This window comes from Filicampus tigris, chromosome 12, assembly GCF_054856515.1.
Source record: "Filicampus tigris isolate MCC_2025a chromosome 12, RoL_Ftig_1.0, whole genome shotgun sequence".
Lineage (NCBI taxonomy): Eukaryota > Metazoa > Chordata > Actinopteri > Syngnathiformes > Syngnathidae > Filicampus > Filicampus tigris.
In genome coordinates this window covers 19,320,911-19,602,275 of record NC_141228.1, presented here as the reverse complement: position 1 = coordinate 19,602,275, position 281,365 = coordinate 19,320,911, and the positions used below count along the sequence as shown (strand labels likewise).

General features: G+C 42.5%; 13 protein-coding genes and 1 long non-coding RNA gene across 32 annotated transcripts in view; 6 read left to right on the top strand and 8 right to left on the bottom strand.

Annotated features, from left to right (window-relative positions):
- cpamd8 (C3 and PZP like alpha-2-macroglobulin domain containing 8) overlaps positions 1-40,491 on the bottom strand; it is a 46,737-nt gene extending 6,246 nt beyond the window's left edge. Inside the window, 43 exon segments of the mRNA XM_086047987.1 lie at positions 708-920; positions 1,004-1,114; positions 2,729-2,834; positions 3,454-3,528; positions 5,476-5,563; positions 5,655-5,917; positions 7,289-7,351; positions 7,458-7,613; positions 8,153-8,289; positions 8,377-8,463; positions 8,558-8,723; positions 11,365-11,439; positions 12,774-12,930; positions 15,955-16,036; positions 17,288-17,464; positions 17,542-17,608; positions 17,610-17,666; positions 17,668-17,700; positions 18,118-18,186; positions 18,880-19,178; positions 19,285-19,336; positions 19,426-19,556; positions 22,123-22,276; positions 23,663-23,894; positions 25,024-25,086; positions 25,841-25,983; positions 26,118-26,279; positions 26,718-26,867; positions 28,834-29,000; positions 29,802-30,000; positions 30,115-30,243; positions 30,426-30,596; positions 30,690-30,917; positions 32,206-32,314; positions 32,410-32,494; positions 32,624-32,737; positions 33,371-33,425; positions 33,729-33,746; positions 34,890-34,942; positions 36,289-36,454; positions 37,123-37,145; positions 37,597-37,748; positions 39,940-40,491. Coding sequence (XP_085904113.1) covers positions 708-920; positions 1,004-1,114; positions 2,729-2,834; positions 3,454-3,528; positions 5,476-5,563; positions 5,655-5,917; positions 7,289-7,351; positions 7,458-7,613; positions 8,153-8,289; positions 8,377-8,463; positions 8,558-8,723; positions 11,365-11,439; positions 12,774-12,930; positions 15,955-16,036; positions 17,288-17,464; positions 17,542-17,608; positions 17,610-17,666; positions 17,668-17,700; positions 18,118-18,186; positions 18,880-19,178; positions 19,285-19,336; positions 19,426-19,556; positions 22,123-22,276; positions 23,663-23,894; positions 25,024-25,086; positions 25,841-25,983; positions 26,118-26,279; positions 26,718-26,867; positions 28,834-29,000; positions 29,802-30,000; positions 30,115-30,243; positions 30,426-30,596; positions 30,690-30,917; positions 32,206-32,314; positions 32,410-32,494; positions 32,624-32,737; positions 33,371-33,425; positions 33,729-33,746; positions 34,890-34,942; positions 36,289-36,454; positions 37,123-37,145; positions 37,597-37,748; positions 39,940-40,022 — 5,320 coding nt within the window. The 5' untranslated portion in view covers positions 40,023-40,491.
- Positions 40,492-41,469: 978 nt separating this feature from the next.
- sac3d1 (SAC3 domain containing 1) lies at positions 41,470-44,847 on the bottom strand. Its single transcript, XM_086048357.1, has 4 exons — positions 44,783-44,847; positions 43,644-44,055; positions 43,078-43,360; positions 41,470-42,136 (listed from the first exon to the last, which is right to left on the bottom strand). Exons 1-4 carry the CDS (start codon positions 44,809-44,811, stop codon positions 41,673-41,675), a joined length of 1,188 nt encoding a protein of 395 aa, XP_085904483.1. The 5' UTR covers positions 44,812-44,847; the 3' UTR covers positions 41,470-41,672.
- A 1,160-nt stretch (positions 44,848-46,007) lies between these two features.
- haus8 (HAUS augmin like complex subunit 8) lies at positions 46,008-50,906 on the bottom strand. The gene is made up of 13 exons (XM_086048356.1): positions 50,868-50,906; positions 50,678-50,773; positions 50,474-50,541; positions 50,220-50,281; positions 49,922-50,048; positions 49,385-49,446; positions 49,089-49,206; positions 48,269-48,379; positions 48,091-48,197; positions 47,792-47,950; positions 46,912-47,053; positions 46,669-46,810; positions 46,008-46,209 (listed from the first exon to the last, which is right to left on the bottom strand). Exons 2-13 carry the CDS (start codon positions 50,740-50,742, stop codon positions 46,083-46,085), a joined length of 1,290 nt encoding a protein of 429 aa, XP_085904482.1. The 5' UTR covers positions 50,743-50,773; positions 50,868-50,906; the 3' UTR covers positions 46,008-46,082.
- A 7,872-nt stretch (positions 50,907-58,778) lies between these two features.
- Positions 58,779-60,298, top strand: foxe3 (forkhead box E3). The gene has a single exon (XM_086047537.1). The coding sequence runs from the start codon at positions 58,859-58,861 to the stop codon at positions 60,092-60,094; it is 1,236 nt and encodes a 411-aa protein (XP_085903663.1). The 5' UTR covers positions 58,779-58,858; the 3' UTR covers positions 60,095-60,298.
- A 4,490-nt stretch (positions 60,299-64,788) lies between these two features.
- foxd2 (forkhead box D2) lies at positions 64,789-66,566 on the top strand. Its single transcript, XM_086047471.1, has one exon. The coding sequence runs from the start codon at positions 64,966-64,968 to the stop codon at positions 66,034-66,036; it is 1,071 nt and encodes a 356-aa protein (XP_085903597.1). The 5' UTR covers positions 64,789-64,965; the 3' UTR covers positions 66,037-66,566.
- A 10,342-nt stretch (positions 66,567-76,908) lies between these two features.
- Positions 76,909-241,624, top strand: LOC147139023 (uncharacterized). 7 transcript variants are annotated; one of them, XR_015088923.1, is made up of 13 exons: positions 76,909-77,147; positions 83,765-83,989; positions 198,429-198,494; positions 207,865-208,094; positions 208,233-208,371; positions 211,273-211,347; positions 219,648-219,860; positions 220,249-220,365; positions 223,633-223,733; positions 225,204-225,292; positions 237,893-238,105; positions 238,183-240,972; positions 241,101-241,624. XR_015088923.1 is itself a non-coding variant. In XM_086046832.1 (11 exons), the coding sequence occupies exons 5-10, from the start codon at positions 208,287-208,289 to the stop codon at positions 225,258-225,260; spliced, it is 648 nt and encodes a 215-aa protein (XP_085902958.1). In that variant the 5' UTR covers positions 76,909-77,147; positions 83,765-83,989; positions 198,429-198,494; positions 207,865-208,094; positions 208,233-208,286; the 3' UTR covers positions 225,261-225,292; positions 231,669-231,989. The 7 variants fall into 7 exon arrangements, 2 of the variants coding, with proteins under 2 accessions (XP_085902958.1, XP_085902959.1); XR_015088925.1 differs by lacking the exon at positions 207,865-208,094; XR_015088926.1 differs by lacking the exon at positions 223,633-223,733.
- trabd2b (TraB domain containing 2B) lies at positions 163,811-218,559 on the bottom strand. 2 transcript variants are annotated; one of them, XM_086046824.1, is made up of 7 exons: positions 218,144-218,559; positions 213,644-214,213; positions 181,037-181,183; positions 178,007-178,181; positions 168,470-168,566; positions 165,873-166,133; positions 163,811-164,935 (listed from the first exon to the last, which is right to left on the bottom strand). In XM_086046824.1, the coding sequence occupies exons 1-7, from the start codon at positions 218,255-218,257 to the stop codon at positions 164,701-164,703; spliced, it is 1,599 nt and encodes a 532-aa protein (XP_085902950.1). In that variant the 5' UTR covers positions 218,258-218,559; the 3' UTR covers positions 163,811-164,700. The 2 variants fall into 2 exon arrangements, with proteins under 2 accessions (XP_085902950.1, XP_085902951.1); XM_086046825.1 differs by having other exon boundaries at positions 163,811-164,908.
- lpxn (leupaxin) lies at positions 234,825-244,228 on the bottom strand. 4 transcript variants are annotated; one of them, XM_086046829.1, is made up of 9 exons: positions 243,275-244,219; positions 242,512-242,579; positions 242,019-242,074; positions 241,297-241,387; positions 240,727-240,939; positions 239,542-239,715; positions 238,424-238,505; positions 238,197-238,345; positions 234,826-238,098 (listed from the first exon to the last, which is right to left on the bottom strand). In XM_086046829.1, exons 1-9 carry the CDS (start codon positions 243,285-243,287, stop codon positions 237,832-237,834), a joined length of 1,113 nt encoding a protein of 370 aa, XP_085902955.1. In that variant the 5' UTR covers positions 243,288-244,219; the 3' UTR covers positions 234,826-237,831. The 4 variants fall into 4 exon arrangements, with proteins under 4 accessions (XP_085902954.1, XP_085902953.1, XP_085902956.1 ...); XM_086046828.1 differs by having other exon boundaries at positions 234,825-238,098; positions 238,197-238,505; positions 240,727-240,912; positions 243,275-244,228; XM_086046827.1 differs by having other exon boundaries at positions 234,825-238,098; positions 238,197-238,505; positions 243,275-244,224.
- A 59-nt stretch (positions 244,229-244,287) lies between these two features.
- On the top strand, positions 244,288-250,695 carry scyl3 (SCY1-like, kinase-like 3). Of its 3 annotated transcripts, none has more exons than XM_086046823.1 (14): positions 244,288-244,581; positions 245,076-245,270; positions 245,609-245,794; positions 245,874-245,987; positions 246,211-246,267; positions 246,351-246,453; positions 246,536-246,647; positions 246,727-246,804; positions 247,496-247,635; positions 247,719-247,900; positions 248,631-248,802; positions 248,872-249,024; positions 249,482-250,146; positions 250,273-250,695. In XM_086046823.1, exons 2-14 carry the CDS (start codon positions 245,106-245,108, stop codon positions 250,336-250,338), a joined length of 2,193 nt encoding a protein of 730 aa, XP_085902949.1. In that variant the 5' UTR covers positions 244,288-244,581; positions 245,076-245,105; the 3' UTR covers positions 250,339-250,695. The 3 variants fall into 3 exon arrangements, with proteins under 3 accessions (XP_085902949.1, XP_085902948.1, XP_085902947.1); XM_086046822.1 differs by having other exon boundaries at positions 245,071-245,270; XM_086046821.1 differs by having other exon boundaries at positions 244,293-244,579; positions 245,049-245,270.
- A 1,027-nt stretch (positions 250,696-251,722) lies between these two features.
- firrm (fignl1 interacting regulator of recombination and mitosis) lies at positions 251,723-261,873 on the bottom strand. 5 transcript variants are annotated; one of them, XM_086047730.1, is made up of 25 exons: positions 261,636-261,873; positions 261,305-261,434; positions 260,612-260,651; positions 260,430-260,518; positions 260,246-260,350; positions 260,017-260,157; positions 259,627-259,807; positions 259,442-259,526; positions 258,134-258,272; positions 257,818-257,907; positions 257,673-257,737; positions 257,448-257,596; positions 256,095-256,224; positions 255,809-255,995; positions 255,328-255,410; positions 254,971-255,022; positions 254,275-254,364; positions 253,960-254,145; positions 253,755-253,874; positions 253,530-253,625; positions 253,343-253,456; positions 253,099-253,206; positions 252,932-253,012; positions 252,710-252,856; positions 251,723-252,566 (listed from the first exon to the last, which is right to left on the bottom strand). In XM_086047730.1, exons 2-25 carry the CDS (start codon positions 261,398-261,400, stop codon positions 252,336-252,338), a joined length of 2,805 nt encoding a protein of 934 aa, XP_085903856.1. In that variant the 5' UTR covers positions 261,401-261,434; positions 261,636-261,873; the 3' UTR covers positions 251,723-252,335. The 5 variants fall into 5 exon arrangements, with proteins under 5 accessions (XP_085903856.1, XP_085903857.1, XP_085903854.1 ...); XM_086047731.1 differs by having other exon boundaries at positions 259,645-259,807; positions 261,636-261,872; XM_086047728.1 differs by having other exon boundaries at positions 253,530-253,874.
- A 3,053-nt stretch (positions 261,874-264,926) lies between these two features.
- On the bottom strand, positions 264,927-266,561 carry LOC147139019 (14 kDa phosphohistidine phosphatase). The gene is made up of 3 exons (XM_086047733.1): positions 266,339-266,561; positions 265,384-265,508; positions 264,927-265,107 (listed from the first exon to the last, which is right to left on the bottom strand). Exons 1-3 carry the CDS (start codon positions 266,478-266,480, stop codon positions 265,015-265,017), a joined length of 360 nt encoding a protein of 119 aa, XP_085903859.1. The 5' UTR covers positions 266,481-266,561; the 3' UTR covers positions 264,927-265,014.
- Positions 266,562-267,731: 1,170 nt separating this feature from the next.
- sele (selectin E) lies at positions 267,732-270,497 on the top strand. Its single transcript, XM_086048352.1, has 9 exons — positions 267,732-267,840; positions 267,921-267,999; positions 268,090-268,488; positions 268,584-268,688; positions 268,776-268,967; positions 269,069-269,257; positions 269,437-269,634; positions 269,724-269,856; positions 270,010-270,497. Exons 2-9 carry the CDS (start codon positions 267,960-267,962, stop codon positions 270,068-270,070), a joined length of 1,317 nt encoding a protein of 438 aa, XP_085904478.1. The 5' UTR covers positions 267,732-267,840; positions 267,921-267,959; the 3' UTR covers positions 270,071-270,497.
- LOC147139017 (uncharacterized) lies at positions 267,969-272,426 on the bottom strand. Of its 3 annotated transcripts, none has more exons than XR_015089108.1 (4): positions 272,185-272,426; positions 269,408-269,812; positions 268,855-269,249; positions 267,969-268,665 (listed from the first exon to the last, which is right to left on the bottom strand). It is a non-coding gene; the product is annotated as an uncharacterized LOC147139017 (long non-coding RNA). The 3 variants fall into 3 exon arrangements; XR_015089110.1 differs by having other exon boundaries at positions 269,478-269,812; XR_015089109.1 differs by having other exon boundaries at positions 269,489-269,812.
- On the top strand, positions 271,265-275,002 carry LOC147139016 (E-selectin). The gene is made up of 8 exons (XM_086048353.1): positions 271,265-271,331; positions 271,398-271,435; positions 272,090-272,485; positions 273,235-273,339; positions 273,685-273,876; positions 273,965-274,057; positions 274,133-274,154; positions 274,318-275,002. The coding sequence occupies exons 1-8, from the start codon at positions 271,300-271,302 to the stop codon at positions 274,355-274,357; spliced, it is 918 nt and encodes a 305-aa protein (XP_085904479.1). The 5' UTR covers positions 271,265-271,299; the 3' UTR covers positions 274,358-275,002.
- The last annotated feature ends 6,363 nt before the right edge of the window (positions 275,003-281,365 follow it).

The window sequence follows — 281,365 nt, the reverse complement described above, 5'->3', positions numbered from 1 at the left end:
TATGTTCTATGCAGCCCCAATAGTCTAAACACGGCATTCTGATAGCTATTGTGTTTGTGGAATATGAGTTAAGCGTCAAAATCCACCCATTTTTGTCCCTCTCCGGGGTCGGCCATTTTGTCACTTGCTGTCGACTGAAAATGACATCACAGTTGCTCAGGGAGATGATATGGATAAAAATCGGTGGATTTTGCCAAAAATATGTTCCATGCAAGCGCACTAGTTGAAACAAGGCACTCTGATAAATATTGCGTTTGTGGAATAGGAGTTAATCTACCTCCTTTTTAGCCATTTCAGGGGGCGGCCATTTTGTCACTTCTGTCGACTGAAAATGACATCACAACTACTCAGGGCTCAGGTTACGAGCAATCACGGCTAATGTAATTTTCGCTACCTGAGCCCTGAGCGGTTGTGATGTCATTTTCAGTCGACAGAAATGACAAAATGGCCGCCCCCTAAAAAGGGGAGGATTTTCCTGCTTAACTCATATTCCACAAACGCAACATTAATCAGAATGCCATGTTTCAACTAGTGGGCCTGCTGGGAACACATTCTTGAACAAAAATGTGTTTGGGTTAACCAAAATGTTGTGTTTGGACCAGCGGAAGCAACAGAACATATTATTGTAAAGATTTTTTTGGGGGTCGACTTCCGTCTTTAACTGTGAATAAATACTCTAATGAAGTGAGTGTAACATGCACTCTTACTGTGAGGACACTGGGACACGGGGACCTGCTTGATGCGCGTTCCGTTCCGGCAGGCAAACACCTCCATCTGACACTGGTTCTGGTAGATCTGTCCGTCGGAGCCGCAGACGGGCTCCCCGTCGTAGCCGCAGTCCCGGTAACACGTGCAGCGTTCAAACTGCTCCTCCTCCAGGCAGCCAAAGACGTTGTTGCAGGGGTTTGTCTGCACGAAACCTGTAGAAATCTCATCATAGAAGACTGACGGCAGCCCGGGGGGGGGGGGGGGGGGGGCACCGCCTGAGTGGTCGAGGTCTCACCTGTCCAGTGATTGGACGAACTCTCCACCTCGTTGCAAGAGGGGCCGTCGCACAGCTCCCGGGCGAGCGGGCTGCTCTCGCTGACGTTGTAGAAGCGGGTGGCCTCGAAGGCTGTAAATCAAGTGTGTCATACTGTTTTCATCACGGGCCACATAAGAGTTATGGTTGGCCTCGGGCAATAAATGTGAGCTAGGGGTGAGAAATTATGACCAAAACCACTGTATGTGTAAAAACTGTAAAACTGTCAAATGAATTTTGCTGCTCTGTACTTTTGACGTGCACTGTCAATAAAATCCGAATTCCATTCCATTCTTAGTTTTAAAGTCATGGGTTTATTCATATTAGGGATGTTCGATACCACTTTTTTTTTTTTTCCAGAAACCAATACCTTGAGTACTTTTGATATATAAAATGTCATTAACAGAATGGCAAATCATTGTGGATAAAAATGTTCTTTCCGACACAGATCATGAATCGCCGATGTGTCCAAAAAAATATTTTAACCCTTTCATTCATTAATTATGATTTGATGTATTTATTTAAAATATAAATATATATTTTTGGGATTCATTTATACAGGCGAAAGCAACTTTTAAATAGCTGTCCACTTTAGTATCTGTACTGCCCTTCCCTACTTGACATTTTATACAGCAAGGGAACAAAAATGCTAACAAAACTTTTGTGTAAACAGGGAAAGACTGATTGCCTTTTAAAAAACAACACCAAAAATTTCAAAACAAAAATTTTAAAACAAAACTTTTTTTTTTTTTTTTTTAGCAAAATGCAATATCAATCATCCATCTTTTAAAGAAAATTAAAATGTATTATTTATTTATTTTGGGGGAAACAGATGTACCTTATCACGGAGATGGGAATATTCATCAGCAAGGTAATGTTTTTTATGATACAGGTGTTTTGCATGCACTAAACCTGAGGCAGTCAGCTTGAACACATGAGGCAAAAGCACCCAGCATTCAAAGACAGGCCTTTAGTGTTTTTTGAAAGAAAAAAAAAAAAAAGAAAAGATTACTCCAAGATGGGACTGGCTCACTGTGATTGGCTGGCAACCAATTCAGGTTGTACCCCGCCTTTTGAAAGCTCCAGTATGCTCGAGAGGGATATGACCGGTTAATCGGAGGGAAAAACAAGCGCAAAGCTTTCAATAATTGCCAATAACTGGCCATTTTTTTTTTTTAACATATAAACACGTTACAACATACAGTAAAACAAAGATAATGACATGAAAACATTCACCCCAACCTCTCCCCCCCCCCCCCCCCCCAAAAAAAATTGCCCAATTTTCTCTCTCTGTTATCAAGTTAAACAAATTCTTTGTCCTTTCGGATATGAAACAGGTCCAATGTAAATGGCACCAAAAAAGAAGTCATATTTCTTAATTAAACGGTCGATTAATTGGTTATCGTAATTTTATCCTGCCAAATATCAGAATCTGCATCATCTTTGAAAAAAAAAAAAAAATTAAAAAAATGTCGGGCCCTAATAATTCCAGCAACTAAATTCAGCATAGTGGTTAGTTGTAATTTGAATCATTTTCATTTTATTCCTATAATAATTTGTTTTGAACATAAATCAAAGAAAAATGGTAGCCGACTGAAAATGACGTGGAGGGCCGGATCTGCGCAACGCCGGGCTCACTTTGAAGCGGGGGAAAGAAGAAGCCCTTTCATAAATCAGGGTGACTTGGAATATGCACCGGAGGCACACCTGGTTCGTAGTAGTCGTAGATCTTGACCGGAACAGGCGCCGTCTTGCCCACAATGTATTCCCTGACAGCTTTGAAGGCCACACACGTCATGCACTGGCTGGGGATCTGAGATGCAGGTGAGCAAACAAACACACACACACACGCGTAACATCATTTTGTTTATCCAGGCAGATTTCACATACAATGCCGCTGACTATTTTTGCTGCTTTTGTTCACATATGCATGTATACACTAGTATTTTTATATACAGTATTATTCATTCAAGTATCGTTGTCACTTTTCTGCTGCTGTTTTATTTCATTCTAAACTGTTTATGTATTAGACTTAATTTTGATATATGCACGTTTTAAGGTGCCGTGAGCCTGTTTGCAACTTAAAAACTTCATAAATCAAGGTATTGTTTCTCATTGGGATCAATGGAAATGCACTTAATCCGCTCCACCCCTAAAACTAAATTATACTTACTTTTTAAAAGGAAAAAAAAAAATCCAGTGTATGGTTAAACATAAATCTAATGCAATCTAGAAATACACGAAAACACACTATTATACCGAAATAAAACATGATAGTTATGATTAGTCATTAACTTTAACTAAGGATCAATTCTGTATAAAATCTGCACAATAGTTTGAATGAACAATCTACAGCTTGCCAGACTGCGGCTCTTATTGCTTGATGAAAACATGTACTTGAAACGTGTATTATTTATCTATCGGAAACCCACCTCATCAAAGTAGAACAGCACTTTCCTGCCGTTGAGCTCGTACCTCTTCAAACCAACACGTTTGTCCATCAACAGCTGGCGAGGGAGACACAAAGAAGCAGGCCTCAACAACCGTACTCAAGGTAGCATTTATGGTAAGCGAGCATTTGATCCCTGGTACCGATTCATTTTCGTAAATGGCTACGGGAGACACCATTTTCAAAGAAGTAACATTTAGCATCCTGGATGCTTGCGCTGCACTAACAAGGACGGGAGTAGTCAGCACCACAGTGGACTGGACAGCTCCAGCTCAGGCCTAACCAACACTGGATTAAATGATCCAACCCCATCCAACATGATGTGAGGAAAATTATGTTCCCAGAAATTCGCATTTTGTTGTACGCTGTACACGATAATCAAAGTCCATATGGTCCTCATTTTACATCTGCTTGGAATGTCAAACGTGTGCACTGCCAACATAATGTGCGCCTGTATGGTAAAAGTACCGATACTTATGCTAAAAAAAAAAAAAAAAAAAAAAAAAAAAAACGGCAAAGCAGGAAGTACTGCTTCAACTCTTTTATTTAGGTAAAAGGAAAACAAGTACAAAAAGTTATTCGGTTTAAAGCTAAAAATGAATTTGACTGTCACTTCCGTGCAATAACATGCCGTTAACTTCTTCACACCAAATTGTTCTCCTCTTTCATTAACTCCTATAGTGCTCGTACTAAAAAGAAAAACAAAAATCACGCGAAAAGGCTGCAAAAATACACCAATTCTTAAACACTTTGGCTCTCTATTTGCATTTTTTTTTTCTTACATTGTCATTATCCACACAGGTTGGGGAAAAAAAAAAGCCTATTTTGACATTTGAGGAGTAGAAATGACAGATGACTGTTTTCAAATGTAGAGAAATATAGAAATGGAAATTAAAAAAAAAAAAAAAAAATCAAGCCCAGAGACCATCAAAATCTATTTATATACAGTAGCAAAGTATTTTGTAACTTGTTACTTAGCACCACTGTTGGGTGGACATGCACATGTATGACCATGTAGAAGAGTTAAAGGGGCTTAGTTTTATTGCAAATTTTAAGAGAGTGCATAGTGAGCATGTAGACTTAATTTCCCCTACTTTTCATTCTGTCAAAAGCGGCAGCCTTGGGCAGTGGGGATTTATGAGGTGCTCAGCCTGAGCTGGCGCCACCAAAAACACACGCGCAAAGCACACGATTGGTCTGTGTTGAGAAAAGCATCATTTGTCCGCGTGAACCATCGGCAGTGAAGTCCTCCTTTGCCTAGATGTTCTCTCCAGTTGTTGAAACTGCGTGTAAATAGCATCTGGATTTGTGGATCTGAATAATACGTGAAAATCACGCGTTTAAGCGGCAGTTACTTCAAGGTTTCGAATTATCGTGACATCAATGGCAAATTAGCTTGAGCCCCTCGTTGGCGTTTTGCATCACATGTTAGCATTAAGATAGCGGACTTTCATGAGACAGAAATGATCTGGTTTGGTTGAGTATTTTGACGTGTTTGAATATTTTTGTTGGCTTTGTGTGTTTATGTCTAGGAACGAAAAATAAATCGCTTGGAACAAGCGCGCATCGCCCCTTTTTCGACAAACAAAAAAGCGAGAGTGAGAACAGGTGCTAAGGAATACTTTGTGTTTCATGTGGGAGGGGTCAAAACATTGGGGGGGGGGGGGGGAGTGGTCTCTATATGGTGGATTTTCACCTATTGGGGTTTGGAAACTTATCCCCTGTGATAAATAAGGGTTCGAGGTAAGAATACTCTATTCCAGTGGTTCTCAATCTGGGGTCCTTTGGGGTGTAGGCAATCAGGAATTTGGGAGTTTGCAAAATTGCTTGCAATAAATTATAAATTATTTCATTAAAATGAAACCGGCACACAAAATTAAACAAACATATGAAATAAAGTACTCCCTTTGTTTGATTGGCGTTTTGGGATTATGACAAGGTAAAAAATAGACCCCCTCTAAAGGAGACCTGGGACCCAAAAAGATGTGTGTGTAATTTTACCCACCCTCTCAAGACTTTCAACATCTGCTCGGAAACCGGAGATCATGGGCACCTCGATGACGGCCATGTTGGAGGAGCCCGAGTGAAGCCACCTGCGGACACAGGTGAGGTCAGCTGGGGGGGCGGGAAGGATGTGCATGTGTACCGGGGGGGGGGGGGGGGGGTTTGGTCGGGGTTCCCCACCTGGCGCAGACTTCCAAGGAGATGTGGAAATCCATTTTGTCCCGGTGAGCCGCCGGGTCGTCGTCGTCGATCGGCGCCCGGCGCTTGCGGTTCGGCTCCGAGCGGTTGTCGGCGCGGCTGCGGGGCCGCGAGGCGGCGTGACGGGAGGATGAAGAGGGAAGGGGGGGCTGCGGATGGCGGCCCGGGAAAGGCTCCTTGAGGTCCACCTTGAGCTGGAAAGCCGGCTTGGATACCGGATCGGGTACGTTGTACGAAACGTCAATCTGGGCGGAATGTGGAGTCAGGATGCACGGTTATCGTTGCTTTCGCTCTTTATGATTTGATGTTGCTTTCGATAAGGAGTACAAAATTGCAATAGGGGTCACCGAAGCAAACTGAATACGACAAAAGTGATCAATAATTTCATGAAGGTGAAACAATCAAAATCTGACATTGTTTGAATTGTGGTTCTACAGTATTATTACAAAATAAACAAACAAACAAACAAACGCATGAGGCCTGGACAAAATTGACGATACTCCTAGAAAAGATATAATAACATAATAATAATTGGACATGTTCAAGCAAGGTGCTACAATTTCTTTAATCCAATCTGAGTTGGCATTAAAATCATAATTGGATGCACTCTTTTCATAGACACTAAAAATATTGATCTGATTAGGTAGGTTCACACTTTTGATCAGAACAAATTATTTTGGCATGCGCAGATTGACCAAATTTAAATAGTAGTAGAAGAAGCCGCCGCAACGACTTTTTCGACGTAAACCACCCCGATTTTTATCCCCATCGGGCTGTTTGGTGACATAACGTGCACTGCAATAAACATGGACCAGAGGAAGCAAAGAAACGAGCTGTCTCATCGATATAACGAGCTACAAGAGGAGTGCGTTTGACTTCATTTTTGATCATTCCTAAAAAAAAAAAAAAAATGAGCCTGTACCATCTTGAATATAAGCCAGTTAAAAAAAAAACAGTTGTTATTCTGGATGTCCGATGTCACAAACAAACTCACATGGGTGCGCGCACGCAAACGCGCACGCACAGCCATTGATTTGATTTCCGGGCTGTTGTATGCATGTCATTAGAAGCCAGGTGCTGCTGCCCAAAGCTGTGTGGTGTTGTTTACGGCAGTGGAAAACAGAAACTAGAGAAGCCTGAGGAATGAAGGATTTCGTGGGAGGGGGGTGGGGGTCGGGGGGGGGGGAAGCTGCAAGACTTTTTTAGGCTACATTTGCACAACACATTTCCCCAGAATGAACATGCTTGACATCCTTTTAAGAGAAAAAAAAAACAAAAAAAAAACAACCACTTAAAATCAAGTGATAAGAGGACTGGAGAGACTAGAAGAAAAAAAAATAAATAAATAAAAACTACTCCGGCGCATAAAAGAGCTTTTTGTTTGTCCCGTGTCAAGGCAGGAAGTAATCAGCATCCTGTCCTGGGGAGAACAGGACATAAAAAGAGCAATTTCGTAAACTCTACCAGATTACTCCAATTGGATGATTCATTTGCGCGTTAAAAGGAGCAACAACAAGCAGTCGGCTGCCAACAAATTCTTCCCCGCGAGCCGATGAGGTAAGCGTGCGCGATAAGTGCAACGAGCGTGTGCGTTTGGGAGAGTCACGCTGAGTTACCTGCATGAGACAGCAGCCCTCTCCTTTGGCGCTGACAAAAAGGCCCGTCGGAATGCTGGGAATCTGAGCAGAAAAAAAAAAAAAAATGGGAATGGGAACATTTGTAAATGACATTTAAAAGTGGTGTGCTGTAAACGAAACGTGATGACAAACAAAGCGGCGTGGTTACCTTGGCACTCTGGAGGATTTTTTTGTTGTCCTTGTTGAGTTCAAAGGTCTCCTGGAAGTCCAGGTTGGTGGAGGCCAACGAGATGGTGAGGTTGACACCCGCAACGTAGGACAGGATGGCGTACTCGGACAACGCTTGCAGAGCCACGCAAGTGTCCTGGCACACGGGTGAAGAAAGTGAGCAAAGATCTCGCTGGACGGAGACGCAAAGTCATCAGCTTGATTTGGAAGAATTCCCTGTTGTGTGCAACTTGGCCACCAGGTGACGGTATCATACAGACTTAGATGGCCACATCTCAGTAAGTCGCAGCAATAGTTGCTCTTTGCAAAGGATAAAGAATGTATGACTGTGAGTATTGTTATATTGTCTGTCTAAATTTGTTGCTGCACTGTTTGTGTTCAAATATCCGTTCCTTAAGGCATTAGAACACCAAACAGATGCTAATAGCCTGTCAACGGCATTTCCCATTAAGCGTTAGCATTAAGCTAGCAAACATTTCCAAATTTCCCATTCAGGACAAAGTTATGTGGTTGATTATTGCTTTTATGTTTAGCCTCATTTTTTGAAAATGTGTTCACTATTCCAAAATCCTGCTGGGCGTGAAGTTAGCAATGATGCGTTCACTTGCAAGTCAAATGAAAAATCAAGCTATTGTTGTCATAACTCTAGCGGTCCACTGCATGTTCCAAGCCTACCTGTGTCGAAGAGAAGCCGCCGAGGGCATTCCGCTGCTGGGAGAGCCATTTGACCACGGGCAGGGCTGACGCCACGTCCCCGAGGAGAGTGTAGGTGAGAAGACCGTAGGCCGTCATCTCCACCTCTGCCGACACCACTTCGAACAGACGCATCGGCATTTCAGTAAGGCCCGCCTGTGCGTGTGCGCGCGCGCGGTGGACAAGAAGTGGACCGCTTGGTCTACCTGACTGGGAGAGGCCGTCGCTGAAGCCCATGAAGGTGTCTTCGTCCGTCTTCGCGCTTCCAGTCAGGCTCCAGTGGGTGAGTCCATCTGCACAAGTGCAGTAGACACAGTAGATGTTAAAATCGTCGAGAGAACGCTTTGGATCAGATGTTGTTTGTCAATGTGGTGATTGCGACAGTGCCTTGCATAATGGCCATGTGGTTGAGGCGGCGCAGGGCGAGGGGGGCAAAGGGGCTGCGGAGCAGAGCCAAGGCGTATGCGCACAAGGCAGTGGTGTAAGGGTCGTCCGCCGAGTAGGTGTTGGTCTCAAGGAAGTCCTTGGCTTTGGCCACTGCCACCTTCTCCTCCTGGACCGCGCAACACATGAGATTAGCAGGACATATTTGGTTATGCAGACATTTAATTGTTACACTTTCCATGGAAGGGGAAATGAACCCAAACACATTTTTTTTTTCAAAAAATATGTTCCCAACAGGCCACTAGTTGAAACAGGGCATTCTGATTAATATTGCGTTGAGCCCTGCGTAGTTGCGATGTCATTTTCAGTCGACAGAAGTGACAAAATGGCCGCTGCCAGAGATGGCTAAAAACAAGTGGATTAACTGTTATTCCACAAAAGCAATATTTATCAGAGTGCTTTGTTTCAACTAGTGGGCTTGCAGAGAACATATTCTTGGAAAAAAAAATATGTTTGGGTTGACTTCAACTTTAAGCAGCAAAATCCACCGATTTTTAGCCATCTCAGGGGGCGGCCATTTTGTCGCTTCTGCCGACTGAAAATGACATCACAACTGCTCAGGGCTCAGGTAACGACCAATCACGGCTCATCTTCAGAAAACAAGTCAGCCGTGATTGGTCGTTACCTGAGCCCTGAGCAGTTGTGATGTCATTTTCAGTCGACAAAGGTGACAAAATGGCCGCCCCCAAAGATGGCTCAAAATGGGTGGATTAACTCTCATCCCACAAACGCAATATTTATCAGAATGCCTTGTTTGAAAAAAAAAAAATGAAAAAAAAAGTGGTTCTGATAAAACTGTTGCATGTGCATTTGGGATTTTTCATTAAACTTCGTTTTTATTTTGTTTTGACTTTTGCTTTTTACATTCAGTTTGTTTTAATTAGTTTTTAGAGTGACTTTATTTTGGTATGTTTTTTTATGCTCAGAGTATTTGCTGAGTGCAAGATAAAAAAAAATTTTTTTTTAAATGATTCAGCCGCGCTACACGTCACCAGCCATCAGGTGAACATAAATGTCCCACGCGCACACTCAAAACATCAGTTTGGGTGCGGCTTTTGAATAAACTTTTTCCCCCTCCAGCAACAAGTTGCATGCTGGCTTTCATCTTTGGCAGATGTGACCTTCCCTCTAATCGGAGAGATGACAAGCCCCCAGAGCAGCTCACTTTAAGTGCAGAACTCAACTTTTCATAAAGTGAAATTGGAAGGCGCAGGATCTTTTGCTTTGATGTGAAGTATATTTTTATTTCAATTTCTTGCATTTTTTTATCGGCTGTAAAAGATCAAGGAGGAGGTCAGGATGGATGAATCCAAAGTAAGTCCAATGTGTTCAACTATGTAAAATTGGAGAGAAAAGGTTTCCTTATGAATTATGGTGGAATAAATTCCATTTCGCTGTGATTTTTTTTTTTTTTTTTGCAAACATACACTTCGCTGAGTGACTGCATTGCAAAGCTTCACTTAAACATTCCTCAGGACAATTATTTTACTGATAAAAAATGTGAATATTTTTGTAACTACTACTACACCATTTTAATTCATAGAAGTAGGAGGAAAAGTTTGAGCAACTGGATGACGTGGTACCCCTACCAAAAAAGTCTACACACCCCTGTTCAATTAAGTTTTGTGATATGAAAAAAATGAGAAGATAAATCATGATTTTTTTTTTCCCCATCATTAATGTTGCCTGCACAACTTTTTGTTTTTAAACATTTTTGAGGGGGAAGCGAAAAACAAACAACTGTGACGTGGTTGACGTTGCGGGACTTTGCTCGTGAAAGTCGGCCGAAGTTTGCGGTCGGAATCGCTAACGGACGCTCCGGATTAGAGCCGGAATGGGCAAGACGAGATCTGTCTAACAAAAACGAGTTTTTTATTTTATTTTTTTTTCCCGTACAAAAATTGTTGTACGGCGTACACAATTTGAAATGATCAAAAAAACGTATAAAATACGGGGAAAAACGTACAAGTTGACAGGTATGGTGTAGGTTGCTTGTAATGTCAATGTGGTCGAGAGGACAATTGAAGGAAACACTCTCAAGAGAGTAGGAGACAACTCAAGGCAAGTACTGAAGAGCGCAGGCAAAAAGCAGAATTGATTCGGGAGGAATGTAAATTGTCCAAGACCTAAATGTCTCCGCACATTAGCCGTAGATGTTTTGACGGGGTGAAAAACGTTATCAGATTTGCAGCGCTGACTTGAGGCATAACAAATGGCAGTGGGCTGCCTGCCAGCACATCCTTCCCTCCAGCTATCAGCCATTCTGCAGTGTGCTCCCACAGCTGGTGGGACGGCACCTTTCGCTGCCCTTGATGACTCCGTGAAATGAAATGAAACCCGTAAAATCAGCACTACATCCGATGTAGCAAACAGGAAAAGTGTTTTTGTTTATACAAGCCTTGTAAGGGACACTTAACAGTGTTTCGCACTCTAAACTAATGGAAAGAACCTCGCTGAGGCGATACTTTAGTGGAAGTGCAAAAGAGGGCATAACAATTGATTAATGAACTGTTTCGATTTCTTTCGATTGTGCGGAACGGATTGCTGGTTAACTGCGTCTTAAAGTAATTGAGGTCAAATGGAATGCATTACTTGGCTGCCACCAGCAGAGGCGCTGTTGATGCACTGCCAACTCGTTTGTGGACAAAAGAAGAAGGTCATCTATGAGCTACATCTATGCTATGGCACAACAACAATCTTCTGCTCAGAGAGGGGAAAAAAATAAAATGAGCTCCGCCCCTTGTGCTTACGTCAGTTGATATCCCCGTCTCCAAAAGTGCTGCCACCACGTAAGCCGTCAGAGAGATCTTCCCGTGGATGCCACCCTGAAGACGGAAGAAAATAATCAGTTCCTTCATTTAACTCCACATTACAAAGACTTTTAGATTGTCCTTGCATCCATCCGTCTTTTTATAGCACAGTGATTCTTAGTATACTATAAGTAATACCAGTGCTTCACTGGCTCCCTCTAGTGGTATGTGAAAGAAATATTGAATTAAGTAACCAAACATGAAACTTCTACAGCATGTACATTTTTTACTTTCCAAGTACAGTGCATTTTTAAGTACATCTGCATTTAACTTTTTTTTTTATTATTCAAGTACAATTTTTATTTATTTATGTTAATGTTGTGCATATTACTGTTACAGTGTCTTACAAACCTACCTTCCGTGTTACTGTATTTCAAAGGTGGTCATGATTATTATTCATTATCATTAGTACTTAGCATTAATTCGAAAATATATTTTTTTTCGAGGGGGTACTTGTTTAAAATTTGAGAACCACTGACAGACACAAGAAAACACCTCTTTGGGCAGAATCTTTCGAAGTCTGTTCATTCCAGAATTGGCCGCAATTTCTGGTAATGGAAAGCATGGACGTTAGCTTAGCATCGCCGTTAGCTTAGCATCGCCGTTAGCACGCGGCTCAAAGGAGCGTGTCATATCTACCTATTCATATAGATGACTTTTTTTTTTTTTTTTTTAACTCAGCTAGTCATGTACACATCTCTCAAACAGTCTATTTTTGGTCCATTTTTGTAAAGCCCTTAGCTATGGCATCTAATTGTAACATGGGTGAAAAAAGAAAGTTCTAACATGATGGTTCGTTACCACAACCAGATGCACGCCATTTTCCTCCCCCCAAGGCACCAACAAGTTTGGATAAACATTCCCAGTTTTTTCTTTTTATTCATTTTCACTTTGTATTGTACTGGGCATTTTTAGGCTATGAAAAAAAGTACAAAACAACAATTTTGTACTGTATTGTGTGTGTTTTTTTTTTTTAGACATGAAAAAAAAGGTACTTCGATGTAACGGACAATCAGCTCCAACAGATAACCCGTTCGCCAAAATACTCGGATAAATCGAGGTTCCATTTTATGAATCGTTTTTGGGGGGGGTTGGGGGTTAATTCGTAGCATGCCGTTAGCATGCCTGATGAGATTTACTATAGCTGTGGCTTCACAGAAACAAGTTGATTGTTTCATTTGCATGCTTGTAAAACTTAAGATGGGTTCTAGCTGACAACGTAATCAGACGTGAAAAATCTATGCATAGGGGTAACTAAAAAAAAAAAAGCGCCTTTCCTGTTTTTTCCCGCGTTGTAATTGCAAGAACTCTCTGAACTCGGTGAACCTTCACCGCAGCCATCCATCTACCTGCAGGTCTTTGTTCAGAATCCGCCCCATGGCCGGGAAGGAGCCGTCGTCACGCTGGTACCGGATGAGCCATGACTTGGCCGCTCGCAGCTCCTCGGGGTCGATGAAAATGAAACCCCGCGACTGGGCGAAGGATTTGAGCACGAACGCTGTCAACCTGGAGGAAGCGCAGATGGGACGAGGCACGAGGGAGGTAAACAGGGGTCGGGAAGGGAGGAGAGGTATCAAAGAACTTTAAAAGAAAAAAAAATGGCGCTGGCAAATTCCACAAAAATGCTCAGCTGTCAAACTTCAAGCGCTTGAAGGCAAACACTTTTCCAGCCAAGTGTGAAGTTTGTCCAACTAGTCACACTCTTTCAATCTGTCAGCAGAAGGAGGTATGTAAAAATGGATGTTATGAAAAGAAAAGAAAAAGAAAAAAAAAAGGATGTAAAACCTCACATTGACATTTCAGAATGCTTGATTAGGGACAGGCATAAATAATTAATTTATGGATCTTAAGCGATTGTGGGCCTTAAATTAACTGCATGAATTCCTATGAAAATCCCGGCAAAATTGGTCATTTCAAAAGCTGACATTCATTTTTTTTTCCAATTGGTTTTTGGTAATAAAAAATAGGTATAACAATATTACTCATACATTTAACATGTATTCCATCATTACTAAATAATTTGTTGATTATATTTCTAAATAGTACCAAAAATTTGAATGAATTATTTTTTTTACTAAAATATATTTCCTAGCCTCAAACCTTAAAAGACTACATACCTGAGTGCCAATATCTAGCTTTTAATGTGCATATCTTTCATTGTAACGTATAGCCTTAACGTACTGTGCATACATGGGTGGAAAACTTTTTTTTTTTTTTTTTAAGTAGAACTTTTCGATTCGGTCCAATGGGATTACGATTCTAATCTATAGTGTACGGTTCAGTTCGAGAGGACGCGATGCAATGAGTTTGTTGTTGTCATTTTACATATATATGAATGGATTCGTCAGTAGTGTAAATATGGCATTTACTTCCAGAATAAAAGACGATTTTGACACAGGTCTCGATACATTTTAAAGTGGAATGATTCGATTTGGCTCATTTCGGTGTATTTCCATCTTTTAAATCAAAACGAATTTTCTGATTCTAATTGGTTTTTTTTGCTACATATACACCCACACTTGCATTCAAATGTTGATGTTCCTGTTCGATCTTTCAACAGGTTGAAAAGTCTCAACGCTGTTAGGCTCAACAGAAAAAATGTTATTCAGAATCAGGTTGAAGTACCAGACCTCCTCACACTGGGATTAAGGATAAGACTTCCCCAGGTCCACATGATAACATTCCCCTCTAGGCTCTGCCAATCTGGACTTTTATCTCAGACAACACCCATGTATGGTGTTCAAAAAAGCCGTCACATTCACGCTTTGAAGTGTGCAACTGGCTACGAAAGGCCCGAAGACGGAATTTGGATGTGCAAATCCTCGAAAAAAAAGGGAACTATGAGTAGCCAAAACACGAGAAAGCCATGCTTCCTATCTAACCAAACAAAGTGGTATTTACACATTTCCAGAACGTTGCTCAGGGCAAAACAGTGGAAAACCTGGGATGCATCGATGGGGAGGAATAACATCCAGAAAGATTTTGGGTGCTTTAGCTGGGCATTTTTGTCGATTGTTTACTTCTCCAACTCTATCTTTGTGTCTCCTTATGGCCAACTGTGAGTCTCATCCAACTAGTCACATGTGGGCAGCATCCCTGTCATCAAATATCCGGAGATGTTCTCCAGTCATGCAGCTTTTTATTTAGGGATCATTGTGCTTTTTATTAGCCGAGCCCCTGAGGTGGAAGCTTTCTTGCCACATACGGAGCGAGCCACCAAACGCGACTGAATGGGACGATGGCGAAAAAAATAATCGGAGGCGTCTCACACGCGCACATCGGGCAATTGATCCTAACACACGTCAACCATCGGGAAACAATGTTTTGAGGCGCCAAATGTACTTTTGGATGATTATTATTATGATTTTTTTTTTTTTTTACTGAACCATAAACCTCTCTCTCTCTCTCTCTCTCTCTCTCTCTCTCTCTCTCTCTCTCTCTCTCTCTCTCTCTCTCTCTCTCTCTCTCTCTCTCTCTCTCTCTCTCTCTCTCTCTCTCTCTCTCTCGTCTCTCTCTCTCTCTCTCTCTCTCTCTCTCTCTCTCTCTCTCTCTCTCTCTCTCTCTCTCTCTCTCTCTCTCTCTCTCTCTCTCTCTCTCTCTCTCTCTCTCTCTCTCTCTCTCTCTCTCTCTCTCCTCTCTCTCTCTCTCTCTCTCTCTCTCTCTCTCTCTCTCCCCCTCTCTCTCCCTCTCTCTCTCTCATTTTTTTTTGTTGTTTTTTTTTTTTGGGGCCACCTGAAAAAGTTAGCCCTAGTAAAAATGCACATCTCTGCTGCTGGGTGACAACAAGCCTCATGTTGATGGATTCATAAGGCGCGGCGAAGGTTACCACCATCTGTGCTGTGCCCACAACCCGCACCGGAGCTCTGGGAGAGCTCGTTACATCCTCTCATCCCGCCCGTCACGAGGGGAAGAGGTCAAGCTTTTCCCCTGGCGGTGAGTGACTCTATCCTGGCGGTGAGTCATTCGTCGGTGCTCTCGGCCAGGAAAATGACATTTGGTGAAGTGGCTCCAGACGACGTATAAGTCTGTCTCCAAGAGGAGGTTCGAGCAGCATGGGTCGGCGCCGTGTCACGGAACTGGAGCGCAGATAAATCTTGACACTTTTGCCTACCCCCAGTAACCAATTGCACAGTTTGGTTACAGTTTTCGGTTGTTTAGGCGGCCCGCCGTTTTTTTTACGACGCCGGCTCGGTTGCACATCGCGATGCCCACCTCGGCCCGTAAATCAGCCAGAGGTATGCTCCGCCCGAGGGTGGCCCCCAAACAGTCAGCGCGGCAGACCCCCCACAGAGAACATTGATGTCATTCTTCTAAATATTATGAGATGGCTCTGTCTGCCTGACCCCAAGCGAGTATAAACACGACAACGGGAGAAACAGATCGCCGGTGTTGTGTGCGTGCCGGGATGGCGCTGAAACCTCGGGCGCTTTGGCCGGCGGCACGTGTCCCAGTTAAAGTTGAAGAATGCGGTCCCGCCAAAGCACAGACTGAACGCTAAGAGCTGTGTAAACTTCGCCGACAAGGACTTACCACATACTTCCTGAGGAATCTCTCTCTCCGAAAGCACTGTAGGAGCCATCCTGACGTTTGTAGGTCAGTTGTCTCTGGTAGCCTGGGGAAGAATGAAAACATTTTTTTTTTTTTTTTTAAAAGAAGATCGGGTCATAAATTCATTTCACATCAAATTGGGGGAAACCACTGTTTCCAGCCGCCGCATTGTATTTCCCCACAAACTGATGCAGCGGAATGTCTCAAGTCGTACAACTTCTTAACTCATTCACTGCCATTGACGAATTTATTTGTCTTTTCACAGTCCAGCCATTCAATCCCAGGAATTTATTTATATTTTTTTCCATTTTTTTTTTTTTCAAAGGTTGGGGTAAAACTGCGTCTCAAAATCTAAAAACTTAAGAAAATACACACTAATACTAGTTTAGCTAGTACCGGAGGATCGCATTGACGACTTTGCAGCTTTTTTTTTTTCGATGTCCATGTTTTGCGACAATAACGTGAGAGGAGAATAAGAAGAATACACACCAGAAGTTACAGTAGAGCAGAGGTGGGAAGTAATGAAGAACAAATACTCGACTACTGTTCTTAGGCGGAAAAAACAGGGAGTGAAGCGATATGCAGGAACGTGAACAAGGGAGCGTGAATGACAATGTTTCATCTATTCAAAAATTCTCCATCTAATTTCTTAAAGACCCTGTAACGTGAACTCGGAAATACAATAAACAACTTCGGTATCTGAAGATAATTTCCGACTGAGAACTTCTCAACTGCGGCGATCTAGAGTAATGATTGTTCTCCACTATTTCAGCTTTAGAGCGCCTCATTGTCAGCCCTGAGTGTGCGTACACCATAAAAGAAGGGTGGGGTGACTGACGCGACAGCCAGCATGTGGACCGCCTTCGAGGTCTGCAATCCATTTTTTTTTTTTCTTTGAATTTTAAAATCGTGCCGCTGTTGCCCTACCCAGACACAAACGGCGCTGGCGCGATCGCTTCATATGCACCGCGCATGTCATCATGATGTGATTATGCAATCATTTACCCAGTTTATAACGACGACAGTCGCCTTGCCTAACAGAAACAAAACAAAATGACTAGAAATAACTCCCCCAATCGTTAAAAAGCACAAGATGGCGAGGGATAAGAGATGGAGGGGGAATCTCAGCCAAAACAAATAAGTGTCAGTAAAACACAGGCCTCATACTTTTTAGGTCCAGGAACCGCTATGTAGGTATGCAAATTTTGAAATGATATAAGGTAATAATCTATTAGGAATTATTTGACTATCCGGGGAGCCCAGTTTGAGAACCAATGATTTAAAGAATGCGACAGAATAATTTGGCAGGTTGCACCTTGCAAGAGGTAATCGGTGGCCTCATTCTCCACCTCGAGGCTGAGCTGCCGAGTTTTCTGCAGGTACTTGAGGACGAAGACGTTGGGCGCAAAATGGATCATGTTCTGCTCCCCGCACCCGAACGGCAGTCGCAGCAGCTTGTCCAGGTTGTTCAGTGTGGGCCCCATCACATCGCCTAAAAAAGTAAAGAGGACACCGGCACATTCGTAAGGGCTGACATACGAGCGACTCCGCCTCTTTGCGAACGCGTACCGATCATAAATGCAGAGGCTCGCTCAGATCCAGGCACCATGTTGTGCGGCACGCCCAGAGTGAAAGCTATCGTTGTGGTTCTCATCAGAGTCTTCCTTCCTCCAGATCTTAAACTCGCCAACCGAGGCCCCACCCCGTGGAGAAGCCTATGTGTCGAACCTGAATGGAAATGAGCATATTAATGTATCGGTTAGCCTTTCCGTAGCAATTCAATCAGGCAGAAGTAAAAGACATCAAAGCATCATGAAGTTTCCACCATTGAACCTCCAACTACTCTAAAATTTGACCGAACGCCGCTTTTCACCCCCCTTTTTGAGGTGTGTGTTAGCATTAAGTTAGCAGACTTTTTTGTTGGACAAAATTATATATGGTTCGGATGAAAATTCAATCCCACTATTTCATTCTCTTTTGTTAGTGTGTCGGTTTTATTATTAAGCACGTGGGAGGGAGAAAACCATTCCCGAAAAGATTTTTCCCTTATATCTTGACGATTTTCCGGGAATGGTGGGTCGGGAATGTATAGCACAAAAAATAAACAAGGTTTCACTGCACTGACAATATTTTAAAAAGACAAACCTGTAAAGGGCTTGTGCCGGACCACTCAAGGATTACTGATGCATTGGATGGATGTAAACCATGGCCCACCTGAGGAAAATAAAGTAGAAGGGCTAAGGGAAAATGATGATATAACAACAAATATAGCTACAGCTACAGACTCCCATGACCACTACACGAGTGTGAGATTGTTATGCCACTTATAGCTTTGAGAGGGACTCTTGAGGCTACGAACGAGTGATAATTAGGCCACGCATATCTGTCATATGCCTCATTTAACCCGAATGCCACATACAGCTTTGAGAGTGATTGTTTTGACTACACTAGCGCGTGATTATGCCACAAATATCTTTGACAGTAATTGTTTTTGACTACACAAGCGATTGTTATGCCACACGTAGTTGTGGAAGTGACTGTTGACAACACAAGCATATGATTGTGACACACAGCTTTGAGAGTGATTGTTTGACTGCAAGAGCATGTAATTGTTATGCTAGAAATCACTTTAAGAGTACTTGATTGACTACATGAGGGTGTGATTGCTATTCCACACAGCTTTGACAGTGTTTGCTTAGACGACACACACATCTGATGGTAACTATACACATACGATAGCTTTGAGAGTGATTGTTTTGACAACACGACTGTGTGATTGTTATGCCATAGATAGCTTTTGAGTGGGATGGTTTTGGAGTGTGTGATTAATATGACACATACATCTTCAAGACTATCCATCTCAAAACTTCAGCACCGTCATATTGATAAGCAGAAGGGGACATCTACCTGCACCAGACCTCCCTTCCAGACGATCCAGAAGCTACGGAACTCATCCCAGGAAAGGATGTCCGGCGTGGGGACACTGATGAGCGGCTCGCCCATCTTACCCAAGGAGATCCAGGAAAGAGTGTTCTGCCGGCCCCCCAGCACGATCTCAATCATCTCGGCGCTGTCGTGCGGAGTAGGCGAGAGGGCAAAATGCGCGTCGTTGTGCGTCTTCACGGCCACCTGGAACTGGCTCATTTTGGCCGGCTTTTTCACATACTGATACTCGTACTTGTTGGGGGTGGAAATGTGAATTCTCTCTGGTGACAGAAATAATATTCTCAGGGACACGGTTGTGTAAAGTAACAACATATCTGCATTTCTTTGGAAGACTAACATGGCATACATGTACTAACCAACACTTACCATTGGGACAGAAGAAGACACTATAGGTATATTCCCTCGGCAAGCCTTCCGGCTGCAAGGAGGGGGAAGAAATGAGAATGCATACACAAACAATACATTCAGTACAATATATGACATAATGATGGACTGACGCACACTCACCTCCACAAGGACAGTCCTACGCACAAAGTCCAGGCCAGTGGGTGACCTTCTTTCCTCGACATCATTTCCTGTTTTGCCCGGCTGTAGTGAGTCCGAACAGCAGCTGGTTTCACTGTAGGCGATGGCTCGGGCTGTCAACGCCAACAGAGAAAACAGAACGTCAAAGCATCGCCGCTGTTCTTCAATAATCATCTTGTTACGTTTATTTTGGCTCCTCTCATTAGTGCGAGGACATACTAGAATGATGATCAGTGGAGCCAAGTTGAATAATCGAATCTAATTTGCACACCTTGATGGATACCGATTTACAGCCTGTCAGACTTTTTTCCGCCATCCTTCAATGAGAAACCAGCTTAATTTTTTATATACAACACTTTAATTCATTATTCATAAAGTTTCAATTTATGATGTTTTATTCTTTGTGATGGTCCATCCTTGAGGCTCACAATGCTACTTAGTAACAGTTCTGTGCCTTAACCTTGAGATCCGCAAGGCCACATGTGGAAGGGTGTGATTGTTATGCCACACATAGTTTTGAGAGTGATTTTTTTTTGTATGCGCGTGCATTTTATCGTCAACCCACACAGGGCTCGAAGTAATTTGTTTGACTCCACAAGTGTGTGATTGTTATGCCAAGATTGACTCCATGAACGTCTGATTATTAGTCTACACATAGCTTTAACTTACCTCTTACTCACGAACCTTAATTTAACAAATATAACTAAAAGTTATTGTTTTTGACTGCGAGAGTGTGACTGCAACCGCACACATAGCTTTGACAGTGATTATTTTGACGACACAAGCATGTGATTGTTATGCCACACATAGCTTTGAGAGTGATTTTTTTTTTTTTTTTTAGCACACAATATGATCGTTAGGCCACACGTAGCCTTAATATGCGTCAGATTACCTTAATATGCCACATGTAACGTTAATATTTCATTACCTTGAAGTTTCGTATATCAAGAGACTCATTGTTGTGACTGTGTCAATTGTTGCTAGATCTCACTTGGTGCTGTTAAACTTTTTTTTCTGCTCATGAAATAATATGGTGTAGTCTTTTCTAAATCATTTCTAAATCTAAAACTCCACACTTCTAGGTTAAGCAACATGGGGGAAAAAAAATCAATTATATCCTTGGTCAAGACAATAAAGTGAAGCATGTTATTTTGACATCGTATACATTGACTCTCAATACTTTGTCATTCATAAGTCAACGTTATTAATTAAAAAGTCTACATATAATCAGCAACCACAGACATTAGTCTAAACATTGTTTGTGGACAACATGTCCAACATCCATCGCATTACACAAGACAAACATGCCTGTACAAGGACTCTCGCGTCGGAAAGTGGCCCCGTGCCAGCGGAGTCTCTTTGTGTGTGTGAAGTGAGAGGGAAACACAAGGGGGCCAGGGGAGTCGGAGCGGGGCCATGGGGGGCCCATTGACCGCCGGTGACCTGCAAACTCATCAACATGCCACTGAGGCACAGCTGTGGCGGCTCCCCCACTGCCGGCCCGCTTTGTTCTCACATGCGCTCGGGAGGGGAATGTTTGTACCTCGAGGTGGGTGAGCAGATTGCGCACAGCCGACAAGGGCACGGCTATTCGCGAGGCCTCATGCTGAGGAGGCCAATGCCCAGGTGACACGCCAATTAAAAACTACAGGAGTGAGTACCAAGAACTAAAAGTTCCCGGAATTGAAGCTGGAAATGCAGATTCAGTTAATCACGGACCACCAGAGAAGAAACGCCGCCCTGATAAGAGTCCCTGGCCATGCTATTAATTCGGCAACGCGGCATATTGATTTCTTCAGGGCACAGACTTCATCACAGATTGCAAGATTTTTCAACGATTCGATCTCGTGGGGTTGAGATTTCCATTTTCAAAATGAATGTGGTTCTCGTATATGGGCCGAAAGAAGCGCTGTCAAAGAAGGATGGCGGGCAATCTCAGACCTTTCTGGTTGAATCACTTGTTTGACAGCAAGACTATATAACATCTTTTTGCCAAAAAAAAAAAAAAAAAAAAAAAAATCTCAATAAGTCATTTCATATTTCCAAGTTGCCACACTTGCAAAATACGACATTTGAAAAGTTCGTGTTCGTGAGCTGAGCACAATGCGGTCTTGTAATGATTTCACCATGGATGAAGTGTATTGAATCCTAATTTTTGCAGTCTGCTCGGAATTAATCCTGTAGTACCGTGTACCGTCCCTTTAACGGAGAACATCGACGTGTATGACGCAGCCATGTGAGGAGTGCGCATGCTTCGCGAGGGGTCAAGCGGGTTTTTCAAGCTTTTCACTCCCAAGCGGCTTCCTTTTACCCGAAAGTGAATGCGTGTGTATGTGAATAGCTAATCATCCAGCTAATGAGCTATAAATCAACTGTTCAGCAGTGCGCTCAATGAACACAATCTGATCCGATGAGTTTCTTCTCGTCATTTTACAACACGCACGAACTCGCCGATGTGGTTCAAATCGAACACATTAAAATGAACAGTCCGTCAAGGCCTCGTATCTCACGTCAAGTTAACACCCACAAGTCAAGTTAACACCCACAAGTCAAGTCTTTTACTTTTTGCCCATTCAACTTCAAGTCATCAAAACGGTGAGCATTCGCGAAACAATTCACTGTCCATCAGTCGGAAGATGTGACCCCCGAAAAAAGACGGCGGGCTCTGCAGATACGGACCTGTGATATTTGCTGGACCCAATTCGCTGAAAGCCAACACAATGGTGGTTGGCGTGGCCTCCCCGGGGGCCACGCACTTCTTCCTGGTAAGGTGGTGCTTTCCAGGATGACCGATAAACTTGATGCCCTTTGGAACTGACACTTTAATGTGAACCTGTAAAAAAGAAGAAACAAAAAATGGAATAAAACATTGGGAAGTAATCTTCCTTGCCGTCCCACCCTCGCGAGGAGCATTCCCGGAAGAGAGACCATTTATTTATTTATTTATTTATTTTTTTTTAAAAAGATCTCTTTGAATTCTTCTCATGTTTCTCAAGCTCCCCTGGAGGATTAAATGCCGCTCATTGTCCAGCTCCGATAGAGGAATGCCCTTTATCCACACTCCAGAAGTCATAAATAAAAGAGCAGAAAATATAGGAATCGCGTGCTGGCGGAATGGACATCAAAGGAATGCGATGCAGCCGTTTGCATCTTCATCTAACGCGAAATCAGGCACATGTGCAAAGATCGTGATGTCATCTCTCCGGAGTGCGGGATGGACACCATTTGAGGCCAACTTGCAGCTTATGGAGGCTCCTCAAAGGGTGTGTTCACACGAGGCCATTTGAAGCCGGCCAGACTTGAGCGACGCCGCGGCCCCTCTTGCTGTGCCAGCCTTCCGCATTTCGCAATCCACTCGACCAATTCAACCATTCCCACTTCAAACTGTTCAGTTCATTCAAGACAGAACTACTTGTCATGTTTTCAAAATGTCCACACCTTCACATGAAAATTCCAAAATTTAGAGATACTTTTTTTTTTTTTTTTTTACATTTTATTAAAGTCACACAGTCTACTCACGGTTAAACGATTAATGGGCAGCTAATCAACTATCAAATTAATTGATTTTTTTTTTTTTTTTTTTTATTATGGTAATCGTTGCGGTAGCTTTTCAAATTGTCCAAATCCTCAGAATTTCAGATTATAAACCATAAATATTCTTCAATTTCTGTAGTCCTCCATGAAAGCAAACATTGTGTTGAATTAAAACAAAACATTTGCCTTTACTTTGGAAAACAATGACCAACATTTTTGCCAATTTTCGGACATGTTATGGACCAAACCAGGAACTGAATCATAGTAAATTTGCGTTTGTGCATTCTCCGCACTGTCAATTTGAACTAATGTCCTGTTTTTGAATAAACGGCTGTGTTTTATGAATCGGATCCATCAACTATATAATCCAACAGATGAATCGATTATCAAAATAATTGTTATAGCTGCAGCCCTACATTTTATATTGTAACAATTCAAGTCCTTCCATAAAGCAATTGCATTCACTTTACTTTGTAATTTGTTTGTGATCGAGCATACCAGGTCCTTTTTTTTTTTTTTTTTTTTTTTTTTTTGGGACTCTGTGAATCAATTCTTGTTTCTTCGGTTCATGTCTAATGTATAAGGACGGCACCGGATTGCCTTGTATGGGTACATCCTAAGTGATGGGATAATGTCCTCAATATCGGGTTATGTGGTATCATCCGGGTGTCAATTATCATCATACCTCAGCACACGTCGGCAGATAATTGTAGACGGTCAGGGGAACTTTGGTTTGCTCCCCTCGGATCAAGCTGTACGGCAAGGTGAAGTCCACAAAAAAGGGCTTGAAGGTACGAAGCTCCGCCCTCTCGGCCAAGCCCAGCCCCTTGTCTTTGGACAGGCCGACGGCCTCCGCCACCCACGTGGTGATGGAGTCGGGGACGTCCAGTCGCAGCTCCGCCTCGCCCGTTTCGGCGCTGTCGGGGGCACAGAAAAGCCTCGGTGAAACGACCGTGTCAATATCGGCTTTTCCAATTTTTCAATCAAACCTCGAAGATCATTACAGTGAGCCGGGAAGGGGCGGGGGGGGAATGAAACGATAGAAACACACCTATAGATATGTTTGAAGACAGAATTAAAAGAGCAAGCTTCGAACATATAGACAATACTGAAGTTACTGCTTAAGAGGCGGAGCCAGGTGGCGTGGCGTATGATGTCGGTGTGAGTTTCGGGACACGCGCTGGAGCCGACGGCAACTCCTGCACGAGTGTGCTCGTCGTGTTTATGTCTTTTACCGTTAGCAGAAAAAAAGTTCCGCGTTGCATGCCACAATTCACCCTGGGAGCCAAAGAGCTGTCAAAAAGTACAAAACTACATAAGCAACAGTCTTTTTTTTTTTTTTTTTTTTTCTGCTTCTTCACAAGAACCATTCACAGTTCGTTAAGTTGCCCAAACCTGGCCTGGATACTACTGTTTATTTCTTTAAAGCGTTTTCTATACAACAGTGGGCTCCTTCGAAAGGTATTCACAAAGGTCTTGCACTTGTGATGCAGCCTTACATGTAAACAAAAAGTGCAAACATGTTCCCTCAAAATGTGTTTTTCAGCAAATAAAGAAGGATACCTCCCCAAAAAAAAAAAAAAGACAGCAAACAGGCAAAATGCTGAATAGTGAAATCGCTATATTGGCAAGCCTTCATTTAAGAGACATTTGCGAACAGAGGATCATAGTTGAAAACATGTTTACCGCTTTTCTTGATCAAAGTCTACTTTAATAGACCTTAAGGGCAAATCTGAGCTTTTTTGGAAAGTAGGCAGAGCTGCAGCCTTCCAAAGGAATCAAGTCACATGGAAATCTACGGGCAGTTCATTTATATTGGCCGAAAATGAATAGAAGGAGTTTGTTGGGAGAGTGACAGTCCGCTCCGAGGTTGGAGAGTTTCAAAGAGGGCACATTCACACACGCATACGGGAACAGCTTCTGGAAGTGGACTGCCACCATCCTCCTCCTAAGGCGAGATTTCTATCATCTCTTGCACTTTCCTCCCTCTGCCTCGCTTAGCCTCCTTCCCCCCGTCCCCGTTGGATATTGATCGGATTTCCATACCTGACGTTGAGGCAGTGCCACACCCACGTCTCCGGGAAGAATGTTCGCCTCCGCTTCTCTGGCCTGCGAGCCAAACACAAGCCGACATCAGTAAAAGGCTTCAGCTGCTCACAATAAAACAACACCATAAAAGGGCCAATGATTTACTCGGGATTTGCACGCTGACATTCTACTAAGTCACGTCATGTGTTTAATGTTCATCACCGCAACGAGTAGCATTAAGGAATGTCGGCACGGAATACGGACGGGGCAATCACATTTAATTCCTTTGTTTTTCTCCGCTCGTCCGTTTCCGAGCGCTGATTGAAGACCGACATGTTTGTTATTGAAGTCGTGAAGTCATTTTTTTTTTTTTTTTTTTTGCTTTTCAACTAACGGAGGCTTGGCATATTTGTCATGTTTCCAAAATGTCCACATCTTGACAAGAAAATTCCAAAATTTAGAGACACTTTTTGTACCTTTTTTTTTTTTTGTACAAAAAAAATTAAAGTAATTTCTTAACTCATTCACTGCCAGACATTTTCAGACCCTCTTTTACCCTAATGTATGAAAAAAAATGGAAGAAAAAAAAAATACAAATAAATTCCTGGGATTGAATGGCTAGAGTGTGAAAAGACAAGTAAATTCGTCAATGGCAGTGAATGAGTTAAACACAAAATTGCCGTGATCCGTTTTTGGGCATTTAGATTCATTTCGTTTTTCATGTTATGTCCTGATTCCTCGTGTGTCTTTTGGACGCGTTGCTTGAGTCCCCATCTCCAATTAAAAATCATGTCACAACTGCCTGAGGCAAAAACATCCTCCCGTCGCCACGTACCTGACGGCCGAACGAGAGTGCATGGCGGCGACCAGGGTGGCGCTGTGCGGCTGAAAAGCGGGGATAGCCTCGTCGGTGTACATCCCCCCGCTCTGCCGGTGGTTCAAACTCACCATGTCTGTCATCACCACGAGCCCCGTTTCCTGTGTTCAACATACACACAGATACGGAGTAATAAAACAAATAAAAAAAATAAAAAATGCATACACACCAAGATCAGGAGCAGAAATTGGGCAGTCTAAAAGTGGCAGTCAGTCGTCAACGTGTGCGTTCTCACTGTGAAAGCAAAGCGTGCGTCCTTGGTGATGTCCCAGTGCCACGGAAAAACCGAGGAGCGCCGGCGTCTCTTCGAGGACAGGCCAGGCCACCAAAAGTGCCCGTCGTCTTTCGGAACGCCGAAGGCATCGGACACGTCGAAGTCAGACAGCTCTTTGAACACCTGAAGAACAGGTCAGCGTTGTAAAAGGCAGATTTTTGTTACAGATGTAGACTGCGTTTGAATATTTGGGTAGTAGAGTTCAAAAAGTGCAATTCGGTTATATGGATCGTTATCATGTACGGTAAGCTGATTAATAACGGTGAAGACAGCCCACTGAATTTCCTTTTGAAAATAAATTCATTTTACTGTGATAAGTATAAGAATTATTGGCAGGTGTTATCAATCTAATGGTACTAATTGTTTCTAGAAAATAAAAATATTCAAATTTTCAAACTTTGAATGCCAAAAGGTCTTTTACGTTTTGTACCCAAAAGGAAGTTTCAGGATTTTTCACGTTTTCCAAAGATGCTTGAAATGAAATTTTTCTACCACATTATTGAGATGCAGCTGCAGATACGAAAAGTCGTCTCTCAGTCATACTGTCAACCGAGGACCAACCTTGTCCGGGCTGAGTTGGAAGTCCGGCTTCAACAAGTAAAGGCTTTTGTCCACAGTGGCCACACAAACACAGGAGCCTCTCGCTGCACGGATGTGCATGCTCACCGGGTCACCTGGCATGGACTCATTGGTGGACAGAGAGACGGACACCTGCAACGCAGACAACAGAGAAAAAAAAAAACAGTGATGCCAACAAAAATCTTTGTATGTGTTTTTTATTAAAAAAAAAAAAAAAAGCACTCCTTACATCATAAAACAAATATGACTAATGTAAATAAATCAAATGGTTTTTGCCCAATTTTTTGCTTCAATTCAATGGACATAGCCCTTGCTCCTCGTGCGGCGTTGCCACCTGAGGGCAAAGAGAAGAAATGCGAAAAGGTGAATTTGGGAGTAAAGCACCGCAAATATGGGCGGGATTGCCATAGTAATTTGTCAAAATGAAAACCTCCGAATGGTGGGGTGTACATTTTCCCCGCATCAAAACCTCTCGAAAATGAGCCCCAGTTAATGGGTTCCGCTGGTTTCCTTTCACCATGGCGCAACCTGTCATCCTCTCCTGTCACGACCCCCACACATCTGCCTGCGGCCCTGTACGGCCTCTGTCTTGTCACGCCTCTGCAACATCTCCCCCCGGCTCCCCCCTCCGGCGAGCACACAGGCCGAGTGTTGCAATGGCATACCAGGGAGCTGTAAATACTTCAGGGAGTTAACTCCAAACTAATGCAGGCAGGAACTTAGCAGCTAACACCGGCCAGCGCAGCTGTTTGTTTACTGGGTTTACACAGTGCACGGAGCTGGCGCAGGGGTTCGCCTCTAACACGTATGCTTTACCTGTAAAAAAAAAAAAAAAAAAATGTTTTTTTTTTTTTTTTATAGCTAAGCATCAATTTATATAATCTATTTTTCAGCTAGTTCGGGATTTATACTAGAAGTCCTGGATGCAGATATCCAGATTTATTGAGTATTGAACACAAGAGCTATGAGACTCAAGTCATATAAATTGCCACGAGACAGATTTAAGTCACCAGTTTAAGGACTTGGAAGTTGCTTGGCTAAACCTTATGAAAGACTTGACTTGACATTCCTATTCATGAGGCTTGACTTGACCTAGACTCAAATTATAGTGTCGATTTGAAAAATCAGCATTTTCAAGAGCGTTGTGTTTTTTTTTTTGTTTTTGTTTTTTTTTTGCATTTTGCGTGATGTGTGCAAATCTGGCAACCCACCGGTATGCTCTAATGCAGAGTAGCGAGGCCACGTCGCGAAGCAAATATCATAGTGAGAGCTCCCTAGGTCATTCTATTTGAATTCAACAAAGAGAATGGCAACTATAACTTCAAGCTTTCATTGTAAAACTTAGAAAAAAAAACAGGTTAGCTATGTTAAACTTCGCAGTTTTGCTCACTGACAGCAAGTCAAACGTTAACCAAGCTCCATGCCAGTTATGCGTTTAACTGAGAATTCAAAGCATTCGGCAATATGTAGACTGTTAGTACAACAAATTAACACAGGTGTAGATTGTGCAGTGACTAATGTGCGAAAATATGTTGTGACTGAGCGAGAGTGTGTGACTCGACTTATGACTTGCTCCACCCAAGCAATGACTTGACTCCACTTACTCAAAATTTAGTGAGGACTTGACGTGACTTGCCTGACTTTTACCGCAGTAACTTGGGATTTGTTTGAAACTTTACCTCTGGTGTATATATGTCAGCAATTAGTGTATTTTTTATGATGTCTGCTCGCAATTAGGGACCGGCCGATATAATGGTTACAAATGCAGGTACTTTTTTTAATACATTACAACATAAGACAAAGATAATGACATGCAAACATATCACCCCAAAACCGTTAAACAGATACTAAAGAACAAAGTATAAAGTAAAAGACCCCAAAATAAATTATTTTATTCATTTATATTTTGAACTAATCGGCACCGGAATTTTATTTAGCCAAATATCGGAATCGGCACCGGCCTAAAAAAAAAAAAGGTTGATCTTATGATATCTGTTTTCATCGTTTTTTTTCGGGGTCACATGGGAGAAATTCAATGAACCGCTTTGCAATCGTGTATCGGCGTCATGGCATGGTAGCAATGAGCGGAGGCGCAAACCTTGTTTTCGAAGGTGGGCTGGACGGAAATTTGCAGACTGTCTGTGACGCCCTCGCCATTCTCCCGCACGTAGTAGACGAGCAGACGGCTGAGTGGCGCCATGGTGGGAGCGACAGTGAAGCGCAGATACGACACGCAGCTGTCCATCTCCGTTTGCGACGCAGGGCCTGAGTAACACAAGAAGCAAACATTAGCTAGGTTTACATTATGCGCCCAGCGGCCAAACGGGGCTTTTCATCGAAAAAGCGCATATTTTTCTCCGTATTCGAGTCTTGCGAAGTTTTATCACCATATTGATAACATATTCAAACACACACCCAATAAGTGAAAACATAAATACTGTAGCACAGAAAATACAGTATTCATTGTAGTGTCTCTATGTTAGATATTCAAACCAAACATATTTTTTTCAAGAAAATGTTCTATGGAGGCCCACTAGTTGAAACAAGGCAAAATGATTAATATGAAAGTTGAGTTAAGCAGCAAAATGCACCCGTTTTTTAACCATCTCTGGGGGCGGCCATTTTGTCACTTCTGTCGACTGAAAACGACATCACAACTGCTCAGGGCTCAGCTAACGACCAATCACGGCTCACCTGTTTTCTGAAGCTGAGCTACGATTGGTCGTTATCTGAGCCCTGAGCAGTTGTGATGTCAGTGACAAAATGGCCGCCTGCAGGGATGGCTAAAAACGGGTGGATTAACTCTTATTCCAAAAAAAGTATATTTTAAAATAAATCCTGGAAAATAATTATGTTTGGGTTGACTTCCGCTTTAAGAGGCGGGGCCTGGTGGGGTGGCATGTGATGTCAGCAAGTCTGCGCGTGAGCTGTGGCCGAAAAGTGCAACGGCGACCGTGGCTCTCCTTTCCCGCATGCAAGGGAATGACAGTACATAACTCTACTGTAAAAACCCTTCCAACATCACAAACGACGAACCACCATGACGCGAGGGAACACTTTATTTACCTGAAGCAGACAAAGGCGAGTGAGTGGTGTGAACATTTTTGTCGAAGGTGACGGTGGCCCGTTTCCCTCGGCGCGAGGCCGTGGCATTGGCGGGCTGCTGGCCCGAGAGGATGATGTTCCCCCGGGACGCCACCTCATAGTGTAGGGTGAAGTTACAGGGACACGTGGATTTAAGCGCCACTTCTGCTTCTTGGCCGACCTGAGACGCACATGTACGCGCTAAACCGAGCCATTTGCTAACATGTTGTTCAGCAACGTGAGAGGAGTTTCAGTAACTCATCCCTGCAAGTATGTGAATGAAGCAGAAACCAACCTTGAGTGGGGCGCCGGGACTCTGGATTTGGATGTGACAACTGCTGGGAGAATACCAGCTGCTGATGGACAGGTAGCTTGGCAAATATTGGTCTCCGACTGCCTTGCCTCCGATGGACGTCACTTTGGTCTACGGACAGGTTGAAACGTGATGCACGGAAAAAAAAAAAGTCAAGGAAGCCTGCCCTCAACCGTAAACAAAAGTGGACGCGACGAGGTGACAAAGCAAATAATGGCGGTCCGTCACTTTATTGAGAAAATGAAGGGTTGATGTCGTGATGAGCAATGACTCGAGAAAGAAAGGCCACCAACCTCGAGCCACACATACTGGGCCACGGTTGGGATGGACGGGATCTCAAAGGTGGCCTGGCCGTCCTCGGAGATCAGTTCGCTGGTGTAGACGTTGTCTTTGGGGGACAACTCGGCCTTCACGCGAACCCTCACGCCCTCGGCGGGGCTCCCGTCAGGGTAAGTCACTTCGATCTAAAAAGAAGCGAAGAGAGGAGGTGGGGGGGAAAGGACTCACAATGTAAATTCATGCACCGATGGATGAAATGCCGCCATTGTGCGTCTTACCTTCCCTTTGTAAGGCAGACCCGGCTTGAACTGTTTACGCGTGTCCTTGGAGTACCTAACGTCGATGAGCTGCTTATGGACCGGCGTGGAATCGTCAAAGGTGGTTTGCCGGCTCCCGTCCGTGCTGGTGAGCGAGGCCCAGATGCTGACGGTGCCCCTGAAGTGGTCGGCCACATCCAGGGGCATCATGTCTCCGACACACAGGCTGAAATTGGCCGAGCCTTTCATCTGACAAAAGCAAAGCGGGACTCTGGTGACGTCGGAGTCCAACACGACATCCCAGCGCTAACGGTTTTATGGAACTCATGTGTGAAAATAGTAGTTATTTCGGCATCTGGGGACATCTTTTAAAGCCCCAAAAAAAGGAATGCATCCGGCCCTCCGTGTCATTTAAATGTGGCCCACCAAAGCTTGCCAATTTTTTTTGTCTCTGACTTTTGTTCCAAACTAATTATCCGCCATAAAAAATGATAATCAATACCAGGGGGCGGTTATGTAATATGATGGGGGAGGGGGGGACGATTATTTAGGTTCTCACATAAAATATATTTGGTGACAGGGCGTGCAACTCTCTCGCCGCATTCCGTAAACAAACACAATGCAGCCCAGCCTCTGCGCTCATCTGAATCCTTCATTTCCAAACAAGAAGGCCAACTATTAATGTCTAACGCTGTCGAAGGTTCATTTTAAATATCGTTAAATCTGCTCCTGTTTACACCCAACTAAGAATTTCTTTTGCATTTTGTTCCAATCCAAGATATGTTCAACTATGATTTTTCTGGTACTATTACTCTACTTTTATACATTTTATGTGATGTTTTTATTTACCCGATAGTTGAAAAAATAGTCATTTTAGAGCTGTAATTTCAATACTGTCATACTGCGATATTTCTGCTCACAGTTATTGTACTGTCAATCAGAGAAAAGTCAACCCAAACACATTTTTTTTCCAGAATATGTTCTGTGCAGGCCCACTAGTTGAAACAAGTCTATATGATTAATATGAAATATGAGTTAAGCAGCAAAATCCACCCATTTTTAGCCATCTAAGGGGTCGACCATTTTGTCAGTTCTGTCGACTGAAAATGACATCACGGTCGCTCAGGGATCAGGTAACAACCAATCATGGCTCAGATTCAGAAAACGGGTCAACTGTGATTGTTCATTCCCTGAGCCCCGAGCGACCGTGATGTCAATTTCCGTCGCCAGAAGTGACAAAATGGCCGCCCCCTTAGATGGCTAAAAACGGGTGGATTAACTCTTATTCCACAAATACAATATTTATCAGAATGCCTAGTTTCAACTAGTGGGCCTGCATAGAACATTCTTGAAAAAAAATAAGTTTCGGTTGATTCATCTTTAACCACCTATTCTTGTGTTGAAAAAAAGCTAGAGAAAAAGCTAACAATGTGCTAGCTAGTTCATGGTTTTGTGTGACTTTAGAGGTCGTTTCCCCGTTCCAATTTGTATAACCTCACAGTTCTGACTAACTCACACTCCTGATTTCAAAACTGACCTCCATGTTCTTGATGACGGGATGGCCCATCTCGTGACGATAGTAGCCCACCCCGTTGACCGTCATGTTCACGCTCAACTTCCCCGACACTGCTTTTCCAAACGTGTACCTGTCGATACATGCGAGGTGTTACATGAAGCGTATATTGTAGCCGTGTATTGACATTGTTCATATTTTTGGAAATTCTTCTGTTCTGTGACTTACCTAGCCCGCACAGTGGCCTGCTCACATGTGTTCAGATCGCGGATGTAGCGGGGTGGATCGATCGTTAACTCAAACTTGGGGATGACTGTGAGACAAGCAGAACACTATTTAGACATATTGTTATTGTTGACCTATTGTTTTTGGGGGAATCAAAGTCTTTTTTTCTCCTTTTTTTTTTTTTTTTATTCATTTATTTTTTTGAAATGGTGCTCACCGTATTTCTGCACTTCAAATGATTTGTTGTACGTGTGGCCCTGCACATCCACAAAGATAAACCACTCTCCAAACACGGGTTGGTCAGACAGAGGGAAACTCATGTTGACAATCCCTGCATGAGAGACGATTCTGGTTTTAATCCAAGATAAGCGTTACCGTGTCCAGCAGAGGGTCCCGGAAAATGTACTTTTTCACCACATTTGACAGTACGGTCATGTTACTCTATTATCCAGAGGAAATGACGATTAAAAAAAAATGCTTTTTTAAACACATTATGAATGTATTTGAACACCTATAAAATTGCTATTTTTAACTAGCACGGTAAAGAAAATAAGGTACACATATTGTAGCATCTCTGACATCTGTCTGTGAAAAATTTCTCAATCGCTTCACACATTGGTCTCATTTAGGGGGTTCAAATTTCATGACAATCGTACAAAAATGCAGGACTAGTTGGTTTTTGGAGGACTGCAAATGTCCAAAATGAGCCGACTGGAAATGTACCAAAACGGCAAACTTTCTTAGCTTTTTCGGACATGCCTTCATGAGACTTTGCCGGTCATCTCATGATGGGCACACGCCTACCAAATTTCAAGTTGCTCAGTGAAACTGTCTTTGGGGGCTGAACGCAAATGTTGGAATGCAAGTTTCGCACAATTTTTTATCATGAAAAAAAAATCCCTTATTAATTTCGCCTGAGAATAACAATGACAAAGAGTCAAAGCGATTTTAAGGTAAGGCTCACCGCAGCAGATCGATTTGAGACCCTTCCACTGCACCATCCTGGATCCCCTTGGATCCTGAAAGAAAAATACACAAACATCATATATAGGGAATAGTCTAAATTCCAATATTTGTTCCGTGAAATTGTATTCATTCATTCCCAATCGTCTACTATTGTCTTGATTTTGCAACATTTCAGTCGTGGTGAAGATGAGGCTTCGATTTCATGCTGTGTTTATACTTGCGCTCTTCCACACTTATCGAGGTGAGTTTCCCTGTTTTTCTAGCTCTGTAATCTGCCGCTGTCCTGCCCCTGACCGGATACATGAACCCCCCCCGCCGGTGCCAAGCCCTGGGTGGTCCCACCTGACTCCACTCACCAAAATGTATGCCTCAATCTGCAAAAAGCAATGGGGGGGGGGGAAGCAGACAAGGTTACAAATGAGATCAAAACAATGAAGAGCGTTTATAGAGCATTTACATCATCAAGAGTACTGTCCTATTTGTTGCATTAAATTAAAAATGCTAAACTACAAACATTTGCATTTCCTCCCCAAAATGTATTTTATTATTTATCTATAATTGATTAAATGTGTTAATCAATTTGTCTGAAGCATGTTTGTATTAAAGAGTTGTTGTTTTTTTAAAAAAACACTACACTCATGTGATTTGACATTTATTGTGAAATACAATTTGATGAACAAATAAAATAAACAATTGTACGTATACATTGAACAAATATTTATTCATTTTATCAAATAACTGGTGAACGTATTTATTGTTAAAAATGAAATTCAACAGATCAAATCAAAAATGTACATGCACATTGAAAGTGTATTTATTTATTTAATGAAATAACTGGCTAAAGTATGGGTATTTATTGTAAATCATAAAATTAAAAAAAATTATACACACATCTTTATTCGTATAGCGCTTTCAGCTGCAGCTGTAACAAACATACACTGTACAATTATTTTATCAAATAAATGGTAAATACTAACTTTTGTAACTTTTACATGCACATTAAAATCATTATTTTGTTCATATTTTGTATAAATAATTAGTTGACGAGCTAAATTTCATAAATTATAAATGACACTAAAAATAAGAATGAATGATTATTTTATTATTAAAATAATCAAGTCTACATACAGTACTTTTTAAAAAAAATTTTTTATCTTATCCATCTAAGACTGACCAACAAAAACAAAAGGTTGACCCTTGAGCACAAAGGTGTGCCCACCCCTGCTGTAACAGTTTAACTTTTTACCGGCAGCTCCGAACATCAACAAACACAGTTGTGCGGTATATTTGGTTCGAACATTCCAGGAGAAACGAGCCAAGCTGGGCTTCTGTAAATAGGTACTGTACATGCCTCGGCACCCGGGCAGGCCCAGGTCACCGAGCTTAATCCCCACTAATTAGCGGTGGGAACGCAAACGTCGCGCGCGCAAGTAAACACAGGGGGAAAAGTGATTCGTTTTTTTTTTACATTGACACAATATACGTTTCAATAAAGGTGAAATGAAAACGAGCGTTACCTTGTCATTGACGGGCCTCAAGTCAGGCGTGACCGTGTAGACGTTGATGAGCACTGAGGACACAGAAACGCAACATGGTTTGTTTATAATGGAGCCTATAAATCCAGGATTCTGTTCTGTTCTCTAGTCAAGGCCACATTTGATTGTTTTAAACTGGCACATGGGCTAGATGAGGTAACAAAATTGTTTTAAAAAAATTAAACAACGTTTGCGGAATATAAGTTAAGCAGCAAAATGCACTCGTTTTTAGCCATCTCTGGGGACGGCCATTTTGTCTTCTTTTGTCTTGTCTTTTGTCGAAAATGACATCACAACTGCCTCACAACAACGAATCACGGCTCAGATTCAGAGAACAGGTCAGCCGTGTGTGGTCGTTGTGAGCAGTTGTGATGTCATTTTCAGTGGACAGAAGACAAAATGGCCGCCTCCAGAGATGGCTAAAAACGACGGCATTTTGCTGCTTAACTTATATTCCACAAACGTAAAATTAATCAGAATGGCGTGTTTCAACTAGTGGGCCTGCTGGGAACATATTCTTGAAAAAAATATGTTTGGGTTGGCTTCCGCTTTAAGAACAAAATAACCTGTCTTAAAAAAAAAAAAAACGGAAGAAAAAAACAATTTTAAAAAAGGAAAAACATAGTTCGACAATAATACTCAAATTTGGACTGAGTTGATTTTTGTGAAAAAATGCACAAAATGATTTAGTTTGCTGTTCAGCAGTTTTGTGCTGTCCTTGAATGGCAATTTTTATGCTAGAAAAAAAAAATCACGTATTGTTGAAATTGTTTGTTGTCGGGTTAAGGTCGTGGATCTTTCATACGTTCGTTGAGAAATGTATTATGAAAAATGAAATATGTTCAGAGCACATATTTTGCACATGTGTATACATTATGTACATATTTAAAATATGAATATATAAATCTGGTTAGGAAGCGTGTGGTCCTATGTGCTCCCCTAGTAGCACTGATGAAAAATTGTAGCCCCTTCCACCAATTAAGTTGCCCATCCCTGAAGTAAATGTATTAACCCCCCCAAAAAAAAATAATTACAAAATGCTGAACGAATTTAAGATTTTTTGTAATTGACTATAATGTGATGAAAGTCAAGTTGCTTAATAGATGATGTTATCCATCTATCTACAGTATATAAATATATATACTGTATATGTGAACAAAAGAACATATCGGCTGACCGGTACTTTGCCCACCCTTGTTCCACAGTATTTAATTTGCTACATTCCATTCATGCAGGAGGATACAATTACCAAATACCTCTTAGTTTAGTTCAACTTGACTGCTTCTTTTTAATACACGTATAGTGATTGATCCCTATTCAAAAAGCCTTTTTTAAAAAAAACGAGAAAGTTTATGTGATGGGTGCACTATCAGAGGAGAACCTTTGTGTTTGGGCTTGTAGACGGGCTTGTCAGTCTGGATGAAAACAGCTGTGCCCTTGCTCTCCACCGTGACAGTGGTGTAGTTGTGGAAGATGTAGCCCCCCTCTGTGAGGTGACGGTTGCCCCACAGCTTCAGGTGGGCTTGGCCTCTCAGCCCCGAGGGAACCTGGCGGTGCGTACGCACAACAAAGGATTACCGAAAGCAAATTAGGTCAATGGGGGAAGGATTCAAGTGTTTGTTATGCTGTGAATTCACACATACAATAAGTTGTTTTATTACATTACTATATGGTATTATAGTCCAATCCCCCCCCCCCCCCCCCCCCCTCCCGTTCTATTTCTTCCAAATTTCTCAATCGCTTCAACCCATTCCTAACTTCTCCACACCTGTTTATACCATCTCAACGTCAAACCGTTCAGGTAATTCAGCACCTAAAGTCCATATGGCGTTATTGACCACATTCCCCAAGAAATCCAAAAATTAAGCAATATTTTCCATATTGACGTCCTCCTCCCACATTTCTCGATCGAAGTGTCCGTCAGCCTTTCGACAATTCAATTAACTTCGCAGCATTAAAGTTCAGGGTCAGCTTTTCAGAAATTCACACGCACTTTCTGCAGCAGTCGCTAGTTTTGGGTTGCCATGGTGACACAATCGACATCACTCTATTTTACTCAAACTTGATCGTCCCGGTTGGAGTTTGCAGTGCTGTAGAATTACATCTCAAAAACCGAGAAAAAGCTTTACTTTGTGCTGTAGCAATCCCACGGAACAGACCGATCAGTATAATGCAGTGGAACCCACAAAAATTATTTATGGGTTGATGGACTCACCTTCAGCTTGATGGTGCCTTTGTCTATTAAAAAAAAAAAAGGAGAAAAATGTTAGTTGCCCATGTTGTGATTTCAAACGTAACACTGATTGTTTTGGGCTGTGTGACTTTGTATAATTTGTAAGGCGACGCAACAATAACATCATTAGCATGTGCAATTATTGTTATACCAAAAAAAAGGGGAAAAAAAAACAAAATGATGAAAAAAAAAATGCAATAATATGCTATACGCTGTCGATCAAAAGTTTGGAGTCACTATATACGGTAGATATGCATTCGAGTTATTTCAAAACTAAGGACATTTCAAAGTGACCCAGAAATTTTGAACATCAATGTACTGTACGGTATATTGCGATGGTGATTTAATAATCGACTATTTTTTTTTTTCTAGGTCCTCTTCCTATGTAATAATATCCGATTGACTTTCCCTAAATGTTTCGGCAAATGGAAGACGGTGAAGAGGAGGCGTTCTCACCGAGCACGGCGCCGTGGCCGTGAGCCACCGCCTGTCCCTTCACGGACAGCTGGACCTGCACACGGGTCTCGGCTTTGCCGTTGAAGATGGTCACGCTGATGCTCTCCTCCACGCCCGCTCGGAACACGGACGGAGCGGCCACCAAGTAGCCGCTTAGAGGAGAGAACGGTGGGCGGGATGGAGGGCGGACACGGAAGAAAGCGTTAGAATTCATTGGCCCAAAAATGATTGCTGATACATTTCTGCTCAAGAGTGTGAGAGTGATTCGGGCCTCTGCGACTTGAAGTGCTCGTGGCAACATAACGGCAAGAATGGCCGCTTTGCTGCAAATCGAACAGGAAGCGGACAACTACGTTTCCCCTTCCTCCCGACCCGTACGACTATATGTGCTTTCAATTTTTAGGTGTATAACCAAAACCGGCTTAAACCGGAAAAACGTTTTTTTAATTAAAAAAAAAGTGCGAGTGCATCAAATCGAACCGAATCGTTTCACTTTGAAATGTATCGATACGTCTGTTTTCAGCTAGCTTGCTTGACTGATTGAGATCTTGCCGGGTCTTAGATCTTAGCTCGTGGTTAGATCTTATATGTAAGATCATAGATCTTAGTTTTAGAGTCTTCACTCTTGTATTTTTGGCTTCATTAAAGTTTTCCCTTAGGATTTTTACACAAGTATCTGTACTTTTACTTTTGCCATTTATTTCTCTGGAATTATTCGTTTGGGTGGTCCGGCAGCCAGCCCTCCACAACCTTGAAGTCTGTTTGCAACAAGGTAACCGCTAAGATTCCGCACACTCGTTCTGACGTTTAATTGAAGGAAGGGGGCCCGTCACTGGGGTCACAGTGCAAAGGCCAAGCTTTGATGCTCAAAAACAGGCTGGAACATTAAAAAAAAAAAAAAAAAAAAAGGGGGCGACTAATTAAAGTCTTTGGATGAAAGACTGACTGCCATCTGGCATAGAGTTGGGGCTCCAGTGGCCATTTTGCATTAGGGCTAAAACCACCATATCCAGCAGATGGCGCTGTGATTAAAAACGACTGTTGCTTTTCATTCAATCTGTATTACATCGGAGTATTTTCTTATTTGATTGACAGGCAACTAGTTCCATAAATGGGACTGTGAATGGTTGTTTGGTTTCTCCTTACAGGGATCCCTGGACCCCAAAAGTTTCAGAAGTAGCCTGTGCAGTTCTTCATATTTCAATTTAGCCCTAAGTCCCATATAAGCCCACTGGCTGCCTCCGCTGCCCCCCCCCCCCCCCCCAAACTCACTGAAATTAGGAGTGAGCACACCCTGTTGCATGCCTGAGAGAAGGATCAGGTGGTTGGCATTACAGCGCTGCGGCATTACAGCCAGAGGCAAGTGCAGTTCCTGAGAGCTTGAGAGTGCGAGTCATGAGAAAATCCTCTGGAGGGGGAGAAAAAAACCAAAAAAAAAAAACAAGAAATGGACGCGTTTGATCTACAATGGGCAGAAAAAAAAGCAACCCTCGGATGAGCCCACCTGGATCAGGTGCTTATATACGGAGTCACGTGGCCTTCTCCCTGGTAACAGTTTCATTTCAGATTTCATTTTGGCCCAAACTTGAGAACACTTGTGTTCAAACATTCTGATAACACATTTAATCAGCCAATTAATGAAAAACATTCAAATCTATTTTTAAAATGTCATTATATTTAGTGATGGCCGCGTACTGATACTATCTCAAAATGTTTTTGTCATATGTTGTAATGTGTTATTGTAAAGAAAAATGTTAAAAAAAGAAAAAGGAAAAAACTGCTGATTTTTGCAAATTTTAAGAACCGATATCCTCTGATTAATCGGTCGGTCATATGCGGGCATCACGTTGCGCTAGTAGTTAGCAGGTCTGCCTTGCAGGAGACAGGTTCTTGGTACAAATCTTGGCTGAGTTTGCAGATTTCTTCGGGTACTTAACTTTCTCATGCATTCCAAAAACATGACTATTCAGGCATGTGCACGGATACATCCCTAGCGGTGCTCAAGCACCAATCCATTTGCCCCGGATGAGAAAAGTGCCCTTTGCCTTGAGCTATTCTTTTTTCCCCCCCATGAACCAATATTTGAATAATTAAATAAATAAATCCCCAAAAGGCTTTTGCTGATCAGACGAGTATTTATTTGAGGTCTTGCGAGAAGTGTGCCTCTTGCTGTGCAAGCCTACTTAATTTTTTATATCCATTGTAGTATCACTTGGATGGTATCCCTTATGTGGATAGGCCCCCTTGAATACTCCTTACTCCATCATTATGACGACCAAGTTTTTTTTTTTTTTGGGGGGGGGGGAGGGGGGGTTGAAAATTATAAAGATGTAAGCTACTTACCCCTTGTCTTGTGCAGCAGTCGTGCTCACTTTGCTCATGAACAAAGTCCACCCAATGAGGCTCAAAGCTGTCAAACGCAACATTTTCGCCGCGAGGTGGGCTTCGGATGTGGCCCCCACCTCCTATCCACCCCCCCCCCAAAAAAACAATTAATGTGATCAGCGGTGCTTTTTTTTTTTTTTTTTTTTTTTTTTTTTTTTTTTTTAGAAACCCTTCAGTCTCTTCATTGCTCGCGACGGCTCGATTGCAAAGATCATCAGTGGTGCCCTTGTCCCATGTGCCTTCTCCTTGGCTTCTTCAGCCGCCCCGCTTCCCTTTGCTCAGACTTCAGCATTACAAAATTGGCAAGCGTTCTCCCACTTCACCGCAGAACAAATGAAAACTCCAAAAAGAAGAAGAAGATGATGATAAAAAGGTCGAATGGAGAAAGAGAAGTCTCAGGTTAGCATGAAGCTCAGCGAGGGGATCCTCTCTGCTTCACTGCCCGGGACTGACTGAAGCCTGCAAAGCAAGGGACGGGCGCACACACTTGGACAATCTCACGCACACTTAACACGCACACGCGTCCCACTGCAACTTTTTTTTCCCCACACACGTGCTTTTGTGTGTGGATATAGCTGATTCTGCTGCGCAAAGAAGCAAAACAACGGTCACTCAAAGAGGTGGCAAAAAGGATATATATTTTTTAAATAAACAAATATAAGCAGGTAAATGCTAAAAATGTGGTTAAGTAGTTGTTTCCTTCTCGGGTAGCAGAGAACAGTGTGGTAGTTCTATACTGCCACCGCGTGGATAGAAGGGGACAGTGCAGTTTTGACAAGGAGAAACACAGCGCTACGATTTCAGCTCAATTCGGTTACATTTTTAATATATACTATGCACCAGGTATTCTCATTTTTTATATTACAGTGTATACATTACACACACACGCATCTAAAGATTTTTTTCCTGCCGAAGATATTAACTTTATTCTTGAAAAAATTAAAACAAAGTATGGCTTAATTCTCATAGCACAAATTTAAACTGATCTTAAATTCTTTTGAAAAAAAAATGACGTTCTCTTAAGCGTTTTTCGTTAAAAATACATCTTGATTCAAGAAAAGTATTATTGGGTTTTTTTTTTCATAACAATAGTCTTTTTTACATCATTCCTGGCATAGACAAATTTGTCCCTTATTGATATATTTTTTTCAAATTTTTTTCAGACGTTAGGGTAAAAGAGGGTCTAAAAATGTATGGCAGTTAATGAGTTACAACAAAATCAGATGAGAAGTTGTTTGGTTGTTTTTGTTTTTTTAGAAATATGAGATCAAAGACAAGATTCAGCTATAGTAGCGTTTTTTTTCAACAAAGCAAATTCCCCCGATTACATTTTTAATAGTAAAACAAATCTTTGATCATTTTTTTTTAAGTGGGAATCTTATCAGAATTGAAGCGTAGCGTCAGACTTCTTTGCAAAGTTGTAATATTACAAGATTAGATCTAGTCCATTGAGTCCTCACATGCCGAGTAACTACCAACTCCAAACACTTCATTTGTACAACTTTTATTGAGGCTGAAAACCTAACGCTAAAACATTCATATTAAAAAGAGCATTTTAATATAAAAGTGCTTTACAAATACATCTGGCATAAAAACATAAGAATGATGCTATACAAGTATGAATTGAACAATAAATTAATGAACGTGACGGTAGTTTATAACAAGATTGGCAACAAGCATCACGTCTTTTGTCAAACACACCCGTGAATGATGCTGCCGATCGCGACGTCTTCTTGCTTCTCCGTCATGTGGTGATAAAGAGAGCAGCACAATTTCCCTTGTTCCGGCTCAGCAAAGGCGGTCTTGGAGAACACCACCTGCTCGTCCGCGTTGACCTCCACGCCGCACGCCTGACACAGCGCGCTCGTCAGACTCTTGTCCAAGGCGAGAAGATTGGACAGCGCGTCCAGCGGGAAACGGCAGTTCCGGCTGCTGTAGCCGTGGCTGTATACGAGCAGCAGGTCCTTGCGGCTGGCCGTCACGTGGCGGTGCAAAGCGCAGGCCTGCAGGAAGCTGAGGCGGCGCGCGGAGCGCAGCAGGCGCACCGGGTTCCGCTCCAGGAAGGAGCGGTTGATGGAGACGGCCAGAATGACGGCGGGGGCGCGGCGAAGTGGTGCTGGAAGCTCCATGATGTGCTGCATGGCTCCAGGGGAACCTTGGGGTGATTTGAGGAGAAATAGAACAGCTACTGGACGGTTGCATCCACCTATGCTTCTTATCCTTATTCGGGGTGAGCCTTATATATTATGCATCAACACATGTGGACGAAATTGTTGGTACCTCTCTGTTAATGAAAGAAAACCCCACAGCGTGTCAGAAAAATAACTTGAATCTGACGAACGTAATATATAAAATAATGAAGTCCCCTTTGGCACAAGCGACGACGGATGCCACTTTCTAATTTTCTTTAGTCCATAATTCTGTTGAACCACAATTTAAAGTAGAGCCCAAACATATTTTTTTCAAAGATATATGTTCCCAGCAGGCCCGCTAGTTGAAACACGGCATTCTGATTAACTTTGCGTTTGTGGAATATAATTTTAGCAGCAAAATGCACTCGTTTTTAGCCATCTCTGGGGGCGGCCATTTTGTCTTCTGTCGACTGAAAATGATATCACAACTGCTCACAACAACCAATCACGGCCGATCTGTTTTCTGAATCTGAGCTGTGATTGGTCGCTGTGAGCAGTCGTGATGTCATTTTCAGTCGACAGAAGACAAAATGGCCAGAAATGGCTAAAAACGGGTGGATGAACACTTATTCCACAAACGCATTTATCAGAATGCCCCGTTGCAACTAGTGGGCTTGCATAGAACATATTCTTGAAAAAAAAAAAAAAGTTTGCTTTGACTTTCCCTTGAAATGAAATTTCTGATTTTCATAAATTGTGTATTTATTACTACTTTTGTCAGTCTCAAGTTATTTCTGTGCCCGCCGTGGGTTTATGTTTCATTAAGGAGGGGTACCAAAAACGTTGTAAATGCATATTGGATTTTTGTTCTATGGGGCAGCTAAGATCGAGTCCTATGTGACAGGTGGTGGCCACAGAAGCGTATGACAGGATTTATTACTTACAGAAAAATTGGGCAACCCACCTACGTTATAGAGCAAACCGAGAGCCTGGAATTCCTCCTGGTTGGGATGCGGCCCGGTTTCGTGCGCGTAGCAGTTCAGCAACCAGCTCAGGTTCTCTTGGAGGTGCATGTCATTGATGCGAGGGTCAAAAAGTCGCAGAGGCTCGTCGCAGAGCCGGTACGAAGCGTACATGAGGAAGCGCACCATCCGCTCCAAAACAGCCACGCAGTCCGGTCCGTGCGCCCTCTGGATGATCATGTCTTGCTTCACGCTGCGCAGGCGGTCGAAAACAAAGCCATACACCTGCAACATATATGCAAAATTCATGTTTAGCGTTTAGAATGTGTTTCTGATCATACTGCTTGTTACTTAGAGGGAAAATAGTCACTTTTTTGAAAAATCACTCAAGGGGTGACAAGAGTCACTACATATAGCGGCCAAATGGCTAAATTTGCAACTATGACTGTGCTTTTGTAAAACTAGAGCCTTTCTGTTCACAGGCATGTTGTTAGTGCAGGCAGTTCACATCAGCAGAGATGCGCTTTAAACTCCATAAGCAACTAAACAAAATGGAAAAGCTACTAGCCTCAGTCCAAGGATGCAGATGAGGAGATGCAGCAACCTCGTCAATGAGGTAACACACAGTTTTCATCAACACAGCGGGGGGGCGGAGGTCGGCGGAGTTGGCAGCGTATTTCCCAGCCGCCGGTCTGGAATACTCCTTGACAGCACGCAGGGGGTCAGCTCGGGGTCTGCGGTCTTTCTCCGTGCCCGACACCATCTCGAAGCGGTGCAGGCGATTCTGTGACTCTCGCTTGCGCAGCTCCTCCGCCGGACACATGGTCTGGCAGACTCCCCTGGGAAGGGTATCGTCTCCATTTTGCGCAGTTTTGACATTTTCTCTCATGTGGGATTTCCCGCGACCTTGCCCACGTCCCTGGTTCCGCCATCTCCTCTCCCCTCGTCCTGGTGTATCATTCCGCAGGGAGGTGGAGCTGCTTGGGGGAAACATAACGACACTTGAGACACTATAACCAATGCATTATCCATCCATTTTCTATAGCACTTGTAGTCAGAGTGACAGGTGAGCTGGAGTCAATTCTGACTGGGGCGACAGGCGGGATACACTCTGCACTTGTCACCAGTCAATCACAGGACACATAGACAAACAACCATTCAAATCCAGCAACAATTTAGCCTTCAGTGAACCTAACAACCTAGTGACAACAAAGTGACAACAAGTAAAAACAGGAAGTTCCAGAGTGGGCTGGGATTTGAATCCACTCCAGAAACAGTGACACGTAAGGCAGACGTGCTAAACACTAGACCACCCATGTGTTTTGTTGTTGTTACCTATTTTTCACAAAGCTACAGTGTCATAGGCGTCATATTCCTTTCAGGACATGCCATTTTGCAACTATTTCTCAGGCAGGTGCGTGCACATGCTTTCGTCATCATATTTTTAACTAGCTCCGTTTGAAAGACAGCATTTTATCCACGTTGGACATTTAAACGTTATTAAATCATTTACAGCCGTTTCCTAGCTTTCATTGTTATTACTACTAGCGAGAATCAAGCTTGTAAGCGACCAAAGCCTACTCGACTCTACTACGTCACCGTATATAGCCGTGCGAAGTATTCATATATGTAGCATGTGAGGCTTCAAGTGAATGACATTGTGGTTTATAAACACAATTTGGGTGTGAAAATATAGTACAAACTCACTTGTTTCGAGAAACACCGCCGTAGTTCATTGGGGACTGGGTTACAAATACTTATTCTACGTTCTCATTTGGCGTACACAGCAATTACTTGAAGGCGCACACTGCCACCTATTGGACAAATCCGCCTCACCACTACCCACCTCATTCAAATTCTAAGGCGCGAAGTATATTTTCTATATTTTGTCTGTATCATTTATGTCATATACAGTACTGCAAAGGACTTGTATCATTTTATAATATTTCACGCCGATATGAGTACACACAGCGAACGGGATACGTTGTTGTTTTTTGTACCATGTAAGTCAACATTGGAACTGTCCAAGTTCCAACGCCGAACCCCCTTCTGTTCTTTTCTTCATTCTCCATTATCATGGAAACAGCCTGCTAATGAACACGTGGACAAACAAATCCAAACAGCACAAAACTTTTGAGTGTACTGTATGTTATTGTACCACTGTTTATAATGAACAGGCGAGGCGTTTTTCTTAGGCGGGTTCGATTTATTTACAGACTCCTACCATAAGAACATGTGCAGTCATCCAAAAATGGAAAAAAATTGCTACAGTTGCCAAGGGAGCTACTCTAAGTGTCAAGACTTCAGCAGTTTCTTCTTTCTATAGCTTTGGTCTGTTATGAAACTATTCTACACTCTAGGATTCACTGCTTTTCATTTAATTGTGTTTACCTTAATGGACTACTATGTTCGTGTGTATGAGTTGGATATGATATACATATTTTCAGAGGCGTTTTTTTTTTTTTTAACAGTACATTTTCTTTATTGTTCTTGAGTTTTATAAAAGTGGGTCACAACCAGACCAGGGGTTCATGCGGGCACCCCAATGACCCTGATTAGCCCGCGGGCATGTTTGAAAAACTTCTCACCAGTGACATTGGAACATTGCGATCTAGGAATGTTGTAGAAGTGATCAATTGAAAATGTTAACACTGGCTGAGATGTGTATGGATATATATTTTAAAGTGCTGCATAGTGACATTGATCTGTTTTCTAATCATTGTGATACTTTATGATTCACTCTTGTACTGAAGCTCCAAAGTTTTAAAGAAAACACCTTGAATCTTGCTGTTTACCTCTCACAGGTACCAAGTTGCCCCCCCTGAGGACCACGAGTTACACATGGGCTTGCTCTAAATTAAGCTCACTGATAAAATTCAGTGTCTTCACGTAGAACAATATCATTGATAACTAATCAAATAATTATAGGTAATTTGAGTAAATTTGTTATTTATTTAAAAAAAAAAACTGGTCGTGGATAGCAAATGTACAATATATTCCCACGCTGTCACCGTTTTGGGCAGTACAGCTCCAGGACCCTGGGAGAGCCCAGTTTCTCCTCCTCCTCAGCGTGCTGCACTAAGACGGTGCGACAGGAATGCAGCGATGACAGCTCCAGCAGTTCGGAAAGCAATCTAAAATATTGGGTAAAACAAAGTATGTGAAGCCTGGACAAATGGACATTAGATAAAATTAATTGTGTACACACCAGTTGTGTATTCAGACACAATTTCAAAAAGGCTAATTCAAGCTTTTTTTCTTTTTTTTAGACACTTCCAAGTAAGGATGAGTTATTAATTGATTTCATCCATTAATTAAATTTTAGTGATTAATTAGATTTTTTTTTTTTTTTTTTTTTAAACATGTCCCCTCTTGAAGTGCACTGACAACATGTCTGCGCGCAAAAAGGAGCTAGTTTACAAAAAGCACAGTCAGTGTCAACCCAACAATTTACGTGATATATTCTAGTGACATTAGAAAGTCAAATTGACTGACATGGCAGCTCACAAATGGCGTCTTTTGACATTTGTGGGTGGACAGGCACTGAAATGCCATGAGTTACAACCCCATGAGTCTTTGACTCGAGGACTCACCCAGGCAACTGCTCACGCATGTCCTCCGAGTCCCTCTTAATGTCTCGGAGGCACTCCAGAGCGACACGGTTGTCCTCGTGATCTCCCTCCGGGAAGTCTTTCAGAAGCATCTCGCTTTCTTTCAAACAAGCCTCTGCTTTACCTAGAGGGGGATGATCCCATTTTACATTCATCTCTGTTTACTGTATATTTCTCTAGCTGCAGAGAAAGTATTTAAAAAAAAAAAAAAAAAACATCACCGACCGAGAAATTCCCGCTCGTCACCGGCAATGTGGAAGTTTTTGACGGGCAGCACGTGTCGGGTGGTGTCTACAGCTGAGGCCAAAGTCTTGTATGGCTCTGCGAATTGTTTGACAGCTTCTGACGCAGGAGTCAAAACAGAAATCTGATGGGGCAATCAGAAGATGACTATTACACACTGACAACATCGTTTGAAGATGAATCAATAAGCAATAAAAAATGTGGTGAGGTGCTCAAAGAAGTTAATAATATAAAAAAAAAAAAAATTAAAAAAAGAAGAACGAGAACACAAATATGAGGTAATCAAATCAATGCTCGATTTTGCCTCCCGGTCTGTATTTTTCAAAGCTACATTTTCTTTGTCATTTTTCGTGTTTGTGTACCAGGGGAGTGAGGGAAAAGTATGGCCCGAGGGGGAAATACACCCACTCCATTCAAATTTCATCAAGAGTCTTGTGATATTTGTTGCATTACTGGCACTCTCTCCCTTTTTGGGATTGAGAAATTGGGGATACATTCCACAATTGGTGTTGATACTGATCGGCCTGTACTCGTATCTGCCATAGTTTTAGTTTATAAATTGTGATATTCTCAAGAAGCAGTCTTGTTTCTTTACGCACTTTTTTTGTAGTTAGCACACAAAGCTAACATCCATATTCCTACTTTTATATCGCTGGCGTCGTGCCAAAACCTCATAAGTCACATTTCGGTGAATTTCATATTTTTTCAAAAATCTCAAAAAGCATAGGTGTGACTTTTACACATTATTGACCGATCGAAAGTGATGAAAATAACTCTCACGACTCAGTGCTAATAGTTGAACAAGCTAAAAAGTGGAACTGAAAATGCTACTCTATTTTTCGCTAGGTTTTGATTTCCTGACCTGCAAATCCAGAAGCTCATCGGCCCGCCTCCACTTTTCCCTGAGGAGGTACTGCCGCTTCTTCTCCATCATCTCGCTGTGCAACGCTTCCTCTTCGTCCATCATGTGCAGCAGCCTCGCCTCTGCCTCGGGCTTCAGCTTGGCCATGTTATGCGCCATCTAAAGTCAAACAACCAGTCAATCGTGCCACAATTTGTCCCCCCGCCCTCAAAAAAAAAAAAACAAAAAAAAAAAAAAAAAATTTTTTTTTTTAAAAAAGCACAAACTCAAAGATGGCCGACAGCCTGTCAGGCGTTCACCTTAGCAGTGATAAAAGCCAAGGGCCACGCTTGCATCTCGATGCATTTCTTATCATCGTCGTCTTGGCTCCTCTTTGTCTCTTCAGCACTTTGGTGCGCCGTTTTACCTTCGAGAGGGACGAGAACACCATAAGAGGAGAGTCTCATTTGGAAGGAGGACACGGGCTACTCAGTTTACCTCCAATGGCTGAAATATCAAAATCAGGCCGGAAGCAGTGTCCGTCAGAGAAGGTCGACTGCAGGACCGTCCTTCGTAAGACTGAAGGCTCTTCCTGATGTGACGCCTTGGCTGAAAGTGGCGCAATGCGGCCATTTCAACATTTCAGTTTCGCAAATCAGATCAGAATTTGTTCTTTCCATTTTCACTCGACCATCAAAAATGTAAACATGTCAAATGATGTCATTTATTGCATCGGTTAATTTTACATCTATCATTTTCTGTTTATATGTAATGTGTTCAAATAAAGCAATCATTCAATTAAATGACAAATCAGCCATAAATATACCGAGCACAAACATTTCAAGTGTTATTATAATCTGCTTCATGCATTGAAACAGAAGATATGCCTTGCCCGCTACTTGTCTGTACCATCCCTTTGTTTTCAATTTCAATTTCATTTCTCCTGAATATAATATGGCTAGTAGATCAGTTGATGAATCGTGGTTGTGGTCTTGACTGATTATGGTGGCTAACAAGCAAACGGACTGCATAATTACTCATACTCAGTACCAATCTTCCGGGTCATGTAAACTTGAGGAATCAAATAAAACCAGATTCAGCCCTGGGGCCAGTTTTTTTTTTTTTTTCATTTCAGGATTTTGATCCGGGCCTAAAATCTTAGTATGAAAAATCTGTAAATACTTTTTGATGATAGATTAGAAATTAAATTCATGCGGAGTCAACTCTGATTTTTTTTTTTTACTGCTAATTGAAAATGGAACAAACAACTGATACACACATTTTAGCAAATTGAAATCTGTTTGTACTCATTACGTACAGGTTCCAAAAGCTGACGGGACCATGGAACATCGTGAGGGGTTGCATTTGGGACGGCTGGGTTTAGGGGACAAGAACTTTTGTTGTAAACTTCCGGAATCATTGTTGAGGGAGTTACTCTGTGGAAGAAATCACATTCATGGGGATGTACTGATAACCACAGTGTAATTCTAACATATAACTAGGCTGTACGTAAATATAATTGATTATTATAAGTAAAAAACATGTTGTCTATGTTTCAGATATTCCCATTTTATTAAGAAACCAAACAAAAAACATACAAATCCATTGTATTACCTTTGAAAGAGATGACCTCTCAGCTGCTTGCATGTACCGAGACGGGACAATGATTCCATTTGCTAAATAAAGGGAATTGCAAAACTGTTATTATTATGAAAAAAAAAAAAATCCCTTAAAAATGACAGTTACAATGAAGTGTAGCAATGAGTCAAATGTGTAGTAGAGTCTCGTTTCAAGTTAGCATGTGTGTATGGTTTTGGTAATGGGACTTACGTGATACGTGTGAAAAATTATCATCAAGCAGGCAAAAAGTATCCAAAGCTTACAAATATCCATCATATTTGGATTTACTACATGCGGTGAAGTAATAGTTATCATATTTTTGGGGTTAAGGAGTTTGATTCTTAGGTACGAGCCTACAGTGATTTCTCAAGGTACTCCGGCTTCCTCCCAGATTTCAAAAACATGTCATTAGGTTCAACGTCGACTCAAAATTGACCAGATTTGTGAATACGAGTGCGAATGGTCGTTTGCTCATACTGAATGTACCCTGCAAAAAAAAAAAAAAAAAAGATGGATGGATTTAATACATACACTTTCCAAAAGCTGATGGGCCCATGGAGCATCGCATAGGGGAGTCTACTTTTACTTTGGAAGTGCTGGGTTTAGGCGAGGAGGGTCTCGGTGGTAAACTCACAGAATCACTCTTATGCGGCTTACACTGTATGGGGGGTGGTTCAAAAGGCAACGTGATGATCAGCAAATTAAATTATGTCATCATTGTCTTTTTTTTAAGTTAGGAAAGACAGAAGAAAAAGTCCAAATGTTATTGAAATAAATCAGATTGAACTTAAATTCAAGGCCTTATCAACCAGGCCTAACTATAGCCTACCTCTGAAACGGACATCCTCTGAGCAGCCTGCGTGCATCGAGATTGAATACCAACTCCTTTTGCTAAATAAGAACGAGAGTGTAAATATAAACACTTGTAGAAATCATGCAGAAACGAACATTTTTTGTGCAGTCTCATTCGAGACGATGCGTAAGCGGCACCCAGCTGCTTGTCTAACACACAGTATATCTCGTTTAGTAAGCGGAAGCACTTAAAATCAAATTACATCCACATATATTTCACCCAGTACCTACATTTGGAAGCAGGGGAAAAGGGTTTCTTCGCAGCTGCACTCTTGTGGGTTTTATGAGCATCATTCCCACTTTTTAAAACAGAAAAGAGATGAAAAGTTTGCAATTACGTTGAGATGCGAATACATTAGAAAACGTTATGTATGAACTCTTCATTTTCGATAATCGAGCCCAGAAAAAAAGAAATAAGAAACGCAAAGAAAATACCTTTTTGTGTCCGCGGCGGTAGTTTTAACGACTTTCGTTTCTTGCTTTGTTTTCCCGGGCGCCATGTTTGTTGTTGAAGTTTCAGAGGAACCCGCCCTGCCCGTCACATTTATACATCGAAGGGAAACAAGAAGCACCGTATTGGTTCCGCTACTCCACCACTCTTTAAAATGGAAAAGTTATTATATACCATTCTTGAATCTTTCCTTCCTACAGTTTCATCCTCCCTTCATTCTTATATCATCCTTGAATCCTTCCGTCCTTTGTCTCTTCTGTCCTTCCGTCCCTCCTTACAAAAATAATTTATAAAGTCGGTACCTACTTTTGACCCACCCCATTAAGTTAGTAAAGTATATTTCACATTAGTACTCACCCTCATATTTTCATACGTATGCTGCTGACAAGTGAATTGCACAATTTCATTTTGATTCACAGCATTCATACACAATCAGGTTAGCAGTTGCCACTAGATGGCTGCAATGGTCTGTGTTCACAATTCACGAATACAGTTTAGTGACATGTCAGATGCTTACAAGTTTAAGTTGTTGTTTCACAGTTACTGGTTAATCATGTGGTTTTTTTTTTCCTCCATGCAGTCAGTCGTACATTTAATTCCTCACCCCACGTGTGTGGATATCTACTTAGCCACTTCTCAGGCCTCACACATTGTATGCTTTCATGGAAATGTGTATGTGCACGAGTCTTAAAGAACAAACCGGGTTCTGATCCCCGCCTGTCTGAGCTGCTGTGGGACAACACGCGAGACAATGGCAAGGTAGTGGGTGTGGGGTGGGAGGGGTCTGGAGGTAAAGATTCCTAAAGCCCTTCCACTGACGTCAACAAAATGAGTGTAATTGCACCCAGAAGTTAGAAATATAGTGCCATGTAAGACTTTTTTTGGTAACATATCCAATAATATATTAAGTAGGCTACAGCAGCTCTTCCGTGAGGATGCTCATTTGTTTTACTGTTCTCCCGGCATTCAATAAACCGCCAAAAGTGCACCGGCGACTGTGGCTCTCCTTTCCCACATGCAAGGGCATTACAGTCGTAAAAACAATAAGAAATTATTGCTTAAAAAAATCAGCTCTATTGCAGGGGTGGCACACTGTACTGTATGGATGATGATGACATATGATGAATTACACTTGTTAGCAGATGTTCTGGGACTGCATTCATTGTGACCTTTCACAACTTAATGAATTTCACTGATAAAGGTTGACCATTTGTGTAAAGGCCGAGTCATCTCTCAGCACCAGGCAATGCCACCACGGCCCATTTCTGCTTTGAGCCAGACAACGATCACAGTTGCTGAAGACAATTATTCGATATTCCGGGACATCTTGTAGATTGAATTTGAATGTTTGAACAGAGATGGACTGTTTCCTTCATTTTCTTCAGTCAGAGAGAGGTGTTGAGAAGACATTTTTGAAGATTTAGCAGTACTGAAACGTAGCAGGAAAGGAGACACGAGTGCATTGAAAGAAGGTCCTTGTCTGCTCCCCACCTCCACCCCCCCCCACTTTGCTCCGAAACTGTGACGTCTATTAAGACATTGGTTCACTCAATTTTTGTGTCCACGCTCTTAAAACTGCTGGGTTAAAAGTAACCTAATTGGGGTCAAATAGGTAACCAAGTCCTGGGTCCAAAAAGGCCTGAGCCAACTGGGTTACTTGTACCCATTGGTTGAGGAATTGACCCAGCATGTTAGGTCAAGATTTTGATCCAACAAGGGGTAAAAACTACCCAAATTGATGAGTTAAAGATAGCAACAAATGGGTTACCAGGTTATCAGAAAAGTGGTGGTTAAAAATAATTCTAATTTCATAGCCAACATTTTCGAAGTCATTCACATATGTTTGATATGTTTTTTTCCCACTGGATTCTGTTTTTTTTCTAATCATTTTCTGTGAGTGGGTTGTGCCTCCCGAGTGGAATTTGCACCCCAATCCCTTTATCCAAAACTGGTGTTACCCAATGAGCAATCCAGAATTTTCAAGAATATTACATTACATTTACTCCAGTGGATAACTCAGCAACCTGCTTCAGCTCTTCAGCCCACCCGAATCCAATCTTGCACCCAAATCCGCTGGGTCAAAATAATTAACCCAACCTGCCTTGATAATCGTAATCGCCTGACATCCGACAACCATCTGATCTTCTCAGATTGTGCCTAATAAAGTGACCTGTGGGTGTATTTGATCGAACAATCCACATCCATGGCCGGCCCCTCCTCCCATTGCGGTAAAGCACTTACTCATCCTCTGCCCAGTCTGCTCGTCTGGTCCACATAGCCTTCCAGGAATGCCTGCCTTATGCGGGAAAAAGCAACCGGCGTTCTTTTCGTCGCCGGCGTAACCACATCACGCGGACCTCGTCATCTCACAGAGGCACACGTACATGCTGTCGTGTTCATATATTTACCCGTATTCGGACGTCATTTGTTCAGAGAGAAGTCAAAACCCCATTTCAATTTTTGTGGCACTAGCCATATGCTAAAATTGGGGACATTATTATATTTATATACAAAAGGGAGGGCCCGGATGTGTTTGATTGCATTTTCTTTTTATTTTGTTTTATTTCATTACATTGTTGTGCTGGGTTATTTTATTTCATTGTACTGTGTTTTAGTTTTTTGTTATTACTGCATTTTATTTTCATTGTATTCATTGTATTCATTATTATTGTGCTATGTTAATGTATTGTTTTTTTTATTCCGTTTTACTTTACTTTACTGTATTGTTTGATTACATTGCATTTAATTGTATTTGACTATTGTTTTGCTTTTTATTTGTATTTTATTTAATATATTTATCCTATTGCATTATAGTTTGTGTTCTGTCTGTTGTATTTGGTATAGTAATGTATTGTATTGCTTTATTTTTCAGATTGTTTTATTTGATTGTATTTTATTGTGGGTTTTTTTTTTTAATGTATTGTATTTTATTGTATCATATTCTAATGTTTTCTTGTGTTTATTGTACTGCATTGCATTCGATGGTGTTTAAGTTGTATTTCAGAACATTTGCTGTGACAGGGAATTTTTTTCCCCTTCAAAAATCTACACTCAGCCCTCACGGCCAAAATCCAATGAAATGTATTTGAAGCCTTGCTGTGACACGATTGAATTCAGCCAGGTCATTCCAGTTCATCAGAATTATTTATCTCTGATAATGCCTACACTCTCCAAATAATCCACTCTCAGTATACCCTTTAGATTTTTTTTCCTCAGTTTTTTTTTTAACCCTTGAAAACAGTTGCATTGAGACAATTCTATACTATGATTGGGGTCCAATTCAAACAAACAAACAAACGTGCAGTACATTTGAAAAGGCACACAACTTCAGTACTTAATCAGGAGAAGAGTTGGGCCCCCAAAAAAGCACAGCCTTGGTCAGATGGCCCGCAGCCTTCTTTTCCACCTGATGCACGTGACACTCATTTCCTAATATTGTAATTGGCCAGCTTATCCCGGTCGGACGTCACCTCGCTCGGATGTTCCTTCCACGCGGACGATTCTGCAGGGGTCAGAGGGGAGTTCACCTGGAGGTGTTTGTCCAAGCAGGAACTACAAGTCGACTTCAACCATGTCAGCGGCGGTCAAACATTGATGTCGCTGTGTGTCGGTACGCCATAGTCCTCCACCAAGGTTGGACAATCCTTTAGATTGACTGTATTGACCTGCGGGGGCAGTTCTAATCGAACCCTATGAACTCTGCCTAGCAACAAGATTCACATTAGCAGGAAAAATGTACATTTTATAATATCAGCATTGAATCAATTACAGTAAATTACCTTATGAGTTTGCATGCTTTTACACATTTTTGAGGCGATGACGGCGCCAGTGCTGGTTCTGGATCAGCTATGTGAAAGTTTGCACATCACAGACGTGCATCATACAAGCAAGCATGACTGTGTGTGCGTGTGTGTGTGTGAGAACCATGTGCAGTGCTTTAGCAGAGCAGTGTAGCGTGCAGTGCAGGAGCCAGCAGAAGCGGCCCAGGCGAGCGCGGCCCCCGCTCCCCTGGTAATCCCTGCGTTTTCAGGAGCCCTGGCCCGTACTTGATGGGCTTGAGCAAGAAAAAGGTTGCGCTCTCTCCTGTGTTTCTCCCCATGTCACTCTCTCTCGGTCTCTCACTCTTTTATTCAGCCTCTTTTTCTCATGCGCGGCCCCCCTCCCCTCCGTGTCCTCGTCCCCTGGAGCCACTTTTGCGAATGACTGGCTTCCAAGTGTTAACTCAGCAACTTTTGTTTAGCCCGCTCTCATCCTCTAGTTCGCATCACATGTCAGAGTGCTTTCCTCAAAATGGAATCTTTCAAACTCAAATGGTTGTGCTGGGGATTTAGGATGATATGGGGACAAAAGAGATCATTCACAAATTGTAAAAAATAAATAAATAAATAAAATGCATGATATGCTGTGACGCCTCCAAAATATAAAATATGTTTTTCTCTCAGAAAAGCCCTTTGTTTAGGTTAACTCACGGTTGCTCTATCGATTCTACTGCAACTATCTACTGTCTACAGAAAGTTGTTAGTGAACAACGTATGCTAAAACCAACTTCAATAGTTGGTTCTTGTTCAACGCTCTGTCTATCTAAAACAAAGATCCCCAAACTGCCTTGGAATAGTCATCACAGTGTATGACGTGCTGCAATATCTCTGGAATGAAAAACATATTTTCCTGGAAAACAAGGGATATCATTTGTTTCATTGATCATGAAAAATGCTGCAATTCAAACTATGTGTACGTTTTTGTAGGATTTCGTCCTAAATGATATTGTTTTTATGATTTTTTTTTAAAAATTGTTTTTATTTACAGTATTTATTTATTATGTGTGTGTGTGTGGGAACAGGAAGCCGAAATTAGACTTTTGCAGAAAACACCTCAAATGTTCGAGAAGTAGGGACAGATAAGTAAATGATGGTAAAATACAATAGTAGAAGGAAAAGCTCATTATCCAAAGCATAACACATCATGGCAGCAATGCTATGGCATATGCATAGACAGCTGCTAATAGAGGGAGGACAGGAGACATTTTGTGTATCCATACTCCATAGAGTATGCTCTGATATCATACAACAATACCATACTGTATATACTGACTATGACTTCAAAGCCATTAATCATCACCACGGGTCCGCCATAGGTGCCCGCTTCCCGTCATCCTCGTCCGCCAACACAAAGTAGCCCCCCCAGAGATGACTGGACCCCCTCCCGACTCGACCGCTGCTCTGTCAGACAACACTAAGCCCAGCTAGCTACTCACAGCCAGTGGCTAACAGCTTCAGACAGGCGTGGGAGCAGGACCGTATCCAAGCAGGATCTGCCCCCAGAGCTGCCAGGTCAGCCAGGACAAACAGGGGCTCAGACCAGGAAACGGGCCCTATGCCTCGGGGCCCGAAGCCTCTTGCTAATCCCCCTCCCATAGCACCCACTCCGGAGCCTCCCTATACCTCTACGGCACCTCTTCACTCTCTCTTTCTCTCTCGTCCATCAAGCTGGCCATAATACAACAGTTAGTTCACACCAAGCAATTTAACTGGCCAAAAAAAAAAAAAACATACCATCAGTGCTACAACAGCAATCACATTTTTAACTTTACATATCACTCCAGTTCACAGGTGCTTTAACCTGTTAATTTGGTCAGTTGTTATCAGCATGGGTTACACCAAAGGATTTTGTTAACTCTAGTGGGTGGTGGCCGATAGGCATGCAAAGAAATTAATAAGAAGTGTCACTTACAATAACTTTGGTCTGAAATGAAAACATCGCACCGCCTTTTGACACAGCCCGCGTTTTGCGGTAGGCTATATTTGGTATCAAGGTGAAAAGTAACCGCTGTTGGCAAGGTTCTTTTGATGGAGCGGACGGGCAACTTAGACCGTAGACTAGCTAGCTACTTAGCATCGCCAGTTGATGATAAAACTAACAAGCAAGGAAACAGAAAGCTTTATGATAAACTATTTTCTAAAAATGCGACTGTATGTTGAAGGCCAGAAGGCTGTGATGATAAGATACGCTGGATGGCGGTAATTGAGGCGAAAGGGGCTAAATTAACCTTAGCCTACACCTGTTAACTCCTTTCTGCTGGCTTTATGCTAAGCTATTCAGTTCTTCTCTTGCGAAGATTAAACACGAAGAACACGACACACAGCTACAAAAAATGTACTTCATGTTAAAACAGCATACAGTGGTAATATTTTATAGGCCCACGTAAATATGGCAAGAATGAAAATAGCACGCAAGAATAGGCAGTGAAGTTATCCTCCAGCCACAAGCAGCTAGCTAGCTAGCTTAACAGCGTTAGTCGCTTAAAATTATATACAGTCATTTATGTCAGAATGCTAATAAGTGTTGGACATGTAAAATATGTCTAACTAAGAAAAACAACAAATGAAGCATTTTAATGGGATTTTTCTGTCTGATTCTTCTCCTTGATAAGTGAAATATTTACGTAAATTTCAGACGGCCCTGCATGTTCCTTTGACCCCCGCAATTATCTTCATCCCTTTGTCTCCTAAAGTAATCAATTAGAACTGTTGTTGCACTGCTACATTTAAAGGCTGTTGTGTGCATATCAGTTGTGTGTAGAACGGTGTTATCACTCGAAAATCCGTAAGACAACACGTCTTGTCCCCGACCAGGAGACTGTTTGACGATCACTTTCGGAAAATGAAAATGAAATGAAGGGATATTTACTTTTCTTCCCCAAAAGCTTTGATAGCTCAATTGCTTGTTTTCAGTGGGTTGTTATTATTTTTCAATTGCCGTATTGTCCGTTGGGTTTGCAGTAGCACGGAGCAGCTCTGCGAGTGTTGTTTCTGCTCTGAGTATACAGCCGCCATGCTGGGACAGCAGCACAGTGGCAAGGAATCCGAACTTGAAGTGCCACTTATACTTCCATTTCATCATTTTCCATAGGTAAATATTGTACTTTCTCCATTGTGCCCTCATTTATTACATTGAAGAGAAAACAACACGCTTTTAAAAGCGATATTTTGTTGTTGTTGTTTTAGTTTGTAAACATGCCCAGTGCCCTGACACAGGTGAAAATGGAGGAAAGTTCCACAAATGTAAACATTCATCAGGTTACCTCTTTTATGCAATATGCATTGTGTACAGTTAAGGTCTAAATGTTACAAATCATGTTCAAAATTTCAATTTGATTATATTTTAATTTGATGACTGGTATCCTGTGGCTGGAAATGCCACAAGATGCGTTCGAATGTTTCAACAACATATTTGGAACATTTTGTTTTGAAGATAAAATATTTACTTGTAACATAATTCAGAGTATGCTATTCTAATAAAGTATTTAGAATATTGGATATGCATGTATTGCAAAAATGTATTCATTGAGATGGAACCTTTGGAAATATAAAAAATGAAGCAATTACTATAATTCTAATATCTCAGAGCACATCTTAGAACATTTTGCACTTCGTGTAATTTCCAGTTTTAAGACACATGGTCACCAAATAAAGCTACAGTAACTCCAAATGTGACATTTTGGGTTCAACTGCTGTATGTGAAGTTATTCAGAAAACATATTTACAGTTCAGCAAGTACACTTACGTCATGTAAATTATGTGCGACAGCTTTATATTCATTAGCTTAATATGTATAGTAAATTCCAGCCCTTAAAATAAAATAATAATAATAATAATAATTCATAAAACAACAAAACAACAACATTTTTTTGGGGGGGTAGTAGTTTGGGGGATAGTTGTACTAACAATCTCTAAGTAATTCAATAACGCAGTTGTAGAGCAAAATACAACCGCAACAGTAATTGTCAAATTGATACTTCTTTGTTATACCTCATCACTCATCTAAAGGCATTTTAATATGCAGTATTATGATTTGATTTGATATACGGCCAAATTACAAAACGGCGAAACACCAATAAATCGCATGGATTCTTGTTTTGTGTATGACTGGAAGACTGGCATCAATGTACAAATCCAAAATGTTTTGGGGCAGCTGCCGCTTCGTCATCAGCGAGCTAGTTGCGTCATTGCTCCCCCACCCCCACCCTTATAAAACTGTCAGCGCCTCTGCATCTCACCTGGAATGACACCAAGCACCCAACACATGAGGACACGCCACAGGCTATTTTTCTAAAAAAAAAAAAAAAAACTTATTTGAAATAGAGACTGTTTACTCCTTTGTCTTCTATGAATCTGGCAAACTACTCGTACTACTCTGGCATGTGCAACATGACCGCAGAGACGCAGCACTCTCCCGCCGAGGTCAGCCCGGTGGTCCTGTCCCCCAACGTCAGCCTGGACTCCCCGCTGATGCTGCAAGGCCGCTCCAAAGACGGCGTCCTGATCAAGTCGGAGCCGCGGGGGACCAGCCCCGACGCCGAGGACGGGGTCGTGCTGGGCCAGACGGATCAGGAGCACCTGCCCACCGGTAGCCGCCGCAGGAAGCGGCCGGTGCAGCGGGGCAAGCCCCCCTACAGCTACATCGCTCTCATCGCCATGGCCATCGCCAACTCCCCCGAGAGGAAACTCACCCTGGGGGGCATTTACAAGTTCATCATGGAGCGCTTTCCGTTCTATAGGGAGAACTCCAAGAAGTGGCAGAACTCCATCCGTCACAACTTGACCCTCAACGACTGTTTCGTCAAGATCCCGCGGGAGCCCGGCAGACCCGGTAAGGGCAACTACTGGACTCTGGACCCCGCCGCCGAGGACATGTTCGACAACGGGAGCTTCCTGAGGAGACGCAAGCGCTTCAAGCGCACAGATGTGAGCACCTACCCGGGCTACATCCAGAGCTCCAGCGCCTTCACGCCCACTCCGATGGGAAGGCCTTCCTACCCGAACACCCTGTACGCGGGGATCGGGTCCGGGTACGCGGCCTCCTCCCCGCACCCGGCCATGTTGCATCACTACCAAACGTCCTCCGTCGGCGTGTGCCAAGCGCAGCCGCGCATGTTTAGCATCGACAACATCATCAACCCTCAGACGGTGGGGGAACTCAACCCCCAAGCTCTGCAGGGGCTCGGCGGGGGCGACCTGGCCGCCATGACCTCCAGCTGCTCGGTCACCGGGGGGGACCCTTCGGCCTGTTTCCAGAGCCAAAGCGTTAACCAGTCCGTCAACATGCTGAGCAGAAACAGCGGGAGCATCTCCTCCAATATCTCCTCCAACCTCACCCCGGCGTACTCTTACTCCTCCCCGGCCTCGCCTCCCAACCTGACCGGCATGGCCCAGTCCGGTTTCTCCCCCGGGAGCTCGCAGGTGTACTGCCCGGGCAACAGGCTCACACTGCCGACTCTGCGGCCGAGCTCCTGCGCGGAGCACACGGAGCAGCTCCTGGGCCTCTCTGGTCCCATGAACAATTACAACAACTCTTACATGAGACAGGCCAACTTTGCATCGGGACTGGAGCGATACATGTGAAAACATTGATAAGGGATTCATCAAATATTCTCATTCATATTTAGTTTGACAGCAAAGGATCAAGCCTTGTGAGAAAACATTCCATTTTTTCCAAGCCATTTTGACACATTCCATGACGTCTTCTCAGAGATTTAAGTGTTTTATAAACTTTGAAAATGTGTGTTTTACGTTTTGATGTAAATACGTTTCTATTTTTTCAAACGTTTGACCATTGCAGTAGTCTGAAATAAATGCATTTTTAACGAAATGAACTCTCCACTTTTGACAGTTTCACATGCTCACACCAACTGCTATATTTTGAGTATAAAATATTCGATTAATTTCGTTTGATTACTAGAGTTATTCGCTAAGGGTATGCAATATTTAATTAAAAAAACTCACTGCATACAGCAAGCATACACATCGGTGTTCGAGTTAAATTTCCCCTTGAGGGATTACGTTGAGTTTAATAAATACACAAAGAAATAAAAAATAAAATGTATAATTCAGCCTCAATGTAAAAGCTATTACCAAATCCTCTATCATGTCAGCGTGTCACATGCATAAAAGTTTAAAACTTCAACTCTCTCAAAACTTTACAAATTCCGCCCCCCCCAAAAAGTCAACAATTGTTATATTGGAATTTGAGATGAATTTTGCAGCAGCGGCTGGATGACTTTTATAAACCAGAACCAATTTTAGATTTCACAATTAAACATCATATTTTGCACATCTTGTGTAAATTTCATTTTGTATAAATCCGCAATTAAAATAACAATGATGAAAATCTCTTTGTAGATTATTAAAAGGAGAAATATATTTACTAAAAAAAAAAAAAAAAAAAAAAAAAGGGTGATTAGAATGGTTTGACAACTTTCCAGTATTATCACTACAAATTGATATTTTTTTCCCGATGTAATTTTGCTTGTATTCTTATGACTCTTATCACATTGAACGATTTTAATGAAGTCCAAATAGAATTGTTTCAATTATTTAAATCACAATCAGAGTGAGGTATTTAAAATCAAGCCTGTGTCGTCTAATGACGACAATGATCGCCGAGATTTGTATGGAACTATATGAACAAATCTTTTCAGTTACAACCTCAATGCTTCATATTAGCATTTTGTATCATTTAGCCTACACCAGAAAATTCAAGGAGATCATATCTTTTTATTCCAAACACAAATCAGTACCCGGTTGTAAAGACCAAACCGACAGCAGAACTATCAACTTTAGCATTTGACAAAAAATGCATTATTCTACTAACAAGATCAATTTTCACTAGCAGTATAAGACTTATTTCTTCCAACATAGCAATTTATGGCTATCTGTTCTGTGTAAACACATTCAAACTAATGTTGTTTTGTCTCAACTTATTAGTGGGTCTGTTAATAATAATGTTAGCTAACAACTGCAGTGATATTTTCTGATTCTTGATAGTTTGACTCATGCATGGGACAAACTGACATCACTCGCTTTCTCATGATACACAAAACCTCAGCTGTTTCTTGGGGACCCCTTCTGCTCAGGGCCAATACTGACATGTAAGAGGCAGGACTGCGCCACAGACGTAAAATACTAAGTAGTAGGCATGCAACGCAAGACAAATTTATATTTATCCAGCACATTTCATATGCAAGGCAACTCAATGTGCTTCAAACAATCAAAAGCTCAACACCTAACATCTGAAGACATTCAAAGACAAAAGTAGCTTATTGAAATTACTAAAAGAATGTACACACACAATATTTAAACACATTTACAAGCAAAAGATTGAAAGAAGTTCAAAAGCAAAGGGGAAATTACAAAAAGACCAAGTAGTGACATTTAAAAAAAAAATGATTGCAACTTATTGCATGCAGCATAACAGCTAATTTCTGCTTCACCATGTTTGCTTTGAAACATGGGGTCCATTTTGACCCGAGTTTGGAGACCTCAAAGCCCTGCATCAGTCAATCAAGTATAGTTCTTTCATATTTTCAAGACCCAACCCATTTATTTATAGACCAGTAGCAGAATCTTAAATATCTCTAGTGGTTAGAATTAAAATAAGATGGACTAACTGTATATCTAGTACATACATTTTGATTTCACACTCTTGTCCTTGCCATATTATTGTTGTGAACACACAACAAAACTAGTTAGTCCCCCATTTGTGCACAGTGACCTAAAGCACGTGCTTCAGTGATATCCAACTTGGAAGTTGTGGTCCGCCGACCTCTGTGTTGACCACACACAAAATGATTTCAACAGGATAAAAAATTATGATCATTCACCCCCACCGCTTTCTGAGTAAATGAAAAATCACCGAACACAAACCCAGATCACAACATAATGGCGAAGGATATATTTTTTCGGAGACATCTGATAATCGGGCCATTGCAGACTTTAATCGGAAAGGGGAAATCGGTGTCACAATTGGTCTGATTATCGGTGTTTGTACCTCGCTTTTATTGCTGCAACAATATCCTCCATGAGATGGAGTCAAATTTTTTCCGATAATATAGACCTCGCCAGCAAAAACATCCAATCTCAAATCAGTAAAAGCTTTCTTTCAAGGAATAGCCAATGCACTGCAGGCTTTTTTTTATTGCTGTATTGCCTACGAGCAGCAGAGGGCGCTTTAGCCTCACAAATCCAGGTGAATAAAAAACAACGGACGAATGTTGGCAATGAGTCAAATAATATGCATAAGAAAATGACTAATTAAAGCAGATGGTAAAAAATACATTTTAAAAAATAATAAAGATAAATTGTCATTTTTTGATGATTTGCACAAAATTAAAAAAAAAAAAGTGCAGTACTGTATACAATATAGTATATTTTGAAGGACACCATGAATACAAAACGATTTTACCTTCAGGACAAACCTTTCCTTGAAATTATGCAGACCTGCGAGTATGAAAGGAAGTAATAAAATATGATTAGTAACGATATAAGAAATTGCATTACATGCAAACTGTGTGACGCAAGGGTGAAACGTGGGGTAAATAAATATTTGGACCTCAACCCCGCCCCCAACATTAATAATTTTGCTCACTAACACAAACCAAATGTTTTCAGTTGATATGGTTGTTTATTGTGCATGATGACAGACAAAATATCAGTCAAAAATGCGTTAGAAGGACAAGAAAAGTTCTCAAATGTAGTGCATTTTATTGAGGGAAATCAGGATTTGAACCCCGAGCAAAAAGACAAACAAAAAAATAAAATGCACATATTTAATTGAAAAGTTGTGCATTTTTCAATGGTAATTGGTTTTGGATTTTTTCTTTGTAAGTGAGCAAAATTTTAAATTCAGCAGGGGATCAAATAATTATCCAACCAGTCACTGCATCAGATGTAATTCTCAGACTTTTGAAACCATCAATACAGGCCGCTAGATGGCGCCTGTCAATTAAACTTTGACTCCGGACCATTTTACCTTGCACTTGCCTTCATATTTCCGTTTTTTTTTTTGGTGTGGATTCATGTGCACAGTAAGAAGTCATGAACTATACCTGTCCGTCGGTTGGCTGTATTAATATTTATCTTAAATATGTGACCTTTTGTCTATGAAGGAGTGCAGGGCATAACACGTCAACAATGCAGTTGAGCATGGGCCGTATGTGCACTACCCCCCCTCCGTCTTTAGGTCATTTACTGTTTTACAGGTACAGTTCAGCACTAAAGAAAAAAAGGGGGGGGGGGGGGGCTACGAATACTGTGACTTCTTAAGAAACGAAAACAATAACATGAGACAGAGCACTATGATTGGCAATTTACCTGCAGCCAGACATAATGCGTTGAATTATGTGTTGCATTAGCAGCATGAATTAATAAAACTAATGATATAATTGAAGAGTAAAAACAAAACAAACAAGTATCAAATGAAAAAAATACTCAAAAAACTGTCAGTACTGGAAGACATTCTAGATACATAAATTAAAAACGATAAAGCTGTTGAAGCGATAAAAAAAATTAATAATAATAATAATAATAATAATAATAATAATAATGATAATAATAATAATAATAATAATAATAAACATTGGACAAATTGTCTTATTTTGGTTAACTGCACAAAATAATTCACATAAAAACCAATAACTACGTTTCTAATTCCAACAATTTAAAAATACTATCAATACTGAACCAAAAACAATTTACAAAAACTATAAATAAAATATATTGACATACTAAAATGATTATTATTCTAATGTCTAATATGTACGGTTCATTGACAATTATCACTGAAAACGAGACAAACAAAAATACATTTTATTGCAATCGATTTGGACTGTTCTGAAAAGTTAACTATTCGTTCCCTGTCAATATATATATATATATTAATTAATATTGAGTCATATGTCAATATGGCCCAGTTCCTGCGCGTGCATGCGTCACCAATCACGTGATCAGGGTGTGTCTATAAATGCGAAAGCAAGCAGAGGAGGCTATGTGGCTCTTTGGGTGCACCCTTACTTGCACGTGATCATCTTGAAATTTCTAATATCCTGCATGGGTGACTTTGAAAAGTCACATTTGACACGAAGCGGTAATGGCAGTGGAGGATCGGATGAAGATCGATGATCTATGATTGACTTGTACGCCTGGAAAGAGAGAGAGCGAGAGGGAGGGAGAGAGAGAGAGAGAGAGAGAGAGAGAGAGAGAGAAGCGAGCAGAAGTTTCCTGCTGGATGACACTCTCGCCCCCAGAGCTCCAGGAGACACCAAAGGCTGCAGGTCCAACTTGTTTTTGTCCTCTTCGCTTTCTGCATTCTAGAACCATGCGTGCGTTGAGTGCCCGGCGACACGAGTGCAGCCAAGTTCTGGCGCGGTTCTAGAGTGTCGGTGGGCTCTCAAGGAGGAGACCATCTCGGCAGGAGGGGAGGAGGCTGCACGAGAAGGATGACTTTAGGGACGGATATGTCCGACAGCTCTGCATTGTCCGATGATGTGGACATTGACGTGGTCGGGGGGGACCTGTCCGTCGGGAAGGACGGGAAGTACCTGCCCCACGATTTCAACCTGGACTCCGATGATAATTACTCCCAGAACGCCGAGGAAGGGGCGTCCTCGCCGGGCCTGAGCAGCTCCGACTGCCCGGCGGAGCAGATGGGGCTCGGCTCCGAGCCCGGGGCGGTCCTGGTGGGCGACAAAGCCAGGAAAAGCGCCCTGGTGAAACCGCCTTACTCCTACATCGCGCTCATCACCATGGCCATCCTTCAGAGCCCCAAAAAGAGGCTCACCCTCAGCGAGATCTGCGAGTTCATCAGCAACAGGTTCCCCTACTACCGAGAGAAGTTCCCCGCCTGGCAGAACTCCATCCGGCACAACCTCTCCCTCAACGACTGTTTCGTGAAAATCCCACGGGAGCCCGGCAACCCCGGCAAGGGCAACTACTGGACGCTGGACCCGGACTCGGCGGACATGTTCGACAACGGGAGCTTCTTGCGAAGGAGGAAGCGCTTCAAGAGGAACCAGGGCAACGAGATCCTGCGGGACGCCGGAGGCTTCCTCCCCGGGTTCGGATACAACCCGTACGGATACAGCTACGGACTTCAGCTGCAGAACTTCCACGCCGCGCACAGCCCGTACCACCCGCACCACCACCCGCACGCGGGCGGCTCCTTCCCGTTCCCCAACGCGCCGTGCACCTTGCCCTCGCCCATCTTCCCCGCGGCGCCCCCTCCCTTGCCCGACTTGAGGAAGCCCTTCTACCCGTCCCTGGCGCCCGTCAAGACGGACTCGAGCGCCCCGAGCCGGCCGTCGTTCTCCATCGACAACATCATCGGCGCGGCTAATTCCGCCGCGTCGTCGTTCAGCGCGCAGCCGGGCGGGCAGGCGCACATCCTGGCCATGCTCAGCCCGGCCTTGGCCTCCGCTTCCAGCCACTTGAGCCTGGCGCAAGACTTGTTACAGCCCGGCCCACACGGGCAGACTTTCCCCAGCAAAAACTTGAACACTTGCCCTTTCTGAAGACAAAAAAAAAACTACAAAAAAAACTGCCCTGAACTGAACATATTTTTATGAATAAAAAGCCAAAAGCCAAATGTGGTGTGGTCCTGTGTGAAGGTAGGCTGAACATTATAGGGGGGTCGGGGGGTGGTGTTGTAACTATTGTGTTTTGGTTTATTTATGCTTTTGTAAATATGTGCATTTGAAGAAACAATGATCCGTCCATTATAACGCGGCCTCCATTTTGTTGTAAGATAAATAACACCGTTAAGTTCAACGTGTCACCATGCACGAAGAGTGGGATTTAACATTTTTACGTGACATTTTGTGTTTTTAATAGCGTGGTGGCATCATGAGACAGACAACTCAGGTTTTTATCTTAAAAAAGCAAAGGGAAAAAAACAGCATCAGCCCGAAAATCTCCTGTGTTTTTTTTTGTTTTTGTTTTATAAATTGTGTTTTTGGTTTAAAAGCACATTACCTCTATTCAAACTTGTTGGTTGTATTCCACATACAGTTTAATGTCATGTGTTGCCAATAGGAAAAGACAAGTGTTCATTATAGGTCATTTTTTTGGGGTTGTAATGACAAAAATAATAAATGTTTGTGGATTTGAAAATAAGGAATCTATACTTCTAATCTTTTCATTGGAAGAACAGTTAAATGTAATTTTATGATGAATGGATCGCGAGGAGGGGGTCTTGCATTCATGCACATTTCATATGTCAAAAACATCAGTGGGCGTGGGGGGCCAGCATTCACCCCGTTTTTGGCTATTGCTTTTCTTACAAAAAAAAAAAAAGGATCCCTTTTCTAAAGGGCCTTAAACTACACTGAGCAAAACTTGGCGGTTTGTAATTGAAAATGGACAATATCCCTATAAGCTCTTTAGATTTCTTGGAGCGAATTAAGGGGGCTTTCGTTGCTAATTTGTAGCAGCATTTTCATTGGGGCTCCTAATCCAGCGTTTGTTGACGTTGTCAGCGTGGACCCCCGGATCGGGGTGACTCAATGCGGGCACAGCGAGGGGTCCCCCTTTGGCGGGCCCGGTGCAGCCACACACGCATTTAGGAGCCCTGAAAAGCAAATGTTCTCAAAGGGCCCTCGCGTTTGCAAAGGGCCGCTTTCATGTCATCGGCGTTGTCTCGGAACATGGATGAAAAGAAGCAGTGGGAGACCCCCAAAACAGGCCCAGTGGTCTTTTCTGAGCGGAGCATGTTTGTGGACAGAAGGAGCCTGCATGCGAGGCTTGGGCTTTGTGCGCGAATCTACGGACAAATTAGTTTGCGGGTGTTTTGACACGTGATTATTGCGGATGAAAGGCGTCTGAGGGATGACCCGTCCTGTCTATCCTGTGGCGCAACATCGGCGCTTTTCAAAGGCTTTGAAACGAAAACCAACACATGCTTGCTTGCTTCTTTAGTCTTCTGTTGCTGTTGCTGTTGCTGCTGCTGCTGCTGCTGCTGCTGCTGCTGCTGTTGCTGGAGCAAAATGGACCAATGAGACGCGTTTTGTGTTGCATCCTCTTCTCCTCCAAACAAAAATGCTGGCTGGAAGATAACTCACGTTTTGACTGCAATTTCACAAGATTTTGCGATGGCCTCTCTTCTCATATAGAGTTAGAAAATTAGGAGAGAGAAAAAAAAATCATGCTATACAATGTGAGGGCATTTTTTCCAACTAAAAGCAATTAAAATTCAAACGATTGTGATCATTATTACTATTAGTGTTATTGGGATATTTTAATTATGAGTTTTTGTGGATGAAAAAAAAAAAACAGCGCCGTTGTTTTATTTCTCTGCTTGATTTAAGCCCAAAATAGAATTTATAACTCACGCTTGGACAGACAAACAAACAAAAAAAAATAAAGGCCGTATCAGTGGTGAAGGATATTGGAACAATATGGGTGTTGAATATTGCGATATCGATAGTATTGGAATATTTAACACCTATAGAAATGACATTTTTATTACCTAATGAAATATTTTTTTTCATGCGAGAAAATAAGCATTCTTAGATAATTAATTGGTACAACCTACATTTGTACATATATATATATATATATATATATATATATATATATATATATATATATATATATATATATATATATATATATATATATATATATATATATATATATATATTAAAGGTAGTTAGTGTTAATAATGCCCCTATATTGATACTGTTCACTTCACCTATTGGATGGCGATGGCATTTCTGGTTGCATCTCATTGGTCAAGCTCATATAAAGTCATACCGTTCCATTTGATACCAGTGGTGCTTTATAAAACAACACATTATCCATTAGGTCTATATAGCACCAAACGATCAGCAAATGGTTGTCTGATATGAAATCTATAGCTTAACCTTCTAGTAGCCTAAACTCAATAGTGCTATAGATGCTGTTTTAAACTAACCACCTTTCTAAAAAAAATGGAAGCATTACTTTTTGAGTGTATTTTAATCATTAATAATTGTTTGATTATTGATAATTATTATTAATTATTCAGAGCATTTTATTGATTTTTTAAATAACAATATTGTTTTATTATAATGATTATATGATGACAATACATTAAAAAAAAACTGCAAAATGTACCTCCATAATATACGCCTACCAGTAGAAAAAGTATAAGGTGTAAAATCTTGGGGGGGGGGGGGAATTTGCTATCAAGTTAGAACTCATAAATACAATTTAGAATTCAGAGAAACAGCTTTCTCAATCCCAATAAAAACTGTCCTGAATTTGGAACACCCAGCCCATGTTTGCGAATCCCCCCCCCCCCCCGCCCGTGCATTGCAGTGCCTAAAATTTCTTGTGCAAGACCCTCCAACACGCTGCTGGCTGTCATGCAGAGGCATCAGCACTCCATTAGAATCTCTGCATGAAACATAGAAGAGCATACAATCGAATGGCGTCTCATTTAGACATGCACGGTGCAAGATTACAGGCTACGACGACCAGAAATAGACCTATGCTCTTCTTATTTAAAAAAAAAAAAAAAAAAAGACACCACAACAAACAAGTCGCACACCCGGCGACCATATTCCCTTTAATTTTTTTATTTTGATTCTGTCTTGACTTCAACTGCAACTGCACGCTTGCGTTTGACAACCGGGACCACCCACACGCACCGGAGAGACTCCGAGAGCTTGTCTTGATTTCGGCACTGCGACGCTCGGCATTTTGCGTGACGTTGTCTCAAAGAATAGGCACGGGTGAAGCGTGACGTGACAGCCAAATGACTCCCCAAAAAGTGTGTTTATTACTTTTTTCAACCCCGTGGCCTAACCGCTTCCATATGCGCCGTGGGAAAAAATGCGTTGTCATTTATTCATTTTATCGCTATTTGTAAACATTTATCACGATGATACACATGTATACCATTAGTAGGCTATTTATTTTTAGAGTGTGCATGTGACAGAACGGATCTTATCTAAAATCATTGTGCCCAATTCTTTCACCATGCACCTTGTCAATACACTTGGACCCCTGATCGATACATCTTCAAGGACACAAGTGCAGTGTGTGTGTGTGTGTGTGTGTGTTGACACACGACAGGCGTGTGCTTTTAGTAATGAAGACGTCGATAGGATTGCTTCATTTTTATTTTCATTTTTTACAAGCGGAACCTGCATATTCAGTGTCTTAGTGCGATACAAAATAATGTCATATACCACTTTATAGGTACCACAATGACATCAAGTAACTCAAAAATCTAATAAATCGGAAGCATTACACCGAGAGGTATTGACTCAACAACGTTATATACTACTGAAAGCTGTTCCGAATATTTTGGTTCCCCTCTAATTGGTTACACAAGAGAGGCAAGCCGCAATCACTATAATAACCACATTATTTAATCGATACCTCTGCGTGTGCGAAAACTGAGCATCATTATCGCTGTAAAGAGTAAATCCATTTATTCGCATTAGAGGGTGTACCCACCTGCACATTTTTATTTATTTATTTATTTTTTTTTGGGGGGGGGTGATCTCCACTAATAAATGGAATTAAAACACACGTGATGCAATCTTAAGTCACTTAAAAGTGCACAGCGGACCGTGGGCTGCTGCTGCCGCTTTGCACGGAGGAATGTTGGCCCGGTCCGAGTGGCTCCTTGGCCGGGGAGGAGAAGCGAGCCAAAGGCTGGCCTCGATAAATCACCCCACGCACCCCTGGCCTCAATCTCCCACTATATATACCCCCATGCAACGCTCAACCCTCCAGCCGGCGTGTTTTTGCACCACACAAAGGAATCCCGCGCTTAATTAATTTAGAATGTGTAAATAAAGCCCAGGACAGTCAACTCCCCCATGTGCCAGAACATAATATGAACTTTGGAAGACACACCGAGTGAAGAGAACACCTGCAGTTGGAAAAATAAGAGGAAGACACGACGACTTTCTCAATATTAGGAGGTGATTAATTCTGGGAGACAGGAATTTGCCACATTAGGGTGGGAAAAAAACAGTGAAACAACATGTATTTTTCCTTAAACAATTCATTGTTTTATTTTTATATTTTTTGTTCATGCTGCAGGTTTTTTCCTAAAATAGGCAAATAATTAAGCCCCCACTCTCTATTCATGACAAAACAGACAAATAGTTGCGCAGCTTGTGGAACATCAATAGACACGGGGTAGTTGGATTATTTTGAATGAAAAAAAAAAAACATGATAGGAGGAGTGCGCTTGGTCTATTTTGGGACGCTGGGCTCATTTGAATGGAATTCTTACAAGATGTTATCGAGAGCATAATTAGTCAGCATGCACGTCATTTGTAACGAATTATACGGATCAGTGACACGTTTGCTCCTCATCGGTTTTGTTATGTGCAGCTGCTGCTGTGTGTGCCTGCGTGCGCGTGTGCGTGCGTGAGACACAGTCACGCGCGTATTTAGCCGCACTTTCCCTTTGACCTTATCCGCTGACATCGGGCCCCACGCTGCGATGTTACAAAAAAAGTAATTATTGAATAGACGTTTTTCACGCACATTTTTGAAGCAGAACTAAAGAGGTGCGACGCGACGAGGCCTTGCGGATTAAAATAGCAATTTAGGAATCACGTTGAAAACATTCAGGCAATATTTATGTATTATCGCCTAATTAGCTGCGAATCAAAAATGTCTGTTTATCCAGTGTGGCGTGATAAATCGCACACCGGTTCACATCAATAAAATGCATCGATGTTATTGTTAGACTGTGAAAACGAATCTTTGTTTGAATTGACATCTAATCTTTTTCTTTTTTCAGGGTGAAAGTTGTGTGCGCGTGTGTGCGTGTGTGAAAAGAGGAGGCAAACCTCGCGATAAAAATGGACTGTATCCAGAGTGAAACGCGATCACGCCGAGGTCGCGGGGCCAAACTTTTTAAGACTAATGTTTATTTAGAGAAGTGAGCGCTGTCTATGGGACTCCCCGTTCTAATGTCTTTGCCAGACGTGACTGCGTGGACCACCAGGCACGCACGAAGCCCCGCTGCAGCAATTGCCTCCGCCTCCATGCATGCGTGAAACTGGATGAATTTGAACGAGTGGTCGGAACGAGGCTCGCTCTCCAATATTAATTAAAAAGGCAGAGATCAAGAGGAAGGCCTGAAAAGAGTTTTTGGTGTTTCATGCAAGCAAAGCAGGTGACTCAAACTGCATTGGCGCTTAAATGGCAGCACTAAGCCCACTGAAGCTGCATGCCATTGAAATAAGCAGCGTTGGGTGTTAAAAGAACATTTCCGGAGTGAGAAAGAAATCTTTTAATGTGGAAATGTAGCCCACACAAATAGTGGTGGTTTTGGCAATATTTTCCCTTAATTATTATCATAAATAACGGGAAATCATGTCTTTATTCCTTTCAAGAATGAGAAGAGAGTGCAGTACAATCCGTGCAATTCATAAGCGTATACAACTGTTTATTGCAATATAACAGGGCAGTGAGCCACATGCTGCTTCACTGGGTCTAAAGACAAGTGTGTTATCTGATCACATGTCATAACCAGTTCTGTTAAATTTCCTGTCAGGATTTTCGATAACAGACACTTTATTTTTACTAAACGTGAGCGCACAGACACTTGCAAAATTTGCAAGTCTATATTTGAGCGCAAATATAATCAACGAACAGCCATCTGAAATGGCACCTGCTATAAGGCTAGCAATTGCACAGCCTTAAATCTACACGTCAGCATCCTGAAAATTCACCAAATGCCCTAGTACAACAGTGACAAGGCAGACAATTGAAATACAAGACAAGTGGTGTTCAATTAATAACATCGTTTAATGTCGCCCAAAATAATCCATATATATATATATATATATATATATATATATATATATATATATATATATATATAAATATATGAAAAAATATGTTGCTGATATTGATTTTGTTAGGCCATTGCTGATTCTGAAATGTGGCAGAATATAATTTCGATGACCGATTAAATTAATTAAAAGCAGAACATTCTTTTTCTAACTTTACAATAGAGGAAAAATCTGGAAAAAAACCCCAACATGTTTTTGGGCTGATTTTTATTGGGGGGTTGAATGTCATTTATCTTTGCCTTATATTGTAAAGTCTAAAAATAAACATTTGGCAAAAACCTGCCAGTGTTTGATGATTTCAGAAGAGCTAATTTCAGATGGCCGATGAATCAGTCAGGCCTTAGTATCCTGCCATGCACTAATGTAGTGAGTAACGACCCTGCAGTTGCGTTCTGTGAATTGCTGTTAAGGTTTCTGCCATTTCCAACTATCTGAGTGAGTGAGCGAGCAAGCCTCGCTAAGCGAGTTGACAGCTGAAAGAAATCATCAGTGCTGTCATCGATTAATCGAAGTGCAATCTGAAGTCGTTCAAACGCATACAATCTAGTCATTCCGAACCACTGTGTTACAACACATTAGAGTGAAATTTCATTGGATATCATATGTGTGACATTTGTTTGGAAGTGTGCTGTGAGATTTCATATTCCTGGAAGTATGCGCCTTGGCTCAATAAAGTCTGGGAACCACTTACACCTCCCCCTTCTGCATTTGAGTAAATAATCCCCCCCCAGCCAATATTTGTGGACATACACTAAGTAAAAAGCAGATGTGCTTTGACAAAAGGCCGTAGAGGTTTTTGAGTCATTGAGAAAAAAAAAAAAAATGTGTAAAAAGTATGAAATATATGCACCAGTGCTCAGAGAGCAGCAGCAGCGTGTTTTCTTACAGTTTGTAAAATCGAATTAGATACGGTGGGGGAATCTGACCTATCGCCAGGCCTCGCATATTTTTCACCCCTCAGGTTTTAGTGTTCCTCGGGTGCTTGTGTTTTCTCAGCTGGAACTGCCATTACACATTGTGTCCACTTCTAGCCGAGCATCTCTCCTCTCTCTCTCTCTCTCTCTCTCTCTCTCTCTCCTCCCCCGGCACCGCCCCCTTAGACCAGGGTCTCCCAACACCTCTCCTTCGCCACCAACGTTGATCTGAGGCCCGGGCTGGAGCACCGCAGGCATGCGCAGTACAGTACGCACACACCACCCCGCAGTATAGTGCGAGGAGCAACTCACGCCAGCCGCCTTGACGGGACAACGCTAATCACATAGGACACTTTAATTACCTCCCCGGGGAGATTGTGTTTTTCACTTAGGGTTTGTTTCTTTGTTCGTGCACGCAGCTGAGTGTGATGGCAGAATTATGCTCAAGTTGTTTACCAAGACCTTGCTGGGGGTTAGCATGGCGGGCCAGGAATGTACAATACATTTTGGGAGCCATCTATTTCAAGTGAAAGTCAACCCCCAAAAATTCTTTGTAATATGCTCTATGTGCCTTCACTAGTCGAAACGTGGCATTCTGTTTAATATTGCCTTTGCGGAATATGAGTTAAGGAGCAAAATCCGCCGTTTTTTTATCCATCTCTGGGGGCGGCCATTTTGTCACTTACTGGCGACTGAAAATGACATCACTGTCGCTCAGGGATGAGGTAACAACCAATCACGGCTCACCTGTTTTCTGAAGCAAAATGGCCACCCCCGGAGATGGCTTAAAAACGGTGGATTTTGCTACCTAACTCATATTCCACAAATTTAATTTGAATCAGAATGCCATGTTTACACTATAAAAACACAGATTTGTTACACTAAAGATAACCGATTTATTACTTGGGTCAATTTGACCCAACTTCCTGACTTCGCCAAAATGGGTAGTTTTATACAAAACAACTCCAAAAATTGGGCTGTTTTGTACAAAACAATGCAAGAACCTGGGTCAAATTGACCCAATTAGCTGATCAGCCCATTTTTGACACAAAATGTTGTTATTTTTAACCCAATTGATTTTAGAGCGTAGACTATTGGAGGCGCATAGAGCATATTCTTGTAAAGAACATTTTGGGGTTGACTTCCCCGTTAAGCGGAGAATTACATTTCAGAATATCGCAGTTCGCTTAACGGAACTTGTAAATTTGAATTTGCCCGAGGTGGTGCTAAAATCTCAATTCGACTAAGTAAAAGCCTCTAAAGTCACACAGCACTTTGTCAACTTTTGCTATTTCATTGGCCTTTTAGGGCATTTTGCAACACAAGGCCCAGCTTTAAAAAATGAGCAAGAATACAAGGTGTGTCCAGGAAAAGTTCCAGGACTGATGTCACAAAAACTACAATTCAAAGCTAAACTACAATCAGTTGGTGACCCCGCTCGGTCGTGTATATCACTTGACTGTGTTTGTCCCTGCTGCCTGTCTCCAGTAATGGACCGACCCCTTACAGGCCGCAATTCTCTGGAGAGACAACACGTATACAAGGAGAATCACCGTGCCGGTGGAAAATGAGGGTGAAAACATCCTTCACAGTTCTGACTCATAGATTTATTGTTTTCCAGCAGCCGTCTTTCGACTATACTTCTTCAAGGGAGGCCCCACGCGTGCACATTCATCTTTTAACAACACGTACGTACCCTTGCCTCCTTTCTCCTGTAACACAGATGCATAAAATATGTATGTCATAAGGTTTGGGATTTATAAACCCTCCTCGTGTCAACTCGCGTTAGACGTTCTCATCTTTTTTTAATTTTTTTTTTTGCAGCAGCATATTGACAAAATGTGTCCCTCTACGAAGACCTATTCATAAGTGCGTGAACCTGCAAGACTATTTTCTCACACGGAGTCCGTGCGGTACATGGAGAGGACACAAGTTCAAAGCTTGAGGCAAATAAAAGTCCCGAGATGATAAGACCACTCAAGAGGAGAAATGTCACACGTGAAGAAGGGACAGCGCGAGGAGCGAAACAACACTTTGAGAGGCAGATGTAGCGGTGAAGTAGGCCAAGATTGGACTCTGAACAAAGGTAAAAGGGGATCTGATCACGTGTGAGTGTGTATGCATTTGGACAGGGGTGTGGATTAATGTTGTTCATGACTATAGAGTCATTACACAGAGCGCAGCTGGATGATGGATTGAGAGCTGAAGGGGGGGGGCGAGCAGATGGGTGAGTAGAGAAAGTGAGGTTAAGTGGCAGTTAGATGTGGGAGATCTAAGTAGATCAAGTGTGTGCGAGCAAAAGAGAGTTAAAAGTGAGCCTACACATGTAAGCACTTGCTCGACTTCTGCGGCTGGATGTATTTGCGGCACATTTTCATTTGAAAAATTTGCCATATTACAGTTGTACGGTGTTGGTTTGGTTCCTTAACCGCAAAGTCTGACGGTTAGCAAGCAATCGTAGCTACATTGCACGCTTGCAAGAGGTCCATTCATTTCTGTTGGCAAACAAAAAACAAATTTTCCAAAAAGAAACAGCATAAAATACGAGTTCTAATTAAGTTGAGAGGAAAAATGGACTTTGAATGAGAAGAAAAACCAAAAGGTCCGACTGTGGATTAACGTAATGAGTGTGGGTGGCTTAAAATGACAAGTTTAAAGTCGATTGATGGTTTGGCTCAAAACATGCCTATAAATTTAAATCTAACCATAGTTTTAGAGTCGCATGTTGACCCAAGTTACCAAATAATTGTGTTGTATCTCAATTCTCACTCATAAATACGTCATCCACGAGCAATTTAAACCAGTGATTCCCAATCATGGCACCCAAGTGGTGCCGCGGGAAATCGTCTAATTTAACTTAATTTGACAAAAAAGTATTACTTATTAAAAACAAATCATGGGCTGAACAACTAAAGACTATTTGTAGGCTATAATTTTATTTAACTCGTGTCGAAGTCGATTAATCGATAACATTCATTGAGATTTTTATAGCACGGTACAGCAAGACCCAACCTTTATAGTACCATGCAATGGTTTCATGTAGAAATAGACTTCAATGGCTGTTAGAAACAAATAAAAACAAATGATTAAAAAGTACAATTTACCATTTAGATGAATGTGAAGTGTTATTAGTCGCAGTCCAGCACCTGTATGCACATATTTTGTCCATATTTAAAACAGCATTTTAGTCATACATCTGGTTAGGAAGTGCATGTAGCACTGATGAAGAATTTTGTCCCTACCCCAGCATTTAAGTTGGTCTTGTGCCTTTATTGTATTTGAGGATAGATTTGCATATTTTGCAAGTGTCCGTGCTGCCAGTCTCATTTTTTGGGTAAAACATTTCGATTAGTTGACTTCAATCTTAAAAAAAAAATCAACCTAAAGTAGTGAAGTCAATTCATTGTGTGGCTGACTACCGTATTACAAATACATCCTGAGAGTACATAATTAGATATTCAGTGTGGCAAATTGTAACTATCTTAACTTCACAAACCAAATTATTATCATTATATAGCAACACTATATAGCTAATAACTAATATTTTATGCTTTTGCCTACTGAAAACATGAATAAATGAAAACAACTTCAAATTTCTTTTAATTCTTAAGTTCTTCCTCCAGTTACTGTGATTGACAGGCGGCGACGCACCCGTTTTTTGATTAGTGCTGCGCTACACTTGAGTGTCGTGTGACAAATTGCCACGCACCTGTCTTTTGATTAGTGTAGCGGTACACTTAAGCGTCATGTGACAAACTGCGGACAATCCTACTGTACAAAGCTGCACTTTAAAAGATGATAAATCGGAATTAAATCCACGAGTACGAAGACAAAAGAGAACACAAAGAAGGCGACGCGGCGTGGGACCTCGGAAAGCGCCATTTCACCCTCATCACTGCGGTGAGTTAGCTTGCTTCAAGTGTTGCTGACTGATTATGTGCGTCATGTTCGTTTGAACGCAATGTTGTGGCACGAACACCCCTTTTTAAAAATATTGTTGTTGATGCCAGTCAATCATCTTAACAATAGTTAATCATTTAATTTCTCGCAATTGTTTCAGGTCCATATACGCCCTGACAAAATGGCTGCGGGCAGCACAATGTTTAAGGATGAAATCATTTCAGTCAGGCAGTCGTCAAAATTGTCGTTTAACATGCTCAGTGCACCTGGAAAGTATATGTAAAAAAATAAATGAATAAATAAAAACATGTACATACGTACTTTTTATTAATACATTTTGGAATAAGAATGCTTAGCAAAATGTGGAAAAGGCAAATCGCTGTCCATAATTGACATTATTTGTTTCGAATTTGTTATAACATAACCGTTGTGGTAAGATCTCCATTATTATGCTGTGGTTTCTTTCATGATCTCAATTGATTCTTAGTTTTTTTTGTTTTGCCTGCATTACAATAGCCTTCAAGTTACTATTTTATGTGATGTTTTTCCACATAATAACAGTATGTGACAGATGGAAGAAGTTGGCATGTAACTCTAATCCATGTTGGAATTTTTCAGCCAAACAGCAGTTTTGAGGATGCCAAATAGGTGCTGTGTAATTCATTAGACGGTTTGACTGCAAAAACATTACACGCAAAGCACACATGTATTGCTGTTAAATAAACCTTTGGGCAATACATGACATGGCCGACGAAAATTTTGACGTGAAATAAAGGGGAATATGGTGGTGACTTATTGAAGCTATATACAAATGTTTTGACTTGGTCCTACAAAAATTCCATCTTTCAGAAAAGTGCAGCACTGGCCTGAAGACTGGTATTAGTATGCAGTGTTCTCCAGATGTATCACATATTATCGTGTATACGGGACCGTATTCGTGTCCCTGCTGTTTTGTGTATTTTTTTTTTTAGTGATCGTTTTTTTTTTACAGTATGCATACTGTAATGCCCTCACATATGGGAAAGGAGGGCCACACTCGATGCATTTTCCAACCATTTACCGAATGCTGGGAGAACAATAAAAGACATAAACATGAGCACATGCGCACAGTATGAGCACTAACATAGATTAGGTGGGGTCCATATGTGTTTTGTCTTGTGGATCGTCAGCCCGCTGCTTGCAAAGCATGTGTCAGACCTGTCAGTGCGCCGTCACAGACCATTGTGGCAGTTTGTGATTGATGTGGAGCAGCGACAGAGCAGGAAGAATGATAGCAGCAGGGCAGTGGGAAAACAAGGAAGAGAACAGGAGTTGCACGTAGACGTTGGGAGGTAAAATAACACAGTATACATTTTTTGGAGCCTTTGGAGAACCCTAAATGTCATTGATGAAGTGATAAAATAACTCTGGGCTTGGACTAAAAATCTCGCCTAAATGCTCTTCCCAGCAAAGCGTTCCACACGGTTTCATATGGTGAAATGGCGGTTGATGAATATCATACCGGTGTCAGTCGATTGTGTACACTAAAGAGAGCTTGTTAGACTCTCTCTTAAAATCAATCTGACAATAGTTGACCTAATCATTCTCGTTTCAAAAATTTTGCATAACTTATGTCAAATAACTGAATACTTCCATGCTCCAATTGTCAATATCATAGAAAAAAAACTGTCGCTGTCCAAATACTTAACCATTTTCAGACTGAAAAACAAATAATTAAAAAAAAAACTCCTTTTATTACTTTCACAAGCATTTTTTTTTAAAGTAGGCCTGAAACGATTAGGCGGTCGTGATCAACACATCACTAAACAGAGATTAAATATGAGTGTTGTCATAATGTCGCAGCCGCTGCCTCGCTTTCAATCACTTGATCGAACAAAATAAACACACACGAGCTTCTATGACCCACAACTGACGCCCGGTCACTTAAGACGCAGACTGGCTAACGGTTAGCTTGTTAGCAGCCAGCCGCTAACCTTAGCCGGTAAGAGGCAACTCCACTCTCATTCTCTGACGCACATGTCACTCACCAGGCCAGGCTCCACCTTTTCAAGCCACACACACACACACACTGTTGTCAAATTTATTACAGATATTCAGTACAATACCGGGTTTGAAAAATGGTCTTCTCCAACTGCATTTGTGTTTGCGCTTGAGGTTTTATGCACTATACTGGTCAGGATATTCTGTCAGAACCACTTACTTTTTTGCCCCTGAACCAAAACGAAACTTTACATTCACCAACATGTTTCAAAGAGGCTCCAGCTGCTGCTTCATATTGTCGAAAAGCAATGGCATTTGCAAATATAGATGGGCCCGAGTGAAGCTACTCTCCCATTCACAGTCCTCTCCAATTATCCTAATCCTTCCTCCGACCCTGTGATGTTTCCTCCCTTTTTACCCCTCAACAGTCGCCAAGGGATGTAACGGCTAATGTAAGAAAGGTAATGGTCCTCCTCTTTCTCTTATGCACCCCTGCTCCTCTCTACTTGGTTGCTTGGTTGTTTTCCCTGTGCCCTAATTCAATTCTACATGCTTTTCTTGGCCGGAGCAACCTCTTTCTAAAGTTTCCCTCTCTTGTTTTCCCCCATTAAATCACTCTTCACGCTTTTTTTTTTTTTTAATTTTTTTTTTTTAAACCACAGTTTGGCTTCCCAAAAGTTCTATTTCTTTCCTTACTCTCTGTCTCCTTTGTCCCACTTGGTCTGCTTTTACTGCTTTGTCTGATTTGCTACCTCTGGCTCGCTCCGAGACTCTCGCTCATCATCGTAGGCCATCTGCCACCGTCAGAGGGAGCAGCTTACTGGGAATGAGAAGGGTCATGTACAGGTTAGGGATATCGCTTGCTTCTATCTTCTTCTATTCTGTCCTCAGTTGCCACTCAACTCACAAACTCTTCTGCATGGCTGTCTTTTTTTTTCCCCCCTGTCTCTGCAGCATCCCCCTTGACTTTCTTTTTTTTTTTTTTTTTTTTTTTTGAAAATCATAATTCTTACAGTGCAGTGGAACCTCCAAGGTTGAAAATGGTCGGGATGCATTTGTTGCAAATTTTCCTGTAGACAACTGAATGGAAATGGTAATTATTTAAGCGCACAGTCAGTTTTAAAGAAGTTAACCATTGTGGAATAAAATGAAAATAAAGAAAATGTACTCAGTTTGATGCAGATGTTTTGGGAATTGGAGCGGGAGACTGGCTAAAAGGACGTTTATTTCCCGCGATGCATGTGTAAACATTAAATGCTATTGAAGGGTAAAATATGTATTAAAAAATAAAACTAGGGCAGCATGTTACTCAGCTCCATGTACTCCGTTTTCCTCCCACGTTACAAAAGCATTCGGCTGAAGGTGTGAATGTGAGTGATTGCTTGTTTGTCCGTATGAACTCCGCGATTGATTGGCGACCAGTTCAGAGTGTGCCCTGCCACTCGTTAGAAGTCAGCTGGGATAGGCTCCAGCTCACCCTTAATGAAGACGAGCGCTATAGAAAATTAGATGGATTGTCGTACTTACCGTTAACAAAACAGGTTTGACAGATCAGGGTGTCATGAAGAGCAAAGTATGAGGTAGGGGATTAACGGGTGCGCGTAACTGGGAGGGGAGTCTCTTCACAATAATCACAGCTGTCTGTGGTGTTCATTTCATTATTTGCAGTACACGTTTACATAACATGTTTCATGAAATTAAGTAATACGTACTAAGAGGTAAAGCCACCGATTTGTTCTCATTATTGTTATAATCTGAACTTTAGTTTGTCTTCCTGATTTACTGTACGCTTTTGTTTACACCACACCTGTGGCAGAATTGTGAAATGGTGCCAGACATTTTCAGGCCCTCTTTTACCCTAACGTTTGAAAAATAGTTTAAAATATATAAATACGTTACAGGGTTTGAATGGCTGGACTGTGAAAAGACGAATAAATAATCTCCTTGGCAGTGAATGAGTTAAATAAATATTGATTGATTTAAATAAATATTAACTCATTCAATCCCAAAGACATATTTATATGTCTAGACATATAAATATGTCCTTGGCACTTAATGACTAAATTAATGCATCATTTGCCTTTACATTAGTGTCCGATAATGGCTCTGATATTATTTGTTGTAATAGTGTTTTTTGAAAAATACATTAGAAAGGAGACTTTGAAAAACCACAATTCAAACCACAATTGCAATTTTGGGGGGGAAGAAAAAAAATCTCAATTAGATGATTTTCCATAATCGTTCAGTCCTAATGTATATGTATTAGGGGCGCGCATTTCTCTCGTAAGACAATTCAATATCTATCCTGATACGTGAGGTGCAATATGATCCAAAGCTTTTTTTTTTTTAATTTTTTTTTTATATATTTATTTATTTTATTTTTTTTAAGTGAAAGAGTTCAATTTGATGCAGTCATTTTTTTCGGTCAAATCTCATTTTCCAGTTCAAATCGCGCTTTGTTAACACCCCTCATAAGTCCAGGTAGCACCCCCACCGCCCCCCCAGAAATTTTGCACCGGATTCAAGATTTAGAAGCTCCACTGTAAATGGCTCATGCCAGCAAGTGTGTGCGCTTAAGTATAAAAAGTGCGCTGATGTTGATGGATGATGTAAATGTGTGACGAGGCCGCTGCCCAAGAGTTTTGTGTACACAGATGCGTGATGAGGACGACGCACAGAGAGTGATGGGGAGGAAAGAGACTCAAAAGGGGAAGACCGTCAGACTGTGTGTGTGCGCGCGCGGTGGGGCAGCTGAGGGATCATCTTCCCTCCTCCTCCTCCTCCCTGGCCCCAGCCAGAAGCCCCCGGGGGGTCCCTTGGTTCCCGAGGAAAAACATCTCAGGCCCCCCCCATCACCCCTGAACCTAGCGCTGGGCTGTTTACCTTGGCCTGGCTGCCTGACAGCTTTACTGATGTTACATACAGGCACACAGGGACCCTGAGTCAGAGCGGGTGAAGGAGGGGACGGAGGATACGAGGAGGAGGATAGATGCCGGTTGGAGGAGTGCGGCGCCCGAGTGGGTGGAAAGTGAGGAAGAGTGGCACAAATTGAGGTGAAAAGGATAAAAAAGGGGGGCATGGAGACGGAGGTGCGAGGGAGCCAGAGTGTTGGCTTACCCTGATCTTAATCACCTCGATCGGGTCCATTTGGCCCATCTCCAGAGGAGGGAGCCGCTCGGAGGCCGGCAGAGTGCACTCTGAAAGAAATATTGTCGACCGAAACGTCTGCGCTAAAAATACAGGCATTAATTTCCATCAGCTCTCAGAGTAGATCACTGTGTATATAAAGCAATATTTTGTTTTCGGGATCATTGCTCAGGGAAGTATGTGGGATTCAGAAAGCAAATGTGGAATGGAGACTCACTATTTTGACAGGAGGTCGTGTTACTCATTACAGCGCCCTGAAAAAATGTATAAGCACTTTTCAAACTGTTAGGGAGCGAAAAGGGCAGAGAGCATTCCTATGCAAACACCGGTGTACCTGTTTTATAAAATAAATGAAGACATTTTTGAAACAAAGCTTTAAAAAAAAAAAAAAAAAAAAAAGACATTGCGATCTACTTGGAAATAATGTTCTGAGAAGATGAGTTATTCCGGTCACTGTTCAGATGTTTTCTACCAAAGCTGACTTCATGTGTGGCAATTTACAGTCTATACATTTCTGTCGGCGTCTGTTTGTTCATTTTCGAGCCAAAATGCTGGGCTGGGCTGGGCCCGGGCAGGGCCGCGGGGGCTTCGACAATAGGGTGGGAGGTCTGTTTTGCAGCCCAGAGCACTAAGTCTTGTTTGTCTGTCCTGAGCAGCTGGACAAGCTGTAATAATACAAACAGGCCTTTGAACAGGCTGCTGTGTTGTGCCGCTTCGTCTTGGGTTACATCCCACACACACACACACGCGCACACACACACCCACACTTGTTCACAATAGCAACCACACATAAGAAAAACAAAAAGACACTCCAAAGTACATGTGTTCACGCGATGGATAGATGAATGTGCATGCCAGCGCTGACACAAACGGCTCTTAAAAGCACTCTGCCAGTTAGTTATTATCGACGCATAAACCAACGTAACCTTGTCGCAAAATGTCCGCCCCGAGCACTTTCGTTTGTCGCGGTGTGATTGATCTGGCCAAACTCTGCCGTCGCCGTGCCCCGACGCCTTGTTTGTGTGTCGTCTCTGTTTGTTTGCTTGTTTGTGCAGACAGACGGGTGGCTCGCTCGCTTGTTTGTTCACAGCTGATCATTTGCCACAATGAATCACTGGCGGGAGCACCCCGATGCACACGTAGCTATTAGCGGCCCTCTCAAAACGGATTTAGCCTTGCGCAAACACGTCAGGCGCACGGTGCCGTCGCCCTCTTTGACTGGGAGCAGCAAGTGCGAGAGGGCACAGAAATGTGTTGAATGTCGTCCCGCGTGGCAACACTGACTGATGGCTTCCTCTGTTATGCAATGTGTTTCTGGGCCTCACCTTTCTCGGCTAGGTTTTAGTCGCTGGTTTACACGGAGTGCAGCTTACAGTCTATTTGGAAAAAAAATAAAATAAATAATAATCAGGATTTATAATGCACTTTAGTGTTTCAAGCTTGATGTTGACTAATAATTCATATCATGTTTTTGCCATCTCGTCTTTCAGACGGCTAATTTACGGAGGACTTTCAACTCATCTGCTGCCGTCGCCGGACTACCCTGTGTAGTCCGGCCAACAAAACATCGGTCCTCAAACATCTGCGCGGGTCCAAGACCACAGAAAAAGGCTGGTTGTGGATGAGACTCGTGCTTAGCCTTGCTAGCTACTGCTATTCCGATCGCCGCCGGTCTTAAAATATTCCTGCCAGCGAGACTGTCAGCAAGGAACAAGGTAAGTAGCACGAAGTGAAACATCATCCTCTTAGCCAAAATATTATGCCCAACAACGCACAGACAAGGTGTGTGCTGACGAGAGCTTAATTTATCATAGAGTGGACGCCAACATCATGACACTCTTTGCTTTACGACACTGTCTCGTCACATTTGTTGCACTATTTGGCTGTACTATGTCACAAGCGTGTGGAAATATTTGACAAAAAATGAGACTGGTAGCAATGTCTTTTTTTCAAATGGAGAATCTAAGATATAATAATTTTAACATCAGTATTAAATGGTGTAATTCATCAACATACGGGCGCGGGCATATTCAGCGAAATAGTCGTCAGCCGCAGACCGGAAGTGATGTTGAAACTACCATAGCACTTTGCTTGCTCTATTTGAGCAAGACTGGTTTGTTAAAAAGGGATTGGTAGGAACTGCAAATCTGTCAAGCTGTTAGCATCAAAGGTAAGTGTGCAGATTCATTTTTGCATATTAAAGTGTCTTTAAAACGCTGTCGCCAGCCCACCCGGCACTAGCCGCTAACACTTTCGACTGGCGCCACAGTGTACAATTTTAATCAATTAACTTTTCGGTGGGCTTGTTTTCCAGTAAAACTGTATTGACTGTGTGGACTGTTTTTTTTTTTTTTTTTCTTCTTTTGGGACTGAATCTGTTCTTCAGTATACTCAAAAAATGGACCTGAAACTAATTCAATTCAATAACTTCTTTTCAGTGCACATTCTTGAGAATTTTGAACACTTGCAAGTAAAACGATGGTGGCCACTAAGGTGAGCTGAAGCGATGTTTTAAATGTGCTTTTTAGAATGAATAGCTGAGTCGATGTAAGTAGATAAAGAAGAGATGATTTAAAATATAAAAATGTTTTGACATCATGCCCTTAAAATGTGTGAATGTGATCGCTTGATTCTGAACACAGCCACATCCGCAGTTATAAGATATATGCACGCTTATCTAAAGACATTATCTAAGTTATTCTTTTGAACTTCCCTTCTTAAAATATTTTTTTTTCCTGTGCAATTTTACATTTTGTTTTGTAGGCCACATTGATGGCGGAAAAATTTGTGAAATTATTAATCGGGGTTTAATTTTGTCAAAAATAAAAGAAAGTGAGCATTTGAATAGGTGTATGGAGACTTTTTTTTTTTTTTTATATCCACTGTATCTCCAATCCCACTCATCCTTGCACTGTATGAACATCAAGAGGAAAAGCGTGTTTTTGTCGACGGGAGACTACTTACTGCCCCCTTTCAGAGAATACGCTTGGACCGTACACACATTATGAAGAAAAATAGATAGCATCTGGAAAGACCCTAGTAACACCTTTCACCATTCCTTTCACCAACCCCCATAATGCATCTGCTTTGAAACACTTAAGGCCCATAAAAAGAACACACACAAATGTTTTAGTCCCACCAGTGTGTTTTTTTTTTCCAAACAGCAGCTTTTTATCATTATTAGTTTTTGTCTCATATAACAGTCAATGTTAAACAATCCAGACAGCAAAGGTAATGTGGAACGAACAAAAAAGTGCAGCGACTGCCAATTATCATCTAATCTGTAATGTGGCTACTGTAGTAGCAAACCTGCCAGCTGTCAATCAATCATTAAGTCCCATTCACCTGGGCAATGTGTGAAATGGTCTCTACCCGCCATGTTAGTCGCACAAAACTTATTTCAAAAGCATGCTAATGCTTTTAATCACACCTCTTTGGTTCAGACGGGATTTGTGCATTTCCTGAAAGAACAGAGGGCAAAGTTGAAACAAATCAACTGTCACCTGGATGTGGAAATCATGACACCAGAGCCAATTACGCCTGACATTCGGCGTGAACTCTAAATAAAGGCAATTTGCAGCTCATTATTTTGACTCCCGAAACGCATTCAAATTAGATGCAGGTCTTGCACCACAGCCCCGCCATCCGTGGGAGCCCAGGGGTGGGGACGGGTGGCTGCTGGGAACAAGACGTATTGGGGGGGGGGGGGGGGGGGGGGAGTTGTCTAATCAAAATAAATGAAAACACCTGTTTGAGTAAAATGGCTATTGGTCTCTTTTTGTCTTTTTCCTGTTGTGACCTGATGTTTAACATAACTTATTTCAAACTGAAAGGCTATCAATTACAATGTTGTGTGGACTACTTTTTAAAAATACACTTTTCTTCACAGCTTCCGTATTTCAAAGCGTGACTTAAAGGGGAAGTCAACCACAAAATGTTCTCGACATTAATGTTCTATGCGCCTCCACTAGTGTAAACAATGCAGTGTGAATAATGCGTTAAGAGTTAAGCAGTAAAATCCTCCTATTTTTATCCATTTCAGGGGGCGGCCATTTTGCCGCTTTCTGTAGACTGTAAATGACATCACAGTTGCTCAGGTAACAACCAATCATGGCTCACCTGTTTTCTGAAGATGAGCCATGATTGGACGTTGCCTAATCCTTGAGCAGTTGTGATGTCATTTTCAGTTGACAACACGTGACAAAATGGCTGCCCCCCGAGATGGACAAAAACGGATGGATTTTACCGCTGAACTCATATTCCGCAAACATATTAATCAGAATGCCGTGTTTAGACTAGTGTGGAAGATAATATTGTAAAGAAAATGTTTGGGTTGACTTCCATTTTAGCAAGTTTACAAAAGCACAGTCAGAGTTGCCAACGTAGCGACTATTTCCCGACCCCTCTGATGACTATTTGTCAAAAGTGACTGGTATAATGAATTATTATTATTTTAATTTATTTTTATTTCTTTAAGGATGCCTTTTATATTGATATACTGATGGAAAGTAGAACATGGTGGTAGTTCATTTGAACTAAAGCGAGTCTGTTTAAAGAAGAGCAAGGACCCAGAAAGGGGAGGATAAGGTTGTAGGAAGAAGCAAAAGCGTACGCGTTGGCCATGTAAACCATAATAAACGGGGATGGGTGGTTGAAAAATGGAACTGGGAATGGGGAGGGACTTGTGGTGAGGGTACGGGAGGGAGACATGGGTGGAAGGATCTGGAGGGGACAGCACATCTGCCCAATCCATTAAGAAGCGCGGACGCCGTGTGTGACATGTTCTCACTGCCAGCGTTGGCTTGGGTGCGCACAGCACAAGTGGGATCGAGTTTCGTCCGTTTGCGGTGGGGGGCCGTCTCCAGTTTGACGCGTGATGATTTAGTCAGGTGTGAGCGTGCATTTTCCAATTTGGAGGGAAATAAATTAAGTGATTTAGAAAAAATAAAAAACATTTTTATGAGACTTCTGTCCCTGGCCGTCTCTCGGTTCAGCCTCCCTCCCGCTGTGCACTGTCAGCCCGACCGATGTGTTTATAAAGAGCGTGGCAGCGGGAGCGGGACACACAAAACACATGTGCATCAAGACGAGGGTCATCAAAACAAGGGGATGAAATAAATGCGCAGAGGAGTGACATGGAGGGAAGGTTTGTGTCAAGCTGTGCTACAACGTAAAGATGACAGGATGTAACTATTACTGCAACTAGTATATGGATTTTCTCTTCCTCTTAATTTAGAGGGGACATGGTCGTAGTACGGAAAAGTGACTTTAATTGCTGATGTTTGGGTCTTTGGTGTACCTGCCCATTTATAAGTGTACAGTGGCGCCGTTTAAAAAAAAAAAAAGAATTGTCAGAAAATGTTTTTAAGCAAGCCATTCAGACTTTGGCCCAGTTTTTGCATCACAGTCAGACCCATTTAAAGGGGACACATTAGGTTTTTTTTAGTTTTTATTCTTTGTGCCTTTTGTGTTTTGACTAAAGAATGTCGTAGACGAGTCAACCTGGGAAACATTTTAAATCGTGAAAACGTTTGGTATACCTGTGCAAAGAACCGTTGACTTTTTCCGCAGGTAACAGCCAGACTCCACGGAACCGCTATCATGTCAAAACAAAACCCAAGCAAAGCTGCAGTGTCGTTGGATGCATAGTTTAGCGTTAGCTAACAATGTCTGATAACTGCTACATAAACATTAGGGCTACTCCAAATTAAGATTCTATTTTGTACCAACAATTTCGATGCATTTTTAAAAAAAATCAATGACCATAAAAATAGTACTTTATTTATTATAAAGATATTAACTCATTCACTGCCGGACATTTTCAGACCCTCTTTTACCCTAACGTTTGAAACAATCTAAATAAGTTCCTGGGATTGAATGGCTGGACTGTGAAAAGACAAATAAATACGTCAATGGCAGTGAATGAGTTAATGTATTATGTTAATGTATATGAGTTAAGACACCTTTTTCGTTTTGTGGAAGAATGGCAAAATATGTCTCTCTTCCATGAGGTTGGTCAATCTTTGCAGTTTGCTGGTGCATGGCGGCATGACGTTCGAAACAAACGGAGGCAGAACAGGTGTGCGGGTGGAGAACAGATGAATCCCAAGCTTGAATGACTGTGTGTATAAAAAGACGGTCTGGTTTGAGGTCTTCTGGGGTGGAGAAGCAGGAAAGCCAAATCTTGCGTGACCTCTAACCTCAGTTTGGTTTCTCTGCTACTGCTCCCACATGTGGCTCTAAATGACTGCCTTGACTCTCTTCATGTTTATCACTGTCTCTTTTGTGTGTGGGTCCGTGTGACTGACCTGACTGTCTGTTTGCCTGCCAGCCCCTGACTGATTGTCTCGCTTCAGCAGCTTGTTTATTTGCTTTAAATCAACTGCATTATCAGCAATTAGCTGCGGCAATTGAGCTCAAGTCTGGAGACAAACATGAGCTGCTAAGTACATTTTCGCACGCGTGCACGGTGGCACCTCGTGGGCACTGCAAGATTGCTCACTCTGAAATCAAGTTGCTCTACTGGTGATGTCACAGGTGTCGCATCGCCCTGCGCTCGAGCTTGCACAAGAAGTGCTATAGCTTAGCTTTCGTATAAGCTCTCATGAATCATGGCGGTTTGAAGTTTGAATATTTTCTGTCGGTTGTAACAGGGCGTGGTTGATGTTGGATGTGTGACATTGAATCTTCCTTTCTTGTGTGTTTGACAATCGGTTTATCACCTCGTTTTGTGCATTTTGCAACAGTGAAACCAATGCCTTTAGCACTTTACAACAATATAACCTTTATATGCGTTAAAATGATCCCACACTGTAAAACAAAGACATAAAAAAAAAATTGAGTGAACACAACATTTCAAGGCAACAAACTTCCATAAATTTAAGTTTGCAATTCAACAAAATATTTGAAGTTTTGCTGTTGTGAAAATTGGCTTTCCGGCATTTCACAACAAAGAAATAAAATTTTACAGAACTAATCCCTCCCCCAACTTAAAGCTATATGTAGAAATAACTCAAGTCATTTTGGAGCAAATAACCTGATGGCTTTGTTGTGCTCACTAGCATTGTTACCATAAATGTCAATAATTTACATTTTTAAGTTGGAGCAATTTAAAGTGGAAGTCAACCCTAACATATTTTTTCAGAATATATTCCCAGCAGGCCCACAAGTCGAAACACGGCATTCTGATTAATATTGCATTTGTGAAAGATAAGTTAAGCAGTAAAATCCACCAGTTTTTGTCCAGCTGCGGGGGCGGCCATTTTGCCACTTGCTGTCAACTGAAAATGACATCACAGTTGCTCAGGGCTCAGGTAACGACCAATCATGACTCTGCTTCAGACAACTGCTGAGCCGTGATTGGTCGTTGCCTCAGCCCTGAGCAGTTTTGACGTCATTTTCAGTCGACAGAAGTGACAAAATGGCCGCCCCCGCAGCTGGACAAAAACTGGTGGATTTTACTGCTAAACGGGTGGATTTTGCGCCTGAACTCATATTCCACAAATGCAATATCAATCCGAATGCCATGTTTGGACTAGTGAAGGCGCGGAAAACATATTACAACGAATATTTTGGGGGTTGGCTTCCCCTTTAAATGACTGTTTTAGCCCCCAAAAACACAAGTTGCGTTTTTTGCTGTGCGTGACTCCAATTCCATCATCAGGATGCTCGCAATGAGCAAATCAAGTGACAAAAAAAGGTTCAATGCTATTTTCAAACAGATATTCATATTGTTGGTATACTGTTGAATCATGCATCACGGGGGTTGAGAAAATGTTTTCAATACAAACCAATGGTTAATTTAACAGCAGCTCGTCATTTACAGTGGAAACCTTTGTACAGGACAGGCGCGCTAGAGTCGCTCCAAATGTGCCGAGCCCTCCGCCGCGCAATAGATGATCGAGGTAGACTGGCGACTTTTTACTGAGGTGGGTCAAAGTCTCCTTCCTTTATGAGTTGTTACAACATGAATGGGAGCACAGAGAGACCGAATGAGAGCAACAGGAGAAGGGGAGGGGGAGGCATAGGAAGTGAATGGTGTAGTTTTTCTCAGCTCTAGTGCCCCTGAGCAAGGTGAGAGGTGGGGGGCCAGGGGCCACTGGCTGGGTGGTCAACATGATCGCGACTGCGTGTGTGTTTATGTGTGTGTTAATGGCTGCATGTGCTTGAAAGTCAGAAAGAGAAAGGGGTTCTCTATGCTAAGTATCCAGCCTTGGGAATAATCAAATGGCTCTCATATTTCCTTCTCGCCGCCGTTTGATGCTTTCGCTCCCCCCTTTCCTTTCTATTCTTGTTTTTCAATCACTTTTCTCACCCTCAGACTGCGGCTTCTATTCTTGTGTCATTGTTATTCCACGCTTAGCTTACTCATGCACATTCTCTGAGGTTTCGGCCCTTTATGGGCTGCAGAATGAGGTGTAGACCAAAATGACTACCCTAATCGAGAACCCGCACGGGTCCTAAAACAACACGCGGCGTTTCGCCAACATAACTCATTCCTTTTGCTCATAAAATACCCAGGCCTAATAAAAAAGGGCATCAGGCAATGAAAGTTGAAGTGGCTAAATCCATGCAGCCTCTTTGCAAGAAAAACACGGAACACGGCGCTTTTATCGAAGAGGCAGTTCAAGGATGTTGGATGATGACATAAATGCGATGGCTTAGAGGGGAAAAACAACTTGCAGTTGGAAGTTGGTTGGCTTGGCAAGGAATACTGAGGAATGGCTCAAATATCAGATTTGATTTGCTGATAATTACGGCCTTTTTTCTGGGGTGTTCATATAAAAAAAAAACAAAGATAATCCATTCATCATTTTCGCATTAAATCATTCACTGCTGTGGACCCTTTATTTTTATCAATCAGAATTAGGGCTGAACAGCTAATCGAAATGCAATTTTCAAGTCGTAAAGGCTGCAATTTTGGGGAAAAAAAACCCCTTCTGCTTAAACTCTTTAATATTCATTATTTTAAGCCTACCAATAAGACCAACACTTATGTATAATAAATCTGATATTGTTCAGTGCAATACTGATTAATGTATTGCTTGTTTGTTTAAAAAAAAAAAAAAAAAAACAGGACAAGTAATTTGACAAAAATAATCACATTAAGTCGTAATACTGAGGAAAATAATCAGATTATCCATCAAAATCATTCAGCTCTCGCTGTCACCGATGAATATGCCTTAGTATGTTTTATAGGCATAAAAGCTTGGCGTGTGGAATTTCACTAGTGATGCACCAAAATGGAAACACCGAAAGGCATAATACCTTAAAATCCTGGGAAAAAAAAACCCCAAACACCTCAGCTGGAGGTGTTGTGGGAGCTCTCTGGTTCCTTCCGTCCTTATACTTTTACAGAACCCAGTACAATATGTTGTTGGTCTTAAAAGACGAGTTAAAATGCTCTAAAAACACTTGGCAATACGGGAAACTCTGCTTTGACAATGGCTAGCAGTCAATGACTTACATTTGGGTCCAAACATTACAGCATCTCACAGCAATCCACAGATGGCATGCAAACATTGCCCCTGATGCTGCGAGCAGCTTAGTAAGTGCTTTGAGGCAACATTATGACATCATTGTCACATTGTTTTTTTGCCATGCTCATCGTCTGGCAGATGTAGTCCGATGTTTAACAGCCTGCCTGTTGCGAGTTGGAATCGTATAAATATGTAATTTGTCCCACATTCAAGTCTGATTGATTACCTTCCCCACCCGCTGATGCTTAAAAGTGGAAGTCAATCCAAACAATTTTTTTTTTCCGAGAATATGTTTGATGCAGGCCCCCTAGTTGAAACAAGGCATTCTGATATTGCCTTTGTGGAATAAGAGTTAATCCACCCGTTTTTCGCGATCTCTGGGGGCGGCCATTTTGTCACTTCAGTCGACTGAAAATGACATCACAGTTGATCAGGTAACGACCAATCAACTCACCTGTTTTTTGAAGCTGAGTCATGATTGGTCGTTTTCTGAGCATCTCTGGTGTCATTTTCAGTCGACAGAAGTGACAAAATGGCCGCCCCCTAAAATGGCTAGCTTGTCCGGTTTAACTTATATTCCACAAACACAATATTAATCAGAATGGCTTGTTTTCAACTAGTGGGCCTGCATACAACATATTCTTAAAAAAATAAAATAAAATTTGGGTTGACTTTCCCTTTAAATATTAACCCAGTCACGTTCGGCATGGTGTAACTGTCGGCTTTGCGTGCAACCTTGCGATTGGCTGAAGTTGTATTGAAACTGCAACGCGGGCATCTTAGCAGCCACAGTCGGTACCGGCCTAAGCCTTCTGTCATCAGATGCTGCGAAATCTAAACACTTGCAGCCGCAGAGCGTCTTCCCTCTGACCAAGCGACTATACTCGTATCGACTTCCCAAATCAACGTTAACCACGAACACATGTCGTTGCTCGTTCGTGTGTTAGCCTCCAAAACGTTTTGTTTTTAGATCTTTCTCCCCGCTTTTGGTTTTGATGCCATATTGTTCACACCCATCTTTGATCTTTGCTCATACTCCCTCCTTGTATTGTCGCTCTCAGTGGGGGTTAAACTGTCAGAGCCACGCAGTCAAAAGCTGAAGCGCTGCGCATTAAATATTGATCCAGGCAGATCACATAGGACATGATCAAGCAATGTGAGGCAAGAACATTCTTTTCAGATGGCCCGGGAGTGACACAATTGGTCCCGCATGCTGTTTCTAACCAAGCATCATTGTCATGTTCACAGCTTCCATATGTTGAAAAGTCAGTGGGCTGGGCGCAGGGCCGATGCCAGCTCCTGTTCCCCAGCGCAATGCACAGTCAGGAGAAACGTTGATAGCACTGACAACACAGAAAGTTGGGATGTTTTGCCTAACCCTGGCCGGCCGGCACTGAATGCTCATGTGATTTAGCCAGTCTTTTTTAGTTTATTTATTTTTTTGTCATGTACATAAAATTGAACCTCCAAATTTGACCCAGGCAGAGTGATGTAATTTTCAGTCGACAGCAAGTGGCAAAATGGCCACCCCCTGAGATGGATAAAACCGTTTGGATTTTGCTGCTCAATTCATATTCCGCAAATGCAATATTAATCCAAGTGCCGTGTTCAGACAAGTGGTGCTGCATAGAACATATTGTCAAGAAAAAAATGGAGTTGAGTTCCTCTTTAAGACCACATGCAATCGTCACTGCATCTGTAAAGTTTTGAAGAGTAACATAGATAGTGGTGTATATGACTAATTTAATTCCACATACAGCAACGGGCATTTGCGACACCAGTCGATGACGCGCGAGGACGAACGGGCTCATTTCTTCTCTCTCCTCTTTCCACGTCTTCACCTGCACAAAGGGAGGTGTGAGGAACGAGGACATGGCAAGTTGCAAATAGAGAAATGAGACGAGCCCTCGCTCTTCCCACCGTTGTTGTGCCGCTGGCTTTTTTTTCTCGTGCATGTGCGGCTAGGTGACTTGGCACAGGAAAGCAAAAACGATCTTTTTACTAAGGGAAAATGACAAAAAAAAATAGTAACGCATAGTGAATAGAATAAATAACTTCAATCTGATTAAGTGCTGTATAAATAAAGTTGAGTGATATTTACTGCCACCTACAGGACTGGAGGGAAGTCAGCTTTGTTGAGCCTTGTCCTCACGGCACTGAGTGCCATCTTTCTGTCTTCCTTTTTTGGGTGTCTCCCAGCTTCGCTTGTCAGTTTTTGCTCTGACAGCAAATGTTGTGTAACTACTGGGCTGGGACTATTTTTTTATCATCATTTTAAACTCTTTGGCAACTAAGTGAAGATCCTTGGTGTTGATTATGTTGACAGAATTATATTACTGACAGATGAACATTAGATAGTAGTGTTACTGGAAAGGGAAAACCGACTCCCCACACACACACACACACACACTCAAGATGCTCCTCGAGCCTGCCCACACATGCTTGTTGTCCCTCTGAGTCAGACTGGTTGACACATGGCTATGACAGCCACAAGTCTGTGCTTTGAACACGTCGTAATGCCAGATAATGTAGGAGTGTAGTTGCCAGATGAAATCTTCAGATTGAATGCACTTTACAGTGCTCACAACATACTGTAGTGGGCGCCGTTCTGTCAGTGACGCTCCACTTAGCTCAGCCCACATGCATGTTTTTTGTCATCGGGAATGCAATGCTGTTAAAAGGAGTGAAGGCAAAAATGATGATGGGGCGATGATGTTAACTGGCACCGTAAATAGTTGATAAGGCTTGACATGGCACTGTGCAGTAGCTGCGGATTGTTGTCCTTCACTGTATCTCTGACTGATAAGGTGTGAAATATAACACTTGGTGTGTGTGCGCGTGTTTGACTCTGCATGTTGAAGCCTTCTACCTTAATGTTGATGTCAGGCGTGGAAAGGGAACAGGGAGGATAATAAATGTAGAAAAGCGATTATAAAAAGACAAGTTAATGTTTAATCAAAATGAGACCTCTTGAGTCTTTTATATTTTGGACAATGAAACGACCATCCACAGTATAATCATCCAGCACAACATTTACTTTAGCCACAATGCAAATGATCTTGTTGATGTACTTGACCTTTTCTTTGCCATGAATGACCCCGCATCCAAATTTTAAAGATCCACACACAGTTGTGTGGCTGTACTTGTATTATAAGTCACATGCGGAAGAAACATGCCAGAAATGGACACTGTCGCTTTATAATGCATACCCATCACGAAGATGACCCCTGACCTCATCTAGCTGTGCCTGCATGCTTCGACAGCTCCCTTTTTATAAATTAATGAGCACAAGCTGTACTCCGAGTTCGTAAAACACAAGTTGCACACGGTTATAATGCACTGCTTCTTTCACCAGTGATTTGCGGCTCCTGCCCACTCTTATTTTTTTCATTTTTTTTTTTTTTAAATTAAGGCCCAAATGACATGAACTTTTTTTGAGCAATTTTTAAATGTTATTTTTATGAATTAGGGCCCAAACGACATGAGTTTTTTTTTGGAGCAGATTTCAATATTTGTCCGAATAGAATTGCAATAACTGATTAATCTGCTGATTAATTAACATGAATACAATAACTTATTTTATTTTTTTGGTCCCTTAATGCAAGCAAAAAAGATGCCAAGGACAAGCAGAACATTTGACCGTTTTATATTGCTTAGTCCTTTAATATTTAACTTCACGGCAGAGAGAAAAATAGTAGTTTTTTTTTAATTGGAGGGGGATTTTTGAATGTCATATTTGTTTTAAATTGTAATATGTTAAAAAATGATCTGCAAATTGGCAAAAGAAAAAATAGTTTGATTTTTGCGGATTTTTAAATATATAATAGCTAATATCACCCAATTAAATAGGCCGACCGATTAGTATGCTGGGTCTAGTTAAAATGTAAAAACTAACAAACAGGATCAACAGTTTTCTTTAAGTATTTAGAAACTATTAATGCTAATCACTGATGTAGGCATTCAGTGCTCCTATGCATAATTTGTCAATCACAGCTTTGACCTTTAGCAAATTTGTGCACATTAAAAAAAAAAAAAAAAAAAAAAATCAGCTTCATGAGCGTTCGTTAATCTCAGGTTTATGATGTGGAAGACAGAAAGACATAATTGTTGATGATAATTCCCAAGATACCTCTTCTCCACCACTTATCTCCTCCTGCTTAATGAGTTGTCTCTCCTCGTGTCTGATTTTTCTGGTTTGATTAGCTAATGAGGCAGCGTAGCATCTCTACTTGTGACAAATTAGTCTGTTTCATACATAAATACCCTGAGGCCAGCTTGTTGTTAGTCTTTTGCTCTGTGGAATATTTTTTCAGTCACTGATCTGGTATATTAAGGAATTACATAGGAAAATATTGTAGATGTTCTTCTATTGTTTGTTTAAGCGTTGAAGTAATTCATAGTCCATTGAAGTCTGGGAGATTCTGTCACAGAGTTGAAATGAATCCATTGACTACCATGGCGGTTTATACAACAGCACATCTTTGCAACATCCAGGTATCATGCAAATTGGACTCTTGGTGTCAATAGGAAAGTAGTACATTGGTGCCAAGGAAGTGTGTTTTATCTCAACTGAGAGACGAGAGAGAGATTGCATGTTGGGGAGGAGCCAAGTTTAACCTGGGTTATGAAAATTATTCATTGCTTGAATTAAAAAAAAAAAATCTGATCTGTAAATTTTTTTTTAAATAAGAAACTGATTTGAGATCATCATTTGTGTATTAGTTGGTTTAAACTATTAGTATAGGCAATATTTAGGGATGATGTCAATTACTCGCGGTTTATTCACGGCACGGCTTGATCCCTTGTTGAATGACCTCCACATTTTCTTCATGATCATCCTGAAATACCATTTAGCTTCTCGTTGAATAAAGCATACAATTTAAGATATAAAAAAAATTCATTCCCCTATAAGCATTTGGTTGGGCATTTTAATAAATGGCATACTGTATATAAAATATCCTCTCTTAAAATCACAGTTGGCCATGACCTCCACATTGGATTTTTGCACTTTCCTCTAGTGGTTTGTCAGACATACTACGCCCTTGCAAAGTTTCAGAGAAGAACAACAGCTTATGGTGGAAGAGAACACACTTTTACTGCCCGGACTCAAATAAAACATGAGGACTTTGTGGTCCACAGTGTAGTTGGAAAGACAAATATTATTTTCTTTATGAGTGGGAGAAGTCCGGAGACGAGCAGCAAAAGAGAAAAAATAAAAACCTAAATGATTGAATGGCTGAAGTATTAAAGCTTGTAACTCTGACTGTGGGATCTTGTCCTGCATAGAGGGAGGTGAGAACCGCAGGTGAGTGCTGGCAGAGCGGCAATTCACATGCGTACACACACTAGTAAATAAAGTTATACATTAGACACTATAAACTTGTCATTGCAATGGCCTTAGTACATTTTTGCATTGGAGTGGAAATTGCTGCTTAATCAGTAGTTCTAAAGGAAAACTCTTAAACCTTCAAACACAACAAGCTATATTCAGAAGGCAGGAGATGTTTTATTGCACCCTTTTTACTTTATGTTGCGCTTTACGATGCCCTTTGTCTTTTTTGCGTGTAAAAACAAAATCATGATTTGAGTTCCTTTTTTCGTGACCATTCTTTTCCCACCTCGTAAGCATTTCTAAACATTGGTATCCCCACTTCAGAGTGACCAGATTCAAGATTTTTTTTTTTAGATAAAAGTCCTCACTTGGCTGTTTTGTTTTGACTTGCGAGCAAAAAAATTGCATGCAAGTGCTTATGGTGCATCCGGAAAGTATTCACAGGCCCTTCACCTTTTCCATATTTTATGTTATAGCCTCCTCCCAAAATGGAATAAATTCATTTTTGGGGAGCACAGACATTTTCAGATCTCTCCAGAGATGTTTGATCACGTTCAAGTCTGGGCGCTGGCTGTGCCACTGAAGGACATTGACAGAGTTGTCCTGAAGACACTCCTGCGTTGTCTTGGCTGTGTGCTTAGGGTTGTTGCCCTGCTGGAAGGTAAACCTTGGTCCCAGTCTGAGGTCTTCTGGAGCAGGTTTTCACCCCGAATGTCTCTGTATATTGCTGCATTCATCTTTACCTCAATCTTGACTAGTGTCCCAGTGCCTACTGATGGAAAAAAAATCCCCCACAGCATGATACTGCCTCAACACTTCACTGTAGGTGATTGGTCAGGTAATGAGCAGTGTCTGTTTTCCTCCAAACATGACGCCTGGCATTCATGCCAACGAGATCAGTCTTTGTCTCATCACACCACAGACTTTTCTTTGTCACGGTCTGAGAGTCCTACAGGTGTCTTTTGGCAAAGTCCAGGCAGGCTGCCATGTACTTTCTTACTAAGGAGTGGCTTCCATCCTGCCATTCTACCATATGGGCCTGATTGGTGGAGTGCTGCAGAAATGGTTGTCCTTCTGGAAGGTTCTCATCCCAACACAAAGATTCGCTCGATCTCTGATAGAAAGACCATCGGGTTCTTGGTCACCTCCCTGACTAAGGCCCTTCCCCCCCTGATTGCTCAGTTTTAACGGGCGGCCAGATCTTGGATGAGTCCTGCTGATTCGGAACCTCTTTCATTGACTATGTAGGCCACTGTGCTCATTGGAACCTTCATAGCAGCTGCATTTTTTTTTCCTGTGTCCTTCCCCAGATTTGTGCCTCGAGACAATCCTGTCTCTGAGGTCTACAGACAATTCCTTTGAATTCCTTCATGCTTGATTTGTGCTCTGACATGCACCGTCAGCTGTGAGACCTTTATATATTGTAGATAGGTGTGTGCCTTTCCAAATTATGGCCAGACTCACAAAGACAATTTCTGATGGCTTAAGTCTTACACTACAGTTACATTGGCAGATATCTCTTTCTTTTTCATCCACATATGGACGGAGCCTGTTTTGGATCTAAGGCGCTCTGATTCCATGCATTTTTTTCCCCCTGCTACTTATACTGTCATGAAGCATTTTCAAACCGGGCCACCTGGGAGAGGAACAAAACGATTGCCTCTTGAACTTTGTCATAACGCCAGTTTCAGGTTTTTACTAAATATAAATGCAGGGTTATCGGATATGGGTCACTTAAAAACAAATGTCTAAGTCTCTTAAAAAAAAAAAAAAAAGAAAAAAAAAATCAGGTATTGGAATTTGTCACTTGTACCCAGTTTGAATCCAGCCTCAGTTTTCCCTGAGTCCCCCCCCTCCCCCTTGACACTGGCTGTTTGAATTTATGCTAATATTGACTTGCATCAGTGCAGCATCATCATAAGGCTCATTATCCGTCTACCACCTTGTCAAATGATCACAATCATCGCCTGAGCAAAGCCGCCACGTCCGCTCACACTGCTGGTCAGCGTTTCATGAAGGGCTCAGATTCCAGCCGTGATTTTTCTCACGCATCCCCTTTGGAGGCGAGGGGGCGGCGATGGAAGGTTGGAGGGGTTGCGTGGCGGGAGGGGCGGCAGGCAGGCAGATGAGCCTGCAGGCATGTCAGGTATGCCAGCACTCTGAAATGGATTCACTCGCCGAGGGGTGTGGGTAGAGACCTCCAGATGGTTATCACACGTAAGTAATTACATGAATGCAAATGTCACAATTTTAGAGTTTGTCCCACAGCGTCCAAATATGAACTCATCACAACAAAGACGTGACACAGATGTTTGTGACATGATTGAAAGACTGAGCACTTTGCTCGCACATGTGCGCTACTCTCACTTTCCAGCTGTAGCTCTCCTGCTGGGGCCTTCTCCTGGTAGCTATTATGGGTGTGTGCGTATGCGTGTCTGGGTGGTCCTGCCCCTTCTCCCTCCCCCTAATAGTTTTATACTGTTGTGCCGCGGCGGTGCCCGAGGCTTCGGTGGAGGGGAGCGAGGCAGGGCGGCGGGGGTTTCGGCGCGGCCTCGTTGAGGAAAGCAGACGACAATACTAATAAAGCTTCACAGGGTCTAGGCCCATCGCTCTCAGCACTTCCTCCCCGCTGCCCTCTCTGCTCTCTCTTGCCCCCTCTGTCCGCCACCCCCCTCATCGGCACATGTGGTCCAGTCCTAATGGGACCCAGCTGGACTCCCACCTTGTGGACCCCGGCTCGGGCGCTCCTCTCTGTGTTCTCCCTTTCAATCCTCGACCACAGATGGCACTCCTCCAGGCAGCGCATTCACCACCGGGGGATGTTTAGCATCCTTTTATTTTGGCCTTCCTCTTCCTCTCTGTTTTTTTTTGGGTCCCCTCTTTCTTAGTTCCCATAGGGAAGTTGTCTGAAGTTGCGCTTCTGGAGCGGGTCGGCTTGGGAAATATCTTTTCACGCAGACCGTGGGCTCTTTCCTCCCCAGTTAATCCATTCCGACCACAGCGAGTTGTTCACACATCAGGCTTCCCCTGGCTGCCCTAATGTGTGCCCCCTCTGTGGTGAGGTAGCGTGGGGAAACATTTGCTCCCCAGACCTACTCTCCTTCATCTCTCTGGAGTCACGCAATCGGCATGTAAACAGGGCGGTACCAAATGGGCCGTCCCCGAGCTTTTATGGTACACAAGCAAAGCAAACAAACAAACTGGAGAATTTCATGCACTCGCCCGCGGAGCATTCTCACAGTGCGACACGAGGACAGAAGTTGCCAAGTTATCTCTGCCTCGTACTGTATGTCGAGCTCGAAAGCTTGCCGTGTATTTGACATTGTACAGAACGTTGTGCGAGATCGTGTCAATGCTTGGTTCGCAAAGAGCAAAACACCGGTGACTGGGGCGTATTTCTTTGTGGCCGGAGACGTTGCCGCAAACACCAAAGAAAACAATATGGTCCCCAAAAAACTTCCCTTGTTAAAGTCTCACACACATGGCCGTCGTGGGATTTTTTTTATTGTAATCACACCGAGGACAGACAGCCGTCTGCCGCAACATCTTATCATTGTCAGACCATAAGTAGATGTTCACGCTGAAGAATGGTTTGGGCTCCTGCGTGTGGTCCTTCTTGTGGCTCTTGCATATGGTGTCATAATGCTTCCCGTCCATGTCTGAGATGAAAGCGAGCTGGCTGGGTGCGGCGACATTGGCTGGGTGCTCTTGAATACATTACGTCTGACCAGATCCGTCCCTGTGATCAGAGCACACATCGGGACAGAAACGTTACTCTTCCTGTTTGTCTATTAAACATGCAGTCTTGGTCTTTTACAGATTTTTTTCATGGTACAGATTTTGGTTTGCTTGCAACAGTGCTGCAGTGTGTCCACATGGGTCAAATGTATTTTCTTCAATTTTGATGATATTTTGCGCTTGTGATGTTACCCCAAAGATGTCCAACAGTACCTTTTGAGCTGATTTATACAACTGTGACCCACTGCCTATTCACGGTCAGCTTTTCACGAATGGAACTATTCATGTTTTTTTTGTGTGTATGTGTGCTTCTCTGTTTGAGAAACTCATGCTTTGCTGTTTTTTGTGCTTACTATAAAGCTCTAAGATGCCACAATATAGTGCAGAAGCCCTGCTTAATAGGAAAGTACTGTAGTACTTGGCATCAAGGAAGTACAGGGTGTCCACACAAGCACGCCCTGATTTTGAACAAATCCAACTTGATTGTAATATTCGTTCACATTGGTAGCTCCAGGTGCTTGATTTCATAGTTTCATGGGCTATAGGAAAACATTTTAGACACTGAAGTTGCACTCTTCTGGTTTCTCTGCAAACATCGATGCAAAACTTTAGCTCAGTCCACTCTGGAGCATTTACAGAATAATCACGCGTTCTGATTCAGTTTCACAATTTTTCGGCTCTTCTAGAGTTACAGGAAGTGGGGTTCAGTAAACCTTGCTCTAAAAAGAAAGAATTTGGGTCCACACACATTGTAGGCCACTTGTACAACCCTTGATTGCCTTATCCAGAACGACCCGTGAATCTGTTTGACAGGTTCTCATTGGGAAATCTTCTGACGGCGAGATGTTGGTGTGGTAGAGTGCCATCAGAAGATGGTGTGCTCAAGACCACACTAGCTGAAAACCAAGACTTGCAGGAGGCCATAACTAAACCAGACCAAGGCAAGGCCAAAACTCTTGGGAGCCAAGACCAAGACCGAGACAAGACCAAGAGCATTGAAATCAGTTTTCAAAACCATAACAGGGTTGAACAGTTAGAGCATTCTCTTTTATTTAAAAAATTTTGACAGCCTTTTGCCTGTTGGCATTAATAAGCACAAGATCAAGACATTTGGGAGTAGAGTCAGAGACGAGACCAAGACCTTCAAGATGTGCTCTCGTGACCAAGATCAGTCTTTAGTGTTACAAGACTGATGTTCAGGCATTTTGTCCGGATTGAAACCATGACTCTTGCCCTCCACCCCTTATGTCCACATGGAGCTAAGGAGGCCCCGGAGTGTTTATGTGCGGCAGACGCCCAGGCTAAACAGGAAGGGACAAGAGACCGTCACTGGGGACTCCGAATGGAGACCCACTTCCACAGGCCCTCTCAGCATGGATTAAGTTAGCCATTGCTCATTTCAACCAACATCGCAAATGTGTCCGTCACCCAAACACCTCCAAATGACCTCGAGTCGGGTGGTAAATATCTGTCAGTACGGACCTGTAAATGAATTTCTGCGCACGCTTGGCAGCACGCATGCGTTTTGCATTCCCGTGAGTGGATAACCCAGGCCGAAAGGAGACGCTACACTGTCCATGCATGCTGGCCTTTTACGCGAGCTTTTTCAGACAGAAAAATAAATAGCGCCAGAGGTAGAGGAGAGGAAAGCGAGTCTGTTTGAAGTCAGAGAGCTGCGGAGCGGAGTTTTAGAGACAGAAACCTGAACGCAGCCTTGTTAAGAAACGGTAATACGTGTTTGTGTGTGGCAGCAATAACACAGTTCCAGAACTTGGCTCTGTGTGTACACATCAGCCAGTGTAACCCTACACACCAGCTGATGATGTCAGATTAGCATTAAACGTGAGCTAAGCCTTGTGTGTGCGTGGAGCAAACGCGATGTCGACTATTGTTTTTTTTCGGGGACCGACAGAAATGTAAATAGCGGAAGGTAGCGGCTAAGGAAGAATCAAAGAGCAGAGACTTTCCATGCACGCGTATGTTTGTGTGGCAAAGGAGATGACGGCATTGGCAGGCAATGAGTGAAAGGGCTCTGGTCAGTGTGAAGCTAAGTCTGTCACACAAACGTCGGCCGGCTGCGTGCACGCCAGACTCACAATAGAGCACTCAGACTCCGCCACTGGCAGGGGACTGAGCGCTGGCTGATGGTGGTCTGCCAAGAGCTGTCAGCTCCATGGCAGCTTAAATGTTTAAGCTCTGCAGCCTGGGAGGCGGAAAGTCACAATCACAGTCAATGTTGGCGTTGGATTTCACATTACACTTAAAAAGGTTTTCCGCTCGGCTTTCATAAAAGAAAAAAATAAATCCCAGGCCGGTGTCCTTTATTTAAAAAAAAAAAAAAAAAAAAAAAAGAAAAAAAAAGTCTACATATAAAAGCACATTTGCAGACTGGAGTACAAGGCAAAGCAACAGGTGGCACTCTAGCTTGTAACTGTAGGGCCATTTAAAGTGATTTACAGAAAAGGCATTGAATGTTGAATGCAAAGTACTTATGAGTATCACATTTGAACATGTGGAAGAAATATGAAAGAATACACAAAAAAAAGACAGTTTGCACGGTTAAAAAAACATTTAAATGCCTACACTAGTATTTAAAAGTTTGGTATCACTTCGAGTAGAATTATCATTAAGCGTTTTTTTTTTTTGTGTGTGTGAGGATTACATTAGTCAGAAATAAAATCATTGTTAATGTGGTCCAAAAAAAAGTTTAAATGAGCCCTGAATGTTTCAACATGTTTATGCACAAGGGTGTTTTTTTGGGTGGGTCGACGTTTTCCCGATGTGATTGGAAATTGAGGCCAATCGCGTGATTTTTCAGCTGATTGGCATCGTCTGAAAAAGGGATCTTTTTTAATTTCTAAACTAAAAAATCTAATATTTTGTTAGTTTGATTTGAACCACTGCTGGCTTAGTCATGTAAAAAGTGAACATGTTAGGATACCCTTATTCAACATTTAGGGAAAAAAAAAAAAAAAAAGGCAATTTGGATGCACTTTTTTTTTCTTTGCGTTGCTGTGGTAGCTGATCGATGCTTAAAAACAAATGACTGGGACTCTGTCCCTGGTGGCCTTGTGTACACAGTGGCACCTCCGTTTTCGAACACACTTTAAAAGTTCACACAATTTGTAGTTTGAACACAATCTTTTGATTAAACGGCCATTCAAACATTGCCTGTACTTTGACTTTGCAACAAACAAGCCCAAGTGTCGAACATCTCAGTGGCAATGCGACGGAACACATCTTGGGAACCGTTTCCCCGCCCCTTCACTTCCATTTTTCATTCAGAGCTTTGCCACAAGCTGTTGGATAAAAAGAGCATTTTCACCATTACAGCAGGGTGAAAGAGATTGGTCAAAGTGCCTCTGTGCAGGTGGGAACGGGAGAAAAAAAAAATTTCCAGCGAGCATCAATGACCTCTCACTTTTACAGTGGTGTTTTATGAAGTACTTTGGCCATGATGACATTTCTCTCAGGCCAAGGCTCATCAGTTCCCCTTTCTCCCTCCATCAGAGGAGGTGGTCCTCGCTTTTACCCATGGCCGTCTTTGATCCACCTCTCTCTTCTCCGCTATGATTCATCCTCCTGCCGCTTACAAAGGCTGCCCCCCTTCCCCACACCCCATCCCACACAGCCCAAAAATGCAGCTGCCTTTCAGGGCCAAGCGTCAGGCGGTTGAGGAAGGAAGACCACATAAGAGGAGCAGGGAAGCAAAGAGTGAGAAGAGAGGAGAAGCGCAGGCAGTTTCACTCACCTCCGCTGTCCCTGGGCAGGCCCCGTCCGTCTCTCTGGAGCGTACCTCCAGAGGGCCTTATTCAGAGACTCACCTAATGAACACTCCTGCCCTCATTCAGCCCCACAATGGAGTCCTCCACTGCCATTGAGCGCGCTCACAATGGGGAACATCGCTCCAATTAAACCCCCGAGACAATGTGCGGGGGTAGGTGAAGGGGTGGAGGTGTGCGGGTAATATCTGTGCGCATGAGGGGTCGAGCTGGGAGGTCAGCGGGGTAATGAACAGGCCCGGACCAGCGGACCTCTTCGGAGGTCCCCTCAAGTGCCATTGCCTCTGATGTGCTATTTGGATCAGTAAGAAGCAATTAGGTGCCCATTCCCAGCACATCCCCGATCATTCTCCTCCCCCAGGCGCATGCATCGTGTGTTTGTGGGGGCGGGGGTGGTGGAGGGGGGAGGGTCACGACGGTGACACAATCATGCATTTAAAACCGAGAGCAGCTTTAAAAAGGCCTCAGTTTATGTAACAAAGAATTTAGCCACACTGCTTTCGGTGCCTACGCGATTAGAAAAGTGACAAAAGCTCGACTCGTGTCACAGGTGTCAAACTCGACTTCATTTTATGTGGCATATGAAAGCTTGGCACATTTTTCACAAAGCTAGCCGTTAAAAAGGCACGTACCAAATACAGGGGGGATTATGTAATATGATTGGTTCCCACGGAGAACATATTCGGGAAGTACAGGCAGTGTAACTAGCCAAAGCAAATCTGGACACTTTTGACATTGGCGCACTGCTCTGTCATTGGTTAAATCCATGTCACGTGGTTTATCGTTGCCATGTCAGTTTTTGGCCTTTTTTTTAATTGTTTTTTTTTATTAGGGAAATATGTACAATAATTTGGGTAAAAAAGTGCCCAAATTTAGTCATACTTCCTCAGTCCTCAAAGATAAAATATCTTATTTCATTTATAGTTCACTAACTGGCCATAATCTCAGATTAAGAAAATATATTCTGCAGAAAATATCCCTGCTGAATTCTGGAAATAGTCAAAAGCATTGCATTGCACGCTGATGTTATGCCTGTTTTTTTTTTTTTTTTTTTTAAATTTACATTAGTTACAAAACAAAAGCAGTTTAATTTTCCTTTTTTTTTTTTTTTTTTTTCCCTCACCGTACTCAATGTGAACCGACCCGTGCACTTAAAACCAAGAAATGATCCATACCGTGATTCTTGGTCGCATCTCGTTTCATGTTTTAATATGACTGGCCTTTGTGGAACGGTCACCCATCTATAAAACACAATCAAAACATTTCTTACAATCACCAATGATAGGATGAAAGACAATAGGTGGGAAATTTGTGTGTATGCCTTGCGCATAGAGACGGAGATCTTCCATAATGCTGTACGTCATATTATTGACGCTGTTGCTCAAAATACAGGGTCCGCAGAGACATGACATTTGACAAAGACACGGCTAGATAGCAAAGCCAACAAAGGGCAGGCCAAAGGCCGGATCTGTTCCATGATAATGCAGCTCACGCTCATGAATATGGCAGCATCGCTGGTGACGGCCGTAAAAGTGTTAGTGGGCCTGCATATCTATCCGACTTTGTTTTGTATGTGCGCCCACAAGACTTCTATTGGCAATGTATGCGTGTCCTCACATGTCAGCTCACTCGATCGCATGTGCATGCATTACTGGAGCAAAGCCCGGCGATGTTAAGGCATTTCTGCGTCTCTATCTGCATGCGCTGGCTCCCAGCGGGACTGAAAAGTCAATCAACAAGTCTGTCAGGGGAGCCCGACACGCTCTGTGCACAGGGATCAATGCCCTTGCCCCCCCCCCCTCCCCCGACCCCCCCGCGGGACTCTTGCTTCGCTGGTGGGGGCATCTCGATCCATGCAAAGCTGCTTAAATCCCTTGCACCGCATTGACAGCTGACTGAAGGGTACAGTTTTTGGTGTCGAGTGTGGTCTTACAGGCTTTAGTGCTCGTTTGCAGCATGCGCATGATATCAGACATTTCTGATGAATAGTTATATTTGTGGCGACCCAGTATGAGATTAACTTGATGGTATAGCTCCGGAGTGGGTAAACCTTGTGCTCAAGGGCCACTTTTGTATTTTTAAAAGGGCAGATCGACCAGGCATTTGTTGAGGTAAAAAAACCAAAGTGAACTTGTCTTCATTTTAATTAGTCATTTTTAATTGGATCCGTTTCATAATTAAACAATTACGTAAAACAAATATGCAAAAAAAAAAAACGTAACTCATTTAAATTTGACCAATGTTTCATTTTATTTACAATCAATGAAACAGTTATTTCATGAGATAAATGTTAAGAGTAAAAATAGCTTTAACAAACCGATTTCAGGAAAAAATGGCTAAGAAATATTACACTACTCTTGATCAGGTGGATCTTCAGAGACCCAGATAGAAACAGAGAGGACCGGATGTGGCCCGCGGCCCTTAATTTTTGCGCTTTGGTGTAGCAGGTGGGACTTTAGGTGCAATTTGCCTGTCCTTACCAGTGTTGTCTGAACTCATAGATTTCAAAATTCAACCAAAAACTGTTAGTGATGTGTAATATCACATTATTTCTTGAGCATCAAACTTGCCCAAATTCTTTATTTTTTTAAATTGCCAGGTGTTTGATCGGTCGGCCCCTAGTAATCAGACACCCATAAAAATGATTCCAAAACGACTGCCTGTGCTGTTTTTAAACAATTTAAAATGGTGATAGTGGTGACTCTGGACCAGGCAACTTCTCTTTCCGTTATTTCATTGGCAGAAAATAGTTTTTAAATCCAAAGTTGGAATGTCTCGCGTACCAACTCCCTTCATTCTCTTTTGGGAATTTTTGTAATTTATTTTTTCAAGGTGCTCTTGCTTTAAGTGGGAATCCATCTGCCCTGAATTTACTCTCCTAGTGACCTCGCAGCCCTGACCTGTCAGTGCAGCGTTCCTTTCTATACTGAAAGCCATATTGTTGTCAACCGAAAAAGGACATAAATACTGGCTAATATTCCAAGTCTCATTGGAGTGGAACCAAGAGTTGCCGTAAATCAAAAGCCAAGCATACGAAGAGTCCCACCACTGTGCCGGTGCTGCGTGTGTGAGCTCTCTATTAGTGTAGGAGAGTGTGTTTTTGTTTGACTGACCCAGTGCGTCGCTCTCCTCTCAATGTGGGAGGGTGCGCTTGCTCTCTTTTTTTTCCTCACTAGCCGGTCGTCTTCCTCAGCCGTGTTGCCACAGACCTCATTCTCTCTTCCTCTCTGGTTCCTGTGGCCTCCCAGGCCTTCCTTTAGCTGTCAAGACATAAGACTGCTGAGGGACTGCGATGACGGTGAAGGGGTGCGGGGCGGAGGTTGGGGGGACGCGGGGGGGGGGTTCGCTGGATGTTTGGAGGTGTACGGTGGGTATCATGTTCGCTCTCTCTTTCCTACTACAGATTTATGGGGGCTCAGGCCTTCTCTAAATATTTGCCTTTCCCCCTGTACTACGGGAGATTGATGGCCTTTGATGTGGGGGGGGGGGGGGGTGCGGGGGGTGCAGGGTGGAGGTGTTTTGGGTTGGAGAATAGAGGGAGTATATATATGGATAGGTGAAGGCCTCGTGTTGGGCAACTCGGGTGGGCTCAACTGGGTGTAATGTGAATGAATTGAGAGCTATATTTAGTGTGGTAAATCCCAGCCCGAATGGCTGTGAGCAGCTTAGAGTTGATATCGGACGAATCTGATTGGATGTATAAAGGTATATGTAATATGTATATAGGCAGAGTCTGACTTTTTTTTTTACACCAAGTACTTTAAATTAAAAAAAGAAAAAAAACAAAGACTGGCAACTACAATTCCCACTAAGAAACAGAGAGGAATCTTTTTCTCATTGTCTTTTGTAAAACAAGAAAGGAGAACTCACTGAGTCGATTTGGCTGAAGATTGCCAATCACCATTTATACCATTAAAAATCAGAAATGTGATTTTTGTGATTTATTCCTTTTTTTTCCACCCCTTTTTTTTTTTTTTTTTTTTTTTTAGGATCATGTCGCCCAGCCCTAAATTCTGCCAAACAATTATAATGGAAATACAGTATTATCTATTTAATTTTTTTTGTAATTATTTACAAATTTTAGCACCACATCTAACCACTACCACTTTTTCTTAGTCAATCCCCAATTTTTGATTTTTTTTTCAAGAATATGTTCCATGCGGGCCCACAAGTTGAAACAAGGACTGATTAATATAAACAACCAATCATAGCTCAGCTTCAGAAAACAAAACAGGTGAGTTGTGATTGGTCATTACCTGAGTCCTGAGCAACTGTGATGTCATTTTCAGTCGACAGAAGTGACAAAATGGCCGCCCCCCTGAGATGGCTGAAAACGGGTGGATTTTGCTGCTTAATTCATTTTACACTAACGCAATATTAATCGGAATGCCTTGTTTCAAGTAGTGGGCCTGCATAGAACATATTCTTGAAAAAAAAAATGCGGTGTTGACTTCCCCCCCTTTAAGTAACAACACAGACCCTCGTCGTCTGTGGTCTGTATTCGGTTCATGCATCGCTGTCCAGGTTGCTCGCTACAATATAGCCAAGTTGGCAATAAAATGACAATATTAAGGAAAGAAGAACCACCAAATGTACCCTGCCCAAGTGAGCTAGCCTGACTCTGTATGCGGAGTGAAATACTGGGAGGAGGTTGGCCAAATACCTGTTCCGCAGGGGATTTTGCCGGATAAACCTGAGCTGGGCTGCTAATAATAATTCTGCACAGAGTCAATCAAAAGTTACAAAAACATCTGTTAGAAAGCTACCTCTTAATCTCTCCAAATCTCCTTTTGTAAATAATGGGTCTCATATTCCCATATCTATTTCTCCATCCAGCAAAAGTTGCATCATCTAGTCTAGGGGTGTGTGTGTGTGTTCTTTTTGAATACACTTCTTCTTGAAGCTAATACAAAAAAAAAAAAAAAAAAAAACTTGGCCTCAAATCACATTAAATGTCAGTGTTGACGATGAGTGCAGTGGTGATGCAAAGTTTCACACATCTCCCACCAGCAGCTCCTCCAGTCACTCTTCCCTGTGCGTCTCCTTTTCCACTCTTCACTTAGCTCAGTGTCAGAGAGTAAGTACTGGGGCCCTACCTCAGCACCCTACTGAGTGGCGCAGTTTCCACCGCACACAAGTGCCAGCCTGCATTTCGTCTTGTATATTTATATGCGTAATAAAATGTGTCGAAACGCATGCATGAAAATGTGGGAGTGCACATAGAAACACATGGAACATAGCGGTTTATCATTGGCGGGAAGTAAGGAAGTACAAATCCTTTGGATTTCATTTATTTTTGTTTTACTTGAGCATTCATCTGATGACGTTTTACTTTAGTTGAAAGTTGAGTACTTTCTCGCTCTTTCTTTGTCAAAACAGGCCTGTTACTGTGTTCGACCTCTGCAGATGGCGACACGATGTCAAAAAGATGTAAAAATAGAGGGTCAACTGCGATGAGATCTTGATTGAGATCTTGGGGACTTGGTGACAAAAACAGGAATACCAACTACATGGAGGAAAGTGAACAAGGGTGGATTAACGACAATCACGCGACAGATATTCATGATTCACTGTCTTATTTTAGGGAATAGATTTTGCCTTGCGAATAGGTAATCTTGTGCTAGCCTAAAATCCATGAGCTTCTGGTGTTAAAAAAAAATCACCTAATTTTATAAAACGCAAGTGCAGTCCCCCCACCCAATTTTGAATTCTTATCCAATTTAGTTTTTTTTTTTTTTTTTTTTTTGTTAGTTGATAACATTGAAAAAGCTTTTGGGTTCAAGAAGGTTTGATAGCCTAAAACCCCTGAGCCAACGCCGCGCTAGCTAGCACTTAGCTATTCTATCGTCTATCATGTCTAACGGACATGCGACCTGTAACGCTGCTTTTCAGTGCTTTCACTGCCACCAAACAGTTATTGTGTATAATTGGCAGTAACAATTACAATCTGTTGTACTTTTGAACTTAAGTACTTGTTTGTTTGTACTTTTTTAGTTAGGTAAACGTATTAGCGCTTCGATAATTGCCTACGTTGTTTTTGACACAAAAGTCTGCCCTTCTACTTAAGTACAGAGTCTGAGCACATTTTGCCACTTCTGCTGTTTGTTACCGACCTTACACACTCATACACACACACACACACACACACACCCCCACACACCCACACACCCACACACACACACACACACACACATGGTCCGGCCCCTGGTTCCCATTTGCCTCCCTGCTCCCCAGACAGCCATTGCTCCAAAGCAGCACCGTTTTAGTGTCATGGAAGGGAAAAAGATAGGAGCAGCGAGGTCACTTGGGTGACGAACGGTCAAATTCGCAGGAAACTCCCAAGAACATTCTTCCTCAAATTATGCTATTAGCTGCTTGAGAGTGAGAGAAAGATGGAGGAAGAGGGAAACAAAAAAAAGCATGTGTTGGGCTGGAAGGAGGGGTCTTGTCTTAAAACAACAGAAAAAGAAAGGGAAAGGAACTTTGTAGCCATTTGGCCTCCTGCTCTTGAGCGGAATGTGGTTTGGTGGCATTTACATGTTCATCGTGATTTATTGGAGTTGGCGTCCCAACTCTGTTTCAGTGCAGAGCTTTCAGAGCCAGGAAAAGGCCCTAAGCCCAAGGAGACAGTAAGCCTGAAGTATTCTCCTTCTCCTCCTGCACCTGTTCCCCATGCTGGGGAAATGACAGCCTGTGATTATGTGTGTAAGCGTCTCTGCTGGATAGCCAGTGTGATAGTGTCAATCTGATAATGTTTTTTTTCTTGTGTGTGGACAGACTACACATGCAAGAGGGCTTGCTTAGTCGTTTTTATTCAGTGTTTACCCAATAAGGAGTTATCTAGGTTATTTATTATAGGTTATAAAAATATTGTGCGTTGTCCCGATCCGATATGGATCCAAATAGTTGGGTGGCGATCCGATACGTATTTCCATAGTTTAATATTATAAAAATATGTATTAAACAAAAAAAACGGAGTAATGTGTTTCCAATGTTTTAAGTACCATTTGACATTTATTCAAGTGTCATGATTGAAAAGGGCATAAACTGTTCCAGTAACTGTTCCTGATACACAGGAGTGCAATAAATATAACTCCATTCACAAAGCTCAACTCTAAGGACCTCAAATGTTCCACAAGTGTCATAGAATGTGCAAAACATAACACAAGTTATTGAAAGTATCGCGATACTTCATCAACGGATCGATACTTGTATCGGCATAAAAAGTGTTGCGATCCTTTTTTTCCCCAGCCCTAATAAATATATAGATATACATTTTATTTTGTGTTGTTCTTATTTTTCTTTTTCTTTAAAAAAATTAAAAAAAAATTTTTTTAAGTGCGTTGCTGTGGTATGGGATCGGGGCTCTGTATTTGCGGATGCTCAAAATCAGGTGACTTGGATTCTGATGCAGGAAAAATGTGATGAGGACATCCTAGTTAAATCTGTTCATCTAGGCAATATAAACATTTTTAGGGGGCGTCATTTACAGTTTTTCACAATTTGCGGCACACAAACACAACCCGACAAAACACAAAAATTACTTCCAAATCCACATATTACAGCCGTAGTACAAACTTACAGCTTGTAAGTTTGCAAGGAACACTCATTCCTTTCTGCTTCCGCTATGACGTTCAGGTCTTTGTGACACCGAAGAAAGTGAAGTCGGGAACAGTTGATTTCCTCTCCAAAAGCGCTGCGGTTATTGATACGAACCAACAATAAAGTAACACAAAAATAGAAAGGGCAAATGTGAAAGGATTACATGTTCCGTTCGGTGTTGTAACACAAGTAACAATTGCATTTGCAATTACATCACTTTCCTTCAAATATAAACCCCGGAGTCCTCCCTGGCTATTATTCGAGGAAATACACGATGTAAAAGTTTCAGCTTTAAATGCTGGTTGTGCTTTGCCAGCTTTCCCAGATGGGGTATGACTTTACTCGGAAATGATTGCAGCGGGAATAAGTCCAGTTATTAAATAATAAGCCCTCTACTTGAGCTAAGAGCCTCCACACTGTCATTTGAGGTAGGGCTTTGCTAACTATAGCCGCCCTGATGTCCAACGGCTGGAAGAAAATCCCGTGACGGCGAGGGAAGGCCAACAGAAGAAAGCGTATGTAACGGCTGCTGGAAACTTGCTCTTTCTCACTCATCCATGAGCGGGAGAGACCAAGTTATTTCTGTTGTGCCAGAAAATGTGTACATATTGTACACTGGTGTGTGTGTGTGTGTGTGTGAGCGCTTTGACAGCGGTTGGTATATACAGGAAACCACAGAAAGCTAACATTTACTCCCATAAAAAGAGAGGAAGTTTTGCTCCACCTGCCTCGAAAATCACAAAGCGACGGCGGTCGGAGAAAATAACTAGTTTTTTTTTTTTTTTTTTTATGTCTGCCACTATCTTTATAAACTTTCTGACCCCCTGTGTGTGTGTTTGTCTGTGTAAGAGCGAGATTAGACCGTGTGTGAGTCATAAGACTGTAGGTGATTGGTCAGGAAGTGGTCATGTTATTATCTTTAATTGAGGGGTAATTGTAGCCCTGAGTGTGGCGTACTGTACGCGCTAGTGTGTGTGTGTATCTTTCTACGTGTCTGTGTTTGTGTTTAGGTGTGTGGGGAGGGCGAGGGGGGGAATTACATCTCGAGTTTGGGCTTGCTTTGATTAAAAACAAAGCCGAGTCAACACTGGGTTTTAGTGGGCAGCGGTTTGAATGGTGGCCGTCGATGTGCGCGTGAGATAATGGGCTGCTTTGGACGGCAGCAAACGAGCATGAGCCCTCCATAAGCGACTCGCTCGCTAAGGCGGCAAACTGCCACGGATCTTTTCGTGGGTTATCGTTCCAAACCGTTTTCTACTTGATTTTTGATCCATCGTTTGAGACGCGACCACCCTGAATGATTTCCCCTTGTTGGGCAAACATAAAAGTTGCGATTTATTTTCCAAATGTGTATCCAGTGTCTTCCCATGTATTATTTATATTTTTTTCCCCTTTGAAGTACAATGTAACCTTATAATGACCAGTTTCCCCTCCCATGTTTACATCCCTTTTTAAATGTCACTGCTGCAGTCAGCATTTTTGACTTGAAGAAATTCTATGAAACTATAAATCTGAGCTTTATTGTTGGCTCTGAGACTTTTTTTTTTTTTTTTACCCCTTGAGCAAGTGAATGTGTAAACATTCCAGTGAGAGAGAACTGATGCACATATATCACTCTGCTCAGTGAACCTCAAACATTTACATGCAATAAGTAAACAACAATTTAACGTTGATGGCCTCTAACTGAGATAATGGCTCCCTTTCTCAAGTGGTTTTCAAACTTTTTACCCCAAGTACCACCTCAAAAATACTTGGCTCCCCTGATCAGCAACATTACAATACTAAAGCGCAGAATGTGGACGTGATCAAAAACGAGGCGGTTTTATCCTAAAAATCGCCACTGTATTGTTCTCAAAAGCCACTGTGACTTTATTCACAGTTTGAACATAAAAACTGCTCTTACTTTTGCGAAGTGTACTTAAATATTCATGAGTCAACTGGTATTCATGTAATACTTCAAGTAAAAAGTACTTGTTTAAAAACAAGTATCTTATCTTGAAGATAACAACAAATGTATTGTATTGCACTTAAAAGTTAAATAGAACTGAAACTAAAAAATGTACTGTACTTAAATTAGACGTATGACATTGGATTAAAAAAATGGACAAATTGTATGCTTAATTGCAATATTTTATGTCTAAAACGTAAAAAAGATGTTTGTACTAGCATCCCACTGCAAACACTATGCTGTTGCCTTTTTTTCTGTCAGGCATTTTCAAACGCTGAGTAGTTGAACTTTAGTGTTCTTGCCAAGAATAGCGCAGATCTACGAGTAATTGACAACCCACAAAAACAGTTTATAATTGCCTATCGATGCCACAAGATGGCGACAAACCACCAAATTCCCACTAGACATGGCTATGGCCTGCTGACTAAATAAAGCTCCTCCGCTCATTTCAACATAGCTTTTGGCACCAAGATAGCGCTACAAATACTTTTAGCTTAGGCAGATTTTAGGCGTAAGCGTAAAAAAAACACCGAATAGGTGACTTTTTCGTCGACAATAACGACAATTAGTTTCCAAAAAGAAAATCAGCAGGGGAAGACTGTTTTTAGTTTTATGTAGTTTCTGGAACATTATCCAGTGAATAACTCCTTGACCGCTAGGCATGTTAAAACCTTACGTAAAACATTGCCCCTACAATGTTGAATGATGACGACTGTGAGCCTGGAATGAATTAATTCCCTTTACAGTTTTTTTGTATGCATTTCCTGCCAATTTTGTATACATGAGCTCATTAATGCCATTACCACCGGAGTGATTTCTCTCCTCTCTTATGCACCCTCCTTTCTAAAGTGGAACGGAGTAGCTCACCTCCCTTATTTCTTTCTGCCTGCTTCAACCCTCTACTCTCTGGATATGTGATGTGTTCTCAACCACTCTGAGCACGGATCTAATTGAGGGCAATCATTCAGGTAAAAAGCCCTCGACAATGATGCTGCCCCCGTCGTGTGTGTGTGGGTGTGTGTACATGTTTGCTTCTACTTGTGTGTGTTGGACAAGATGTTTGGGGTGCTTTCTTTTCCTCGATGCCGCCCAACCCCACCACCTCTTCTCCTTTCTCCACAATGATTAAAATGTTGTGCTGACCCCGTCTACCTTACTATTGCCCCAGCAATCCTTTGTGCTGCAGCGAAGAGGCGCTGAGAGGAGAGCGGTAGAAGGCGAGATGGAGAGAACAGGAGAGGCAGGTCTGCTCCTGTTGTTGACAAGCACCATTGTTTTGGACCTCCGGGAGCACCTCCTTAACACCGGGAGGCTCCAAGTGCTCCACTTTTCACTCCTCTTAGCCCCACCCAACCCTGTTCTGACCTCGCACTAGCTAACCCCACCTCCATGTTGAATCCTTATGACCTGTAAATATCACAATTTAAAAAAGAAAAAAATCGTAAATTCCACAAAGCCGAAATACAGGAAGATGAGCAATACATACAATTACATCCATTTCAGCTCACGGTCCACTCAAATCAGCATCAAGCATTCCATTCTGCTTCAGGTCTTGACAGCGCAATAATACACAAGCACTGTCAGGCGATTTGTTTTTGAACTAATTAACCACACAATCTTCCATAATTAATCGCGATTAATCGTATTTTTCAACTATAATTTTTTTATAAAGCTTGGAATCGATATTTACAACAACTTCAATGTTCATTGTTTGAAATGGTTAAGCACTCTAGCTTAACTTCTACAATGTTGCGCTGTTTGAAGTTGTGTTTTGTATGTAGAGAGCTGGGTCAAGCTATAAGTCCATACCCGAATCTCTTTTGTTTGTTTTTGTACAGTCAGATCAATTGTTATATTTTGATTGATACATAAGGTTGTTAACGGAGAAGCGTCCCGGTTTTAAAGGTAATACGTTGTGTCGCTGTAATGCTTTATGACTTGTTGTTTTTACATCCTGCTCTTCTCTTTGGCCGGGCTTTGGGCCAGCTCCGTAATGCTGTAGACGCAACGTCCGTCAAATAAAGATGCCTTCAAGTTGTCGTCCCTCAGCGATTCCCGGACGGACGTAAGCTTCCCGGAAAAGCTTCCACAGTTCACTGCATCATTGTGTTAACACATTTTATTGGTGATCTGGGGCCCAACGCATAATTCAATTAGCAGTTCTCACACACCAGAAGTGTGTAGCAGTGTTCCAATTGAGGCATGCATGTGAAGAGCAGCCCACCATCCCTTCCGGAGTGGGACTTCTAGTACGGGGGGGGTTCGAGAAGTTCGAGGTGGGGGTGATCGAAGGCTAATGGGGTTGGACAGACTGTTGTCGAGAGATCCAACCCCACTTGGCACCACTCTGATCCTCATCGTGTCCATGTCCCAATCATTCCTTCTCTTTAGTTTTCTCTCGTCCATGTCCCCCGCCCCCGAAACTTCCTACCGATGTTTAGTGTCTCTCTGAGGTATTGCGGCATTCCCTGTAACTCTCTGCTCACCCACAACTCTTGGTAGGTTTGACGTGGCTAAGAGTTCAGAGGTCACCTGCTGACCCTGAATCCACTAATTCTGTCTCCCCGTTGCTCCACCGGCCCCGCTTATTCAGGGACTGTGAAGTTGCTCCCGGGTGACTACTGTTCACTTGATTTTTTATGTGTTTGTGTGCGCCTCGTATGCCCGCAAAGCCAGAAAATGGAAAATGAAAAGGTGGAATGTACAGCAAAGCGTCACTTTGGGACCTTTATATGCTCTTGACGGATAGTTTTGTAATTCTGTTGGAGACTGACATTTGAAATTTGGTCCCTCCTCAGTGCCAACTTGCATCGTTGTCGGGCAGAATCCTCACATCTCCTTAATCATGACTTCAGGAAATAAAGTAAAAATTGCTTGAGTTACCAAATACCTTATATGGCTATCAAATACTGAAATCATGTTCAATGGCTAATGTTGTACATTAAAACAAAAAAACAACTAATTAGGCAGTTATTGATTAAAATGGTTGGATGCCAGCGCCGCCTCTCTACATCAAAGTCTGCGCTCTCTCAACCCTCCGACCAGACACCCATCAATTTTCTCAACCGCTTATGCTCACTAAAACGCCTTTAATACTTCACAAAAGCAAACAAAGTGGTTACATCATCTTCCCCAAACGCTTTCCCAAATTTCTTAGAGCCTTGAGTGATGCAATAAAAACGAGGAGCTCAGCAGGGTAGAATTAAGAATTGCAGCGATCCTTTTTTTAACAGAAACAGGTTTAATTTAATGAATCCAACCTACAGTTTTGCCTCTCACTTGTTATGGTAAAAAAAATAATTATAATAATGCTTCAGTCAATCTTGAGCGAAAATAATTCTGCACAGCTCCCGCGGAGTACGAAAGGTCCAAGAGAGCTAATAGATTTGTCCTCAAGTTTTTTTCGACACTTTAGTTAGTAATAGGGCCTGACCCATATGTACTTTTTGAGGCCAACGCAATTCTGTATTGACAGAATAAAATTCTGATAACAGTTTAATCAACCGATTGAGGAAAAAAAAAAAGTCAAATGAATAAAAAGGTCTTTTTTTGGGGGTCCCTTAATGCTTGCAACAATAAAGGTATGAATTACAGGCACAACATTTAACTGTTTAACAATATAATATAATAGTATATAATCTGCAGATCAAATGTAAAAAAAATAAAATAAAAAAAAAAAGCAGACATGAGGACAGACCACTAGTATTCATTCGTGAAAAAATATGAAAAGGACCAACAGTGACTATGTAATATGTATATTAGGATGCTATCTCGCACACAGTGGAGAGTTGTTCTATAAATGAATAGTGACTAGTCACTTTGCAGCACTTTTGTTGCGGACCGTGTTGAGGATGCGCAGGACCGTAAGCAATCCGACCCCTCTTCATGATCAATTACAGTCACCAGCTCACTCCACTTGCTGCCTGGCTCTCTGCAGCATCCAACACACTAGCAGGCCAAACATTAGCATAAGTAAGACCTCTACTGACAACTCCCTCCCTCTATATTTCTCTCTCTTCTCATAATACCCCTTTCTAGGCCTCTCTCTTTTGCAATCTCTCCCTTGTTCTTTGTCAATATCGGTCTCTCCATCATCCCCTTCTCGCTGTCCCTCTTGCAGGGAAAACATCATTGTCATGGAGAGAGGGATGACAATAATGAAGCGGCTGCAAATCACACTGATTGTTGGTGCTGGACCCGCCGGACGGCTAGAGGGCTAATGTAATTGTGCAAGCCCTTGTCACTGTTGATACAGGCTCTTCAAAAGGCGGGGTGATTTAGCTAAAAGCTATCTCTGGGCCAAGTAATTAGACACACCATTCAGTGCGGCATTAGCACAGGCTGCAGCCGCCGCGCGCGAAAACACAAACGCGCACATGTCGCAAAGGTTTTATCACGGCACTCTGGGTGTTAGTCAAGCCGTTAAAAGGGAACATGCTGTTCCGAGCGGGGACGGAGCGTCAATTTGTATGGCCCTTTCTACGCGCGTCTTTTGAGTCGCACGTCACCACGATTGCCTGCTTCCCCCGACTGACACGGGCCATCCAAGATGGAATTGGGGTAGCGCAACACACTTGACTTCGCCAAAGCGCCCAATGTTCCCCATCTGCCGCTGTGACTCCGTGCTCCCCCATTAAATCAATTAAACCAATCCGACGCTCAGCTCGAAACAGACAGGGCAGAGTAGAGCAGGCACTGTGCCCTCCTGTTCAACATGTACTTCAGTGGCATTCTAACCTAACACCCATGGGAATTGGACTGGAGAGTGTTGGATTGTTCATTTTTTTGGGCAAAAAGCCTTTTGCGGTAACTCGTTTACATTTGAAGCTTTAAGATCAATAACGATTTTGTTACATTTTTACCATAAAATCACATCAATAACACTCACCCATGTATAATCCGCCCCCCTCCGAATCACCCTTAAAGAGGATGTCAACGCAAACATACTACTTTCAAGAATATATTCTATGCAAGCCCACAAGTTGAAGCAGGGCATTCTGATAAATATTGCGTTTGTGGAATAAGCGTTAATCCACTCGTTTTTAGACATCTCTGGGGGCGGCCATTTTGTCTTCTGTCGACTGAAAATGACATCACAACTGCTCACAATGACCAATCACGGCTCAGATCCAGAAAACAGGTGAGCCGTGATTGGTCGTTGTGAGCAGTTTTAATGTCATTTTCAGTGGACAGAAGAAAAAATGGCCGCCCCCGGAGATGGCTAAAAACGAGTGCATTTTGCTGCTTATATTCCACAAACGCAAAATTAATCAGAATGCCGTATTTCAAGTAGTGGGCCTGCTGGGAACATATTCTTCAAAAAAAAAATATGTTTGGGTTGACTTTGAAGCGTTTTCACTGTATTTGTGTACAATATGGTCCCCTGATTTGTTGGTATCATTTCAGTGAATCATATGAAGGAATAAAAAAATCAAAACATAGTGTAAATGCATTTAAATCCAGGTTAAAAACCATACCTATGATTATGCTCTTGCGAAGTATTTTTAAAATCATCTTTTCTAAAATCTTGTTCTTGCACTGTCCACATAGTAATTTTGCTAAGATACTGAACTTTTTTTTTTCTTTACTTTTAAATCTCTAACTGTTTGTAACTGCTTTTAAATGTCTTTTTAACTGCCTATGTGCGGGTAAATGTCTAAACAATGTGAAAAATGTTCATTTCTTAAGCCCCCTGTATAATGCCCCCCTTGATTTAGGATCTTTTGGAGCGAGGGGCAAAAAAAAAAAAAAAAAAGTTCACAGGATTTCACAGTATTTGCAACAGAGCCAGCATTGGATAATTATGAATGTGTCTATGGCCATTTCATTAGGGACGGTTTGTCTCGACACCAGTCAGCAGTATTATCATCTGCGTTTCCTGACAGAAAATGATTTTGTTTTGTTAGTAAAGCCATTTCTAAATAACCAGTCAACTTTATCCGCCATTGCACAAGACAAATCTTGCCTGGTAAGATGTCAGTCATTAAAGCTTCCAGAGCTGCCTCAGTTGTCGGCAGGCAGTTAGAATGTCGATGGCCACAAATGAGGACTGACACCATAGCTGATATGCTATAGAAGCTGCAAGTGCTTCAAGGACTGTGGAGGTTTATATTAAGGCCAAGTAGAAAGCACTAAAAATTCCTCCTGAAAATGCATCTCTCACTCCTTCCACTGCTCTCCAACTGCCCCCCCCCCCGCCCCCCCCTATTCTCACCCTGCTCACCCCTGTCTTTATGGGGACACCAGACTCCCCGACAGTTTGTTTTAAATTTGACCATGCAGATGTTTCTGTGGGTGACTGACTTTTATCGTTTAGAAAAGATTGTATCGGCTTTCCTCGAGATTGTGTTACTGTATTTAAAAATGACTGGGGTTTGGAAGTGGGAGGGGGCAGGTGGGGCGCTGTGGGAAAGGGAGAAGGGGGAAGATGGGGGTTGTAGATCTTTAATCCAGGGTGTCCCACTTCGTCTCAGAGAATTCCTGGCTAGGCGGAGGAGATGGTGATCAGGGAAAAGAGGTTTGAGCTCACGGCAGCCACGTTCGGCTTACTGCATTAGACACAGATTCTTTCTAATTTCAAAGGACAACACCGGCGTCAAATTTGAGGATATTAGTTTTTGATGGGCAGCTGCGGTGCAGTGATGGAGGGGTATGGAGGACAACGGTCCACAGAATCCCATTCCTCTTTTCCCTCTGTGGGATAACAGATAAATGCGTGCAACAGGTTCTGGTCAGACTTGACTGGAACATCTTTGGTTTGAAAGCAGGTCACATAAACGGTTGAATTCTATTTGTTACTTCTACTCTCATTAGTTTTTATGAAGTGCAATATTGTGTAGTGCTGTTTCTACTCATTAACAATCTTTGTTGTTTTTGTGAAGAAAGCTGGAACAAATTAACACCATTTTCATTGATTTCAATGGGAAAGGATGATTTTAGGTACGGGCGTTTTGAGTTAATAGCATGCTCATGGTATGAATTAAAGTTGTATCTCAAGGCACCACTGCTTTAAACGCTCCATCCATTTTTTTTCCCCCCATTTATTACTAAACTAACCCTAACACTCTAACCTAAAACTAAACTAAAGTCCAAACAGTGTTGCACATTTGGTTCCATCCCATCCATAAAATTTCTGTCGACACTGTCTGTAAGCAAAGGTTGCTAGGGTAAAAAAATAAATGGTCCATACATTTTTGGGCACTCGTACATTAAATGTTCTCCATTGTGGTCCTTTGTTTACTACAGCGCTTCCTCCCCTTTGTTGCATTGGCATGATGTGATTCTATTTCAGCTATCGCCATCCACCCTACACATTCCGCGGATGGAAACATAAGCCAGAGCGGGATTTGTCCAGTAAATTCATCCCGGGGAGCCGAATTTAAACCGCTCGGTGGAAACGCGAAGGCGGGCAGGCAAGCATAAAATACAATCGTGCCTATCGTTTATCTGTTATCTAATGTCAGGCAGCCTGCTCCCGTTTCAGTGTCATGATGAATCTATTAGGGCTTTCATCCACACTCTCACAACAGCCAAAGCCCATCAACAGCAACTTCTAATGTTTCCTTATGAACATGCGCAGAATAACCATATTTGAAAGATTAAAGAGATGGAAAGCGGCCAATGGGTCTGGCTTGTACTGCAGATCCAAATGATTTTAATCAGACATGAAAAGAGGGTGACGTTGAGCCTTTTTTCCCCCCCTTCATAGTTTTGGCTAGAATTTTTTTTTTTCCCCAAAAGGGATTCCTGAATGTGTTCATTAAACCTTGAGCTTCTGGTACACCCAAGTTTTTAAATAAGTGCCTTATCCAAATAGCTGGCCAGCAGCCTTTTGGACTTTACCCAATATTTCAATTTACAATACACTTTGTTTCACAATACCATATTTAACTGCCAGTATGTAGTTATCCATATTTATTTCCAATGTATCAGTGACCTATCAATATAAGTTATTTTACTTATTTGAGTAAACAATATACCTTAAATCCTTATTTTCCCTTAACAGTGAACTATTCATATAGTATTTGTAATTAACAATATTATACTCAGTGCTTAGTCCATTTTTTTTTTTTTTTTCAAGTTTCCGTCAATCGTCAGCAAAACGGGTGTCCGTCGGACCGTCCGTCAATACTGACGGAAAGCCCACCTCTGCTTATCTTTTTTAAAAATATTTATTTTTGTTAGTGTGTATTGTTCTTCAGTATTTTGTCTTTAAATTGAACTTTTCTCCAAAATTATAACCTCACTCTTTTTTTTAACCCATTAAGGACAGGAGCGCATAACCGCGTTTCTACCACTAGAGCCGGGAGCGCTGTTGCGACTTTCTACCTTTAAAGCCGGGAGAGCGGATACGTCTGTCTTTTTTTTTTTAATCCAATTCTCCGTCCCTTAGCCAATTTAATGCATCAGAGTATACACGACGGTGTCACGAGACCGCGGAGGATGTCGCAGATTTTGTTCGAGCCGTAGGCTAATGGCTGACACCGTCGATCGCCGGGAGCTCTGAAATAAGTAACGGCAGTGATATATAGACGACGTGCTTGTGGACTTTGAATCAGTGGAACCAGTCGAACGTGATATATGTTTTTTTTTCGACAATGACGATATTGACGTCTTTGTAACAAAATAGAGGATGGTAATTACCACTCGATTTTTTTTTTTTTTAATTCAAATAGTGCTTCTCTTGCACTGACATTATTTTTACATCTTCGATTGAAACATAATAATATATTATTATTTACCAGTAAATAATGATTAAATATGCCTGTGTGAAAGCCACATGTCTAAGCTCTCTAATTATTTTGGAATTATGTTTCTGCCTGCTAGAGCGGCTCAGATATTAATTATTTTGTAAGTGTTGAATTTCAGGTTTTCAAGGGTAACTCCAAAGGCGACCTTAGGTTTTGGGGAGTTGTTGAGCCAGGCGCTTTAGGCCTTAATGGGTTAAAAAAAAAAACATGTATGTGACCTGGTAGCAAATTGTATGGCTTAATAGACTCATTGTGCAGTTTTAAATTCTACAAGATGATCAAATGTTAAGACTTGGGATTGGAGGAACAACTGGTTTGTGTAGTGTAGAAATCCCAACATAATTTTCATTGCCCTTTTTTGAAGTATAAACAGTGGTTGTTATGCAGGTTTAGACTTTCCGATGAGTCAGAAGTTTTGTTTTATTTTTTATTTCTTTATTTTTAGCTGGAATAGTCTTAACTTTAGACCCAAGGAAACCGTTCCTGAATACAACTGTACAATTTCATTGACAATCCGGCAGGAACAGCAGCGCCGGCTGGGGCTAATTACAGTTAAGCCTAAATGTCCCTCAGTTCCAATTTTCGTTCTGGCACATGTAGCACCATCAAAACAGCTCATGAATTTGGCTCTCCACTTACTTGCATTATAAGAGGAAATTGGGCTTAGCGCTGGCAAATTTACTGCTTTGTTGGCCCGCTGCCACTGAGGAAATATACTGGAAATGTTAAAGGACAGTGACTATATTGCGTGTATGCGTGTGCGGGCGCACACTCTGACTGATGATGTGCCTGCAGGCATCCTGACTACACCATGTTGTCGGCTTCTTCTCCAATCAGAGGAGCCTATAAACACTCGGTGTGGTTACACATTTATCGTTGCTGAAGCGGAGAGAAACTTCACCCTGAAAACGGGTTATTTCTAATTGAAAGTCCACTAGCTATGAGCTGCGGCTGAATTGCTAGCACAGCTTAACACTGTCTTCCCACTAGGGGTGTAACGGTACGTTAAATCACATTTCGGTTTGTTTTTTTGGAAACTTCGGTTCGGTATATTTTTGGTACAAAAAATGTTTTTTTTTTTTTTTTATTATTTTGAAAAGATGACAAGTAAATGGTAGATTTTTTTGAAAAAATAAAAGCGAACCATTCGGGCGATATTCTAAGAAATTACAACAGACTAAAAAATACACTAACAATAAAGATCTCTTAATTTTGTAAATTAAGCCACTGAAATGTTTAAATACTCAGCAGCAACAGCCTACGACACATCTAAGTATTCAAGTGAAAGACAAGTTGTCATTACAATACATAAATACACTTTTTGTGATGAAAAAAAAAATACATACAATAATAGTTACAATTATTACTAACTATATTAAAACTCTATAATGAAAAAAATACAGTAACTTTAAAAAGTCTCTATGAAATTTTCTACACTTTTTAGGCATTGAAATCTTTGAATGTTGAACAGCATATTGTAACAAATTGGGTTATCTGTGTTGTGGTCGGATTTGTGTGTCGCTGAGTTGTGATGTTTTATTGATCCATTTACTTGTTTCTTGACGATGCAACAAGACAACATAAAGGTGATGAGGAAAAAAAAAGTCAAATCATTATGTGGGTGTTTCTTGTGCCACCAGCTCTTGAAATCGTCCCAGCCTTTCCCCCCATTCTTTGGGAAGCCAAGATTGGTACTTTGTAGTCATGTCACATGCAGAACCCAACGTGATTGTCTCCCGATAGATGAAAGGGGGCATCTCTGCCCTGAACTTTGAGTGGCTCCCATCTTTTTATCGTCTTGTGTTGGCCCCTCCAGCCTACTCAGAGATGAGCAAGATGGCAGGCGGCGGAGACAAAGAGCCTGCACCTCCACCGCCTTGCCTTCCCCTTTGTAGCCGCTCTCGCCATCGCTGTTAGTCACACATGATTATGCCCTGCCGACTGGCAAGCAAGTGATGCTATTTGTCCGTAATAGCATGGCAATCAGTATCAATCTGCGCCGGGATCCAAATATTGTTCACACCGCATGCCCTCTTTGACTGTGTTTTACATATGCTTATCATACGATGTGATTTCACATGTTGCCGCCGTCTTCTCTCCTGATGTTGTTTATACATTGAGTCAAAGTACGAGAGGATTGTCTGTTATGTGCGGACATATGTCCCGCATAAACATCCTCTTGATGCCATATTGTACCTCTCTCCTCAGAATAAACAGTTGATCGTATAGCACTTGCCGCATTAGTTGGACCGTTGAGCATTTGCCGAAACCATTTGGAGGAGAGTCATAACGATGAATACAATACAAACCCCAAAGTCAAACACAATCCATCCATTTTCTGCAGCGCTCATCCTTATTAGGGTCACGGCACAGCAGGAAGGAAGCTGGAGTGACAAGACAAATGAAAACCACGCAAGCACTGGAAGAACATGCAAACGCCACACTTAAGTACTTAAAGGGGGGAAGTCAACCCGCACATTTTTTTCCAAGAATATGTGCTATGTAGGCCCACTAGTTGAGAAAAGGCATTCTGATAAATAGTGCCTTTGTGGAGTAAGAGTTAATCCAGATAAGAACCAATCATGGCTCGGATGCAGAAAACTGGTGAGCTGTGATTGGCTGTTACCAGAGCCTGAGCAACGGTGATGTCATTTACAGTCGACAGAAGTTACAAAATGGCCGCCCCCGGAGAAGGCTAAAAAAGTGTGGATTCTGCTGCTTAACTCATATTTCGCAAGCGCAATATTAATCAGAATGCCATGTTTCGACTACTGGGCCTGAATAGAACATATTCTTGAAAAAACTGTTTGGGTTGACTACCTCTTTAAGAAATATGAAGCAGATGTGCTAACATGGGGTCACCGTGCTCTTTACATTATTGTAACAGTGATGCTAATTAGCCGAACTCACTCAGGACTCCGGCTTGAAATATGTCATGAATATTGGGTTGAAGTTCATTAATTTATGTCATTGATCATTTTTCAGCACAGTACAATTTTTATTTTTTATTTTTTTGGCCTAATTTTGACAATGCATTTCAAAGGGGTCGTCCATTATACGTAGATGTCTTGCTATTCACGGGCTGGCCCGTATTTTGTCCATATTTAAAATGGCTTTTTTGGACAAACATCTTTTTAGGAAGTGCATGGTCCTATATGTGGGGCCCCCCAGTAGTGCTGATGAAAAAATTCCCCCCCATCACATGAGTTGTCCATCCCTGGACTAGAGGATTGAGGTTCCCCTGTACAAGGCAGTGAGTGAGGCATCAGCATTTAGTTCCTCTCGCGTTGCAGCTTTTAAAAAAAAAAAAAAAAAAAAAAAAATCTATGGAAATGTATGGCCGCATATGAAGTGCAATTGTAAAGGGGACTTGCACCATTAAAATCTTTCAAGTGTTTGTTGCGGCAGGGGCCAGCGCGAGAAGGTCCCGTAATCACTGCAGGTTCACCTCGCTGATGACGGGGAGGGAATTAATTTAGCGCGGGGGGAAAAACAAATTACAGCTCCACTCGGCGGCGCGCGCCGTCACACAATAGCATATATAAATATTTGATCACGGCTGATCCAGGTTAGCAGAGGTTTAGTACATCTCCATTTACACAAGGGCCCGCTCTCCACCCCGTGGCCTCCGCTCCCCTCACGGCCGTCCTCCTGATGAGTGTCCTCTCCTTCACCTCGCCGTCTTGCTCCTCGCACTTTCCCCTCACCGTGGATCTCTCCTCCACGTCAACGCCCACTGTCTCCCGTCTGTACTCTTCAAGCGACTCCTTCGGTTGTTAACTACACTGGAGAAGAAGAAGAAAAGAAAAAAAAAAAATCGTTCTCCAGTGTCTTAATCCGCCCTGACGCTGACGTATCACTTGTTGAGAGACAGTGTCGAGTACACCGTGAAAAACAGGATTCAGCTGAAAACGTCACGCTGATAAATGGACTGATGTGTAAATCAAGTTTTGGCCGGGGGAGTGGGTGTCAGGGGCGCGCTGTGCACCCAACTGACTTGGTTTTCCTCTCCATAGTAAAGATCCTGTTGGATATTTTGAATTGCAATAAATTAGCTGGGGAGAAAATATGGGCTTTGTTATTTTAGCTTCCTCTTTCACTTGCTCCCCGGCTCGACCATAAAAACAAGCCTGTGTGATAATATATAATAAGGAAATAGAATAATATTGTTAAAAAAAAAAAAAAGGTGCTTGTAAAGAAATACCTTCACGTATAGTCCCCTGGACATGCCCTGTGTGGCCCACACTTTGGATAGCAGCGGTATTCACCTGAGCAACGCGGTGTTTATTTTGCATTTCATCCATCCGTGTGTGTTAGCCACTTGACGGACGCATGTGCCTCTCACCTCATGCATTTTGGCGTCCGCATGTACAGACTGACGGTGTCTGTAAAGTTTCAACAGAGTGGCTTATATTCAACACAGCTTCTCTTTCCAACTGGACACCTTGTATTCCAACTGCGAGAACCTTTTTACGCGATCGCACATTGTTTTTGGAGCTGTTCTGTGCAGCGGTTTACAGTGGAACCCAATTGGAAAGCCCCACAAGTCGTACAATTTGGAGTTCTGCGAAAATGTTGCGCAACCGTCGCAAGACTTCTGCTTTTTAAGCCTGACTGGTGCAAGAACTTGAAACATTGACAACGGTCAAAGGCGAACTTGGAACTTTCTTCATTCCTGCCACTGCCGGGATATCAGATCACTTTTAATCCACCTAAAAATGTTTTTTTTTTCCTCCACTGGATAAGCTTCTCAATATGCAACACTTTGGCTACTAACGTTTGGAAATATGTGCAGTGCTCCTTTTGAATTCAACTGGATCCAAAACTAATTCAGACGTAAAACCAAATATTATTTGACCCGATTTTGTTAAAGGCATTCCGAATGACAATAAAAACCCACCTTTTATAAACTGCCATCTCCAGAGAGGGTCGGGGGAGCCTTCCGAGAAGCATCGCCAAGATGTCACAATGGCCTTGCCAGCGTGGACCAGAGAACTTGAAATTCAGATGGAGGTTCCACTCCACTCTAATCAGATTTTACATGTACGATAATGCTAGTCATGAGTGTGATTGATTTTTTTTTTCTTTATGCCCTGCGATATTCACCATCCAGCAATCTTGCGCTATGGCTCGTGCTCCAAAGTCAGCTGGGAACGGCGCCATCCTCCCCTCGATCCAAATGAGCATAAGCACAGCCGTGCATGGATGGATTGCAATGAGGATCCTATGACATATTGTTACATATCAGTCAGAACTGATCCCGCAATTGTCCAATTAGCGGTTGGCAAAAAAAAAAAAAAAACGGAGGCAATTAGCCATGCGGCGAACGGCAGTGATGAGCACAGCACGTAATAGGCATGCAGGGCAGGGCCCACGCTGACAGCCAGCAGCGGCAGCACGTGCCTGGGCTCGGCTGTCCCGCCTCACAGCAAGGAGGCTCTTGCTCTAATGAGAGGGATTTAATAGATTTACAGCAGTGGCGGAGTCCTGTGCACCCGCAGGCTCCTGGCATGGTAGGAACATCTGTAATAACTGCTGAGCTGCTTCCATGTTAAGGAGAACGGGCTGCTTGATGAGAAAAGCGCGCAAAATTTGACGCTGTGCATCAAACAAAAAGAGATCTGAAATGTCATTTCATTTGTTGTTTTATTGATTAACAATTCGGTGGTTGTTTGTGTTTTTTTTTTTTTTTTTTTTACAGTTTGCAGACCTTGTGGACTAGAACTGCGATGTATGTTTCATTGCTAAAATGGAATCCTAACGCAAAGGAAATTGAAAGTACATTTTTGAGCTGTGAATGCAAAAAAATTGCTTTTACATTCATTTTTATTATTACTGTCTTTATCTCAGTATTTTCAAATTAAGATTATACAAATACATCGCTTGTGTGTACTGTATGTATACATATCAGGGCTGGGAAAAGATATGTTATTGTGATGCTTTTTATGCCTATCCCACGTATCGATACGTTGATAAAGTATCGATACTTTCGATACCTTATTTTTTAAGATTTGCATGTTCTATAACAACATTTGAAGTCCTTAAAGTTGAGCTCTGTGAATGGAGTTTTATTTATTGCATTCCTGTGTATCTGGAACAGTTTCTGCACTTTTCAATCGTGACACTTGAATAAATGTCAAATGGCACTTAAGTTAAAACTTTGGAAAAGCATGCCTATCGGATCGCAATAAAAGTATCGGATTTGGGCAAAAGTGTATCGTCCCAGCCCTAATGCATATACATGTATATACATACAGTATGTGAACCTGTATATTGTGTACGATATGTATATACACTATGTATATAATACACTACTCATTAATTAATAATGATGACAAGAATGACTAGAAATGAAGACACACACCTAATTATTTGGACAATATCAAATTGTATTCACATTTGTATGATTATTAGGATCTTTGTTGGCCAAATGGAAATCCGATTACAAAAAATGAGTAACATATTTCCATTTTTTTCCCCCCCACATTTGTGGCGATTGTTCCTTTTCGAACAGGAAATGCAGCCATTTTGTTTCCTTTTTAATGCTACCTAGCGCGAAATTTCCTGGCTTCAGACCACCTGGAATTCCTCGTTTGTTCCAACCTTTTCAGGCCTGGCTACTGAGCAGCTGTCCCTGAGTCACACATTGGCCCCGCTGTGCCAATCAATAGGCCCAGTCTGCAAATTTATTGTTAATGTCCATTGATCAAGTGTCCTCTGGGAGTAGAATGGCAAACGGCGCTAGTCGAACTTAAATCCCTGCGCAGCGTCACATCAGAAAGTAAAATGACCACGTCTTTAAGACGTCAATAACTGAGGCGAATATATTAAAGCTTCATTAAAAACGGATCTAGGTCATTTTAAGACGCTGCCATGGTGGTTTGATGCTACTTAGAGCAAAAATGATTTCCATTTACATACTGGTCTCAATATAAAAGCAAGGAAAAGTCAACTGCGAATTTTAGAGAGATGGCTTTGTGTCCTTGTATTTTTGACGCAGATTTAAAAAGTTTTTACTTTTTTCGTGCCACGTGAGGTTTGGAGATTTTATTTAAAAAAAATATTTTTTTTATTTTTGGCTTATAAAAGCTTGCGGTGCACGGATTTTACCCTGCGCTGTAATTTATAGCTATAACGTTTAAAAAAAAAAAAATCCATCAATTACTAAACCTAACCCTTCATTCATAAATACTACGATATATATTACTTATATAAGTATATATATATTACTTACAAATGATCATTATTATAATCTGATGTGGTAGGGAAAAAACCGAGGGCGGATTCAGAATCAGCGCAAAAACAAATAATTTTTCGAGGTTTACTTGCATCTCTGATTAAAGAAAAAATGTTGATCCGTATAATTTATGATATTTGCAGTTGTGCATTTTCTGCCTAAAAGGACTGTATGACAGTAATTGGTGTCAAGGAAGCGAGACAAGCATTTCGTTGGATCGGCGAGCTAAGTTTAACCTGGGTTGTTAGTGGAAGTTTCAAAGAGTCTTTGTCATGTGTGAATGTACACACATACCTCTGTGTTCAAACTGAATTCTTTTTGAAGGGGAATGCCATAAGAGAAGTTTAACGTTGATTTATAGTATCATACCAAGTTAGTGATTGGATTGTTGAATAATTTTTTTTAGCTATTAATTTAAAAACATGTACTAGCTGTTCGTTTAAATGTGGACATTCTTTCTGTTATTAGTGATACTTTAATAAGAAAAATCCCAATCTGCTCTCCTAATCCCTAATTAGGTAAATTGTTAATAGTTTCCCAGCAAATAACAACCTCCCGTTTCTATCCCAGCTGTCCCCCATATCCTGAACCTCATCTGATTGTGATCAATTACATCCGATAGGAAACTGCGGTTGGCAAAAACCGAGCGCGCGTATCAAGTTCAGAAGATAAATTCTCCCTTTCTGCTCTGCTCGCACACTCGGGCAGAATTTGAGGACAAAAGCAACATTTAGTGTCCGCTTGTTTATTCCTCTGCTGGCTCCGTATTTATTCACTCCTGTCACTCATCTCTCCGTCGACCTCACGCTCTCCCCCGGCGGCTTCTTCCACTCGGACGGGCGCTGCGATGGCGCTGCAGCGCAGAGCCAAGCGAGGCATGCGGGGGGAAAAGATCTGGGTGAGCATCTGCAACCAATTATGGCGGCGCTGCAGCCACCCAGAAACTCAGTGACGGATGGGGATCTTGTATTTATAGCTGGGGTAATTGGCAACACTCAGACACACATAACACACACTCACAATAAATAGACACTCCAACCGACACACTGGAGGCACAGTTTGTGTTTAGACGTCACGTAGACAGGCCTCACAGGAAGTAGGAAAAGGTGCGCGAGCAAGGCGGGGATGCGTGTGAATCAAAGCGCTCGGGGATGGGAAGACAAAGAAATACGGAGGCGTGTTTGCGTCTCCAAATGTTTTCGTTCAAGTATCTCTCGCAGACAGACAGACGGAGGGATGGGAAAATGCAAGCTAAAACATGAAAACCAATTCATCAATGCAGGTGAAGACATGCTCAGGAGTCAACTATCTGATGTTAGCAAATCTATTCCAAATCTAAAAAGCTCTATTGCTGGTTCTCATACTTTTTTTTTTTACTCAAAGCGGAAGTCAACCCAAACATATTTTTCACAAGAATATGTTCCCAGCGGGCCCACTGGTTGAAACACGGCATTCTGATTAATTTTGCGTTTGTGGAGTATAAGTTAAGCAGCAAAATGCACTCGTTTTTAGCCATCTCTTGGGGCGGCCATTTTGTCTTCTGTCGACTGAAAATGACATCACCACTGCTCAGAACGACCAATCACGGCTGACCTGTTTTCTGAATCTGAGCCGTGATTGGTCATTGTGAGCAGTTGTGATGTCATTTTCAGTCGACAGAAGACAAAATGGCTGCCCCCGGAGATGGCTAAAAACGAGTGGATTAACACTTATTCCACAAACGCAATATTTATCAGAATGCCCTGTTTCAACTAGTGAGCTTTCATCAAACATATTCTTGAAAAAGAATTGTTTGCGTTGACTTGTACACACATTGAAGGAAATTCAATATTGAACTTAAAAAGCCAGTGTGCCGTAGTCGTAGTAGTACCACACTTTGAGAGTCACTGCTCTATATAAAACCAATACACAGTAGTACCTTAAGATACAAGTGACCTACTTATTAACAAGATACGAGCTGTCGGATGATTTCATGTTTTAATTTATTTTTGGTGTTTTTGCCTCTTTCAGCAGCGGATATGTAAAAACAAACGGTGGAGAACAGATAATATAACAATACTCACAAACATATATTCTTTATCCTCAGAGAAGAACTACTATAATGTCTCATGTGTATTCCTATCTGTATTATACTGCTCTAAGGTGATTTTGTCTCTGCTGTCTGTTTTATGAAGTACAATAATAGTGTCATGTTTATTAGCATTTCCAAAGTACCCTTGTTGTAATAGCGATTGTTGTAGTTGTAGACACAGGCCTTGTAAATTTTGCAATGCGCTGTGCATCGGCTGGGAAAGAACAGATAGCGAGCCATAATTTGCCAACCTGGTCAAAATCAAAGATGATGTTTACAGACCGTACGTGAAGTCAGCTCCGTGCTCAAAAATATTAAATATTTTATTTTATTTTTTTAAAATAAAAAAAAAAAAAAAAAACAAAAAAAAAAACATGGCCGCTGCCTGTCAACGCGTCAAACCTGCAACCGAAAATTCACAAAAGCACATCTGCCTCTTGTTAGGTGCCATAAATGGCTGCCATGTGCTGCGCTGATAAATAGTCCAGTCTATTTATTGGAGCGCAACAAATTGGCTACAAACACGGTGACAAGGAATCGAAGAGCTATAAATACGACGACGGTGTTGAAATGTTGACATGTGCGCCAGGTATTTTACAAGGCTTCCACTCCTCTCCCTTTTTTTTTTTTTATGTGGGCATTTCTTTTAAGCGCTTTCTTCTTTCACACAGCGCCTTGTTAAAAAGGCGGGCCGGCCAGGCGGGGGTACAATGGCACTCTGGTGCTGAACGGGATTCTGGGGGCCCGAAGTGACGAGCCGCCACTTGAGAACGATCAAGCGCCCCGCTCGCAGCCCAGCACTCGGCGAGACGTAAGCGGGAATTCCTGAATGAATCGGCAACAGGCAAGCCCTAAACCCCCGTGTAATTACATATTTGGAGTTTATCAGGGTTTATACGAAAATGCGCAAGTTTCCCTACCCTGGTGGTCCTTAAACACATCCATATGTCTCGCATGTTTCCATTTCTGCTCCTCCCTCGCCCTCTCTCGCTCTCTCTCTCTCTTTGCGCTCGAACGTCCTCCTCGTTTTGGTCCGTGACAAATGTTTGCAGAGCAATGTGGCCCTTGGCGGTGCTGTTTTCTCCGTTCGTCCCGTTAGACTCACCGGGTGTTGGTTTGTGAGCAAACAGAGGAAGCCGAAACCTGTCCGGGTCACGCCGACTGTGACGCACACACACGCACGCACACACACACACACACTCGATCTGGGGAGGCCTTCGTGCGTGTGGCCCACTTTTTTTTTTCTCTCTCTCTCTTTCTTATTCTCCCTGCTTGAGAAAAATGATCTGTTTTGAAACACGTGCTAAAAATTACCATATTTACATTTTCTTGTTTCAAAAAGGCAGCACAGGGCGAGTGTGCTGTCGATTTTTCACAACCGCCCACCCTTCTCTCGAACTTTTTTTTTTTTTTTTAAGGGGGAAGGTCTCTGTCCGAGGTTAGGCCCCGTTTGAAACTTTAAACCTTTTTCATGCTTATTTGTTTTATGATTCTGCAGGACACCGTGTTTACACTGAGAGTGCAACATCTGGATTAGATAATTTGTTGGGAATTAACTGAGCCCCAAATGCTTATCCAGCTCATCTGATTACATCTGTTTGAACTTTACCGCTCCTTTTTTTTTTTTTTTTTTTTTTTTTTTTTTTTTTTTATGCCTGGTTCCCCAACAATTTATTTATTTTCCAGCCAACTCACCGCCATTCTCCTGTTGCTCCACGTGTGGTTTCCTAAAATGATTTAGACACTGTGGATTTCAAATGAATCACACGGCTCCGCAGCTCTCCCGGGTTAATCAAATATTTACCTATGCTTTATGGAATCGGCGTATTACTCCAGCTCAGCATTTTACTCATGCCTCGCAATTTTATCTCTCTGACTGTTATGCACACATACTGAGTTAGTTCCACCTAAATATTTAGGCACACTCTGAAGACTAAATGCTTCTGTTCGTGCTGTCACTTCCAGTTTGGATTCAGAGAAGAGTTCATTTGACATCCTTGTAAAGGCCCTGATGGACCAAACCGACGTCGGAGGTCGTGAAGCGTCGTGGCGTCCGAATGCGCCGTCTGTTTGATGTAGTGGCCGCCGTCGTAGCGTCGTAACCCGTCTGTAAGCGTCTTGGGGGCGTTTACGTATGTTGAATCGGCGTCGGCAGTCGTGACATTTGGTCACTCTGAGTGGCTGTTAGCTAGCAAATCAGCGCTCGGAGCACCAACGGGAAGTGTCAAATGCGGAAAAACCGTGAGCACGCCTCCGCTGTCTTAATCTTACAAGTACAAGAGCAGGGGTTGACAATGTATTTCACAATGGTTCACTTCGCGTGGCAGTTCATCATGAGTGAAGAATATAGCTGAATGCATTGTTTACGTTTTTATAATCCGCCAATGGCCAATAGCTTTCCTGTTGGAGTTTTCTAACCATGAGAAATGGTGTCTACCGCCGCCGATGGTATGGAAGGGTATTACATCTTATGCATGCACAGAAGGTACTTTATTGGTCAGCGTCGCTGTCTGTCGTTGCGGTGTGCTTTGCCAGCGTGACGTGCCGACAGCCGGCCGGACGCCACAGGGGGTAAGCATCTGTCACTGTTGGCCAGCGTCTTTTTGGTCTATCTAGGCCTTAAAAGTCCTGAACGATAATGTTGGTTGGTTGTCCTTGGGGATAGGCATTTGATTTCCTTGCTCTGACAATGAACGAGGTAAACAGGTTTTAAATACTATTGTTCGTGGGATTGGACACGCCCATTTCCTAGGTCACCAGCCGTGGACGGGTAACTTTACAACGGCAAAAATGTTCTTTTTTTTTCCCCCGATTTTTTTCGATTGGGCGTGGGCGGTTGAATGTCATTGTCTGTGTTTTAGATTCTAGTGTGTTTTAAATTGTTTGTTTTTTGTATTTCTGGCCAATTTTAAAAGAGCTAATAAGCGCCGGCCGACTCTACCGTCGGAATGAATGAAAAGCAAACGACTGATCATTAAAGGAAAAATAAAGTCAAATATTGTCTTTAAAATAATATGGTCAATGTGCCTCCATTTGTCTAAAAACATTCAAATGAATATTGTATTTGTAGGATACGAGTTAAGCAGCAAAATCCACTCGTTTTTCTGCATATCGGCGGCAGCCATTTTGCATCTTGCTGTCAGATGAAAATGACATCACAGTTGCTCCGGGCTCAGATAACGACCAGTCACGACTCAGCTTGTGAACATCACAACGTTTCAGTGGACAGCAAGTTAACTAGTGGGGCTTTATTTGCGGGGGGGGTGGATCTCTTGTATCCCAGCTACCAACTCAATGGGACTAAAACACGTCCCCTCTGGCCTCTCTTCTGGCCTTTCTCCCCACGCTGCGATCCATCACAAAGCTGCTCCGTGTCCCCTGGGCGATGGGCCCCGTCCCCTAATCTCTCCATCCTGCCGCGATTCCATCACTGCAGCGGAGCCACACAGAAAGATTAGCCGAGGACTCCGCGTACGACAGATGTGTCCAACGCGTGATTTGTGCGCGTTTTATTGACTCTGGCCATCTGTTAATACAGTTGCCGGTTCCTCCTCTTGTGTTTGTTGATGCATGCAGACAGCGGCGCTCGGTGCCAGAAGAAACATGCGGCCGAGGAGAGGCCGGAGATAAAGAGACGCAGAGAGAGTGGAGTGGGAGCAGGGAGGCTAATATTTTATAAAAAGGGCTGCTGGTTTAAGTGTTAACCTGCGACCTGCCCATAGAAGCGAAGCATTTGTTTTAGCTGGCGCCTTTTTATTCGAGTGCGGCGAGCTCAAGCCGTGTCGGTTGACGAATGAGTCTCAGATGTTTCAGAAAAGGGCTTGAATTCCTCCGCCTGGAGGAAAGTGAGCGATTGCTTGGGAGATGTGGAATTCCTCGTGGTAGCGCTTCCCTCCGCTAGCCACTGAAGGCATGTGAGCAGCAGTTGGCAGCATTCCTCGGATTGTCCGTTTGCGTGTGTCAGTGGATGCTTGTATACATTGTGAGAAAATGACGATGGCACGCCACAGTTGTTGTCTCGCGTTACACTCCTCGTCTTGTTCCTTTTTTTTTTTTTTTTTAAATGTCAAGGGGCATGACGCATCCCCTTTCACGTTTTTGACGTCCGTGGAAGCAATGGAGCTTGAAACCCTTCCATTAGGATGGGAATTAAATTGTAACGATAATATGAAATTGAAGAGAAACCTCAAAACATTGTGGTCGGTACCCATGGTTGTCGGACGCCGTTTATTGAAACAAAAGACCATCAGCTTCATCCTTGATGCTGATTGTTAAAAACAATTAAAAGAAAAAAAAAAAAGAGTGCTGGATAGAGGAATGCGCAAATGTGAAAAATATACCAAAAAAAACTGTTTTCATATGTCCTTTTGACCGATTATAAAGGTGAAAACTGAGACTTGCGTTATAGAAAGTCAAAGTCGCCAGTGACTCGTTCAGTGTTTTCAACGAGAGAATTCCCATATTGCCAGCCGATTTAGAACATTTTGGCTGCCCTATCAAGGCCCACCACCACAAAGGTTTTTTCGCTTTTTTTTGTTGTTGTTGTTTCTTTGCAGTCAGCAGTACAACATGGGTTGGTTTCACCAAAAACACCAGTTCCTGGTCAAAAAGAAGAGAAAATGGCTTTTTAAAAAGGAAAAAAAACATGTCAAGCTAAACAATTATTTCATTTTCTTTTGACACATTATAAAATGACAAAAGGGCTTTTATGCCAAAATAATATTTTCTTTACATATCATCACACTCTTAAAATAATGGCCCGTCATATTTTGACTTATTTTTTTAAATCTTAATCATCTCCTCAGGATGCTGGCCACCTCTGCTAAAATTGGCCACACGTGAATAGATTTGTTGGTGGCAGTAAATGGCTGGATTCCAGCTGAGCATTATAAAGGTCCACAGCAGTGAATGAGTTAAGTACATTACCATTAAATTGTGGCTATATCAATATCTGATCGTGGTGTATCAATGCTATATTGTCAAAGTCAAATCAAATGTATTTATTTAGCCCTTAATCACGTCGAAACGTCTCAAATTAACTTGAGTCTGCTGACTGCTGAACTGCTCAAAACAATTACCCCAGTACCCTTAAGAACAGTCCAAAATTGTCCATTGATGTGAATATGACCATACATGCGTGTTTCAATATGGCCCATGTAAATGCTGATTTGGTCAAATTCAGCTGTTATAGACTCCAGCTCACGTGTGACCCTAATAAGGACATGCGCTGCAGAAAATGGAAGGATTGATGAATGCCTATCACCAAAACTCACATTGTAACTATTTCACCCTATCTCTGACTCATGAAATACTCTCCCGGGCAAAATTCCTGTAGACTTCCTTCAAGAAGTCTGTCCAGAAGGAGGGAGGAAGTTGTTGTGTGTGCAGAACCAAGTCCAACGGCAATTTGCATCCATTTTCACTTCCTCTACATGTAATAGCTAGGTCAGCCATGCCGAAAAGGTGAGATAATTACATTGTCACGTGAAAGCCATTCACTCAGCAAGGATGACATCACTCAGTTAGCGCCGTCTGAGTCATTTTATCTGCTGCCAACGCACGGCTCGCTCTTCCCGCTAACTCCTCTGCCGCGTCGCCCCGACGTGAGCTCTTGACGCTGCCGTCACCCGGCCATTTAAAACCCCAGAACTTTACGTGAACCTGCTGAAGAGGGAGTCGGCATCTGGCCTGGGTAAACACACAAGCGAAGAGGGGGGAGCCTGGGACGCGGCTCGGCCGTCCTCTTAAGTGCGGAGGAAAACCGTCCAATAGGGAGCAAGCGGCGCCAAAGCTCAGCCTTACGCATGCTCGCTGAGAGTAAGCAGAGATGGGAAGTTGGGAAGCTCTGAAAGCAGGCGTTTAAGGTAACAGAAAAACATTTCGACATGCGTCTTTGCTGAGAGAGGGAAAATGTAGATGAAAAGTAAAGGAGATGTTCCCTCACCAATAGGCGGCTTGCTACCTGCAAATTCCCACAAGCAGTTTTTCTTTAACTGTAATTGTTCTTTAACCCGTTTGCTGTTTTTGTGTCTTATAGAAAAATAGTCATACTTTTTCTATTGGCCTAATTAGTCACACTTTTGTTTGAATTGAAAAATAGTTACACTTTTCTATTTGATTGGACTTTTGGGCCATCTTGTGGCATTGCGGGGAATTTCAGAAAGGGCACAAAAACAGCAAATAGATGAGTTTTCTTTTTCTTTGCAAATAATGGAGTACAACGTCCCCCCTCCCAAAAAAAAATCTGCAAAATAGAAAAGTAGTTATTATTATTATTGGCAATTGTAAACCGTTTTTGGGGGAGTGTCAATTACTTGCAATTTTTCCCAATTTGCTGCAGAACTCCTGTGAAGCCCTACCCAGTCGTGCTTTGATATACAGTGCACAAATTTTTATCAGTTGGCAGCTATTTCCTTTTTTGTGTTCTTTCTGAAATGCTCTAAAATGCCGCAAGATGGTGCCTAAGTGCTGACTAAAAGGGAAATTGTAATTGGTATCATGGAAGTATGTTGAAATGATACATCGCGGCTGTTCCAAGATCTTTTCGATCTGTTGATTGTCTATTAAGACGTCCCAGCCTACAAACAACAAAATCAAATCATCTCTGAGCCATTTGCTTTTTAAGTTTAAGTTATAAGATGAGTTTGGAATGATTTAAAGTGTTCTGGGATCATTGTTTGTGGCATATTTATCCGGAGTCAATTACTCTTTTTTTTTTTTTTTTTAAATCACTATTTGCGGTAAGACTCATTTCCTTGTGCCTGCAAATAGCGTAGCTTTACGATATTGCCATAAGGAAAGCATTTAGGGTCTTGCACACTGCAGTTTTAAATTACACTTCAATCTCAAAACGAAATGACCTCACACCTAAGCTTCTGTACATGATTGCAGGGTCGCAAATCCACTTGTGGCTCACGCGCTCGTATGGATGTCTCGTCTCCCACCTCTTTGACTCTCTTGTCCCCCTTCAACTTTGACCAATGGCAGTTTAAGGTAGCCGCGGGGGTCCGTCAGAGGAAAAACAAAATCCCTCACAGAGAGAACTCTGTACTCAGCGTCGAGCTTCGGCGTGTTTAAAAAGTCGTCGTGTCTGCCTGAGGGGCCAACTTGGGTTAAATATTATTAAGATATAATCATCGTTGCATCTCTCTGTCAGCGCTGTGTGCCAGGTGGGTGTAGAATAACTGATTAGAAAGATAAGTTGACTTTGAGCACATTCACAAACACACATTTTGAGATTTGTTTTGACTTTTTATCCGTATGTGGGGACACTAAAGCACTGCACTCATATTTAATAAGCAAAAGTTAAACTTTGCAAAAAGTAACACCGCGAAACTCACACCGTATTTTGGGGGTTCAAAATGCATATATCATTTCACAAAACTGGTTGTCACATGTTTATTATTCTATGAAATAATCACGGGATGATTCGAAATGTACACGTTTTATCCAACATTTACGGTACTATAAGTCACACTGAAACGTTTATAACATTTTGGAAATTAAACTATTGTCTCATTAGTGAATTGTATGTACCATCCCAATTCACCCAACCTTATACCTTCATAAAAATGTTGGTTTCATTTTAGATTAGTTTATTGGATTCAATGATATTCCACCAATTAGCAGTCGATACATAAATCGTACGCAATACAAAATGGGCGACTTGTCACCCTGGGATTGAACAAGGCAAGCGACTTCTACATGTGGTAGCGGAGACGGTGCTGGGGGGTGGGCGCTCGGTAAAGATAATGAAATCATTTGTAGATGCAGCACTTACATTACATTACATTACACGTCATAATTGTCCATTAGTGCACGGATCTGTGCGTGGCGCATGCAGCGCGCATGCTAATATGGGCCTCCGCCAAAACTCACTGCAGCTCTGCTTACCTTTCCGCGTAGACGTGGTCTGCCGTTGCTTGAAAGTGACCCAGTGGAACTGCCAAATCATCGGCTGAGAAACTGGGCGAGGGAAACGGTTGTGTAAATCAGCCTCGTTGTGACGTCGCACTTCAGAACGGCTCGCTCACAGCCACAATTTTGAAGTGGGCGGATAACAAAAGGTTTACTTATTTTTTTTTAAATTTCACGCTTGATGTCCACTTTCAACTGATTGCAAGGCACGAATCAAATGTTCTTTGCAAAGCGATTGTCTGCTTTCTTCAATACATGCAGCATACCGTAAATTAGTTCCACATTAAATTGTTTGTGGAATGTATTTATTTAACCTCGTAGTTAGTCTCGTATGTGTCAAGCCGTTATTGCGTACTGCAGTTTGCGCTTGTGTTTATTGTGAAAGAATTATCCAGTGACGCACTTAATGCTTTAATTGACATGTAATGAGTTAATTGACCCCCGGTGTTGTTAAAAAAAATCATAATAAATAAATAAATTAAAAAAAGGGGGGTGCAGGGTTCAAATGTAACCGGAGCCTTTGGAGGGTGCAGGTGAGGCTGGAGTCGCTTGGCCCAGAGTGCTTCCTGTGTCACATGGCCAGTGGAGCTACCCATCCGCCCCTTTGAAGTGAGACACAAACACTGGAAGCACTTTCATCGGCCCGACGTGTCATCACGGCCGGGTCCCATGTATATGTATGGGACCGCCTTCAAATATACAAAGTCCAATTTGCCCGGTACAGGCCAACCTCAGGATAATGAATCGCATGTGATGTGTTTGGGATCTGCGGGCCTGAGTCATCACCAGATGTTTTTCGACAGGATGACTTCCAGTACTGAGGAAGAACTCTGCACGTTTGAAACGGAACCCGTCGAGGCTCCATGAAAGGAGACAAAAGAAAAAGCCGTCAACAAACATTTGCTGCCATGATTAGTAGCGCATCAGGGCTTGTAAAACATTCAATGTCGGGTGTCTCTGGAGGGCGGACCAAAGTGTGTTGTCGGGTCTCTAATTGGGGCGACACAAGCTTAAATGAGAGGAGTGCTTGAGGTCAACAACGGAGGAGGAAGTAGCTCGGGCTGCGAGCGGGCCTTCAGATAAAAGCTTACAGGTGCGAGCGCGCGCGCGCACTCGTACATATGCGCGCAAGCTGTGGCGCTTGTTTGTTCTGGTGTCTGTTTGTATGTGGAAAATGCAGCTCCCAAAGCGTAATGTGTTTGCTCAGTCCGAGCATGCTGGGTACTCTGGACAACATTCCCCGTGGTCCCGGCTTGATGGAAGCTTTTTGGCGCGGGCTCGCTGGAGGGGGGGGCTCGGTGCCCGCGCCGCCTCGCCTTTGGGGAAGCAAGAGCTGCGTGGCTGTGTGTGTTAGAAAGTGAGTGAATGCGCTGAGTGTGTGTGTGTGTGTGTGTTCTCGCATGTGCCCCAGTGTGCTGCGCATCAGAGAGCAACTCCCAGCATGCCGTGTTGTTGTAGGTGAGGGTGAGGAGCTCCCCTGATGGGTCGCCGTGGCAGAAAGGCCAGCTTTGATCAAAGGCCCAAAAAGAAGAGGGGGAGGGGGGGTTGGGGGGGAATCCATCCAGGAGAGCAGAGAGGTGAACCGAATCTACAAAATGACTCAACCACTTAGAGGGGAAGTCCACCCCCCCAAAATTCTTTGCAATAATATGTTCTCTGCACCTTCACTCGTCCAAACGCGGCATTCTGATTAATATTGCGTTTGTGGAATGTGAGTTAAGCAATAAAATCCTCCCGTTTTTAGACATCTCATGGGGCGGCCGTTTTGCCGCTTCTGTCGACTGAAAATGACATCACAACTGCTCAGGGCTCAGGTAACGACCAATCACGTCTCACCTGTTTTCTGAAGCGGAGCCGTGATTGGTCGTCACCTGAGCCCTGCGAAGTTGTGATGTCATTTTCAGCCCCCTGAGATGGCTAAAAAGCGGTGAATTTTTCTGCTTAACTCATATTCCACAAACGCAATATTAATTAGAATACTGCGTTTACATAAAACATATAATTGTAAAGAACGTTTTTGGGTTGACTTCCCCTTTAAACATTTCTCACGTCTTTTTCTCACGTAGTCTACCCATCAGTGCATTGGATTCATCCCAGATAATTAAATAATGCATTTATTCAATAGGCGCGGGCAGCGTATCGATTGTCCACACATTGCGTCGCGCTCTGAATCTGTTGGAAGCGTCTCAAAAGACAAATCGGCCACATGTGTGCACACTACGCACAAAGCATTCACACTCGATGCATGTCGATTAGCTCACAATTGCCTCCAGGCAGACGCATTTAAAAGATGTTTAAGCATCTATCGGCTGTTTACATTGCAATGCTAATAGTCCGCTGTTTACGGTTAGTGTGCCTTAATACATTCATACCAAATTCACGGCACACAAAAAAGAAGCAAAAATACTATTTCAGGATGCTGCATAGTCTGTCGCCTTTTTTTCTGTCAGGCAAGAGTCAAAGTCTGCTGTCAGAGCTGCCATTTTTTTGCCATGACTCGCTCAAACTGAGAATTCAAGTTGACACCATAAATTGGGACCATAATTTTCCCGTTTTCAAGTTAAACAAATACTAAATGACCAACTATTTCAAACCGTCAAATGTTCTGCCTTTAATTCTTATCTTTATTGCAGTGTTACAGAAGTTATTCTGTTCATTGTTTTTTTTAATAAATAGGTTATTGGAAATTCAGTTTTTCTGTCTGAAATTCTGTCAAATATCAGAATCAGCATCAGCCTAATTTCTTTTGTATCAGTCAAGCCCTAATAACTTGTATTTAAGCTGAAAGTCACTCTTTGTACATACGTGTGTTGATTTTGTCTTTAAGGGGGGGCGGGGCTTGGTGAATGGCATCAGGAGCTGCATTTTGTCAGGTTGGCCTTTATTACAGTTATGTGCCGAGTGAGTGTTTTCATTTTGTATTTGTATGCTTGACTGATTTTGATTTTTTTTTTTTTTTTCCCCCCCAACAAGCCAGTGGAATTGTTTAGTTAAAAAAAAAATAAGACCATTTCTAACATTTTCATTTCATCTAGTTTAACTCAGTACTAATTACTATAATTACAACAAAATCAATTCGTTTTTCACACATTAGTACTATAATTGCATCAGCTCATCTTCACAGTTTTTTTAAGACACATTGAAAACATTACCACAATTGTCCACAAAGCACACTGGCGATTAGATGATCAGTTTAAAAAAAATAAAAAATAGACGTGTACATTTGCCTGCAAGTTCTGCGTGACTTGTTGCGACGCACAGGATGCATTTGATGCTGAAAGGGACACCGCACTTCTGTTATAATTATGGCTGCCCTGATGTTTGTCTGAGCAAAGACGACGCTTCCCTCGCTTGCTCCTCCGCATGCGATGGGGGCGAAAAAAAAAAAAAGAAAAAAGAAAACAAAACCCGACGTCGTTTAGTGTGGTTTCGGCCCCAGTTTTGGGTCCCCATATGTGCCGCCTGCGCGCCTTGTGGGGCGGACTGAAAAAGAAAAACAACAATTAGACATGAATGTGTGTGTCCAAACAAACGAGTCAAAGGGCCTGTTGTGTTTGTGGGAAGATGATTGGTGGGCGACGGGAGAGAGAGGGCCGCTTCTCTCTGTGAGCTGACCCCGCGTTTGAGTCCTGCCGCGCCGGCCCGAGACGCGCAGATGGGCCGCTCTCCCCCTCGTCTCGCCTCGCCTCGCTTTCATTATCGGTTAGTCCCAGTTCAACTCCCGTCAATCCAGTTCACTTTCATTCAGCTCAATGCTGTTCCACTTCGCTGCTCTTCTTTGTCTTTGTCTTTGCCACCTCACTGTGATCAGGCCGGGATAATAACGATACCGCAAATTATCGTATCGCGATCAATTTTATATGCTATGTATATAGTTATCCGGATTTCTCAAAGTGGAGGCGTTGAAGTGAAATTCCAAGTCATGATTCCGTCAATACTTTCCGGCTCCTGGAGGTGGCGCTCCGAATGAAAACAAAAGTCCAAGCCCCTGTGCGCATGCGTAACAAACTTATTTGACCATTCATGACTTTAATGTAAGTGCTTTAATGCAGACTCTTTCAGTTTCAGTGAGCGCATTTTACTATTTTGATCAGAAATGATTTCAAACGTCAAGTCAGAAATGAATCAAGAATGACAAAGGAACATTTTTGGGGGGGATTCGGTACAAAAATACAAATAAACTAGATTGAAAAATAGCAAAGCAGATTCATATTTCTTAAGTGATATATAAAATAAATGGACAGCAATAATCTTTTAGTACTAAGCAATGATCCTTTATTAATCCCGAGGTAAATCCCAAATATAATTTAGGTTTAAGAGCTTCTAAAAATGAATAACTCGATACATTAACCCATTAAAGCCTAAAAAGTGCCTGGCTCAACAGCTCCCCAAAACCGTCGGTCGTCTTTGGAATTACCCCTGAAAACCAGAAGTATTCCCCGAAATTCAACGCCTACAAAATAATTGATATCTCAGCCCCTGTAGCAGACAGAAACGTGTATCCAAAAGATTTTGAGACCTTAGACATGCGGCTTGCACACAGGCCCAAGTTTATTAATCTTTACTGTTTCAATCGAAGATGTAAAAATAAAGTGTCGGTGTAAGAGAAGCACGATTTTTAATTTTAGAAATCGAGTGGAGATTACCATCCTCTATTCTGTTACAAAGACGTCGATATTGTCATTGTCTGCAAACATATATCTTAACCATATATCACGTTCGACTGGTTCTACTGGTTCAAAGTCCACAAGCGCATCGTCTATCACTGCCGTTACTCATTTCAAAGCTCCCGCGATCGATGGTGTCTGCCATTATGACTCAAAAGAATTCCAGAACATCCTCTGCGGATATAAAAAAGAAAATGACGTATATGCTCTCCAGGCTTTAAGGGTAGAAAGACGTAGTACATAGTAGGCCTAAGTGATCATCAGAAATGAGGCAGACTTTATCTTAAAAAGTAGTGTTAATATCAGTGTAGGACACTAATATTATGCAAGGTTTGAATATAAACATGGTGCTTGAATATAGGGGAGGAAATAGACTTAAATGATTCAATTCAAATGTATTACCCGTCGACCATCACCATTATACACCCATTGTACATATTTGTAACGTTGTTTTGTAGTAAGCAGTATTAGGTCTACACCTAAAAAAAAAAAGAAAAAAAAAGAAAAGTTTTGTTCCAAGGGAAAAGTCATAATGTTACGCAATAGTAGAAGTAGTAATTCTTATTCTGATGAAAAGTTGTTTTTTTATGAGAAGTCTTAATTTTTAACAAACCACCAACCGCTGTCTGTTTACAGATCTTTAGAGACTGAGTTTGGCTGCTTGTAAAATTGGGACTCTTCTAAAATTATGCCATTCCGTCATCGTTTGTAGTTTTATATTTAAATTGTTTTCCGATTTTCAAATACGGTCCTTTTTTTTCCTATATCGATTTTTGCTTCCACAGTGGTATTATCATGACCAAAACATTGTGACAGTATAGTATCGTTTGCCCATAGTCAAATATCGAAAATCTTATGTTTGAAAAAAAAAAAAAAAAAGTCTTTTTTCTTTTCCTTCTGTCTACCAACAAACAAGCTGCAGATTGGTCAGCCAGTCCACGCCTGTTCCAGACGAGCAAAAAATAGTGTTGTTCTGCTTTTTCCCCCGGCAGACACGTGAGGATGTGGTCGCAAGCCATCAAACACAATAACAGGCCCAAGCTGTCACGCTCTGGCCGTGTCGTGCAAAAACAATGCGAAGCGAGCGCAAAGATTTGCTCAACATGCCACCCGTGCTTTCAGCTGCAATCGTAGCGTGAAGGGCGAAAAGAGAAATAGAGGATCCGAGCTGCAACGATAAAAGGAGGGGAGAGATGAGAAGCGGCTATTTTGAGATGACAAGAAAGCCGCCGCACGTTTCCCGCCTCCTTTTCACTCACATGCCTGTTGAATAGTTTCCAAAACGCGCGGTGTGGCTTGTGTAGCTAATTTGCAGTTATTCCACCGCAGCAAGTAGGCCCTTTTGCGCCTTCCGCAAACGTGCACTTAGAGCCGCGCGGCGTCTCTGTTTCGCAGCCTGTGTGGGCCTGCGGCGTGAAAACCGCATGTCCGCTCGGCTCGGCGCCGTACCGACTCCACATCGCGCTTTTTCTGCACTCCCGGGCCGGCGGGAGAATAGCTGTGCCGCTGCGCCGGGGTCCGGCCGACCTGTGGGCAACATGAGCCGCCAGTGGTTGAGGAGGGGGGCATGCTTTCTCCGCGTTTGCCAGTAAGAGGCTTGGGATGAGCTCAGCCAGTGGTTCTCAAACGGCAACGTGTAGCTTGGGGGTCCACAACAAGTAATTTGCAACAGATTGTTTCTTTTTGAAAAGTGCATATAGGGTTAAAAAAAAAAAAAAAACACACACACAATTTGTATTTCTTTTGGTCTTAAAGCGTCATTTAAGTTGGAACGGGTTTGACATAAATTATTGGCAGTTCTGGCAACAGTTAGCGCAACAATGCAAGCATGTTGTTTGCTCCGAAACAATTTGCTGAGTTGTTTTCACTTGTATCTTTAGGTTGGGAGGAGGGTGGGGGACAACGAGACAATGGGCAGCAGTTCTCTGAAGTTATTGCGTTGTTGTGAAATGTAGGAGATGCAATTTTCACAACAGCAAAACTTTAAATATTGAATTGAATTGCCCAATTTAAGATTTTATTGAAGTTTGTTGCCTTGACATTTTGAGTCCACCCAAAAAAAAAAAAATGACAGTGTACCTACATATGGGTATGTGGTAATTAAAAAAAAAAAACATACTACACTAATTATTCTTCCCTACCTTAGCTTTTGCTGAGTTTGCTGAAAAGTAAAATAATTAAAATAAAACAAAAAGTTATGATAAAATCAGCGTAATGTTTTAAGAGTGTGCAGTATTTCTGGTCAAAAGTGTGCTTTCAACAATATTTGGTTGTGTGTATAAAAAAGGGTTGTATTTGAATGAAACTGATGCCATGTTCTATAAAAGTACGTCATGAAATATGTTATTAAAATGAAACCTTTTTTTCACAATTGCATCGGTTTATCAAGTATTCCTACTCTATCGCAAGTATTCAAATAAGTACCTCCACTCATACTCGGTCTAAAAAAAAAAAAAAAAGTTATTTGTACATCTGTAATCACACCTTTTTTAAAAAAAATTTTTTTTATGTATAAATACAAATTTTGCATAAAACAGAGCCGCCAACTGTTAAGGATTGTCTATTTTGTTACGGAAATCACTAAACGCTAGCTCGATGCACCATAACACTGATTGATTAAAAAATTATTTGGTTGAAAATGGTGAAAAATACTGAGTACATAGTTGCATTTGTGGCGGAGTGGAAGCAAGCAAACGAATCTGGCATTAGCCGAAAGCTAAAGCTAATGACTAACCCGTATCGCTGCTAGCCTTAATAGATTTATATCAGCGGTGAGCAACGCGAGCGGCGACAAAGTGAAGCTTCATCGCCACATTACGATTTCTTTCCTTCGAAAAATTGCTGCCAAATAAGGGAGTCCCTGGACCCCAAAAGTTTGAGGATCCCTGAACTAAACGATTTGATGACCAGCACAATAAATCTGTTGTGTGTTTCTTGGCATGCTGGGGGGGAGGATTACAAGTTGTCACACAAAGGAATGCAAATCGCAAGCCAAACTCTCCGAGAGGCCTGTCGAGTAGCCAGCCGCTTTAAGAGTTATTTGTGCCGATCTGTACCTCCTCCTGCACTATTTTAGGTTTCTCTATTAGTCCTAATAACCGTGAAGGGCTTGAGAGTAGCCACTGTATTCATCTCCAATCAATGGCTTTGCCGGCGCGCACCCTATAGACGTCCACATTTGCATTCCATCAAGTGACATGACCGGCAGGACAATGGGTGAGAAGTCGCTCTCAGGCTGACCGGGTGGAAATCCTGAATCTTAAATCAGACTTCAGCGGACCCCGCCCGCTATTTGCAGGCGGTAGCGACCGGGTCCGACCGCAAATAGCGAAAAACCGTGAATAATTGACAGACGTAATTATACTGTATAAACGCGCAATTCAATACATATATCGATATATGGGGTGCAATACGAGTCAAGGGTGATTAACTCAAATTTGCATCATTAGCCAGCCAAAATTAAATAACTCACATCAAGTCAAAGTATGCTTTTTCTGACAAAACGTTAAAAAAAAAAAAAAAAAAATTGGGAGAGTTAAGAACCATTTAGTGGCTTTTCAGTTCAGTTCGATGAAAACATCATTGCAAACGTTAACCACAACAATAAGCACAAGAATAATACCCATCAGTCAAAACTGAACATTCTTATTGGAAGACATTTTTAATGCAGCTTTTATCATTTGACCAAATGAAGTGTCTGGTGAGTTTTTAGACAGAGAACTTGAGCAGGCTGTCATTTCAGCCTGTGGTCTGTATTCCACTGGAGCCAGCCCTTATTCTTACCTCCTCCTAGTGACCGCGGCTGGAACTGCAAGGAAGCTCACTCCCCAAATTACAGCCGTCGTGCGTCAACTCCACCGGCAGCGGCAGCGGGTCAACCCCCTGTCTGAATGAATAGAAGCGGAATTGTCGGCCTCGGGACCGCCAGCCAACTTTCTGTTCACGCAGCAGCGGCCCGGGGCCCGGGTGGACAAAACCGCAGGACACGGATCGGCACTGCGATAGCGGAATTATTCCACTCAACTCTCAGCAGTAGTCGATCTGCCCCACTGGCACTTGAGCTGAGAGGAAGTGCAGACTGGCTGTGTAAGCTCAGGTTGCTGCTGCACAGTGTCAGGCAATCAGACACAAACCACCCCCCCAAATAAAGTGAAAGTCAATTTCAGAGATTAAATGGATACTCGGGTCAAAGCAGTTTCACGAAGATGGGGGATCGTTTTTTTCCAAATGGGGGAAAAAAAATGACAGAGCAAGGCCCACACAAAGACAATTTTAAAGTGTTTTTTTTTTTTTAAATGCTGTGGTGGAAAGTAAGGAACCATGTACTAATATTTAGTTACCGTACTTAAGGCAACCGTAGTTTGAGTGCTTATTTTTCTTTTCACATTTACTCCCTACATTTAAAACCAGATATCTGTACCTTCTACTCCTTACTTTGTCAAAATAGGCTCGTTACTTTTTGCCATCGCCAATGATGGCGACGGAAAAGGCAACAGTAGTGGAACAAATCAAATAAAAAACAGGGCCTGCGCCGATGTTGACTGTGAGGTTAACAAATGTGACGCAACATATACGGGGAGGTGGAATACTACAAATTTTCTTGACTAATTGACACTCTCTTAAAAGTGTTTATAATTGCCCATATTAATACTATAATCCATAAAACATACAACAAGTTCTGATCCCAAAACGGTTGTTTACTGACCTGCAACGGATCCCCGCAATAACAACACGAACTGGCGGTTGTAGATGGCTCCACTGATCACTTCTGCCACTACTGTTTGATTTGTGATTGGATGAGTGAGATGGGAACACCTGATTATGTGTGTAGGTAGAACTGGCATCTTGGCTTCTACTTAAGTACACACACACGCGTGAGTACTTTTGTCACTATTGATCAAATCCAAATAGCACCCATTTGTACGGAGATGCCCGTTGGGACCATATTCTTTTTTGCGGCAGCCGCCCACCTCATTCCTTCCTTCAGTCTGGTTTGAAGCTTGATTCGTAACCGTGATTGCAAGAGTCAGTTTCTCCGGTCAGCCTGTTTTAACTGGCAATCAGTCCGGAAAGAGTACGCGCACACACACACACGCGTGAATATGTGGCGTCAATGCATACGTTTTTTCCAAAGGCTCTCACTCATCTGCGCTAATACCGGCCTTACATTTCGCGCAGAATTGATTGCTTAGCGCATCCGTCTCTGCCGTAGCCCCCGCTACTTCACACTGCACGGCAGAGATAGTTTAATTAAAGAACAACATTATCTTAGGGCCGCTAGCACTTTGGAATGCTGCGTGTGTGTGTGTGGAGTCTTTTTCTTTATGCCCCTTTGGCTCATTCTCTCTCAATAGCTTTTTTTTTTTTTTTCTTTTTTACTAGTGTGTTTGCAAAACACCTTGTCTCATAAGGGAGTCGGGGTGTTGTTTTACGGCCCACAGCTTTCAAAGATGAACCGTAGCATTGCCCCCTGTAACTTTTAAAGCGACCCTCTTGTGTGCAAAGGGTTGCACAATGCCGAAGACCATTATTTTCAAATGCACACTTTGAGTGTGTGTGTTTTCTTGTGGACCATAAAAGTGGGTACTAAAACACAAGGCCATGGGTACGGACACACTTTCACAAACAAACTAGCACACATGCCGTCTTGTGTGTCGCATTTTACTAATTGAAGGCATTTTTTGGAGTGGTTTAAATGCATAGCGGTAGTTGGGTTGGATATTGAATAGATCAGATCAGAGGTCCTCAATCACTGGTCCGCGTCCCCCGTACTACTGTATCGGTGGGGCACTTGGTACCAGCCCCCGTCGAGTTTGCTTATTTATTACAAATATGAACTTGACCAACTAATGTCAATCGTTATTATTATTATTATTATTATTATTATTTTATTATTATTATTATTGAATATGGCCCTCCAGGTTCAATAGGCAGCTGGGTAATGGGCCAAATCTCTTTAATCCACTACTCTCATGAATTTAGTGGGTTTTTGTACAAAAAAAATCAGTTATAGGCTGTTTAGATAATACACATTTATATAGAATATTTATACTGTATGTGAAATTGGCCTTTTTTAGCTTTGTAAATTACAAATACATTAACTTGTGGTAATAATGAAAAAAAAAAATACTGTATATGCATTACCCTTAACCCTTACCCTTAGTTTTCATGGCGCCTTTTTTTTTTGTGTTGTTTAAAATGTTTTATACATTTGAGCATCCAAAAGTCCCGTTAAACATTGTCAAACAACATTGCATATTTTTAATATAGAAACTAATCATTTACGTTATAAATGACTTTTACTTTGCCGGGATGCAAAATAGTGCTTATTTCCCTCCGAAATGACATGATGTTCATTTAGGCAGTGTAATACAGCTGTTTCTTTCCTGGTCTGTCGTTGGCCTTTGAGGAGATCCGACGGGGGACACGGGGCCTTTGAAATGTTCCCCCCCAAATCAAGACAATTGTAACCCCTGCTCCACAAAAGCATGAATATCAATTTCTAAGGAAAAGGGTGAGTGCCCTCCCCGTGCCCCTCCCCTCGCCCTCCTCGCCCCGCGACGTACTGTACTCGTTACCCTGGTAACCTCACGGGGGCAGAATGCAGATCAGGGATTCTGGCCTCTTGTACCCCCCCCCCCCCCCCCTCCTTACAATTCATGCTGATGATGACGATCACATTTGTTCACGTAAAGGGCAGTCACTGTATGCTTCTCATTCTTTTGCGGTGCTTTGCCGGATTCTTTTTTTTTTTTTTTTTTTTTTGGGCCAACTTTTTATTCTTTTAAAAAGAAAAAGAAAACATGCAAAACTTGGTTAAGGATTAGGTCAGGTCAGTGTTATACTCAATTGTTCATTTCATGAAAAAAGGAAATACAAGATAAAAAGTACATTTCCTTACACTGCCATTGGCATATTTGTCTTTTCACAGTCCAGCCATTCAATCCCAGGAGCTTATTTATGATTTTTTTAATTTTATTTCAAACGTTAGGGTAAAAGAGGGTCTGAAAATGTCTGGCAGTGAATGAGTTGATGGGCATATAAAAGGATGGGAAAGGATGCCGTTAATACAGATTAATTTTAACATCTGCCATACATGTCCTTTACTTCCTGCCCATATCTACTAAAACAGCATTTACCCTTTCATGAGAAAGTAAGATCATATCGGCATTTAATCGGCAATACTACGGCCGATTATTATTTTGAAAAGCCTTAATATCGGCCGATATGATCATCCGGCTGATTAATCGGCCGATTAATCAAGCATCAGTATGCTTACGTTACATATGTTGTTGGTTCAAAAACAGTTGCACCTATCAAGTGTGACTTTTTAGTTTTCCCCCCCCTTTAGAATGATGTACAGTACATTGCCTTATCCTATTGAACAGTGTTGTGTATTCGTTCAGAGATGCGTCCCTCCAAAGCTCACCCTGCAGACGTGGCGGCGTTTTGCGAGAGGTCAGTGTTATCTAAACAGACCCATTGGGCTATTTGCTATAGCACCCTCCATCAGGCGGCAGGCTCCGAGGAACCAGCCCATCACTTCAATCAGCCACAGCCGCACAGGCTGAATTCGTAATGCCCAAATCAGACGGGGTTAAGGAGGACAAGCGAGGGCCCAGCCCGGCGAGTTGAGCTGCCGTTTGGGTGGCCGCCGCATAAGTGTGAGTGAGTGAGTGTGTTTGTTTGTTGGTGGCCGAGTGTGACACAAAAGCGCAGCCGTTCATGTGCTCATGTTGGGCATTTATGGGCCCAGAGGTTCTCCTACCGCGGCCCAGCTGTATTGCGGGTTTTTTTTTTTTTTTTTTGTGGAGTCTCCGCACACACGCACATTTTCTACACATTTTATTGGCATTTTTTTTCTTGTGTTCAAAAGTTGCGTTCAAAGCATGTGTAAGGGTTGGAAAAAAAAAAAAATTGTAATGACGCATTTTCGCTGATTGCATGTGGGTCTGGAACGTTTCCCCTGCGATAAACAGAAGTTAACTGTCATCTTATCGCTGTTCAGAGGGTAAGTACATGTGACAGTCGATCCATACAAACTCCTGATCCGTATCTTGATGGGCTGCTGGATAATCACTCAAAAGGCAGATAGGCGCAATATGAGTGTTTTGTCGGCTGTGCGTGTGTGTGGTGGTGGTGGTGGTGTGTGTGTGTGTGTGCGGCAGCCACAATTTGCCATTTTTGAGGCTTAACGCGATCCGGCCGGAGCCGCCCATCATCACTCCCACCGCGCTCAGCCTCTGCTGCCCTTTGACCACATTAACCGCCGCCGTCCGACTCATCCCTGGGTCGTCTCTTATCACCCGAATCAAACATTAAAAGAGGGAGGCAACCAGAGTTTGGTCGTAAAAGTCTGAGAAATATGCACACAGAAGGGGTGATAAAAGTAGAGTTAAATGTGATAAAAGTGCAGGGAATGAGGGAAGATAGGCTACCACCCTAAACAAGTGTCGACCTCGTTGAGTTATATTTGTTAATAGACTGGATATGCCTTAGTGAAACAATTTTTCTACCCTTTCCTTTTTTTTTTTTTTAAACTTACCTGCTACATGGACTATAGTTGCAAATGTGCTACAAAGCCATACTTTTGTACAGAACACTTTTGACTTTCTTGTGAAGACGTGGAAATGTCAGCCTAGCATCCAAGACAAAAGACTGTCAAAACTATAATCCCAAACGCTTTCGCTTCTAGCCTCGTGAGCTTGGCATCTTACTCGAAGGGGGGGGTGGAGCTCAGTCGTAGGCAAACATGCCGTTTTTACGAGGACCATCCCGCAATTAGCCGTTACCTTGACTGTCGCGGTTTTAAGAGCAGCTTGGCCTTGGAGGTTACCTGGATACACCTGAGGCAGAGCGATAACGGCAGCGGGGAGTGTTCAGCGCCGCAGGATGGGAACGATCCGCCAGGTGCCGTCTGCCCGCTGGCACCCGCACACACGCCAACGCTGTCTGTCGCTCCGTCCGTGGGAGTGGCTCAAAAGCGAGCCGCACGCTAGGATAGACGGAACTGGACAATGGCAAACAGATTTGAGTCGGTGACTAAGCCTTATCACCTACTTATGATCACAAACCGGCTGGAGAAAAAATACCAGCCCTTATCGCGAAACGCCGTTTTGAAAATGTTTTATTGAGCCACAAGCAATGTGCTGGATGCTCAGGGCGTTGTGAGCAGGCACATTGTCCTGCCACGAATGACTCCTCTTCTCGCGCACTGAACGAAGGAAATAGTGCAGAATCTCTTGCGAGATGTGCTGGTTGATAGTCTGGTCTACATTCAAAGAGGCAACTCCTAGTTTGTTGACAACTAGTTTGTTTTATAAATATATTCAGATTTTTATTTTTCATACATGTTAATGTGTAGGCTGTATTTCTGATTGTGATTTTCACCCCAAACGTTTAATTGTATACAGTTTGTCAAAAAAATTATTCAATCAAATTTTATTTATATAGCACTTTTCACACATAGGATGCATATTAGTTGACAACCCCTATTTTTTTTTAAAATATAATTGTCTAAATTTAAACTATTAATAAACCACCAACTAGCACAGATTATATAATTTCAAACGCTAAATAAATGGTTTACACTTGATTAGAATTTAGAGAAAAAAAATGCACCAGAAGTGTTCCTGTACTTAATTTGAAGACTTTCCATAACTTCTAGAACAACCCAGGCTAAATGTAGCCCTTCCCCGACACTTGGCCCTCATTTGAGATGTCACTCAATCATACACTATTGACATCAAATTTCAATAGTACTTTCCAGTCGGCCTCTTAGGGTGTTTCAGAAGGATTAAAAAAAAAAAAAAAGAAGTGTGCAACAGTCAGCTTTTCAGTAAATAGTTGGAGTTAGGTTCCATAGGGGGGAAAAAAGAGAATATAAATATTGTTTTGCGGATTTGAAATGCTATGCAGGACAAACATAGCACCTCAGTGATATTAAAATTTGTGAGTGAGTTGATTTTTGCGAAAAAGAAAATGCACAAAATGAGCTCTTGCACTTAATGTTATTTTTACTGTTCAGCAGTTTTGTGTCATCCTTGAATGGGGAAAAAAATCACTTTCTGAATGCATTGAGAAATGTATAGTGAAAAATAAATGAAGACCATGTTTTTTGTACGTATAAACATCTTTTGGCCATATTTAAAAAGGTGTTTTTGTAAATGGTCGCCCATCCCTGGTGCAGGTGAACTCGTGGCAGGGGTTGTGTTGGAACCGCTTGGTGGCGGTGGGCTGGATCTGCCTTTGTACCTGCAGATGTCAATTTTGTGATTGATCATGTGACATTAGCTGGCATTTCGATTGACCCTAAACATCTGCGCGTACCATCAGCAACAAATGCAAAACAATGACAGCACCAAGCGCGCTGTTGTTAAATTTTGGCCACGTTGCACAATGTGTAGCTGGCTCCAGACCTCGCCATCCTTCCGGCATCGTGAAGCCAATTTTACTCTTTGCACGTCTCCTCCGCTTCAGCTCAGCCAGGAGGTTTGCTCATAGTGATGGCTAGGAAAATATTTGATGTCCCGCCCACACTCCTCCCCAGCTCGGCCATTTAACATTCTCAGCCCGTGCTCTGACCTTAAAGAGTGCACGCGCATGCATACATTGGTCATGAGTGGCGTGTGTGTGTGTGTGTGTGTGTGTGTGTGTGTGTGCGTGTGTGTGTGTACCGCCTTGTGTGTTTGTTCATATCGCTTTTAGCCTCAGTTAGTTGGACACACACTGTCCTATTAGTAGGACTTATCAGGGCCCATTTGACCTCCACCTTCTCCCTGACCTTTAGCGCCCCATCTCTTGGGAGGACTGGTCAGCAAGGTGAAAGTGTGTGTGTGGGGGTGTGTGTGCGTGTGTGTGTGAGACTGGGCTGGGTGGGGGGTGTTCTGCCGTCTGGCCGAGTGCAAACACTGCGATGGTCAAACACATTGGCCCCCTCCTCCCTCGCTTTGCTCTCCCTCTTGACATTAAGTGCATTGTGTTACTTCAGCTAATTGCATTCAGCTACGTGTTCGGTAGACGCAAAATGTATCATTTTAGGGTAAATGTGGGCAGTTTAATGCTTTTCTGCTGCCGGTCGATGGCTTTGGAAACTTGGTCTGTTTCCCACTTGAGTTTCTCCTTACATGGTGATAAATCTAAGTGAGCCGAAATGCGTTGCAACAAGCCATGCGACACCGTTCTCTTCTGACGGTCTTAAAAAATCGAATATGGACACTGAATTAGAAATGAGAAACTTAAGGACCGCAGTATATGGGTGCTTTCACACTAGTTTGACGTTGTTTGGTCAGGTGTCAACCAAGGTTATTATAGCTGGCAAGAAATAACGAAATAACTAAAATTGAAAAAATGTTTTCGTTAACGGAATAAAATTAAAACGAGAGCGCTTTCGCGAGTGACCTTGATTTTCATACTTTTCAAACATGAGCTTTCGGGCTTTATTTTAAATGTTTATTTCAGTATTACTGTTCAGCCGTACAGAAGAAGGAAGGTCGAACAGTTGTTTGGGAATTGCTGTTTAATTCATTAGACAATACTTATTTTGACTTTTTTAAATTTTTTTATTGATTTTTTTTAAAAATCTTGGCACCCAACAAATGGTCCATATGTTTAAAAAAAAAATACCGTCTAGGTTTCTGAAATCACCTGGAGACCCATAAATGCAATTGGTCACTGTTTCCCGACAATGAATTTACAATTTAGATCCAAATGCAAGTAAGTGTACATTATGTGAATCTTTTAGGCCTAAGGTAGAGGAGCCTTGCACAGCGACTTCTACTCTTTCAAAGTCATTCTCCCACTCAAATCAGCTATTGAAAGGGAACAATGGGGTTCCGAATCAAAGGAACTTTGCCCCCCGCCCCCCCGACATGTTGCTGCATCAACAAATGGCCCACTGCTTTGTATTAGGTGAACAGCATAAAATGTGGTTATTAAAAGCAGAAATAATCACAGAGGGTAAGTCATATTTTTTTATTTTATCTTATTTTTTTTAAATACATTTTTGTCCAGTCGCGTCCGGGAGGGCTTTCATGTGTCAGTAATTACCATATTTCATTAGCGTGTGGAGTGTCACCGCCGTGGCATCAAAGCGCGCTGTTCGTCGCCTATGCACGCCAACCGCTGCCAGGGAAGTACACAACTATCTGTCCCCCCCCCCCCTCCCCCCCCCAGAATAAATTCGCCTGTTCCTGTGTTTGAGTGCACTCTCTCCCTCAAGCTGCTGTCGATATCAAAGAGAACCCATTCCACATGTGAAGTGCCCCCTTGTGCGGAATAATAAAGTAGTATATCATGGCAAAAAACTGCGAAACACAACACTCTCAGCACCCGCCTTTAATGCACACGCTAGCGTTGGTGCGCATGTGTGGCAACACGCGTACTCAAACATGTTATTCTTGTCGCCTTTGGAGCTTCTTTGTGCTTCTTGGCAAAAGCGTGATTACTTTTGTTTGCTGTGTGTCACAGCACAAAAGGAAACAAAGCAACGTGTAAATCAGATGGGGCTGAACAATTAATCCGATTCAAATCAACATTGCAATGTAGCAAAATATACATATGTACACTGTATACAGAGAGAGAGAGAGAGAATCTGTGTGTGTGTATATACGTATACATATATATATAGATAGATATACCGTATATATGGCTAGATATACTGTGTATTGATATTATATAGCATGTTTCATACACAAGGCAACTCAATGTGCACAGGCAATGTGTACTCGAGGATAATACATTCCATTTCTGGTATGTATTATTATTAATCTAAGATAACAGTTAACTGAATGAATGAGCGAAAGTGTATTGCTCTTATTTTCATTCATATTTTGGTTATATATTGCAAGACTGTGGTCAATTTTGCTGTGCCTCTTTGTTTATTGTTCTGGATGATGTTAAAAGACAGAAGGAAGTATTTAAACTGTTAAATTATTGATGAGAAATAGGGGTGGGATTAAATGAGTTTTTCTTCTTGGCACTCCTTTTTGAGTGTTAATGATTTGATTTGAATATCGAACCTGCATGTTTTCTGCTTTCAGTGTTGCTCAAGTCTTGTTTTTTTTTTTTTTTGTATGCAAGTCATTTGTGTTATCGGTAATTCTGCTCGAAACAAATGAAAAATGGAATACTCAAGCAAAGACACAGCACCTAAAAGCATTTACCAACACAACAGCTAACGACATTCCGAAGCTGATCAGAGGAAACAAAAGTATCTTACCAAAATTACTAAAAGAACGTACATTGACCACCAAACGCAGTAAGTTACCAACTCTAATTGAAGTAGATAGTGTCTTTCATATAATTCATGGGTCATTTGCCTTGGAATAAAACATTGATGTATAATAAACCTAATATTGTTTATTTTAATTCCGTTGTTGCTTGTGTTTGTTAAAAAAAAACCAAAAAAACATGGCAAGAGGACCTTGACAAAATGAATCACGTAATAAATCGCAATATTGAGGGTGCGAAAAAATTGTTCAGCACTCATACCTACTGACGATTTCACAGTTACTTAAAAGCAGATTATATAGATTCATTATTATTATTATATAAAATTCATTCAAACGTGTATGTTAGGAAGTCCCAAAATGCTATGAAGTGTTCTATTCAGTGTCCAGCTGGCACTTTTTCACTCCTGTTTGCTGTAATAGTCTCTTGTTAACGGAAGTACTGCACCTTTTAGGTTCTCTAATTTGGTCCATCGGCTGAAAAAGTTAAGCCGACGCAGTTCTGTGCAAGTGCATTTCAATGCCTTTTGACATGTGCACCTGAACCACAGTTAAGACTCCCCAAGGCCAGCGGGCTCAACACAATTGCTCCGAGCCGCACGTCTTCAAGGGAGTCGTGACAAAGGAGTCGAATAATGTCTCATCCAGCACAAACACACATGAGCTTTGAGTTGGAAGCGCTCTCCAAACAGTGTGTCTTTGCGCTCGCTATCAGCAGGATTACCTAAAGAGAGAGAGCAGCTCGATCTGCTTCGGCTCCCGACGCACTTTTGCTGTCCCAAAAAGCTTTTTACGGCCACCGTTGGCTTGGCCCGACTCGAAACGGAGAACCAAAAGCTCTTTCGCGGAAACGCGGAGTTAATACTCAGAATGCGCCGCCTTTCCTTAGCTCATAATTACATTACGCATTAAAAAAAAAAAGGAAGACGTTGTAAACAACAACAGGAGGACGAGAACATTGTGCGGTTGCGAACGACGGAGGTCGTCTCTTGTTTGGCTCCCTTGTGTTGTTTCGGAGATCAGTGCCGCCGGGCACGTTTGAAAGGCCCTTAATGGCGTCGTTTGGATCGATGGAGGTTCACCTTGACTTGGGTGACTTTTTTTGGGGAGGGATCGATCAACCTTGCCAATCGAGAAAGCGCGGCCGCGCTCACGCTCCCTTTCACTATTGTGCAGCTGGCCTTTTTTTCCGCCTGAAAAAAAGAATAGCATTGTGTTTAGGTAATTATAACGTATCTACAATAATCCCCTGCTGAGTGGCGCTTTACTGTCCTCTAATTCACCTAGTTGTGTTTTTTCTCACGCAACGTTTTGAAAAACTCGCCGTGCACTAAAGCAATCGCAAAGCAGTAATTAGCGTCTAGGTAGCATGTTGATGTGAGGAATCTCGGCGGAGTTATCTTCTCAGTAACTGACTGATTTCATATTTTAACAGGATGTTACAACTCTAATAAAAACGGTAAGATATTGTAAATTCACTGAAATTCGTGCGTGTACTCCACAACCCACAACAAGCAGCAGTTCGGCAGATATGTGACCAAGTCTGAGGGGAAAAAAAAGTCTTTCAGATGTTTATTCCCATTCAAAGTGGAAGTTTACTGACAAACCAACCAGAAAACAAAAGAAAAAGAATTACATAATATGTATTTAAAACAATAACTACATTGCTTAGCTTAATGCTAACAAACAGTGCTAAACGCCATTGATGCCAACAGTTAGCATCAATAGTTGCGGTTTTAAACGCAATGGATATTTGAGCACAGTGTACACTGAAAAAAAAAAAAGGTCCTTTGGATTTGTTTAATTCCAACATGTGCAACGGTTGCACGTGATTAAAATGTGGTAAGCCAATGTGATTTTCCCGTTTCCCTCAAGAATAAACAAATATGTGTAGGTTTAACACATTTGAATCATGTGCAAGCCAAAAGCAGTGTAGAAACACATGTAGATAGACTGGTAATATAACAATACTCGTGAGCATATATTCTTTATCCTCTGTGAAGACCTACTAAAATTACATTATCCTGAGTCACTTCAAGTAGTAGTACTATTGTTTTTTTGTTTTTTTTTTGTCTACATGACATTCATATTGTGTCTGCCCCAGTGAACAAGGCGAACACACCAGAAGTGCACATTTTGGACTTGAGTTCCCCTTATAGGTTTATTATATTGCACGCATCTACCCTGATGCTGACCGAGACCTTGACTAGTGGTACGAATAAATCCTTCACTCGGGGCAAAGATTGAATCGGATGAGCAGAGGTGCTTTTCAACAACTTCCTCGTCCTCTTCTCCTTGAAATCAATGGAGCTACAGCTCCTTCCAAATAAGCCTTCACCTTGGACCCTGCATGCCCCCCCCCCCCCCGAAAACCCCCACCTTCCCAAATGCAACAGAGGAGGAGGTGTGAGGAGAAACCAGGGGCCTGCCACATTATATGCTTTAACATGACCGGCAAATCCAGCACGGTTAAACAAACTTAACCTTCATTTGTGAAACGCTGCAAATCAAAGGGCGACAAACGACTTGTGCAAGTAATTACCAGTAGGGAGGGCGGATGAAGAAGACGGGACTTGGGGGAGGTGCTCGAACAGGTTGAATGGAAGGAAATGAGAATCATTTAAGGTGAGGGGCATTTTTAATGAGTTTGCCCAAATTGATTTTTCCACTGTAATCTTTTATTTATATGCGGCAGGCGGCGCGTCCCCAGCAGAGTGAGGGTCAAAGCTCGAGAGCAGCCTGTCAAGGCCTCCAGCCGCTCAAACAACAGCTCCAAAGCTCAGGGAAAATGGTATTGTAGCGAAGGCAAATATTGTCCTGTCTCGGCTTAAGGGGCGGAAAGGCTATTTGTTCGAAAAAAAAAAAAAAAGAAAAGAAAAATCAGCCTTGCTCTTCCTCCATCGCTGGAGGTGCAGATTAATTCAATTATTTTTTTCCCCTTTCTGCTAACTCTCACCATCAAATTAACATGAAGGGCTAGTTCCCGTCATATGCAAACTGCAGCATTTGAGGCTGTTGAATTCCTGGAGGTCACTATAATATTGAGATACATTCTTCAGTTTGTTTATATTATCTTATTATTTCATAAGATACTAAACTATCAGGATTGTCTTGATAAAAGCAAAAGCCAGTTTCACCATGTTACGTTTCTAAAAGCAGTCAGGAGAGCCCTTGCCTTTCAATTTTGAGTGCTTCGCAAATTTATTACACCGCCACCACCTTTTTGTCTCAAAGAGCTTCCAGTAGTGCTTTCCAGAAGGATCTTTGTGTTTCATCATCTTTTGACGTTTAACCATTTTGAACATGAGGAATTTAAAAGTGAACTTTTTTTTTTTATGCATTTACATTTCAGAAGTCAAAAATGAACTAAAACATTTTTAGAAATAACCCATTTCAGATCTTAAGAAATAATGTAATATCACTGGTCACTATTTTGCGTTGATTTCAAATCTGCCCTCATCTTTTGTGTAGCACATCAGGTTTTCATAATAATAATAATTAATATTGTTCTTATAATAATTAATAATAATATATTTAGTAATATATACAAATTAAGGATTAGGTTTTCAGCAAGATGTTGTGAAATGTCATGGCTACGACACGTTAAAATCCATATTGCACACGCTTTTATAGGTCAAATTTTTTTTTTAATCGCAAATATCTCATAAACGTGATGTGGTATGAAAAAAAATCTTTAAAAAATCTTTAGGGGCACATAAAGCCTCTGATTAAAATTTGCTGTTGACCATGCAGTGCATTTTCTTTTGGCCTAACGCATTGCATTTGACCATTTGAATGTATGCATAACTATATTTTTTTACATTAAAATATCACCTATAAAATTTATTAACATCTATATATTTATTTCTAACTAATTGACATCAAAACAATGCAAGCTGCCATTTCTGCAGAATCTGCATGAGAATGCTGCATGAGACGGTCTTGTTGCTAGGCAGATTTCTAATTGACCCATCATCAAACACTTTCATTAATTCGATTGTCGTTTGTCAACAGTAAGGTTAAACATTATCCCTTGTTTTAAGCTTAGTCAACGCACAGTAGGACACAAACTCAACTAACATTTATGTATTTTTAACAGCAGCCACAATTTTATGAGCTGCATCAAATAAAAAGACGATAATGCCCCGTTTTCTTTGAGGCCATGAATTGTGGTTGCAGTTGGATAATATCGTTATATTATTGTTTCTAATATTTCGCTGTTATTTTGTTACGCAAGAGGGGTGAAATATTTGACTGAATGCAACCACAATAATAAATACGCTGCTCAGCAGCTCCGAACAAAACGGAGCTTTATTGTAGGACTGAATGATTGATGCAACTTTCAGAGATTGTTCGCCTGGTTTGCAAACATATAAATACAAGTCAGTCACACCTGCATCTCACCTTCAACAGAATATTGGCAAGCATTAACAATACATCCAAAATCTGCAAATCGTGTATTAACATCCCCCTGGGGCTCAATAATGAACAAAAAAATAATAATATAAATGTATTAAAAATGGTGCATCACCAACAGTTTGCAGGGCTAATTCTAAGGAATTTGAGTAAAAATATTACCTTACTGGACAGAACCACAAACGGGCGTCCTCGGTTTACAACGGAGCAAACGCAGAAAGTTGCGATTACGGTACAGTTCATATTTATGGAAATCAATTGTACGCCAGAATTGTAAAAAAAATAAAACGGCGGTGCCTTCTTGACAAAGTATTCTTGAGCACCTGCGCCAACTAGATAAATGCTCGCCGTTCGTAACCTCGAAACAACACGTGTGCTGGCGTCGTAAATCGATAAGACGTTTGATTTGCATTTGGCTGTCTCTCAAAAGGAGCTGTGATTTTTGTCGTGTGACAATAGCGCCCCTCAGTGTTAAAAATACAAAGTTCAGCCTCTGAACCTGCATGCTCAAAATCACGCCACGACGTCAAACAGGGAATTTGGGTTCTAAATAGTTTTGGATACATTGTTGTTGTGGCATTTACACACGTTTGATTGTTGGTATTAATGACATCAAATTGCGAGTCCTTTGTTTTGTTTCCAATCCAAAGAGCAATTTACTATTTGATTATTTTGTCTCATTGTCGCCAGCAGATGGCAGTCTGAGCTTATACGAAAGCCGATGTATTAAACTAGTCAAATTTACGTTGCTGATGCTTAATTTTGATTGACAGCGACTGTGAAGCTTTCATTTAACAAAAGATTTACTACTCAAACCTCTGCCTCATAATTCAGAGCTTTGGGGTCCGAATCTTGTTTTGCATGTGCAACAATTTACCATTTCAGTAGCACGGCACAACATGCAGGCAGTGGCACGGCAGAAAAGAATAAAAGGTGTGAAATGTGCTGCAAGCCTAAAAAAGGCATAAACATCGCCATCTGGTGAGCACATAAAATTTGAACGAGTGCACAGTCCAAATTGTAGTTGAGAAGTTAACTCAACTTTATGTGTGTGGCGCTTTTACAACAGCTGCAGGTGCAAGTTAAGCGCTTTACAGAACACAAATATAAACGCGGGATAAACCTGGCTTATAAATAATGCAGTATTTTCAGTTTTCAAAAAGTTGAAATTTCTGACAAATATTACCTCTGTGTTCATGTTACCCAAAAGGCTTAAAAAACTGAATGTCCATAGGATGTCTCAAGGAATAACCTTATTCAACTTAAATTGTTACTTGGGGAATACATAAACGCTACAAATCTTGTGCAACCAAAGTACACGACCAAACAACATTAGAATGAAAAGAAGAAAAAAAAACTCAACTCAGGTCACTTGATCAGCTTAAAGATACTTTATTTCCTATGTATTTTAAAAAGCAAGAAAATATATTCTTTTTCTTTCAGCAATAATAAATATACAATATTTCTTTATGGACAAAATGCACAATTTACATGAAAAAGTCAGAGTGCTCCTCACCACAGCTCCGTTTGACCGTATTATCTCTGAGTTATTAGGATCTATTCTCGATCTCCATGTTAATCCAAGATGACTATTTAGCATTTTTAAATGCCGGTGTTATCAAACTATTTCTTTCCAGGGATATTTTATAAGGGAGACATTTTCCCAAGGACCTTTTCGTAATCTTGACGGCAATTAAACTTAAGTACCACATATGCTCCTAAAAGGAACAACAATTAAAGCTGACAATTTTTTAGAAAAATAGCATAATGTCCCAATACATTCATATTTTTTGGGATACAAATTGTTTAATGAAGTTCGTTTCAGACATATGTGATAATATCAGAACTTTTAACTGGCCCAAAGCTAAAGTAGGGAGGCGTTAACTGTCTTAGGTTTTATTGGCGCCGGTCCCCTCATATGCACTTTTTTAAATGATAAAACATAATTTATTTCAAATGATTTGGTGGCCCACCAAACTATGGCTCACGGACCCCACTTTGAGATCCACTGATGTAATGGTCTCAACCTACGACACCAACTCTAAATAGGCGAGTTCTTCGTTGAGTTTCTTCCCTGCGGTGTCAAGGCCTTTGGAGCGTTGTAGTCCACTCACTGTGTGACCCACATGTGAAGGCCCGGCAGCTTTTCGAAGGGCTTGTCGGCGTCACTCAAAACATTCCTGCCTATCTGGCGTGCGCATTGGGCTAGTCTTTCTTCGGGTGGCAAATTGCAGCCCTCGAAGGCATCACGGCGGCGGTCAGGAGTTGAGCAGCGCGTATGACAGTAGCCAGGTGAAAGCGCACGTCAGTGACGGCGCGCTGTGGATCCACGAAGGCGGCTGCGCTGAAGTGGGGCCGGGCGGCGTGGAGGAGGGCGGACCAGTGACGCGGTCGTCCGGGCGGCTCGGCGGGGGCTCAACTGTCACGTAACCGTTGATGATCCTCACGTTAGGGGGCGGGGCGGTGCTGCAGGACAGGGAGCACAAAGGTCTGCTGTATGGTGGACACAAGGCAATTTGCGGATTGATATTCACAAATTAATCAGTTTTTGTTTTTGAACGCAGAAACTATCCTCAGCTACTTTCTGTAATACCCACAGATGCCACAAGATGACGCCAAAGCCCTGGCTAAAATGAGAGGTCAACTGTTCCTTCCATCTAGTGGAAGAGCAGTTATTTGTTCTGCATGCATATTGGCGTCTGCCTTTAAAAAAAAAATAAAAATCGGATGGCGGATAATAGATCAATTTCAAAGTGGGTTAAAGTCAGGAAACGTATTTATTCAAAAAGGGAAAGTTCATTTTGGAGAAAATGCTGCTGAACCTGGGAACTCCCTGCACTTTTTTGTTAGAATTTCAAAACATGTGCTGTTGTCTTAACATAAAAAGAAAAACAACTTTGCAAATTTGAAAGGTTCATTCACTAATACTGAATGCTTAAAGGCATTTTTGCAAAATGCTGGAGTTTGTATTTTAAAACTTTCGATGCCAATATTTTCCCTTTTACCGCAAATGAATATCGGCTCCAAATATTGGTTATTGGCCTCCTTGACTACTAATATTTGGTATCGGCCTGGAAATCTTTAGTTATGTTCCTGACCGCCCCTGCAACAAGTGAAGTCAGCAATATAGAAATACCCAATTTAAATATCCTACTCTAATAAACCTATCATTTCATAATATACAATAATCATGCCCAAAGATGTACATTATAAATGAACCTACAGCCGCTGCATTTTGTAGGTTTTGCTTTTCAACAAAAAATAGGCTGTGCTGAAATACAGTACTTCTCAAACTAAATAAATGTGCCACCATCTAGTGGTGGAAAGTGGAATTACACCTGATATAAACGAGTTCGACCAAAAGAGAGTTGATTAATGTACATAAATAGTAAAGGTGCGAGGTAGCTGAACAGCGTAGTCCAATGCTCACCCGTCCCCAAAGCGAACCCAGAGGTCACTGAAGAGGCGGGGCCTCCCTTGGCTGCGGTGAACTTTTCGAGGGCGCTTGTGCCGCCCGAACTCCTCCAGCTGGCTCAGGCTGTCCGGCTGCAGGATGTGAGGAAGCTCCTCCTCCTCCTCACCGATGCCAGGCATGCTACTGGGCTCGTCCAGCTCCGTCTCGCCCGAACTGGTCGGCCAACTGGTGGGAGGAGCCATGCTCGCTGCACTGGTTGCTTCGCTGTCTGGTTGACTGTTGAAGTAGACACACATCTGATGAGCATGAAGAAAAACTACTGCACTTCACTTTTCCCACCTTTTATGTTGCAGCAGTACAGTAAACCCTACCCCCCCCCCTCGCTGAACTTATCTCACTGTATACATCAATAATCATGCCCAAATATGTACATTATACAATGATCCTTACAGCTGTTGCTTTCTGTAGGCGTAAAATGCAGGATGGGAGAGGATTGAGACCTCTAATAATCGATTTCCAATCTCTTCGGCAAAAATGAGTCAGATCGTGAAATTCTTCCAGTTTCCTCTTTTTCTTTCGAATGTAGTTACGCAATAGAGTGCCGCCATCTCATGGCCAACTGTAGAATTGCACCCAGAATAAACAGCAAAATTTCATTATGACTGCAAACCCAAAAATGATCATCCGCAAAATATCAGGACCACAGATTCGGGACCTGCGATGGATGGGGGTTTAGTGGATTAATAAATGGATTCAACTCACGTTTCTCCCTCAAAATTCTACACGCAGCAATTCATGACATGAATTCAATTCTCAGACTTTGAAATTAACTTTTTACAAATTGTGTTTACATACTGGTAAAAGTTTTGACAAGAGGCAACTTTTTTTTTTTTCCCAAGAGGAGGAATTTGTCTTCAAATAGTTGCTAAAGAAAAACATATTAGCAATTAAGTATAGTCCATCTTTTTTTTTTTACCTCGTCATCTTGCAAATTTTAAGTCTTTCCTTACAGAGCAGCACTTTAAAACAGTGAAACGCGCCTTCATTGAATCTGGGCCACATTACTATAATGCACTTTACTTTGGAGTCAGCCAGTCGTCCCTCAAACAACTGCAGCTGGTTCGAAATGCTGCTGCTCACCTCTTAACTGGAACACGCGAGAGGGAACACATAACTGCTATCCTGGCCTCTCTCCTTGCCTCTGCACTTTTTTGATCAATGCTGAAATGCGACTTAAAACCGTTTTATGGCCTATTTACTCGTCACTATATGTCACTGGCAGAGAGATGAAGATACAATATTCGATGTTAAAAAAACAACAACGCATTGTACTATTTAAGTGAAATTGGATAACGGCACTGTGGTTGGGAGTTACTGATCTAAAACAGTCTGCAGTTAATAAAGGCTTCATGATGGCTACAGCGTGTTTATTAAACGTAATTATTTCCATTATTTGCTATTGGAAAAATGGTTATCAATCGACCAGGGTCCCGGAACAGGTGGTGTTCAAACTATGAAGCGTTTCCTCCAGATTGCAGGAAGTTGTAAGTCATTTGGCTCTGTTTTCGCATCCTAACTGAAGCGGGCTCAAAGCGGACCACCCAGAATTAAATAATCTGCCATGCTCTTTGCTCTTCCAGCCATTACTCATATTTTCTGTCCTCTTGTTTTGCCTCCGTCAATACGGTTTGCACGTGAAGCTCCTCAAAACGCACAACCGTTTATTCTTTTAATAGCAGATTGAGGAGGTCCAAATAATGCAGCAACAAGTGCAGAAATAATCTGCCCACATGTCTGCTCGTGCTGTTTCTATTGTGTCTGAAAAGCCACTCAAGATGACAGGATGCTCATATTGGGATTTCCTGTAGCCCTTTTCTCTCATTCATAAAGTTGTAATGTATTCAACAAGCTGTTTTTCTGCTTTTTTACGGCCTCTAAAAAGCCTCCATGCAGCATTTTTGATGGCTTGGTCAGGGTGATGATAGCTCCAGGTTTGTGGTCTGGCTTCCATGCAGCCTGTAAGCCAAGCGCTGCTCCGCCGGGCCTGTCAGTCACAGCATCCCTCACCGTCGAGCAGAACAACGCTCGTAAACACCTCTCCTGCGGCCGTTTTTTTTTTTTGCGGCGAGTCCCGTTTTCCTCGTCATGCCCACCTTTGGGTTGTGCGTACGCTGCCCTGTGCGGTTGCGTGAGCGTGACCACATCCGTACGCACGGGGGGAAGGAGTTCTGTTCACATCCACATCGAACAAGCAGCGGGGACTCTCCCTTGTTTCTTGGCACCGCTCCGCAGTGTTCGCATGCATACACGCGTGAGCACGCGTTTGTTTGGATCACGGTACCAGCGGCTGCCGAGCACAGCCCAGCAAAGGCTGGCAGCACGCCACTGGGGGGGAGGGGAGTGGAGCGACTTGATAAAGTCATCAAAAGGATTTCCGAGCTTTGTTTGGTTTTGAAATCTCAATTTGGACATTGTTTGCACTGCACTTCACTACATTTACTGTTGTGTTGAAAGACACCAGGCACATTCCAGGCTCAATTACCATCGCTAAGTCTTTTTGCAGAACCAAAGTGGTTTTTTTTTTTTTTTTTTGCTGTCTACTGCGTACTCACAGTGTCACAGGCTGTTGGTCGTCAGGTGTCACGTGATCGATCACGTAGCCGTCTTGTCGGAGGATGTCCAGCACGCTGTGGTTCCCCAGGAAGTGACCTGAAAACAGGCCGAGCCAGGAAGAGTCAGGACGAGACCAAGCTATGAAAGGCATTTGGAGTGTTTTATATTCAGTGAGGCTCATACTAAATTTTTTTGTGGTCGCACTGGGAAAAAATAATAATTTGTGACTTTATTCTCAGATTACCGTTTTTTATGGACAACATTTTTCTAAAATGATTTAAGAAAAAAAAAAGCAATTAAAATAAAACTTACCCCCCCCCAAATTTAAAAACGTTTTTTTGTCAAAAAGACTATTAGCTTAGAAATTCAAGTATCCTAAAATTCGATATATATTTTTTTCAAACAAATATATACCACTACCACACACACTCTAAAAATATAACTTTTTATCATGAAAAAAAATACTACTATTAACCACGGCTTTAAAAAAAATATTTTTGGGTTATTTTTAATATAGGAAATTTTTTCCTCAACATAAAATATTTTAGTCTCAGGACTTTTTGGCTTCAAAAATATTTTTTTGCCCCTGTAAGATATATATATATATATGTATATATATATTTCTGTTAATTACATAACTTATTCTTGTAAGATTACACCACCTTTTCCTCAACATTTTTCCTCAAGTATACCACTTTCTTTACTCAAATATTTTATTATTAATATTATAGTTTGGCCTTAATGGTCATTTTGTAGATTTTGTGCTTCTTCCTCCTGAGTGAGACGAAGACTTGCTCATTTTCTCGTGCTCCGTGGTGGAACGTAGCAGGAGCAGATCAAGTGCAAACCTGCTCCAAAACAATGTTTGTTGTTGACACTGGACCTTGTTGTCTCTCCGGCCATCACAGTCTTTTCTTCACCCCCCTTATATGATTCCATCACCCGTACGATGAATATGTATACGAAGCTGATAAAAGCTTCTTATCGCTCAGCTCATCTGCAAACACCGCATGACATCACTTCTCCAAACAACTCATCTCCTGTTTGTTCATCCACACGCTCAATCATGAGCTGTGTTTTTGCGGCTTGCTAACAACACCTTAAAAATATCCGCGCTTCCCGCTTGCATTTAGTCAGCGACTCCTCCCCTGTGCCATAATTCTCATGACTGTTCCTGACCATGTCAAAGAAAAAGACGCTGTGTGTTGCTCTTGGCAGGACAAATTTGAAAGTGGACTGCGATTGGTTGCTTGGGAGGGAGTGGAGGCGAGATCTGATGGGATCTTTCTTGCGGGGAGTCCATTTTGAACCCCCAAGTGACATCCACTAGAGCCCAGAAAGCTGTTTTAACTGAAAATAGGACCATGTTTAAGTTGGATGTAACATTTCCGAGTCAGTCGATTCATTGTGGATATTTGGCATCTTCTTGTTGCGTTTTCTATTGTGCAAAGGTAAAGTTCATGTGAGATTCTATTTATTGGTTAACCAAAAAACGAGTGGTTCTGTGTACAGTGACCCCCTGCATATTTGTGGTTTGGCAGTTATAAAGTCACACATTCACAGATTTTTTTTGGGGGGGATTAACCTATCCTCCGTTATTTACTGAAAGTCTCATCTACTCACTGGCTACGTTTACATGGACATTGATTGGAATAAAAATATTTCATGAACACACCCCATTCGGAATATTCTGACCCGATCAAGATGATCAAGATTTTATTCCGAATGAGAGGAGTGGTTTATGTTGATTGATAATCCAATCGGCATGCTTGAAAACAATTCTTCCGAAAATTGTGTGCTGGTGTATTTTTCAGGCTCGTATGTTAGCTAATACTATTGATGAGCTTTGTTTGTGGTGAATGATTAAGCTATCCATTCATGTTGACTATGCGACATGGGTTCATGATTGTGTAGATTAGATGCATGGTGATGATTTATGATCATGTGGGGGGGCACAGTGTAGGATCTGGAAAAAAACACTCTTTACTGTTTTCTGCTGGGGAACTCTACGGAAATGTTGCTTGTTAGATAAAAGTTATAATTGGTATTTAAATGAATGTAACTCTGACAGTGTCAATCGCAACTAAACATCTCATTTTGAAATATAGCTCTTGCACTGGATCAGGTGTAATGTTGTGGTCAGTGTGTGTCTACTTATTTTTCATGGACTCCCCGAAAGGTCCCCACGTGTCCCTGGAGTCATGTTTTTAATCAGGCAGCAGAACACAATGATCCCAAAAGCGTCTCAGAATGTTTCAATTCATCTTAAATATGCGGTGAGTGAAAAAACAGTCGGTGACTTCAAATGGAAGCATCTGCATCGGGTCCTCTTTCCACACATTCATTTCCCCCCCCCCCCCTCACTGCCGCTGATGTATGTGCGTGAACAGCTCTTACATGTGCCTCAAAGATTTCAATAAGGCCATCATCCCTGCACCTTGCTGTGCATCTACCATTACTCTTTGAACACCTTTATAAATCACTTTTTAGCTCTATGGAGCGGTGCCAAACTACCCGTGGTGCTCCAGATTAAAATGGTAAATTCCACCTTTCAGTCCAGCCAGAATCTGGATCGCTTCTTTTCAGCCCCCACACTCATTCCTCATATCCATAATGACTTCACTTCCTATGAATGCAACAGCACGTCTGTCTGACTGTCTCTGTTGCTAAGGGACTCGTGAGTGACGGCTGCTCACATTCGGGTTCTGTTTTATGTTCCGGTCACTTGCAAAATCTCCATAAAGCGTCACTGAAAAGCTACAGGCGAGGCCGGCATGGTTCAGTGGGATTTAAAGCGGACATGTGCTGTCGAGGTGCATCTACATAATCACTCCTTTTAATCAAATCAAAAAGTTACCAAACACTGAATCGTTCAAGTTAACATTATAACTTATATTTCTATCATATAGCTCAACACCACTCCAAAATCATGTTCAGTCATTATTTTTTTTTCATAGATGAGATCAGCCTCACAAAATAAGTTTCATTCGAATTGGTGATGAATTGGAAAAGTCGCTAAATTGACAATGCCTTTGCTTCACCCCCTCGTCGTGGTGGGGACAAAAGCCGTATTTTGCGTTTGCCTGAGATCAAACTGTGCTTTCATTTTTTTATCCTTTGTGTGTTTTCACAGACGAAAACTCAAACCTTTTTATTACGGCACCTGGGAAGCATTTTGGATAATAAAAAAAAAATTGCATAATATGTCTCCGTGAAATAGCCCATCTTGTTGCTGCTGCAGAATGTAATCATCTCCCACTAGAGGAAAGCTGATAACATTTAGCGCCGCGATTGAAGAAAAACAAAACACGCCCCCGTTGTTTGCTTTTTGTTTGCTTTTTTTTCAGCCGCCGTATTTCCCTGCTGGGACGAAAAGAGTATGAGGAGCAGCTGTTTGACTCTTCAACTAACACACACATTCCCCGGCTTTCTAATTAAAGTTGCAGTTTATTATTCATGGAAGTTCCAAACGATTCTTTTATTTTTCTTTGTTAAAGCCTTCCTTTTCCTGCCTGTTAAACTGCCCTTTTGTATTGCTGCATGTGTGTGTGTTTGTTGCTAGCCTGCTAAGAGGGTGAGGAGTAGTCCCTTGAAAAACGGAATCGGCCCGTATTTAGAAATGTAAGTACGTGTCCCGTATTGAGTTGTAAAGGGACGCACTTTGTCCCGTAATATTGTGAGAGTCCAAAATAGTACGTATAATGTCGCATCATCGGCTATCGCATTGGCACAAGAGCAGTGTCGTATATGCTATACAAAGCGCAACCAGGACCACATAAGGGGGTAAAAATCCGTTATTGGAGTATTGGAGTGTCTTCATTTTTAGGCCTGCTCTTTTCCACACCCTGAAGATGTTCAACTCCTGGTGGTTATATTTGTGAAATCATTTAAAAAGAAGACACTGCTAATAGCCATGGAAGCACTGACAAGATTAAACCGCAAATTATGCTTGTTGGCTTTGAATGGTGGCCAAAGGGAGGAGAACATTTTCAAGAAACATTTGCCAGGACCAAAGTGTCTTGGAACCATGACGCACTCGCATTTACACACAATTACCGCCTGCAAAACATGATCTCGCTCAGAAAAGAATTAGAAGAACCAACTTACCAATAATAGCACTCCTTGAGTTAGTCATATGTGCAAGGTGTGACCACGATTACATGTTTCATGAAATACAGACAAGTCAGTGATGTCATCAGTCGAGCAAAAGTCATCATGGCGACACTGATATCATGTCCACACTCTAGTTTGGTCATTGACAAGTAGAGATAAAAAAAAAAAAAAAAAAAAAAAAAAAGGGAATATTTACATTACATTTCTGAAAACATTTGCATAATTTTCTTTTCTTTTTTTTCCAAAATTGGACCCTTCCAATTGGAATTATTTAAACGTTTTTGTTTTTGTTATTTTGAAAGGGCTAAACACTATGGGAAATTGACGTTAAGGTCAGGTTGTATAGCGCCATCTGTTACTACATGCTGTTGGCAGCCTGCAAATGTATTCTAATGTAAGCTGAGCAGATTTTCAATGTAGACTGAGATTTATTTTAGCCCCGGACCCAGAATGTAGACTTTCTTTTTTTTTTTTTTTTTTCCCGGTAGTACTTTACCATCTCTTTAGCCACGTAGATGTGGACACAGCCTGACAGCGGAGGCAGCGAGACGCGGAAATGGAATGAAAGATGAACTCGCAGCGGAGAAAGAGAGACAAACAGACGTGGGGAGAGGCTGAGAAAAGCAAACACGCTCGGATGAAGCGCTACAAAGACCAGACAAGTGACGTGCATGCCTGCATGAGAGCACGTTTCCATGATGATTTTGCATTTAAAGTAACGCGCAAAGGGACATTTTGGTGGGAGGACAAACATTTTGCCTTATTTATGCAGGTGCATCTCAATGAATTGCAAAACGTGTATTTCAGTAGTTCAATTTAAAAAGTGAAATTTAATTAAACATTGATTGATCGAAAAAATATGACATTGACCAAATTTGAACATTGGTTTTGGCCCAACGCTAGCATTATTTAATACTCATATTATTTTAAATGATTATTTGGGGATTTTTATGTTTCCTATAACAATGTTCATTAAAAATATATATATTTTTTGTCTCTCTGTAGTCAATCAGTATGTTTGACTTTTTGAATTCAACTACTGAAATACACATTTTCTATGATATTCAAAGTTATTGTGATGCACCTGGAGTATCAATACTTGATACATGATAATGTATTACTCCTTCACTGCCATTGTCGAGTATGCTTGTCAATTCCGTTTTTCAATATGGATGTGTGGGGAGTGTCTGATGCTGATGATGATAAATTTGAAGCTTGCAAACAACTTTACTGATGCACACCCACCAGTAGATGGCAGCAATGCCCCGTTTTAGTGATTTGATCAGCACAGTTTGAGCCCACTGTGAGAAATGGCTGCATTTTGTGAAACCTCGCTTTGTTTTACAGCTGATTATAAAAGAACTGAAAAAAAGGCAGAATCATATTTTTTTTCTGGTGACGAGAGAGTCTATTCTTTCATTTGGTAGACTTCGCGCACATATAATCATTGAACGCAATATCCTGTGGGTCTTGAAAAAGTCAAAATGTAAAATGGCCTAAATAAAAAAAAAGAAATGAATGTAAAATAAAAATTCCATGAATTAGCAATGCAGATAATATCTGCTTATTTGATTAAATGTGTACCCCTGCTATTCAGCTCATCAATATACTTTATAAATGCCTGCACGATGGTCCCCTGAAAGCCCGCATGGCAGAGCTTTGGCGCCCAAATCAGCTCTTGGGAAGGGAAATGAAAGTGGCTCCAACAAACAAACCTACATGTGTATTTTGGAGAGCGCCAACTCTTCTTGGCAATTCGCGCACATCACATCACATGACTCGCCTCGCCGGCATGCACGTACGACGAGTGTGCGAAGGGGCGTCTCGGCTGCGGCCGCGTCAGGAAATTCCACGGGATGTTTTCAATAAGGCGGCAGCCTGAGAGCTGGCAAATGAGGACCTGCTGCACACCACAAAGAACAAGACGCCGCTCAGCCTAACGCAACCTTGTGCGCAAGTGCATGAGAGACAGACGAAGGAAGAAGGCAGGAAATGAAGGCGGAAAGTGTGCTTCTTTCCTGTTTGGACCCGGTGGTGTCAGTTGACATTCGCTTGTCCTTCCATGCTTTTCATTGATCATCATTAAATAGACAAGGAAAAGCCAGGAATCACATCATTCTTTTCCACTGCGTGACTCGTACTTGGCTACTCGCTAGTGAGGAATTTTCATTGGCAGAAAGAACAAAGTGCAATGCTAATTGTTAGCCCGTCTATAGCGTTTTGCGTTGTTTGCTAGCATTAAACGAAACCCACTTTCCAAAAGCAAAGTTACAGTAGGTTGTTTTCAATAGAAAGGTCGTGTTTTATGTTTAGTTTGACTAAACTGCAACTAGGGGTTGCATAAAACCGCTTGAAGCTTATTTTTTGACAAATTGTTCTATACTAGCCAAGCTGCTGCCACTTTTTCTGACTGTGAGTTTACTGCTACCTTACAGTGCTCCAAAAGGTCATCTGTACCATGGCTCGTATCACAAGGCATCGCTGTATTTGTCCTACAACCTCATTGTGGAAACTGTTCACAGGAAAAACTCACCTATTTACAACTCTCTCTGCATTTTTTTTGCCATTTCTCTTACGCTGCAAGATGGTGGCAAAGACCTGGCTATTTGGACAGTAGTAATTGGTGTCTTGGAAGTATGTTGAAGTGATGCACTTTGACGGTGAGACATGGATCTTTGTGTGAGAGGAGCTAAGTTTAGCCTGGGTTGTTAGTGGAAGTTCCAAAGTTGTGTATGTTGTTGCTCTGTTGAGCGGCTATTAAAAAGCTCTAATTTTTTTTTTAATCATCTGTAAGACATTTATTTTTAAAGGTAACTTAAGATGAGTTTAAAGTGGTTTGGAATCATAGGTCGTTGTATTTATTGTTTAAACAATTTATATAGGCTACTGTTAAATATAAAAAAACAACGTAAAAAAAAAAAGTTACATTAAACAAAAAGTAACAACTCAGTCAATATTCATGTTTTTTTTTAAATTTTATTTTATTTTTTATTTTTTAGACCGTCCAAGAGACGGTCATCAACCTCCATTCTTTTTGTTTTGTCTTGTTCCAACTGATGAGTTCAATGCGTGAGTTCATCTATTATCAAGCTGAGCCGGTACTGTCTAATGGAAAAGTTTGAAGTACCATTTTAGTGTTGTTGACAACATGAAGTGACAAGTCTTTCAAATATTATAGCCTACTCACTTGCAAAACATAAGAATCTATAAAAATTACAGCGACACAAATCATGTCTGAGAGCTTGGCAAGAAACTGAAATTGTTGCCGCCCGAGCTGAGTAACCACCGCCTACGCATATTTTTTTTATGATTTTTTTTTTTTTTTTTTTTTTTTTGTCAGAACAACAAATCAAAAGGGGAGAACAACACCATGTAGTACCAGCCTCAACCTCAAGAGACGAGTCACGCTAAGAAGCAACAAATGGAAATGGTCAGTTAAAAGCGTCGTGCCTTAATATGCCGACTGCTCGCTCGTTGCGCAATTGAATGCAATCCAATCCAAGAGCTGGCTCAATCCTTCTATTTCGATGGACACAGTCAGAAAGGTATTCATTTAAAAAGATGATCGTTTTTGCTGTGAGTTAAAGATAGTCTGCAGTCAGAAGTCTTCCCGGAGGCTCATATGTTGTGTGTGCGAAATGTAGATGAGCATTAAATGTTCAAGTTGATGGCCGCTGCTGACACTCGGTCATATTTCCATACACAGCCAACCCTGCATGTATGTATTTTGTATTTATGAAATCTGTGACCTGTTTATTTACTTTTTTTTTTTTCAAATTAAATAAGTTTGTTTTATTTTATTGTATTTTTATTTTGACTTATTTACTTAGTTACACAGATCATAGAAGAAATGTATTACTCATGTTCTAAATAGATTCAACATATTTTATTTCACAATTTAATATTGAATGCATATTTTAACAATTTAATCAATTCCTTTTTAATCATACACAGGGGTGTCCTAAAAAATTACTCACTCTGAGTGCCCATTACTGCCCTCATATTTTTGGGGTTTAGACCAGTGTTCTCGAAATCTTTTTTAACCAAGTCTCTCCAAGTACCACCCGAGTGCCCAACATTAAAATACGGTAATGTAGTAGGTCTAAATAATAATGTTTTAGTCTTTACCCGAGTGCTGCTTGGACTCTTCCCAGTCAGCCTACTTTGCTTCTCCATGCTGGACTGTTCTCACGCTGAAATAGCAATGAGGCAAAAGTATTGGGACACCTGATCATTATGCGTACAGGAAGCCTACACCAAAGTCCGCCTTTATGGTTCTTGCTATGTGCAGTGGGGCACAGTCACGCTGGAACAGGAAAGGGCCTTCCCCAAAACCGTTCCCACAATGTTGGAAATGACAAGATACCCAAGGTGACCATAAAAATGAAGAAACCTTAGTGCACCCTGGCTGTTTTATATTCTTCAGCTTGTCTGGTTAAGCCCTTGATCCTTACGACACTTTTTTAAATTCCCAAAATTGTGTTGCGGTTCATGCAATAAAGTCGCTTAAGTACCAACAGACGGGATTTCACTGCTTCCACTACCCTGGCCAATGTGCACCCGGGTTTTCGTTTGGTACTTTCATGCCATCGAGTGGATGATAAAACTTCACGGCTTGTTAGAGACACAAACAGCAGGGACTCTTACTGGACTGTAAAGGGATGAGCCAACATATAAAAGAGAGAAAGTGATGTGATTTGAGCGCGAGAGACGCCATTTCAAGCCATTTATTGCGCCCTTTTTTCCCATCACGAGAGCAGGGCTCGCCAACGCGGTGACCGCGTCACCAGGTAGCCAGCACAACATGAGGGCGTCTGTTCTAACAATAGCTCACCAGTGATGGGATATTGCGATTTCCTAGGAATGTTGTCGAATTGGTCGTGTGACAGCGTAAACACTGGCAGAGATTAATAGTGTCGTGCAGTGAGTGAGTACACGCGCAATTTTAGCCATCTGGGATCTTAGTCATTCAAAATGGCAGCTTTCTTTCCAAACAGCACAATCAAATGCATTCCACCACCTGTTTCTGGGAACACAAATGTTTATCTAACACACACAAACACACACATTACCCAGGACAAACGCAATTCAGGAAACATTAGCAGCATTAGCAAGGAATGCTAATTGAAACAAACAGCGGTTTCTTCATTTCTGAGGCAGGAATTAGCTGTAATTGAGACTGCTGAGTGTGTGTGTGTGTGTGTGCGCATAAATGGATACACACGGGGTCTGGGAGATATTGTGTGCTATTACTATCATTCCTCTTTATCTAGTTGTGCTTTCAAAATGTATTCAACATAAAGACACATTGGGATTGAGGGATTGCATTGCAAAGTAGAACAAAGCAAAAAGGTCTTCCTGGGATGGCTTTAATAGTTCTCAGTGCTGAGATGTAGCGCCCCCCCCCATGTCAATCCACTCACCTGCGCCAAAGGCGAAAAAGTAAGTCTGGCTGGGATTCCTCTGCAGCAGGGCAGACACGCGGCGAGCCATGCGCTCGTTCCGCTTGTAGATGAGCTCCTGGCGGAAGTAGCTGTCGATCTCCTGCGCCGTGGTCCGCTCGTGAGCCGGCAGAGAGCTGTTGATGAAGTGGGGCAACTGGGTGGGGGTTGGGGAAATGAAAAGGCACAGTCACGGTCCATGCTGCTATTTGTATTTTTCTGTGCGTGTTTTCTGGAACGATGCGAAGTAATACAGTAATGTGTCAAAATAATTTTGAACTAAATTGGCATGAGAGGCATAATGTTAAAGCTGTCATGTGCCTTTCAGACAGAACTAATCAACATTGTTCGTATTGCGTTTGAGCTGTTGCTGCGGCTGCACGCATTCAGATAAGTAGATGCGTAGCGACGCCAGCGCCTGCGACGTCAACAATTGCTTTCAAAACAATGGGGAGCAGGCAGTGAGTCTCTAGTGTTAGAACTCAGACAGCAGTCCTGGTCTAGACCAATAACACGACATTTTATAGTGTTACTTAAGAGCGGTGAATCACTGAGTGGCCACAATGCCTCAGTAAGACAAATGAAATGCTACGGAGTTGCTGGTGAGAGACTAACAACATTTGGTGCGAGTGCAGATGTATTTCATGTGTTTGGGTTTGACACGAGCGATTTATTGACGCACGTGTGAGAGCAAGTTGTGCTCGCTCGCATCCATCTTTTCGCTGACATCTTCCTGACTTCACGCCTAAAGTGTTCTTCACCTCCGAGCTCATGAGAGGCTCACACCTTTGTCGACACTAATATCCGTTGCTTTGTCATGTTTGTCAAACACGCTAACGCCGGAAAGGCACTCTGGTCTGTCAAACCGCCTTTTCTCACGGACACCTCTAATGTTCTGTTTTTCACGCATGTAAACTGGAGCCTTCCATTTGAATATGGACACTTATATATATTTTTTGACAAATCGATGCTATTGGTTGCAATGCGTTGAAATTGTGCGTTGAAAATGCTAGCTACTTGAGAACTCGGCGCCGACCTGTTTTTAACATGAGCGGCTATGTTGGAGGTCTGCAATTTGGATCCAATCAGCCGCTCACTTGCAGTCCTTTGTGTTAACTCTGGCTCTCTCTCTCTCTCGCACACACGTGTACATAAACACATGTTGAGAGCTCCAGGCGTCTGATGGATTTAGCATGTGCTGCAAAACTCCAGTCCGTGTCATTTCATTATGGCCCAATTGCTCTGATTTAAAGGGCAGGAGGCCACCGGCGGGCCGCTCAAGTGAAAGGAGCGCCGCAGCAAGCTCCTGGGGGCCGACCGAGTTAGAAAGACGAATGGATACAGACTACGAAAGTGACACGAGGGGGGCCAAAGAGAAAATGGATCGATGTTTTTTCTCCGACTTTCACACTTTCTCGCGGGTCTCTGGTGTGAATAACTTGTAAAGCTAAGGTTACGTTGTGTGTTGCCCTTATTGGGTCTGGTAATCCTGACTTCTCGTGAATTTTTGAGTGTGTCGATCTGCTGACATTTTGTGTGTGTGTTCGCTACATGTTATAGAAGCTGTAAGTTACTATTTTGTCTTGTAAAATGATGCGAGCTATTTTGTTGATCGTCAAGAAGACTCTTGGCAACGGACTTCCAGATTCATGTCCCTTGAGTTCTTTATTATTAGTTTATATGTCAGTTACAGCTGTGTGTTTAGAAACTAAAGACTGCAAAGTTTATTTTGACATTAAGATGCTTCACAGATGGACTTGAATCTCATGACATTTGCATTCATTTTGAATTAGGGATGGTTATGCGTGGTGACCATACACGGAGACTGGTTACCCTGTCATGAAAAAAAATGCTCGTGTTGTTTTTGTGTGTGGTTAGCTTCTGCTTGTGTTTAAAATAGGCAAAAAAAAAAAATGAGCAAAGAATACATTTTCACAAGACTGTGGGTGGGTGGCCAGGGATCCATAAAGCCATTGTTTGGCATTGTTCTGTTGCGGAGGTCTACATGCTTGTTTTGCGGTGATTTTGTTTTTGCATTGACAAAACTTAGTGAGGGCATCATGATTTTATGCATTTCACATCAGTAACAGAGCTAGTTAACTAGTGCTACAAGCTAACGCACAAGACAATTGCTTCAGCTTCACCTATGCATGGGCCAGTATCAGAGGCTAACAATATGATAACAGTTAGGAAAAATATCAACGTTCCATGGCATCAAAATCAACATTTTGTACAATAGTAATAGTCATTTGTCAGAAATTGAGTAGTTCTTTGCTCCTCAAAGTGATGTTAGCTATGCTAGTTAGCTAGTTGTCTGCCTCAGTATCCGTCTATAGTATAAATTTCACCAATTTTAGACAAGCTAACTCTTGTAGCTTGTTGTGAAACTTAATTTCAAGACATCATTATAGTACCGGTGATATATTGTTGCCGTGAATTTGTCCAACAGTTGATGGGTGGAGCTCTAGTAAGTGTGACATGTGTGTTTGCACTTTTGAAAAGATTGACATACTGACAACGGTGTCAAAATGAAGTTGATTTCCACAGACCTACAAAACCGACACTGTAATATACAGTGGGTGTGCACACTTATGAAGCCACATGATGAATGAAGTGGTACAGGTTATAGGTCTCATTAATAGTGGAAATAGTTTTGAAATGATTTAACTTGGTCTCATTTAATGTCACCAGACACTTGCATTTGAACAGGGGTGTGTAGACTTTTTACATGGACTAGGCATGTAAAGAAACAACACGGATGGCGACCGACTGCTTGGCCACCCAGGTCTTATAAAAAAAAAAAAAACAACAACTTTTAAACACTCTTTGATGATCATTTTCAGTGTTTAGAGAGCACTGCATGAAAATAGGTTTGACATGTTTAGATTTCCAGGTTCCAAAACGCTGTTGTCATGTCAACAAACAGCTGTAAGGACCATTTTTATCCATTGTCAGATACAGAATGGCCCTGGAAAACCTGGGAGATAATATGACTTAGTAGAACAAGCAGACCTGGGAGTTGTCATGGTTGAAGATGATGGAGCTTAGGTCCCCGCAGTTGTAATGCGTGATTAGGTCCTCGGTGGTGTAGGAGCCCTGCAGACTGCCTGCTCGGACACCCTCATGCTGTAGTAGGGTTTGGTTCAAGGCGAATAGCACCTGTGGGAAGAAGGACACAGAAGGATTGAGGACCAGGGGTGTGGTGGCCATCGGGAATTTCGGGAAATGAACGACCGGTGTATTTAAAGGCTGGTCCTGGCCATTCTGGCTGCCGTCCTCAATGTCACTAAGTAACAAGGCCTCTGTCATTTGTTAGCTTGAGCTTTTTATTATCCACTCAGCTGAGCAAAAACATACACGTGGTCATGAACCTCCGACTCACTCCGCTAACAACCCAGGGTAAATTTAGCTCGATCTCGACATAGAAAGTCTTAGTTGAGATGTGTCACTTCAATAAACTTCCTTGACACATCACTACTTTCCAATTGGCCTGGGCACACAATGCAAATAGGGGATTTCACTGTTTATGTATTTAAAAAAAAAAAGAAAAGAAAAGAGAACAGGCAAAAACTGACTCATCGGAAAGTCTTTTATTATCCAAAATCAAAATCAATATTCAGCCTTGGCTGGGTTCTGTGTCAAATGTACAACAATGTTGCTGTGCAAAAGAGGCTAAGTCATTAGCGAATTGTAAGGTACTTTCTTTTGAGGTCAACTGCAGGTAAAACCCAACCACAAATGCACACCAGTGCGTTTCTGGTGTAGGGTGGAGAAAGTTTGGAGAGAGTTCTTTGAAACTTTTCTCTCTGTCACGGGGCGCAGTAAATCTACAACAGCCATTAATAGCAAAAGTAAACCCTCTTTAAAGAAAATTTACTGCATGCAGCCGGCGTTCAGCCCAGTGACTCGGCTCGATGGGTCAAATCGAAGTCCCCCCCCCCCGCCGCCTCCCACCGACCCCTGTAGCGCCGTGCCACATGCGATCGGTGTGACATGTGGGCCGGTGCGCTGGACGGCCGCTGAGCTCGCTCCTCCAGGAACCGGAGGCCCACGTGAAGCCCTTTCACACACTTCTACATTGCACCTAAACTGACTTGATTACGCCAAATGACTCATCTCGTCATAACTTCAAATCTCAGTTGGCTTTGGAGGCCAAGAGCCGTCCAAGAAAGTCAACTTTGGGAGTGTGGATGATTCGCATAGCAGCTACAGTCTGATACAGCTGCTCAACGGATTTAGCCTGAAGCCGTAATTTACACAATTACATGTTGCTTTCACAACCGTACAGAATACCCACCGGACACGTCATTAGGTACAGCTGTGCAATGTAATGAGAGCTAGGACATCAAATATTGTGCCCTCAGATACAGTAAATCCCCGAGTAAATTTTCAAGGAAGGTCCGGAACCCTACTGCAAATAGCAGAAAAAAAAAAAAAAATACAATTGCTTTGATAATAGTTCAAACCATAAATATGCTACAAACTATCATCAAAACACTTAAATATAAATTCACACTTATCCTACAACATTACTCTAACAAATAATTGTCTTATAGAAGATTTTACATTGTAAAAAAACTTTTCACTTCCACTAACAACCAGGCTAAACCTCCCCAATCACTTTAATACACTTCCTTGACAGTAGTCACTACTTTCCTAATAGCCAGGGCTTTGGCGCCATCTTATGGCACCTTTGAGTGTTATAGAAAGATCACAAAAACTGAAATTTGGTGGTTCCACAGGGGGAAGAAAAATAAATAGCTGAAAGCTGACTAGCAAACCGTGGGTAGGTGCTTTATTTATTTTTGCATAAGCCCAAAGAGGCCAATTCCAACAAAGTTGAAGCTAATTTTACAGGTCGAGATGAGCCTCCTGTCTCCCAAATTCGTAACTTTCTTCCAACAAAAACCCTTGAGTGGCGTCAGGGCATGAAAGTGATAGAACACCTGCTCCGTGCTTCAAAACACGTCTCTTGAGAAAGCAAACGGCGCCAAATATCCGAAAGAAGCCAGAAAGCTTGGTGTGTTGGTCAATGCAAATGCTGCTGTACAAGATCAATATTGTCTTTCTCCGGGGGAACAGAACACCATTGCAACTGAAACCATGGCAATGGAGTTTATACAGGAGGAACTTCACAGCCTGAATTACAAGGCTCCGCTTTGGACACACTATCTACAAGGCTCTAATAAATTCACATTGGCCATATTTAAGCTTTTAAAAGACACGTTGCTACTACAAGCACTTTAATCCTAGCAAAAAAAAAAAAAAGGTATTCTAATGTAGCTTAATTTTGTTTAACAGTTTAGTTGCGGGTATAAAACAATGCCCAAACACATCACCCTTTAGGTGCCAGAGTTTTGTCAATAAAATAGTCCGTTTTGATATCAGAATAATTCAAAAGGCTTGAAAATGGATAGCGATAAAGGCATACTGTAAATGTTGCTTGATGCAATTTTGCTACCTTGGCGCTTAAAGGGTCAAGACAAAAAAAACAAACAAAAAAAACATTTTCACGGGATGCAGAGATGAAACTGGGTTGTGACAGTTACCAGGTTTTCTTTTTATTGTTTGGTTGCTTTGTCAAAGTCAATTTCAAAGTGATCATGTGTATATAAATATATCTTTATAATTTATGATCATATTGTTTATTTGTATTATCATCACTAGTATTATTGTCATGGAAACAGAATAGATACTTGATATAAGTTAACAGAACAAAGTGAAGCTCCTTACATTCTTTTTGTTTTTCAAATAAAAGTTTTAAAGAAACTAATCTGGACATTCGAGTGCACACTGAGGATTTCAATGGTTTTTTTTTGTTATTGAATTTCCACCCCCCCACCGCCCCTCTGTGGTCCAACAATTTATTAGTGGAGCTCCGGCTAGCAAATAGTTAATAAGAATTCACGGGAATTGAGCTTGAAGGCGTTCAATATTTGGCGGCGGGCTTCGAAGAATGTTCGCCAGCTTGCATGAGGACGTGGCAAACTGTATAGGCCACAAATTAAGTTCAACAAGGATACGGGGGTGATGGGGGTGGGGGCTCATTACTGCATTTACACATACACAAAAGTCTTCTCCCCTTAATGCTTTCCCTGAAACCTCAAGAAAGGGCATTCAGAACGAGTAAGAGACACAGTAAAATGTGGCCGAATTGTACAATACGATGAAAGGCTTGTTTTTTTTTTTTTTGTTTTTTTTTTTGAAGAGAGGAGCATGTGCTGCGCAGATGGAAGTGATGATCTTGCAGGATTACCAAGTGGCGCAGAGTTTGGCTTGGGGTTTTTGCACGCATGCGGGCCGTTATAAATCAGGTGCAAGAAAACAAACATATGCCTTCCACTTATTTATTTCACTCTTCTTGCATTTGCGTTGAGCTTCGAGCCTGGACGGCCGGGGATGCTCGCGGCTCATACCAGGATGTTCCATGCAGTTCCAACGATGCAAATTCACACATTTGCATAGGGACACTTAAAACAACAGCAATGTATTGTTGATGATGTTCTTAAAAGGAAAACTTCCCTATTGTCTTTGTATCAAAGCGACAGTCTGACAGCGAAATCTGGTCTTCATTTCCAAGCTAGAGCCCCCAAATCGTATTGACGCAGTCGGCATGTTATCAGAATCGCCGATTATTACTATTCCGACTCTGTGGTGACGCCAATGCGGGACCCTTCAAGCCCAATGAGAGTCTTCTCTCCCCCCAGTTGTTATCTCGTCGCCATTTAATCAGGCGCCGATAAAGAAAAACCAGGGAGGTGCGTTCCCCTCGGCCGCTCTGGCCTCCCCAGAGAGCCGCTTGTGTTTCACGGCTTGAAAAGGTTTCGCCGGACCCCTGACCCTGAAGACATGCACCGCTGCGTCCCTCTGGGGGTGGAAGGCGAGGGGGGGGATTGGGTTCGCCGCACCCTGCTGGGCCAGAGTTAGGTAAGGAGTTGAAATAACATCCAGGGCAGCCCGAGAATAGGAGATCTCAGTGCTGGGTTCCCAGCAGCTCCAAAACATCTTGTGTGAAAGTACTCGACATTCCCATCATGAACACACAAGCACAAGCATCAACTAAAGAAGCCAGTAAGGGCGCACTCACACTCGGCCAGAAATTCCCAACCACACTGCTATTAGAGTTCATCAGGTGTGCGTGGGAGATTAGTCGGAAAATTATTTTCTATCGTTTATCTAAAAAATTTAAGATCTACTTGCGCAAATATGGGGGGGTGTTCCAATCAAGGTTTTGTGCTGCCAATTCCAATACGATCATCCATGGGTGTGATCAGCTGATACAGATTCCGATCGCATGGATTAGCTGCACATTTTTCAATTTTAGATTTACTCGCTAATGACCATCTTAACTCATTCACTGCCAGTCATTTTCAGACCCTCTTTTATCCTAGAGTTTGAAAACATTTGAAAAAAATATAAATAAATTCCTGGGATTGAATGGCTGGTCTGTGAAAAACAAATACGTCAATGGCAGTGAATGAGTTAGTTGCATTTGTTTAATTAAAACTCACTCAACCCCAATGACATATTTGTCATTTCACAATTGGTATGAAAAAGTCTGGTACAGAATGAGTTAATTGATTAATCGAATTTTCGATCCAAATTTCCATCCCCTCATTATACAAAAACAGGACATTATTTCCAATTGACAGCGCAGAAAATACCCAAACATATTACGATTAAATGACAGGTTTGATCTGTAACGTGCGGTGCTCAGGAAAAGGGGCGCGAACGCTACACTGCTCACTAGCTAGTCTCTAGTTGGCTGCCAAGTACAAGCTGCGGCGTACCGGGTTTTTTTGTGATCGGAAATGAAAGGCATGGATCGCCATATGCCAATCGCTTTGTTTCCCACATGGAAATCGGCCGATCACAATGCCTTGAAAAACCTTTGAACCTTTCGCCATGGCTTCATGTATGCATGTACAATTGGCAGTGGCACGCGGGCTTTAAAAGTCTGCCGTTGCCTGATGTTTTTGTCAGAGACACCTTGAACACATTAAGCAGAGGAAGAGATGGTGTCACCCAAGAGCCCATCAAAGTCATGGACAGTCTCGCATGAGAGCTCCGCCGTTGTCTCGTCCGCATTTATCTGCGGCTCCTCGTGACGATCTTGGGTTTCTACTCTCCGGGGGATCCGCGTAAGCGGTCAGGGGCTTTTCAAGGCAACCTTTAAACGTCTCCCTGCGTCGGAACCTCGCCAGAGGAGTTTTTACAGCCTCTTGGCGCCTTGCAGCATGTGGACTTGACTCGCTTGTTTGAAGGTAAGCAGCACTTTCAACTCATCCCATCTGGCGTCGGCCTCGCGTTGACTCATCGGCCCCTTCCACGTTCTTCATTTTCCCACCCCCCCTCCCCGTTCTTGCCAACGCCGTCGCAAAGGCACCCCAGCGTCAATAGAAGTTCTCCTTTTTGCTTCTCTCTACCGCTGTGCCTACTCGACCTTCCGTTTTAGAGGAGGAAATCCAGGGATTACCACGGCGACAATCCCGGCGGCAGAGGCCTGCTGCTGGCAGCTTCCACAGAAAAGCCTCGTTTTATTCCCCTTCCGTCTTCCGTCAACCGTTGTGAGGCAGGGAGTGAGCGTCTAATGATGTCTGATTTCCCCGTTTCGGCTTGTCTCTTGTCCTTCCTGTCACTCCACATGCACCTTGTGATTGTTTCGTGCCCATTGGCACTCTTTGACCCGGTGTTCCTGGGCCTCCGGTTTCTCCACTTAATAAGAGGAGTGAGTGGGGGGATGCGGGGTGTTGCTGCCCCTACTTTTTCGCCTTACAGCTCTCTGTAAACTTGTCTACAAATAAACCCTGCTGTTTGACTTGGCAGGGCCTCCGCTGCGCCAGTCATCCCGGCTTTCCTGCTCCCCACCCCCAGAAAACACGGAACATAATAAAGTATCACTTGATCCACACAGAAACGGCTCACAGCTGCTCCCTCGCATGGAAGTCCAGCGGCGGTGTGTGAAAATTACACAATGAAATCTCGCTAAGCTTTGTTTTCCTTCCATACCAAGTCCTACATCTGGTGAGGTGGCACACTTCTTACTTGAAATGGATCAATTTAAGCAGACGCAGATGAATCTTACTAACGTGAAGCGATGGAATTTTACGCAGGTTGGGTGGCCCCGAGAAGCAAGTGACCGGAGCAGACTTAAGTCGAAAACACTTTCTCAGCCTTCTCTGCCTCGCCTTCTGGATTCTGAGAGGATTCCGCCGTCACAGCATTCGTAATGTCGTCCAAGTCTTCCAAATGGTTCCCCTTGATGATCCCCTTAAGCTTGGGAAAGAGGGAAAAAAAATCACAGGGGTGAGTCTGCAGGTTGCTCCGGCACGGTAGTGTTCTTCTTGGCCGGGAACTGCGAGATGCTCGGGGCATAGTGAGCAGGTGCGATCTCCATGGTGAAGCAGCCACAACTCTCGTTTCTTCCCGCATAGTGAACAAAGCAAACACAACACGATCTTGTTGTAATCGTGCTGGTTGATTGTCTGGCAGTGGACGATTCGCCTCACGTTTGAAGGATTCGATCACTTTGACTTTGGACTACGAAAAACCGTACTTTCTTCGACCATGACGACTTCGGACTCTTCTACTGAAGACTCTGCCGTTTGGGTTCCTGGTCTTATACTAAGATCCATGACTCATCATCGGTGACTACTCTACTTGGGAAATCTGGTCTCATTGGTTTCATCAACACTCACTCTGCTCATCGTCAGACACAGGAGAAATGTGCGTATACTAGGAAATGTCGGGCGAAAACATCGCATCTCCAAAATCATCACTTTTCATGAGGCAAAAAAATAATGACGTTTGTTGGCCATGAACATTCCGTCGTCAAAGAGGGAAAGCCATTTTCAACACTTGATATTGGTCAAAAATGTGTAAAAATTACCATGTGGGGATTAACCAATCGTCTCGATTTGTGTAAAAATATGACATTTTCCAAATTTGGACATTGGAGGTTTCGGCCTGACGCCTGCAATGTGGAAAAACGTTCAATGGTTGTAGAGAGCTGAGGTCTCAGTTATATACTCCAGGGCAATTACTTTGAAGGGAAACTCATAGTTGGTAGTTTGGGTTTGAAATATAGCTCGTGACACCAGTCCTGGAAATTGAAAATGCTTCAGTGACATTTTTAACGAAGTTGTTGCAGAATATGTTTTCAAGATGTATTTTCAGCTGACGAAGTTCATGAGGCTTCCATTCGTGCATTGAAGTTGGCAAAATTCAAGCTTTTAATTTGGTTTTTGTCAACTCAAGCACTTTCACTGTCTTAAACGCATTTTTGATTTCCTTTCAAGTATCATCTCAAACAGTGGAAACACTCAAATATCATTGGACAAAGAAACTTCCAGTTTCATATAAAGTGACATTTCTCAAAAATGGATACATTTTTTTTTGTTTCTTATATGATGTATAATTTCATTTCATCATTGACCTGAGCGGTTCCATTCATCCTCATATGTGAGTCCAGCTGACTCAAACCCACCTAACAACCATGTGAAGGCATCCGCTCAAAACACAGCCTAGTAGCAAATCAAACTCGTGATGAATCCTAAATGTCCCTATTATGGCGATAATATGCTGTCAACATTTTTTTTCCCCCATCTGTGTTTACAACTTGTTGCAGTGCCACAACCGGCCAAAAGAGCCAGCGAATGCAGAGCTGCCACACTTATTGACGTTTTTTATAATGTGTCGAAAGTGAAGCCCGCACTTTGGCCGCTGGTGTCGATAAAATGATTTCTGTTTGGCCTCTTCAGAATGGCTGCTGAGGGAACCAAACACGTCTTATGAGTGTTTATGAGGTGTTACAAGAGTAAAGTAGTGCCTCGATGACTAAGTGTTTTCAAAACCACAATAATATGTTAATATGCGCAAATGCAACCAACTGTTGGCTTCCTTCAGAATGATTGTCTGAATGATAAATGATCTAGATTACTGGAATATATAATGGGAAACACCAAGAATTATCTTTGTTCTTTTATTCATTCACTCTTTCACTGCCAGACATTTTCAGATCCTCTTTTACCCTAACGCTTGAAAAATTTTTGAAAAAAATATAAATTCCTGGGATTGAATGGCTGGACTATGAAAAGACGAGCAAATTCGTTAATGGCATTGAATGAGTTAAGTGGAGAGATTTTACAAAGCAGATGCATGGAATGCAGCATACTGCACTTTAAGCAACAGATAGTTTAACCAACCAGTGGAGCAACACATGTAGACGGATAATATTACAATACTCACCGGCATATATTCCTTATTTTATGTTTTTAATGACTAATTTTATTGCGGATTACAGAGAAATTGTGACCGGTTATTTGTTGGAGTTGTTGGTTGCTATAGGGTCACCGGGGCGCAAGCCCAATTATCAATTCACAAAAACAACTCACTGCGTGTTTGTTTTATCTTTCAAGAAGGCATCCAATATGTAAATAATAATTATAATGAAGACTCACACAAATCGATTGAATTTTCTCATCGCTTTTCTTAACCATCTCTGAAGTTCAGGAATCATACAATGATCAGATCTGGACAGCTTTTCCATCCTCGCGAATGCTCTCACCCGAGAAAAGGGGCGCGGTCTAACATGCAGCCCTCACATTTATACTGTCTTCAAAATCTAAACATAATGTGGGTTGGTCTCCTCCCTGGCTGGCCCTGCCTATGGGGCTGATCTTCACCAGCTGGTCCCATGCTCAGATCAGGGCACGCTGACTTTGAACTGATTATGCGATGTGTAATTCCCAATTTGGTTTTTGGTTAACCTGTTGGCTAATATAAAGCCATTCTTATAGATTCAGATCCTTCATTCTTCAGGTATATCAATGTCTGTATTATACTGCCCCCAGGTGGTCAAGGTGTGCACACCAGCGCAGCACAATGTCCATTGATTGGAACACAAGAAAAATATTGGTCTGTGAACCACATGCTGCTTCACTAAAACCAAAGACATTATATGATCATGTTTTGGGAAATTTCCTTCACAAACCCAAATTTTTGAAGTTAGTGTAAATGAAGATATTGATACAACATCTTCCATTATGATAAATTGTCAAATAGCTTCTTTGTACAGGCAGCACGGCGGGCTAGCGGTTAGCACGTCTGCCTCAAGGTTCGGGGTTACAAATGCTTAATGGGGCCTAAAAACCTTCTGGCTCTGTGCCTCATGGTGGGATTTATGCTTCCTAGTTCAGGTCGCTCTAACCTTATCGCCTTCTTAAAGCTTGTAGTCCATCACGAACATCGTGGCCTCCACTAATCTCAACGCATTTCACACACAGCTTTTTTTTTTTTTTTTTTTTTTTCCCTGTAAAGAAAAAAAATGGCATTGAATCCAACAATGTGTGTGATAGTATCCAAACCAGATGAGAAATGTCAGCACATGTTTAAGACATTCCAACGTCGCCCTCTCTTATCTCCCTCAGCTTTGACTGGGCTTACGGCTTTGGACACAATCATTCCCAAAGAATGATTTGTCCCTCGTAAAGTCCACATCAGAGGTGCGGCTGAAATGTGAGAACGCCACATAATCACCTGCAAAAGGTCCAGGTGACTGAAGTCATGGCGGTGGCGAACGTCCCCGCGTCCCGTACGTCATTCTAGCGTTATGCAGACCACGCCGTGCGAGTCGTGTCGGACGGATTCTTGTCAAATCCCCTTTTTGGAGAAATGTTCGACACCCACTATGAATATATTGTTCGTGTTAGCACTTTGAGACATGATGGGTGGATTTATGCGCCCCCAAAAATTTAAACTCTGTTTGGCGGCGACAATCCAATCCCGGACTTTTGCTTAGTGGTGCCATAGGTGTTTCTCGCCCTCAAACATCCCTGAATTGAATCCCAGCGCCCTTAAAAAGTGAGAGTTCCCATTTTTTTTAACACTAATTGAAACACAGCATTCTGATTAATATTGTGCTTGTGGAATATGAGTTACGCAACAAAATCCACCCGATTTTATCCATCTCTGGGGGCGGCCATTTTGTCACTTCTGTCGACTGAAAATGACATCACAGTTGCTCCGGGCTCAGATAACGACCGATCACAGGTCAGCTTCAGAAAACAGCTGAGCCGTGATTGTTCGTTATCTGAGCCCTGAGCAACTGTGATATCATTTCGACAGAAATGACAAAATGGCCACCCCCTGAGATGACTAAAAATGGGTGGATTTTGCTGCTTAACTCATATTAACCATATAGACTTGTTTCAACTAGTAGACTTGCATTGGACATAGTTTAAAAAAAAAAAAAAAAAAAAAAAAAAGTTTGGGTTGACTTGACTCCCTTTAAGTACTTGGCTTAAACTAGGCTATGTGGAACGTTTAACTTCTATCACTCAGTACCAACACACTATTATCATTACAGTTCCTCATTTTTCCTGCATTAAATCAGAGCAAAATGTTATTGTTGTTACGTAGGAGTTAGCTGACTTTATTTTTTTAAGTTAGGAAACGTTTCTGATGGTCAGAGACAGTACCACTGTCAACTGTTTGAATTGGAATGAGAGAAGCTAGCTGTCATGCGAATGCGTTAGCCACTGTGCGACTGACAAGCAAACTGACTGGATGCCAATTAGCATCAGTCCTAGCGAGTAGCGACCCGGTTGTGTTACGTAAATTGACGTCTCGTTCCGACTCAATTGTGACAAGAGCAGCAGCAGCAGGAGGATTGGATGTCCACCTCTTCTTCGCGGCCCTTATTTGACTCTGCCGCTTGAGCTAGCGCAGCGTAATCCCACACAAGCACACCATTTCACGGCACATCAGCACAGAAATGTTCAATTTCATGCAGTCGTATTGCACCTGCCGAAAAACAAAAACAACAAAGAGTGTTGCTAGCGTTTGACTTGGGAGAGTGAGTGCTTGACTGCAAACTATTTGTTTAATCAAGCAATGGATTTTGCATCTTCAATACAACGGGCGTTGTCTTTCAAGTCTCAAGTGTTATGTAACTGCCACGCTGTGTCTGGTGTCAATGGTATGTCATGGTTTCAATAAAAAACAGGGAAAGACCAGCGTTTTTGATTGAATGGTTTCAATGCTCATTTTTATTGTCATGGTTTCAAGTAAAAAAAAAAAAAAAACGGAGGTCTTTCTCCTTCCTGTTCTGAACTGTGACTGTACGTTTAATTATTTCATGTCAGCACTTTAGGCTGTGAGCTCTCAATTCAAAGGACTTTATCAGTCTTTTATGGATTAACAGTCAGCATTGTCTGGGGAATGCTGACTGTATCGTAAATATTTTTCAAACCCCTAAACATTCGCGGAATATCTGCTCTTATCTCATTGAGTGGTACATTTTTTTTTTTTTTTGTTGAATCCTGTGATAAGAGGCTTAGAAAAATATGCAAAGTACATGCTGTTCACATGGGGGTGTGCTTGTGTTTTGGCCATCACAAGGGAGATTGGGATAGTCGGAGCGCAGCACCTAACGGAAAAGTCCGGTACTCATATCTGCTTTGGCCTTCAATTTTTGTCACACGCACGCGTGATCGGAGGTGGAAGGTGATCTTCAAGTGCTCACCTCACAGTGACCAACTTTACATCATCCACAAGTGGAGATCTTTTTGCAATTTCTCATAAATGTACTTTGCTTGCATTGATCTCCTGCATAGACTCCAGCGAGTCAGTTTCTGCTTCCATCATGTAGACCGTTTGCCTTGCACTGAATTTAAAGAGAATGCGAGGAGCTGCTTCCAAAAAACTCGGCTGTTCACTCCCACAATGTCGCACTCCACCCACGCGGACAGTTAGACGGCACTTGACACTAAACTTGCGCTGGGCATGAAAATAGGGCCCCAAAACTCCACTTTTGTGAGTACCAACAGATAAACCTTGCAAAATACAGCCGCGCAAGTCCGTTTGATAAAAGCAGGTACCGCCAGGTACGACTTTATGACTTAAGGGATTGACAAAGGCTGCCGCCTTGGAAAGAGATGAAACGGATTTCGTCAGACAGCAAGCAATAAGTTTTAACTTTTACCATTGCCTCTTTCCAGCTCCTTTGTACATTCCTTCGTCCCTCAGAAAAACACACATGTGCAACCACCCAGAGATGGCAGCCCTGCAGCCTTCCAGGAAAGTGCATGCTCTGAAGAAATCCGATTACAACGGCGTGATTGCGGTCTTTAATCGTTTTAGCACCCAAGTCCTCTTCTTAGGCAAACATTGGGTCTGAACCACAGCTAAATGTAGGCTCCGGAACAACGGGGGGGTGGGGGGGGGGGGGGGTGGGTGGGTGGTGTCGTCCAGTGGCACAGAGCGTGTGAATGTGTGTGTGCCGTTTAAAGACAAGGGCACTCGCACATCTGCCGGTGTGTATATGCTTGTGTGTGTGTGCCAGTGCATGCAGCCCACAGGGGCTCAAAGGGCAGACTTGGGCGGCCATGCTCGGCGTTTTGCGCTCCCTCCGTCAGCACATCACAGCGCTGTGGCCTTTAAACGGGCCACAAATCATCAGAGGGACCGCACCGATGCTGAGGAATGCCAGAGACACGGACGATGGCTTTTGTGGAAGAATGCTCTGAGTTATGCGCGAATTGGGAAATACAAACAAACTGTTTGTTCCATTTGGACCAGTCATGCGAATGTTCGCACCACAAACGCACGCAAACTTAGGCACACTTTTATGACTGGCTTATGCGACAAAAAATATAAATATATTAAAAAAACGGTAATTAAAACTTAAAAACAAACAAAATTATGAAACGAGCAATATATTTATTAATTTAAGCAAAATGATCGGCCAGCAGGACAGGAAAATTTGAATTGGCAAGATTTCTCAAAACAAGTAAACACAGCTAGCCTCAAAAACCTCCACAGATCCCTTCATTTATACCTACAGCTATCGAATTATGCTTTTTTTTATTTGAAGATTAACCTTTTCATAACCAGTGGTAAAATCTCAAATTTTAATACCTTTTTTTTAATGGGAAAAAAAAGAAGCTTTAACCAAGTGGAGGCAAAAAACACCTGGAGGCAGAAATGTCTGAATAAACGGAAGACCCTTTGTTTGAAAATAAAAAAATACATGGCAATAGGACCTAGACAAAAAATAAATCACACATTAAATGGCAGTACTGAGTGAAAAAAAAATTATAACTGCTTTTCCATAATATTTAACCAAAGGATTAAAAAAATATTTTAAAGATTCCACTCGTGATTACACATTTTTAATGTGTTCTACTTTACACTGCATTGACGCATTTGTGTATCATTGGTGGAATCCACTCCTGAGTCCAACTTTTTTTTTTTTTTCTGTTCTTTGCCACATCTTGCTCTCACTAAACTTTGTAACCACACAACCAACTGTCATTCACTGTGGGATTGTCCTGGCTCACTACTGGTTTAGCACCATAAAATGTGTCGTGATTGACTTTCCACACGTGTCACCCTAAATGAGAATGCTCTGACAATCGCGCGCACACACACACACACACACACACCTACAATAACATCGCCAAGGGTTGTTGTAAACTGTCAAAGTCAACTGAGCAGAAATGGAGCCACATCTAGACGCACCACAGCGCGAGTGTTGATGTGCTCTCAGATGGGTTACGGGTGAGCGGCCGTGGTTTCACGGGCGGTGCGTGCATGTGCATACACACAGACAGATGTCTTGCGCACTTTGGGATTATTGCAAAGGAATGTAAAGGGGATGACCGTGCTGTGACTGTGACTCACACGCTGTGGCGCGGCGCGTAGATTACAAAGGGGAGACGCATGCAAACACATGCCAGGCCAACGAGTGAATAATGTTTACACTGTGCCACTTGAAGAAATTCAAGGACAAGCCCAATGAGGATGTTGACTCCACCAAAACAAAACACTCCCGCTCTGTCGCTCGACTCGGTTTCGCCTAATCGTGGCTTATCTTTCACCGCAGCGTTTCTTTATCCCCCACATCAACACCCTCACCTGGTTCATTACACCCAAGTGGCCATGGAAACCCTCCAAAACGGTGGATGAGTCAACACTGAGCTCCTTGCTTCCCATCCTCGCTGTCAGGGTGGAGTGAAAGTCAGTGGACAAACAGTTAATAAATTCTGTCACTTCAGTGTTCAAACTGTTTTCTCCCCTTTAGGCATTTAATAATTATTGTAAGAGGTGGGCATTTTACGAAAATGTGCGGGTCCGTCAATCGCCATCATCGGTCTATTTGTCAAACCGGACCAAATAGTAATCGCCTATTGGTCAGTCCGTCTCTTATTTTAAATATGCTTCCGTCTACCATCTGGACAAATTCCTTGTGTGTTTTTACGTATTTGGTCAATAATGGTGATTCTGATTTTGATTCTGATTCAAAAACCAAATGTTCAACCAAACCATTCCATCTGAGGAAAGTCTATTAGCTTAATGCTATCATATATTGTAAAACACCTTAGACGGGCTTAAGGAAATTGGTATGGATGTTGCAGTAATTCTAAATCCCTAAACATCTACCTCTTTAAAACAAATACAATGATAGGTCGACTTGGTATTCATTCTACAATTCATAGCAAGGGAAAATTGCATAAAGTGTCCGCTAGTTTAAAAAAAGACATGCTAATGGAAATTAGCATAGATGTAACGCTAGTTATAAACACTTTAACTTCTACCTTTTTAAAACAGATAGATGGGTAGGTCGGCACTTAATTAATCACTAGGGGGAAGTCACAACAAGGGAAATTTGCATAAAAAGTCAGCTATCTTATTGCTACCATATAGCGTGAAACACCACAAAAAGGCCAATGGAAATTAGCATGGATGTTACAGTAACTCTAATTCCCTGAACATCTATCTCTTTAAAACAAATGCAGAGGTAGGTGCAGACTTTATTCTTTCCACAGGGGAAATTCAAAACAAGGGAAATTCACCTAAAAGGTTCTCTAGTTCAAGCTAGTTTTAGCTAATTATTAACCCTTCAACTTCTATCTTTTTAAATCAAACACAGAAATAGGTAGGCAGTCACTTTATTCGTCACTCAGGGAAACTCACGAGGCACATTCACATTTAAGTCAGCTAGCTTAATGCTAACATATGTCTTTCTGACAATGGAAAGTGCCAGTACAAATGTTAAGAGATGAGCGGCTACCGTGTAGTGAAAGGCAGAGGTATGCTATCTGCACCCGTGTTGCGCTCGCGATGGTTTGTATCAGCAAACACTCACGGTTCTAGATTTACCCCTTTGCTGTTGCCAAAACAGCCAACAAGATGTCAGCGTGCATCACCACATGCGTGTCAGTATGCAGCGGATCGACGCACATAAATTGCCATTGTCATTCCTCAGCAGCTGCGTGTTCGCTTACATCCTGCCTGAGCCCCTTGCTTTGCCTTTATCTGCTCACCACCGTTGACTTATGTCCATTTTATTCCTCTTCCTGTCCCCGTTTGTTTCTGACTTTCACTCGTCTGCCACCCATCTGTTTCTCATCACACAGCAGAGGTTGCTGGTTGTAGCCATGAGGGAGCTGGATGAGATAGAGGAGGGAGTCAGTTATCCTTTCCTATCAAATTCTGACTGTATGAACAACCTAGGACTTTTTTTTTTTTTTTTAGTATGGAAGCATTCCTGCATGCGCGCGTGTGGAAAACCAGCAAATAAACCCCCAGAAAAGGAGAAGTGAGTTAATGAGCTCCTCCGGGGATGTTTGCTTTTTTCATAACCAACGCAAACAGATATTTGGCCCACTGGTGCGGCCCTTAAAGGCGCACATAAGCGCCTCTCAGTGCGATGAGCTGTCAGACCCTGTTAGACTTGGCGTTCCTGTTCCTGTGGTTTGGATCTCCTTTCTGAGGAGGACCTTTTCCCCGCATCAGGAACTTCCAGGGAGCGGCGGGAGCCAACGTGGGGAGGAAAGAGGACAAGACAGGAAGGGAGCGCCGAGGGCTTCTCATTATTGTAGTCATTTGCTGAAATAACTCACATGATTTGTGAGTCACATTAAGGAGTTCGAGCCAGCCTCCGTGCCACTTGGAACAAACGCGTCTTCATCAGGGCCTACTCGATCGCCCTCGGGTGTATCGATGTTGCGGAGAACGCGTTTGCGTACGAATAATATTATCATACCTTCAGTTTCAATTACATTCCTTCCACATGAGCCCCATGAAGGCCTCATGGTTGATTAAAACAAATTTATTTGTGTTTCTCCATGAGGGGAAAAAGTGGAATAGATTTGCTTTTTAAGGACAAGAGCCACATTGGCGGCTCGTCCTCCTGGGTGGGCAGAGAGGCCGCAGAGGAGCCGAACCTGAACAGACATCCATCATAATGATTTCATCCGCAGTCTGTGATGCGTTCACAGTGGCCAACGATCATCTGAGACCAGCGTCGCTTTTTTTTTTGTTATTCTTCCTCTAAGAAAACTTTGGTTTCTTACTTTGGCGTCATCGTCTTTAAAACAAACGCAATATTTCTTCAAATAAATCAAAATCTCATCCCAGTTTCCTTTATCATACTACTGTTTACTTACATAGCTAGCTAGCTAGCTAGCTGGCTAGCAAGATGGATCGTTGGATAGATCGTCTACAAGGTAGTTTAAAATTATATGTTTTGGCGTCATTGCCTATGGTATATTTACAGTTAAAACTCTGTATATGAAATATATGCAATTATATACCTTTTGGGGGGGAAGGTGTCAATTACTCATAGAGGACTGGGTCCCTGTTATCCTACTGTGTACATTAACTTGAACAACAGTCCTTGCCGTTTATATCAAGTCCCGTAGCTGTTGGTAGTAGTGGGACAGCTCATCTTGCAAATGTCACATGATCAAACTCAGAAAACAGGTGAGCCGTGATTGGTCGTTACCTGTGCCCTGAGCAACTGTGATGTCATTTTCATTCCACAGCAAGTGGCAAAATGACCGCCCTCTGAATTGTATGAAAACTGGTGGATTTTGCTGCTTAATTCGTATTCCACAATCACATTATTCTTCAGATTATCATGTGTAGACTAGTGGGGAAGCATAAAACATATAAAGGTTGTTGTTGTTTTTTTTTTTACCTTCCTTTAAGCTAGTTGCTGAGACGATTAAGCTAGCCTTGCTCTTGCTAGAACAGTGGACGCTATCACTAGCACTGGTGTCTCAAAGTTGATACATTTGACTTATATTCAAGCACCAATTTCCCACAATTTGTACATGAATTTTCCACACAATGCTGCTAATACGAGAACATGACAGCTAATCAGCATTAGACTAGAGGAGTGCGATAGTGGGTTTCCAGCCCATTGTTGAGCTGTCTTCAGTCCCTCCACTGAGCTAAGTTCAAATCGTGCTGCTAACAGACTGATGTCACTGAAGTCATAAATGTCTTTTTTTCTCTCTTTTTTTTCACTGGCCAATGTGATATTTTCTTCCATCTTTCCGCCCTTCATTCTTTCCCCTCCTAATCATCTTTTTTGTCTCTTGTCTCGGTTTCCAAGGGCAACGCTTAGAATTTGTTTGGGTCAGAGCAGGTCATTTGGAAGCAAACAGCAGCCAGGTTGAGGGTAAGATTATTTTTTTTCTCTCATCTATTTTGTCTGTCTTCACGGCTCAACTGATTTTTGTTCAGGGGTAATACTCCCCACTCTTCAGAATTTTTTTCCACTAGTTATTGAAATGAATCTGACTTGCTGCCTTGGCAACAAAGCATAAATATAATCAGCGACGTGGGTGTCGGAACACTCCCATATAGCCACACACACAAACACAGCATGCTGCGAAATCTATTATTAGCCCGTGCACAGTCGCTTGTCTAAATGGCAGCATCATTTGCAGTTGCCCGTCATTTGCCAAGTGTGAGGACATGGCTTGAAAAGTAAAAAATGGAAGCCATGTGATCGATCTATCGCCAGATGTTAGAAGATGTAGGAAAATCAAAATCATCTCACTGTGGGGACCATCAAACTTTTGAAGCGTCAGTCCAACACTAGCAATAACAAACCAAGAGTGCAAATGTGTCAGATTTTTGTCATTGATCTTATACTTAACTTCAAACTTTGGTCGGACTTCATTTCTCAACAGCCTATAAATCTGCGCTTGTATGTGTGTTGAGAGAGCAATGAAGGCAATTACCGCTGTGATTTCCACATAAGTGAGACGTCCTATATGTCAGTTTTGTGGGGGGAAATAAGGAGGCATTGTGAAAAATGGACTTGCAGTCAAAGAAAATGTTGTGTTTGGGTCCACTGGCAACCGTGTTGGTGATGCATTTATGTTCCACTGGTACAAAGCATTGCTTATATATATGTATGTATATATATATATATATATATATATATATATATATATATATATATATATAACAGTTTTATTGAAAAAAGATACAGCAATGATACTGTATAATGAAACTGTTAAGAATTAAACATTTGCCACATGGTGTGCACACCGTCAATCCTTCAATAAGTAATATTAGTCGTTCTTTGCAGAGGATAAAGAATAAAAACAAATTGAAGCCGCTTTTGAAGAAATGGCTTTTTTCTCGAATAAGTCCACTAAGTCGTATCCCAAGGCACCACCGTTTTAGGACATCCACCCAATTGTGTGACCTTCATTTTTTTTCCAACTCCTTTCTGCGTGTTGGTAAGTTGATGAAAAAACACTTGTAGTATTTCCACTCCTACGCCTACTTCCTATGCAATGTCTTTCACAAGACTGAGCTGTTTTTTTTGCCTGTCAACAGAACAGGGGCACCCTCGCCTGGGCCTTGTGTCTGCGTGCGTGTTGAAACCATTACCTTTGACAATCAGCTAAGGGCGGGAAAAGAATTCTATGGTGAACCTGTGATTTGTTCCAGATCCGCATTGCAGCACAAAGACAAGACATTCGTGCGGAATCCAAGTCCTGACATTGATAATAATCAGATGTTGATGTAACCAAATATTAAGTATTTCATTATTTTTGAAAGATACGCTAAAGGATGTCACGACAAGATTCTCGACATGGTCTATTGTATGCTGACTCTATTCTTGTGAAACCGTGACTTTAATCTAAAAAAAAAAAGGAAAAAAATCACTTTAGTGTTGGAACATTACAACTAAGTCTTGAAATTCTCAAAATACATATTTTTTTTCCAATATAACTTTCCCTCAAATATGCTACATTTTTCTTAAATGTACTTGGAAACTTTTTTTCCAAAATAAACTACTTTTTTCCCTTTTAGTCAAAAATATACAACTCTTTAGCTTGAAAATATACGACCCTATTCTCTTTTTTTCTTGGAAAATAACTTTTCTTTCCCCTCAAATATACATTTTTTTTAAACATACAATTTCTTTTTTTCTTGAAAGAATTTGATTTTTTCAAATATACTACTTTTCTCAAAAACTTAAATTTCAAATAAAACAACTTTTCAACTTTTTTCATATTTTTTCCTTGAAAATAACTTAATACAGTTTTTTTCCTCAAGTACGTTTAAAAAAAAAAGAAATATATATATATATATATATATATATGTGTATGTGTATATATATGTGTATGTATGTATTTGTAAGATAAAGGCGACCAACTGAAAATGGCTTTTTTTTTTTTAAACTGCTACTTTTGCGATTTGGCAATTGGATTCTACTACACTGCATTGTGCATTTGAAATGTATTTTTCAGCCCTAATGAGTACTAAACAACACAGATGATCTATCCAATGCCATGGATCCCTACACAAACGTACATTGACCCAAACCCGACACCCACTGGCAATGAAATTCGCATATAGCCTACTGTAGCGGGAGGAGTCGGAGGATGAAATACGGCTTCATAATAAGGACGCTGGCTCGACCGTAGCACGGGTGGTCTGGCACTGTGAGTTGACATACGCATCAAGAAGAAATAAGCACGTGCGCGCAGCCAAGTTAAACTCAACGGACTGACGGTTAGATTGATCTGCCGCTCGTGGATTCTCAGTCTACTCAGCTGTGCACCAGGAATCCTCACAGGGCCAACTATCTTGCCCGCATTCCACAACACTGGGATGTCAGAAAATGTTGAGGCAATGTGTACTGAAACGCCGTTTACAGTCAAAGTCTGGGCCAATCAATTTCGCCGACGTCATTGGGATGCAATGAAAAAAAATGTTGTTTTGTTTTTGTTAAATTACAATTTATCACAGATGCATTCTTGTAATATTGTGACATTATAAACGCTATACAACTTGTGTGTTCATTGGTTCCAGTAATTAGAGGTTGTCATTATGACCAGTTAAGTCACTATTAAGTTATTAGGTCAATTTTATGTGAAGAAGATTCATTTGGACTGGTTTGCAACCACTGTCGACAGTCCAATGATCTCTTCATGAATTCGTCAGCCAGTTTGTTTCGTGGAACATTTTCCCAGCCGTCTCAAATGCAGCATCAGTCTTGGCCAACCTAGCTAAGAAACAATTTCGAGAGTTGATTAGTTGACTTTCATTTCATATTTTTATAGCGGCGGTATAGTCTGGAGTGACCTGAGAAGAGCTTCTATTTTTCTTACGGGGAGGTTGGCAACATACTTGAAACACCTCTCCATAAAATTCCACACCATGTGGACGACAGACCAACGGCCAGCCACCCACTCGGCCGTCGCTAATGAACATCAAGTAGAATTATTACTACTTCTGGCAGCGTCAACAAACGCCGCTTCATAAAAAAGAGGAATTCGGGGCCCCGGCGCTGCCGATCGGCATCGCGTTACATTGCGCAGGTGTACCTCACAAAGTGGCCGCTGAGTGTCATTTCCACAGCGCACAAGAGCGCTTTTTAACGTGCAGCCAGAGTCCTTTTACACATGACTTCCACTCTGTGATTTCTTGCCTGTTGAAGGCCGCAACCCGCAAAGACGCCGCGGAAAATGAGCGCCACGTGATTTACTCTCCCCTATTAAAACCGGTGTATTAATAGACTCGTCTTTATTCGAAGACAGCGCGCGTTCTAAACTCGCCCTCCACCTGCTCATCGTTCATACGCTGAAAGCGCACAATCGCACGTGTGTGAGCGGCACAGCGCGCGTATTCATCTGGCGGGGGGGGGGGCCCCCGCACGCTGACATGTTTCCCCCGCTAATCTGTTTGCACAACTTTGCCGCGAACCGCGGGCCAATCGCGCACCTGGTCACGTGGCGCGGTAGTTTTCAAAAACTGGTCTGCGGACCGCGGTGCCGCGCGCCAAGTGATAGCGGCGGCAAAAACGCCTCAATGAAGGTACTGTAATGCCCTCACACGTGGGCAAGGAAAGCAGCCGGCGATGCACTTGATGGGACAAAGAGTCAAACACAAATACAAAATGAAGAATTTACTCACAAGCAGAGAAACCGGCCAACCCAACCACAAATCCTGATGTCATACGTTTATTCCCGGTAGTCTATTCTTTTCATTGCAGAATGTTTCTCTTGGCTCCACTGCTTCCAGTATGTGTATGTGTTTGTTCGATTTTTTTCGTCCAATTAGATTTCAGCCTTGATGAGTTGCCATGTCAATCTGCTCACCGCCTTCAGAATCAGAAGTGCGGGCTGATGTAACAATGAATGGATCTTTGTCATGACTCAACAGACACAACTTGTCCAAGAATCACGAAAAACGACGACCGGTGGGATATGGTCTTAAACAATCAGATTTCAAATTCAAAAATCCCACGATAACGTCAGAATTTGTGTGTCCTTTGATTGGTTAAGAGCAAGCGAAGTTTGGCTAGCAACACAAGTCTGTAGCTATCTAGTTCTTTTAACCAGTCCGTGAAGAAGTTGCTCCATGTGAAACTGGTCCCTTGTAGAAAAAAAAGTTTGGGGGGGCCGCTGACGTAGTCCGCCTGGAAGACGTGCTTAATGACGAAAGATGAGCGATGAGCCACCCACCGAGAGTCTCATGGTCCATTGTCTCATCTTACTCATCTTCTTCCTCTCGCCGTCCTTCCCGGAAAGCGGAGACGACTCGCTAAGTGCATTTGATTCCTCGTCTCATTTGCGCTCGGTAACTCTGCCATGTGTGCGATATTACGTCTAAACTGTTCCAGTGCTGGAAAAGCCGCCCTGTCAACTGACAGGTGAAATTGAGCGTGACATAAGCCGCCCCGGAAAGGGGAAGCGGGCCTTAAATAAAACTTTGAAAAAAAAAATGAGAACGCAGTGAGGCCTCACTGTGATATGTTTTTGGTTGTATATACAGTACATGGGGTCCTCCTTTATGACCGTAGCAACATACTTTGTTTTCAGAGAAGTGGGCAATGAGCTCGTGTGTCCAGGACGTGCTCACGAGAAGGCAGACTTGGATACCGCCGTAACTGCTGTTTTTCATTTGATTGTTTTATATTTACAGTCAAGAAGTGACTTAACTACTGCGTTAGGTTAGTGGTAGACAGAGGTGGTCATTTTACTAACTTTTGTTGGTCCGTCATTCATCATCCGTCAGTGGCCAGGGTACCCGTCCATCGTTCGCCCGGAATTGTAATCTTCAGTCAGTCACTTCGTGGGTCAGTTAAGTCAGTCTGTCAGTTAGTCCGCCAGAAGTCCGTTGGTCCGTCAGTAGGTCCCCCCCCTCAGTGACCGACTGACAGTCCGGATGCCGTTAGTGACGATGACACTGACGGATGAAAACCCCCTTTTGTCATTCGTCAATCCGCCATTTTTAAACGGTGTCCCGGCATTCGTTAATCTTCAGTCCGTCAGTCTGACGGAATGCCCACCTCTGGTCAAAGACAAGTACGATTTCTGACTTAGAGTACAACTGATATTTCTATGACTGTATATCGCCTCGGTAGGAACAGAACTCCATCATATTCCAATGCCGCTTTTCCTTCACCGGTTACAGAACGTCACGACGCTGCACTGCATCGGCCTCGCTTGGCCTGCGTTGCTTTTCCATTACAACAGGCGCCGGTCGATTGGGGCAGGACCAACTGAACAGTGCAAGCCTCCACTGCTCAATGCACACTCGTGAGTGGCGGGTCTCAGCCGCTGTTTTCGTGCTGATTCAAAATATGAATCGCTATGGCGTGATGAGGCGATGTCGCAAATGATCCCCCGAGTCCAGTACCCCCAACCTATTATCCTTCCTCTTCCCCTTGTCTCCCCCCCCCCCCCTTCTCATGATTCCTTCACTCCCGTGGTAAGGATTGACCTGGTCACACGTCAAACGGAGGCTAGCCCGAGTTGTCTTTGCATTACGTCATCAGAAATGTCAGATGGCGAGAAATTCAACAATGTTCGGTCAATCCGTCAACTTTCTCGTTCGGGATCCTGATATGGGCACCTTGGTCAAATATCTCACTCTGGATATATTCTCCCAAGTGCTTATCCTATTAAACGTCATCTGCACAGACTAATTGGCTCAGGTTGGTGTCGTTGCACGTTGAGCTGCTTGGGAGGGTGAGTTAAGGGGGCTACTGTGGGTTTAGCCAAAGGGATGGGGGGGGGGGGGGTCATATGGAGGCCAGTGATCAAGGCAACCGCCCCCTTCAGTCAATCAGGCTCAGAGAAAGTCCTGGGAATTTCAAAGCTCGAAGCGGCATCCTGAGCGTTCTCACCGGGCAATGCGTCGTAAAACCCGTTCGTTAACCAGCGGGGTCAGACGGATTTTAACGAAGGGCGATGTAACGTGAGGCCGCGTGTCCCGCACAGACAGCCGGCTTCTGGTTTGGATCAGTTTTTTTTTCCATGAATCTCACTGACCCGCAGTGTTTTACGAAGCAAAGACCCCGTTGGTTACTCACTCTCAGGTGTCAACTGAGGTGGAATGGTACCTGATCTTTCTGCATAACTGCTTCCCCGTCATCTTCTCCAGGGCACACAAAAAGCGTCCACATTCACGGGCAGTTTAGAGACTTTCTCTGAGAACTCCGGGAAGTGGCGGTTCCAGCTCGAATGGTGCCCGGTGCGAGACCCCCCTGACACGTCACGGTGCGGATAGAAAATCGGTTACACGTAACAGAAAACAGCAACTGACTCTGGTTTCCACAAATATTTCAAGAACATACGTTACACGCTAAATAATGAGCGATGAGCGTTATAGAAAATGCTCGGGTTGCTCCAAAAAAAACGTGCTGATGAATTTCATCACTTCATATCACTGCATGAGCACACCAACACTTCAACAAGGGGCCGCATAAATGAAAACGGTCTGGTAAAAAAAAAAAAAAAAAAAAAGACCAGAACAATAAAGTACGATTCTCCCACCATACCCCCCCCCCCCTCCCCGTTTTTTTTTTTTGTTTGTTTAAACAATGTGCTGGGTGTCGCTCTGCTCGATTCGTCAGGGAAAAGACTGAAAGAAATGTATGAATTACCACTAAAACTATCTAGTACGTACTTTTATGATCCAAGTGCAACATAATACATTTTCTACTGGATAGCCGAACGAGCATTAAATGCGAACAAGCATTAAATAACCACAAAGTTCGACTCGGTCAACTATACTACAAAAAGTCTCTTCATGTTGTGAAAATCACCAATTAAAGGGAAAATTTAGGTGATACGAAAGAAATCCAGTTACTTCAGTCGGTCTTTCTGGATCTTACGGTCATTTTGTCACAACTAAATAAACTCTCAATAATGACAATTTACACTGCTTGGTTAGTTTTGTCATATCTTAATGACAATCATATCACTGTAGTGTGTGCGCCAATTTCTTAATGGGCGAAACAATTTTCCCATAATTTTGAAGCCTTTTCCTTTTCAAGCAACGCCCAATAATTCCAATGAATGAAAATGCCGAACCTTTCATCCGAAATGCGTCTAAATTCATACAGTATGTCAACGGGCTCTAATTACTGACCTACTGGCCCAAGTAGCTAAAAATACGAGGTGTGATGCAAGAAGTTTTCACTATTGGGGAGTGCAAATGATGTGGAGAGGTGCGCAACGCGTTGCCGAAGCGCTCCGCTGGCTCGTGTATAATGCGGGCGCAAGGAGATGCATGGGTCACGTTAGAAGTGGGTTCAGTGAGAGGGCTCCGCTAATTCCACTTAATCCTCGACAAGCCTGCCTCACAGGCACACACACACACACACACACACACACACACACACACTTGCTCTCTGCCGGCACCTATTTATGACTACTGGTCAGTGTGTGTGAGTGCGTGTTAATATGCGCGAGCCAGGACACTGAGTTCATGTGAGACCAACAAGTGTCCGACATGGAAAGTTGCATGCCGAGGCACGCTGGAAATCTTTTTTGTTCCACCTTGCCCGTACACACACTTTCTTGGGAGCTGCGCAGGCCAATGTCCAATGTTAAACACCCAAGGTAAATGGCAACTGGCGTGCTGACCTGAGAACTCTCGATTCCTTGTTTGATGATTAATTTTCCCCGTTGCAAATAATTGAAATGGAATGAATCCAATTTTTTTATTGTATGTTTTTTGGGCCATCATAAACCTTTTAAACATGTGCTTCTGTCGTAGATAATTGTCGTGTAAGTTCTAATAGAAATTTACCAGAATGTCATCAGATGATTAAACGATGCCTTCGTAACCTCCGCTAACAACCCTGGCTAAACTTAGCTCGTCCCCGATTTAGGACGTTTCTCAGTCTGGATTTATCGCCACAACGTAGTTAGTAGATGAATGAGATTAGGTTCCACAGAAATCTACGCAAATCGGTGAATTCATGAATTCACTCCATTCGTCGTTAAACTTGGTGAAGCAGCATGTGACTCGCCGCCCTAAAGTGGTTTTGAACGCTAAGTAAGATATTTGTGATCACGAGGCAGCTCAATGTTTTAAGTGTGACAACAGCCTGTATTCCGTGCATCTTCTCTGCACAACCTCTCCCCTTCTTTCGGGAATCAAGCAAATGCACAATTTGAGCTCTGTTTTTTCATCCAGTTCAACCTCCAAACCGTTCAAGTCTGTTGCGTTGTCAGGAAAAACACATTGACCTGGCGAAAATGCGGCTGCTCAACACACGTTCACGCGGACATCGAAGGTACCATCCCGCCTTAAACTAAAGTTGAGGCTTCCCAAGTGATAAAACGGCGACGTCCCAGAAGACGACAACATTCCAGAGGGGCCAAGTGGCTCTCGGAGGAAATCAGTCGGTCACATTCCAGCCTGTGATCAATCAGCCCGTGGCCCAGACAACCTGAGATTAACCTCATTCAGCCCTTCTGGAAAACTACCTGGCCTTCCATCCCAAAACAACTGCTCACCGCTGGTGTGTCACCTTGATGGGGAAAGCAGAAATACGGTGCACAATGATGGATGGCTGCGTTATTAATCCCGAGGGAAGCTGCCGTCGAGAAGAGCCGGCTCTCATTAGAATTCGGGATATATGTACGTTTTTAACGGAAAATCAAATCAGTAAAACTGGCCCATTTTGCGTGTTAGGATTTTTTTTTTCCCCCACGTCACCTTTGACAGAACTGGATGGGCGGGAGACAAATGTGACAAGCCGCGATTGGCGTTGGAAGCCAAGCGAGATTTTTAAACTGTCCGAGAATTTGCCACGGCAGTCGCGGATGTCAAGCTAGGTTACAGTAAAACGAGGTCGAGGTGAATCTGAGTAAAATGGCGTGAACGTGAAAAAACCTGAGGGAGAGAGAGAGGTGCGCAGTAGGTATGTGAATAACAGCCTCATTTGCGTACTGTTTTGGTGCAATGCTTTAATGAATTTGTTGTTGACAGAAAACTAATATCAAACATTTATTATGCTCCAATATGCTCCCTGACATGTTTTTTGGCCTGTTTTACTGCCGCTTCTCTCAGATTTGAGACAGTTATGGAGTAACAAACATAATTTTCGCTCTCTTTCAACTTTTGATAAATGACTTCTTTCCCAAACACTAAAAACTGTACATGGACTATTTCTTGAAGGCTCACTGATTTTTTTTTTTTTTTTGCTGCTTTCACTGTTTTTTCTACTTTAATTTCATGTTTTCCTACAATTCTGCGTGTGATTTTTCCCCAATGTCTAGAGTCCACGCCTTTTTTTTTTTCTCTGCATCTCCATCTCACAGCCAGCCTGCAGAATCCTGGCCAGCATGTAATTGTCTAAGTGCTTCTGGATGGCAGCGGGCTATTTGGTCATTAAGGGGGCCTATTAAGTCATCAGTGCAATAGTGGGGCCGCCGTCCGCCTTGCCGACGCGAGCAGATGATCGGGGTTGATGCGCGCCGCCTCGCACTTTTTCCACATATTTGCGCAGGTAATTACAGCGTGAATGTGACGACCCTCAGACGTCCCGCTTAAAGGGAGGATACACGTCCGCCCGCGCACTTTAAATCGAATCACCTCCTCTGTCATCCCTCATTTTCAATGTGTGTGCGTGTGTTGATGTGTGCAGATGAGCAGCGGGTGAGCAGCAGGACAACGGCAGCCTCGGGACATCAATGACAGAATGATGGAGCGAGGAGAAGAAGCAGCAGAAGTTCAGACGGAATCCTTTTTTCTCGGTGGGCCTGATTCACCGGACGCTTCATTAGGTACACCAAAACGAGCTTCCTTCCACAATATGAAAAGATATTTCTTTTATTTCTCAAAATTGGCCATAGGAGAAAGGTTTACATGAGCCCAAAATAATTCATACCCTGGACAAATAATTTTTCAAGTTACAACCGGCGGCCCTCAGTTTGAGAGCCGTATTTTCAAATGGATCCGGAGCGGATACCGTACACTGATTGAAGCAGATGCTCTGCTAAAGCGGACGGCGCCTGCCGCTGTCCTCTCCTCAATGTCCACCCAAAAACAATTAGCCACACCTTTCAAGTCCCAAGTGGTGCTCAAAAGGTTGGCCTCTGCGCTCCGGCGCCCAGACTGACCCCGACAGACTGCCAGTCTCCTTGGCGCTCTGCTGCCCCTCGGACTCCCATACCGCCTCCCACGTGACCCTTGAACCCCTACCAAGGAGTCAGGCGCCACAGATATGATGCTATTTTTTTTTTTTTTTTTTTTTTCCTCGACTCGAACCGGTGGGCTCATAGCTTGTAACGTGACCCAGGGAAAATAATAAATAAAGGTGTTTATTTGCTCGGAGGCCCACAGACTGGAGCCACCCTGAAGATACCTGAGCTGTTTTGTTACGTGTCTGTGTGCCTTTTAGCAATAGGCCATCACCGCGACATTCCCTCCATCCATTATCTGAACTGCTTATCCTCATAAAGGTAGTGGCGAATATTTCTTAACTGATGTTTTGGCATAAACAAAACCATTACATTATTAACCGCGGATATGAATAGGTAGATAGGACACCCACTTTGAGCTGCATGCTAACGACAATGCTAAGCTAGGAGAGTCAAAGTCGTCAGTGAATTGCGTGTGTGTGGATGGCGAGACAACCAAGATGCCGGTACATTAAGTTCCGACTTATTTTTAATGACCACGTATTGCCTTTGATGGGAAGTCGCCCCTGCCAACATGGCCGCCGCAGATTCTCGTTTGGATTTGAGTCAGGACCTGGGCTGGGCCACTGCAAAACGTTCATGTTTTTGTCTACTAACCATTTCTTCACCACTTTTGCTTTGTTTTTGGGGTCGTTGACATGCTGAAGTGTCCAAGGCCACGTTTTTTTTGTGGACTGCCCACTGTTGTTGTTGAAAATCTTGATATAGTGCAGTTCACTAGGACGCAATTGGTTGGCCCATTGGCTGAAAAATACCCTGTAAGCGTTACGTTCCCACCACCATGTCTGACGGTGGGAATGGGGTTCTTAAGAGTTGAAGGCTTCCCCTTTTTCTTTTTTTTTTTTTACCTCAAATGAAGGATACATCATTGCGGCCAAACAATTCCATTTTGTTCGTACGGCTTCCGCAGCTGTTGGATCCGCATTGCGCTCTATAATGTATGTAATGGAGCCTGCGTCATGAAGTACTTCAAAGATCACATTTTGTGGGAGTGCAGTTTGCACCCTCGCTCGCGCGTATTAAGCATCAGGCTTCACAGCTGACCGCAGAACTCCGACTGTCAGGCTACATCAGCGTCAAGGCGACTAGACAAGAAGCATGCGCCGTGACCGGCCATTGTTTCCACATTCTATGAAGTCGCTCCTGCGTGATGAGACAGCCACACCTCGCTGTGATCTCCAGGGCCTGTGGAGAGGTCCCACTCAGGCCGGAGCCGTCATTAGAGCACAATGACCGCTTTGATCCACCGACGACGCGCCGCTATTAGCGCTATCGCCGCTACAAAGCGGGCTGCCGAGGAGAAACGACTTCCCTCGGAGCTCTCGGCGCTCTCGACAAGTGTCGGAACGGAGATCGGGTGCTTACAGACGATGGATGATCTCTTCTCTTGTTTCTAAAGAGCCTTTCGCAAAAGTCAGCTACGGGATATTGTACGCAGCTTTTATTGGGAACAAATAGCAGGTCGGCCGACAGGGTTTGGAAGCCTTCCCGACACGGGTTTCCCTTTTTAACGTGGCTCATGTTTCAGATTAGCTCGAGCAGTGACCACACAAGCCCGGTCGGTCTCCATCTCAACTTGACTTCCCTCCGATTCCCACCCACCGCCTTCGCACGTATGGTCTACGCACGCCTCTGACCCCGCCGCTCTTACACTCGAGCGTGCAGGGCGCCAATCAAGCATAGTGTTCGGATTAAATCACAAATTGTTATAATTGACAATAATAGTTTCCATGTCAGCCGGGCTCGTCGATACATATTTGGAAACGAGATTGCAAGCTTCAACAAAATTTTGCTTGGCACTGGAAACATTTTAACATTTGGCAGCTAGGGAGTCCCACTTTCCAGGCGCAAAAAGGTACCAAACAGTAAATGTCAAGTGTACACAAGATTGCCAACTCTTGGATCCCTACATGCACATGTCTACCCAGTTCAAATAGAGCTAAGGTTGCAACTCCAACCTTGCCTCAAATGGCATTAAAGTAATGTTGTTTCGGGGATGTCATTTCCAAAGCCTGTCAACCGTTGACATATGACACGGCGTATAGACAAAAGCATTGAGACATGCCTCTTAATGTATTATTTGAACAATCTGGGTTCGGTTACATGCATGAGCTCGTTCCAAATCTAAATTCTTTCAGACATTTTGGACAGTTGTGTGCATCCAAATTGGTGTCGTGTTTAGGGAGTGGCGCGGTGCAACTTGACAAGGACAAATACTGAATGGAAGAAGAAAAAAAAAGAACGGTTCAAACTCACAATCACACCTACGGACAATTTGCAGTCTTCGATGAACCGAATATTTCTCAAATGTGGAAACAAGCACGAAGCATGGACATTAGCTTAGCATCACCAAGGGCACTCTGCTCCGGAGTCGGTTGTATCAACCTATTCATATCTCTGGCTGTTTTTTTTTGTTGTTGTTGTTTTGTTTTTTAAACAGGAGCCAGTAGTGTCCACATCTCTTGACCGTGCTGTTTCAAATAGTGTGGCATCCAATCGTAACGGAGGTGAAAAAAGGAAGCGCTGTACGGCATAATCCGGACCCAAAGCACCAACAAGGTCAGTTTGAACAAACTGACAAACTTTTTCAACAGTTTCTTTTATATGTATTTGCAATATTTATGTACCGTACTGGGCATTTTTAGTCTATGAAAAAAAGATAAAGCAATTGTGTACTGTATTGGGTGTTTTTAGGAAAAAAGTACCGTATTTTTCAGACTATAAGCCGCTACTTTTTTCATAAGGTTTTGAATCATGCGGTTTATATAAAAGTGCGGCTATTCTGCGGATTTTTCTTCCACCGCTAGGGGCGCTCTAACCGGGATTCCAATACAATACAATTGCCATGAACAGGACGTACCGTGTTAAAAGGCTAGGAAATAATCTGTTCAGGTACATACGTGTACATTTACAGTTCAAAATCGATCCCTAATTTTTCAACATAGATAGGGTGCATCTTATATAAAGGTGCGGCTTATATATGTTTTTTTTGTTGTTGTTGTTGTTGTTTTTTTTTGTTTTTTTTTAATAGAGTGGATGCGGCTTATAGTCCGGAAAATATGGTAGTTTGATGTAACAAACAATTGTCTAATGAATGAGCCCTTCCCCCAATTAGTCCCATCAATCAAGGTTCCACCATATAAGGATGGTTGGGTTTAGTACAGCTCTAATTTTAGGCGGTACGTCTTACAAACGTTACAAATTGCAAAGCCCTCCCGACAGCATCTTTTTCCACGCTGACGAGGACCACTCGGCTTATTTAGGGAGCCGCAAAGCTTCCTGGAACGTAAGGGCCACGCGTACAGTGCCACTGTGACAGCGTCGTTAGGACGTTCTAATGAAAGCGAAGATGCTAGCAGCGCGTTTGTTCCTAAAATTAGCTCCCGGGCCCCCTTTGACCTATCACGTGGAGGCTAAGGCGCCTACATATTCAGTTGTGCCCGGAATGGAGATTTGCATGTGTTTGTGTGGACATGGCATGCATGCAAAGCACATGTCGGGCTGGGAGTTTTGCATGACTGAGATATTTCTCCTCCTCCGTTGAGATCAAAGAGCGAAGGAGAGCATAAATTTCATCGCAGCGTCTTCCTCATGCCGTCAAGGCTCATTGCGGATTTTTATGGGACCTCCCACGAGAGGAATAGTTTAGGATTAGCGTGGCTCATTCTTTAATTCGATGCACCCGCCCTTAATTTGTTCATCCCAAAGCGATTAATTACAGATTGATGTTATGTTCATGGCGTTATGGGTTTGTTCCAGCCATCTTTTGGTTGTTCGTCACCAGTCCCCGCAAAAGCTCGAGAACGTGTCTGCTGTAATGGAAGAGAGAGCGTTGTGCTCTTCTCACCTTGGCCAATCTGTCCCGTGCTGACGCGCACTTTTTTTGTGGACACGGACGCAAAGAGATCCATAACCGTAAAGCTGTCACCTACAGATGTTTTAATCACTTTTTCCTCTCCTAATGTGTTCTCCATCCACGTTTCCTTGGGAAAGGCATTCAGGCGCTGAATTGCTGCTTTGGGTTCTGGTGCTCATGCTGCTCGGCTTGTATGTAGCTTCTCATGCCCCCTAAAGGCCAAGCGCGTCATTGCGAAGGTTATTCCCTTTGAGGTATCGAGACAAACGTTGGTGCCATGCGCCAACCACACACAGTGACATTCATTGAAATCTTTCACAATTTACTTTTGCCCGTATGTCCGGTTAATGTTCAAATTGGACAAGTTTGACTTTGAAGGACTTCTGGAAAGTGCCAAAATGATCCTAAAATGGTTGACTTCCCGCACCATGTATGTTCTTGAAACTTTTACTGTGGATCTACTACTCTACATTTTGCTAAGTGAAACTAGCTTTGGAGGCTAAATTCTCAAAGACTTGTTGGATGTGATTTTTAGCGTTCATGGGGTGTAAATGTAAATGTTCACCAGGATGAACACTGTCACAAAATTGGTGTTTTTTGTGTATGGGGACGTCCTCAAAATGGCCCAAGATATACCAGATGACATTTGAAGAGGCCTAATTACTAATTACTCTCCTAATCTGAGAGAAATTAGGTCCCGTTTTTTGCAGAACACATTTTTTGAATACTTTTTTTTTGGGGGGGGGTTAAAAAAAATAAGAGTGATGTGGGCATCAATTAATCAGATTTTTGCTCTTTGCTTAGTCACGATCCCTGTATTTCTTTTTTTTTTTTTTTCAAATCCCCTGTGAATTGCGTCTTTACTGTATAATTGAAAGCTTTGCCCATTAAAAGCAATAGAATTTTCACATATTGGAAAAATGTAATCCTATTACTATCCCCTATAGCCAAACCATCCTAAACGGAGGTCCCAAAAAAAGGAAAAGCTCGTCTCCTTACCTGAGAAAAGTTGAGTCCATTGAGGGGGTGACACTGCTCCTCCACCCGCTCCACCGCCCCTGTACTTTTTCCCATCCTCTCGGCCTCCTGCGCCAAAAACAAGTCCAGCACCGGCGTGCCCCTGGACCTCACGTCCCACTCGGTCAGCGAGTTGACCATCAGCATCACCCACACGGGCCTCTTCCTCTCCCAGTTGCCCGCGATGGCGTTGAACAGGTAGTCGGCGTAGAGGCCGCGGCCGCGCTGGTCCGCCGTCATCCAGTACGGCATCATGTGCTTGACGTAGTCCAGGTGGCGTTTGAGGCGGCGGTACAGGTCTCGGGGTAGCAGCGTTTGGAGGTTCTCCCCGTGCGGGAGCAGCTGGCAGCTGGTCAGCTTGGACACGGTGAGCGGGTCGGTCAGGTCCAGCTCAAAGAAAACGTTGCGGCTGCTGCGGAACGCCCGCTTGGAGACGTCCGGGATGAAGTCCCACACTCGGGTGTAAGGCACGTGGATGGTGCCGTACAGGTAGGAAGGGGGAAGCGGAGGCGCGCGCTTCACTTTCCACAGGAAAGAGTTCATGTGGCTTTGCTGCGGAGGAAGCGGGAAAAACCGGCGGTGTGGATGAAACACAACAATGCTGCTGGGGTTCGTGGCGTTTATTTGCATCGTGAATGGACATTGCGATCGACACGTTTACCAACCTGGCCCCACACGCTCACGCGAGCAGGAACAAGTAGAAGTCAAAATCAACATTAGATAAAGTCATTTTCTTTGCCATTCCTTTGCTTTAGTGTGTCTCAATTATTTTTTGTTAAGCTCCCCAGGAAGAAGAAAATCCCCCCCCCCCCCCCAACTCTCCGCCACCACTATGAATGATATCATTTGTCTATAAAATTATAGCTACTTGCGCACTCTCTGATAATGAGAGCGCCACTGCCACCTACTGTAGTGGATAAGCAATTACACTTTATTTTAGTACGCCAAAAAAAATAAATAAATGTTGCCTGGGGTCACACAAGCCACCACTGGCATCGCACAAAGGGGGCCTTCCCCCTATCTGATATACGATCTCATCGTGTACTTCTCTCTCATGCACTGATTTGGTAGCAAGCGGCCAATCGGAGTGATCAGTTGTCATCGACGTCTTGTTCGGTCAAATCATATCTATGAGGCAAAATAACAACCATTTCTTCATTATTCATAATTCTGCACATTGCTTTTGACTTCATTTGTTCCTGCTTGTATTATGAGTGCATCGGGCACGATTGGCATATTTGCATTTTAGTTTGTGAGACTGTGTGATGCTAAGGTGTGAAAGTAATCATTTTGAGCTCAATACTATCAACACTTGTTTAGATAAAGGGGCGGTCTCAATGTATGGTTGCCGGGATTTTTCAGTAGTTTTTATTTTATTTTAGTTAGTTTCATTTTTTTTAGTAAATGTGTTACTTTGTTATTATTATTATGATTATTACAATTTTTTAAATGCTTCATTTTTGTTTTAGTATTAGTTTTTTTTTTTTTTAAAACGAGTTATTTGTCAAGATTCAACAAAACAAGGTCACTAAGTAAAAAAAAAACGACTTTTCTTCTGTCGATACGGATGTACAGCAATGCTGACATAAATACATTAACAAATGAATGAAACAGACGAGGACAATTTTGCTAGAAAGCTAGTTTGAGTGACTTTTGTAAACAAGACGCAGTTCCTGTTTTCGTTTTGTGAAAAGCATTTTCACTTTTATTCATATCATGAACGCAAATGTTTTTTTTGGTTTTTTTTGTCGTACGTTTTTTGTTGTTCCGGCGACCTACAACAACCTTGACGGCGGCAGAGCATCCAAGTTCCTCAGTCTAATTCAACTGCGTGGAAACGGCAGTCAGGTGGAACAAATGATCGGCATCGCAGAATCGCATTCATCAAAACCTTCCCCTCCATGTTGGGGGTGGCCAGCGGGGGCGCTGGAGAGTCGCCACCGTTGGCCACCGCGTAGCTCCGCCCCTGCAGACACAGACTCAGCCAGCGCTGCCATCTGTACAGCTTGCCTCCCTTCCTGCGAACGGGGCCGACTGAGGTTATGTCTGCTTGTACGCGGCAAGGAATATTTCCCATACAGATCTCTGACTAACGTGCGTGCTATTCAAAAGTCTATCAGCTGCAAATTGTTGCATAGAACAAGCACACCGCGACAAACGCTTATTCGAGTTGCTTCCGATGTTGCCCTGGCGACAGCGCCCGTCACCTTAGATAAGACCGAGCTATCGTAAAGTCGATATGACGCCCCGTCAGGCTGTGCTGCCACGGCGCCGTTTATAGGGAGGCCCCCTTGGCTGCGAACAGACCCGCGTTTATTGTCGAGCGGCCCGTAGCTCACTTGCCAAACTCTCTTTGGGAAGCATTTGAAAGCTGCAGTGCAAATATACTGAGCGGAGCTCATAAAGTCCAAAATGCTGAAAGGAGGCTGTTGCTGACCGAGAACACGCTGAGAGAACTTTGGTTGGTGACATTTCTGACGCCGCATGGGGGGCTCTGTTGCCGACAAGACTGCATTGTTTGTGACTTGTAATTGTTCGGTTGCAGCGGAGCAAAGCAGCATAAGGCCATATTGCCTTTCGAATATGGTTCTTGTTAAGCGCTGTGCAGAAGTGCATGTGCCGCGACTTTGCTACTGGCACGATGGCCACTTTTGGCTTTTGTAAGCAATCGTCTGGCTTAGGAGACACGTCGTAATCAAGCATTTGAGGGATCAAGCCCATTGCCTGCCCGGGTTTCGAGTTATTTCTTTGAAATTGTTGACTGGGGGGGCGGGGGGGGGGGGGGGGGGAATCGGACCAAGGTTTTCCTTCACTTCCAATTACGACACGGCTGCCAATGCCGCGTTTGTCGTCGGGGGGAAGCCAGAAAGTCGAATCGTCTTGCGGGCTTTTTAAAATCGAAGTTAAGAGCGACGAACTTATTGTGATATCTGGCAAAGTTTCCGCCCAGACGAAATAAATCCAGGGTGCTTTATTTAATCCAGAACGTCGTCGTGCCTTGTGGCGGGAGTAGAACTTTAATTGAATTTTCAGTTTCAGACAAAGTGGAAGGCATTTTCTTTTTTTTTTTTTTTTTTTTTTTTTCTTTTTTGTGTGTGTGTGTGTGTATGTGCAGCATCCCATGCCATTAGTCATCATGTCATGCAGTGAGAAGCTCATGCACACTCAAGTGAAGACTTTAAGACATGGAAAAGTGGTGAGCTTATCCGCTGGACTTCTCCGCAGAGCCTTGACGTGCTGGGCTCCTTTTTTTTTTGTTTTTTTTATGGCGGTAATTACTTTTAACACAAACCAGAGTGCGGGCGTGCTGCGTTAGAAGTCATGTGAAGTTATGGAGCAGCATCTCCTGAAGCTCATAATCTTGGATGAATTGTGCCCACTTGTAGAAGCGGCTCATCTTTTTGTCAGAGCTGCAGCTGAATGAACTTTTTTTTTTTTTTTTTTTTCTCCTAACATGGAGCATACAGAAATTGTCCTATAAGTATATGTATGTTGTTGTTGCTTTTTTTTTTTTTTTTTTTTTAAGCAGCCACGCATAGCTGCAATGTGCCCACTTTGCCGGTAGATCAGCAAACATGTTCCAAATGAAGTCAAGTTCCCCACTTGCACTTGTCACATTAACAGCTTTTAAAACTGGCATGAGGTCGCCATTTCTCCTGGGCATCAACTTTCACTTCCACAGAGTTGCTTTATGTTGTCATTCTAGCATTTTTTTTCCATGTGACGAAAAAAAAAACATACATGCCTATATTATCTCAAATTTTGATCTGTGTCCCTGCATAATCAAAAACATATTGTCAATCTTTTTAAGACTTGATTTTTGTTGCATGTAAAAATAATAAATAAGTAGTACAAATTTATTCTATTTACTGTATTCTTTTCAGATATTTTTTTTTTATCCTCATACAATGACACAAATATTTTCTATGTTTGCTTATAGTACTGTAACGTTATTCTTGTAACACTCTTAAAACTGCTGGGTAAAAAGAACCCAATTTTGGTCTAAAATTGGACCGACCTGATACTTGGGTCAATTTGACCCAACTTTGGGTTGTTTGGTATTTTTAAAAATGGGTTTTACAAAACAACCCTGAAAATTGGGTCAAATTGCCCCAAGTTGTAGGTCAGTCCAATTTTTGACCAAAATTGTGTTATTTTGAATCCAACTGTCTTTAGAGTGCATTTTTACATCCGCACTCGAAATTTTAAAAAAAGTTCAACTTTACCCCCCACCCCCCATTAAGGCACCTATATCTGACGAATATCCTAAATCCTGTATTTTACCAACTGATAATGGTGCGATGATGCTATCATTTTTATTTCATTTTTTTTCCTTGTTTGCCTACGACCTTTTGTTTATCTTCAGCATCGGTGTAACAAACGTCACAAGGGATCGAAATGGCACACATACGCACTTGAATCGTCTTGAAATTGACTGCAAGTGCTGTGGGTTCCAAAGCAAGCAGCGCTCCGCTCACTCACCGACTTTGGCGCGACGCACTGCTTCGGTCTGCCGGCTGGCCGCGCGCCCCAGGGCGCCACCGGGTGCAGGAGCGCGCTCAGGAGCACCCAGCCGAGCCCGGGCACACACACCATGATGTCGAGGTGACGGCCGGACCCGCAGATAAGAGGACACTCTTATCCCTATCTCTCTCTTTCGTGTGTTTCACTGCTCTGTCTGCGTCGCCCTCAAAAGCGTCACGTTTGGAGCGCGGCCTCACGTGAGCCGCGCGACGTGGGCAACATCGCGCCTCCTCGCCATGCCCGCCACGTGCGTTGCCTCTCCGGTGGCCCCCAAAGCGCTTCTTTCTCCTCTCGCCCTCCTCTCAGTGCGGACGGAGCAAGTCACCGTTGAAAAGTCTTTGGGAAGTTTCCGCGGTGCGCTCCACAAGTTTGGAGCGTCTGTGCGCCGGAGGAGTGGGAGGGGGCGTGCTCCCCCCTCCTCCTCCTCCTTTGAGAGAGGCGGAGGGGGGTGGGCGCAGGTTAAGTGGGGGATGACAGGTTTGCTGTAAACTCTGAATTTTGCGTTTTCAAGCACGTTGAGGCTCACGCGAAGCTTCCTGCAAACATATTGGAAATGCAACTAGCATCTGCGACTTGATTGATATCAATTGTTCTCTTGGAGGTCTTTGTTCATTAAATAAATAATTTCGGAATTCATCAAAATATGAAGTAACTATTAACACTTTATTTTATCACCCAAAAAGTCATTTTGAATTTAATGTCAAATTTCGACATTACTTCTTGATGTTTTTTTAATGCTGTGACTTTATTGGAGGAACACAGCCACACCCCAGTAATAAGAAGGGGGTGCACACTTGTGCAACAACATTTTCCCAGTCACTCTCTAAAAACAGTTGGGTTAAAAATAACAAAAACAAATAGTCAAAAATGGACTGATACACTACTTGGGTCAAGTTGACCCAACTTTCTGTATTGTTTTTGCAGGATACAGCCCCAAAACTTGGGCTGTTTTGTACAAAACAACACAAGAACGTGGGTCAAATTGACCCAATTCGTGGTTCTGTCCATTTTTCACCCCAAATTGTGTTATTTTGAATCCAACTGTCTTTAGAGTGCATTTTTACATCCGCACTCGAAATTTCAGTTGTACAAGCTATAAGGCCACATCAGCAGCGGGAAAAGTTTAAAGCTTTATTTCGACATTTGCGCATTGTCGACTTTTTATGCGCACTGAGTTTGCTGTGATATTTAGCTTCAGGGTGAAAGCGTCCGATTGCAAGGCAGGTAGCGTGTGAGCATTGTTTCCCCCAATGCATTCCCCGAATGTAAATGAAGCATTCATCATACGCCGTCGTGTGCTTCCTCCTCGGCAGCCTCGCGTCCGTCTCCGTCCGTTTGTGTTGGGCTGGCCCGCGGCGCGACTGCGGCGGCTAGCGCGAACTCTTTACGGGGATGATGAATGGTCACAAATAAACAGGCTTGAGTAAAGACAACAGTGAGAAGTGTTTTGTTTACTTTTCAGTCCAGCAAGTCCTGATGTGGAGCAGACCCGTTGGAAATCAACAGGGGGGGAGTGGCCCCCTTTGCTCTGCTTTGACCCTCGCCATTGTCCCGGCCGAGGGCCCGGTGACAGAGTCAAGTAGCGGGGACATTTATCACAGAGAGGCCTCACACTGCCGGCCCCCAGGACCCCCCCTCCCCACCCCCCAATGTGGACTGAAAGCTGACGGACACGGTACAAGCACTTCTTTGTCCGGGGCCGTGTTCTCCTCTCGTCTTCTTCGAGCTTCCCGCCGCGACGCTCATTGCGCGTTCCTTTGACTGACTTGTCTTTTAACACAGTCTCGCGCTGAAAAAAAAAAAAAAAAATTGCTGATCTCTGACTTTTGAGCTTTTTCTGCATGGGCACCATTTATTAAGACATATCTGAAAGTCTACCGCACTCTTGTGCGGTTTTTGTTCCATTTAGTTCGCATCTTTTTTTGTTATCCTTTGCCCCCACTTGTTGTTGCTCTGGTTCTGCTGCAGGTGTGAGATTTCAGTTAGCGGTTTGCGGCGGCTCTCGCGTGGGCACCTGTGGAGTTCGGGTATACCTGCTTTAACTGCACTTGGCTCCTTTGAAGGAGCTCTCGCACATTCTTGGCCCGTTGGAAAGTGGGCTTCTCAGCTGCTGGCCGCAGGAGATTCCTGGTCGAGCTCCAGGACCTTACGGCATTGCTGCGCAACAGCCAGCGACCAAGGTATGCTTTAAACTTGAAATGTTAGGAAGAGGCGGACGCCGAGGGGCAAATTCTCACGCGTGCTTGTGTAAGAAAAGGCGCACTTGCTAAGCACTTTCTTGGTTGCGCGGATGTTCTCATTGACTTGACAAAAAATTATCAACCAAAACATTTTCTTTTCCAAGGATATGGTCTATACAGCCCCACTAGTTGGGAAACGGCATTCTGATTGAGTTTAGTAGTCAAATCCACCCGTTTTTGTCCAACTCAGGGGGGCCGGCCATTTTGTCACTTGCTGTCAAGTGAAAATGACATCACAGTTGCTCTTCTGCCTTTATGGCGAGTTGATTCATTTGTTCATGATCACTCATGTTGAAAAGTATGCCTTCATTTTTGCGGTGTTAGTGTTAGTGGCTAGCGCGGCGATGAGAGAGGGGAGGGGGATGCGCACTTGAGGATAGGAAAAAAAGAGAGAACATATCGAATGCATGCGCTCCGAGAAATGTTTGTTTGACTGCGACAGAGGCAACGCTTGTATGTAACACGTCTCAGCGTGGACAGTGCAGTTGCGTAGGGCTAAGGTAACCACTAGGGATGTAACGATGAATCGAAAATCGATTTTAAATCGATTCGTCCCGATTAATTGATTTGATAATTTGAAAAAGCGAATTGAAACGTTTTTTTCATTCCAGATTCATAGCACATTTTCAACGCGTCGATCAAATTATGCGCTCGCGCCAAACATCGTGTATTGCGTTTGTGGGAGGAATTTTCAAAAAATCCAATCGAAAATTGGGAACTGGAAAATCGAATCGAATCGGGCCTTAAGTGAATCGTTACATCCCTTGTAACAACCAATCATGGCTCAGCTTCAGAAATCAAGTGAGCCGTGATCGGTCGTTACCTGAGCCCTGAGCAACTGTGATGTCATTTTCAGTCGACAGCAAGAGTCAAAATGGCCGCCCCCAGAGATGGCTAAAAACATGTGGCTTTTGTGGCTTAACTCATATTACACAAATGCAATATCAATCAGAATACCGTGTTTAGACTGGTGAAGGCGCATCGACTAAGTTGAATTGGTCACGGTGCAGAGATGTGCTTTAGGTTGCAAACCAATATTTGGAGGTCACTAGCGGAAACCCAAATGTGGAGATTGGAACTGGTTGCGGGGGGGATCATAGGTTCAAGACCTGCAGGTCAAGACAATAGCTGGAGAAAAGAAAGCATGATCGAGACCTACTATGGCTCCTCCATTTGTTGACCTAAACTCAGGAATTTGGGACTGACCGCTGGAGAGATTGTAGGTCTGAGATTCACTGTTGGCCAAACACTTCTTAATCAAATTTAGACTTTGGGAGAGGCCTTGCCTTGCCTTGCCTTGCCTTGACTGTTACTGCTACTGCAGGCCAATATTTGGGGTTCGGGGTTGCCAGCTGGAGCGATTGCAGCTTTGAGAACTACTACCGGCCGGCCGTGCACTGGAGGACCAACATTTGAAGGCCTCGACTGGCTATTGAAGAGATGGCAGGCCAAATATTTCCAAATCAAAAGATGAAGTTTCAGACTAATTATAAAAAAAAAAAAAAAAAAAAAGATTGCTGGAGAGTTTGCATGTTCGAGACCTTGAGAAGAACGAGTGTAAACAGAATTTTCCAAAGGGCGGTAATTACTTCCACTAAGGAGATGATGCTTTCATGGCCGTTTGGAAGTGAGCCCTATTATGCAACAACTACATCATGATTTTCGATAAAACTCTCCAGATAAGTGCTGGGTACTGGATTTTAATTTACACTTTTGTTATCACTGCATGACAGGATTTTTTTTTTTTTTTTTTTAACATTCCAACCAATTCTTCAGTCACTAATGTTAAAAAAAAAAAATACTAATGTCAATATTGAGCCAGGCAAGTTTCATAGGTCTTTAAAACAAGGTTCATGAACAAGATGAAAAATCTAAATTTAATCCTGATTTAAAAGATGGAATTGGTAAAATGACAAAACATGGATTATCAAGTTTTTTTTCTTGTGTAAACAATATATATATATATGTTTGTATGTATGTATGTATGTATATATATTTATTTTTCGTTTTTATTTATTTCTCTTTTTTATTTACGATCAAGCCGCTGTAAAGTTTTCAGGCCATATCCCGACAGTTTGAGCGGATCCCAGGTGTTCAGGACATTTGTTCCACTGAGGAATATAAAAATCAAAGGCTGTTTGACTTTGTTTAGTTCTGCTTCTGGAAACACTCAAAAAAGCCAGCGGCGGATGACCCCGAGGGATCTGGACGTATCATAGGGAACGCAAAGTTCTCGCAATATATTTAGTTTCAAAACCTTTCAGAGCTTTTTGGACCAACTCAAATCCGTTTTGACTCACAGGAAGCCAGTGTAGAGATTTTTGGTCCAGTTTCCTGGTACCAGTAAGAAGTGGAACAGCTGCAGCTTTCAGCTTGAATTTTATTTAGACCTGCAAAGCCGCATTTTCAATCGTCCAATCTACTGAAAAATGAACGAGCGGGCCAGCTTTTCTCTGTCTCGTTTGGACAGAGAATTCTAGAGACGTTCCTCAGGGGGTCGTAACCGACCCATAAGAAGGAAACTGGGTCCGCTTTAAAAAAAAAAAAAAAAAAAATCAGCATCCGAATCCTGCTTCCATTCGAAGCTGTTCTATGCAACGTGACCCTCGGCGGTGAAGCTCCGCCGCCTGCTTGTCCTTGCAGCCCCGCGGCTGCCCTGTCTATCGAATACCGAGCGGGAACCCTGCCTCCAAAAAAATGCGCTTGCAACTCCCCGCCTGCGCCCCCGAAATCACAACTCGTCTATGAGCGTGTAAATGAAAGAGGCGCTTCTTCTGTTACCCCCTCCAAACGGCACCGCATGAGACGCGCCCGCTCGCTGGGTTGTTTAATGCACGTGGGGGGCCCCCTAGTGGACAGCGGAGGATCGCGTCCAGTGCAGATCGTCGAGGGCGATATGTGGTTGAACCCCCGGGGGGTGCCAAGATAGAGCTTCAAAGACATGATGGATACCGAGGAGGGGCTCGTAGCTTCAGGCGGCCGTACTTGAGAGGGGAAAGTAAGACGGAGCGGGCGGGGCGGCCAAAGTGAACAGCAAAACGCACACGCACGTTTAGAGGAGACGCACGTGCCCCCCCCCCCCCCCCTCTCTCTATCTCCACCCGTCTCCAGCTTTGGGCTCCAATATCCTCCGTCCCGCTTTGAAGATGTCAAAGAATAATATTGACAGAGTCTCCGGTGAAATGTTCTTTTGCTTTCCCATTCCAGACATCTTGGGGGAAGGGGGGATTGGGATGAGGAGGAGGAGGAGGAGGAGGAGGAGGACAGTGTCAGGATGGGAGTGGACGCGTCCACCCGGCTGCGCACAGGTAGGCAAGTGGAAGACAAGTCGACTGGGCGTAGCGACAACGGGGCCAAAATTGGAGGTGTTGACCCCCCTTTCCGATCAGAGTTTGGGATTTCCGCCGGCCATCTCTGCGGCGTGTCCGCTCACTTCTTTTGATTTAGGTCACCCCCTGATCCCTGCGCAGTCTTGCCCCTCAGGGCATGTCAACATGCGCACAGGATGCCTGTCTGTCTATGTTCATCAGTCAGGGGCCAACATGACAAAAGGCAGGACGGGGAAAGAGATAAAGTGACAGGGGTCACACCGGGGGTCGTTTCTTGAAAGGAAAGTCTCGTGATTTTATTTGTATTTTTTTTTCTTCTTTTCGTAGTTTGGGGGGGGGGGGGGGGGGGGGTGGATTCAGGAAGTGACCACATGAAGTATCTGTTACGCTTTCGGTTGTGAGTACTCGATGAATGAATGAACACACTGAACGAATGATCGGGGTGGAAGTTTCGGTCTCCAAGCGCGTATGTCACAGTAGTGATCTGTAACCGCCCTGGCTAACATGACGTCATCCGCGAGTGGAGGTCTGCCTACGGTTGCTCGTCGGCGTACTTTGTGCGTCTCGATCTTCAACGTGACACTTTTTCTGCTTCCGCAACGTCAAAGGCTTTGGGCACCTCTGCTGCGCTGAATTTACAGGGAATGAGCGGGGCCGCTTTCATTGGCCAGGAAACACGTCGGCTGTGTTCGCTCCCACAGTGGCGCCAACGCCACTTTCTACCTTGTATGACAGATTGGAGGCGCAAGACGGGGCATATTTATTTCACAGGTCATATTTGTCGTGTACTTTCTCTCGATTCAAAATGACAATGTGTTTTTTATTTTTTTTTATTGTAAACTCCCCCTTTTGATGTGGAATCATGACTTTAATCCATTGTGCAGAGCCCCAGATGTGAAATGGGGCCCACAATATAATGTGCTAGGCTAAGCTAATACGTGACAAGATGGCGGAACAAGCAAAAACCTCGGATGCGAGCGCAGCCAAGTCAAAGTGTGAAACATAAATCCTTGCTCCTCCTTTGAGTCCTTTGCTTTTAAAAAGCTACCAGTGTTTTACAATAGAATGTCAATCAAATGCAAGCCAACGTAGCGATGCATCGGAATCGAATCGTAGGCGCCCGAATCGGAATTGAATCGGATCGAACGGTGAGGTACCCATAGATTCCCACCCCTAATAATATGCACACAAACTGCTCATTTGCAGCCATGAATGAATATTTTTGTGTGCACATTACATCCATACAGATATTAAACATTTTCGCCCCACATTGTGTCGGGGGCACGTACCATTTAGAGAGAAAGGATACATTTTTATGTGGCACGTAAACATACCATTACAAGCGCCATCCCAACGGCCTGACCACACCCCAGTCATCGGTTATTGTGATAATACTATTTTTTTCTCTCCCCCCCGCCCCCTCTTTTCCCCCTCATCACACACTTCCAGCCTCTCTTCGCGCAGGAGCGCATCACATCAAAGCCGGCCGGCGAGGGCGCCCCGTGATGCATCCTCTCTCCGACTGATCACGGGCCATTGTGAGTAATTGTATTATGCCGTAACCATCGAGGCTCTCGCCTTCTCTCTGCCGCATTGAAGGGAAGCAAAGTGGGTGGATGAAGGTGAGTCAGTAAGACTCATCCCGCTGTTAAGCAAATCTGCCTTTTGGCTCGTTAAAGAATAAGACACGGAGAAATCATCACGTTCTCCCCCGCTCGTCGTTGCGACAAGTCTCGGCAGCGGATAATAGAGGCTTTTTATTTTATAATAATATGGAAATTGGGAAACGTGTATACAGTAAAAAGCTCATTTAAGTCACACGCCGGTGCCAAATTGAGTCTTATGCCTTTTTTTGGGGGGGGGGGGGGGGGGCAACATAGCATGAACGGCATGTGTTGCATGAATTTACACACGTGACTTGCACATGAACTCCGTAAGACGCAAAGAGTCCGGATTTGGACTCCTTTTGAAGATGGGCATGGTGCTTCTTTTGAAGATTATCTGATTGAAAGGGGCTTTAATAGCACATGTATGCCGAGCGCATGGCGTCAAAGCGCGCGCACGTATGAAGATATCGTAGGCGGACTGAGAGCAAGCAGCCGGTGATCCGCTGTCTGGTCATTTTGTGAGTTGTCGCAGGAGAATGTAAAAAATCACGCTGATCACGTTTGTGATTTTTCACAATAATCCGATAAGGTAGAAAATGGATCAATATCACCGCTGAGCTATTTTTAGAAAAGGGCCACGCGCTACTCATGTAATCCTTGGAGATGGCGTGGTGCTCACGGGGGAGAGATCCAATGTAAGAGCTGCAGGATATACGTTTGAAATCGGCATTGGCAAAGGTAACGAGAGACCGAGCCCTGCTGTAAAAAAAAAAAAAATGTAATTACCGGCCCCCGAAAATGTTCCATTTCCCATATCAATAGTTCAAAATGTAAATATAACACAACCTATGATTTTGAGAAAAAAAAGTTCATTTCAAACAACCTTACTCCTAAAAATAATTTGTTACAGATGATAGGATTCAAGAAAAATGCACATGCGGCAAAGACTCTCTGCAACAACCCAGGCTAAACTTAGCTCCCCCCTGACATACAAAGCTCGTCTCTCTGCCAAGGCGTACGACTTCCGCATACTTTCTTGGACCAATTACTGTACTACTTTCCTGTTTAGACTTTGGTGACGTCTTGAGGCATCTTTAGGGTGATTCATAAAGCGCACAAAACTGCAAGTAGCTGTTTTTCAGTGAACAAAAAAAAAAAAAAAAAAAACATTTACATGGCTCACTCTATTCATATGATAATGATCTTTGTGGTTGTCGTTTGCGCTGATGTAGAAATCAGACGCAACCACCACGTATTAAGGCACAAAAAAAAAAACCCCACAAAGTTATTGTACTACTGCTTAGTCATTCTAAAAAAAATACCAATATATTTTATATTTATTTATTTATTATATTTAATATATATCAATATATTTTCATTAGCTCACCCGTGACCCGAATGCTATCGAAAATGAATGGAAGGACTTTTTTTTTTTTTTTTAAATTGTGCAAGTGTACCTAATAGTGTGTCCAGTTGAAAATGAATGGAAGGACTTTTTTTTTTTTTTAAATTGTGCAAGTGTACCTAATAGTGTGTCCAGTTGAAAATGAATGGAAGGACTTCTTTTTTTTTTTTTTTTTTTTAATTGTGCAGGTGTACCTAATAGTGTGTCCAGTTGTGACTAATGTTGCTTTTAAGTGACTATAATTGATGGCCTGTAAGCAGCGGGGAGAGGGGCTTTTGAAGCCGTGTCTCCTAATAATAAGCCGGCACGCACACACATAAACATACACATACCACTCTCTCCGATATGAGCATCCCTCTTATATCTGCTCTTCACCAACACGCGGAGCTGTTCTGGTGCTTGACAGGAAGCAGAAGGGCTGTCAACAGGCCTGTTAGGAAACAGTCCGGCTCAATCGTGCTGCACGCACGCACGCACGCACGCAGTGACATGAACACACATCCACAGATGAAACACGTCAACAGTCGCTGGCTTCTATGGCACCGTAAAAACAAACGCACTGAGAGGTCCTGAGAGAAAAAAAAAAAAAATGAAACAGCACGCCTTGTATGACCGGAGGGCTCTCCAATAAAAAAAGCATACACACACACACACACACACACACACACACACGGAGCTCTCATAGGAAAGATCTAGTGAGGTCATTTTCTGCTTCTTCAGCTGATCCGGAACATGTGTTGGGCTGTGATCTATACTTTTAAGACACGGACGAAAGAAAATAGAGCGACTTTATGTACATTTATTTGTGATTTAGCCTCAAGCTCCGTTTATAGGCATTTTGTGCGCTTCTACCTTGTGCTCAGTGTTGCTGTCACCACCTCCTTGGCTTGGTTTAGACTTTCTGAAATTTCCAAACATGTCAGGACCTATGCGAGAACCGCCACCTTGCACCGTAGAAATAAATAGAACGACTAGAAATAGTCGCGGGAATAAGAGGATCACAACATATGTACCGTGACGGCACCTCTTTCCATTTGTTCATGATAAGCACCACCATACTCAAAATGCTCCTATTGGCCAAAGTTAAATACAACTGAACCGAACTTGACAAATGCTACTTCATTAGAAAAAAAAAAACCAACTAAAAATTGAAGTCACTTCAACGTTATGCACACTTTGAATAATTAATTCACTGACTCTAAACAGAAAAAAATGGATTTGTGTATGCCCAGAGAGCTGTTTGTAATATTTTGTCCCTTTATATGAAACTAAATATCCATAATACAATAATACTACAAATCTGTGTCAGTATGTTTCAGTGCACTGGTGGAGCTAGTGGGGGGGCCACTGGGGCACTGCTCCTCCCCCGAAATATGCTTGGACCCACCCATAATTTACTTTTGGGTATTTCCTGATTTTTCCCGTGAATTTTTTCCCCACGTTTCCCCCAGACCTACGTCAGGAATGTATGATGAATTTTCATCAGCGTTTTCTGAAGAATTTTTGGGAAAAAAAAAAAAAAGTTTTTGTTGTTCTGCCCCCTTGAGATATCCTTATCCATAGTTTTATTATTAACAGCATTTCAACTTTACAAAGGACCATCTTTTTACTTATTACTCATTTCCTTCTTTTATGTCCGTTATGACACTAATCACTTTAAGCTAAGCAGGAGGAATTCACACAGGGAGCCCTCAAGTTAAATGCCCTTGTTCTTCCTCCCCGGTTTACTTTCCTCCATATCGCTTAAAAAAAACAAAAAACAAGATCTTAATGGATCAAAATCTCAACTGAACCGCAGTTGACTTGACCTCTTTCTGTTTGTCTTTTTTTTCTCTCAAGATGTCATCATCCATGGAGGCTAAAAAATACAACACGCTTATTTGTGTGGGCATGTGTGCGTTTATTTCGAACATTTACAAAAAGAACACACTGTTATTACAAGCACACTCGTGTGGGTGAAAAAGACAAAACAAACAAACAATAAAGCAACAATGAACGCAACAAACGACAAAGTAACGGGCTGCGTTGATGACGTTAGCCATTTATATTTTTTTTTTAAATAAAAAAAAGCAGAAAAATGAACACTAAAGTCAAATACGGGTCCCTGAAAAATCTAGCCAAGTACATTAAGGAAGTATTTGTACCCAACCACTGAGAAGGTCGCACTATACAATTACACTCTGGGGAGCTCCGAAGTTTTCAGCCGGCACTGCGAGACAGTCGGCTGATTTATGAGCCGGCACTGAGCCCGTTTCACTGTATTTGGGTCCGAGGCGCGCCGCCGTGATTGAGAGTCGCTTTCGAAGCGAGCCCCCCGGACCCCTCACTCATCACGTTGCGCACACCCTGCGGATGACTGGATTCTGTTTTGATATCGCACGCTCTCCACCAAAGTTGACAGAGCAACGTTTACTAAGTAATCGGAGCATGCAGGATACAGACTCCGCTGTTCTTATGGGGGCGCTGTTTGGATTTTGTCCCACGTAAATCTCTCTAAGGCTCGGAAACCGCACGTTCCAGCTTCATTCGTGATGCCATTTTTCCACAAATGGAAGCAGCTCCCAGGTGTCTGTCGCATGCTGAAGTCATAATATCCCAAGGGTCATGAATTGCAGTGGTGCCTCGAGATACGACCTGAATTCGGTCTGTGACTATGCTTGTAACTCAAACACAAGTACCTCAAAGATCTGAAAGTATCTCTTTCCCTTTTGAAATGAATTGAAATGTGATACAACAGTACCAGCCTCCCCAAAAAATGTTTTTGTAGTGTCGTTAAAGAAGAAGAATAGCACTCAGATATTGCACTTAAAAACATACACTATCCAGTTTATTTATGTATTTATTTTTGCCACATTTTTCCTCATTTCAATTGACATTGTTATACTGCTATATATTGCTATACCGTTTGCATTTAAATATCCGTTGCTAAAAAAATGTAATACGGCAACGCCCATATGCTTGATTGTTTGTTAGCATTAAGCTAGCAAACTTTTGTAAGGCAAAGTCATGTCTAATTGTTTTATTTTTAGTTTGACAGGGTTATAACAATGTGACCCTGATGCTAATCGCCATCTCGCCTATGCCGTTTTACATTGTTAGCATTAAACTACTAAGATTTTCTAAGAAAAAGTTGAGCGGTTTGATTAAGTACACAACATGTAATTCTCATTGTTTTATGTTTAGTTTGGCACTAAACTTGAACTGGTGGTGGCAATAAACACCTTGAAGCCTCTTCTTTGAAGAATTGTTAGCTATCTGCTAAGCTGCTGCTTGTTGTCACGCGAGTTGAGTTGAGCTCACTGCTACTATACAGCAAATGTTTGGTTGCAAGTCAAAGTCAACTCGTGTTGGCACACATAGCTAAAATTCACATGGGGTTTTGTGGCTATGCTAGCTAGTGACAGCTAGCATGTAACATTTTGCAGTGTTAATGCTAATCGAGTTATATTTTGGCTTTGACTTGATGTTGGTTTTCCATGGATTAGCGCATTTTCTTCACCCATGCAATTTCTATTGCGCTTTTCCTCATTAGAGTCACGGGTGAGCCGGAATGAGATTTGAAGCCCGAACTTGGGAGGCAGACAACCCAACCACAGTGCTAGTTCTCACCGAAATATTATGTTTCCACCTTTTTTAATACAGACGACAACATGGTATCAATGGCAGATGTTCCCATGCTTGGTTTGGTCATTCAGGAAAATTCACATCTCAATTTTCTCCTCCTGTGTTGTCCTTTACATTTTTGATGTGTTATAATATCAAACATCATCAAAATAAAAACCTCAGCCCGTCAATGCTGGGAAGAATTTCTTATTTTGAAATGTGTTTCGCATTTTATGTTATTATCGTATCACTGAACATGTCCACGAGCAACTTGGATTGGGAGTATAAATGAACCACAGAGTTTGTAATTTGAGCTATAATCCCTTAATGGAGAGTTGACTCTGTAATATTTCCATAGACGGACATAACATTGTGGAGGAAAAGTGAAGGCGATAAAAATCAATGAATAATGCCAATGTTCCTGTTTGTTTGGGTTCATTGGCTACCGTACAGATACAAATACATACAGTTAAGCCTGAAATGATTCATATCCTGGCCAAATTTACTTTCAGTGTTTTTTTTTTTGTTTTTTTTTTAATCAGTTGATTGTGTATCTTCTGGAAATGACACAATAATGTGGCAAAAGACTGGAAGAACTTGCGTTGAATATTTAGAAGACATTAATTTTGGGGGGTAATTGAACATTTTGCCAAAAACCACAAAAAACTTTTTTTATGAGCTGATTAGATTCCCTGATGCAGTATTTTTTGCTTCAGCTGTAATTGGGTAAGAGTATACATTTGGATTTATTTCTTTTTTTTAAACAATTAGAAAGTGGACAAATGTTTTATTCTGATAAAGTTAGAGTGATCGAGCAAAGAGCCTTGTGTTAATTATTCTACTGTTATGACCATTTTTTTTTTTTTTCAAATGAAAGTTTGATGTAGTTCCCCTGACAGAAACGGGAAATAGTCCATGTTTGTCTACATGCCCTGTGGTCGGCTGCCGTCCAGTCCAGGTCAGCTGGGATAGGCACCTGCACACCCGTGACCCTAATGAGGATATTTGGTACAGAAGAAGAATGGATGGATGGACGGTGCACGAATAGAGATGCAAATTGGCCGCTAAAATTGAACCCAATTTTTGGTCTTGTAAGCCGATTTGATCTGACACAGCATTTTCGATTGGCCGTTCCATCTGCAGTGTTGCACCTTCTGCAGAGTCCAGAATTAATCAAAAGGCGGGAAGGACTTTCAGAATATCTCCTTGGATGTACAGTAAAGGTCTGTCGCTGAAGGATACTTGAGTCACTTGTGTCATAGAGGCGGTGTGTAGCATGCCTGACATCTCTCCTTGCAGGCCTTCTTCTTCCCAGCCTTGAGCAAACCACAAGACTTGTTTCAACCTCAGGAGGCGGATCACTTCTGTTGGGCGTTATTGCAGTTCCAAGAAAATCACATAATGATGTGTAGTCTGGCGGCCACACAGGCGGCGGATTTGGATACGCGGCGTATCTACAACTGGCCTTGTCCAAGCAGTAAAACTGTTGCGGTGACCCCCCCCCCCGTGACCCTACCTCAACCTTGACACCTGATCTGGTTCCGAGGCTTCTCCCCTAAAAACGTCGCCGGAATCGATAAACGTACGATAATGGAGACGACCCGAAGTGCAATATCCAACTGCCACCAACACTCCCGAACCATGTTGAAACTTCCCGATGGGCGTTTCATTTGACCAGCGCCACAGATCCCGGCTCCCCTGGACCTTTGGCGCACTGGCACGCCGTACTGTGCGCCCACACAATGACGCAGCGTTATGAAGCCATCCATCATCCTGACAGACTGCAGAGAGAAAAAAAAAACAAAAAAAACAGCTCACTGTCTCTTCCTTTCCCATGAAAGCCAAGCCAGTTTGCTTTGTGGGCAGCATTAAGTTCCAAGCATGCCCGAGCCAATACCATATGGGTGAACCACTGCAAAATTTGAGGATGAACAGCTACAAAAGACAAAAATTCAAACGTTAGCTTGTTAGTCGCTGCTGTCTGCGCCTCGGGAGGCTGCAGTGTTATATGCCGCAATCTCCACTTTGCTGCACTGGTTGGGTGGGTGATGACGGACATTCCTGATCAGGACGTTGTCGTATTTTTCTGTCTCCGGCCCGGTACCAAACGGCAGGGGGACCACTCATTTAAACTAGTGCTGTCAAGCGATTAACATTTTTTAACTAATTAATCGCAAAAGTTTCCATAATTAATCGCGATTAATCATATTTTTCAACTCCATTTTTTTACAAAGCTTGGAACCAATATTTACTTGAGTAAAATCTAGGAATTAATGTGGGAAAAAAATAATATACCAAAGACGTGCAACTGATATGGTATTTGAATTTGGCTTTGAAAAAGCATGTAAATTAAATTGTATTTCTCCAATTAGCCGTCGAGCAACCTTTAAAGAAAAACTATGTAAAAGTCTGTCTTTGTGACAGTGACTCTCCTCTAAGTTTGGCTGCACAGTGAGCAGAGGTCAGCTGCTACAGAAAGTAAATAAAACTGAGTTAACTGAGTTAAATTTTTTTAGTGCCTAAATTAATCTCCATAGTTAATGCTTTAAATTTGACAGTCCTAATTCAAGCCATAACTGTACCACAAATGCTGATCCCAAAACAGTTTCATATCATACATACTGTATGTACATGCACATGTGGCAAAGACTCTCTTCCGCTAACAACCCGGGCTAAACTTAGCTCCTCCCTCACATTGTCTCTCAGGGGAGATGACCCCTTCCTTGACGCCAATGTACTACTTTTCTTTCAGACAGGGCTTTGGTGCCATCTTGTGGCATCTTGGCGTGTTTCGGAAAGCGCACCCAAAACCCCGAATAGGTGAGTTTTTCGGCGAACAACTGGGATGGCGAGAGGACTACAAATTGAATTATTTTAGTTTAAGACATTGCTGCTGGTAATTTAAAAAAAAAAAAAAAAAAACGAGAATAAGAGAGGATTGTATTTTTCCTAAGTGGTTGGTGCCCCACCACTTGTTTTCCACCAAACCGCCACTGTGTGTTTAGCAAGGAGTTCCAACACGAAACATTGGCAGGGGGCTGTTGGCAAGATGAGAGCGAAAGACTTAAAAGGGATTGCCGTAAATTTTGGTGTCATTTTCCTAAGAACCTCCCATAGTGTTGGCCCTCGGGAGCCGACTCCATTTAACCCATAAAAGCCAAAACCGGTTTTAAGCATCAGCGGGTGTACGGACGAGGCAATATGTGTGTGCGTGAGTACGCGCGTGAGCGTGTGTGTGATGGCAAAAATTGCTCAGTTGAAGGCCAAGAAGAGCGTGATGTTTCTTTTGGACGGACGAAGCAGTTAGGTATCAGGTGTGATACCTACACCGGCACCAGAGAAAACACGGCTGAAGTGGACGAGCTCGCCCTGGCTGAAAGTTATTACCGAGGTGTTGAAGTTGCTTTTTTTTTTTTTTTTTTTTTTTTGGTTCTGTGGTTAAACACGCTCATCTGAAGTCACACAGAAACACTTCGGGTTCACTGCAAATTTTTTTCCCCCCAGCACAGACGCCAACAATTTATCTCCACTTCATCATGCCTCTGATCTTCTTCATTTTGACGCTCTTTTGGAGAAAAGTATGTGAAGGTTAAACTGGCTTCCCAGATTCCAGTAGTCAATTTTTTTTTTTTTTTTTTTTTTAGATTTCATCTTCTATGTGTTGCCATGTGAATATAATCTGCCCAGGGCCTTCAAGTCCTGGCCCATGACATTAGCGATGGCTGTTATTATTTTTTTTTTAACCAATCAGATTTAGGCCTGCTTGCTAAGAGTGACAACAGCATTTTTCCATCCTCTGATTTGGTTGAGCTAAATATGTGCATGGGAAATGATTAAAAATCCAATTTCAAAGGCTGACTTTCCAAAGAAAAACTGGACATGGTGAGGATGGGTCAGCCAACATGGTTGCTGGCTGGCTTGTCTTTGGCATCAAGTCTCTCTGCACTTCCAAAGTGCAGAGAGACTTGATGCCAAATACAGCAAAAATAATCCCCAAAAAAGTGTGCAAATCATGTTCAAATTGTTTTATATTCTAGAGAAAAAAATGTTTTGTGTATGAACACCCGCTGAGTTTGTTTCCCGGTTTACTAATTGGACGGCTGGCTCGATCGATACCTTTGACGGTGACGGGCTGAAAACTCTTTTTTTTTACAGGAAAGGGCGGGGCCAGCTGGATGTAACTCATCGTGGCTTTGTTTTGTTTTGTTTTGTTTGGTGTCAGGCCACCCTCGTCAACCCGGCTTGATGAGCGGACACAAACCTTTTATAGGAGTCTGGCTAAGTGGATTGGATTTCAGTGGTTCAAGCAAAGGTTGCAACTGCGCCTCCTTGCCCTCCTCACCTTGTGTCCCACAGTGTCCATTATGGCCCTCACGTCCCCCCCCCCCCCCTCATCCGCCACCCCCGCCTCTAAGCATCTCACGGACCAATGCACTCATAGCCCTCTCCCACCCCCAAAATGTTTCCTCCACCGGTTCACTGTTGTAAATGTTACCTGAGTTCCACTCTCTCGTCTCTGCACACATGGCCCTTTATTCAGCACCCTTTTAAAAAACCTGCACTCGCATTTCACGTTTGCTCACTTTTACTACGTGCAAGCCAGTCCTCTTCATACCCGCTTCATTTAGCTGTAAAACAACAGTCGTGTGTATATATATATATATATATATATATATATATATATATATTTCACATTTAAGTCCTGCATATCATATCATTGCGTTTGACAGTCTTTTTTTTTCTATTACGTATTTAGTATGGAGATGAAAAAATATCCCCGCGGGCAGGCTTGTTTGTGCAAAAATCAAATAAAAAATAGCGCTGCCAGCAGGTATGAATAATACAAATAATGGTGTTTACATTTTGTATTATCCTATCTATTATTATGAATAGAAACATCAAATCCATTAGCCCGTTATTTCATATTTTATTGTTCGATTTTCAGGGGTCTATTGTTTTGTCCGTTTTCACGTCCTCCGCGTACCTTTGCCCTTCGCCGCATCGCCAGCGCAAAACGAAACGCCGTTTGGCGATCTGACGTTGAGATCGCCGGATTTGACCTAACGCCGCGTTGACACTTCTTCCGTGATGCAAAGTCTCGCGTGGTGCATACGAGACTATAAGAGGGGAGCGATGACAGCATGATTAATGCCCACCTCTGCAAGCGCTCGCAAAACGAGTCGACGCGCGAGAGAAAAGCTGAAGGAAAGCATCTCATAGGGCCAAGAAAAACGAAGCACCGCGCAGCTAACGGTACGACGCCGCACAGGGTCAACTGCAGTTAGGCGAGTCAACTTAAAGGCGCAGTTAGCTCACTTTATAAGTAGGTTGTTCTCATGTGACGTTACGCTAGTAAAAGGGCAGTTTTCTTCTTTTATGCGAGCACCGCGGCTCCATGTTACTTAACACTTCCCAAGTTTAACAGACTCGTTTTATTTCCTTCTTTCTATATAAACATTTTTGGCTCTGTGTGAAAAGAACCGGACAGGTATTAAACTTGTTTTGACCATTGTCCTAAATGGTGTGTTTGAGAACGTTGGGTAAATTTCAAGATGCCAAAAACAAAGTCTTAGTATCATGGCCTATTAATCAGAGCTGGACATTTTACGACAAATGCGAGCGTATGTTGTTTGTCATCCGTCCGCGGCGTGGGCGCACTTTCCGTCGTTCGCCTTTTTTTTTCCCGGGGGTAAAAAAAAATGGCCGTACGTCGGCGATTCGGGCAAAATTTTCACGAGTTTAATAAAACATTTTTAAAAATCATATTAACTCATTCACTGCCAGACATTTTCAGACCCTCTTTTACCCTAAGGTTTGAAAACAAATTGGAAAAAATATAAATAATATAAATGACCGAACTGTGAAAAGACATATAAATTCGTCTTTGGCAGTGAATGAGTTAAGAGCAGTCTTGCAGGAATATTGATTTCCACAATATTCACGTGGATTCCTCCCACAAAAAAATGTGCGAGTAGGTGACCCACGATGTATCGTGGGAACACTGTAATTAGCAATATGGTATAGAATGGCACAACATAATGCCAATTAATAACATCTTTTCTAAATAGCCAAAACGCAACACCATGCTATTTGTTATTCCTAGTGACATATGAATCATATCCCTCAACATGCAAAGTACATCGGCAGTACATTTTTCCTCCCAAAAAAAAAACCCCGAGAGCACTTAGTGGTTGATCCATCTCTCGTCACCCTGAGTGAGTTGTTTGAGTGCTGCAGTGATGTTTGGGCGCTCCGTCGACAGTAAAAACGACTTTGTTGACTCGAGCCCCTTCATCAATCTTCCACACGCTGCTACAAAGGAGTCTGTGTTGAGAATGAAGAACACGTGTATCTGCAGGGTCGTATGCATGTGCTGGCGACCAGTTGGTCGGTCAGTGTCGTAAAGGAAAACTCCGGTTGGCACGGCGACAAGCTCCAACAGCAAAGAATACAATTCCCTTATGTATTTAATATATATATAATAAAACCCAGTAGTGCCAAGCACACTTTTCATTTCGGTTGCAAGGCACCCTCGCAGAAGACGGTAATTGTAATGAAATTCTGTAGCTTGCTAAGTAAGACTATTTGGAAGCAAAATATATGATTGGAAATTTTGCTGCATGCTTTGAATGGGGGGGAAAAGCACCACCTAGTGGACAATATACCAAATCGGAACGTTAACGTCAAGGATGGCTTGGGTTTTGCTAAAATAATTGTGAGATCAAAAACGGCGCTGTCAGTGCTTTTCAATGCATGGGACGGTTTTTTTTTTCCGATTTTTTTGTTGGTTTATGTGTAGCGACAAATATGACAATTCAAAAATGTTTAAAAAAAAAGCAACATCCTCTGGCAAATTTGATCTAAATTCATTCAACACGTTGGAAAACAAAAATCTCTAGGAACTCTTTAGGGTTAAGGTGTGTAGGCCGATATTTTTGTGTCTTGGGTGTAGCATCAAATCCTAACCTCAGCCGTGTAGCCATAAGTGACCCACAATACGGTAATAACCAGAATAACATGGGCATTTTACTACAAATTGAGCGCCCGTTATTCATCATCCGTCCAAAGCGTGGGTACCCTTCCTCCATCCGTCATTCGCCTTTTTTTCCGGGGGGTAAAAAAAATGAGTATGTACTTTATATAGGCCGGTCCGACTCTAATTTCAAACGGCCGTCCGTCGGCGATTCCGACTAAATTTTCACTAGCACCCGCCCCCCGGACGATATTGGAACAAAAATAGTGACTCACAGCGCTTTGGAAGCCTTTCCTCCCGGCACTCGCCGCGGCCGCGGATTACTGACGAATTGCAGACTAAATAAAGGGGCCCGTCTATTTCGAAAATGTTCCCGTAAATCGTCATCAAAACGGGCGTCCGTCAGTGACGTATGGACGGACCGGTCCGTCACGTAGGCGGAGCGCCCGGCTCTGATAAATAACCTTGCTGTTTTTCCATCTTCACACGTCACACAATGAGTTTGTGAAAGCACGTCGAGCAGTACGGTCTGCCTTTGTGCTCCTGAAAGATTCCCTGGCTCAGCTGCCGCAGACAAAAGGCGCACACGAAATGCTCCGGGTGGAACTTGCTGTCCAGGGCTGAGATGCAGCGGCCCACGATAGGCTGACGGCAGCTGCCGCACAAAGTGCCCTGACGCGTGTGGAAGTGCGTCTGGCAGAGCGGGCGGCCGTCCAGCTCCATGAAGCGGCCGTCAGGAAATGGCTTGAGGCAGTCCTGGAAGGTAGCAAAATGACCCACGCTGAGTAGAATCTGTATTGATGTCTCTTTAGTTTTTTGACCGAACTACATATGTGTGAGGACGAGGAGCTCACCGCACAGACGAAGCATTCGGGGTGCCAGGTGTCGTCGGCCGCGGTCAGGTACCTCTCCGTCACTGACCCCCCGCAGCCTGCGCACTTGGGGGCAAAGAGGCGATAGAAGTCACCGGAACAGTAAGGCTTCCCGTCCTTCTCCAGGAAACCTTTGAACACACGTTCCCCAATGACCTCATTTGCCTCCTTTTTTCGGAAGGCGCGATACACAGGTTTCATGGAAGTACCGTCGTCTCCAAAGAAATCGCCACAGTGTGCGCAGAAAAAGTGATCTGGATGCCAGGTCTGGTCCAGAGCTGTCAGGATGTTCTGTCACATCAAACATCAACATATTACCGATTCTATTGCCATTACCAACTATACGGGATTATGTTGGATTTTGTGTGAATTATATTAATCCGCATTTTGTATGCATAAAATAGTCTTGCCGAGAGCATGTTATTGCTTTAGTTTAGCTTTGTTTAGCTTAGCCGAGATCGGCTTGGTTTAGCTTATTATCTTGTTTTAGCTTTAGTTTGGTTGGCTATGAAGATTTTTAACGTTTTTTTTCTTCAGGCTTTCTGCTCATGTTAATTGACTTTTCAATTCGGTGTGGTTAATTCAGCAAAGACAAGCACACATTTGCCAACTGACAAAGACGCGGTCAGATGATGCTAAGTCATGCTAACGAATGTGCACACAAATGAATGAAATCCGATTTTAGGATTCAGCAAGAGGTGGCCGGGCTGGTCCGCGAATACAGTCATCCACCGCTAATCATGAGGTATGGGGGCCAAGTGAATAGCGCAAAACTGCGAGAAATCTTATCATATATATTTTTCCACACGAACTGGGACTAGGAAGAAAGCTTGCGAAAACAGAGAACGTCCAAAGGGATCTTTGCGACCATTTGACACCTAATAAAAGAAGCTAAAGGGCAATGTGCCTACAGAAAAGCACAACTGGCTTTAAATTCCACAACATCGTTAGCTGATTTAGGATAGCGTACATTTACTAGTTAGAACGAATTGCAATCGCTCCACAACCGCCTGTGCACTTTCGAAATCTTTGTTGAACAAGCGGCAACAAAATCAGAATTATATTCACACACGGCCTGACGTTTTGCCACAACTTTGCGCAGGCGCTCAACACGGAGCTTGGCTAGCGGTTAGCTAGTTAACAGCCTGCCAACTCTACTCTCTGATTCGCTGGGTCAAATTCGTTTTTTCAATGCAATAATTCCATAGTTTGATGACTCAAATTCAAATATAAAGGTTTCACGTTCGCTCGCAGACGCTATTTCAGCCAATGGGATGGATTCCTGCCCATTTGTTGCTGTGGATGAATGGATGGCCTCTTTCCTCACCTGCACAATGGGCCCTCTGCAGTAGGCGCAGCGCGGAGCGAACAGCTGCTCGTAGTCTTCCCGGCAGTACGGGCGGCCGTCCCTCTCAAAGTAGCCTGAAGTGCTCAGCTCCGTCTTGCACGCCGCGCACACAAAGTGCTGCGGGTGCCACATTTCACCCAGCGCTGCGATCAGCTGCGCGAGAGAGCACAAAAGCATCGTACGCGTGAGAGGCCGTCGGGGACATCATTCGGGATGACGACTCACACACACACACACACGACTGAAATGCTCTCACGCGCACTTCTGAAACACTCTCACACATGCAAGTTCAACTCTCTCACACACTTCTAAAACACCGTCAAACACACTACCGAAATGCTTTCATACACACTACTGAAACAGTCTCACACAGTACTGAAATGCTCTCATACACATTTACTGAAACACTCTCACACGTGCAAGTTGAACTCTCTCACATACTTCTAAAACGCTCTAATACTCACTACTGATACGTTTTGATACACACTACTGAAAGGCTCTCACATGGTCTACTGAAATGCTCTCCCACACTAGTGAAACACTCACACTCATCGACAAAATCATTCTCGGCCACACAACTGCAACAACTAAACACTCACAAACTCATTCTGAAATGCTTTTAATACACCTAACTGAAACGCTCTCATGCATCTCACAACTAATGAAACATGCACACAAAAATGAAACACTCTCACAACCTACTAAAACTTTTTCTGCCACACAACTGAAGCGCTCTCACGGGCACTGCTGGTCTTTTTCACTCACATACTCACTGATTAAACTCTCTCACACATGACTGAAACTTTCTCAGGCAGACTACTGGATGCGTTTTCACTCAGACACTGTACTGAAATGCTCTCACATTCCTGAAACTTTTTCACTCACACTACGTAAAACAGTCTCACACACTATGGATTTTTTTTTTTTCTGGCCACAAACATTACTGAAATGCTCTCTCACACGCTACTGAGGTGCTCCCAGGCTCATTGTTTCATTATGTGTGTCGGTGAAAAAGATGTCGGTCGTAAATGTAAGAGCATTTCAGCCGTATGGGTGAGAGGTAATCCCAAATTTGAATATCTCTGATGACTCCTCATACAGTAAATTCACGTCTACAGCAACTTGTTGCCTTCCATGCTGTTCATTTTTCAAACTTTCCAGTACCTTCCCCACTATAACCTTGTTACAGGCGGCACAGAGGCCCTTGGCTGCCGTGTTGACTCCAATCTTTTCCAAGTCGGTGGTCAGTCCTCCGAGAAGCTCATCAATGCTGTCTTTGCTCCCGGCTGAAGCCGCCTTTGCATCCAAATCCCGTCGAGCGTCCTTTGCTTTCCCCTCAGCGGACTGCTCCTGCAAAAGCGGCGAAGACGTCGCGTCCTGAACGGAGATAGGAGGCCCAACATGAGCTGAGTGAGTGAGTGATGACGTCAGCTTGCGTCGGTGTCCATTTTGTAACAATGCTGCCCCCTCTTGACGAGAGTGGCAAAGTTCACAAATTAGTCCACCCGTTCATTTTCTTATCCTTTAAATGCTCACAGGTGAGCTGGAAACCAGTCCAAGGGTGACTTTTGGGGCGCGAGGTGGTTGCCAGAGTACAAGACAAACAACCATTCACATTCACACCTTTGTGGGAGGAAATTGGAGGAAACACAAACGCATTTGGGAGGACTTGCAAACTCCACACAGAAAAGGCCCAATGGGAGACTCAAACCGACTAAGCAATATAACACTCACCTCTGATCCCAGGCTCATCAGCTCTTGCAAAATAGAGTCCAGCTCGATGGTGGGTGAGTCCGGGGAAGCTTCCTCAGGAAGGGGCGGCTCACTAAAAAACCCACAAGAGGCCGAGGCATTAGATACTCGAGTACAGTATGTAGTGCAGACCGTATATTATCACATGGGATCGTGTTGTTTTGCTCAAACGATCGACTATCTTCTTCCTTGTTAAATCTAAGTCAAAATCTGCTTTTTCTTTGGCTTTTTGTGCGTTTTGTAATGCCCTCACTAAAGGGTGCCAGGAAACATGGGACGATAACAATACAGCAGAAAATTGAAAGAGGGAGATATGTCTCTGTTCTGGTTGCTCAGTACAATACGGTCAAAGCAACAACAAGTCAACATCAGGACTAATTTCCCACACATACAATATTCCTCACTCTGCGTGTTTGCCAGAATGTAATTCAAGTTTGGGGTAAGTGTCATTAAATTCATCGATTAAATTCTACACGACATGATGTATATCAAAATGCCCGTAGGCAAATTTTTTTTTTGTTTATGGCAAAAAATTGGACCCTAGAAGAAAAAAAAAAAAAAACAGTTCAAATATAATTGATCTCAGTGGGCAGAAGAAAAAAAAGAAATATATTCGACCAAGTAGACCAACATAAGCAAAAGGGATTGTGTTCTGTGGAGGTTTCATTTGTATAATATTGAGATGCTATACAGTGAATGAGCACCTGTGAAGTCTTAGGTTACATCCCTTTTTAGGTCCAGTGCTGACTGCCGCTGACACCTGTAGAAAAAAAAAAAAAAAAAAAATAGACCAACAAAATATTCAGTTGCTCTTTTTAAATGATGCATTTGGTTGTTGAGAGTTCATGCCAAGAACAGGAACTGAAATGGAAAACTCCACAATTAAGTACGACATAGTTTTCAGTCTTTGCACGTTTCAACTTCTACATCTTCTATCATGTACGTATGTATAGAAACAAATCTTCAAATTCACTTTAAAGCACCTTTAATCATTGAAATGAGGATGAATTATGTTATTATTGAAATAAGATATACAAGTACTGTATATTTTACATACACTTTTTTTTTTTTCTGACCTCTTCTATCTCCAGCCCGGTTGTCCATTTTTAATAAAAATCAAATGTGACCCTTGACCACAAAAGATGAATCACCCCCGGTCTCTGTTACATTGTGATTTTGTGGTTCCTTGACGTTTACCTCTTTCAAGGTTGCATTTCTGCCTTCTGAAGTGCTCGGATTGAGGGCCAGCTCCTCCAGCAGCAAATCTGGACACGAAAAGCAGGTTCAAACACTTGCTGGGATTCGTGAATACGCTACAGTCATCCAACAAATGAATTCCACTTTTGGCATTGAACGTTTAGCCGGTTGGTGTGATTGCGTTTCCCGTAAAGCTTGTCTCAGAGAGCAGAGATGTTGGTGTTATCGGTTTGAGATTCATTTGTGCAAACAAGTTTCCTCAGGAAGTGATATCACTTTTTTACAGAAGTAAAACTTGCTGAAAGAATCGGGCGGAAAATATGCAGCCGTGTTTAACTCGAGCTTGGTGCATCTGCGCTGTTATTAATGATGGGAATAATGGAATAGCAATAAATGTGTTATTCTGGAATAACCGCCACTAAACATTTTGCCCTTCTCGTGTTGCTGAACGTTATATCATACAGGAAACAACCACAAAAATAATCATGTGAAATGAATACCTCTCTTCAATTTTCAATCACAAGTGAGCATTATTAACTTTGTCAAGGCAAGTTTTTGGACTGAATCTGATTAGTTTGTGAATGCGCACCATTACGTTTGTGATTGAATAATTGCACGATATTGTACTTGAGACAACAACATGGAAGTTAGTGAGAGGGTAAAAACATTGTTTTGTATATTACTTACACACTGCCTATAAGTTGTGTTCTAAATCCCAAGCACATAAGAATCACTGCAAATAAGTAGGAAAAAGTTGCCTTACCAAGCTCATCCATGTTTCTCTCAGATGAATCTGTGTGTGTGGGTGCGTGTGTGTGTTGTTGTTTTCCCCCCTTCCTGCAACTGCTGATGCTAAAGTAACCAACCACAAGTCATTTCTTCACTTCCTCTGATGATATTTCTGTTACGTTGCTGAAGTCAGACGTTTTTCACTTAAAGTCACCCATTCTTGTATTCACACATTGTGAATGCTATCACCAAAATAACGTGACAGTGTCGTTGGTCGTTTTATCCCGCAAAGGTTGAATCCAGACAACTGGACTTTTCTTCTCCCCAAATAAATTACTTGGGCAAATACGCTATTAGGCTAATGAATTTTACGTCAACTTCTTCCAAAGATTTTTTCCCCCCCTAGTTTAACACATTCAACAACCATTAAAAGACACAGTTCACTTGTTTTCTGGGTTTGGTCACGTGACGTTCGTAATACGGCCTATGGGTACTTTCACGTCGATTTCAGTCGACACCAGGGGGCAGTGCTGCATAAAATGTCAGTCTCTGGTATCAAAACTTGGATGGCTGAAAATGGGTGGATTCTGATCCATTCTTATTCCACGAACACAATATTACTCAGAATGCCGTGTTTAGACTAGTGGGGGCACATAGAACCCATCATTAGGAAGAACATTTTTCACTTCACTTCCTCTTAAATCTTCTTGAAGCACAAAAGCACGAACAATTTGAAAAGCGTGCAGTGCAACGTCAAATCAAATGTTTGTTTTTAAAAATAAATACATTATTTTAATAAGCTCAATAACAACAGAATTTAACAAAAACATTTTCGGCCACCATATGGCAGAAATCACTTGCAATTGCGTCACTTACCTCACACCATGGAGTCGAGACCAATAACACTGAAAACAGGGGGAAGTTCATATTCCGTCCCGATTTATTTCATCACCTACAAGTATTCAATGTCTGTTTTTGTTTAGAATAGTTTATTATAACAATTATTGCAGCAATACGTACAAAATCAGACCTAATTTGACAAAAATAGGATTTTCTAAACGTGAATGTATCGCCCCCGTGTGTGATGGTTTCATCCATACCGGAAATGTCCGTGTTTACAGCGCGTTAGCACAGTTGAAGTGAACGCCATTCGGTTTCTTTCGTGTTTGTAAACATCAACTTAACCATTTATATTACTGGCGTGAATTAATAAGTCTCACAAAACGACGTATGGTGTCTGGACGCGGCCCGGGCTACGGCGAGTCGTAGCAATGGCCAGCGGGCAAGACAACTAGCGCGGCTGGCTAAACTCGTCCTCGCCGCCAGTGGAGTGAAGCAGGTAAATGACGTTTGCAAAGTGTTTCTTGTGCTTTTCTGACAACCGAAATGGTGGTTCAATGAGATCTTTGCATGTTATCTCCCGTGTTGCGGAATTACTGCTCGGTTTTTTCTGGTTTTGAAAAAAATCCGTGTTTACAGGATTTGCCTAATCTAGGTTATCAATATGGTAATAAACAATCCCGGTTAACGGTAGAATATACGCCTGGCATTGTATTGATGTTAATGTTACTATTTTACCTAAGTTCTTTATTTGTATCTTTGGCATTATTGATGTCAAATAAAAACAGACAGCTAAGGGAAGTGTATAGGACCTATAAAATAGACTATTGCTGAATAATTTTGGAAGAAGTTCGTCAAACTGGAAGAGGGTAAACCTCTGTATATTATCCACCACGGACAAGACGTCACGGAGCTGCAAAGAGCCTATTCACGTTCAGGTGAGTGACTTTGCACTCGCCCCCCACCAGGTGCGGTGCGGTGCGGTGCGGTGCGGTGCGGTGCGGTGCGGTGGAAGGTGAGCGGCCATGGGCGCCGAGAGCAGCGCCGTGCGGAGCTGCACGCTGGAGGAGCCGCTCCTGAGCTTGCCTTTTGGTCTCACCATGTTCTCGGCGGTGCTCCAGGACGGAAGGGCTGCTTCCGTGTTTGTTCACAAACGCGGCAATGAAGATAAGGTCAATAAAGCAGCTAAGGTATGTTTATTCCGAAAAGATAAATGTTCACCAAGCCGTTCCATTTGTTGAACCATGGGTTGAACACAGTACAGGGGGTCCCCGGTTTACGAAAGAGTACCGTTCCTACATGTATTGTATAATTGAAGCTAAACTCGGGCATGAATATTTTTCTTTCTTTTTTTCCCAGCCCAAAAAGTAATAGTTTTTAGTCCCGACAATTGCAAATGTAAGTCCAATCATTAATATATAAGTTAAAAGATTAATATTAGGATATATAAAAGACACTTCAAAACTTCCTGAAAATGAAAGTTGATAGCATACCGTTTTGAATGCAATGGAACTCACATCCACCACAGCACCTGAAGACCCTGAGGCACCCGTGCCTGCTGCGCTTCCTGTCCTGCTCGGTGCAGGACGGCACCGTCCACCTGGTGACCGAGCGCGTCAAGCCTTTGGAGCTGCTGCTGGACGGGCTCTCGCCCGAAGAGATCTGCGCTGGAATCTACGACCTCCTGCAGGCCATTGTCTTTCTGCACGAGAGGGTGAGCTACAAACGCAGAGATTTTATTGCAAAAAAAAAAAAAATGGAATGTTTGCTAACCCGTCACCCTGAACCGGCAGGGGAAATCCAGCCACAACAACGTGTCCGTCTCGTCTGTGTTTGTGAGTGAAGATGGACATTGGAAACTAGGAGGGATGGAGACTGTCTGCAAGTTCTCGGAAGCAACTCCAGAGGTAGGATGACGCACGCGCCTTAAAGAGGACATATTAGAAGTAAAAAAAAATAAATAAAAAATTTGGACCGTCTGATGGTTTGTAACTCAAAAGACAGACATGGCATTTGAACAGGGGTGTGTAGACTTTTTATATTCACTTTGTTTTCTTTAAAAAAAAAAACAAAAAAACATTGGCTTAAAATATACATCCTGCATGGCAAGTGTTGTTCTCTTTTCCTCAGTTTCTTGCGAGTATTCAGAGCGTGAGAGACGCCGGCTGTGTTCCACCAGAGGAGCAGGTCAGCAAATCAAACATACCCGCCCTCGTCCATCACAATGACAAAGAGACTTTTGAGGTCCGAACGAAAGGTGCTGTTTTCAGGCGGAGGGCTTCAAAATGCTTCCAGATAAACACGCCCACTCTCGGGACTGTTACTCTTTTGGCTCCATGCTCGAGGCACTCCTGCCTCTCTTGAACGGTTACGGTGAGTAACGTGACCTCACGCCGGATTCCTATTTTCCCAACATCAAAGTTCGGAAAATATCATTGTTCACCCCTCCGTCCAGTGTCGCAGGAGCTGTCCGACAGTCTGAAAAAGACACTGCAGGCGGGCCCGCTGAACTCTGACCCCGCCTGTCGGCCGGCCCTCAGCTGCCTGCTGACTCATGATTTTTTCAGGTGCGCTCGCCGTCGCGTGGCCCGCCGCTTGCCGCGCCGTCGTTTGCTCAGACGCCGGCGCGCTTGTTCTTGTGCGCAGGAACGACTTTCTGGAAGTGATGAACTTTCTGACCAGCCTCACGCTGAAGACGGAGGAAGAAAAAAATGAGTTCTTCAAGTGAGGAGCGGGATTATTTCTTCAATTTCTTATAGTGTATACATTGAGAAAAAAAAAAAAAACGATGAAATCAGATATGGGTTGTAAAAACTTTTACATATTGTCGCTGTCCTGTGAAAAACACTATGTCCAATTTTGTAATTTGAAAAAACTAATGTAAACATGTTTTTAAAAATGGACAAAAGAGTTTTTCACAGGACAGCGACGATTTGATGTAAATGAATGTTTTGAAAATGCTTTGAATTCATTCGAATGAATGAACTCATTCACTGCCATTGACGTATTTACTTGTCTTTTCACAGTCCAGCCATTCAATCCCAGGAATTTATTCATATATATTTTTTCAAACGTTAGGTTAAAAGAGGGTCTGAAAACGTCTGGCAGTGAATGAGTTACCCATGACTACATTTTAAAAATGAACATCATTCTTAAAATCTGTTACACATTATAGCTACATATTTTTATCCCCTCTTTTTGTTTTTTAACCTTACACCAAATATTTTGGCCCGTGTGCCATTTTAAAAATCTACCGAGGCCCTTTAGCGCAAAAATTGCCCACCCCTTGTCTAATTCCATGTTGTACACCGTCCTCAAAACTGCGAGGCACACATGCTAACCACTAGCGCACCGTGCTAAGAAAATAGTCGGCGAAAACTGAGTTTGACGCGGATCCGCTCTCGGGTTTGCGCAGGTTTCTTCTTGACAGAGTCCAGAGCCTCCCCGAAGAGCTGACCGCTGCACGTCTCGTCCCCAAACTCCTCAACTCGCTGGTGTTTGCCGAGCCGATGGCGGTCAAAAGCTTTTTGCCGCATCTCCTGAAGCCAAAGAAGGGTAAGCCGAAAGACAAGCGGGCTCGCGACCCTTTTCCGAGGAATTCAGTCGCCGTGAGCGTCCGTTCTCGTGCGCCGGGACAGATTGCGGTAGCGCTGAGGAATGCCTGCTGTCTGTGGCGCTTTACCGCAAGCACGTCGTCCCGCAGCTCCTCAAGCTCTTCAAAGTCAACGAGGAGCACGTGCGGATGGTGTTGTTGGCGCACATCCACATCTACGCTCAGTTCTTCTCCCACGAGGAGCTGAAAACTCAGATCTTGCCTCAGGTATGCTGTGATCTTCCTTCTGTCACAGGTTGATTATTTTTTTTAATTATTATCATTTTTATTTTTAATTAATGTATTTTTTTTTCTCCCCAGTAGCTCTCGGCAACAAGTAAAGAATATGAATGGCTCATGCCTGCGTTCGCACCAAATCGGCCGAGGCCGTTTCTGGCGGCGCGATTCAATTCATGTCAACGTAGTTTGCGCGGTTGCGTGCGGGGGCGGGGCGGATGATGCGCTTGGAGCGGGGGGAGGCGGGGCTGAGCACCGAAAGTCCGTCCGTTCGGCGCGGTTAAAAGAGATGAACTTTTTTTCCCCCCCTCTTCGCCTCGCGGCAGCCTGTGTGGGGAGCGCAAAATAGAGGAAGAGATTATCGTCGCGGTTCGTGGACATCCCGAGTTTACATGACGCTACCGAGACAATAACAAAAGAGATCAAGCGTGAGCGAGGAGTTACCAAGACTGCAATATTGTTAGCATTAGCTTTAGCACAGTGTCGGCCACTTGATTGCGTTGTCAAAACCTTTTTTTTTTTTTTTGTTTTTTGTCGTCGTCGTCTACTACCAAGCAAAGCCCCTCCCCCTCTCCGATGTGCGCGAATGAAGCGGCTGCGGCATTCAGGTTTCAAATTCCCTGCGGTCAAACGGCAGCGGAGAAAGCGAAGCGGAACGCTGACCCGCGATCGGTGCGAAGGTGGCGTTACAGAGCGTTTTTCTGCGTGACTTTACTTGTAGGTTTTGCTCGGGATGAGAGACACCAACGACGCTCTGGTCGCCATGACGCTGCAGAGCCTGGCCGTGTTGGTGCCTTTGCTTGGGGCTCAGGTGGTGGTGGGAGGAGAGAGAACTAAGGTGTTTAAACGCTCCACTCCCAAGTTCAGCAGGTCGGCAGAGGCCACGCCGGAAAGTAAGTCAACACAAGCACGCAGTTTAAGGCGGCAGTTCGGGGGATGAGCGTTTATTTTTCTGATTGCAGCGTCGCCCGTCCACATCATCGGGGGCTCCTTCCCTCAGGTGGAGCAGCCTTCCAAGGTTTTGAATCTGTTCCCCAGGCCGCCTGGCGACCTTGTTAAGGGCAACGCGGGGAGAACGGAGATTTCAAGAAACTACGTGCTGGAACCGACAACAGGTATCATAATTTGGGATGGTGCGAATTCTTTGGTGGGCTTTTTTTTTTTTTTTTCATTTTTGTTTCTCATTTCCGTCAAAAATGGAATGAATTCCTACACGAACTGCTATGGCCTTAACTGATGCTCAGGCACTCAACTGGCTCACCTAAGCTATCAGTCAAGTGCACTCTAATTGGTCGATTTCCAGTCAGAAATACGAGAGTCAGTGTAGAGAATGTGAGGTTGGCGACATTAAGTATTCTGTATTGGTATTGTTGTGTAAAAAATGCTAACTCGATTTTATCTGATGAACCAATAAGATGATCGGTAGAATAATCGAATCTAAAAATGTGTGATGGTAGCATGCCTGTTATTTTTAATCAGGAAAAAATAGCACACTAATGTAAGTAAAAACATAAAAGCAAGACCAAAAACAGTTTTCATGAAGTGTAACAGGCAGGCGTCTTTGTGTTGCAGGCATCGGTAAACCCACTTTTCTCCCCTTGAATGGCTTCCGTCAGCACGGCGACACCGACTCTTCCAGCCCAGAGGAGGCAGCGCACTCGGCCAAACGCCGCGGGGACGACTGGCCCGACTGGAGCGATCCAGATGAGGGCGAGAACCCAAACAGCCCGCCGGTCCGCGTCCTCATCGAGTCCCCGCATGCGGCCGGACCGCATCAGACCGCAGAAGCTGAAGAAGAGCCTTGGGATGACTTTGAGGACACCGAAACCACCTCCGAGGCCTCTCCTGCGGCGCCGCTTGTATTCACTCCGCCCCTTGGCGAGCAAACCACTGAGCCGCCAAGATTGGGAGCTTCCAAACCCCTCAAACTGAGCTCAACGGCGCGACCGGCCAATCAAGCCCCAGCGGAGCCCAAGCCTGCAGGTCCGAAGAACCGCGAGGGCACGGGAGGTCTCGGGGAGGAGTTCACCATCAAGGTGAAGAAGAAGAAGAAGCAGCAGCAAGAAGCGGACCCAGAACTGGATTTGTTTGCCGACATGGTGCCGGACATCAAGCCGTCCTCTTCGGCCCTGCTCATACCACGGAGGGCGAGCGGCGACACCGCGCCGACGTCGCACCGCGCTGCTCTCGACACAAAAACGCTGTCTGCCAAGTTTGCCGCCGCCAGCGTGACAGAGGTGAGTGATGGATGGAGGGAGGGATAAAGCGCGTACAGAAAATGTCATATTGCTTCAAATCAAGCCGCTGTGATGATAGAAACAAACAAATCAACGGTGGCCAATGAAAGTGTGTCTGTTTGACAGGCCGAAGCAGACGGTTGGGGCGATGAGGACGACCTCAACTGGGAGGATGAAAACGGTTGGGGGTGAGAAACCCTTACGATGTACCAACTCTGGTTTTCGAGGCAAGAAGAATAACTTTGCCTTTTTGTTTATTCAACTGGAAGGAATCAGTGCTGATCACAATGGGTGGGGGATGTAAATGAAGCCATTTTTAATTGCTTGCCAACTGACACAGATGATGCCGACTGAACATATGGTGGAAAAAAAATGTGCCAACTTTGCAAAGGGCCTGTGAGGATTTGGATCTATCCATCCCATGTCAGCTTGATGATGCCCAGAAGACTTGTTGCACTTTGAATGAATGCGAGGTATGCATTAGATTAATTTATTTGTGGCCTTTTTTTTTTTTCCTGCTGGTGAAATAAAGCGTTTACTGTAAAGCAACCAGTTTTTCCAGATCTTTTCGGGCCTAGTAAAATGTTTTTGCACGCATGGTGAGTGGCACATACCATACTATGGCGTTTTTGGGGGAAAAAACAACCATGTATAGTATGGCCCTTTTTTGGGGGGATGACCATGTATAGAATGGCGTATTTTGGAAAAAAACGACCAGGTATAGTATGGCGCTTTTTTTTTACATTTTTCTTTAGACCATGTATAGTATGGCGTTTTCTTGGAAAAAAAGGATCCTGTATAGTATGGCGTTTTTGAGGGAAAAACGTCCATGTACAGTATGGCGGTTTTTTTTGTTTTTTTTTAAACGACCATATATAGTATGCCGTATTTGGGGCAAAAAAACAACCATGTATAGTAAGGCGTTTTTTTTTTTTTTTCAGAAAAAAACGACCATGGCGTATGGCGTTTTTTTTTTGTTTTTTTTTCTTAAACCATGTATCCCATGGCGTTTTTTGGGGGAAAGAAACGACCACGTATAGTTTGGCGTTTTTTTTTTTTCCCCAAAAAACGACCATGTATAGTATTGCGTTTTTTGGTAAAAAAACAGCCATGTATAGTTAGGCGTTTTTTGTGGAAAAAAACCCCATCATGTATTGTAAGGCGTTTTTAGAGAAAAAAGCGACCATGTATAGTACGGCATTTTTTGTGGGAAAAAAAAGGATATGAAAGGCTTTTTTTTTTTTTTTTTAAACTTTTTTTTTTTTAAATTTGGGCAAAAAAAAACCCCAAAAACGACAGTGATATCGACAATGTGTAATCATAATTATACTAAACAATATTAAATGTGAAAATATGAGATAAAGATGAAATTCAGCTGAAAGCTGTCTCAGGGTGGAATTGAACCCTGGTCATTCATTTCACAGTCACCTGCCCTAACCACTCAACTATGGTCATCTTGTTCGCAATGAGACGAGCTTGTATAGTAAGGCGTTTTTTGAAGGAAAAAATGTGTTTTTTGTGGAAAAAAAAAGTATAAGATGTTTTTTGTGAAAAAATAGCGACAATGTATAGTATGGCGTTTTTATTTTATTTTATTTTTTTAAATCGAACATGTATACTATGATGTTTTTTGGGGGGAAAAAAACCCAACCATGAGACCAACAACAACCACCGTTTTTTGGGGAAAAAAACAATGTATAGTTATGGTGAGCATCTCCTGGATTTTCTCCAGCATTTACATTTTTTATGGTCAAAGTTGTATTTTTGGCTCATGTCAACAGTAAAGTCAGAAAAGCAAAAAAAATATGCATCTCATTAAATTTGACTGTAGTAGTACATTTCATTTATCTCAAATAGTTCAATAGAAACGGCCAAATTACTAAAAAAAAAAAAAAAAAAAAAAAAATCTGGAAATTTGAAACTTGTAAATCAATACCAAGGACGACCTTTCACTTTTTCACTTGACCTACTAAAATAATTGTTGTATAATATTCTGATGTATTGAGACACCTGTATATAATACTGTAAAGGCTATTAATTGTACAGTATACCAGATTTCGCTCTCAACAAAATAAAACAAATACTTTCTATTCAAATATTTAATCACCAGTCAAGACTGATACATTAAAAAAAAGATAATCAGCCTCATGCGGATTAAATACATATACAAAAGAAGAAAAAAAAAAACGTCATGTGGGCTCGTTTGCGGATGTGGCTGAGCTAATATCATTGAGAAGCACATGCAGCTCCTGTATTTTGGATGCCAGCCACGAAGGAGGAGGAGGAGGAGGTGCCTCCTGTGTGCCCGTTTTGCCTGCAGCGAGCACATGGAGGGCCCTCAGTGCGCTTTCAGCCGTCTGCATGTTGCGGCTGTACTCTTCGTCCGCGCCGCTCTCCTGCCGGGCTCGTTTGGCTTGTGGCTGAATGATAATCGAGGGCAAAAAAAAAAAAAAAAAAAAAAATTACAGTAGCCTCCTGCAATATTGCAGGCTTTTCTGTTTACAAAAAAATCATGTCATCACTGTAATAAAATTTGAAATAGAACACCAAGCATGTAACTAACCTCTGTATGAGTCACAGATGGAGCAGAAAGTTCAGTGGAAACCTGTTTTGGTGTGTCCAGCCTCTGGTTGTGTTGCTCCAAAATTGTTTTCTCCGCCTCGATTCGCCCTAGCCGCGCGTCCTTGACTTCTTCCGGCGTCGTCACAGTCTACAACGGAACACGGTCACATTCAAATCCAGCCTTCTTACAGACAAGTCACTAACAAATGTAACCTTTTCTTACCTTGCTAAGAAAATTCACCATTTTGCTTTTGGTTTCTTCCGCACATAAACTGTAGGAAATGACCTCTTGGTGGTTTGTGACCTTGAGCATCAAACAGATATGACGGTTGGTAAAAATAGGCCAGCTGTAACATTAGGACCGCCTTATCAATGAAGCTCTTGCGGTACCTCCGCAAAATGAGCAAAAGCCTCCAAAGCGTGCTGATGAAGCAACCAGGAGGAACTTTCTGCTAACAGCACTCCGAACAGGCTGCTCAACCTGGGAACAATTTCACTCTGGAGGAGGGGGGGGGGGACAGAAAATCACAAGAAAGTAAGACAACAGAGTCAAATCCAGTGGAGCAAAATGTCAATTCCAATATCGGGAAATGGCTTGAATCAAATGCGGTGTTGATTAGTTGGGAGTCTCTACCTGCTTTTCAGGAGGGATAAAAATATTCCCCAGCGATGAGAGAAACTCTAGAGCGGACAGGAGCAGTTCATCTGCACACTTCTGAGACACAACCCCGTCTACGCACACCAAGGCCTAAAACACACACGCACACACAAAACACAATCTCCACCGCGTGCTCAAAGTAAAATCTTAAATCCACACACACCTGAAAAATAACAGCAGGTTCCATGTTTTTCACTAAAACCGCCGTTATTGACAAGAGGAGCTGCAGAGTGATGCGCAGCACATGATGAGTCTGCACCTGCACGTTACAGAGACAAGTGTTACATGGACAACTTACAAAAAAAAAAATGTAGTGATACTTACCTTTCAGTTTGAAGTTCAGGATAAACCTAAAAAGGACAATAAGTTGTGTGCGCGCGCGGGTCACCTGACGTGGTGTGACCCTCTGCCACAGTTGCTTGACCATCTTCGATGCAGACGACGCGCGCCGCTCCTCAAGGGGTGACTTTCCTCGAACCACCACTAGGAGGCATTGCAGCACCGCGTTCTGGAAAGGACACCGCACCCGTTCAACCTCCCGGATGGGATGAAGTCGCCACCGGTGTTGGGCTCTTCATTTTGACGGCCCTCACCACTTTGCCCACTTGGCCCAGTTTGCAGCCTCCACTCTGCCAGTGGCTCAAAGCTTTTTGGGCCAAAGCGATGAGGTCTGCCTCCACGCGTTGACGGGCATCATTTGAAAGAGCTCTGAGGAGGACCTCGCGCCATATTGGGAGATTTTCGGCCTCAGATGGAGGGAAATGTGACAGGAACTCCATCTAGGTCAAAAAAAAAAAAAATATATATATATATATATATATATATATATATATATATATATATGAATAAATATATTTTAAAAATATAATGTATATTAGAACAAGTATGATTACTTGGATGTCGCTCACCTGGTGGCTGGGCGTCGTGAGAAAAAGCATGCGTCTGAGCAGCAAGCCCAGGTGGGACGCCCGGTAGCACTCGGCCGAGCAGGATTTCACCTGAGGAGGCGGACGCAAAGAGAAGGGTGCTCAGTGGTAGCGTGACGAATCAGAGGGGGTTCGGAGGTCAGGTGCAAATGTGTGAGATGGGCCTGAATATAAGGGATTATGGGGAAAGCAACGACATCAATCGTCACCTCGGTCGGGGTGCAGATGGGGGGGGGGGGCCCCCGCAGAGAGATTATGGGATTTGGTTATTTTCGTATCCGTACAGCACTGCGCCACACCGAGAGGTGCTTCTTAACACTTGCTTCGCTCAGGTAGCTAAAAGGCTACCAAAATATAATCTTGGATTGAATCTCATTAGTTTAGGGAAGACATTTTCCTCTATTAGCCTAACCTTTGAAAAAAATTTGGAAAAAATATCAATTCCTGGGATTGAATGGCTGAACTGTGGAAAAAACGAATAAATACGTCAATGGCAGCGAATGGGTTTAAGTATCAGATACTAAGCATTACACAAGGGTGTAACGCTGCTGAAAAAAAAATCCAGATGTCAAAGCTTCAACTAAAGTGTGTGATGCTATTCAATATCTGCTTTTCTGCTTCCTCGATGGGCCCTTGAGCAACAGCCGAACGCAGATTGGGGTCCTACAAAATACTCACCAGGTGTGCAATGAGGAGGACGTGATGGAGACAAAGTTCTGCTGTTCCATACCTAGAGAATGACAAATATAGAGAAAGTGGAAATATCAGTGATATAAAGCGTCAACAGATTCCAGTAGCACGGAAATAGGAAAGCGTCAACGTGCGATACTCGAAAACGCACGAGAGCACGTCGGTGTTTGTTCTCGATAGTGCAGCAGTCAGTAAAAACGACAATTACAGAATGCTATCGAGCTAACCGTACGAAGAACGTAAAATAAGAATAAGAAGGCCTTTCTTGATCCCGCGGCGGGGAAATTGTCGCAAATGTAAAAGAGGGATTTTGCGTCTCTTATAAGGTCACAAAGTCTTCCTCACCGCGCAGTGAAGCACCACACATCTGCGGCCAAGAGAGCAGTCTGAGTGTCAGCCTGCAACGTGGCCTCCACCAAGCACCGCTCCTGAAACAGGAAAAGGAAAAAGAAAAAAAAAAAAAAAAAAAAGGGGATAAGTCATGATTTTTAAAAGATAAATAAATAAAAGGTGGCTGCAGTGAGAACATGTTATCACGAAATGAAGTGAGTGAAAGCAATGCAAATGAAAGTGGAAGAGTTGCTTGTATTGAATGAGAGGAAATCCTTAGGCAGGAGCCAAACTGAGATTAGAGTTGGGATAAAAACAAAAAAATAAAATAAAAACACCAGATTTCACACCAAACCCTCAAAGCGAAACCTAACGCATATTCACACAGGCCATTTGAGGGCTGCGAGAGAATGCCCTTAAAAAGTAAATCCATTCTTTGATGAGTCTCGATGCAGTTGACGGTAGAAATGCGGGGTTACGCGTGTGTAGAACTCACCAGAACGGGGAAGCACGGCGGGGAAAGAACGGCGACGCTGGCGCAGAGGTGCACGCACACGTGATGGTGCAGAGACACTTGACCTTGGGCCCGCCCTTTGGTCATCACCCCCGGCAACGACACCGGCAGCTTCCGCTCGGCATAGCAGCGTCGGAAACTGCGGAAGACCGCCTGGTAGAGGGGAAGCCTGGAAACACAGATCATTCAAAAAGTTTAATGATCCGTCTTTTATTTTTGGGGCGAACCACAAACAACAAAGGTCAAATGCTGCATGGAGCAAGCCGACCTTGGCGTTTCGTCTGAAAAGCGACTGCCGGAGTGCCAAAGCTGCAGCACCTCCTCGGGCTGGGAGGCCAACTGATCCAGCACGTTAGCCAGCAGAAGACACTGAGGGAGCTCACGCTGCCGACTTAACCCTGCGTGGAAAAGTAAAAGCGTTCAGAAGCGGACAGTATTTGGCCACAAATTTAAAATAAATAAAAAAATCGAATTCAGACTTTCAAAACACGATAATAGCTTTTCTGCTACTAACGGGAGATTAGGCTCCTCCCAGAAATGTGTGAATTGTTGAATTCGGAAGGCCTAATGACGAAATATGCAAGTGTTCACTTTATTATTGATGAGGTCAGTTTATATTTATATTTAAAAATGAATTTGGCATGTTAACTACACTTCAAATTTTACAATAAAAATATATCTGATTTGAAAATCTGCTCTATTTGCTCTTAAATGTACTGTAACAAAATAAAGCTATATATTAATTTACAGCATATTCAAAATGGATACTTTGGTATTGTGCCTTTCAACGGAAAAATAATCGAAAAATCATTTTTGAAATCGGATAAAGCTAAAGTCAAAGATCATCTCTGAGATCATCTGGGGTAGGGCTGCTCAATTTTGAAAAAAATATTCATCACGATTATGTTGGTAATAATTGAAATCACGATTATTCTAACGATCATTTATTTTTTGGGTAGAAAACATGAAAGTGTTTTAACGTGAGAAATATAAAGACAAATACCGGTAAGTTCCTTTTGGACCAAACAAAATTTATAAAACTAGTTATGATAGAATTAAAAAAACAAAAAGGTGCCAAATGTATAAATTCAAGTATGATTTCCTTGTGTAAACAAACAAAACGTGTGTTGGATATAAATGTAAATTATCATATTAATAATTGTTTTGTTTTTTTACAATTAGGCCAATTTGTAATAATCATAATTGTAATTGAATTTCGATTAATTGCACAGCCCTAATCTGGGGTGTCGAGGGAAATCCAATTGCACCTAATTGGTAGGAAAATGATCAATATCAATATTAACAATTAAACGCTCTTCAATTAGACGGGAGAAACATGTTGCAACTCGTACAAAAAAAAAAAAAAAAAAAAAGAGTAACGGCTTCCTCCAGGTGAATAAATTGAGACGAGATCATCATGATTTCAGTATTCATGCTGCTTTGTGACATTTTTGTGCCGTGGGATTTGTGTAGTGTAAAATGGCTGCCTTGGCTCAATACGGCTTGGAAGACACCGCTTTACAGAACGCAACGCGTCTGTGGTACTGTCATACAAATTTAAAAAAACAAAAAAAACCAATCATGCGCGGATTGAATCGGTCGACTCAGAGGAGAAACTCACGCGGGTCTTCTTGCAAGACGACTTCAGCAAAAGACCTGAGAGGTAAAAGGTGAAAAAGAAGCGCATCCATGGGGACAACGGCCGCCGCGTTGAGCTCCTCGGAAAGCGACGGCGGCAACGCCGGCGCACACAAGCTGGGAGGGAATTTACTGAAAGACAGCGAGACGTTTCCACATGGCCCAAACGTGCCGAGGCGGACGGCAACGGAAATCAGATCGCATCTACCTGATAATCTGGAGGTACATTTGATGAAAGCCTCCGCAAGACCTTGTTAAGAAAGCCTTGAATTCCTGTTGAAAGCGCTACGGTGTAAATGTTGACTTGTATTTAAAAATGATTACATAAGATCTTTTTTTTTTTTTTTTTTTACCTTTACGTAATGAACCAAAGTGTTGGCAAAAAATCTGCACATCTTTGCAGTTTTCTGGAACAGCTTGTGTTCTGCGCTCTGCGTTGCCTCCTAGCAAAACAGGGGGGGGGGGGAGGGAGAAAAAAAAAAAAAAAAAGCACACACAGGCAAAACAGCAGATAAAGACGGACTGCAGACCTCTGACTTGGAAATACCTTCCACAATGCAAAATACATCAAGCGAGGGCTTTAACGCAGGATGCGGCAGTCATTATTCTATATGTGGGATACAGTTGTGCTGATTGGCAAGCGATGCGCGCGCGCGCGCACGCACCAACCTGCGGCGCGGCGTGCTTTATCTGCTCGGCCAGATCCACGGCGTTGTGGAAGCAAGCCAACAGGTTGTCGCAGAGGCCGGAGCTGATGTCGCCATGACGCAGGTGCTCCTCCACCAGCGGCTGGTACTTCAGACTCTGTCTAAGCATAGTCAGAACATTTTGAAAATGAGGAACTCCAAAGTACTAGGGCTGAACAATTTTGAAAAATAATCTTGATTTGATTCTTTTGGAAGGTCCCCTTTCCATGTTTTTTTTTTTAACAAACAATAAGTGAAATTGTACTAAAACAAACACTATTTGTTGGGAGACATTTCAAATAAAATAAATATTTTATTTGTATTTATTACTATATCGTCGCTGTCGTGTGAAAAACACTTACCTCCATTTTCTTATTTTTACATGAACGGTGTTTCCGCGTTACAGACATCGCATTAATGTGAAAATTAAAAAGGTTTCCAAAATTGGCGATACGTGTTTTTCACAGGACAGTGACGATATACTTCATATGTGTGTTTTGTATTACATATTAATATTCGCTAAAAAAATACGTACATATTCTTAAATGTTTATATATTTTGGTATTTACAATATTTATAACAAAACATTCAACGTGGATATTCTAATATTTCGTTTTCATCTCTGTCGCCATTATTCACCGTATTTTTCGGACTATAAGGCACACTTTTCGCATCCTTTTCCTTTTCTCAGAAATCCACAGCGCGCCATGTGCGTCGATTCGGATTGTGCTTACTGAACTTGAACCGAGTTTATTCCGTGGACGGCGCTCAAAAATCTGTCAAAAAGTTTCAAAGAATCCTGGGAAATGTAGTCCTAATGGCGTAAACCAACTCGCTATATTATAAAGGAAAAACGTTTGAGCCATTTACATCCGTCTGCAAAATGACTGCATATTAGCAAAAATACAATCTTAATAGCGCTAATTCTATCAAATAAACACACAATTATAAGCTTCAAGTGATGGTGTGTAAACGGCTAACATGGGGATAGAGCAGCTGCGAGAAAATTCAACGTGAATAAATCGATGGTGCGGGAGTGGAGGAAGCAAGAATATGGCCTGCGCCAAGTAAAAAAAAAAAAGACTAAACAGTTTCCTAGCCAAAGCCAGATGGCCACAGTGAGGAAAAGGAATCACGTGAAAAAGTCAATTTACTGTTTTGAGCTATCGGCATTGTGAATTTGATGAACACATTTGCACTTTGAATTTGGCCTCATTCGTTTTATAGTCCGAAAAATATGGCCTGTTATTTCTCAGTTTGCGACGACACCATGAGCGTCTGCGGCACTGACTTGATGAGGAACTTCCACGTGTTTGCATGCAGCGCCATGTCCAGGTTCGAGATGACCGAGCAAATGTCCAGGAGGCTGTGAATAACTGAGGAAGATGACGAAAACAAAAAGGATCCGCTCATTTCACCGGGCCAAAATGAAGTCCATCGCGGGAATGGTAGAAAGAGGAAACATGAGGAGGTCACCTCCCCGACCGGTACAACCTACGACGATGTCCGACACCTCCTCTTCAGAGGCGCTGCTGTCAAGGGACAGCCTGTCCAGGAGCTCCAACAGGGCCTTGTGGAGGGCGTAGGCCTCCTTGAAGAGATTCTGCAGAAGGTCAGCCACCAGGGATAGACGGCCACAGTAGACCGCCTCACTCTCCTGTCGACAATACCCCCCCCCCCCCCCCCCCCCAAAAAAAAAAAAAATGTTCATTCCTCTTAACTCATTCAGCGCCATTGTCAAATTGACTTTTCACAGTGCAGCCATTCAATCCCAGGAATTTACTTCTATTTTTTTTTTTTTTCAAACGATTTGGTATTGCAGCATCCAAAATGTCAAAAGCCACTGCAGAAATTTTTGAGACTCACCTTACAGTGCTGAAAAGTATCTCGCAGAACCTTCATGATGCACGATGGTAAGGAGCGGATGGACATAAGGTCCGGGACCTCATCATACGCGCAGACGTGCCGCACGCATACAGACATTGCATCAATGATTTGCACCAGGGACTGGAAATAAAGTCTTAATCAATATAGAGTGCCCAACAAAACATGTAATCACTGAGACTGAAAAAAATTACAGATAAAAATAATCTACCTCCAGAATGTTCCTCAGTGAGGAACACAGTTCTGTGTTTTGACTGGACAAGCCTCCAACTTGGATTGAAAGTTCTTCCATCATACTGTCAAACATGCTCACCGCCTGGAGGTATGATAATGATGGTCAGGAACAGGCAACCACAATTATGCAGCGACAACACCGCAAACGCGTGCCAATCCACCTTTGGTAAAATTTTGGAGAAGCATTCATTTTCCAGGTCTGACGCAGCAATGTGAGGGAGGAACAGGTCTGTTATTATCTTCAGTACACCTATAGGGAAGTTTGTGGAAAAAAAAAAAACACAATGATGAAATTGATCACACAGAATTCATTTAAAAAAATATATATATACATGTAACTTACGTATATGATCATCCCGGGCCTCGGACTTGTGATGTAAAGTGTGTGAGCGGTTAAATGAAAATTACAGCAAAGAAACAGCAAGTCATCATCACACTGAATGAAAAGCGTCATAAGCGACTAGCGAATATCGACTGAACTTTCATCACATTAGAATCTATTTAAAAAGCTAGCTGGCACATTCCATACGGTGAGGGCTCTCGTAACTTCCACTTACAACCCAGGTTAAACTTAGCTCCTCCCCAACATGCAAATATTGAGTCGTCGTATGTTGTGTATTCATGCGTGCTTGTTTGTGGAGGGGCTTTTTTAGTCTGGCGATCTTTTTTTTTCCTCCTCCTTCCTCATGTTTTTGATTTTCTTTTCATCTGAGAAAATGGGGCGCTGTAAAAAGAAAACCCGGCGGGATCCAGTTGTCTCTCGAACAGGTTTTGTCTGTGCCATTTCGTTGCACCTTGTGACACAATGACAGTAAAACTGATTCTGATATCTTAGTCAATCAGTCGAAATGTCTCACTTCAGCAATACTTTCTTTGACACTGATCATTACTTTTCTAATGGCCACAGTTTTTTGCCATCCTGTAACGTGTTATTGTGCAAGCATAAAAACGCGTGATTGACTGTAATTTCAAAACATGGGGAAAGCATGTTCATTTTATGGACGGTTACAAGACAAGATTGGACCGAGGAGGATATTGTAAGTTTGGGCAGGACGGCCTTGAGCTCCTGGCGGCAGGTTTCCTGGCTCCACAGCACCACCTCATCCAGGAGAGAAATGTTGGTCTGGGACATGATGTCGCCAGTCTACCAGAGGAGATTGGACACGCTGTCGACACGATACAAGGTCAACAACAACATCTGAGTCACTTGAGACGTGAGTCAGCTTTGTAAAGTTGGCGCAACATGTGTACTTTCACTTAAGACTTCAAAGGGGGAATTACGTGGCTAAGCTCATTTGAGCTAACGCTATCGCCACTGTTTTTAATGTAGCGCCTTAGCATAGCATCGTCGTTATGAGCGTACTTACAGACTTAATGGCGAACTTCTGTCGTCATCCTCATGTACCGCATCAATCACTTCACTAATGCTGTTCAATGCTTTCACCTCACGTTGATAAACTACATGTTTATTCCTTTCTAATCGCAAAGCTTTGACGTTTTTCCATTCAGTCACTTTCATGTCTCGCGCGTCGGGCGCCCTAACCGGACGTGACGTCACATCCACCGATTTCCTTTGGAATTTCTGGTTTTCGTTTGCTCGTAATCCATTAAAAAACGCTAAAAATAGTTTTTTTAAATCATGACTGTAGTCTACTGACATATTCTTCAATTATAACAGCAAACTTTAATCAGAGATATCTTTTTGTGTTCTAAACGTATTTTTGATGCTGATTCAAAAAAAGAATATATTTTTTAGCACATCGGGAATTGTGCTAATCTGTTGACAAGTGTAATCATTGTATTTCGGATAGCATCAATCAAAACTGTCCAATGCGTATGATCTTTGTAACTGCATTTTTTTAAACACAGCTTTAGTTTTGCACCACTAAAACACACGCACACACAAACTAATGAAACTGGAGTGGACCGTATATTTTTCTTTAAAATATATTAAATTATAGACCAATAAGAATACAGCAACGGCAAAACATACTGGAATTAAGGAAATAAACTATGAATGTGAAAAAACATATAAAGATTGCATAGTACGAATTTTAAAGGGAAATTTAAGGAAACCGACAGTTAAATAATTTGGGCTTCCCAACGTGTGTGTTTTCTTTGGTTGAGGATTTGATTGTTACATTATTTCAAAAGCAAATAAATAAGTAACTAAATCATCAAAATATAAGCACGTGAATGAAGCACTTTTTTGCTGTAACTGTCAACATTGTAATAGTCATTAAGCAGGGCCCACGACTTCATAAAAAGGAGGAGTCCATTCAGGAATTTCTAAGCTTCACCTGAAGTTGGCTGTGCGGGAGCTGATGGGCCCAGTGTGTGGGAAAGCTATTGTTTCTCCAATGACGTGTTGAAATGCAGAGTAGACAATCACACCTTCAGTGCACTGCGTTTTCCCGGCAGCATGCCGGAGGTGTCTGTTGCCGTCGGCCCAGGAAGGAATCGAATTTGAGGGAAATTCAGTTTGGCTCAGTGCGCATCTAAATGTTCAAATCCTCTAGCATCCTTTGACTATTTCTACTGTATGACATCTGTGACAGTGACTTGTTGTGTCACGATTTTAAAGCCTCATAATACACACTTTTTTTCTTTTTTATTTAATCCTTCAAATTGGCAGTTTTATTAACAACACTCTTATCGGTGGTGTCCGATTCTTTTTGCTGATAAGTGGTTTGCATCTTGTGATATGGCAGTTTTTCTTTCCAAGTCTTCATTGATGATGTGAGTCATGATGATAGCAACAGAATGAATTCTGAAGTCTCCAAAAGCATTTTTTCCGGTCATTTTAAGAGAAATGCACCCAAACTAATCGCGAGACGCTTCATCATACAAGACAAATACCCAAAACACAATGGCAACACTTCATCGGGGTGAAACGTGGAAGGTCTTAGACTGGCCAAGTCATTCACCGGACCTTAACCCAATAGAGCGTGCATTTTACATCCTGAAGGGGAGACTGAAGGGAGAAACCCCCAGAAACAAATATGAACTGAGAGAGGCTGCAGTAGAGGCCTGGAAAAGTATTTCAAATGGAGAATGCAATCGTCTGCTAAATGCAGACGATGATTAATGCAGTTATTGCAAGTAAGGCTTATGCCACCAAAATATTAAATGTTATGCACTTAATGTCAGTTCCAATACTTTTGCTCACTTGAAAAGTGGGTGGCTAACTCCCCCTACACCCCCCCCCCCCCCACACACCCCTCTTCACTGACTGGCAAGGATAAATCCCTGCCTCATTTTTCGATTTCCATTTGAAGGAAATTGATAACTCGCTAACCTCCATTTTCTGTCATGGGCTGGTCCGATGACAACATCCCCCCACTCCCCCCGCCCCCGCCACTAAACTGAAACAGATAGGTTTTTCCGAGAAGAGGGCCGAGTCTCACAGTTGGAAGACTTTTCCTTGCTGCCGCCTGCTTGAGGGTAACGGAAAGTTTAGCGGTTCACAGGAAACCGGTGCTGTTTGAGGATGCAACCTGGAAGGAAGACAGCCTTTTGTTTTTCTCCTTTTCGAGGTCACAGGGTAATTAGCAGCGTTGCCAGCGTGCTATGTTGGGTCCTCCGTTCAAGGTGAGGAGGCCTCCAATTCCACTTCAAGGTAGATTTATGGCAAAACAATGAAGGCGATGATAAAAATGGCTCCAGTGCTTAAGCGCCGACATGCGCCTTTGGGAACTCAAGTCAACTCAATGAGCGAAAACATCGGGAAGAGGATGTAGTGGTGATTAAATACTCTGAAAATGTCTTATTTTAGTGGATTACACTCAGTGGCCACTATATTATAATCCCAAGGAAGTAATTAGCTCCTCATTCAAATTGACACCATGATAAAAGCTTTAAGAGTTTAGGCAATGAGTAAGCACACACCCGCCATCATTTTAAATGTGTCAGATTAACACCAAATCAATTTCAGATGTTCTAGTAGGCTTTTTCCCAATTTTTTTTAATTTTTTTTTTATTTTAGCAGAAGCCTAAAGTTTCTGTGCTAAAACTGACTACTATTTTGAACTGTTCATAATTCCCTCCACTTTGTCAGAAGGGCCCATCTCACTGGCAGAGACGGCGACGACCATAACGCTTGCCCCCCCCCCCCCCCCAAAAAAAAAAAATTTGGGAAAATTGCGTAATTCTAGAAAACAGTTGCAATGAATAAATGAAAAACAAGGCAGTTCACCGGCGATCGATTCAATGTCCTGAGAAAGAAGTGACCTGGATGAATAAGAATACCCACAAGCATAAATAAAAAAGAGTCAGCCGAGCTCAGTGTTGTTTTTTTGTGGGGGGGTTTTCCCTGGAGTTTCACTTTCTTGGCTTTCTTTTTTTGGGGCAATCCAAACAAGACCTTTAACAGTTAAATGATCTCAGACAGTTCCCGAATGTAAACATAACCGCGATAAGAAGCAAAAGCATCCCTTTCCCTTTTGGCTTTGTAATAAAAAATGAAACGCTTCCTCCAAGTCACAGGATATGTCTGCGATTCCGAATGTCTCACTCCTTCCTGTATGGACTTTACACTTGGCACTCAACCTCTGATTGTGATTACAATCAATTTAAAGTAAAAGTGTGGGCGAGTCATTCTATTTCTGAGTAAGGCTTCCTCATCTCTCCCCAAAAACAATAACACCCGCTCCGACATATATTGTGCTTTGCTGTATTTATTACATACAAAACACAAATACAGAGTTTGACTCTTGGCTTTTTAAGTGCACGTGTGAAGAAATTAGCTTATTTTTTGTCATCACTCCAGGTGATCTCGTAGTCGCTGAAGACGCTCTTCAACTTTTCTACTGAAATGGAGTGGTCTGCTTTACCAAAACCCTGAAAACACAAAAGGAGCTGTGACATGATGATCCGTACAGTATATTCACCAGCCACAATACTAGGTACAGATTTTTAGATACAGCTTCTGTGATCCAACACCAGAGCTGCATATGGAATATACTTTTGCACTAATAACACTGTTTCAAATGACAGAGGTATATGTACGTATTATGCTGAGAACTGTTTGGCCATGACACCTAAGGGCCATATAAATATGACTATAAACCACAATATTAATATTCTGGTCTAATTTGTATTGGAAAAATGGCTTACAGTGGACTCTCCGAACACCCTTATTTTTTTCTCTTGACTCTTGTGCTCTATCTTCCCTCCACCGAGGCATTGGCACTCCATGCCCAAGGCCTCCACGGCTGGCTTGACCTTCTCAAAAATATGATCTGCAAATAATTCATAGCACGCCATGAGTGGCTCTAAAAACATACAGGCTGAAAATAGCCCACTCGTGATGCTAATGTTTCATAGGCACACATTCTTTTTATCACACTAAAGGATAAATATGTTTGGTTGAGTGCACAGGTGTCAAACTCCAGATACCTCTTTAGTTTCATTTTATGAAGCCTTTGAAAGAGTGCCAGAATTTTACTTTTGACTTCTGTTCAAAACTCGCCGTGAGAAAATAAAGGAATGGCTAATTGGGCACAATTTAGACATTTTCACACAGGGGTGTACTCACTTTTGTTGCCAGCGATTTAGACATTAATAACTGTGAGTTATTTAGAAACAATAGTACATTTACGCCGTTCCACAAGTGTTGTCAATGTTTTCCATGAAAAAATGTTTTTTTTTTAAATTTATTAAATACATTTTGTTTTATTGTTACTGTGGTCCCCTTCTCATACAGACCTTACTAACACATTGCAGCTCATTTTATGGTTAGCAGAATCTGGCTCCTCAGATGAAGCTAAAACAATAACAATTGTCTTATTAGTAATTTTTTATCTTATACTGTTTAAGCCGTTGCACTTTCACTTCTCTGCATCCTTACCTAAAAAAAAAGACAAGCAATTGATGTTGCGATTTGCTAAAGAGAAAAGGTGCTGATGTTGATCAACAATGTCCTTAAACCTGCCACTGTTTAAACCAAAGGTAATCAATTTGTTTTGCATTTATTGTAGCCAATGTGAAATGAACCGTCAACTTTAAAACCAAGGTACAACAAAAGTTTGACACTGCAGCACTAGCGCAAAGCTGATTTCCGTTGACTTACTGTGATACTCGGCACTTTTTGTGCCGCGAACAATGTTTTTGCTGACGTCGCCGTTTTTCACTTTCACTCGGACTAAAATGTACTTGAAGGTTCCCTCTGGATCAATCTCCACATCCGGAATTGCAGCCAGGGACTCCGACATTCCTAATTTCTCAATTTCTGCGGAGATGACAGACGAGAGGGCTCAGGCTACACAAACGCCTTATTTGGACTTTGACATGTACTTCCGGTCTTAAAGGGACAGGCGATTTTTTTCACTTCCAAAACTGGTTGATGCTCGCAGTTACGCCCTCGCCTGGCCGAAAGTGGAAGTAAAGTAAAAAATGATGGATGGATGGATGGATGGATGGATGGATAGATGGATAGATGGATAGATAGATTTATGAAATGTGGTTCACCAAATAAACGAGTCACAAAGACAACAGCTAGAATAAAGCTTAAAAATCATGATTTGCGGAAGTTCAAACTAAGCCAAACAAAAAAGTGAATTCCTCCCTGGGGCCAATAAAACGCTGTTGCATTATTTTTCAGGGGAAAGCGTGGAGGTGAAGAGGTGTCAACAACATGCAAACTTTGGAGTCAGCCAGGAAGGAAATGCACTGTCACTTCTGGAAAGGCAGGCGGCCAGCCGGCAGGCGCCTCGGCTCCCGAGCTTCACGTTTCCCAAATCCCAGGACCCTCGTTAAAATACCAGGAACGTCTTTGTAGTGGCCACCGCTGCATTGTGTTGCCTTTCCTTTCTTGTCACTTTTTTTTTGATTTTCACATGTCAGTCTTTTTTCTTTTTTTATTGTTAAAGAGGTTTGTGCTAGTCTGTGCATCCCCCCCCGACACTTGAAGCACTTCTATTCTTCCGTGCATCTTACAGGAATAAATCACTACTATGTGCGATACACTCATGTTTTGTATTACTTAAATAAATATTACTTTAAAAAATAGCACAATTTGCTGAAACTGTGACCACATAATTCATTTGTAAGTGTGTTGATTTCAAGTTTTCTCAGGTTTCTTTTTATGTATTTTGTTGACATGTGCATTCATGGTTATAAGCGACACCTACACCCTATTTATGCACTAGCAGGATCTGCATAAGAATCTTCAAATTTTCAAAATGTATGTATAAACTAATGTGCCCTTTTAAAAAAAAAAGTCTAAATTCTAAAATGAAAGCAGTAAATGAAAGAACCAAACGTCCAAACATTTGTGATAATTCTAAGGAAAATAATACTATCATACTATCAACGGGTGCTTCCGCCAAAGACAATGAGACGCCCCCACTTGGAATTTTTTTTAAGGAGAAGGTGTGGATTGGTCATTAGTGGCTTGAAGGGGGTGGGAATTTCCACCAAAAGGCTGACGGCAGCTTCCCGGAAAGCTGGACCACGCGGACGAGGGGCTATAAGAGGAGGCGGCGCAGCGTATTTCAGCCACAATCATCTCGCTCACTCATTGAGACTTAACACTCAAGACTGAGAAACTCCAGCGATACATCACTTAAAGTGGTAAGTGTGAACTTTTCAACAAAAATACAGAAGAATGCTGGAAATAAACTGTCTTCATCGTTGCCCGTTTTTTTTTTAAGGAATTCTTCTGTGGGTTATTTCAGAGCCGTGCATCCAAAATGTCCAGCTTGTGGATCAGCTTGGCCTTTATTTTCTCAAGTAGGTGCAATCTCCAATAGAACTTTCTAATCACCGTTTGCCTAACGTTGCTCTAATACATGACATGTGTTTCTCCCCCCCCCGGCTCAGTGCTTTGCATGCAAGTGGAGTCCTGGTCCTACTTCTACTCCAACAACACCATGGACTGGGAGCAGGCCCGAGTGTGGTGCAGGGAGCACTACACCGACATGGTGGCCATACAAAACCAGGAGGAGATCGGCCATCTCAACAGCTGGCTGCCCAAAAAGGCCACCTACTACTGGATCGGCATCCGTAAGATCAACGGCACCTGGACGTGGGTGGGCACCAACAAGTCTCTCACGGCGGAGGCCATCAACTGGGCCAAGGGGGAGCCCAACAACGGTATGAACGGCAAGATCCTTGGCGACAGCGAGGATTGCGTGGAGATGTACATCAAGAGGAGCTCGCAGCCCGGGAAATGGAACGACGAGAGGTGCAGGAAGAGGAAAACGGCGCTGTGCTACGCAGGTGAGCGGAGGGAACTGGCAATGCAAATTTTTTTTTTTTTTTTTTTTTTTTTAAAGTGAATGTTCAAGCATGTAACATCCTTCTTCTTGTCCCAGCTGCTTGCCAAAAAGACTCATGTGTCTATGGAGAATGTGTGGAAACCATAAACAGCCACAGGTGCCAGTGCTTCGAAGGCTTCTATGGAGACAAGTGCGAGCATGGTAAGGATCTATTTTGCAACAGGTCTGGAATTTTTTTTTTTTTTTAAAGTAAGGGATGACTAATTCCGTTTCAATGCTTCATTTCAGCGGTTCAGTGCAACAAAAGCGAGCTGACCCTCCCACCCAAAGGCCACGTTGTCTGCACCGACAAGTACGGCAACTTCACCTTTGACTCGCTGTGTCAGTACTCCTGCGAGGAAGGATACCGTCTCAGCAGGCCGGAACCCTTGAGGTGCACCGCCACCAAAAACTGGTCACATCCGCCACCTACATGCGAAGGTGAGTGGAAGATCCTCACAAAAATGAAAACAACAAGCAAAGTTTACTCCCTGCGTTCGAGAGCGCTGATTCCCTCGCGTTCATTTCGTGTCGCCCTGCAGCCGTCCAGTGCCCGGCTCTCCTCCAGTTGGACAACGGCACGGTCAGTTGTGGAAATGACCCAGATACGAGGTTCAGCTACGGGAACGGCTGCGCTTTCAGCTGCGACCTCGGCTATCGGATGGAGGGGCCCGGACGTGTCACGTGCACGTCGGCTGCGCGGTGGAGCGAGATGATGCCACGCTGTGAAGGTAAGATAATATATAGACATACATATACTGTACATACATACATATATACATCCATATATACATATACATATACATATATATATATACATATACATATACATATATTTGTACATTTGAAACTGTTATATAGGTCCCCTTTTTCTAACATGCCTTGTTCTTCGTCATCTCCCTATCTGCAGCAATCACATGCCCCGCCCCCGAAGTTCCCAAAAATGCCCACATGAACTGCACCCCATCTCTGCTGCCATCCTGGAGCCCCTATCCACACAATACAGTCTGCACGTTCAGCTGCCACGAAGGCCACGAGCTCCGAGGCGCGGTCAGCATGGCGTGCGCGGACTTGGGCGAGTGGAACGTGGCGCCTCCAACATGCACAGGTACGAAAGTGGACCAGACGTTAGCCAAACGGTTCAAATAGTTGAGCTTGGCAGTCAGTCGTTAACGTCTGTTGCAACTGTTTGTGCAGAGGCCACGTCTGAGTTGGGTGCCATTACAGCTGGTGCAACAATAGGTGGCGCCGTGTCCTTGTCTACTCTGTCGCTGGTCATGTGGATCCTGAGACGGATGAGGAAGAAGGCAACCAAGTTTGAGCTGAACAGGTAAGGCCATGAGATTTTTGTTCATGTGAAATATACGGTATAACACCAAAGGACGGGCAACACTGCCGTATAGTATAAAGGGAATCGATAGAGTCTCGACAAACGATGACCTTTTTTTTTTTTTTAACTCATGTGTTGTCTTTTGCCTTACAGCAACTCCGACATTGAAGACCCTCCTCAGGTGTACAAAAACAGCATCGACAGCCTCATATAGGACTGTTACATCACCTTGATACGTCATTCATCATTTGAGAAGATTTTTTTTTTATTATTTTTTTTTAAATATGTAATGTGCTTCTGTCATGTCGCTGACATGTATTTCCTCCCAAAGGGAGTTTTGTATTGAGCACATTGTTCAACGTCTTTAGGAACACGCAGGAAGTGTGAAATAGTGCGCTGCCATGTCCTTAATAAGCTGTGAGTAATTTAGTTTATTTATGTAATATGTGAAAACTTTATTTATTGTAGCGTTTGAAATGTGGTCTTATACACTGATGACGTGTGTGTATTGTCGAAATGTTGCCTATTATCATGCTCAAATACATTTTTACCGTTATTTTTTTTTCCCATATCGCGGCACTAAGTTGTATGTACTGTATTTAGTAAACGCGTTGAGTAATAAAAGAGGAATTTCAACAAAACACAAATGGCTGTACTTGCTTTTGTTACAATCGATGGCTGTGTGTTGCGTTTGAGAGGTCAACATTGACACAGTTTTACTCACTATACAATGACGACATTGTAGCAGAGTGTCATTTCTTCAGTTGTTGCTCCTTTAAAAGGTAGAGTATAATCGAATTATAACAAAAATGTACTCATTATTCTTAGATACTCTCTGTGTTCACGCACATGCATGCGCGCGCGCACACGCACACGCACGCTGCCCTTGCAGGATGTTTTTTTTTTATTTTATCTCGTGTCTGACATGTCTGAGTTGGGCAGCAGCAGAGGAAGCAATTTTCAGATAAGATATTTCATTATTACTATCATTCATCGTCATCATCATTGTTATTTATATTCCATCTGCACTTTAGAGGAAGAATATGAGATCACTCTGAGGGTGACACTGTCGTTAATCAGCAAACTTATGTAACCGCAAGCCATCGTTTGACCTTTACAGTATTTGCCGCACAGGCCGTATTTTAAGTGAGATTTTAAATCTAATTCTTGACTGTCATACATAGAAGGTAAACACTGCAAAATATAATAACATTACATGGCATATCCAAACTTTACTTGTTAAGCACTTCAAAGGCGAGCACAGTGCACCAAAGTGATGTACAAAGTAATCTCTCATTCAGAAAAAAAAAAAAAAAAAAAAAAATCATGTGTGACCACCCTCTTAGCAGAGTTTACCGTAATTTAGTGGCCATCATTCAACACTTGGATTCACTTTCTGTGGAAACATCCAGGTATTGTGCTGAGCACACATAAGAGCTTGATATGGAGCACAGCTCAATGCAGTACACTTGCGGGTAAGTGAGCACTATCTCAGTATGCAATGATAAGTTATGATTGTTGTTCATATTTTTACTTTGCAGGTTGCTGAAAATGAAGTGGACGCTGGTGCTGCTCCTCGGTGCGTACTCAAATGACACTCGCCAGCCACTTTATTAAGTACAATCTAACCCAGTCTCAAAACCCTAATTTGAAACCCTAACTTGAAACTTTAAATCTAGGTGAAATGCTCATTTGAAAGCCTGAATCGGAACCCTAAATTGAACCTCCAACCCTGGCTGGAAACTCTCATTTGAAACCCAATTCATGTCTTAACAGTGATTCCAAATTGAAACCGTAACACTTGCTTGAAACTCAACTATGAAACCCGAAACCTGGTTTGAAACCCTAACCCGTTTTGAAACCTAAACCCTGTCTGAAATTATAATTTCACAATTATCAAAACCAACTTGAAATGTTTTGACTATGATATAATCATTAATAAAATGAATGATTATTTGACGATTACAAATAAATTAGGGACCAGCTTGTGAATTTTTGTTGGATATAACCATTGCGTGGTCAATTTGTTTGCCTTGTCATGCGAGCAATTACTTCAGTGGCGTCCGCTAGCTTAATGCTAACGCGAAACGATGGGCTAACAAAACTAGCATTGGTATCCTGGTCGTTATAAACTTCTAAACTGCAGACATTTGAACACAAGTGACGTGTTCACCTCATACAAAAATGACCTGGACCGTGTGTTATTTTTTAAAAACTCAAATGTGTTCCTTAGGGGGCTCCCTAACGGGGGTCACCTTGAGCTGGACCTATCACTACTCCAACATCACCATGACGTGGACCCAGGCGCGAGAGTGGTGCCAGACTTACTACACAGACATGGTGGTCGTCCAGAGCCAGGACGAGAACGCCGCGCTGGTCTCCTTCTTGCCTAACAAGGACCACAGCCCGTACTACTGGTTGGGTATCACCAGATTGCACAAGAACGGGAAGTGGATCTGGATTGGGAATAACAGCACGTGGGTCGGCAAGGAGTCGTGGGCGGAGAAAGAGCCCAACAACAACCAGAGCTGTCCCGTCTGCGTGGAGCTTTACGTGAACAACCGAACCAACCGAGGAAAATGGAACGACGAGAAGTGTGGAAAATTGAAATATGCAGTGTGCTATCAAGGTCATTTAAATCAGGGATTGTGATTCTGAACTATAGTGTCACCTTATCACAGTTGGACAAAGTAGCCAAAAATTTTAGTCAAGTAACAGTAGTCACTACTTTAGAATAATATAACTCTGGTAAGGATAAAAAAGTAGTCTTGAGTAAGTAGTCTACTCTGTAAACAAAAATACTCATTTTTTTTAATTATTTCACAAATAAATGTGAAATAGGAAAAAAAAACTCTTAGTTGCCAAAGCATTGAAAATAGTCCTTTTTTATCTCCTCAATATTGCGATTGCAAATTAATAGGCGATTATTTTTGCAAAGTCCTCTCCCTGTGTATTTTTTTTTAACAAACACAATAAACAATATCAGATTTATTGTACATAAATGTTTTGGTTTTAAAAGTTAGGATTAGAATAAAGACAAATGAATCATGAATTAATATAAAAAAAAGTGTATTCATCTACTTCAATTAGAGTTCAGCACAACAACTTATTCAACGCTTCATCAAACAATGATATGTAAACAAGTAGACTGCACTTCCTAAGCACTGAACTTATCTAGACATGACATAAATGAATAAATAGAATATGCATTTATATATACAGTGTATGTAAAAAATTAAGTCTGCTGGCTGACTGAAATGAATTAGAGGTTAGTTTCCCCCCCCCCCCCTAGAGTGCAGCTTTTGCGCTTTGAAATTTGAATTCTATGACATTGAGATGTCACTCTGAATCTGATGAACTGTGTTCTTTCTTTGACAGCTCAATGTAACGCCACTTCATGTGGAAGCGGAAGATGCCGGGAGGCTGTCAACAACGTCACCTGTCTGTTTGAGCCAGGTTTTGAAGAAGACGCCTGTCAAACCGGTAAGGAGACGACCACACGATAGGTCATCTTTCGGTTTCCTGCTCACTTGGAGTCACAAAATATGATGAGACTAACCTAACTTACCATCATAACTCTGTCCGTGTCATAAGTGATGATATTACTATGGCGCACACTTTTAATGACTGGTAGCTGTTAAATCTAGATTGTTCTCATCGTCTTTGACTTTCAAAATATTACTCATATCTCGCTCCCCCTTCATCTGTTAAATAATATAATCTCTGCGTACAAATGAATATTGTTGAAATCATGATAGTCGGTAGCCGAGCATTTTTTTTTTTTCTTTTGCCTTTTGGACTTTTCTACCTAATTGTATCCCTGTTAAGCCTCTGTGCCCCCAGCTCTGGAATGCCCCCCTCTGTTTCACCCAAACGGATACCTGCACTGTGGAGAGGGAAACCACACGCTCAACTCCACGTGTCAGTTCACATGTCACCCCGGCTTCCTGAGGATCGGCTCGGGGCAGGTCACCTGCGGGTCGTCGGCCTTTTGGAGCGGCAGGAGGCCTGTCTGTGCCAGTGAGCCGATCATTGTTCGGAATTCTCTTTTATTATTTTTTTTCAAATATTATCGTTGGGATAACAATCACAATCATTGTTTCCTCAGGCTATAAATTCCTGTTGGTTGTATTGGGCTGGGGCGCCCTTACATTTTGCTGCAGCTGCTGCATGTGTGTTAGTTGGATGAAAAGCAGGAAAAGTAAGTGTTTGATGCACATGCAGACGCGAAACAACTCTTTGAGTGCAGACCATAATAATCTTTTTGTTCTGACAGGAAAGAAGCCAGGCCAAGTGAGGTAAGTGTTGATTTATTGACTAAAGCTTTGATTGGGTCACTGTCGGGCAGAAGACTCATATGTCCAAATTTGGTCAATTTCTTTTTTTTTTTTTTTTTTGGTGTCCTTAAATGATATGCTGTTTGTTAAGCATGACGATTTTTTTTTTTTCTTTGCTTCACAGGTTGAATGAAAAAGCGGCAACACTATCCAGTGAATTGTGAATTGGAGGAAAAAGGATCAACCATGTGTTCGTATACTGTCGTCAAGCATGTACAGTATAATGAGGCACATGCATACACAGTATTACTTCATTGATGTTGTCGTGTTCAGCACAGTAGTCATTGTAATCCCTTTAGGACCCCTAACGACATTTTGTTCTGTTTTCTTTGAAGCCATTTTGGTGGTTATTCATTTTGTGCAGCGCGGCGCCTCCCCAGAGTTCCAAAGTTGGAGGTTTGAATCCGGGCTTCTTATGTGCACATTCTCCCTAAATTTGCAATGGTACTCCAACTTCCTCCCACTTTCCAAAAACATGCACATTAGTTTCAGCGAAGACTAAACAATTGTGTTTGGAATAGTAGTTGAGGGACTATGGAGGTGATACAGCTCGATTAAGGGACTAGCTTGGTATCTTGGGGAGAAGCTAAGCATAGCCTGGGTTGTTAACAGAGAGAGACTGTGCCACATGTGCATGCATATATGCACTTTGGTTTCTTTTTTTTTTTTTTTTAATGAACGCATCTGTACACCATTTATTTTAAGGGCCATGTTGCAAGACGAGATTGAAATGATAGTCAACTGTTTTTGTGTTATATTTACATTTTAACTGATTAACATAGACAATAAAAAAATCATGTTGAGTGTGTCATTTACTCATGTTTGTTGTCTGTATTGCTGTATTGGCTTTCAATGATTAGTTGTAAAAATTTCCAACAGATGGCGCTATTTTTCCATTTCAAAGTATGCAGTCCAATTCGACACAGTTTTCTACGAGGTGCCTCGCTACTCAAATGTTATGTTGCACCATAGTGTGGTCTGTGTCACTGCATTATAAATTGTTTCAATAATGAAAGTTTGAAATATCCAAAACGTGAATAATATTCGATTTGAATGTTTGGGATTAGTTCAAACGTATGCAGCAATTTTGCCGTTGTTTTCCAGCAGAATGGCTTTGATGACGTCATCTGGTATTGGGCAATCAGTATTATCCTATTCGAGATCCTGTTCAGTGTGCAATGTGCAGTCACATCCCGTCCAGACTGCTGCCCTGTATCTCAGGATAGCACATTTCTAACTGCGCTGGAAAAACAACACTTTGACTCATTTCTTTTTCTGTTTGACTGTTTGACCATGATTAAAAGCAGCACCTCATACTGGCTTAGTTTCTGGAAGTGGACTAGGAAGAGTTTCAAAGCGACATTTTAAGGAATGTGCAATTGTTCAGAAATGGCTCAGAAAGACTTTGTCCCTCTACCATCAACATTGAGTTCCTGGGACATTCCCCATATGTTATGAGTAGTGTATTGATGAATGCTATACGTTTGCTCCTATAATTTTGATATCTATATACGTACCATCGCAGTCCTGTTATCTCATTGATTTTTTTTTTTTTTTGTACATGCAGTTAATAACTATGTTGGTCTAACGCTTATGTTGGGTGTAATCCCTCTGTCGACCACTAGACCGCGGCACAATTACGACCGTATGGATTTGAGAGAATAATAATGAAAGAGTTAGTATTTGCGCGCAGCCTAGTGTTTGTCGCAAATGATTATTACTATATTACGCTTCTCTGGCGCATACACCGGATGAAGAGTTCTCCCGGAACTTTACATGATTGAATGTCATCCACTGGGCTAATCCTTCGTTTTATGCCCACAGAAAGTGACGGCTGTATGTTCATTATATGGTATACATGATTATTGATGTATATGGTATCTTAGCCAGTTTTCACAGAGAATAAAGAATATACGCCTGTGAGTATTGTTATTTTGTCTGTTTACATTCGTAGCTCAAACGTTTGCGTTCAAATACAAGTAGCATCAGTTTCAGCATAATGCTATCTGTTGTATGTTCGCATTTCGTCGCTGTCCTGCGAAAAACACTCGTCCATTTTTTTTTTTTTTTTTACGTGAAAGGGGTTTCTTGGTTCCAAACGTTCCATTATCGAGAACATTTGTAAAAAATTACAAAATTGGACATACGTGTTTTTTACAGGACAGCAACAATTTGTTAGCTTTACCAAGGTAAAGCTACATGGTTGTTTTAAATAGACAATGTTTACTCAAGAGACACACCTTACAAAATACTCCAAATCCTGCATGCAATCCTGCAATTGTCATTCAATGGCCAGTCCGCATGGCCCATAGGGGTGCCACCAAGTGAGAAGAATTTAATCTGATTGGCACAAACGTAACAAATTGTTCTGCTGGAGTTGGGCACTTCCTGTCTGCCAGGAAATGCACATTAGTGAGTGTTGAAGAGCACTGAAAGTTCAGCCATTGCTCGTGACTAACACAGTTTCAGGTCAAAGGAGAAACAACATCTATCATCATAAGTGACAATATGAGAGGATGCATTATTATTATTGTTCGCTGGAATAGGGACTAAGCAAAAAAAATGCAAGTAATAGACAACCCCTTAAAAAATTTCAGATGTTCAGTTCAAACTGTAAATATTCAATTAAATTAACAATTGAAATTCATTTTAGCACATCATCCTTAAAAATGATAATGTAATGATAATTACAGATTTGATTTTGAAAAAAATAATACACCCCAAGTGCACATGTACATGAACATGCAAATAGGGAAAAGACTCTCTGTAACAACCCAGGCTAAACTTAGCTCCTCCCCATCTTACAAAGCTTGTGTCTCACTCACTTCCTTTGACCAATTACTATTTTCCTACTGCATTTAGCGAGCGCTTTGGCACCTTGTGGCATCTTGGGGAATTTCTAAAAGAACATAAAATCTATGAATAGGCCTTTTTCAGCTAATATTGAAAAATAGTCCCCCGAAAAAAAAAAACGATGAATAGTTGGATTTGTTGAAAAGTGAATCACGTTTTAGGGGATTACCTCATTTGTAATATGACATTCAAGCCTACATTTCTCTAGTAGCAGCTCTGCCTCACACTTGAGATTTTCTGGGTTTGAATCTTGGCTCCATGCCCGTGCGCTTCTGTGACGTGCAGTGAGGTCATGGCAGGTGAGTCACTGGTGTCAGAGTCACATTAACAAATTGATGAGACAAACGGACTGTTGTATTTGCCATTAGTAGCCTTTCAAAACCGGCAAAAATAACATGACGTGGTGGATTGATTTCCTTCAGTGGTTATTATGGGGATCAATATTCGGTCAAAAGATGGTGGGTCCATGCAAGCAGGCTCGATTCAAAGAACACTTCCGCCCTCTACTGGCACCTTTTCAAAACATACGTCTGCTGCTAGCTTTCCCAGTTTAGTTGAAGGGACTGCGGAATTATTTTAATATCATAAAATTGCAACTATCACTTTATTCATGTTAGACTAGGACTTTCTTTGTTGTTGTAAAGATTACAACTTTTTTCTAGGGAACAATACTTCATTCTTATAACACTAAATATCAACCTGAGAATTGCTTTAAAAACAGAAAGAAAGAAAGAAAGAAAGAAAGAAAGAAAGAAAGAAAGAAAGAAAGAAAGAAAGAAAGAAAGAAAGATAAAGAACAAAACACAAGGTCTTACAGCTGATCAGCAAGTGCAAGTGTAACATCAGTCGAATGCTTGTCTGCACAGTTCAAGGACAGGTGTGTCCATTTTATGTGACGGAAAGTAGGGAACAATTAGGTCCACTTTCAACTGCTCTGAATTATTTATAGACTACGAATAAAAGGACACACAGGTAGGAACTGAGCCAACCACTGTGGCAACGAAGCAAAGAAATCTCTGTTGACCAATCGATGGGTCGCAATGCGTTTTGCAATTGCAAAACAAAGGGCAGGGTTATAGTTTTGGATTTTTCATTGAAGATTTTTTGCGTTTGTGGAATAAGTGTTAATCCACTCGTTTTTAGCCATCTCCGGGGGCGGCCATTTTGTCTTCTGTCGACTGAAAATGACATCACAATTTCTCACAACGACCAATCACGGCTCAGATTCAGAAAACAGGCTAGCCGTGATTGGTCATTGTGAGCAGTCGTGATTACATTTTCAGTCGACAGAACACAAAATGGCCGCCCTCGGAGATGGCTAAAAACAAGTGCATTTTTGCTGCTTAATTTATATTCCACAAACGCAAAATTAATCAGAATGCTGTTTCAACTAGTGGACCTGCTGGGAAGATATTCTTGAAAAAAATATGTTTAAATGTTTTTTTTTCTATTTCAGTTTTGCCTATTTTATTTGCTTTCGTTAACTATTATAACCTTGCACCCAACAAAGGATTTTAGTATCGAGCTCTATCACTTCAATAAACGTCTTTGACAACATCTAGTGGCATCTTAGGGCATTGCGGAAAGAACACAATCAACACAAATAGGTGCGTTTTTCCATCAGCAGCTGATGATAGCTACAGAAATGAATCAACTGATGAAAAGCGAAGCGCAAATAAACGGGGGTCCGCTGTCTCTTACCAGTAATTCACCATGAAAAAAACCATGAAGTGCTGCAAATGGTGAGTGACGGCGGATCTTCAGCACAGCGTATTCATCTGTGTTGGCGCTGCAACAGCATGAAGCCAATTACAGCACTTAAAAGAGAAAACGCGTGTGTGTTTGCGTGTGTGTGTGTGGCCTGCCTCTTGGCACGGACGTCGCCATAAATAACCGGACCGCTGACAGGAAACCGTCGGCTACCTTGAGCATAATAACGAGGTTATCGCCACCAGCTGTGACCGTACGATCGCGGCTCGAGTGTTGTTCCCAAACCCCTCACCATCACTGCTGGCAACTGTGCGTGTATGTGTGCGTGTGTGTGCGTGCGTGTGTGTGTGCCAACTGTGCACACAGGAAGGGAGGTGACCACCTTGGCTCTCCTCCTTTATATTTGGGTTTGGCTCCTATCCCGTCATCTAGTTCAATAAGGCACCCCGCGTGTTCACAGATTGGCATTCACAAATTCGCCTATTCACGGATTTTGGCGGAACTTATCCTTTGCTTGTTTGCTGAAAAACTCACCTATTCACTGTTTTTGTGCTCAGATCAAAAACATATCCAATGGCCCGGGATTAGTCCACGGGTCTTTCAGTACCAGGCCGACAGAGAGACCCCCCCCCCCAAACGTTTTATTTTATTTTGTAGAGGAGCATATATGTCATCCCCCTACACAATAGCGAATATATATCTGAAAACCCCTATATATATGCGTCTGCACCAAACAACCCCACCCCCTCCCACCCCCTTTTCTAAAATTGGTCTTTATCTTGAAAAAAAAAAAAAAAAAAGTTTAGTTTATTTCCTTGAGATGTCTTTTCGCTTGAATGATTTGAACTTTTTTTTGGGGTGAAAAAAAAGAAATATTCTCACAGCATCGCAATGTTTCTCCTGAAAAATGTGAATGTTATCCTAACATCACAATTGTTTTATATAGACAACTTATTAATTACTACGGTATTTAGAGGTATACACATTAGTAATATTTAAAGCCCAAGTCAACCCAAAGATATTTTTTTTCAAGAATATGTTCCCAGCAGGCCCACTAGTTGAAACGCCAGCATTCTGATTAATTTTGCGTTTGTGGAATATAAGTTAAGTAGCAAAATGCACTCGTTTTTAGCCATCTCCGGGGGCGGCCATTTTGTCTTCTGTCGGCTGAAAATGACATCACAACTGCTCACAACGACCAATCACGGCTGACCTGTTTTCTGAATCTGAGCCGTGATGTGATGTCATTTTCAGTCGACAGAAGTGACAAAATGGCCGCCCCCGGAGATGGCTAAAAACGAGTGCATTTTGCTGCTTAATTTATATTCCACAAATGCCGCGTTTCAACTAGCGGGCCTGCTGGGAACATATACTTGGAAACAAATATGTTTGGGTTGACTTCTGCTTTAAGTGCCATTTGCATTCCAAGGTGGTCCCTGGAGAAATGTCTACCCTGCAAGGGGTCTCTGGACCAGGTTCGAGAATCCCTGATCTAGTTAAAAAGATAAAGAGGCATCATGATACTTGAGTTCCAGACAACGGGAGCGCATGCAGACACAAAAGAGCGGCCCCACTGCACACTCTGCTGCACACTTGCTTGGCTCCCTTGGCAGTAGCACAGCACGCTGACAGACACTTAGATTGTTCCTGACCATTGACTTGCGCTCTCTGCTCGGCGAGGTCTCGTTTCATAGCGGGGGGAAACACGAGAACGGGTTCCAGGAGAGGGTTCGCGGCGAGGGCAAGGAAGCGAGGGGTCTTCGTATCTCCCGGCTCGCGCTCACCCTCAAAGCCCTCACATCAGGACCGCTGCATTCCAGCTGGCAGGAGTGCCTGGAAAAGGTCCTTTGTGTCGATGATGGTGGCGTGGCTGTGACGCTTACCTGCCAGTCACCCCGCACTGCTGTCGTGACCCAACGTAGCGACTGCGGCGAGATGGATCAGATTGACCGACCATGAGGGTGGGCCAGCCATTCCTCATTTGGATATTACATGTGAATTCCGAGAGATGAATGCATCAAAGCTCATAAATTATACAAATATGCCCCATAGTAGCGACAGTGAAAAATATCCATTATAGATTGCTGCTTAACCTTCATATTTTCCCCATAGGTAATATTTGTTCCACCGCCAAATTGACATCATTTTTTGGGGAGAGTTTACTCAAATCCCTCTGTTGGTATTTGTTTTGTGATTATAGGTATTCATCGGAAATGCTTTTGGACGGAACGAGGTTTGAGAGGGGACCGACAGACAGGACAGGACAGGGCAAAGTAGGGCAGGATGGGAAAGGACAGGCCAAGATGGAATGGGGTTGGACAAACAAGATAGGGCACGATAGAACTAGTTGAGACAGGACAGGGTGGGGCGTGTTGGCACAGGACAGGAATTGGACATGGCAAAGAGGGACAGGGCAGGGTGAGAGTAGGTGGGATAAAAAAGGGTAGGGTGGGCATTCACATGACAGTATAGGGCAAAGAAGGGTTGGGCAGTACCGGACTGTGCAATGCAGGACAGGATAGGACTGGGTGCGGCGGTGTTCCTTGGCACAGGACATAAACCAGACAGGGCAAGTAGGGACAGGGAAGGACAGGACTACAGTGGGTGGG

Coding starts and splice junctions, on each gene's coding strand:
- LOC147139016 (XM_086048353.1), top strand. CDS start 271,300: ATGGAGCACAGCTCAATGCAGTACACTTGCGG. Junction 272,486..273,234: donor ATATGCAGTGTGCTATCAAG/GTCATTTAAATC, acceptor TTTCTTTGACAG/CTCAATGTAACGCCACTTCA. Junction 273,340..273,684: donor AGAAGACGCCTGTCAAACCG/GTAAGGAGACGA, acceptor ATCCCTGTTAAG/CCTCTGTGCCCCCAGCTCTG.
- scyl3 (XM_086046823.1), top strand. CDS start 245,106: ATGGGCGCCGAGAGCAGCGCCGTGCGGAGCTGCACGCTGGAGGAGCCG. Junction 245,795..245,873: donor TTGTCTTTCTGCACGAGAGG/GTGAGCTACAAA, acceptor CTGAACCGGCAG/GGGAAATCCAGCCACAACAA. Junction 247,901..248,630: donor AAACTCAGATCTTGCCTCAG/GTATGCTGTGAT, acceptor CTTTACTTGTAG/GTTTTGCTCGGGATGAGAGA.
- foxd2 (XM_086047471.1), top strand. CDS start 64,966: ATGACTTTAGGGACGGATATGTCCGACAGCTCTGCATTGTCCGATGAT.
- lpxn (XM_086046827.1), bottom strand. Junction 241,388..242,018: donor TGTAACCTAAGACTTCACAG/GTGCTCATTCAC, acceptor TGGGTTTTTTAG/TGAGCCGCCCCTTCCTGAGG. Junction 238,099..238,196: donor CCGAATGCTTCGTCTGTGCG/GTGAGCTCCTCG, acceptor GCTACCTTCCAG/GACTGCCTCAAGCCATTTCC.
- LOC147139019 (XM_086047733.1), bottom strand. CDS start 266,480: ATGTCGGAGTCCCTGGCTGCAATTCCGGATGTGGAGATTGATCCAGAG. Junction 265,509..266,338: donor AAAAAGTGCCGAGTATCACA/GTAAGTCAACGG, acceptor AATTATTTGCAG/ATCATATTTTTGAGAAGGTC. Junction 265,108..265,383: donor GGGTGTTCGGAGAGTCCACT/GTAAGCCATTTT, acceptor TTGTGTTTTCAG/GGTTTTGGTAAAGCAGACCA.
- trabd2b (XM_086046824.1), bottom strand. CDS start 218,257: ATGGTGTGTGTGCCCGGGCTCGGCTGGGTGCTCCTGAGCGCGCTCCTG. Junction 181,184..213,643: donor ATGGACTCAACTTTTCTCAG/GTAAGGAGACGA, acceptor TTCTTCCCACAG/GTGCTATTCGCCTTGAACCA. Junction 166,134..168,469: donor GACCAACAGCCTGTGACACT/GTGAGTACGCAG, acceptor CTACTTCAACAG/TCAACCAGACAGCGAAGCAA.
- firrm (XM_086047728.1), bottom strand. CDS start 261,400: ATGTCCCAGACCAACATTTCTCTCCTGGATGAGGTGGTGCTGTGGAGC. Junction 253,875..253,959: donor TGGGCCAAGTGGGCAAAGTG/GTGAGGGCCGTC, acceptor TGTCCTTTCCAG/AACGCGGTGCTGCAATGCCT. Junction 253,207..253,342: donor TTATCCCTCCTGAAAAGCAG/GTAGAGACTCCC, acceptor CCCCTCCTCCAG/AGTGAAATTGTTCCCAGGTT.
- sac3d1 (XM_086048357.1), bottom strand. CDS start 44,811: ATGAACTACGGCGGTGTTTCTCGAAACAA. Junction 44,056..44,782: donor GGCGGTGTTTCTCGAAACAA/GTGAGTTTGTAC, acceptor GTTTCCCCCAAG/CAGCTCCACCTCCCTGCGGA. Junction 43,361..43,643: donor ATCTGCATCCTTGGACTGAG/GCTAGTAGCTTT, acceptor TATATGTTGCAG/GTGTATGGCTTTGTTTTCGA.
- haus8 (XM_086048356.1), bottom strand. CDS start 50,742: ATGGCGCCCGGGAAAACAAAGCAAGAAACGAAAGTCGTTAAAACTACC. Junction 47,951..48,090: donor TGGCTTTTATCACTGCTAAG/GTGAACGCCTGA, acceptor GTTTGACTTTAG/ATGGCGCATAACATGGCCAA. Junction 46,811..46,911: donor TGACGAGCGGGAATTTCTCG/GTCGGTGATGTT, acceptor ATCCCCCTCTAG/GTAAAGCAGAGGCTTGTTTG.
- sele (XM_086048352.1), top strand. CDS start 267,960: ATGTCCAGCTTGTGGATCAGCTTGGCCTTTATTTTCTCAA. Junction 268,689..268,775: donor TGGAGACAAGTGCGAGCATG/GTAAGGATCTAT, acceptor GCTTCATTTCAG/CGGTTCAGTGCAACAAAAGC. Junction 268,968..269,068: donor TCCGCCACCTACATGCGAAG/GTGAGTGGAAGA, acceptor GTCGCCCTGCAG/CCGTCCAGTGCCCGGCTCTC.
- LOC147139023 (XM_086046832.1), top strand. CDS start 208,287: ATGATGGAGCGAGGAGAAGAAGCAGCAGAAGTTCAGACGGAATCCTTT. Junction 211,348..219,647: donor GGACCCAAAGCACCAACAAG/GTCAGTTTGAAC, acceptor TTTACTTTTCAG/TCCAGCAAGTCCTGATGTGG. Junction 220,366..223,632: donor CGCAACAGCCAGCGACCAAG/GTATGCTTTAAA, acceptor TTCCCATTCCAG/ACATCTTGGGGGAAGGGGGG.
- foxe3 (XM_086047537.1), top strand. CDS start 58,859: ATGAATCTGGCAAACTACTCGTACTACTCTGGCATGTGCAACATGACC.